The following is a 288,358-nucleotide window of genomic DNA, read 5'->3' on the forward strand; positions in this document are numbered from 1 at the left end:
GTGGGTGAGTGGATAAAGCCATGTCTTTGTAAAGCCATTCTTTGTTCATTGTCATCGGGCTGTATGGTTTAGTGGAAGGGACCCCACCCATTCCACCACCAATTATCTAACTAAATTTATTAATATGGCCTCTGGGCCTCAGTGCCTTCATCTTTGAGAAGAGCAATAACACCGACCTCACAGGTCAGGGGTGAAGGTCAAGTGTGATAATTTAATTGAAAGCATTCTGTAAATTGTAAGGCCAGGTGAGGTGGCTCACTCCCGTAATCCCAACACTTTGCGGGGCCGAGGTGAGCGGATCACTTGAAGTCAGGAGTTTGAGACCAGCCTGGCCAACATGGTGAAACCCAATCTCTACTAATAATACAAAAATTAGCCAGGCATGGTGGCGGTCACCTGTAATCCCAGCTACTCGGGAGGCTGAGGCAGGAGAATCGCTTGAACGTGGGAGGCAGAGGTTGCAGTGAGCCGAGATCGCAGCACTGCGCTCCAGCCTGGGTGACAGAGTGAGACTCTGTCTCAAAAAAATAAAATAAAATAATAAAATAAAATAAAATAAATAAGAACATGATCTATAAATCGTAAACTATAAAGTGCAAAATAAATACACAGTCATATTAAGGCCAATGATTATTGTGAATTCTTTTCATGACATCTGAGCCATTCATCCATTTACTCATTCTTAAACGTCTATTAGGCTTTTGGCATTAGGGACACAAGAGTGTAGTTTCTGCCCTCAAGGAGCTCGCACTCTGATGAGAGAGACAGGAAAGCTAACAGGCAATTATAACACAGCTGGCATGTGCTAACAGGAATCAGATAAGAATGAGTTCTTGCATTTTAGATGTGTGGAAACCTAAGTTCTCCCTTTTGCCAACCATAGTTCCTGGCTTTGTACTCAGTAGGTGCTCTACCCAATGGCTCTGGTCACCTCAGGCCGGGCTAAAGGTTCAGGGCATTTGGACATCTAGGAGCTGTGAGGAGGCAGCCCCCGGCCAGCTCTACAGATAGCACCTGCAGTGGTGAGTCAGTAGCTGCCACGTAGGCCTGGCCTGGCTCTGTGCACAGTGCCATGGGCTCTGCCTGTCACAGCAGCATTGCTTAGGGAGGATTCATTTTGTCAGCCAGAGACACAGTTGGTGAGGGGTCTGCACGGGAAAGCAGTGAACACATCCTCTTACACCGAGGTCCTGTTTACACTTCAATCTCCACTCTCCCTTGCTGCTCTGAGCTGAGCTCTCTTGCCCTGGGCCCTGACCAGCACTTGTCAGGAGGGGAGGGAGTGTGTTTGAACATCCACAGATGTGTTTACATTTTGGAGACATTTACCAGCAGAAACAAGCCTCTGTACTCTGCCCAAGTTCCACGCGTTGACAGTAGCAACCACACAAATGTTGCTTTCAAAGGGCTTATTATTCCTGGTGATTATAATACTAACAGTGGCAGCCCTCTTGTTTGAGGCACATCCTACATGTTAGGGCCAAAGATAAGGCCACAACCCCATGAACCAAGTGTTACTATCATCCTGACTCAACAGATAAACAAACAGACTTGGAATGATTAATTACATTACTTCCCTGAAGACACACAGTAGGAGGTAGAGCTGAGGTTTTTTTAGTTTGTTTTCTTGAGACAGAGTCTTGTTCTGTCACCAGGCTAGAGTGCAGTGGCACGATCATAGCTCACTGAAGCCTCCAACTCTGGGCTCAAGCAATCCTCCCTCATTTTTAAAATTTATGTCTATTTTTTTGTAGAGATGAGGTCTTGCTCTGTTGCCCAGGCTGGTCTCTAACTCCTGGCCTCAAGTGATTCTCCCGCCTCAGCCTCCCAAAGTATTGGGATTATAGGCGAGAGCTACTCTGCCTGGCCAAAACTGGGCTTTGATGCCATAGCTGGTGGGTTTAATCCACCTTCTATGTCAACGCCAGACCTTGTCCTTTATAAGCTAATTAGTCACAGTGATGCACCTGTTGCGTGCTGCACCCTCTGTCTAGAATGCTCTCCCTCCAATATCTGCATAGCTCCCTCTGGTGCCCTACCTGAAACAGCACCTCTCGTCTAGCCTCCTTTGTCCCTTTTCATGCTTTACTTTTATTCACAGAACTTACCCTTAGCTGACATCACATTATGTATCTATTATTTGTTTATTTTCAGTCTCTCCGTTAGACTATAAAGTCCTTGGGGGTGAGGGCTTTGTTTTGTTCACTGCTGAATCTCCAGCACCTACAAAATAGGGTCTGGGGCCCAGAAGGTGCTGCAAAAAGATTGGATGACTAAAAGGATACATTTCATGCTAATGTGAATCATGCAAAGTTGAGATGGTGCCACATAAAATATGAATAAAGCCTCACTTGGTTTGCAAAATCTGATAATTCAATGTTTCCAGGTTATAAGAATTCATCAAAATCACACCATTTCAAAGCTGGTGGGAAGGTGATTATAAGTAGTGCATATGCTGTTATCCAAGGTGGCCCCGTTTTAGCTGAAATCCCTGGGCTTATCTCACCCTGAGCCAGGCTGTGCTTGAACCTCAGAAGCCCTTAGAGCGATCTGGATGATGAGTGTGCTATTATTTTATCACTCACTAACATTATAATTTAAAGTATTTTCAGAACCTATAAAAATGTCATCCAAGTATTCACTATGTGCAAGTGGTATAAACTTTGCTTGGAATCATTAACTTTGGAGCAGAAATTAGATGTGACCAAATATGCTATAAAAGAAGAACTTGAAACCTCACCCTGTTAATTTTGGAAAGAGGACTCTGCAAACTCTAAGGCAAAATATGCAATAATGGTTAAAGATGTATGTGTTTTAAGAAATCATTGCCTTGATACTTTGTGCTTATTTCTATGTTTTAATTTACTTCGTATATAATATGAATTCTGAGAGTCAAACATCACCTCTAGAACATGACCACCTTGTACTACAGGGTTCGAGGCCCTCCCTTGTTTGCAGTTTCTGACTCTCCCCATAGCAGGTTTGCTGCTGGAGGGTAAACCCAGCCCAGACAGTCATAAGGAAGGTTCTCTGGCCAGTCAGCCCAGAGATCCAGAGGGCTGCTCCCCAATCATCCATTGCCAGCCCCTCGCCTTGTGTTTATTCTCACCTTGGCTACTGGGGCTCCCATCAGCTACCCAGGCTAAGCTCAGCAGACCTCTTGGGCAAAGACCTGCCCTTATGCAAATAAATGTCTATCCTACACAACAGAACCATACATCAGGCTGGAAGTGCTGAATAGACCACGTCTTCTTCCTTTGTTCTGAAACTGCCTGCCATGGGCTTGTGCTAACCTTTAGCTACCTCTTTTAACATAGAACAAACTGCCGCCCGATATGGAACAGCAGCTGACACAAATGCTAACTTCCCCTACCATCTGGGGCCTCAGCAGAGGTCTGCATTGAAGAAACCAAAGTTAGGTTTGAAACCTCGAGACGGGTCTGTTCTGTGTTCATCAGAAGGCCACGGGTCCTGATGCCTGTTCTCGCTCCTTCTGTAAGTCCTGCGGTGGTCCTGGAAGATTTCATCTACCACTTGGGTGGCCCATCTCACAGGCTGCCCCAGAGCTCTTTACCCCCTTTCTTCTCAGCTGCAGACATCACAAGCAGACCCAGGCCCCTGGCTCATCACCCCGAGCTCTGGTAATTCTGGAACTTTAACTCTGTCATTCCAGCAACAGCCACTATACTTGCTCTTTGACAGCTCCGAGATGGCCAGTCCTTTAGTCAGTCTGGACTCCTCCCTGTATTTCCTACCGTCCTGTGCAGCCTAAACCATTGCTGTGCCATCATTTAAACCATACTTGCTCCAGCACCCTCGATCCTGCTGTATCCTCCCTGCAAACCTGCCCTGCTAAACCGGGACTCAGAATAGAGTCAGCTCTCTGCCTTATGTTCACACACACATGCACACCCAGGTTGCTTAAACTATCAGAGAATGTCTCCCTAGCATGGGTTTGGTGCCACCACCAATCCATGGCCTCCAGCTACAAGTGGCCCTCGCACTGCCTGGAAGTTCTCCTCCCCATCAACAGTCACTTCTAATTCTCTCAGAAGTTATTTCATGGCCGGGCACGGTGGCTCACGCCTGTAATCCTAGCACTTTGGGAGGCCGAGGCGGACAGATCACCTGAGGTCAGGAGTTCAAGACCAGCCTGGCCAACTTGGTGAAACCCCATCTCTACTAAAAAAATACAAAATGTATCCGGGCACAGTGGTGCGTGCCTGTAATCCCAGCTACTCGGGAGGCTGAGGCTGGAGAATCGCTTGGACCCGGGAGGCGGAGGTTGCAGTGAGCCAAGATCTTGCCACTGCACTCCAGCCTGGGTGACAGAGCGAGACTCTGTCCAAAAAAAAAAGTGATTTCGCACAGTCTTAAATCTTCTTCTGAGCCCTTTCCTACCAGTTCTCCCCGCCAACTCTGCACCCCCAGCTCCTGTTCTGAACTTGTCTGCATTTCCACCCATCCTTGCAACTCCTCTTCTAACAGTGGACAGGGTCCCTCCTCCTGCCCAGCTCCACGCTTCCACCCACACGGAGGATCCCACCCCTCGCCTCCCTTCTTCACAGTGGTAACAGACTGAATAACAGCCCCCAGGACTGCAGGTCCGAATCGCGGGAAACTTTAAATGTTACCTTAGTTGGAGAAAAGTTCTTTGCAGGTGTGTGATCAAGTTAAGGACCTTGCAATAAGGAGATCATCCTGGGTTATCCAGTGGGCCCTAAATGTCATCACAAGCATCCTTATAAGAAGGAGGTTACCAGATGTAGTGGTGCGTACCTGTAGTCCTCAGGTACCTCCACTCAGGAGGCTGCGGCAGGAGAATCGCTTGAGTCCAGGAGTTCGAGACCAGCCTGGGCAACGCAGCAAAATCCTGTCTCTAAAAAAAGAAAAAGTGAGGTACAGGGAGCGTTAACAGGAAGAGGAGAAGGTGATGTGGCCACAGAGGCAGCCCTTCAGAGGGAGTGCAGCCAATCAACACCTCGATTGCAGACTTCTGGCCTCCAGAACTGCAAGCAAAGACGTTTCTGCTGTTTTGTGGTCATTTGTTACAACAGCCACAAGAAACTAATGCAGCACATTCATTTCACCAAGAATCCACCCTCCTCTACACTTCAGTCTCCCCTACGATATCTTTTCTCTGCCACCTTTTAAATGTGGTCAAATCTCCCATTGTTAATAACAATGAAAGCAGTAACAGCTTTAATAGATCACTGCTTTTACTTCCCCTGCCTCTGGCTCCCCCGGCAAGCTCTCCAATCCCTGCCTCAGTGCCAAGCTCATCAACAGCTATGCCCACCTTCACTGCCTTCATGCCCATCTGCCCATGACTCCTGGTCCTCTGCAAGACCACCCATCCTCACCTGCCACCGGTGACCACGGTACTGCTGAAATAAGGGACACTTTCCATCCTTTTCATACTGTTTGTCTTGGCAACAAAAGAATCAAGTTTTAATCAACTCTAATCTAACAGCCCAGGAGCTCCTGAAGACAAGAATTACTTCCCATTCACGGTTGCATTCCCAGGGCTTTGCCTACTGCTGGGCATGGGGTACTTTCTGAGTGCTCACTGTCCTCAGGGTCATGGTTCTAGTAGTGGGAAATGCAGAGAAGGAATGTGGTGTTGTCTGAGCACAGTCTGCATCAGGGCACTGGAGCACAGAGGCCTTGCAACCCAAATGTGTGGGACGGAGGGCAGGAGAGGCTTCAGGTACCTTCAAAGACCTGGCAGTCAGAGACAGTGCGGAGTACTGAAGAAAGCCAGGTAGGGTACTATGAAGCATGGTCAGGAGCTGAGAGGTGGGCAGAAGGACTGTCGGGAATAGTGGGAGCTGAGGAAGGAGGGAGGCTCTGTCCATACTGAGCACTTACAGTATCCCAGCTGGGGCCCAACCCTGAATTCAAAGACAATGACATGCAGACTCTGCCAACCAGCAGAGCACAGACTAGGCCATGATGCAGGTGCAGACAGGAGGTGAGGGAGAGGTCAAAGGCACCTAAGGGGACCTTAAAGTGCAGGAATATTTGGCAGGTGTTCCAGGACTTCCAAGAAAGCAAAGTCTCCAAGCAAACGAGAGTCTCCTCTTGATAGTTTGTCTGAGAGTAACAGAGTGAAAAAGACGAAAACAGTCATGAAAAAGATGTTGGGTGGAGTTGTGGAGCAATCACCTGCCTTGAGCCAGAAATACCAGGGCTAACTGTGTAGCATGGAGCCTTGGCAGAATTCTTTAGGCTCAGATTTCCTTAGCCATAAAAAGGATCTGCTTGATTAGGAGTAAGCCTCATGTGCAAAGAGCCTGATTCTGAAAAGAAACACATTGAGGGGAGCTGTTACAAGAGTCGTGGAGACACTAGAGTTCTGCTTCTGCGTAGCTCAAAAGGGATGATGAACACTCCACGAACTCATCAACTTCAAACTTAAAAAGTATCCAATGTCAATGCCTCCTTGGCATTATTTCCAACAAAGACGTGCTCAACTTGCTTAGTCACATAGGTAAGAACTCAGAAGAAATCCCAAGCAGACAGTAGACGTTTGGACTGTGGGCATTTTCCCTTTTATCCCTAGAGTTCCTCTCAAAATTAAAGAAAGAATTTCAGTCTTATATATGCCTCATGGAGTTGTGTCACTCTGATTAGCACCAATATGCATCACAGCCATTTTTAATGTGATAATTTAGCTGTGGGCAGTGTCTTGCACTTAATAATGCTTAATAAGGGTTTTTGGGGAAAGGAGGGTATGCTCCACACACTACATTTTGGAAGTAGATGCCTACTAGAGCTGGTGCTCCTGCATTTCTGAAAAAGCAGGAACTGCTGCTGCTGATGCAGGGTTATGCCACAGACAGCCATCCTGGAGGTGAGCACTGGCACCTCCCTGGGGTCCTTCCACACCTGCCTTGTGTCCCAGGTGAAGCCCATGGCCCGTGGAGGAAAACCTAGTTCTATGTCCCTGGGAAAACAACATAAGGAATGAGAAGAAATGTTCTGCTTAATTGGCCTATGAACTCTCACAACCTGTTTTTCTGTTCTTTTCTTTTTTATAAGCGTCTGTCAAAACTGTCTCCGGCTGTCACCACCAGCAGCCGTCAGGCCTGGACATGCCTTCCAACACTCCCACTACCCTGTTTATAAACGTTCCTGCAAACTGGTCTCTGGTCACCCTAAAAGCTAAAACAGGTTGTTGTTTTATGTCAGCCTGAAGGAATTTAGAGACTTTATCTACAAATTCAAGACAGAATAAAGCCTAGGGCTAACTGTTAACCTGTCACATAAAAAGAGACATCCAGGTTTATTCTCTTCCCTAATAATTCTACCCTTCAAATATCAGTCAGTGACAGTAAGGGGAAGGATGGAGAGAGAGGGAATAAAGACACAGTGGACACAGTGAAAGGGAATCCAGGTCCTTGGGTGGAGATGTGGTTTTGAAGTTGGGTCTGTAAGCTTAGGAGGAGTATCTGTTTACTCTCTTCTTTCTCAAAGTTAGTTTACTGAACCTACAAGAATTGGGACCTGAGTACAGATGACCTACTTGAAGTAGTGCATTTGAGGGGTTTAGGCTCCATACTAGATTTAAGATATGTGATGATTAAAAGCAGCCAATAACAGTAAGACAGTATTGGCTGATCTCACACTGAGCAAACATATTACCTAAGGGGCAACAATGATTCAATTGACCGGGTTTCTCATTAAAAAACCACGAGAGCAAAAAGGGGATGTGTATATCTTCAAAGCGCTGAAAGAAAAAACAGTGTCAACCTACGATTCTATATTTACTGAAAATATCCATCAGTAAGACATTAAAATAAAGACATTCTCAGATAAAGAAAAAACAAGAGAATTCATTGCCAGCAGACATGTTCTAGAACAATTGCTAAAGGGAGTTCAGCAGACAGAAGGGAAGTGATTCCACAAGGAAGCCTGAAACATCAGGAATGAAGGGAGCAACAGAAATGGTACTATCGAGGTCAATATCAGAGACTTTGCTTTTCCTGTTGAGTTATTTAACCCATATTTGACAGTTAAAAGACAAAATTATAACATTGTCTGATGGAATTTTCAATGCATATAGATGTAAGACAAGAGTAATAAGAGGCGTGGGGTGGTAAAGATTCCAATATGGTGGTAAGATTTCCATACTCCACTTAAGTGGTAAAATACTGATTTTAAGTAAACTGTGAGAAGTTAAGCCTCTACATTGTAATCCCTAGAGCAATAAGTAAAAACTGCACAAGGAGATAAATAATAATTAAAAGGACTAAAAATAATTAAATAACCTAGCAAAAGGCAGGAATGAGGAAACAGAAGAATGAAACAAGAACGAGAAAAGAAATAGAATACAAATAATAAAATGGTAGGACTAAATCTAAAATACCACTAATTACATTAAATATAAATATTCTATATTATGATATTAGTAAAAATAAAAAGATGAAAAGAGATATGTTCTACAAACACAAACCAAAGAAAGCTAAGTGTCAATATCAGAGTAGACTTCACAGCAAAGAAAATAGTCAGAAATAAAGAAAAACTATGTAATGATAAAAGGGTCAGTTAATCAAGAAACCAAAACAATCCTATATGTGTATGCACCTAAAAATAGAGCTTCAAAATACAAGAAGCATGCCAGGTGGGAGGACCGCTTGAGCCCAGGAGTTACAGACCAGCCTAGGCAATACAGCAAGACCCCTTCTCTGCAAAAAATTAAAAAATTAGCCAGGTATGGTGGTACACGCCTATAGCCCTCGCTACTTGGGAGGCTGAGGGAGGAGGATCCCTTGAGTCCAGCAGCTCAGGCTGCAGTGAGCTATGATTGTACCACACTGTACTCCAGCCTGGGCAACAGAGCAAGACCTCATCTCTTTAAAAAAATAAAATAAAATAAAATAATAATAAAAGCAAAAACTGGCAAAACTAAATGGAAAAATAAACCAATCTGCAAATCTAGTTAGATTTTCCACAGTCATCTCTTGTTCATAAATAGAATTAGTAGAAAACCAGCTGGGATGTAGATGAACTAAACAATCCATACATCAACTGTATCCAATTGACATTTATAAAATAGTATACAAAACGACAGCAAATTATAACTACTTTTAAAGTGCAAATGTAACATTCACCAAGATAGATTATGTACTAGATCATAAAACAAACCTTAACAAAAGTAAAAGAATTAAAATCATACCAAGTATGGAATATAATGGAATTAAACTATAAATAACAGAAAGATAACAGAACAATCTCCAAATTCGTGAAAATGAAGCAACACATTTCTAAATAATGGTTCGAAAAAGAAGTTTCAGGGGGAATTAGAAAGTATTTTGAATTGAAACAACATGAAAATACAGCATATAAAAATGGGTGGGGAGGCCAGGCGTGGTGGCTCATGCCTGTAATCCCAGTACTTTGGGAGGCCGAGGCAGGCTGATCACCTGATGTCAGGAGTTCGAGACCACCTTGGCCAACATGGTGAAACCCTGTCTCTACTAAAAATACAAAAATTAGCTGGGCATGGTGGCATGCACCTGTAATCCCAGCTACTTGGGAGGCTGAGACAGGAGGATTGCTTGAACCCAGGAGGCGGAGGTTGCAGTGAGGTGAGATCACACCACTGCACCCCAGCCTAGGTGACAGAGCAAGACTCCATCTCAAAAAAAAAAAAAAAAGTGTGGGATGCAGCTAAAGCAGTGTTGAGCATTGAAATGCTTAGACTAGAAGAGAAGAAAGTTCTCAACAAAATAATCTAAGCTGAACCCTTAAGAAACTAGAAAAAGAGAGGAAAATAAACCCAAAGCAAGAAGAAGGGAGGAAACAGAAAAACAATATGATTATAAATGTAGAAGAAAATCAACAATATTCAACATCCATTCATGATAACAACTCTCAACAAACTAGGAACAGAAAGAAACTAGCTCAGCCTTATACAGAGTATCTACAAAAATCCTACAACTAACATCATCTAAAGGAAAAACTGAATGCTTGCCTCCTAAGGTGGCAAATAGGCAAGGATGTCACCTTCCCCGCTCCTATTTAATATCACACTAGAAATCCTAGTCAGTGCAATAACGCAAGAACAAAAAACAGAAAGGAAGAAACAAAACAGTCATCCTTCAAAGACAACATGGAAATCCCAAGGAATTTTTAAAATAAAATAAAAAATTTAAAGCCTCCTAGAACCAATAAGTAAATTCAGAAATATCAGAGGCTACATGGTCAACACACAGAAATCAAGCATATTTCCCTATACCAATAATGGACAATGAAAAACCAAAATTATAAAAAACACCATTTGTCATAGCTTCCCCCAAAATGAAATAATTAATATTACCATATTTAGTAAATAAAAGTGTAAGATACCCCATTAAATTCAAAATTCAGATAAAGAATGACTAATTTTTTAGTGTAAGCATGTCCCAAGTATTGCATGGGACATACTTATTCTAAAAAAAATTACTCATTTTTTTTTCTTTTTAATTGAGATTGAGTCTCACCATTTTGTCCAGGCTGGGCTCAAAGAAGATCTAAGGAGATGAAAGAAAAACAGTCATGCTTATGAACTAGAAGACACAGCATAGTAGAGTTGTCATTCTCCCAAAATTGATGTATAAATTTTATACAATTCCAGTAGCTACATTCCAGCAGACTTTTAAAAATAGATATAGACAAGCTGATTTTAAAATATATCTGGGAAAGCAAGGGAACTAAAATAGCTAAAGCAATGTTGAAAAAGAAGAATGAAGTTGGAGGAATCACACTGCCTGATTCAAACACTTATAAACCTACAGTAAACACACAATCCAGTAATGGTGAAGGGACAGACACATAGATCAATGGAACAGAAGAGAGCATTCAGAAACAGACCCACATAAATGGCCAACTGACTTTTTTAAAAGGTGCAAAAGCAATTCAGTGGAGAAGGCAATCTTTTCAGCAAACAGAACAGTAGACCATCCATATGCAAAATAAATGAACCTTGACCTACACTTCATACTTTACACAAAAATTAACTCAAAAATGATGAGGATCATTCCATGGGAACCATTCCATGGTGACTATTATGGCCTACCAATTATAACTTTATATATTCTGGTTCTTGAATTATATACATCCTAAAAGTCAACCATCAAGAAAATGGCCGAGTAACGTGAATGAAAAGATATTTACTCTGTGTGTTCAAGTTTGTAGTTTGTTCATTCATTTGTTAAAACACTTTCTGAATGCCTATTATGGGTTAGGTAGAAGAATAAGACACAATCTGTACCCCCAAATTTTCCTACAGATGTCTTGCCATGAGGCATTGCCCATCTGAACACTCAGAGAGCACAGAGGGTTTTCAAGACCAGAGGGATCACCAAGACCTTAGAGTCAGACAACCTAGAGAAATAACACAGCTCTGTCTTGTCCAGGTCAGAATATTAAATCCAGTAACAACAACAACAAATACAGAAATATTCATTTGGTGATATTTATTCAATAAATATGTATTGGGCCAAGCTGTGTCCTAGGTGCTATGGATACAGTTATGAGCAAAACAAAGTACATATCTTAAGGGTTTACATTTTGGGGCAGGGGCAGGTGGGGCAATCCAGAGAGAGATAAACATTGGCCCATAATTAATAAAGAAAACAAACGGGGAAGATAGGGAGGGACTGGGGCAGGAGACTGGAAGGAAACTAAGCAGTGTGGTAAGGTAAGGCACCTCTTATCTTACCAGTGTGTGATGGTAAAGTCCTGAGGCTCAAGGCCTGGGGTGGCCAAATGGAAAAAATGCCAAATGCAAAAAAATGATGAAAAACAAAACAAAAACCAGGCACAAATAGAAGAAATGCCAGTTCAGCCAGCTTGGAGTCAGTATAGCACGGGGGACTAAGCCCATTTCCTGCAGTGTAATGGGTAAGAAAAATTGAGCACTTGCCTTTCTGACCAGAGAGAAGAGACTCCATTTTAGCAGTGTGATGCAATGCAGAGACAAAAATGGTTGAAAGATTTTTTAAAATAACCACAGCAGTGGAGGTAAAAGCCTTAACTTTAGGGTCAGAGGAAGTCCGAGGTGCCCAGGGCACATCCCTGCTGTGATGACCCTAGGATGTGAGTAGGACTCATGGTGCTGGGTGCGGAGGACCAGAAAGGGGATCTTATTTCATTCTTATTTATTTTTTATTTTTATCTTCATTTTTTTTTAAGAGACAGGTGTTTTGCTCTGTCACCCAGGCTAGAATGCAATGGCACGATCGTAGCTCACTGGAGCCCCAAACTCTTGGGCTCAAGTAAATTATTCTGCTTCAGCCTCCCAAGTAGCTGGGACCACAGATGTGCACCATCACAGATGGCTAATGTTTTAAAATTTTTTTGTAAAGACGAGGTCTCGCTATGTTGCCCAGGCTTGTCTTGAACTTGTGGCCTCAAATGATGCTCCCACCTCCGCCTTCCAAAGTGCTGAGATTACAGGTGTAAGCCACTGTGTCTAGCCTTCAGGGAGGGAATCTTTAGCTTTCTGCATCTGGATGGCAGTCCCCATCGATGGCATCCCCATCAGCAGGGGCTGAATGGACGGTGGATGAGAATCACTCATGCTCATATGTATTATGCTTGGTTCTCTGTGTCTTCAAGTTTGTAGTTTGTTCATTCATTTGTTCAAACGCTTGCTGAGCACCTATTATGGCTTAGGTAGATGAATAAGATGCAATCTGTGCCCTCAAGGATGTTATTAGGCTTATGACAATGTGACACAAATTCTGTTATCACAGACATGGGGTTACAGGAACAAGGAGAAGTGAAGAGTGCTCCGAGACACCAGCACTGTGGAAGGGTGCATTATTCAGGGTTATCCAGAGAAATAACCCATAGATTATATATAAATACATATATAAAGAGATTTATTATAAGGAATTGGCTCACACAGTCGTGAAGACTGAAGTCCCAAGATCTGCCATCAGGAAGCGGGAGACCCAGTTCCAGTCTGAGTCCAAAGGCCTGAAAAGCAAAAGAGCTGATGGTGTAAGTTCTAGTCCAAGTTCGACAGCGGGAGACTGCGGTTCCAGCTCCAGAAGAGTCCGGCAGAGAGGGTGAATTCTCCCTTCCCTCGCCTTGTGTTCTATTCAGGCCGGCAGCAGATAGGCCGGCAGCAGATTGGCCGAGGCCCACACACCCACTGGGGAGGGCCATCTGCCTTGCTCCACCCACCCATTCAAATGCTCCTGGTCCAAAAGCACCCTCATAGACAAACCTAGGATATGTGGGCACTCCGCGCCCCAGTCAAGCTGACACCTAAAATTCCGCCTCACGAGTGGGCAGGAAGAGGATCATCTGTAAAGCAAACTGGGAAGGAGCGGCTGGGGGAAGAGAGGGAGAATCAGGAGGAGGTGTCGTGAGGAAAGGGAGAGAGAGGGAGCGCTGCAGCCAGGAAGGAATGGCCGCTCTCGAATCCTCCGAGAAGGCGAGCGGGACAGGGACAGAGGCGGACGCTGGGTTGTTATGAGCTGATGGGTGACCGGGCCGTGCTGATGGGGGCAGAATGCAGATGGCAGCGGGCTGTGAAGTGGACGCACCCAAGTTCTTGCTAGAAATTGAGTGGCACAGGAAGGAAGCACAGAGAAGAGGGAGGAAGCCCCCCAGGAAGAGAGCTTTTGTCTGTTTCTTTTTCACGGGAGACGTGAGACAGTAAGTGCTGATGGGAGGACCCAATGGGGAATAAGAAAAGCTGGAGCAGAGAGAGGAGAAGGGCCCCTCAGTATGCCCAAGCCTGGGACAGGCAGGGCCACCTCTGCCTTCCTCACGATTTAGAAAGGGGAAAGGACAGAGAGAAACACAGGGGAAGCTGTGGGATTTGATAGTGGGAGCCCAAGGACATTCTTGTCTGGCCAATTGTCATTGTCCCTGTGTCCCACATGAACCAGGGCAGCTCCCACACTGGCGCCACTTCCCAGCAGTGCGATGTCAGGCAAGCAAGCAATTCAGCCTCTCTCTGCCTCTGTTTCTCCAGCTCAAATATGGAGCTAATGATACCAACCTCAGCAGGTCCTTGTGAGGATTGGTTGAAATGCTGAATTTAAGAATGTTTGCTACTGCATCTAGTAATTATTATCGTTAGCACTATTATTAGTTTAATTATCCTTCCTTGTTAAGAATCAATTATAAACCATTCTTTCAGTCTTCCTGTTTTTTTTCTTTTGTAGAACCAAAAAAGGCATGGAAAATCTTTCCTGGTTGTCATCGCCTCAGCCTGGAGGGTCAGCTAGTGCCTGTCCATCTCTGCAGGGCAGCTGCCTCTCACTAGGAGGAGAATGCTGGGTTTTGCACCTGGGAAGTCTCAGAAAGTGGGACATTCGTTGGCTAAGTAGAAAGCTGAGCAGATCCCAGCTCTCTCTCTGTTAAGTGCCCAAGCACACATAGAACTACACACGTGGTATCTCAGCAGTAAGGCCTGACAGCAAGGCAAGGGGGGACAGGCGGGAGGTGAGTCATGATCCTGCGTGTGCTTTGGTGCTCATTCTGACCCGCGCACAGAGATGGAAGCTGTGATACAGGAGGCTGTGTCAGCGCCATCCCAGCTCTGCAAGTACATCCAAATTCCAGGTTCCCGCCTCACCTCTCTGGTCTACCTAAGAGTTCACAGCGCAGTTGCAGTGCTCTGGGTTCCTGCCTGCTTCATGGTACCAGCCCATGCCCTTCTGTGATCCACACGCGTCCGGGACCTCATGCCCAGCCCCCAAGACATCCAGTGCAGAGGCAAAGCCAATGAATCACCCTGCTGTCATACCTGCCTTCCCATTTTCAAAGATCCTTTTCTAAAAATACTATCAATGAATGCACTGTGGCATGGAAACAGAAGACAGCCGACTTAAAAACTGAATCTCCGGGCTTGGAACTTCCCCTAAATCATATTCTGGCAAAACATCTACAAAGCCCAAACACATTCTTGACCTTTGAAGAAAATGTCAGTGTGGAGCAAAGGCCTGTGTTCTGACCCCACCCAGCTACAAGAATTTCCTCCCTCCTGCCCGCACATCTTCAAAGAGTCCCTGAGATTCCAGGCTGGTTGCTACTTCCCCAGGGGAGCATTGCATGCATCTTTTCCATGTCCTGGAGGTCCAGAGGGGCTCTATAAAGTGGCCCCAACCCAGCAGCATCTGGGGCTGTGCTCCTGTTCTGTGCTCTAGGGGAAATGGAAGCAGGAGTCAGATTTGTCTTGGAGGATTCCTGTTCATCAGCAGGAGTTCTGAGTTACATGCCGAAAAGCAGACTACATTTTTTGCATTGCAGATTGCTTCTGAAAAACACCATTCTAGAAAGGGGGATCATACATCCCAGTTTGCCTAAGACAGTTCTGGTTTACAGCTATTATTCCTGTATACGTATTAATAGCACCTCTTTTACTCTCAAAAGCATCCCACTTTGGCAATAAAATTCCACTTCCCAGTCCTAGTCTTCCCATGACTGGATGGTGGCTGTTAAAGCCTTGGCCTCTAGAAGCGCCCCGGCAACTGGCACTTAGCTTATCCCTGAATTGTCTGCCGGAGTGAAGCTTAATTAAGATCTTGTTAATTTGGGGAGAAAGAATCAAGGACATTTGGCAGCACACCCCTCACTTTATGTCACCCCTAAGTGAGATCCCCAGCCAGCTTCAGGGGGGCATTTTCCTGTCACCAGCCTTCTTGGTTCTCAGGAGCAGAGTTATCCTGTAGCAAGAAATGTTCACATCAGAGGTTTCCAACTTGCAAAGAGCAGAGTCCGAGGAAGTGGGGAGACCCCCCTTGCTCACCCTCCCCTACTAACTGGCCAAAGCCTTCCTGGCCACCACAGGACCTCAGAGTGCATCTCTGGCCTTTCAAAGACAGTGTTATCTACTGTCCATAAACAGCAACCAAGAAACTCAAAAAGAAGAACCAGAACAGCCCAATGCCTGCACAGAGCAGTGCTCAATTAATACTTGTTGACTGATTGACTAATACATACATGAATGAAAGAACAACAAAATTGACAAATATCTGGCCCTCTGTGTGAGCTGAGAGGAAGCACATCATTCTAACACAGCACCTGAGAGCATTCTCACACCCAGAGCTCAAGGAAAATCAACACGCAAGGAAAAAATTCAGGGAGGGAGGCACCAGCCACCAACTCCCCTGGGGTGGAGGGTGAGCATGTGGAGAGGCCACAGCTGTGCACAGCTGGGTCTCTGTTGCTCAGCTTCTGGGAACCGGCAGGTGCACGTGGCTGTCCTCAAGGTTTTGCTCCACCTCCTGTGCCTCATTCCAGTTCCCTTGAGGGAGAGAACTGAGGACACTTCTGTATCCCTGAGCCTGGAGGAATTATAATAAGATGCCATCTCCGAAGAGAAGGGAGAGGGGCCAAGACCCTCACTGGGGAGCAACCTTGCTCCTCTCTCCAACCTTCTATGGCTCACACTTACCAACTTTGCTCTTCTGTGGTCTCTTTTTCCCAAGATCCTGTTACAAATACAACATAGGCTTAAAAGCAAAAGGCATTAGCAGAGATCATTTGGGTCACTTCTTAATGATACGAAGATACCATTTGGTGAGTTTTCTACACGGGGCTGTTGCTCAGTGTTGGCAGTGCACAGTGCTCTTAGGGACATTTTTGAATGTAAGCCAAAAGTGTTTTTGAATATGCTCAATTCACCAAAAGATATAATTTTATGTATTAATAACATAGCTTCAAATATATAAAGCAAAAAAATGACAAAACTAAAATGATAAATAGACAAACCCATGAAGATTTGGACAACCCAATTTATCCCTTTGGAAAAGAGTGGCATTATGTTTAAAATTATGGATATGGAAATCCAGAACTTCCAATTCTAGGTGCAGACTATAGAGAAACTTGAGCACGTGTGCACAGTGACTCACCCTCAGAAATATTCATCACAGCCTTGTCCACTGCTAACAACCCATTCCACAGCCAATTTTCCATTTACAGGGAAGTGAATAAGTAGTTGTGGCAGATTCATACAAGAAAATGCTATACCGCAATGAAAACTCAGTGAACTTAAGCCACACATATAGATGCATCTCAAAAAGCAATGCTGAAGGAAAGAAGCAAGATAAAAGCATCCAGGCCGGGCACGGTGGCTCACGCTTGTAATCCCAACACTTTGGGAGGCCAAGGTGGGTGGATTATTTGAGGTCAGGAGTTCGAGATCAGCCTGGCCAACATGGTGAAACCCCACCTCTACTAAAAATACAAAAATTAGCCAGGCATGGTGGCGGGCGTCTATAATCCCAGCTTCTCGGGAGTCTGAGGCAGGAGAATTGCTTGAACCCAGGAGGTGGACGTTATAATGAGCCAAGATCGCGCCACTGCACTCCAGCCTGGGAGATAGAGTGAGACTCCATCTCAAAAAAAAAAAAAAAAAAAAAAAAGAATCCATAGAGTATGATTCCGTTTCTATAGAGCTGAAAAACAGCCAAAGCTAAAGTGCATTGTTTAAGAATACATACATAAGCGATCAGACTATAAAGGAAAGAAAAGAGATGACCATCCTAAAAGCTAGGAGGATGATGACTCTGCAAGGAGGAAGGGTTTGGCCAGGGAGACACACCCAGGGGCTTCCAGGGTGCAAGTTCTAGTCTAGTTCCTGACCTAAGGAGTATTACCCAGGTGTCCACATCATAATTCTTCATTCAACTGGACACACACTTTTACGCAAGTTTATGTATGTGAGGCGTATTTACCAATAAAAACAAAGTTATCAAAAATGTGGGAAAGGCTGGGGCTGATGGGGTCGAGTGCCCCTGGCTGGGACTGTCCTACCCAGAGAAGCTCTGCCTCTCTTCTCTCCCTCCACCTGCTGAGAGGCAAGGGAGCCTCCGGTCTCCCCATCTATGGGGGTCTCCCCTACCCCCGGGTGTTCTGGGTGGCAGCTGGTCCAGACCTGCCATGTCTCAGGTCCTGGGGTGAAGGCTCCCAGCCCCTGGCTCTTCCTGGTGGGCAGCTCCTTCCCAGATAGGCTTTTCCTCCCACGGAAAGATGTATGTGTGGGCTTGGGGGAACAGCCACGTGACTTGGTCCTGGGCCCCCAAGCTGCCCAGTAAAGAGGCATTCTCAACACGGTCCACATTAGCTTATCAGGATCCAAAGCAGACATTTGCCTTGACCTCCATGTCTTGAGGACATCAAGGGGAGAGAGGGCTGTATCAGGGCAAGATTCAGACACTCAGGCTCTTCAAACCTGTGGCATCGTCTGTTCCCAAAGCCCAGTCCCAAAGGTGGAGGCAAACAGGGCAAAATATTAGAGCCAGGCCTTTGGGGTAAAATCCCCCGACCATGCTCCTTCCATTCCTCAGCCAGAACTATTTGGTCCCTAAAAGTGAGCTGGAGCTGAGGCATTTCCCGTCCACCCGGGGGTCCCAGCCATGTTCCTAGGCTTCCAGGAAACACTTTTTCTCCAGATAGATTGCTGACACCTGTACATAAAATAGACTCCCATAAACAGGCATTTTCCAAAAGCTTTTAAACCGCAGAGCGTTTACTTAAAGCCTGAGAAAATAAGCCTTAGGCTCATTTTCCTCCAACAAGGAGCTCAGCTGCTGCATTCCCCAACAGTGACTGCCAGAATTGGGCAGGAGAGCCCCAGGGCGCAGGCCCGTGCTCTCTGACGCTCTGCAGGCCCGGCCACAGGCTCCCCAGAGCTCCCTGGCCCGAGTCAGGTCTGCCCCGGAGACTAACAAAAAGCAGGCTTCGGCCAGGCGCGGTGGCTAATGCCTGTAACCCTAGCACTTTGGGAGCTACTCAGGAGGCTGAGGCAGAAAAATTGCTTGAACCCGGGAGGCGGAGCTTGCAGTGAGCCAAGATCGCACCACCGCACTCCAGCCTGGGCGACAGAGCGAGACGCCGTCTCCAAAAAAAAAAAAAAAAAAAAAAGCAGGCTTCGCATCTCCTTACTCTGCTCTCCTCACTAGAGGGAAAAGAAAGCCACAGGGCAGAAGACAGGAAGGAGACAGCGCCCAACACTTCTCAAGTCGGGAAAATGTCTTTTAACAGTGAAATCAAGCTCTGCTTTCTCTTGTGGAAGTAAATGGAGCTAACTCCACCTTCAACTTCCGTGTAGGAGAGGTGGCCAGGCCTGTGTCCAGCGGGGTGCAGCTAGCTGGGCCCAACAGTGGGGAGGCGGGTCCCTCTCCCCAGTCACCACTAGGGCCTCCCTCCTCCCTGATAACATCCTCCCTGCGCCCCATTTCGTCCCTCCTGCCTTTCCATTCCAGCTACTGCAAAGGGCGAGGACTGTGGGTCTCACCTCCTTTCCTTCCCGCCTCCTCCAGCCCTGCAGCCCCCTTCTGTCTGCATGGTCCTTGGAAGCTTCTGTCTCCAGGGCACCTTTTGGGGTTGGATGCTCCCACCCACACTCCGCACCTGGACAGTCTCCCACTGTCCTTTCCAGGAGGTCCTGGACCCTACACTGGTCCTTCTCTGTTCCCTTTGTGACTTTTTGCTTCCACTCTTGCCCCGCTCCAGTCAGTTCTCCATACTGCATCCTGGGTGACCTTTGAAAATAAAACAGACCTGACCTGGCCAGTCTCCTCCGCAGAACACCCCAGGGTTCTCCATGGCTTTCAGGATGACAGCCAAAGTCCTCGCCAGGATCCCCAAGGCCTGAGCCATCTGCCCTGCAGTCTCCTTGCTCTCAACCCTGCTCTTGACCTCCCATCGGCCCCTCCAGGCAGGCTAACCCCTGGCTCTTCCTGAAATGCATCAGCCCAGGCCCAACTCGGGGCTTCCCCTCAGAGGTCCTTCTGCCCCATATCTCGGCCTAGCTCCCCAGCCCTCACTTGATTTCCATCTCTGCTCCAATGCTTCCTCGTTAGAGAGATGGTCACCACATCAGCCTCTTCACCCGTCACCGTCTCTCCACCTACCTGCACAGGGCATCCACGTGCATGATGCAGTGTATCACATATGACGGAGTACACATTTGTCTGCTGCGGGCTCCTTCCCTAGAATGGAAATCCTAAGAGGGCAGGGGCCTTGTTGATTTCATTCATTTCTGCATTCCCAGAACGTAGAATACCAACACATAGCAGACACCCAATAAAATAGGCATCGGATGAATGAATCAATCATAAAAAAATTATATAAATAGTTTAAACATTTTATTTTAACTTAAAACACACATATGGAAATTCACTTGCCAGTATTTTGAGTGGGGCCAAAGCCTTTCTTTGAGTGTGGTGCCTCCACTAGGGAGCTTGCCTCCTTTTTTGCATAAATTCCACCTAGAAAGCATTCGCCACAATTTCAAATGTTAATGTCTTTTTTTTTTTTTTTTTTTGAGATGGAGTCTCACTCTGTCGACCAGGCTGGAGCGCAGTGGCATGATCTTGGCTCACTGCAACTTCCACCTCCTGGGTTCAAGCGATTCTCCTGCCTCAGCCTCCCGAGTAGATGGGATCACAGGTATGCGCCACCACACCCGGCTAATTTTTGTATTTTTAGTAGAGATGGGGTTTCACCATATTGGCCAGGCTGGTTTCGAACTCCTGATCTTGTGATCCGTCTGCCTTAGTCTCCCAAAGTGCTGGGATTACAGACGTGAGCCACTGTGCCCAGCCCAAATGTTAATTTCTTTAAAGAAGCATCATAAGATCTTAAAGACTCATGAAAAGCAATTTCAGCACAGAGGCCTTCCTTATTTTTATTATATTCCCCTAATCTTCCGTACACTTAATTGAAAGCAAATGTTTAAGTCAATTTGCCCTTAGTGAGTCTTTCTAAATCATTCAACTTAGTTTTCAAGAAACAACTTTCTTTTTGTGCTCATTATATTGGTTTATATAATTTGCTTACATAATCTGTAATTAAATGACTGAATCACAATAACATGTATTACAGGCATAAGCTGATGTAGGGACAAACACCACTCAACTCAAAAGCGTGCAGCTGAGCAGGAAAACTGCCTGTGGTCACTGGGCCATGGGGATCTGCTGGCACATTTGCTCCATGAGTCAGCTTAGAAGAGGTTGGATGACAGAGCTGGTTCTGTAGTATGCAAATCCTGGATACAGGCACACGCTCATTCTGATGCGGACTGGTATGCCACCCACAGAAAAGAATAGGAAAAGCAAAATTAGAGCGCGAAATGCGACAAGGATCCAAACAAGAAATTTCCCTCAGCCTTTCCCAGCCAAGGAAAATTCCTGCATGAGAAGGAACTGAAGTAAATATAAGGAAGGAAGGAACTGAAGTAAATATAAGGAAGGAAGGAACTGAAGTAAATATAAGGAAGGAACTGAAGTAAATATAAGGAGGGAAGGAACTGAAGTAAATATAAGGAAGGGACTGAAGTAAATATAAGGAAGGAAGGAACTGAAGTAAATATAAGGAAGGAAGGAACTGAAGTAAATATAAGAGCCACAGTGAATGTCGGGTTTCTAGACATAGAATTGGCCTGTATCATTAGTAAGCTGAATTTGGTTTTCATTTTTTTTTTTTTTCTGTCCCCCAGGCTGGAGTGCAGTGGCATGATCTCGGCTCACTGCAACCTCCGCCTCCTGGGTTCAAGCAATTTTCCTGCCTCAGCCTCCCAAGTAGCTGAGATTACAGGCATGCACCACCACACCCGGGTAATTTTTGTATTTTTAGTAGAGATGGGGTTTCGCCATGTTGCCGAGGCTGGGCTGGAACTGCTGATCTCAGGTGATCCGCCCACCTCGGCCTCCCAAAGTGCTGGGATTACAGGTGTGAGCCACCACGCCTGGCCTGGTTTTCATTCTTGAGTAAGAATGACTGTAATGTCATTCTCAATTTCTTTGTGGTCCTTTCAATCCTGCACAAATTAATACCTCCAGGTATTTTTACAAATAGGCTTCTGAACCCAGAGTGAGTCCTCACTTTTAATTCTTGTTTTCCTGACTTAGTAACTTTATCCAGCCCAGGTGTCACCATCATGGGTTCTTCTGTTCATTTGTCCATCAGACCCCCATGGAAAACACTGGCCCACCTGTGGATCTCAACAACGCTCCCTCCTGTCTCTCAAGGACACCCTCTTCTAAGGTCTTCACTGCTGGGGTCCTGACCTTCACACACACATTTGCCACAGGGCATTGTCATTGTCATCATCATCATCATCCTCCCTCCGTCCCTCCCAGATGCACGGGCTCCAGAAGCCCGGCAACTCCTCCCTGCTGCACCCTGGTCAGACAGGCAAGGGCGGGATCAGGTCGCAGGTGCTAAAGGCAAAGCCAAATGTTCATGATCCTGCAGACATTTTAGTTACAGCCTTCAAGGCCACAATGCCCCCTGGAACGAAACAGGTGACGGTCAAGGCCAAGTCCCTTCCTCTTGGGCATGCACATGAAAACTTGTGACACCTGCCTTTCATCCAAGCCCAGCTAAGGCTCACAGCACCCCGCTTTCTGGCACACTAGCAAGTTGTTTTGTAAGATGCAGATTTGGGCGGGGCCTATTGTTTGGACTCACAGTATGGGATCCATTTCTAAATGGCCTGATGATAGCAGAACCACAAAACCAAGAGTGAAGGGATCACTGGAAAGCGTCAATCACTCTAAGGGGGAAAAGGTTTTCCAGGCCTGAGAGTTGTGGCTGACTTGAATGAAGCTCCTGACATAACGTGACCGTGGTGGGCAGAAAGGGGGACGGACAGGGAGACCCGGAGCACATGGAAAGGGTTGCCCTAGCAGCAAACCCCGGATCTGCCCATGTGGACTCCGTTCATGGGTGAGAAAGGACCCCCATGGGAGCAAAGGAGCACCCAGCCTGCCTGAAGGGTACACCCCCTTTATGGGCCGTCAAACCAGATGCCAGATAACATGCAAACCATACAACCACTTCCTCTGCTCTGTCATTGTGATCATCTTCCTTTGGAGTCTGCTTTAAGAGAGAATATGCTGTTCAGGCCAATGCAAATACTTAGTCTGTGGGACAGCTATATTTTTCATGATAAATTACCAAGATGACATTCACTCTCAGCATGAATTACCTCGAGGGCTCTGATGAGATGCTTTCTGGACTAGGCAGTGCAAAAGCCAGACCCCAGACCTTTGTAACCCCCACCCCCAGGGTAAATACCTCTGCGAGACTTCATGAAGGCTGGCCAGCTAGTCCCAGCTGAGGATCCGCGGCAGTGCTGCTCAGCCCTGGCTGTGCACAACATCCGTGCGTAAGAGGATGTGGACACCCAGCCTCACCCCAGCCCAGTTAAAATCAGAGTCTTTAAGAAGTGAGCCGGAACAACAGCTTTTCTTAAAAGCTTCCCAGAAGATTCTAGTGAGCAGCAAAAGTCGAGAACCATGGGCTTAGTGTACCTAACAGATGGAGCCCTCAGATGCTGGAACCTATGTGAACAGTCTTCGGTTTTGTATTAGGCTAATAAGCACTTGTAACATTATTAGTTACCATATACTGAGGGCCTAATATGTGCTAAGCACTGTTATATACTTCCACATTCAGTATGTGAAGACATAAAAACAACTCTGTACAGTGGCTATTGTTACCCCATTTCAAAATGTTTTATTTTAAGAAAACAGGCTCAGAAAGATTAAGTAACTTGAAACAAAATTTGCACAGCTGATTAAGCAGAGAAACTAGTATCTAAATCCAGCCTCCGATTCCAAAAGTCTAAACTTTTCCACTATGTGTGTTGTCTTTTAGCCTTTAATAATTGCAGAAACTATGAGTGAGATGTTGGGATCAGTACTACATCTTCCTAAACTTTCATCCGTAGGAAATCCGGATTGGGAAGCCTGCTCCTCCAGAGGCTATCAGCGTGTGGACACCTGCCTGTGCTTAAGAGGTCCAATCATTTATTATCGTAATCTAATTTTGTAGAACATCAAACTAGAGAATAATTTCGGGCTAAATTGCATTTGTGTTTTAATCAAGAGGCCGACGTTATTGATTATGTAATAAGCCATTCTCTCTGTTTGTTTTCATCCTTAAGAAAACAATAACTTCTTCATTAAACTCACTCTGACCCTATTTTGGAGACTTATTGCTGTGCCTGAATCCGACAAGACTCATGCATAGAAAAGCAGAATTAGATGCATAAAATACCAAGAGAGAGAGAGAACCTCTAATTGCAAAAGTAACTCCTGAGGTACAAAGAATCTACGGCATCACCCCGAAAGCACTTGCGGGGAGAAGCCTCCCTTCTCTCCTCACACCCCCAAGTGGATGACCCTGTGACTGAGTCATTAGAGGGCTGGCCAAGTGAGCTCCTGATTCCATCACTGCTGGAGACTGAAGAGCTTGGCTGAATTATCCAGACACGCTTCGTGTGGAACCCTGTGAAAGTCCTACATTGCTTATGAAGTTACCATCCTGTTATAAACTGAAGAAGGAGCCCTCAGCAGTCAATGACGAACAGTGTTGAGGGAAGGTGTCATCTGTCATATCAGTGCAGTGAGAGTCCTCATAAAAACACAGCTGGACATTTTCCTTAGCTTTACAAATCATCTTTCCATTTTGGTGCTCTTGGGGTTCTCCTCCACTGAACCTTGAAATGCTATTCCCTAGGAGCAATTGAGAAATCCAATGTTTAGCACTGTTTTTCAAGTGTCATAGGAGGTTCATAAAGATGTGCTGAGTTAAAGAGATGGGGGAAGGAAGTGCTATAACCTCAGCACCTCGGTAGGGATTTTTTTATACCTTCAGTGCATTCATCTTACATAAATCTCACAATTCCCAAACAAGGAAATTGAGTTCCAGAGAGTACACAGCTAATAAGTGATGTGGCCAATTTTCAATTCAGCTCTAACCTCAGCCTCATATGATTTCTCTGTACCACTTAAGAGTATCCCAAGAGAGGACCTCGTCTCTCCATAATGACAGGCCCAACCTTCGACCACTCCTCTCCCCGTGTAAGGTCTTGGGTTTGGCCCCTCCAGAGTCAATTTGACATTCAGCAAATATCCGTTCTGTTTTAGGGCACTGTGCCACATATCTCTGGGGCTGCCAGAGATATGCCCCAGTGTGGCCTGCCCTCAAGGAGGCTGAGCTTCATAGAGCAGCCCGGCTAGCCAAGCGCCAAGCCCAGCAGATCATGGGCGAGGGAAGAAAGCAACAGCTGCATCTCTGGCATGACAGAGAGGCCTCGAAGTATGCATAGAACCCGAATACATGGAAACGAGGGCAGGGAAATGGCACGCTCTAAGGCTCGGCAAGCAGAAGAGCTTGGGCAGTCTGTGCAGGCTCTACACTCCGAGCCTGGGTTCTCCTGGGTCCAGATCCTAGCTTCACCACTTTGTTAACAAGTAAGTTAACCCCTCCACACCTCTATGGACTCATCTATGAAATAAGAACCGATTCTGTCTAACTGCAAGGTGCAGGCCCTTTCCTCTATACCACTTACGAAAGCCTGGAGTTAAGGTGTACCCGCAAGAGTGCGCACTGTTGTTGTGAGGGTAAGACGAGATCATTCACATTCAGTGACAAGCCTGATTCCTGGCACTCAGAAAGCTCTCCATCAATATGCTATTATTTTGACTATTTGGGGGTACATCAAGCAGTCCAATTTGACCGGAGGATAGAACATGTGTAGAAGTAACTGCCCATCTCCAGCATGTAGCATGTCACTTGGTACATGTTGGGTGCTCGCTGTAACACAGTCCCTTAACCTCTGGAGGAAGGGTTAAGTGAGACGATGCACTCGAAAGCATCTGGTATGATGCCTGGCACGTGGCGGGTGGTCAGTAAATGCTCTGTGAATCTGAGTTCCTCTAGGGTCAACCCCAAGCCTTCTAGTCTTTTGGAAGCAAGATGGTACAAGTTTAGTGTTTCCCAATCTGGAATCTAACAAACATGTATGTTCCCTGGGATGCTACTAGTGTTCCATAGCAATAACAACAAAAATCAGTGCCTAAATATACTCCCTTCCGAAACATAATACCAGTAATCCAAGAAAACACTCAACATGCCTACATAGTCATCCTTATTACTTTTCAATAAGGTGAGTTAAGACATGAAAGATCATAGTGGATAAAACAGTATGGTCCCAAGAACAGAATCAGACAGACCGATAAAACTGAAGAGAGGGCTGGGTGCGGTGGCTCACGCCTGTAATCCCAGCACTTTGGGAGGCCGAGGCGGGCAGATCACCTGAGGTTGGGAGTTCAAGACCAGCCTGACCAACATGGAGAAACCCCTTCTCTACTAAAAAAAAATACAAAATTAGCCGGGCGTGGTGGCACGTGCCTGTAATCAGCTACTCAGGAGGCTGAGGCAGGAGAATCACTTGAACCCGGGAGGCAAAGGTTGCGGTGAGCTGAGATCACACCATTGCACTCCAGCCTGAGCAACAAGAGCAAAACTCCATCTAAAAAAAAAATAAACAAAACAAACAAACTGAAGAGAGGGCCCCGTCGTTACAAATCATATGGGATTTCAGTACATGACAGAGATAGCATTTCACACCAGTGGGGGAGAGGTTTTATTTGATGAATGACATTGGAACAACTGGCTAGCTGTTTGATTTCCTCTTTCACTTCTTTCATCAAATTTTCTGTGATGTGCACACAAAACAGACGTAATAATTTTTAAGTCACTTAAAAAACAAACCCAATGACTATTCAATTTTGCATTCAACAAAAAACTCGCGATGTTGAAGTCATAGAAGTAAAGCGACTGGTGTTTGGGATTTCCACTGAAGCAGCCCCCGCCTCATTCTCCACCTCCAACTCATTCCCACTTCAGGACTTCTCCACCTCCAACTCATTCCCACTTCAGGACTTCTCCACCTCCAACTCATTCCCACTTCAGGGCTTGTGCATTTGCACCCCTGTGCCCAGGACAATCCCCGCCTAGCTCCTGCACACTCACGCTTTCTCATTCTTCAAGTCCCACCCAAGGATTGCCTCTTCAGAGAGGCCTTCCCTGGTCACCCAATCTATAGCAGGCCTCCCCAGCATGGCCATCCTAGCACGTGGCCTTGTTCATTCCCTTCATACCTACCACGCCACCTAGTAAATTTGTCATTTGCCCCAGTAGGTCAGTTCCACGAGGGCAGGTGTCTCATTCCCTTCCTTATTGTCTGCAATTATGCTGAGCACAAATTAGGTGCCCAATAAATATTTATTCAATGAATCAATGAATGAATGGCCTTCTTATTTTAAATATCTGCCCTGAATATGACACTCTTTTTCAAGGAAGCTGACATTTTTTTTCTTTTAACCACAATAGAAGGCTCACAGATAATTCTGTTTTATTTTCAAATATCTACCCACCTGTGCTTGGTTTCTCTCTACTTTTTTTTTTTTTTTTTTTTTTTTTTTTTTTTGAGACAAAGTCTAGCTCTGTCGCCCAGGCTGGAGTGCAGTGGTGCGATCTTGGCTCACTGCAACCTCCGCCTCCCGGGTTCAAGCAATTCTCCTGCTTCAGCCTCCCAAGTAGCTGGGATTACAGGCACCCGCCACTATGCCTGGCTAATTTTTGTATTTTTCATAGAGATGGGGTTTCACTGTGTTGTCCAGGCTGGTCTCAAACTCCTGACCTCGCGATCTGCCCACCTCAGCCTCCCAAAGTGCTGAGATTACAAGCGTGAGCCACCACACCCGGCCGTTTATATCTTAAGTTAAAAAAATTTTGCTGGAGCACTACATTCATGTCTCTTTGGAAATGCACTGATTTGTAACTTCAGCAACTAATATGTTGGCTGATTCTATTTAATACTTCGACACCAAAAGATGACAGAGATTGCTTCCAAACCGCACTTTCTTTACTGACTCTCATGCATCCCTAACCTGCCAGTCCCACATTCAGGAGTTCATGGTGAAAGCCACAGGCAAGGGAGCCTCCCAACCAGTGTTCTGTCTAGAAAAGTTGCAGTGCTCATGTGTGCATGCGTGCACGTGTGTGTGTGTATTGCTTACTATATGCAAGGTAAGCACCCTCTCCCTGCTTCTATTTTCTGTGCCCATTGCAGCATCAGACCCAGAGACACTTACCTGCAGGTAGAATAATGGCATATGACCGTGAAACATCCTTACACAATGTGACCAAGGCCAGCATCTAAACCTGCTCCCAACACCTTTGACTGGTGGCACCTCCACAGCCTGGAATCCCTTCCCTGGTCTTTACTTCTTTCCTCAGTGCATTCTGTCCTGGCCCTTTTTATAACAGATATGCCCGAAAAGCTTTTACTAAATAAATATCCTCACGTGCTCTTTAGATGACAGGTCTCCTCCACGAGGTCCACTAGAGAAGAAATATGGCACTGAGTGTGGCGGCAGCAATCTTTCTTCCAGGCCACCTGTTCTTGCAGTGACCCTGACATCCCTTCCACCATGTCATGGCATACTTGTCCTTGGGTCTGGGCAGACCTTTGGGGCTGCCTTGACCAACCTACTGTGACAGATGTACTGCCATGTGACTTTGGAGGGGAGATCATAAAAGCGCCTTGCGCTTCTGCCTTGCTCATGCAGGATTCCAGCCACCATACTGTGAGGAAGCCCAAGTTATCCCATGTGGACAGATCACATGGAGAGGTATGTGTGAGACCACAGGCATAGGTAGTCTAGCCAACAGCTCAGACGAGATCCCAGCTGACAACCCACATCAACCTTCAGATGACCTGGACCCTGGCTATCGGGCTGTTCCCAGCCTTCGAGTCTTCTTACTTGGGGCCATGGATATTAAGGAGCAGAGACAAGCTGTTCCTGCTGTGTCCTGAACCAGAAAATTTATGAACATAGTAAAATGGTTATCATACACCATTAAATTTTAGTTTTTTAGGCAGCAATATTATGTGGAAAAATGATTTCAGTTCACAATCCCAGTTCCTAATTTCAAGATGCAGTCTAGATGTCCTATGAAACATCATGCTTTTATTTTTTTCTTTTAAATATTTATTTTTATTTTTCCATAAGTTATTGGGGTACAGGTGGTATTTGGTTATATAAGTTCTTCAGTGGTGATTTGTGAGATTTTGGTGTACCCATCACCCAAGCAGTATACACTGCATCATATTTGTAGTCTTTTATCCCTTGGCCTCTCCCACTCTTCCCCACAAGTCCCCAAAGTCCATTGTATCATTCTTATGCCTTTGTGTCCTCATAGCTTAGCTCCCACATATCGGTGAGAACATAGGACATTTGGTTTTCCATTCCTGAGTTACTTCACTTAGAATAATAGTCTCCAATCTCATCCAGGTCACTGCAAATGCTGTTAATTCATTCCTTTTTATGGCTGAGTACTATTCCATCATATATATGGATATATATGGATGAGATTGGAGACTATTATTCTAAGTGAAGTAACTCAGGAATGGAAAACCAAATGTCCTATATTCTCACCGATATATGGGAGCTAAGCTATGAGGACACAAAGGCATAAGAACGATACAATGGACTTTGGGGACTTGTGGGGAAGAGTGAGAGGGGGGCAAGGGATAAAAGACTACAAATATGGTGCTGTGTATACTGCTTGGGTGATGGGTACACATATATATATATATGATGGAGATATATATATGTGTGTGTGTGTGTATGATGGATATATATGTGTGTATATATGATGGATTATATATATGTATATATATGATGGATTATATATATGGAGATATATATATACACACACATATATATGGATATATATATACACACACACACATATATATGGATATATATACACACACACATATATATATGGATATATATATACACACACATATATATGGATATATATATACACACACATATATATGGATATATGGAATAAACCATAGCCACGGGCTATTATACATTTTCCCCTCCAAAATTAAGGTAGCAAGTTAATCCCCAATGTGGCAGTATCGAGAGGTGGGGCCTTTTAAGAGGTGATCAGATCATAAGAGCTCTGCCCTCATGAAAGGGTTAATCCATTCATGGGTTAATGGGTTATCACAGGAGTGGGACTGGTGGCTTAATAAGAAGAGGAAGAGCGACCTGAGCTAGCATGTGAGCACCCACAGCCCCCCACCAACTAAGTGCCCCTCACTAGGTGGTGCCCTTTGCTGCCTCAGGACCTGAGTCCCTGCCAGCAAGAAGGCTCTCACCAGAGGTACCCCCTTGACCTTGGACTTCCCAGCCTCCAGCCCCGCAAGAAACAAATTTCATTTCTTACAAATTACCCCTTTCAGATATTCTATTCTAAGGAATAGAAAATGGACTCATATGTCCACCAAATAAATAACCAATGTATGGAAAATTATACATCCATTAAGATGGATTCTAATGACATGGGGATGTAGTCATGCATTTACTTAATGTATTTTCCCCGAGCAACCCTCCATGTATGAGGAAAAAAAGCACAGTGGCTTTGGGAGTCAGAGGGCTTCCTGGGGCTGATTAGGAGGGAGCGGCTCACTGCTACATGGCTGGAACACACAGGACAGATGGAGGGAATGCAAATAAGAAGGCTTGCATTTCCTCCACACAAAAGTGATTTTTAAAAGGCAGCAAATTTAGAAAATCCAAAAAAGAAAAAAAAAATGATTAGGAGGAAACCTCATCACCTCCCCAACCAGCAAGAATCCCCAGAGATAATGTGTGTGGAAGAAGGAGGTGCTGGCAGTGGGGCCAGACTTCCCACCCGAGTGGGATGGGTTTGAGCCCTTTCTATGCATATGTCACAGGCCTGGTGCTTTCATCAGGACGGAGGGCTGGGGACACCCGGACACACACAATCGAGGGAAATTTACCAGCATGTCAGCACTGGCTGTCTGAGTTAATTACAGTTGCATTTTTTTCTTTATATCTTGTGTGTTCTAAATTATCTCTAATGAGATGCTTCTACCACACCAGGGAGAAAAAAGCAATGACAGGGACTGTAAAATAAAATTTAAATACCAGACCCTACAAACATGGAACGTGCAAAGGGCTGCAACTCCCTGCCTTCCCTCCCTTCACTTGCTCCCTGCTCCCCTTCCCAGGCAGCTCCTGGAAGGAGTGGTCAGCCCAGCTCTCCATTTCCTCTTGCCCACGCAGTCACATCTCTGCAATCTAGCTTGCGCTTCGCACCCCCACCCCCAGATCAACTGTGACCTCATTGTCAAATCCAAGGGACCTGTTTTTATCGTTATCCTGCGTGGCTGTCCAGCATCTGACCCTGTGGGCCACTCTCTTCCGGGTCTCTCCCTGCTGCCTTTTCTGTCTGCCTTGTGGGTTTCCTACTTGCACCTCCTCCGTGTTCCCCAGGACACCATCAGGGCCCCCTGTACACCTTAATCTACACACACTTCCTCTTCTAAATTAATGGTTTCAAATAGCAATGCCACACTAATGACTCCCAAGCCCATGGTTAGCGCTGCCCTCCCTGAACTCTTGCTCCACGTGTCCAACCACCTGCTGGGCATCTCCAGCAGGAGATAAGCTGAAGCTTGAGACATAAGCTGAAACCTGAAGGATGGCTGGGTTTTGAAACTAAGAAGTTGGGGTGGGGTGGGAGTGCTCCAGGCAGGAGAAATGACACGTGCACATGTTCAGTGGGGAGAGGGCTCACGCACATTGCCTTCCAGGGACTCAATCCAGCAGGAGCTCACCAAGTTCAAGATCAAACATTACCATTCCCCAACAGGAATTCACCCTCCCCTGTTCTCTAGGTGTAGGTGCTATTAACTAGTCACCCAAGCCAGAAATGAGAAGTCCAGTTACCCACTCGTTCATGTATTCATTTGCTATTCCTTAGGCACATGCAGACAAGATGCACACATTGCTCACAGCCCTGCCCTCACGATGCAGAATCCACTGAGGTAGGGAGGCTGTCTGCTGGTGGTGGTGTGAGGTCATGAGCTGGCAGCCGGGTCAACAGGCAGTCACATCTCAGTGTGGAGGTGCTGGGACGGAGGAAGTGCTGGGGCTGTGGAAACACTCAGGAGGGAATCAGGAAAGACTTTCTGAGGTGGTGACATAAGCTGAAACCTGAAGGATGGCTGGGTTTTCAAAGTAAGAAGTTGGGGTGGGGTGGGAGCTTTCCAGGCAGGAGAAATGACACATGCACATGGTTTAGCAGGGAGAGGGCTCATGCACAATGCATTCCAGGGACTGAGTCAGTATGGCAGACGCCCAGATTGTAGACAGGGTGAGGGTGTGTGTGCCTGAGAGAGACGAGACAGAGAGACCGAGAGACTGAGTGACAGAGGTGTTTAGGAGCTGAGCTCTCAGGGACCTGGTTAAAGAAAATGGATTTTGCTCAGAGGAACATGGAGTCACTGCAGTGTCTTAAGCCAGAGAGTTCTTTCAGCATCTATTCAATAAATGTGTACACTTTAAAAAGAGCCCTCAAATTTCACTGTGAGAATGTGTTTGTACAGGCCAAGCCTGCAGGCAGAAAGGCTGAGCAGGAGGCCCAGGTGACTAGCCTCACCAGGGCAATGGACGAGAGGTAAGACAGGTTCAGGAGAGTTTGCAGAGCCAGTCCTACTAACAGAACTTGCTCAATGTCTGAATGTCTGTGCAGGAGGAAGATGAAGGACTGAAGGAAGCTTTCCAGCCAATGACAGGTGCAATTGGGTGGATGATGGCACCGTGCAGGGTGAGGGAAGCTGCAGGAAGGTCAGTGTTGGGGCACGAAGTAGGTAGAGCAAGTTGAGTCTGGGGTGTCTGTGTCATAACTGGGTAAAACTGCACAGGGGACACAGCTGGAGACACAGGCCTGGGACCTGGGAGATCTGGGCTAGAGATAACGGTTTGGTAGGCATTGTCATCTGATGATAACTGAAGCCATGGGAGCGGACATGGTTGTTTCAGAAGAGTCTAAACAAAGCAAACTGCCTAGAACAGAGCCCTGCAGAACATCAACTTTTGTGGTTAAGAGCAGACTCCCTCCTGCTTACTTCCATGGCAAACTCTCCACCACGCCCTAGCCTGCCCTCAGTACCTGGAGTCCCGAGCCCCCACCTCCAACCCCAGTGCCTTCACCTTGTCCAGGTTCCTGTCCCTTCTCAATGGGATTCCTACTACCTTCTCAGGGGTCTTTCTCTTCCAGTCAGGCTCTCCTCTCCAATCTACCTCCTCTGCTGCCACTGAAATGACCTTACCAAAATGTCATCGTGAGAAATCAGTCATTAACATCCCTCAAAAGTTCCCTATGTCCATTTTAGGAAAATCCAGACTCCTTACCTGGATAAAAAGGGCCCTTGGGGATTAGAATCCTCCTTTTCTCGCCAAATATTGCCAAGTGTACTGTAGCCACATGAAACCTGTACTTCCCAGACGTGTGATGCTTGTGTGTGCCACCATGCCTTCTCATGGACTGTTTTCTTGAAACCCAGAATGCCACCCGCCTCCACCCTCTCTTTGATCTAAATAACCCTGACTTCTTGGAAGCTCAGTTCACGTGCTATTTCCCCTGAGGCCTTTTCTGCTCAGCAATATGATTTAGATGCCTTTTCCCGGCGTTCCTGCATCATCTTATTTATGCTCCCATTATGGCTCTCAACACTTTGTATCCCTGCAACTCATTACTGATTTGTGTTTCCTTCACCAAACTGCATATACAAAATCTCACTCAACTTGCTGTTCTTGGTAATTGAATGCAGTAGGCACTCAATAAATATGTGCTGAATAAACAGATAATTACTAACATTTACAGAGCACTTTCAACTAAATGCTCACTCATGGAATCCTCCTAACACTGAGCTAAGCAGGCATCCATAACGCTCTCTGATTCATAGATAAGGACACTGAGGCGCGGGTGCCCAGGATAACACCCGGAGTGGGGCTGGGGCATGAAGGTGGTCAGCCTCTAGAACCTGCACTCCTAACCACAGCAGGCTTCCTCTGGTAACTCCTTTCTCTGAACCCAAAGGACATTTTACATAGATTTTGTCTAGCCTTTAACAACAAAAACTCCTCTTCTACATTGGAAAGCTCCATGAGAATGGAAATTGCCTTAGGCATCTTTACATTCCTTGCAACAACTGATAACGATACTCTTCACATAATGCATGTTCAATAAATATCTGGGTAATTAGAGTTGGGTTTTAGCATATTTCTAGATGACACTATTTGGGGAATTATTGCCACGAACTGTGTGAGGTTAAGTTTCTCAGTTGAGTTTCACATCTTTCAAGATGGTATTACTTTAGCCATTTTACAAATGGGAAATGTGGGCTTAGGAGGGCTATGCAACTTGTTCAAGGTCATGAGGCTGTGAAGAGCTGGCTCACTGCCTACTTAAAGTGTGTATGCTTAGCTCAACATACAAAGGAGAAGGCATGGCCCGGCACAGTGGCTCACACCTGTAATCCCAGCGCTTTGGGAGGCTGAGGCCGAAGGATCACTTGAGGCCAGGAGTTTGAGACCCATCTGGGCAACATAGCGAGACCGCATCTCTACAAAAAATTTAAAAATTAGCCAGGCATCGTGGCATGTCTGTAGTTCCAGCTACTCAGGAGGCTGAGAGGCAGGACGATCACTTGAGCTTAGGAATTTGAGGTTGCAGTGAACCATGATCACACCACTGCACTGCAGCCTGGGCGACAGAGCAAGTCCCTGTCTCTAAGGGAAAAAAAAAAAAATTAAAAAATTAAATCAAATATAACAAAAGGAATGGCAGTAAACATGATCACCCAGGTGCAGTAGCTCAATGCCTGTAGTCCCAGCACTTTGGGAGGCCAAGGCAGGCGAATCGCTTGAGCCCGGGAGTTCAAGACCAGCCTGGGCAACAAAGTGAGACCCCATCTCTACAAAAAATAAAATAATTAGCCAGGTATGGTGGCAGTTGCCTGTAGTCCTAGCTACTCAGGAGGCTAAGGTGGGAGAATTGCTTAAGCCCCGAAGGTCAAGGCTGCAGTAAGCCATGATTGCACCACTGCAGTCCAGCCTGGGCGACAGAGTGAGACTCTGCCTCAAAAACAGAACAGTAATAATAATAATAATAAACACCTTATGGTCAACAAGTGATCACCAGTCCAGATCTAGATTGGTGCTGGGAAGGATGCCAATAGACCTGTGTCAGAGAAAGTGACACTGCCACAGATAACTCTGACGACAGAATTTCCTTAGAGAGCCTGGTAGCAAACCTAAACCCAAGGGGCTATCGCACCAGATGAGGCTGAAAGGCTGCACTCGAGTCATCTTACCTCCTGTTTGCCTGAAACATCTGCATCTATCACAGAGAGCAACATCCAGGTCAATTCCATTTGCTATTAGGCTGGCTTTAACCTATCTAGCAGTCAGTTCACTTCACAAAACTCTCCAAACATGTGCAAATTGCCCAGCAAATGAATTTTTTTTCTTGTCCTAAACCCTTTCAAGGGTTTTTAAGATGTGTCTTTCCATAAGTGAAAAGGAAATGTTTTCTGCTAGATCAAATGATACAGATGCAACTAGTTTCTGGCAGAAATTTTCAATAGCCACTCACCAGCACTCTTCAACATGAGGCTGTTAGTTTGGTTTTACCAGTGTGTCCTCAATTATCAAATGCCTCAGAATCACTATAGACTTTATAACACAGTTTGTGAGCACACCAAAAACAGAGTCTAATTAAGAATCCTAATAGCCATTTCAACTCCACCTAATCTCAAATCCTAATAACTAAGTTTTGCACATGTGGGATGTGGGATAGGCTAATAGGTATACCCTGGGCATGTGAATTCCAATTATTCTCATTCCATTACAGCTCCCAGAACTGCTGAGCAAGGTCAATTTATTAAAAGCGAATGCTGGTAAACTGTGGTACATCCATACCATGAAACACTCATGCCCCCAAAGCTGGTTCTCTTCCTAGATTCTCAGCGAAAGCCTCCTCCATTGACCTAGCTGTGCAAGCTAGGGAAGCGCAGGCATCCTCCCCTAGGAGTCCCTCCCATGGCTAAGGCTTGTCACCTTCTAAACTCTGCTCCACACCCAGCAGTATCTTCTACAAGGACTCGTCTCCCAACCCCTGCACACTGTGGCACAGGATCCTAAACCTCATCTCGATTTGTAACTTCACATGCGGAAAGGTAAATTAATGGAATTTCAAATCAGTTCTAATCAATAGTTTAATAGGTAGTAAAATACAGAGTACAAATAATGTGTAGAAATCCAGATACTGCGATGCCCCTACTTTGTGTTCATGATAGGAATTTGTTTTTTGCAGAAAATTTAAAAATACATGTGTTCAACAAACCAATTTAATCAAAATGCAACAACTGATGATTTTGGGGATGATAAACATATGTAGTATTGGGAAAATAAGTCAGATGCTTATTTGCAGCTGTTTTCTGAGGTTTCCATTACATCTAATGGAATAATAATCTATTATATCTAATGGAATAATAATCTATTCCATTGACATGAAATTTTATGTCTACTTTCCTCCTCATTCTATCATTTTTCCTTCTTAAATGTAAAACTTCAATAGGTTATAAATAACTAGCATCCAGTAAAAGTCCACCCACAAAAACATTCATTTTTGTAGCCTAAGAATATTGTTTGGAAAATGGTTTCTAACTGAAGGAAAAAGCTACCAGAAAAAAAAAAAAGTTCCAGCAACTAGTTTAAAAACAACACAATCATTGCATTTCTCATCTCAAAATGTGCAGACAGTATATTACTGTCTTGTTTCTGGGCCTGACAGTGGATACAGACTTTGTAATGACATGGCCAATACAGTGGTATTAAAATTCTATTTTATTCTCTATAATCTTGCTTACCTATGACCCAGTGTGCACTTCAAAGATTGATGATTAAAGATAGCACAGTCATGCAAGGTGAATAGACCATCTCTCAGTTACTTTTTAATGTAAGTCTTCTATCAAGCTAGTCACGATTCAGAGGTTCCTCAATCTGAAGAACCTGAATCTTCAAAGGAAGGTGTTTTGAGAGATGGTGGGAAGTGTTTTATTAATGCAGCATAGACTTACCCAACACCAGTACTGTCACTTTGATACCACCCCGCCTGCTCAAACTGAAGGTGATATAAACTTGACTGCCACTCTAAAATCTTCAGACTGGTGTTTTGTTCAACCCACCTCTGTTCTAGTCAGGAACTGGTGATGGGATAGTTGCCATCCTAATGACCAGTGGCAATGTAAATTCTCCCTATAGTGTGTTACAGCACTCTAGGTCCAGCTATTTTAAAGGACAAAGGACAGCATCATGCAGAACTAAATATGAGCCCTGGAATAGAAAATATGGGCCCAGGTCGGGCACGGTGGCTCACGCCAGCGTTTTGGGAGGCCCAGGCAGGTGGATCACATGGTCAGGAGTTCGAGACCAGCCTGGCCAACATGGTGAAACCCTGTCTCTACTAAAAATGCAAAAATGAGCCAGGCGCCTGTAATCCCAGCTACTCGGGAGGCTGAGACAGAACTGCTTGAATCCGGGAGGCAGAGGTTGCAGTGAGCCAAGATCATGCCACTGTAGCCCAATCTAGGTGACACAGAGCAAGACTCCATCTCGAAAAAAAAAAAAAAAATATATATATATATATATATAGGCTCAGGCACTAGCTTGGCCATTTACCAGTGACCTTGGGTAAGTTCCCCAGTCTTAGCTGCCTCACCTGGGAAGAAGCTTAAGGTTATCCTGCTCAACCTTCTAGCCCAGGGGTGTCCAATATTTTGGCGTCCCTGAGCCACACTGGAAGGACTGTCTTGGGCCACACATAAAATACACTAACAATAGCTGATGAGCTAAAAATTTTTTTAAAAGGTTCATGTATAAATCTCATAATGTTTTCAGAAAGTTGATGAATTTGTGTTGGGCCACATGTGGCCTACAGTCCATGGGCCGCGGGTTGCACAAGCTTGTTCCAGCCAGTGTTAAGAACCCCACCTACGAACAGTCTAATGACGTATGTTTGACACTTTATTTCTTAGTATGTCAGCTCCTCTCCCTGCTGAACAACCAGAAAGCTCTTACTTGTACTCAGTATGTGGCTCTCTGTCCTTTTCAATGCAGTCCCAATTCAACCCTAGAAGCAAAACATCCCCTAGACAGCAGCTCTTCAAACGCTGTATGAGAAGACAGGTGCTACACCCCGTGTAAGTTTTCCCTGAGCAATCCTGAAATGATTTGGTTTTCTGACAACTCTCCCCATGTCAGATCAACTCTGGCTTGGCAGAGACCTTACAGAAACACGTTAGAGAACTCCAGACGAATTGCATCCCAGGGAATTCTAATCACCAAAACCCAGCTGATCAGAATCACCGGGGAACTTCTGAAAACTAGTTTTCTCATCTGCAGTGGATCAAAATCTTCAGGGATCAATCTCAGGAATCAAAACATTCTACTAATCATCCAGATTTGATCAAATCAATATAGCGGCACTACTTAAGACAGTTTGGCTAATGGAAAGCAAGCAGGAGGTATGAGCTTTCCTCAGTTATGTTTTATACCACAGTTTAATTATATGGCAAATTGTTGAGAACAGGTTTTTGTTTTTCTTTTTTGAAATATGGTCTCACTCTGTCACCCAAGCTGGGTTGCAGTGGTGTGATAATAGCTCACTACAGTCTCAACCTCCTGGGCTCAAGCCTCCAAGTAGCTGAGACTACTGGTGCACACCACCACACCTGGCTAATTTTTTGTATTTTTGTAGAGACAAGGTCTCCCTGTGTTGCCCAGGCTGGTCTCGAACTCCTGGGCTTAAGCAATCCTCTTGCCTTGGCCTCCCAAAGTGCTGGGAATACAGGCATGGGCCACCACGCCTGGCCAGAACAGATGATTTTTAAAGGATCCAGTTATTTAGATGCATTATAACAGATGTATATGATACAAAATAGAGTAAAATCTTTTTCTCAGGAGTTGGGGCTCTACAGTGGCTGCCTCAGTGAGAATTCCTCAAGAGTAATTTAGGGCCTTTCCTTAGGGAAAGGAAAGGGGAAAATTTAGTTTGATGCAGTCTTAGAAATTCTATTACCCAACAGTATCATAAGTTAATATTCTTAAATTCCTATTATACTTAGTATTTCCAGTCCCTTTGACTGCTGTTGATTTCCAGATTCCCATTTTGGGCTGGACAATCTGACTGCATCCCTGCGATTTCACCAATACTTTCCTACTCTGCATTCCTCCCCCTACCCTGTAGAGTTGTATAAATATGTCCATTTATACAGCTGATTTTTCTAGGTTTCCTTTGATTCATTCTCATATGACAAATTCCTCAAGAGCAAAAACTAGGCCTTCAACTTTCCTAATAATGACTTACAGTAAGGATGGAAGTACTGGTTATTGCTAAAAAATCTTTTGATAGTCTCAAACTCTTTCAAAAAGTTGAAGAGGGTGGAACATTTCCTAACTCATTCTATGACAGCAGCATCACCCACACCAAAGCCTGACAAAGACACCACAAGAAATAAAAATTACAGACCAAGGTCTCTGATCAATATTGATGGAAAAATTGTCAACAAAATACTAGCAAGCTGAATTCAGCAGCGTACTAAAAGTATTATGCACAATAACCGAGTGGATTTATCCCTGGAATACAAGGATAGTTTCACATATGAAAAACACTATAATATATCACACTGATACAATAAAAAAAATGTCATCTACCAGGCGCAGTGGCTCACGCCTGTAATCCCAGCACTTTGGGAGGCCGAGGTGGGTGGATCACGAGGTCAGGATATCGAAACCATCCTGGCTAACATGGTGAAACCCCGTCTCTATTGAAAATACAAAAAATTAGCCAGGCGTGGTGGCGGGTGCCTGTAGTCCCAGCTACTTGGGAGGCTGAGGCAGGAGAATGGCGTGAACCCGGGAGGTGGAGCTTGCAGTGAGCCGAGATCACGCCACTGCACTCCAGCCTGGGCGACAGAGCAAGACTCTGTCTCAAAAAAAAAAAAGGGGGGATCATCTCAATTGATACGGAAAATTTGACAAAATTCAATACGCTTGATTTAAAAAAAAAGCCACACCCAAATTGAAATAGAAACATGATAAAGGCCATATATTAAATACCCACAGATAGTATCGTACTATGATAAAATACTAAAAGCTTCTCCTCTAAAACAAGAACAAGACAAGAATGCCTACTTCCACCACTTTTATTCAATGTAGTATTGAAAGTTCTAGCTAGAGCAATTAGGCAAAACAAGTAAATAAAGGTCATCCAAATTTGAAAACAGGCCAGGCGCGATGGCTCACGTCTGTAATCCCAGCACCTTGGGAGGCTGAGGCGGGTGGATCACCTGAGGTCAGGAGTTCGAGACCAGCCTGGGCAACATGGTCAAACCCCGTCTCTACTAAAAATACAAAAATCAGACAGGCATGGGGGCAGGCATCTGTAGTCCCAGCTACTAGGGAGGCTGAGGCAGGAGAATCGCTTGAACCTGGGAGGTGGAGGTTGCAGTGAGCTGAGATCATGCCACTGCACTCCAGCCTGGGCAACAGAGTGAGACTCCGTCTCAAAAAAAAAAAAAATTAAAAAAAATTTTTGAAAACAAAGAATTATCTGTTAGCAAATGGCATGATCTTATATGTAGAAAACCTTAAAGATTCCACACCAAAAAAAAAAAAAAACTAATAAAGCTAATAATTCAGCAAAGTTGCAGGACACAAAACCAACAAGCATCAGTTGCATTTCTATATACAATGAACAATCCTAAAAGGATTAAGAAAATAATCCCATTTATAATAGATCAATAATAAAATACTTAAAAAGACCTGTATGATAAAAACAACAAAACGTTGTTCAAAGAACTTAAAAACCTAAATAAATGGAAGGACATCAGTGTTCATAGATTAGACTTAAAATTGTTAAGTCAATTTAATCTTTGAAAATCCCACTGACAATTTTTGCATAAACAGAAAAACCTAAGATTCACATGAAACTTTGAGGGGCCTTAAGTAGCCAAAACGACCTTGAAAAAGAACAAAGTTGGAAGACTCATACTTCCTTACTTCAAAACTTACTACAAAGCTACATTAATCAAAACAGTGTGGTACTGGCTAAGCTCAGATATACAGACAAATGGGACAAAAGAGAGTCCTAAAATAAACCCTAGCATACATGGCCAACTGATTTTGGCACCTCATTCAGTGGGAAAAGGACAGTCTTTTCAGTAAGTGGTGCTGGGAACACTGGGTATCTACATGCAAAAGAATGAACTTGACCCTTACATCACATACTAAAATTAACTCAAAATGGATCAAAGACCTAAATGTAAGAGCTAAAATAATACTCTTAGAAGAAAACACAAGGCAAAAGTTTCATGACATTGGATTTGGTGATGCTTTCTTAGATATACCAAAAGCAAAGACAACAAAAGAAAAATTAGGCCAGGTGAGGAGGCTCACACCTGTAATCCCAGCACTTTGGGAGGCTGAAGTGGGAGGACTGCTTGAGCCCAGGAGGTGAGAGCAGCCTGGGTAACATAGTGACAGCCCCACCTCTACAAAATATTTAAAAATTAGCTAGGTGTGGTGGCCTATAATCCCAGGTACTTGAGAGGCTGAGGCAGAAGGAGCACCTGAGTCCAGAAATTTGAGATTGTAGTGAGCCACTGTGATTGTGCTACTGCAGCCTGGGTGGGAGTGGGACCCTGGGAGGAAGGGAGGGAGGAAGGGAGGAAGGGAGGAAAGGGGGGAGGGAGGAAAGAAGGGAGGGAGAGGAAGGAAGGAAGGAAGGAAGGGAGAGAGGGAAGGGAGGGGATGGGAGGGGATGGAGGAAGGGAGTAAAGGAGAAAGGAAGGGAGGGTGAAAGAGACAGGGAGGGAGGGAGGGAGGAAGGAGGGAGGAGAGGGAGGCAGAAAGAGAGGTAGGGAGGGAGGAAGGAGGGAGGGGAGGGAAGGAAGGGAGGAAGGGAGGGAGAGGAGGAAGGGAGGGAGAGGAGGAAGGGAGGGAGAGGAGGAAGTGAAGAAAGGGAAGGAAGGGAAGGAAGGGAAGGAGAAAGAAAAAAGACAGACTGGACTGCACCAAAATTTAAAATTTAAAGCTGTGTATCAAAGGATACTACCTATAAGACAGTGAAAAAACAAACCACAGAAAGGGAGAAAATATTTGTGAACTGTACATATAAGGGGATATCCAGAATTTATAAAGAACTCCTACTACTCAACAGAAAAAAACCAAACAACTGGACAAAGAACTTGAACAGCCATTTCCTCAAAGATACACAAATGGCCAATAAGCACATGAAAATATACTTAACATGACAAGGCATTAGGGAAATGCAAATCAAATCACAAAGAGATACCACTTACATACTTATTAGCATAGCTATTATAAAAAAAACTCAGAAAATAATAAGCATTGGCAAGAATGTAAAAAAACTGGAAGACTGGTACATTGCTAGTGGGAACGCATAACGGTACAGCCGCTGTGGAGAACAATATAGCTGTTCCTCAAAAAGTTCAACATAGAATTCCACGATTCAGCAATTCCTAGATCTATACCCAGAAAACCTGAAATCTGGGGCTCAAACAGATACTTGCACACCAATGTTCACAGCAGCGTTAGTCACAACTGCCAAAAGGTGGAAAAAACCCAAATGTCCGTTAATGGATGAATGTATAAACAAAATGTTGTATATACATAAATGAAGTCTTATTCAGCCTTACAAAGAAAGGAAATTATGGCACATGCCACAACATGGATGCACCTTGAAAATAAGTGAAATGACACAAGAGGACAAATAGTGATTATTCCACCTCTATGAGGCACCTAGAGCAAGTTCATCAAGATAAAAAGCAGAATGCAGGTTCACAGAGGCCGCGGGGAAGGAAAGTATGGGGAGTGACTATTTAATGGGTACAGAGTTCTTGTTTGGGACAATGAAAAGAATTCTGGAAACGGACGGCAGTGGTATCTGCACATTGAGAATGTACTCAGTGTCACTTAACTGGACACTTAAAAATGGCTAAAATAGTAATTTTTAGTTTTTTGGTTTTTTTTTTAACCACAACAACAAAAATCTTTTGGTAAGGATAGCCACGGTTAGGAGCCTGGACACTGGAGATATACCTACTTGAAACCTGGACCTGCTACTTTCCAGCTGACTGGCTCTAAGAAAGTTACTTAACCTCTAAAGAACCTTAGATTCTTCTTTTATAAAATGAGGATGTCACTGTCTCACAGATGTGGTTAAGATTAACATTAAAAGAAGTAAAATATCGAGTACAGGGGCGATCACATAGCAGGCTATCACCCAAAAGCAATGGGTTGTTAATTCAGTAGCTCTGCAGACAGAAAACAGATGCAGTTATTATAGAAAACACATGAATGAAGAGAGATGGGAAAAGCCTTGACATGTTAACAGGCATGGGTACCGCTAACAGGGAATCATGAAAAAAGGTGTGTGGCAAGGGACTCTCAGCTTTTCAATAGTTCACGAAAAACTTTTAGGTATAGAGGATTTCATTTACTACAAGTTCAATATGAAGTGTGTGATACAGATGCTTAGAAAAGAGAACGTGATCGTAGGTCCCAACTGACAGTATAGTTCACCTGTCACTGTGCTTGTTCTAGGAACACTCTTTCAGAGACATGAATGAAAAAGAGTGCTTCCAGAATAGGGCTCCCAGGAAGGATGACGTCTCTGAAAGCCATCTAATACAAAGATCAGCCTCGAGATCAGAAGCACACTGGGAGAATGAAGGATGGGCTGAACATAATGGCAACATAAATAACAACTCAAGTTACTCAATAATGGAACAGGCTTCCAGCACTCAAGTGCAGGTTGACTGACCACTTGTGAAAACAGATTTTACAGGAGCAATTACTACACAGGAAAGGAGGAGGAGCAGGAGAAACAGTGACCTTTAAGGTATTTTACCTATTTTACCCTCTAAGATTCTATGACTCTCAATTTTCAAATTTAAACTTGGAACTTTTCAGACATGCTATCGCAGAAAGGTGACACAAGCTACTATGTGCTAAATAAATGCAGGCACATGTAGAATGTTGTTTTACACACATGCAATTCTGTTCTAGGGAAAATCTCTTTGGATACAGAAGTAGGAGCTTGGGCAAAAGCAGTAACACAATTTCCAAAGTGTCTACTTCTAATCTGTAAATACATTTTAGGCAAAAAGGAAAAAACACACTTGAAACCCACAGGCACAAATAAACCAACTTTAATAGATATTATTTTGTATTTATATAGTGCCTTCTTCAAGAACCTTAAATGCTTTACAGACATTATCTCTAATTAATCCCCACAACAACCCTGTGAGGTAGGTATTACTCCCATTTTACAAGACAGGGAGACTGAAGCACAGAGAGGTTAAGTGACTTGCCCAAGGTCACACAGTTAAATTCACTGAAGAGCCAGGACATGAGCGCTTTAGCCTCCCAGCTCCCAGCCAAATACCTCATGATAGAATCTTTAATAAAAAGTGTTTTTAAAGAAAGTATCAAGAGTAGTTATGTTATGAAAATGAGGTCTTTCTACTGCCATCAAGGAAAGAAAAAACCCTATACTGATGGTTAGAGGCCCCAAGACCCACATAATACAACATTTCCCTCTTTCCCTGTTCCCAAGCCTCCTGGTTCCTGTCTTAAATAATCTTTTAAAGGTAAAATTTCCAAGACAGAAGCCATGTGACTTAAGAAGTGGGACTTAATTTAGAATATTTACTTTTAGTTACAATAATTTATAGAAATTTTTATTCCAATATACAAAATATGGGACAGCCATCCCAACAATCATGTACATAGTTACACGGCAATCAGCCACCACTTACAACTTACACCAGCCCCGCATTTTAATCACAGTCAACCAACATACAACCTCACAATGCTTTCTTCATGGGTCACTTTTCTTACTTACTGTACCTGTATTTTTCCCCCAACCCTGACCCTATACGTTTTAAAAGTATATTTAGTTTCTGATAAACTTCAAAACGTTTTACTTAGATCCAGCTGCATTAAGAAGAAAAAGTAAATGTAAAACTGTCACCCCACAATCCCTCCCCTGACAAATCATACTATGAAGTATGGTGTAGATGTGAACAAGTATGTGATTACCAGGAACTCAACACATATACTAGAACTTGCTTTAATATGAAATTTAACTTGGCTTTTACGGCATTTTTTTTTTTAATGCAAAAATGTAAAAACAAACACAACATAGTATTTCAATGCTGTACCTTTATGCAAATGACTTCATCTATCGTTCTTAAACATGCTGTGATATAGCTAATGTTAAAACTGACACAGCTTCACTTTCCTCTTTTTCTCTGTACCGAAAGCTGCAGAAATACAGCTTTAATTCCAAGACAATTTGGTTTAAGCCTTCAAAATAAAAAGAGTGCATCCACTTCCACTGCCCTGACTTTCCCCACACTGTTGATTGTGATTCTCTGTGGCATGTTGGTAGATCAGGCTGGCTTATATATAATTTGTACAAAACACCTCTAGCCAGGGTAAGGCTTTAGGAACTATCTTAAAAAGAAACTTGTCAAAATACGTTTGATATTTTGTACAAATACTAAATATTATAATTTTCTCCCAGAACATCTGTTTAAGCAGCCCAATTAAGTGACTCTGTTAAAGGTCTGCTTATGGAAAAAATAGGTGAAGTCATTTCCTGAGCCAAAAGATACAGATAATAAATGTTAATAATAGCAGCAGACTAAAAAATTCCTTTTTGTTGTTTTCCATAGTCAACAGTTTTAGCAAAAGAACTTTAGAAAATGACAATTTTTTTAAAAATTTACTGCCTGAAAAGAGTTTAATAAAGAACATCCAAGGCCTGATTGCTATTATTCTGAATATAATTTTCAATAATTTTCTGCAAGTTACATTTGGCTACTGTCAGACAACTTACTGATGCATGGAAAAACGTCCAAAAAAACTGCAATCGTTTACATACATTTTATGTTACATATATTACTTCTTAAATCCCCCAACAGAATGAAGTCTTAGCAAACACAAATTTTAATTTCTGAACACCCTTCCAGTAAGATTTGTAAAGGTGGGGGGAAGGGAAGGAAGGACTTGTCTTTTGTATTCCCGGTCTACTTGATTAAAATTTAATCTTTGAAGGGTTTGTTTAGCTCACTATCCAGGCTGCTAGGGTTATGATGAACATTATGACTTCTTTCCAGGGTAAAAAATGGCATCTGAAAATAACATAAATGCTATGACATGATTTTCCCAAGCATGATCTCAACTTGAAACATTAGAATACTTAAGAATTCTAAAGATTGGTATACCACCACTGCACCAGAATTTTTAATTATTCCAACAACTACAGGAATTTTTTAAATAGTTTTTTAATTTTATGAAATTAAAGCTGAAGAAAATAACTGATTTAGAAACCATAATAAAAGGACAAATATTTAGCCAGAGATATCAGTTCCTCCTGAAAAAGGATATTTACCTCCTCTCACTGCAGTTTTTCTCAAGGTATCTTAACTGATTTCAGATAGAATTTAAAATTCACCTTAAAAATAGAAACAAACAAAAGGACTACTTAAACTGACATTAACTAATAAAAATATGTTCAAATTTACTGACAGAATCATGGGCACTTCATATAATACTTAGACTCTACCAGTTTTAAGTAAAATAAATAAGGAAAAAATTATAATTACAAAGCCAGTCTTTCCCCTTGGGGAAACAAAAAGCCACTTTTGACCAATTGCTCCCTACATATACATATACTGTATATTATTATAAGCTTCTTCAGAGAAGCAAAACATCTTTGTCTTCCCGACACTGGATTATCTAGCATGTTAGTTTTTACATCAGGAAGGCAACTGCAAGTGTTGGGCCCAAAAGTATTTCTGGTTTACTCTTGAAAAGACCACTGAATATGCTTCTATACATACTGAACCAGGCAAATTTATGCAGTGTGTTCAACATCATCTCCTTATCAATACGGCACAGATTCCGATTCTTTCTACTGCACCCCCAAGGAATTCAAAGCATTATTGGTGCAATTAATAAAGAGAAAATGCGTGCCAATGACTGGAAGGCTGTTTTAAAAGAGGAGCTGGTATCTCTGATTTCACCTCCTTGTTGTATGGAACTGTACAGACAGCATGATACCTGAGCAAATAAATCAACTACCATGATCGGAAGGGCTTGTCAATCCATCGTCTTTGCTTTATCGTGTGCAAAGTGTGCTACTGCCCCCTGAGCTTCCTGCATTTCTCTTTTCTTGAAAAATCAGTGCTTGATCCTTTCCAAAATAACCAGAGAAGAAATGAGGCAGAAAGTATCTCTTCATCACGGTTCCCCCTCAGTCCCGAGACTGATAGAAAAGGATGTAACCAGACTCAGAGTTCTTTGAGATATCTGATGTCAACCCGTAGAATTCTTCAATAGCTTGTGCATCTATTTTCTGTGAGGTAAAATGTAAACATTAGTACATAAATGAGCTCTGTACAGCCAGAATGGCTTAAATTTAAAAGACTGACAATACCAAGTATTTGGTGAAAATGTGGGGAAAATGGAACTCTCACACACAGCTGGCAGGGCACACCGAAAAAATGTTTATAAATACCTATCTTCTAAAGCTGAACATACAACTACCCTTTGATCCAGCAATTCTACTTCTAGGTACAGGATGAATTATATGAAACCACTAATAACTATTTTGGACCTACAAAATGGTAACTTCTAGGCTGGGCACACTGACTCACGCCTGTAATCCCAGTACTGTGGGAGGCCAAGGCGGGCAGATCACCTGGGGTCAGAAGTTCGAGACCAGCCTGACCAACGTGGAGAAACCCCATCTCTATTAAAAATACAAAATTAGCTAGGCGTGTTGGCGCATGCCTGTAATCCCAGCTACTCGGGAGGCTGAGGCAGGAGAATCGCTTGAACCCAGGAGGTGGAGGTGGTGGTGAGCCGAGATCGCACCCTTGCACTCCAGCCTAGGTAACAAGACTGTCTCCCAAAACAACAAAAAGGCAACTTCTAGTGGTCCAACCTAACATATATCCAAGAAAAATGAGTGTATACGTCCAGCAAAAGGCTTATAAAAGATGACCAATGCATTTTAATTCACAATAGTCATTAACTGACAAAAAGCCAAATTTCTAACTTGGTATATTCATACAGTAGAAAATGACAAAGCAGTGAAAAAGAACTACTATTACCGCAGGCAACAAGAATGCATCTCACAAATATATTAATGAGTGAATAAAGTCTGACATAAAAGAAATCATGCTATGTGAGTCCATTTATATTCAAGCCTAGGCAAAATTAATCATAATGATAGAAGTCCAAATAGCAGGCTCCAGGAGGGTAGAGGTGAGGAAAGCTGTAAGTTCTGACCATAAGGAGGAACAAGGGGGCCTGCTGCGGTGTTGAAAATGAATTGTATCTTGACCTGCATGGTAGTTACAAATGTGAGTGTGTATGGCTATGTGTGTGTGACATGGGGGGACACATGTATAAAAATTCATCAAATTCAGATTTGTATACTTTACTGTATGTATGTTACATGGCTTAATTTTTTTTTTAAAGCCAGGTCTGTTGTTGAAAGCTTTCCCTTGTTTTATTCTTTTTTTTTTTTTTTGAGACGGAGTTCACTCTTATTGCCCAGGCTGGAGTGCAATGGCACGATCTCGGCTCACCGCAACCTCCGCCTCCCGGGTTCAAGCGCTTCTCCTGCCTCAGCCTCCCGAGTAGCTGGGATTACAGGCATGCGCCACCATGCCCGGCTAATTTTGTATTTTTAGTAGAGACAGGGTTTCTCCATATTGGTCAGGCTGGTCTCAAACTCCCGACCTCAGGTGATCCGCCCGCCTCGGCCTCCCCAAGTGCTGGGATTACAGGCGTGAGCCACCGCACCTGGCCTCCCTTGTTTTATTCTAGGTGTGTAAAGGTTAGGTGACCACTCAACTGCTGGGCTTGGACATTGCAGAGTAAGAAGTAGGAATTAGACTACAATCTATAGACCCAGACATTTGTCTCATATCATCACCAGTCATATATAAATGAAAAACTATGAGAAAAAGTGAAAAGCAACATATGCATACAACTTTCAAAAATAAGAAATTAAGAAACTACTTACTTCTACAATGTCGTCATCAAACAACAACCAAAAATCATGACTCTTAACTATTGCAATATAATGGCCTCGATTGGGACCACTAAAACAAACGAAGAAGAAGTTAATTCAATATATTTATTAATATTACTCTTTCATGCTCTAAATTTTGTTTTATAAAGAAACAGAAACAGATAAATAGCAGTAAAAAAGAACTGCTTCTTTTTTATACCCCTTACCTATTCTTGCCAAAAGAGATAAAGCTACACTGAGTTGAACTGGTAATCAACTTTAAAATCAAATAATTAGTACTCTAAGAGATATATCAGTATTCTTTTCACATACAGCTATATTATTGAAATTTTTTACTGTCTTTGTAATAATTTTCAATTTTGCTTCTATAATAAAAGACATATTTTTCTATCATTTTATAAGGGAGGGGATCACAGCAGAACATGCTGAGTTGGACTATAAACAATGCATATAGAATTATTTCTAAGTCTCACTCCCTTGGTAATGGTTTTTTTCTTGAGGAAAGATCCAACATGATGCTTGAAACAGGCAAGGATATCAAATCCTTGGTTCCAAAATCAAGCCTGAACTTCATAAAATGTCTTTAAAAGCAAATGACCTTTGCTCAACGGTAAGTCATTATTAAGTACCTAATTCTTAATACCATTATAACTATGACTATGATTGCCCCTGCATCTCATTTCAAACAAATCCGGAATATATAAATGTAGATATACATAAAAATAAAAGAGGCATAATTCCTTTTCTTTATAAAAGGATATGACAAAGGTTTTAACCTCTTCCAGTTTAAGTATGGTTCATTATAAAGGCTTATATAATTATATTTATTAAATTATAATTCTATAATTAATACAGAAGTTAAAATCCTTTTCAACACAAATTATTCTTTATGGTGAACACTATTTTAAAAGTAGTGACCAGATATTAGAATAAGCCACCTACTATAATATCTTATGTTTCTCAGATCATTTGATCCTGTAGGTGAGATAAATATCTTTGACAGAATGACACCAACAAAAATACTTTTTTTTTTTAACTATGGAGGATGACACATCAAAACTTTTTCTTAAAAAAGCATTTAATGCTTTAAGTCTATTTCTGTATTTATTTAGGCTCATCTAAAGGGTCTTGTGTGTTATGGGGAGAGGGTCAGAAATGAAAACAAAATTATAAAAGGTGAAATAAAGAAAAATCAAAGAAAGGTTGCAGAACACAGGGTGGAAGGAAAGGAGGTGGGTGGGGTAAGGACTAGTAAATTGAAAAAAGTTAGGCGGCTTTTTCCTTTGGCAAAGAACTAGTTTGAGGAACAGTAGACAAAAGTTAATTTCATAAACTAAAAATGAAATGAGAGATGAAGGGCTGAACTTCCACCTAAGGAAGTTGTTTCTTAGGCATCTGATTTCTGGACATTAAACACACTCAGTTGAGTAGATACAAATGTGTAAGGTATGCAAATAACTATTGATTGCTGTGGAGATTAAAGAGATACCAACAACTGCTTGCCCAAATACCCCTTCAGTACAATAGATAACTACTCCAAAAACATAATCCAAGGAAGAATATGATATAAAAGTAGAGCCACAGGAGAGACCTCATCCAGCAAGACAGGAGGTAGAAGGGAGAGAGGGATGGGAAATCACGAAATGGTGCCCAGTTTTGACATGGGCTTGAAGGGTAATACTTAAGTCAACAAACATTTGCTAGAAGTCTCTTCTAGGCTGGGCACCGGGGATAGAGAAGGAGCAAGCTGAACTGGAACTGACATGCTGATAATGAGGCTGCGCACACCCTCCACGCTTTCATATGAAGCAAATCTACAAATAAGTCTGATAAATAAAATACACAATGGAAAAAGATTCTAAAATATGATTAGTCTTTTATTAGTGAGCAAATTATTTTCTGTTTTAAAAAGCACCTGTTCTCATAAGGGAAGCAGACATACATCCTAAGAGAGTACATAAAGCACTAAGACAGGGCTAGCAATGCACGTCTAGTATTTATGTGAAGACAATGGAGCAGCACCACATGGAGACTGAGGCTGGGCAGAAGAGCATCAAGGAAGACTTCCAGAGCGGAGGGGCAGGAAGGCATGAGGCAATGAGAGTGAGACAGGAGAAAGAGTAAGACCCTGGGGTGGGGGTGGGATACCAAAGACCTGCTGTGCAGAACTTCACCAGGAGAGAGTTCCCAGTGAAGGCAGACCATGAGGGCTGTGAGGAAAGTCAATAAACATCTCTCTGCAATTTTCTGCAACAATTCTGACAGTAGGGATTCAGACAGCTGGCAAGAGGATTTTACAGTGCTTGTGAGAACATGCTTTAAATAACTGACTGTGGAGTTCAAGTTGGGAGAAGCAAGTGAGGCCAAAGAAAAGGTTAAAAAGGGAAAGGGTCAAGAGACTCAAGGATTTAAGGGTGGGGAAAGGGTTGGGTTAATTTTAAAAGGGGAGAGTGGGGAGGGGACCCCTCCCCAATGAGTCAGGCATCTCAGCTCAGTATATTGTGAGTAGAGCAATTCTAAAAATCTAGCATGATTTAAGTAGAGTAGGACTGTCACTAAATTTGAAGAGGCTAATCGGTGTGAGAAAGTAAATATTATAAAGCTAAGATGTGAGAAGGTAATATTATATTTTTGTTAATAGAACAGTAGCAGTAGCTAAGCGATTTACAACTCCCTTTGAATCCTAACAAAGCAATGTGGTAATTAGTATTATTTACATTTTCTAGAAGAGAAAACTGAAGGCTTTTCAGGAAGCTATGCATAACGTTACACTGCCCACAACTGGCAGAAATGGTACTGAGATCCAAGTTTCTCTCACTCTGAAAACCCGGTCTGAATCACTACACCAAGGTTCTTTAAGTAATCTTGACACTGCTTCACTCCTTTAAGATGTGATCACTCTTAATTTAGAAATAGAAGAAAGATTCTTGCTGAGGATAAAAGACGGGACCCAAGGCTGACCCAGGCAATGGACGAAGAAGACAATTATTAAAGAGCATTTGCTCCCTCCAGATTGTCCTTAAAAATTCTCATCAGAGGCCGGGCGCAGTGGCTCACGCCTGTAATCCCAGCACTCTGGGAGGCCGAGGCGGGCAGATCACGAGGTCAGGAGATTAAGACCATCCTGGCTAACATGGTGAAACCCCGTCTCTACTAAAAATACAAAAAATTAGCCGGGCATGGTGGTGGGTGCCTGTAGTCTCAGCTACTCGGGAGGCAGAGGCAGGAGAATGGCGTGAACCCGGGAGGCAGAGCTTGCACTGAGCCGAGATGGCGCCACTGCACTCCAGCCTGGGCCACAGAGCAAGACTCCATCTCAAAAAGAAAAAAAAAAAAATTCTAATCAGAGAGCTGGGAGGAGGGCTGAAGATGAGAAAGCTGTAACTTTTTTTATTTGGATAAAACATGCTGTTAGTACAAGTTTCCCAAAACCAAGGGGAAAATGATGAGTGCCTGCTTTAAAATTATTAAAGGAAATTCTAAGCAGTCAATGAAGACAGTTATGTTCCAAATACAAGTTTTGATTATGTGATGCTCTTGCAGTTTGAGAATTTTCTGAGGTATTTAATAAGGTCAATTATAGGTATGTATGTTCATACAGAGAAGATGTGTATACCATGTTGGAAAAGAAGATGAGAAGAAGACAGAAAGCAAAATTGGCTAATAAGAAATGATAAATACACACACAGGTAAAATCAAAAAATGAATTTTTGAAGATTATTTCCAATGCCATTTTAAAATGCTTTTTACAACCATTGATATGCTGAACATATGCAATTAAACTCAGAAGTGATTTATTTTAACCAACAACCCTCTATACACACACCCCAAAAAAGGAAAAGAAAAACTAACAGATCTCAAAGTTCTAGGAAATCAGATATAGTACTTGTAGAGTAATAAATAATAAAAATAAAAACAATATATTTTAACATATAAAATTTTTAAGAAATGATAAAACATAAAGCTAAGACTCCATTTTGAAATAAAATTATCTTGAGAGAATACAGAATTTCTAAAAGTTCTATATATGAATAATTCATGAACATCTTGAATGTACACTGCTCTTCTAACCTAGAAATTCCACTACTATGTCCCCGGAGTTGCAATTACCTTCCACAGTGAACCACAACAGCAACAAGGTCGTACATTCTGTCTGGATTGGTGGCATCACCTGAAGTGTTAAACAGACGAAGTTCTAAAGGAAAAACTACCCGGTAAGAGAGTTTTGTATATCGATGAAGTTGATCCATATATTTAAATCTCTTCAGGTGTAGAGCTAGAATCATGGGCAGTTTTTTAACTTTCATCCTATTAAAAATAAAAATGAAAACAAAATTTCATAAAAGATATCCACCATGTCCTTGAATTATCAAACTTTACGATATCCAATGAACAGATAGACAATGGTCAGTTTTAATAGCCCAGCAATGCCCAGTTTTGCACATTTCTATCAATTATTTTTATACTGATAAAACAATATTCTGAACATCTTAATATGACCCCACCCTACCCATCATTGTCACACCACATAATTTGACACAGCACTCAATATGGCTCCAAAACGGATGGAATGGCATTAGTCCTTGGTTAAGGAATCTGTATTTTTCAAACACACGTCTCTTATAATAAGGCTAAATGCACGGGGTGCTCAAGAGTGGTAGAGGGAAGGCCGGGCGCGGTGGCTCACGCCTGTAATCCCAGCACTTTGGGAGGCCGAGGCAGGTGGATCACCTGAGGTCATGAGTTCAAGACCAGCCTGGCTAACATGGTGAAACCCTGTCTCTACTAAAAATACAAAAAATAGCCAGGCATAGTGGCTGGGGCAGGAGAATCGCTTGAACCCAGGAGGCGGAGGTTGCAGTGAGCTGAGATCACGCCACTGCACTCCAGCCTGGGTGACAGAGCGAGGCTCCGTCTCAAGAAAAAAAAAAAAAAAAAAAGAGTGGTAGAGGGAAAACAAGTTTCTTGAAACTGACAATTCCTTTGGACTTGGGTAGACTGAAATCTATTTTTTCTATCAATCTATATGATGCAGGTACAGACTGACAATAGGAGACTAAAACAATAAAAGCACTAAAGACCAATCAAGGTGCTTGTCAGAGACAAGAAATAACTCCATATTAAGAAAAATGACAATGTATATCCTAGAAAGGGAGTAAAATAACCTGGAAACTTAGGAGTTAAGTTTTTAATTGTGAAACACAGGCTGCTCTTCATGTTCTAAACAACCTTTATTATGCCTTTAAATGCCATTTCTCCCTGAGAGTGCCTTTGTACTCCTACTTCACCTAAAAATCTATTCTTCTTTTAATGGCTCAGCTCAAATGTCACACCCTCTGGCACAAATACACCTGCTCTCTTCAATCCTCCATCAGCACCTTACAGGTTCACTTTATATATGTCAAGCTTATTACATGGTAACAATTTTAGGTGATTATGGTTCTTTTCTTCTAGGCCCTGAACTCTTGGTAGCTAGAAAGCATTCCCTTCATTTTTATTTCCCCACTATCTAGCAACATGCCTGACATATGATAGATGCCAAATGCTGCAGAACTGAATTTTAAATGGGTCTGGTGAAGCAAAATACTCCTCACAATTTAAAGAAGTGATATATGGTAAGCCACTGCCTCTAATAAGTGAAAAAAAAAATCATTTTATAACATTATACTAAATCTGCATTCTACACATCTTAAATATGGTGGATAGCTTATTATTCCTAAATTACTTACTAGTGAATGAACTTGTCCTTTTGGAAACATTAGCCAAAGTAAAGGTAAATACCTAGTCACTCCTAGAAAGCAATCCACCAATATAAATTAGGAGCCTTTATGGCCTTTGTCTCAGTAATCCTATTTCTGGAAATACAATTAAATATATAATCTCAAAAACATCCCTTATGAGAATAATCTCCTATTAGAGTTCTTTTACATTGTAAAAAATCCCAACTATTCAGCAACAGGAAATGTGGAAATAAATTAGAATTCAAACATAACAGAGTGTTGTACAACTTAAATAAAACAATGCTGATGAAAGTTTCTAGGTGACATAAGAAAATACTTAAGAAGTCAGGATATAAAATTATACATAAAATATAATTCAACTATGAAACATCAGACCTTTGATTAAACCCACATAGAGTTACTGAAAAGAAATCTTTACAAAACAACAAGGTATCCTTTGAGAATTTCCAATGGATGGTAGATGCAAAAGAAGAATTTTCTCGGCATAAAATGAATGTCAGTGCACTATTAATAAATGGCAGTCAGGTAAGATTAGGAGGAGGAAAGAGAATGAACATGGCCCGATGGTTAGGGAAAATGTGCTTTTAGAAATTACACAAGGGGAGGAGTCCAAATGCAGAAAAGAGAAAATATCTCAATAATAGCAGATACAATATGTTTAATAAGATAACACATGAAGAATATGAATCCTATTTGCCAAAGATCCTCCCAGAGGAGAAGTGCTGGCCACCACAAAGAAACCAACTACCCATGGAATTGTCAAGCAAAAATATGTGTGGAGCCATATTTTAAAGATGATGAGAGACTAGCTTACAAAATTTCCCTCATATTGAAATGGCTCCAGAAAAAAAGCAGAAAACTGCTTGAACATACGTGTAAGGAGTATGAAACTCATTATGTAGATTTTGCAGCAGAAGGAAGAAAAAAGAAGTTGATTTCCTGCTCAAAACACTAAGGTCACCAAAACACCAAAGAATTTATAGGATTCTGGCTTTCCTTCCCTTCAAACTTGTGGGGAGGGAGGTTACATTACGGAGGTCTTGATCACTGTCATTGTTTTAAAAAAAAAAAGTGGTCTTAGAACATAATGTTTTCTACAAAAGACAAACATTTTGAAGGAAAAACAGGAGGACAGAGAACTTTTTTTTCCTTTTAAGTTTGAATAAACACTGATTTTTAAAAATCTTCTGTAAACAGATATAAATTAATTTTCTATTTAAATTTATTTTTTTAATGACATTTACTGACCACATAACCAACTACTTAAAATTTGGATGAATTTCTATTATTCACTTGGCCCTCCATATTGGGAGTTCCACATCCACAGATTCAACCAGCCATGAATTGAAAATATTCAAAAAATAAATAAGTAAAAAAAATTTAAAAAAAGACAAAAATAATACCATTTAAAAAAATACAGTGTAACAACTACTTATATACCATTTACATTGTATTAGGTACCAAAGTACATAGGAGGATGTGCATAGGTCATATGCAAATGCTATGCCATTTTATATCAGGGACTTGAGCAACCATGCATTTTGCTCTATGTGAGGGTCCTGGAACCAACTGATACGGAGGCATTAACTGTATGCATTTTCTTGCTTTTACATCTTTAAAATGACAAACTGCATCCATGTTGTATTCTAACATAACAGGGGGTTGCCTTTCTTGATAATGTCTAGTTATAATTTAAAACTACTCAAAAAAGAAAGAAGGATGGGAAAAGACATACCATGTAAACACTAATCCTAAGTAAACTGGCTATACTAATGTCAGACAAAGCATACAAGATAAGGAGCCTTACCAGAAATAAATAATACTTCATAATAATGAAGGTCAATTAACTAAGAGAACATAACAATCTTAAAAGCATGTGCTCCAAAATTTGAAAGAATTATAGAAATAGACAAGTGCATAATCAGAATTGGAATCTTTAACAGACTTCTCTCACTAACAAAAAAAATCAGTAAGGATAGGAAAATATGAACACCCTAACTATGGACTTAATTGACATTTATGGAATACTCAACCTCAAACTGCACTATACACATTCTTCTCAAGTTCAACCGAAACATTCACTAATGTACTGGACAATAAAGAAGTCTCGATACATTTCAAAGATGAAATCAGAGTATGTCCTCTGATAAAAAAAAAACTAGAAAATCCCCCCAGATATGGAAACTAAGCAACACATTTCCAAATAAGCCATAGGACAAACAGAACATCACAAGGGAAATTAGAATATATTTTTAGATGGATGATTATTATGAGACTACAACATCCTCTCATTTTAGGTCCTGTTCCCTACAGCAGACCCTGAGACAGAAAGTCCCAGGCCTGTGATTTAATGTCGTGCTCCCTGTGTGTGGGGCGGGGGGGAGTGGGGGGAGAGGGAAGGAAACCAGGTAAGGATTCAATCTCAAGCAAAATCCCAGAAAGAGTGGCTTCAGCTCAGTGTCAGAGAAACCCCAGAGTCTAAATTTCACCTCAGATTTCTCTTGACCACAAGGTAGCTGGGGTTTCATATGCTCTTTAGCACCTATCAGTGACTGGTCAAAGACTTGGAATTTGAACCAAACTCCAGAAACTCCCTTCTCCAGTAGCCCAAGGGGGAGTCCTTCCCAGAGCCATCAGGTGCTAAGTATTCCAAAGGACTAGGGGAGGAGCTGGAGGAAGGGCTGACATTGCCTGCAACCACCCTCAACCGGAATACCAACTACCCTGCCGTAGGCAAGCAACACCACTACGGGATGGAATGCAGACCCTGGAATCCAGTGGAATCTGAGCTGTTTTTCTCAATAGTCAGAAACGCTTTTTAAAGTAAATTTCCTATTTTTATAAATTGTGTGAGCCAGAGTTCTTTAGATGGAATCTGATCCAGAGGACACTATTTGCAAGCTCTGCCACAGATGAATGCAATACCCCAGCCACAGGCACTTAAGAACTTACCAACATCCTGTCAGCAGAGAAGTCCTGACCACACAGAAAAGCTTAATAATTGTACAGACATTCAGTTCCAAGGACTGAATTCCATGCCCTTTTAAAATGTACCATCAACAAGGATTAATTGTGACACATTACAATGAGGGGGTCAGGGCAAATAGAATGCTTTATGTGAGAAAGACACTAAGGTGACTCAGTGAGATATAAGCAATGAGAGGACATTTAGGCAGCAGAACCTGAACTCCAGCATGTGTTAAAATGGGGGATGGGTCACGGGCACAAATGAGGCTCATGACATACCCCAACATGTATATAAAACATAGTACTGAGTGACGGACATCTGGAGATCCAGGTAGGCATGCAGGCAGGGAGCGAGGAGGCACCAACTTCTCAACAGATGGAAGGACCCACCCAACTCAGATTCCAGAAGACTTGCATGGGGGTGTGTGTGCCAACAGGTGGTTGCAGATGCTGACTACAGCAAAGCAAATCCCTATTGCTGATATGATTTTGACATGATACTACACAAGTTACCATTACTGGAACTGGCTACAGGGGAATAAGATATGGATCTAGTTAGGAAAAAGAAGCAAAAGGTAGGGCCTTCATCTCACAAACAGGAAGCCATTCAATCATTAAATCTAGGGCAGATACTCAGAGATGGACCGTGGCCATGACAATGTGATGCTGAGTCACCTGGCCATGCATGGATCTTCTTCAATACCTGGTAAGAACAGGACTGGTCCCAGAAGTGGGGTCAGGCACACACGGAATAAAGGGAGAGTAAAGAGACTTGAGAGAGGAAAGATGAGAAGGCAAGGAGCTTAGCTCCCAGCGCACTGTCACTAATCATTAGATCCCACAGAGTAGTGACAGAAATACAGGCATACCTTGGAGACGCAGCAAGTTCAGTTCCAGGCCACCGCAATAAAGTGAGGACCGCAATAAAGTGAAGACCACAATAAAGCAAGTCATACACATTTTTGGTTTCCCAGTGCATATAAAGGTTATGCTTATACTATACTGTAGTGTATTATGTAACAGCATTATGTCTGAAAAAAGTCCATATCTTAATTTAAAAATAGTTTATTGCTTAAAAAATGATCATCTGAGCCTTCAGTGAATCATAATCTTTCTGCTGGTGGAGGGTCTTGCCTCAAGGATGATGACTGCTGACTGATCAGGATGGTGGTTGCTCAAGGTCGGGGTGGCTGAGGCAATTTTTTTTTTTTTTTTTTTTTTTTTTTTTTGAGACGGAGTCTTGCTCTGTCGCCCAGGCTGGAGTGCAGTGGCACGATCTTGGCTCACTGCAAGATCCAGGCTGAGGCAATTTCTCAAAATAAGACAAGAATGTCTGCCACATCAACTGGCTTTTCCCTTCACAGATTTCTCTGTAGCATGTGATGCTGTTTGACAGCATTTTATCCACAGAACTTCTTTCAAAATTGAGTCAATCCTCTCAAACCCTGACGCTGCTATCAACGAAGGTTATGTAATATTCTAAATCCTTTGTTGCCATTTCAACAATGTTCACAGCATGTTAACCAGGAGTAGATTCCATCTCAACAAACCACATTCTTTGATCATCCATAAGAAGCAACTTCCCATTCATTCAAGTTTGATCATGAGATTGCAGCAATTCAGTCAGATCGTCAGGATCCTCTTCTAATTCTTGTTCTCTTGCTGTTTCCACCACATCTACAGTGACTTCCTCCACTGAAGTTCGAATCCCTCAAAGTCATCAATGAGGGTTGGAATGAACTTCTTCCAAACTGTTTTTAATGTTAATATTTAACCTCCTCCCATGAATCACAAATATTCTAATGGCACCCAGAATGGTGAATCCTTTCCAGAGAGGTTTCAATTTACTTTGCTCAGATCCATCAGAGGAATCTCAATCTATGGCAGTTGTAGACTTAAAAAATATTAAATAATAACAATTGAAAGTCAAAATAACTCATTGATTCATGGGCTGCAGAATGGATCTTATGTTAGCAGGCATGAAAACAACATTAATCTCTTTGTGCGTCTCCATCAGAGCTCTTGGGTGATCACATGTATTGTCAATAAGCAGTAATATTTTGAAAGAAATCTTTGTTTCTGAGTGATAGGTCTCAACAGTGAGCTTAAAATATTCAGTAAATTATGCTATAAACAGGTGTGCTGTCATCCAGGCTTTGTTTCTTTTCTACAGCACAGGCAGGGTAGACTCAGCGTAGAACTCAAGGATTTTAGGGACGGTAAATGAATACTGGCTTCAACTTAAAAGTCACCAGCTGCATTAACCGCTAACCAGAGAATCAGCCTGTCCTTTGAAGCTGGGCGCTCACTTCTCTCTAGCTATGACAGTCCTAAACACCCTCTTTTTCCAATAGAAGACTGTTTCCTCTATATTGAAAATCTGTTGTTTAGTGTAGCCACCATCAGCAACTATTTTAGCTAGACAATCTAGATACCTTACTGCTGCTTCACCTTGTACTTTTATCTCATGGAGACAGCTTCTTTCCTTAAAACCTCATGAACCCACCCCTGCTAGCTTCAAAATTTTCTTCTGCAGCTTCCTTACCTCTCTCAGCCTTCACAGAATTGAAGACAGGCCCTGGTTTTAGATTAGGCTTTGGCTTAAGGGAATGTTGTGGCTAGTTTGATCTTCTAACCAGGCCACTCAAACTTCTCCATATTGGCAATAAGGCTGTTTTGCTTTCTTATCATTTGTGGGTTCACTAGAGTAGCTCTTTTAATTCTCTTCAAATACTTTTTCTTTGCACTCCTAACTTGGCTGTTTGGTGCAAGAGGCCTAGCTTTCAGCCTATCTTGGCTTTCAACGTGCCCTATTCATTAAGCTTAATCATTTCTAGCTTTTCACTTAAAGTGAGAGACATGTAAATATTTCTTTTCACTTGAACCCTTAGAAGCCATTGTAAGGTTATTAATTGGCCTAATTTCAATATTGTTGTGTCTTGGGGAATAAAGAGGCCTGAGAGAGAGGTAGGAGGGGGAAAACGTCAGGTGGGTGGAGCAGTCAGAACGCACAACATTTAAGTTCATCATCTTTTTCTTTTTGAGACAGAGTTTCACTCTTGTTGCCCAGGCTGGAGTGCAATGGCGTGATCTCGGCTCACCGCAACCTCCGCCTCCCAGGTTCAAGTGATGCTCCTGCCTCAGCCTCCCGAGTTGCTGGGATTATAAGCATGCGCCACCACGCCCAGCTAATTTTGTATTTTTAGTAGAGATGGGGTTTCACCATGTTGGTCAGGCTGGTCTCAAACTCCTGACCTCAGGTGATCTGCCCACCTTGGCCTCCCAAAGTGCTGGGATTACAGGTGTGAGTCACTGCACCTGGCTAAGTTCATCATCTTAAATGGGTGCAGTTCATGGTGCTCCCAAGACAGTTACCATAGCAACATCAACGATAACTGATCATGTATCACCGTAACAATATAATAATGAAAAAGTTTGAAATACCAAAGATGCAAGAATTACCAAAAATGTGACAGAGACAGGAGATGTGTGCACATGCTGTTGGAAAAATGGCACTGATAGACTTGCTCAACACAGGGTTGCCACAAACCTTCAATCTGTAAAAACCACAGGGTCTGCAAGGTGCTGTGAAGTGAAATGCAATGTTCTGTTCTCTAAGACCTCAGCCTCAGCCTCCCCCTTGCCTCCATGCCAGCAGCCAGGGACAGGAAAACAACAACTGAAACAGCCATCAATCCTTTCTCATTACAGTTCCCCAGGGCGATCACTCTCCTCTCACCTATATGCTTTAACCTCCCATGGGATAAACGTATATGACCATTAGAGTGACATTTCCCACACTGCTATCTTTCCTGAACTGCACTATTTACAGAGTTCAATAGGCATGCTATATAAATGGAGTCTATGTGCAAGTAAATTCTGGAAAAAGCTGGATAAAGTTTCCTTTATTTTGTGAGTCTTCAGGAGCATGAATATTTAGATAAAATATTATACAGCAAATTCATTTGATCATAAAATACTAATTTTGTGGCACATCATTAACATTCCCAAAAATTATTCTTCAGTGTTCTTGGGATGAACCTTTTTGGGAGAATTTTTTTTTTTTTTTTTTTTTGAGATGAAGTCTCACTCTTGTCACCCAGGCTGGAGTGCAATGGCGCAATCTCGGCTCACTGCAACCTCTGCCTCCCAGGTTCAAGTGATTCTCCTGCCTCAGCCTCCCAAGTAGCTGGGATTACAGGCGCCTGCCACCATGCCTGGCTAAATTTTGTATTTTTAGTAGAGACAGGGTTTCACCATGTTGGCCAGGCTGGTCTCAAACTAGGTTATACATTTTGTTATCTTTTTAACTACAAAAAAAATATGCACTTGAAGTCTGTCACTCATAAATCCATGTTTGCATACACACACACACACACACACACACACAAATTCTTGTCTGGGTGTGGTGGCTCATACCTGTAATCCCAGCACTTTGGGAGACCAAGGCAGGCAGATCACAAGGTCAAAAGATTGAGACCATCCTGGCCAACATGGTGTAACCCCGTCTCTACTAAAAATACAAAAATTAGCTGGGCATGGTGGCGCACACCTGTAGTCCCAGCTACTCAGGAGGCTGAGGCAGGAGAATCGCTTGAACCCGGGAGCTGGAGGTTGCAGTGAGCCAAGATCATGCCACTGCACTCCAGCCTGGAGACACAGTGAGATGAAAAAAAAAAAAAAAAAGAGTTCTATAGTTTTAGGTCTTAAATCCATTTTGAGCTAATTTTTTGTAGATGACATAAGGTAAGGGTTCAACTTTATTCTTTTTCGTGTGGATATTCAGTTTTCCCAATACCATTTGCTAAAGACATTATCCTTTTCCCACTATGTATTCATTCTTAGCACCCTTGATGAAGATCAGTTGCCTGTATATGTATGGTTTTATTTCTGGGTCATTTTGTTCCACTGGTCTATATATGTCTTTAGGCCAGTACCATACTATTTTAATTACTTTAGCTTTGTAATATACTTTGAAATCAGAAGTTTAATGCCTCCAGCTTTGTTCTTTTCTCTCAAGATTATTCAACTATTTAGGGTCTTCTGTGATTCCATGTGGATTTTTGGATGTTTTTTTCTATTTCTGCAGAAAATGCCATAGGAATTTTGATAGGGACTGCACTGAATCTCTAGGTTGCTTTGGGTAGTATGGACATTTTAACAATATTAAGTCTTCCATCCATGAATACAGGATGTGTTTCTATTTATTTGTGTCTTAATTTCTTTCAGTAACATCTTATAATTTTCAATATACAAGTCTTCTGCCATGTAAGTTTATTCCTAAGTATTTTATTGTTTCTAATACTATTATAAATGGAATGTTTTCTTTTTTCTTTCTTTCTTTTTTTTTGAGATGGAGTCTCGCTCTGTTGCCCAGGCTGGAGTGCAGTGGCGCCATCTCAGCTCACTGCAACCTCTGCCTCCCTGCCTCCCAGGTTCAAGCAATTCTCTTGCCTTAGCCTCCAGAGTAGCTGGGATTACAGATGTGTGCCACCACGCCTGGCTAATTTTTGTATTTTCAGTAGAGACGGGGTTTTAGCATATTGGCCGGGCTGGTCTTGAACTCCTGACCTCAGGTGATCTACCCACCTTGGCCTCCCAAAGTGCTGGGATTACAGGCGTGAGCCACCACATCTGGCCATCAAATTGATTTTTGGTTTTTTACTAAGAACTATGGTCTGTATACTCAACACAAGCTTATCCTATTATTCCAAGACTGAGAACTATAAACTTTCAGAAGTGAATTCATCCAAGTAAAGGTCAAAAATATTAAATGAATTGCTCAATATCACATCATAAATTAACAGGTTGATACTAGATCCTAATGAGAAATATGTAACTTCTGTAAAGTTGTCTTTCCAGAAACTTATGCATAATTTATCCTACAAAGTGTCCAAAAACATGTGGGGAATATGTGTATATACACACAAAACTGTTCATCAAATCACTGTTTATAACAGTGTAAAAAATCTAAATTGTTGGATTTAGACAACTGGTAGATACATGGTACTATGGTATGTTCATACAAAAAAAATATACTATGCAGCAGGCGTGGTATCTAGCTCCTGTAATTCCAGCTACACCAGAGGCTGAGGCAGGAGGACTGCTTGAGGCCAGGAGATCAAGATGAGCCTAGGCGACATAGCAAGAGCCCGTCAATAAAAAATAAAATTCAATAAATTATTCAGGCACGGTGGCACACATCTGTAGTCCCAGCTACACAGAAGGCTGAGGTAGGAGGATCATTTAAGCCCAGGAGTCTGAGGCTACAGTGAGCTAAGATCGCATCACTGGACTCCAGCCTGGGTGACAGAGAGAGATCTTTTGTCTCTTTAAAAAAAAAAAAAATATATATATATATATATATATATGCGCACATATACATATATTTTATATATATGCACATATACATATACATACACATATATATATAATTACACACACACACACACACACACAATGCAGCACCTCCTAAGAAGGATATAAAAATATTTCTTCATTAACATGGTTGCAATTTTTTAAGTGAAAAAGTTTCGAACTTGTACATAAAGTTTGATAGCATTTTAGGGACTATGTGTGTATATACATACACACTTTAAAAATCTAAGATATACAGAAAAATGTTAACATTTTATAGCTTTTATAGTGATTCTCGATTTACATTTATCCGTATTTTCTAATTTAATTACAAAGAATATACATTCTTCATGTATTTTCTAATACATTAAAATTTCATGTCTTTAAAACAAAGAGCTCGATTTTACAGACAATTCTCAATTACTCACATGTGATTACTTGTATAACCATCATTCTAGGGAAAGGGTGGCTTTTGCTCACAGATGGGCCTTCCTCCATATAGTCAGTAAAGTCTGAAAGTTGTATTTCTCTTAGCTACATTTAGTCCCTGACTCTTACTTATCCAACGGTCTTAGGTACTTTCTAAGGCATTTTCAGGATGAATGTAATGCTTTAGCCCCTATCCCTCTGACTAAACTTCTTTGAGGTGCTCCCCGTCACATGCACTAATGGACAGAAACAGTGAGTAATCTGTTTTGATTCCGTGGTCCATTACCGAAAACACTTTCCTTCCTAGGAAATGTCTGTGTCCAAAACAAAAATATAATCACTTAAAAATCTGAGCTCTTCCCCTCCCTTAATGAACAACTCAATTCAACTATTTGATGGGGCCAAATAACACAGACATCTGTACAGGCAGGAGAGGGGGAAGTCAAAGCAGAGGGGAAGGGGCTGTGTGTGTGTGTGTGTGTGTGTGTGTGCGCGTGTGTGAGAGACAGTGTGTGTGTGTTTATGCATGTGTGTGCATACAGGGAGCGGGGGCAGGAAGGCAGAGAGAATAAGCTGGGTTAACAAAAGGTGCACCGACCAAATAAGTAAATATAGTGGGGAAGGATGTGTGTTTGTGTGTGTGTGTGTGTGTGCACGCTCATGTGCATGCAGGGAGCAGGGGCAGGAAGGCAGAGAGAATAAGCTGGGTTACCTAAAGGTGCAATGACCAAATAAGTAAATCTAGTAAGGATAATAGCAGCCAACTGTACTGTCAGAGAAAGGAATTACAAATACTGTGGTGGTGGCTACAAGATTATCACTGTGTATTCATGGTTTTCAGTACAGATAAAGAGATCAATAGACGTAGAAGAGAAATAAATGCAGATGTGAAAAGTGTGTGCGTATTTATAAATACTCATCTATCCTCTAGCTCTGCTCACTAAGTGGGCTCAGGAACAATGACATCCCAATAGCAACGAGCACAACTGTACAAGGTCCTAGTTTATTGTTTTCCCCTAAGAGAAACCAGGGCTCCTTGGAGAAATGGCTTGTTCCAGAGTAGGGGCAAAGAAAGAGCAAAATGAGCCTGAACAGCTTGAGTCAGAAAGGAAAGAAATACTGGAGAATGATTGGGCACATCAAGAAGAGAGGAGCCAGCTTGCAGGAACTCCCCCTGGCCAGACTGGAGATAATGTGAGCATGGAAGTAAGAATGCTAATGGATAACAATCCACTGAATAAAACAGGAACCTTTGGGTCCACTGTAAGATTTTAAAAATGAATAAAATGAAAGTTCAATGAAGAATGAAATATTCACAATCTCAAAATACTTCCACATAAAATACTTCTAAATTACAATGAGAAAAAGTAAAGATTAAGTGAAGAACTCTGTAAAACATCTGGGGAACATTCACTCAAATGTTCAATAACAGCCAAGAACAGTAATGGGAGGTTCAGAAAAGGATTCACATGGCCTCAAACTATCCTTAGAAAGGCCTGCTTGCGGCCGGGCGCAGTGGCTCACGCCTGTAACCCCAACACTTTGGGAGGCCAAGGCAGGCGGATCACGATGTCCGGAGATCAAGACCATCCTAACACAGTGAAACCCCGTCTCTACTAAAAATACAAAAAATTAGCCGGGCGTGGTGGCGGGCGCCTGTAGTCCCAGCTACTCGGGAGGCTGAGGCAGGAGAATGGCGTGAATCCGGGAGGGCGGAGCTTGCAGTGAGCCGAGATCGCACCACTGCACTCCAGCCTGGGCGACAGAGCGACACTCCGTCTCAAAAAAAAAAAAAACAAAAAAAAAATGGCGTGCTTGCATGGATGGTCCTTTTTAGCATCTGGAAACTTGGATTTTGGACATGTTCCTACCATTTGCCAAATAATAAGTGTCTCGCTGTGCCTAAATTGTTTGAACAAACAAGAAGTTTATGCTGAACTCTTGCTTTCTTTCTGGGAGTCTGGAATTTGGGGGCATGGTAGGCAGAGGGTACCTACATGACTAGCCCCAAATAAAAACTCAGGGCACTCAGTCTGTAATGAGCTTCCTGTGTTGTCACAATTCAATGTGGGAAGAATTAATAGTCTTTTGTGACTCCACTGGGGCACTGACTTCTGGGTGCTTGCCTGGCTTTCTCTTTGCTGACTGTGTTTTGTATCCCGTCCCTGTAATAAATCTTAGCTGTGAGCACGCTTGGATGTTGAGCACTGTGAGTCCTTCTAGGAAATCACCTGTCCTAGAAGTGATCTTGGGGATACTCCAACACATGGCACAAATCAAGTCACATATGCTACTTAACAGGACATGATGAGAAAAACACTGTAAGATTCCTGTCCAAGATACATAACCTGAATCTAATCACAGGAAAACGAGACAAACTCCAATGAGGGACATTCTACAAAATAACTAACTTATGATTATCAAAAGTCAAGTATCATTAATGTCAAGAAAGGACTGAGAATCTTTTCCAAATTGAAAAAGACTAAAGAGACCGAATGCTAAATGTAATGTGGGATTCTGGACAGAATCCTTCTTCTATAAAGGACATTACCGGTACATCCTGTGATACCAAAATAAGGTTTGCAGTAACAGTAGCATGTCAATGTTACTTTCTGGATTTGGATGGATGTGCACACATAGGAAAACGTCCCTGTTGCTGGGAAATACCTATTAAAGTGCCAGGGCCATGAGGTACATATCAGTAACTTATTTTCAAATGGTTTAGGGTAAAAAAGCTTTCTTGGTCTATTCATGCAACTTTTCTGAGTTTGAGACTGTTTCAAAATAAGAAGTAACGATGATGATGATGATGTTTATTATTCCATTTATTGATACCAAACCAGTCTTACAATAACATGCTAAGAGAATGTACAACATCCTATGTAGGAAAAGCAGAAACTGGGGGTGTGGGGGATGGGCAATGGGGAGTGCTATCTCCCTCAACCCTCTTCACCAAGAAAAAAGTTTACATCATCAGGAAAGCCTCAAAGCCAAATATTTTAACTGTACTGGTTTATGATGATTAAATAATTGCTAGACATAGGAAATCACTTCAGGGTACACAGTTTTTGTAAAAGAAACATTGAGTAGAATATCATTTACCTAGTAATACTTAATGAACATTAACTGTTAGTGATAGAATTAAGAATTTTTACTCAATGTAAATTTTCCTAGATTGTTTTTCTAAGCCCACCTCCAACATCAATTACAAAAAAAAAAATCACTTAAAAATCCATAAAGCACTAAATTACCGTTTGTGTGCTTCCTGTTTGCTGCGACACTCTTCACAGTAATACTTGTATTCACTGCACAGAGTTTCTGTGTTGCTGAAACCCCTGTGTGAAATTCAAAACAAATTTATTTTGTAGATACCAGGAAATCATGTATCTTAAAAAATATTCCAGACTAAAAATAATTATTAAATTTCAAACTAAATAATTCTACATATACCTTAAGCAGTGAGTAATTGATGTATTTTGTTCCACGTCAACAGAAAGGTCTAAAAAATCTTCATCTTTGCTGCTTATCTGTAAAAACAGTGAATTGTCTTTGATTTTTTCAAATACTAGTAAACCACAGTTCCCAATTAACAGAATGAAATGCATTCTATTATTATCAGTAAATAAACAATTCTTTTCCCTCAAGTTCAAAAGAAAACTACTTAATTTGGATTATCCAAAAGGACACTGAATAAATAACCCCTACCAGATGTATAAATAAAACACCAAAGTACACTTTTGACTGACTCTCACTGGCAAAGGCTAGTATGATGTGAGAGTTCATGACTTTCCAAAGTCTTTGTGTTATTTTAAAGCATGAAATAAACTGTACCATATACACTGATTCTTAAAAAAACATAGGCCAAGACTGAATAAAAATGCTTCACACAGGACAGGATATCTGTATTGTCATTAAAAAAAAATTTAGCCCAAAATGTTAAATTACATTCTTCATTTGTGACTGACTTTATTTCTCCTAAAAATTTAATATAAAGTTTTGTTTGATTTATGGGTAAATAATCTTATAAAGTTATCACTTGCTCATGTGAACTGGAATAGGACAGAACTTTAGACATAAATCTTCCTAGCTATTTCCTTCAGCAAGTCCATCCTGAAGGTACGTGTGCAACAGGAGATATGTCTGACTCAGCAACCTGTGCCTCTCCACTCAGTTAAGCAAATGCTTTCCCATTTTAATACTACATCAAGATTATTATTAGCACATAGAGTTGTTCATAGAACAACTCAGTAAGTTGTCATACAACATGTGACTATACAAAGTATGTATTTATGCAAATATAAGTAAACCAAGGTACTGTGCATAGCGTATTTTATAGACAGTTGAAGGGAGTTCCAATGGTGATTTTGACTTTCCCTGACTTCAACATTAAGCTAACCATAGGACCGAAACCCCTTCTCTAAGATGCCATTCCACTGTACGATGGAAGATACAGCAACACTACAAGATAACTGACCTGAGTCTCAAAAAGTCTGGTGAAAAAGAAGAGGGAACACAGACAACTCAGAGAGAAAAAAAGAGGACATGATATGTTTAAGGAAAACACATCAATTTTGTAGAAAAGTGGGTAGGGTGACAAGAGATAGTATGGCAGAGGTAGGCTAGCCAGATCAGGCCGGAATTTACATGTAAGCTACAGAGAAGTAAAAGTTACACAGTCTGGTGTTTCTCAAAATCAATTTTGTATTCCTCAAAATGAAGTCCTCAGGGGTCTTCATTTGAAATGTTCCTTTTATGATCATGTAAAAACCTAGACACAAGGATGCTCTAGATCACCTGGGTGCATGAGTTACTACGTTTATATTTGCGATTGAGTTGGTGCCAAGTGGTCACCAAGTAGGACAGTATTCCACTTTTCAAAGTGGTTGTAAAGACATCTGGCTGCTATTGGACTAATATGTCCTAATGTCATGTCATGCACAATATGGGGAGATCCCAGTCTAAAAGGGTGGAGATCTGGAGTTGAGACTCATCAGCACATGTGATAATAAAATGGAACATGATCATGATCCTCCCAATTCAGAGTGAGAAGCAACCGACAATGAAACCCTGGGGAACACCCACATTTAAAGAATGGAAAAAGAGAAGCCAAGGAATGAGACTGAAAAGGAACCCTCATAGAGAACACCAGAAAAGGGTGTTATAGACACCAGCTTCCTACCACCTGAGACATTACCAACTGCATTTCTAAAATACAAGCATGAGCTCCTCCAGGAAGCTGGTCCTTTACCTGTCCAAATCCTTCCCACTCCCACCTGGATTAGGTCTACTATTCTCTGGCTGGCATGGCATCCTGTGCATACACATACGATAACACACTGTACTGGAACTGCCTGAACACTGCTTTGCCAGTCTTCATTACCATAGGAGTATCTTGTGATCAGAGGCTTATGTCTTACTCATCTTCTACCATCTTCTACCTGGCATAGTTGGTGCTTAGCACCCCCCAAAATGAATACTTAAATATAAATCTAACAAAACACGCATGGTATTGATATGAGGAAGAACTAGCAAAAAAAGTGGTAAATAAGGGGAGACAGTGCATGTACTTGGATAAGAAGACTCAACTTTGTCAAGATATCATTTTTTTCCCAACTTCATCTATAGGTTCAGCAAAATCCTTATCAAAATCCCAGCAAGTTATTTTGTGGATATTGACGAACTTGATTCTAAAGTTTACATGGAGAGGCAAAAGACCCAGAATAGCCAACAAAATATTGAAGAAGAACAAAGTCAGAGGACTGAGACTACCTGACTTTAAGACTTACTCTAAAGGTACGGTAATCGAGACAGTGTGGTAGTGGGGAAAGAACAGATATACGGACCAACAGGACAGAAGACAGTGACCAGAAATACACTCACACAAATAAGAGTCAACTCATCTTTGACAAAGGAGCAAAGGCAATTCAACAGAGAAAGAATTGTCTTTTCAACAAATGATGCTGGAGCAGATGGACATCCACATGCAAAAAAATTAACCCAGAATAAACTTTCTAATACCTTATACAGAAATTAACTCAAAAAGGATCATAGACTTAAATATAAAATGAAAAACTATATAATTCCTAGATAACATAGGAGAAATTCTAAGGGACCTTTAGTTTATTGATGACTTTTTAGATACAACACCAAAAGTATAATGCATGAAAGAAAAAGTTGGACTTTATTAAAATTAAAAACTGATAATTAAAACATTAAAAACTTCTGCTCTGCCAGCCAGGCCCGGTGGCTCACGCCTGTAATTCCAGCACTTTGGGAGGCCAAGGTGGGTGGATCACTTGAGGTCGGGAGTTCAAGACCAGCCTGACCAACATGGAGAAACCCCGTCTCTATTAAAATTACAAAATTAGCCGGGCGTGGTGGCGCATGCCTGTAATCCCAGCTACTAGGGAGGCTGACGCAAGAGAACCACTTGAACCCGGGAGGCAGAGGTTGCGGTGAGCCACTGCGCTCCAGCCTGGGCAACAAGAGCGAAACTCCATCTCAAAAAAAAAAAACTTCCACTCTGCCAAAAACAGTGTTAAAAGAATGAAAAACAAGTCACGGACTGGGAGAAAATATTTGCCAAAGACCCACCTGATTATGAACTAGTATCCAAAATTATACCCGAAAAAAAAAAACCCACTTAAAATTCGACAATACTCAAAGAAAAACAGCCTGATTTAAAAATGGACAAAAGATCTGGACACATCACTAAAGAGATATAGATGATAAATAAGCAGACAAAAAGATGATCAACATCATATGTCATTAGGGCCTTGCAAATTAACATGAGATAACACTACACACTTATTAGAATGGCCAAAATCCAACTGACAACACCAAATGTCAGCAAGGATGTGGAGAAACAAGAACTCTCATTCACTGCTGGTAAGAAGGAAAAATGGTACAGCCACTGTGGAAGACAGAATGTTGGTTTCTTATCAAACTAAGTATACTCTTACCATACAATCCAGTGATCCTGCTCCTTGATATTTACACAAAGGAAGTAAAAACTCACATCCACACAAAAACCTGCACACAAATGTTTATAGCAGCTTTATTCATAATTGGCAAAACTTGGAAGCAACCAAGACGTCCTTCAGTAAGTGAATGAACTTTAAAAACTGCAGCACATCCATACAGTGGAAATGTTGCTCAGCCAAAAATAAAGGAAATAAGTTATCAAGCCTTAAAAAGACATGGAAGAACCTTAAATGCATACTGCTAAGTGGAAGAAGCTAATCCAAACAGGCTGCATACTATATGATTTCAACTACACCATACTCTGGAAAAGGCAAAACTATGGAGACTTTACAGGACTCTTAGCTTTCTTGCTTGTGGACCCTCTTTTCCAATGTTATTAAAAACTAGCAGCACAACTGTCACAGTAAAGATGAGATCCGGCAAAATCATAAATGCATGCTAAATCTTGGGTGAGATTTTGATGAGGAGGGAGGTATTTGTGTCTCCCCACAGACTGCCTACTAATTGCAAGGGGATTTAAAAAAAAAAAAAAAAAAGTCATCATAAAGTGGAGAAACTGGCCCAGCACGGTGGATCATGTCTGTAATCCCAACACTCTGGGAGGCTGAGGCAGGCAGGAGTTCAAGACCAGCCTGGGTAACACAGCAAGACTCTGTCTCAAAAAAGTTTAAAAACTAGCTGGGGGTGATGGCATGCACTGTAGTCCTAGTTACTCAGAAGGCTGAGGCAGGAGGATCACTTGAGCCCAGGAGTCTTGGGGCTATAATGATCTATAACAGTGTCACTGCACTAAAGCCTGGGTGACAGAGCAAGAACCTGTCTCCACATAAATAAATCAAATGGAGAAACACCACCACCTTGACTGGGTGATCAAAAATTAATTTCACCAATGAGAGGCAGATGGATATCGTGTGCCTACAGACCTGATGCCCCGAGAAAAACACAACATGAATGATATATTATTATTAGCCATGAATGCATAACCTGCATCTAGTTAGGAAGAAACATCAGAGAAACTAAATATGAGAACATCTGATTTTAAAAAGGTGAGGGAGGCATATTCTCAAAAAAAAAAAAAAAAAAAAAAGACCATGTAAATGTTTCAGGTTAAAGAAGGCTAAAGAAACAACTAAATGCAATGTCCCCCTCTAAATTGGATTCTGTACTGAATAGGGAAAATGCTATAAAGAACATGACTGGCCGGGCATAATGGCTCACACCTGTAATCCCAGAACTTTGAGAGGCCAAGGTGGAAAGACTGCTTGAGCCCAGGAGTTCAAGACCAGCCTGAGCAACACAGTAGGACCCCTGTCTCTACAAAAAATAAAAATTTAAAAATTAGCTGGGTGTGGTGGCACGTGCTCGTGGTCCTTGCTACTTATGAGGCTTAGATGGAAGGATTGCTTGAGCCCAGGAAGTCGAGGCTACAGTGAGCTGAGATTGGGCCACTGCACTCCAGCCTGGGTGTAACAATTTTCAAGCTTCATCTTTACAAAGTGTCCAGCAAGTGGGATTTTTTTCCCCTCCTGAAGGGTACACTGTATGCTTTAGTTTTTATCCCAACAATGGATACTAAAGGTAATCGTAGAAAAAGGAAAAATGAATTAATATGCCTCCCTGATCTGTATGATCCTATGAGATTATGTCATAAGACATAATTTCCACAACATGGTTCTATGGCCTCCTAAACTGAAAGAAAATCAAACAGTTCAAGCTACAGTAATTATCTTTCTATCACCTCAGGTATTCATTGTCAATAAGCAACATTACATTAAGAATACAGACAGATTCCTTTTAACTGAAAAATACATCTTTAACTCCTATACCTAAGAATTACAACTTTCAAGTTCATCTTCCATTCTCAAAGAACAACCTTTAACATAGTAATTCAATTTTTCTCTATACAAAATTGTATGATATACTTACAGTTTCACAAGTAAGACATCTGGTTTCATTAGTTAATGTTCCCTGAAAAATCTCATGAACCCACGTTGGGTCTGGTGTGCTGTTATTATTTTCATTATCAATATTACCATTAGGTAAGCGACCATTTTGTTTTTCCTGCTTTCTCTCTTCTTGTAAAATATCAGCAATTGTATTTAGTAGGTAATTTAAGAATTCATGGGCATCTTGTTGCATGTAGTTGTCAAAAAGCTCTGAAAATAAAAACATTATATTAGAGAATTATTTCAGAATTCATAACTTCATAAAAAACCAATTTATAAAAGAATATCTAGTATTGGATCAGAACTAAAATATAAATGCACAATGTTTTTGTAATGTATAACAAATAACTTTCGCATCTAAAACTTTTATCTGTATTTGGGGAAAATGTAAAATTAATTAAAATCTTGTTTAAAAATACTACTAATTGATCCTGAGAAAAGGGCAAAACCTATCCTTATATATTAGCATAACAGATACTGAGAATTTAAGAAGAAATTCCTTATTAGCTTACCTGACTTATTATTCCACAAATATTTCAACTTGGCAAGCTTTAAAGCAGAAGTTGGACAACCATTTGCCAATGCCAAGCCAACTGCTTTAGACCCACAAAGTTTATCAAAAATAAATTACTGAACCATACATCCCAGGGATTCTGATTTAGTTGATAAGGGGTAAGGCCAGAACGTGGGGCTTTTCAAAGCTCCTCCAACTAACTCTGATGTAGAGTCAGGTTTAAGAATCATGTTATCAAGAATTATCTATATAATCCAGATAATCTCAAGTCCCTTCCAAATGTGAGACTTTATAATTCCACAAAACGTTCCCTGCAGTTACACAAATGAGTAAATATAACTGAAATATTGGTGGTGCTAACATCAAGCGTGCTTTGCCCTGTGCTTGGCAATATACAACTCTACCATAGAACAGTAAGGACTTTAGAGGCAGTATCTCATTTGATCCCCAAAAACCATGTAATATTGTTATTAACTTTATTTGTAAACATGAAAATGGGACGAGACAGAGTACAGTCACACTGCCAAGAAATGGCAGAGCCAGGATTCAAACTGGGCAGCCTGACTCCACCATGCCACACACAAAGTAATGCCCAGTATAAGCCCACACACAAGAACATACATGAATTGGTCAATAAAATGCATTGAGAAAAATTACCTATTTAGGACATTTTATTTTTAGATCCTCAATGTACATTTAATAAGTTCCAGAAAGATTTTACATTTTAAAAATGAATGCATACAAATTTAGAAAAAAATTTAGGGAAAGTCTAAGATAAAATGAATTAACAATTACATTTTAGAAGAGATACAGATATGACTACATAAAATTAAGTTCTATGTATTAGAAATCTTTAAAAAAGTTTAAAAAAAAGTGAAACCTGAAAATTATTAACATTTTCAACATATAAAAGCAAATCTCATATAAAAGAAAACCAAACTGGGCAATCTTATAAATGGTAATCAATTTATAAGAAAAAAACAATCAAAAGGCTAAGAAACATGAGAAAATGTTCAATCCAATAGTAAGTTTAAAAAAAAAAAAAAAGCAGGCCAAGCGCAGTGGCTCATGCCTATAATCCAGCACTCTGGGAGGCCAAGGCAGGTGGATCACCTGAGGTAAAGAGTTTGAGACCAGCCTGGCCAACATGGTGAAAGTCCGTCTCTACTAAATACAAAAAATTCACTAGGCATGGTGGCACACGCCTGTAATCCCAGCTACTTGGGAAGCTGAGGCAGAAGAATCGCTTGAACCCGGGAGGTAGAGGTTGCAGTGAGCCGAGATTGCGCCATTGCACTCCAGCCTGGGCAGCAAGAAAAAAACTCCATCTCAAAAACAACAACAACAAAACAGAATACCATCTTTCTTTGCAAAGTTATTGTAAAAACAGAAAGGGAATGAGTGAAGCTTTTTATGGGGGTAGGGGGGCACAGCTGCTAGAGCAAGGCTGTCTGGGTTGGTGCTATGGTTCTACTTCTAACTGCACGTGTGGCATAGGCAACTTATTCAAGCTCCCTGTTCCATAATTCCTCATCTGAAAAATGGGGCTCACAGCAGTACCTGTACCTCACAAGGCTGGAAGGAAGATTAAAAGTGCTTAGAATACAACAATAGGTTTTGTATTCTGTTCAACAACCACAGTAACAATATTGGCAATATCACTACATGTTGAATATCCTTTATCTAAAATGCTTGGGACCAGCAGTGGTTGGGACTTCAGACTGCTTCAGATTTGAGAATATTTTCATACACATAATGAGATATTTTGGGGATGTGACTCAAATCTAAACATGAAATTCATTTGTTTCATATACACCTTATAGCCTGGAGGTAACTTTATATAGTACTTTTTTTTTTTTTTTTTGAGATGGAGTTTTGCTCTTGTTGCCCCGGATGGAGTGCAACTTCATATAGTATTTTTAAAAACTTTGTGCAGGGAACTAAATTTGTGTACACTGAACCATCAGAAAGTAAAGTTGTTACTACCTCAGCCACCCATGTGGCATCATGCAGCTCAAAAAGTTTCAGATTTCTGGATTACGGATGCTCAACCTATATAATTGTTGTTGCTACTGAACAGAATACAAAACACATCAAAGACTGACTATGTAAAAATTATGAACTTCTGTATGGCAAAGTCAACATAAATGAAGACAAGTGACAAACAAGGATAATTATTTGCATATTAATATCCAGACTATGTAAAGGTTTAATATACAGAATATTTAAAAAAACCCTTTATAAAACAAGAAAAAAATTTTTTAAACTGGCAAAGGAAAATAGCCAATTCAGAGTAGAAATACAAATGCCTAAATAATACATGACAAGGGACTGGGAAATAACAATTAAAACAATGACAAAATATCATTTTGCCCATCACTTTGGCAAAATAAAAATTGACTTAGTTTCCATCCAGTGTTAGCTTGAGTATGGAGAAATGGACATTCTCAACTGTTGCTGCTGGGAGTATAAACTGGCATGGCACGTTGTAAAGGCAATTTTGGTAACAGATTTAAAATAATGCAACCTAGTTCTCCCAGGTATCAATGCCAGGTAAGTATCTGTGCATGTACCAAAACAAGCATAAATACGGCTGCTTATTTATAACAGCAGAAGTCTGAAAATATCCTAAATGTTTATCAACAGGAGAATGATTTATTTAAATTATGCTATAATTTTGTTAGGGAATGCTGGGCAACGGTTAAAATGGAAACAGTTCCATTGAATTAACATGGCAAAACTTCCAAAACAGAAAGTGAAACAAGGATGCTGAACACATGTGGATCCCACTCATGAAAAACAAACAACCGGCTGGGAGCAGTGGCTCATGTCTGTAATCCCAGCACTTTGTGAGTCTGAGGGGGGCAGATCACCTGAGGTCAGGAGTTCAAGACCAGCCTGACCAACATGGTGAAACCCCATCTCCACTAAAAATACAAAAATTAGCCAGGCATGGTGGCGGGCGCCCATAATCCCAGCTACTCAGGAAGCTGAGGCACAAAAATCACTTGAGCCCAGGAGGCGGAGGTTGCAGTGAGCCAAGATCGCACCACTGCACTATAGCCTGGGTGACAGAGTGAGACTCTGTCTCGCAAAAAAAAAAAAAAGAAAAAGAAAAAGAAACCACCACTGTAAGTTCCCATAAAATGTAACTGTGGCTTCCTATTTGGACATATATATTTAAATGTATAGAAAAGGGTTTTTGGTAGCATCAAGGTATTTCAAAGGAAGACGAGATTGAGGAGCTGGGGAGGAAGCAGAGAGCACTCAGGGAAACTTCTAGGTTTGTTTGGTACTGAAATGTTATTGTAAGAATGTATGCATGTATTATTTGCATGCTTAAAAATAACATAGAGCTTTCCATACAAAAAGTCCACTTCCTCGCTCCCTGTCACTGCCTGTTACACATTCCTTTATTTTTTTAAGAGATGGGGGTCTCGCTATGTTGTCCAGGCTGATCTTGAACTCCTAGGCTCAAGCAATCTGCCTGTCTATTGCATATTCTTCATATACAATTACTTCCCAAACCCTTTCAATTTTTAAAGTTCATTTCCTGCATGTCTAGTCTGTTCCATTTCCATTTAAATCTACCTAGTTCAAGTCAGCTCCCTTCACTTAACCCACTAAGTCTCCTTTCCTTCCGTTTCACACTGCAAATAGACAAGTTTAATTTATAGACCCTGAATCTTTCTCCCTAGGAATTTTCCCTGATATCTCTTGCATTACATGGTAAAATTCACAATAATTTTTTTCACGTTCATTATTTAGTTATTTTCATACATCCAAATCCATTCCACAAATTTGGGTCTCAAATCAAATACAATAATATTAAGAATGCAACTGAAGCCACAGTTCACTTCTCTGCTGTAAGTTTAGCCTGAGGGACCCATTAGCCTTTAGCAAAATCCCCATGTTATGTTTAAAAACAATAAAAGTCATGAGTTCTAAGAGCTCCGTACTAGCCTACATGGACTTAACAACTAATCTTGAATTTGGTACACTGTGTGTGGGTTTTTGTCCACAAGAGATAGTAGATCTAAAGCACTGGGACACCATTCCCCTCTCCCTGCTCAGAGCAGAAGTCTATGCAACCTCTCTCAACACTGAGACAGCCTGCAACTCAAAAATCTTCTCAGCAGTCCACTCCATCCCTCCGAGGCCGGGCCAAGTCATGCATAGAACCTTGCGTGGTTCCACCAATTGGAAAAGTCTAGACCACAGCTGAGCTAACTGAAGCAAATTATCTAACCTTGCCCTTCAATGCAATAATCCTCCGTCCCTGAAAATAATAACCATTTCCCCTCTCAACCTCAATCTCCTATCCTCTACTACTCTCATTTGCTTATTGCACCTTATTTCCTTTCTCATCCTTGGGATTTTCTTTGTTCCCAACCCTTTCTAAGTTGCTCATTCTAGGTCCTCCATTCTGTTCTAAACAAACTCCCTCGCCTTATCAACCTTTGGCATTTTCTAGTTTCCTACTGCTACTTGCTCTCAATCACAAAAGTGCCCAAGATACAGCCATACTATGACCCTCAACCCTCCTCTCTCTGAGGTCATCTCCCTCCTCCTCATCCACTGATGGCCTGATTCACAGTTTCTCTCTCCACTTTGCCTCCTGCACCAACCTTGACATGTCAGTGTCTAGGCAGCTTCCTGACGTGCATGCACCTCAATCCCTTACAATTCAAGAACCTTTATCTCTCACTCACCCACCCATTTCCGGGTCACAAATCTGGAACCACCCACCTCAAACAGGTCCACTAAGACAAGGAGTGGAAGATAATTATGCTAAAGTTGAGTTGAGGGGCTGAAGAAAAGTTGGAAACCAACTGGAAAAGTCCTAGAGGAATCTAAAAAGAAGAATAATCAGGGAGAACTAGTAAAAAGATTTTATAAACACTGCTGAGGACCTAGTTAAGGTTAGAGATGAATAATTCCCTACAGTGGCTAACTACATATTGGCTTGATGCCACAATCTGAAGTAGCCTAATTTCTCCCTGTTGAAAAGAATTTTAGCATATACATGTTTTTCAAAATAATTACTTTTTAAGCAAAAATGTGCAAATGTTTTTGCTTTTTAAAAATGTACATCTTTTTCTGGATGCTCTTTTAACACAGAGCAATGATTTCATATTCACAAAAATACCTCCAATGACTTGAATGCTCTGGAAATGAGACGCAAAGTAAACCAAAAAAATAATCTTTAAACTTTTGTTGAAATATTTCTAAGATTATTTGTAGTCCATTTTCCTTAGAGTATACTGAATATGCCAGAATTTTGCTGTATGTGAAAGCAGCCATTATAGTTTTAAAAGCGTCAACCAGGACTGTATAAACATCAAAATAACACTGATGAATGACCTCAGGACAATCCCTGTGAACTGTATTATATTTAATTTTTAAAACCCTGGTTTTCTTATGGTTTGCTTTCTTCTTTGCTAAGTAGCATAATGGGAAAGGTGGACTTCAAACTTGCTTTGGAAGTTAAACAATTTCATTCATTCATTCACTCATTCAATAAATATTTAGTAAGCACCTACTATGTGCCAGGAACTGGATTATGTGCTGGGAATACAATGGTGAGCAAAAACAAATGGGTTCCCTCCGTCATGGAACTGACAGTCTAGTGGGAGAGACAGACAATTTCATTATTAAATAAATGTATGATTATAAACTACTATAGTCCTGATATAGCTGCAACAATAATGCAAAAAAAATGAAAAACACTGCTTAAAAATAGGTTATGTTCTCCTCATAATTCAGAATTAGCTATAAGCTCTCATTACACAAAATACCATTTATGCTCTTTTGGAGAAAAAGAATTGTTTGAAATAAACATAAGAAATTATTTACTCAAATATATTTAACAGGTATTATTTGTGAACAACTAAAATTTCCTCACTTGAGGGAGACCAAGACTTAAATTTATCTGTTTTTGTATCTCTCCACGGCACATGAAACGCTGCTTGTCCATGCAGGTTCCTTAAGAACAAGGACCCTTTCTATCTCATCCCTAGGACTGACAACCGTGCCTGCCACATAACGAGATGTATTTCCCATTTTTTAATGAATGAATGAATGAATGGATGGATGGACAATAGGGATTGAAACAACTAAGATGATGACAGAAAAGTAGATCTGCCCCCAAACAATAACTGAAATGACTGACACTGCTAAGGTTCAGTGAGTCAGAGCACACAACTACAGATGCCAGCTGATGTGGCCCTCAGGCCCACCTAAAATGATCCCAAACAGTCCAGTTGAGGGTCAACTGTAGCTAACACAATCAGATCACCATCCTATGTTGTATTTCTTCCAAAATAATAGTAGATCACTCACAGGCAGTACCTGTAAAGAGAGGACTCCATTTCCTACCTGGGTACTGCAACAGCCTCCAGGCTGGTCTCCTGCCTCTACTCTCATGCTGCCCAGGCCCACCCAGCAGCCAAAGGGTCTTCTCAAACAAATCAGAACGTATCACCCACCTGCTCAGAACCCTCTCGTGGTTTCCCATGGCTTTCCAAATAAAACCCAAGCTTTAGGCCCCTGTTCTTCTGACTTTATCTTCATCTTATTCCACTCTTGCCATGCTAATTTTCTTGCCATCCTTCAAGCACTCAGGCAACCTGCACTTTCTTCCTACTGATGGTAACATTTTTGCCTCAGATCTTCAAATGATGTCTTCAAATTTCTGATCTAACATTACCTAATCAGGGACATTTCCCAATGACTGACATATGAACTAGCAACTCCCTCATCCTCTGTCCCCTTTCCCAGTCTTCTTTTTTCGTGATAGTGACACATTACATCACACAATTGATGGCTGTCTGCTTCCCCACGAGGGTGTCAGGTACCTGAAGGCGTATTTCTGTATCATCAGTTCCTAAACAGTGTCTGGCACACAACAGGAAATATATCTATCATGATTAGTCTACTCAAACACTCAGCTAGCATCCATCCCATCAGCAGGTAACATGCATGGAGCCAGTGTTGCTGTACTCTATGCAGGAGCACTGTGCAACAGTCCTCTTATGCTATGATTAGGTAACATGAGTTAAAACTGTAAAAACAAAAATTCATTAATAAATAGAAATTAAAATCAGTTCCTTTCAGGAACATCAAAAAGATTAGTAACATAAAGCAATGGTGGTTAAAACAATATGGGGCTAATATCTATTGAGAATAAAATTTTTAACATAGTATGGCAGGAAATTAATTTAGTAAGAACCATCTACCAGTGAAAGTCAGTGGAAATACTGAAATGAGTAACATACTTTCCAAAGATTTAAAACAAACAAAATCTCAGAAGGAAAGATATGCAATGAATAATATATTAAATCCTCTTTGATTTGTATATTCTTCTCTACACAATTCTCAAGGGAAAATTCAAAAGCCAAAAATATATTTCAAAACATATTTGCAAATGTCAGCAACATCAAATAATAAAAATGCTTTTCTATTAAAAAAATGGCTTTTCTATTAAGCATTATTTCTGAAGTTTAGAAAAATGAAGCAAAACTTATGAGAAGATGGGCTTAGAATATTTATTCTAGAATCAGTCTCTTTCAAAGAAGTATTTAAGAACTCTATTGTGTTACCAATTCAATCTGCCTAAATACAAAAAGAATTAGTAACTATTGAACTATCAAAAAAAAAAAATAATAATAATAATAATAATAAGGCCAGACACAGTGGCTCATGCCTGTAATCCAACACTTTGGGAGACTGAGGTGGGTCATATGAGGCCAGGAGTTCAAGACTAGTCTGAGCAACATAATGAGACCCCATCTCTACCAAAAAAAAAAAAAAAGAGAGAGAGACAGAGAGAGAAAGAGATGAAAAAAGAAAAAAAGCCCATTTGGAAAAAATAACGAACACTGTAAAAATACCCCAGGTTTGACAAATAAACATATAAAGCCATAAGTATGTAACTGTATTTTACCTCTGTTCAGCATGAGGGTCAACCTAACTAAGATAACATCATTGTATAAAGAGCCCATGTGATAGGTTAGTAAGGCCAAGAGAAATGTACTATTAAATGAAAAGGGAAATAATGTATGCTCTGTATGAGCTGCATACTTCTGAACTTTTTTTTTTTAGAGACAGGGTCTTGCTCTGTTACCCAAGCTGGAGAGTGGCACAATCAGGGCTCACTGCAGCTTCAACCTCCTGGGCTCAAGCAATCCTGCCACCTTAGCCTTCCAAGTAGCTGGGACTACAGATGTGCACCACCACATCCGATTAATTTTTAAAATTTTTTGTGAGACAAGGTCTTGCTTTGCTGCTGAGGCTAGTCTCAAACTCTTGGGCTCAAGCAGTCCACCTACCTTGGCCTCCCAAAGTGCTGGGATTATAGGTGTGAGCCACCGTGTCCAGTCACTGAACATTTTAAAAATACTAATAAAGTCACTGAGAAAGGGTGCCATGTTCAATTACCAAATACATAAATTTTCCACAAGGACAAAACTTTTAAAGTTTTGTACAGACACACACAAAAAGACTGAGAAGACTTAACTGCTCAATCCACATTTGAGCATTAAGGTTATATTTGATTTTCTAAAAAAAACAAGATAAACAGATCTATAATCTAATAAAGGACATACGTTTAGCTTTCATTAGGGGAAACAAGATGTATTTTTATGAGCAATTAATCAATTATTCTACATGTGTATGTGGGGAAAATGAACAAATCTTCAACAAATATATCAAATTCAAGAATAATAGCCTATAGCCTGTTTCTGGGTCATCTTATATTTCAGGGAACTAGATATGATCCAGGCTTACCTCAATTCACTGTGTACAGTGTCAACTGACTAATTTAAAGGCGGGATTACGCATTAGGGTATTTAATAATCCATCTTAAAGACTTCCCAAATCCTGCTTGTGAGCGTCTACTTAATAGGTAACAAATCAACTAAAAATGCCATTCAATTTTGTTTCTACAATGATTAAAATGCCTGCATTAAACAAAAGCCAGAATTCTACATGTTATCTAAATTCCATTTGAATTTTTGAGGCAGTGTCCCACGTTAGATAGAACACTGGGCTTACATATCAGGGAGAAGTAAGTTTGTATACCAGCTCCACCACTTACTAACTCTGTGGGACCTTGGACGAATTAACCTCTCTGAGCCTCAGTTATTTCATAGGGTGATAATGTCCAACTTATTGGCATGTGAAAATTAAATGAACAATATTTCAAAAGAGAAAAGGAAGGCGGGGCTTACTCAGTAAGTATTTTAAAAAGGGGTTGGGGGATTAAAACTTATCTACCCTAAGCCAAAAGGTCTTTTCTAGCTCCTTCCCCGGAGTGTGGCTCCTGGCAAGCCTTTTTTAGGTTTTGATTTTTCACGGCTCTCTATCTAAGGCTACTGCAAGGATCCAATGAGTTAACACACATGAAAGCATTATGAAAACAAATGCATAAGCATGCAAAAAAAAAAAGAAACAAAAACCCTTCATTCTTGACAGAAAAGCCAAGCAAGCAAAAAGAGAAACTGTGATTTCTCATTTGCTGCCACACAGAATTTTATCACTGTATAACGCAATGCAAACATTAACCATATCTTGCATTAATTACTGTAAGACTATCTCCTTCACTAAACGAGTGCCTCTTTGAAGAAAGGCGTGTCATCCTTGTTTCTTCAACAGCTAACATGTTATCAGGCATACAGATGATGCTCAGTAAGTGCTGGAATTATGGCACACTATATTTAACCTTCCTAGTATGTCATTAATACAGTGGGAAGTAGAATTACCGTTTTCTTTCCGTAATCTTGTGATGAACTTCTTAGGGGGTATTACTCCAACCTTTTTCTTCTGAGTGGCTATGCTATGGAAGAGATCTGCTAAGCATGTAAGAAGGCTCTCCTTTTTCCTAGGTTGACTCTTATACGCAAGAACTTTTTCCCGAAATGGACGACAAAAATAAAGTGCTTGAAGAACTGAATTGCAGTAGCAGGTATTCCCAAACTGCAACAGAAAAAAAAAAGTTTTGTTAAATTTAGGGCAACACATTTTCAAGAGAGAAATTCCCGGTATATGGTTGAGAACAGAAAGAGATGACAATCGCTTACTACTGTTACTATAACACTGACTGCATTATATTATACATTTTAAAATACAACTCTCAAAAATTCTTTGGAAATCACAAAAGTAAAGTTTTCTATCAGGTTCTTAGGTACATCCAAATTAAAACACACAAAAACAAAAAATAAAAAAAACAAGATCCCCTGAAACGTTACATGAAAAAGTCACCAGTATGACAGTCTAGCAACCACTGAAATGCCAAGTCACAGTATTCATGATGTATTGGAAAGACATCAAATCCTTAACTATGAATTTCTCTCTTACCAGCCATGTCACTGGGGTATGTCACTACATCTTACTGAACTCTACTCCTCTCCACTCTAGTAATTGGGGCGAGACGGGGGAGGGGGCGGGCGGGGAAATAACCCTACTTTATAAAGTAAATGACACACGGTTTCATAAATATGTATTGCCTTCCTTTTCCCTTCCATTAATAAACACTGGCTCTAAAAGCTATAAAACAGCTAAAAGTCAGTCATGAAGATTTGGGGAGCACTATGAAACTATAAAAAAGGAATGAGGATAATTCTCATATTTCTACTATGGGGTGAGATCAAGTATATACAGTATTAGGTTAAAAAGGCTAGGCAGAGAAAAATGTTTAAGATTGGGTGATATCAAATGTATGTCCATAGACCATTTGTTTATATATTTTTTTAAAAAATGAGGAAGGATAAACAAAAAGCTAACAAAAATGTTTATAGGAGAAGAGGAAAAATGGAGAGATGGATGAAAATGAGACTTCTCTGAAAGAATGTTGTTATAAAACATTTACTTTGTACCCCCTATCTTTTCTAAAATAAAAAAGAAATTTCTAAAATTAAAAACAAAAATAAAACCTAAATGTATATGGATTCAATGGTAGAAATAAAGAGAAATGAATTACTTCAGGTGACTTAAAGAATGTTTACCATACATGCCTAATGAGATATAGTCTAATCATTTTAAAAAACAAAAACAACAACAACAACAACAAATCTACTGGCCAGACGCAGTGGCTCACACCTGTAATCCCAGCACTTTGGGAGGCCGAGGTGGGCGGATCACTTGAGGTTAGAAGTTTGAGACCAACTTGGTTAACATGGTGAAACCCCAACTCTACTAAAAATACAAAAATTAGCCAGGCATGATGACACATGCCTGTGATTCCAACTACTCAGGAGGCTGAGGTATGAGAATCGCTTGAACCTGGGAGGCGGAGGTTGCAGTGAGCCAAGATCGCACCACTGCACTCCGGCTTGGAAAACAAAGTGAGACTCTGTCTCAAAAACAAACTAACAAAAAAACAAATGTATTGATATTGTTATTTTGAAACTATTGTAGCTATATCATAGGACAAAGCAAACAAGGAATTATGTTAATACCCTAAGGAACCAAAATTTTTAATGTAAAGAAAAAAAGATGCTATAATAAAAATCAGAAAAATAAAAGCCTTGTAAACTTCAGTTAGAAATATCAACATAAACTTATGTCTTTTTATAACTCTGAAAGTGTATGTCTGTGTGCATGCATGCATGTTTGTGTGTACGTGTTTTCAAACTCTGTCCACTGAAAAGGTGTGGCAGCAACAAGTTTCTCCTATACCCAGATTGTGTTCTCTAAACACCCTTTTCCCATCCAAAGGAACTCGGACACCTTGAAGATATGGCTGATACAAGATCTGCGATAAGAAATGTACAATGTGCCTTCTCAAAAGAAGACATTTATGCAGCCAAAAGACATATGAAAAAATGCTCACCATCACTGGCCATCAGAGAAATGCAAATCAAAACCACAATGAGATACCATCTCACACCAGTTAGAATGGCAATCATTAAAAAGTCAGGAAACAACAGGTGCTGGAGAGGATGTGGAGAAATAGGAACACTTTTACACTGTTGGTGGGACTGTAAACTAGTTCAACCATTGTGGAAGTCAGTGTGGTGATTCCTCAGGGATCTAGAACCAGAAATGCCATTTGACCCAGCCATCCCATTACTGGGTATATACCTAAAGGACTACAAATCATGCTGCTATAAAGACACATGCACACGTATGTTTATTGCGGCACTATGCACAATAGCAAAGACTTGGAACCAACCCAAATGTCCAACAATGATAGACTGGATTAAGAAAATGTGGCACATATACACCATGGAATACTATGCAGCCATAAAAAATGATGAGTTCATATCCTTTGTAGGGACATGGATGAAACTGGAAATCATCATTCTCAGTAAACTATCCCAAGGACAAAAAACCAAACATCGCATGTTCTCACTCATAGATGGGAATTGAACAATGAGAACACATGGACACAGGAAGGGGAACATCACACTCTGAGGACTGTTGTGGGGTGGGTGGAGGGGGGAGGGATAGCATTAGGAGATATACCTAATGCTAAATGACGAGTTAATGGGTGCAGCACACCAGCATGGCACATGTATACATATGTAACTAACCTGCACATTGTGCACATGTACCCTAAAACTTAAAGCATAAAAAAAAAAAAGGAAATGTACAATGTGCAAGATTAGCCTGGGATATCTTAAATATAAGTGTCAACTTTAATACAAAAGGATTACTGCAATGGATCAAAACACACCAACTATACAAAAATTCATAAATTTAAAATGACATTTTAGGCCGGGCACAATGGCTCATGCCTGTAATCCCAGCACTTTGGGAGGCCAAGGCAGGTGGATCAGTTGCGGTCAGGAGTTTGAGACTAGCCTGGCCAACATGGTGAAACCCCGTCTCTAACTGAAATTACAAAAATTAGCCGGGTGTGGTGGCGCGCACCTATAATCCCAGCTACTCAGGAAGCTGAGGTGGTAGAATCACTTGAACCTGGAGGCAGAGGTTGCAGTGAGCCAAGATGGTACCACTGTACTCGGGCTTGGGCGACAGAATGAGACTTTCTCCACAAAAAAAGATATATATGTGTGTGTGTGTGTGTGTGTATACACATAATGACATTTTTTTAAAAAGCAGCCCTCTTTAGTCTCCATTGACAATTACAAACTAACATATAAAAGGAAAAACATTAAAGATTCATCTTGCCTTTCTTATAAGAACCATATTTCAGGGGCACTAAACAGTTGATGAAGGAAGTTTCTGTTTATAAAATAAGTCCAGTGAATAAAATCAGAAGAAATGGTTGTAAATAATGGATTAAGCAATAATTATCAATGGATGCTCAAAGCATTAGGTTAAAAGTTGATGGGGATGTTTAAAACAGAGTGAACAGACCTAAACACCCCAGCGATTTCAGCATTGCTCAAGTGAACAACTGAATATTGTGTGTCTTTTAATATATCTTACCTCCTATGAAGTATTCTTGCCTTAAGCAAAACCACTAAACTTTAATCATGTCTCTACGTGTAACTACTAATTTACAAGACAGTCAACAGTCAGGCAATGAAAGAGACAATACCACAAAGAAGGAAAAGGCCAAGTTTGAAATGGGAATAGTCTCTAGGACACATGACCTAGTTTCTCCACAAATTGATGACTTGAAAAAAGGTTGAAAAGGACTCAAGAGACACAACAATCAAATTGCAAATGTAAATGCTGGAGTTTACTTAGATCCTGATTTACAAACCAACTATAAAAAGTCATCTTTGGCTGGGCGCAGTGGCTCAAGCCTGTAATCCCAGCACTTTGGGAAGCCGAAGTGGGTGGATTAAGGTCAGGAGTTTGAGACCAGCCTGGCCAACATGGTGAAACCACGTCTCTACTAAAAATACAAAAACTAGCCCGGCGTTTTACTCCTGTAATCCCAGCTACTCGGGAGGCTGAGACAGGAGAATCGCTGGAACACGGGAGGCTGAGGTTGCAGTGAGCCGAGATGGTGCCGCCATTGCACTCCAGCCTGGGCGACAGAGTGAGACTCTGTCTCCAAAAAAAAAAAAAAAAGTCATCTTTGAGACAAAAGAAGATACTTGAATCAATCCAATACCACTGCATTGGATGATATTAAGAAATTGTTGACTTTGTTAGGTGTGATCATTAGGTGATCATATTTTTTAAAACGTCCCTGCCACTTTGAGACATGTAATTAAACGTGTCCCATTTATGGCCAAAATGCCATGATGACTAGGATTTCCTTTTCCAGGTAAAAAAAAAAAAAAAAAAAAAAAAAAAAGAAGGATAAGTGGAAGAGAAGGAAAATATTGGTAATTGTTCAAGCTAGGTTGATGGGTTCATAGTGATTCATTATATTTACCTCTCCTACTCTAGCTTTTCAAAGGAGGCGTTTAATCTTTGAGGTAAATTGTATAATCATGTCATTATGTGTCACAATCATTGCAAATAAAGGACCTAACCAGATAAGTTCATAGGGAAGACAGACACTAGGCAGAGCCAATAATTTGAGGGGATAAAACTTAAAAGCTCTGCTATGTTCAATCTCCTAATTGTCTGAATATGTTTCTTTTTTTCCACAGAGATTAAACAAATAAGATCCCTCTGCCCCACTGAAACAGGAGTTACCAACTTTTTGAAGAGGCTTGTGAGATCCAACCCCTCTCCAGCTGAGGACCTGAGACCTAGTGAGGACAATGACTTCTCATATCTACACTGCTAGTAGGAGACAAGCACTGGTTTCAGAAAAAGAGGCGCTTAAGCTTAAGAGGTATGTGATTAAAGCGTACAGATATCAATGATCATAAATGTAACTACAGATACACTTCAATGAACCCTACCCAGGGGTTAAGTACAACTGAATGTTACTAAGATTAATTTACCCAGTATCCAGTATAAATCTGTCTTTAAAATTGTATTTGTACTACAATCTAATCAAGCTAACGACCAACAAATCTGGTTATATCAACTGAAGAGAAGATACAATCTCCATATTTTGGAATAGGCAACAGGGGAATTGAACAACTTCCACCGAGCAGGGAGATGAAAGCAAAAGAGATCATCTCCAAGTATACCAGAAATATTATGATAATGAGGATTGACCTATCTATAAAAAATATGAGAAGCAAATAGGATAGGCTAAAAAACTAGAGGGAGTCTCTATTTTGTAGACTACTGGAAGTCAGGCTCACACTTCTGTCCAACATGACTTGCTCATCTTCTGAATATAAAGCAACAGTAATATTATAATCAATTCTCTGAGGCCTGCTATTAGTCTTCTTTTATTTACTTTCATCAATCCCATTAAAGAAAAATTAAAAGGTTGAAAATACTACTCTTTCTCCAGAATAAGCTGACTTTCAATCTTTTTAATAATTTTGAAACTTTTCCTTCAATTTTCTTGATTTTTAATATTAACTTTCATTCAAGGTCCTAAGACCTAAAAATTATCTTTCAAGAGTAGAGCCTTCGTGCAAAAGGTTTTCTGGGATGATTTTCTCTATGTTCTTGTTTGTGAATGCTCAATTTCTTAAAAAACAAAAAAAATTGCTTTTAGTGCTGAAATCTATGCTGTGTTATCTCAGCTGGTTTTGAAGATCAAAGGTAGGTTTAAATTAGGGAGAAGAAATTTTAAAAGTTGCCACCCTACTCGAGGTCTGATCATTGATTTTTTGATTGCTTAGTGAATACAATCTCATTCTTGCTTTCAAAGAGCTTTCTCTAATGCCTTCTTCTCCAAACCTTAACAAACATCCCACCGCAAATATTTTTTATATACCTACTACTAAGACCATTTTGAGCGCACATCCCTTACACATTTATAAATTATACATACTATGTATATTAAAAATGTAAAGGAATGCAATTAAGAAAATGCACATTTTAGATGTTTGTCTTATTTATTACACACTATTATTTTCATGAAAAATTATTAGTCTTAAGTGAGAGCGATGAGATTATTTTTGTAAAGGCTTTAGATTTTAAAACAGCAATTTGATAGTCTGTGATGTTCAGTTATTTGTATATGTGGTTTTAATGGCTATCAAAACTGAAAAAGATACCTTCCTAAAGACACATAGGTGCAAGGGAATGAGAGTCTCACTATGTACCTTTACTTTTTAAATCATGGTATCCAACTAGTAGTCTTATCTACTATCAAATTAGTTTGAATACATTTAGGAAATGCCTGCCTTGAGAGCCCCACAGCACAGTAATGAAGCACATAGGATCTGAAACCAAACTGTCTAGGTTCAAGTCTGGTTCCACTATCTGACCTTGGGAAATTACTAAACTGTTGTTTACCAGTTTCTTCATCTGCAAAAAGGGGGTAATACAGCACCTACCTCTTAGAATTTCTTAAATAATTAAATGAATCATCACATACAACACTCAGAACAGTTACTGGCCCTTCATCATTTCATAGCTACTTTTTTTTTTTTTTTTTCCTGAGACAGTGTCTTACTGTCACCCAGGCTGGGGTGCAGTGGTATGATCATGGCTCACTGCAGCCTCAACCTCCTGGACTCAAGATCCTCCCACCTCAGTCTGTGGAGTAACTGGGACCTCAGGCACTCAGGCATGCAAAATGCTCCCAGCATTTTTTTTTTTTTTAAGAGACAGGGTCTCACTCTGTTGCCCAGGCTGGTCTCAGATTTCTGGGCTCAAAGCAATCCTCTCGTCTTGGCCTCCCAAAGTGCTAGGATTAAAAGCATGAGCCACTGTGGCCAGCCAATAATAACTTTTAAAACAACCTTTTAAGTTAACTAAAATTCAATCATATAATTCTCTAAAACTACATTTAAATTATAATAGATCTGCCACAGCAGAAACAAATGAGAGAGATGATGCCATCAACCCTTTGACATCATGGAACTTGAAATAACATACAACCATATCATATACAGATAGAGTATAGGCACCAGTCTCATCCATATGTTAGGAATAATGCTTAGTCTACCATTTTTAGATAAAAATAAACATCAGAAATGCTAATATTTTCTTCCTATTCCCAATGGATCATCTTACACACTTCTTTTGGAGACTACTAGTTTTAACACCATAATGTCAATAGCATTACTTTGTTTAAATACTGAGGCTAGGCACAATGGCTCATGCCTGTAATCCCAGCACTTTGGGAGGCTGAGGCAGGAGGATCGCTTGAGACCAGGGATTCAACACCAGCATGGGCGATATAGTAAGACCCCATCTCTACAAAAACCTTAAAAAATTAGCTGAGCATGGTGGTGTGCACCTGTAGTCCCAGCTACTCAGGAGGTAAAGGCAGGAGGACGGCTTGAGCCAGGAAGGTGAAGCTGCAGTGAGCCAGGGAGGCGAAACTGCAGTGAGCCATGATCACTCACTGCACTCCAGCCTGGGTGACAGAGCAAGACCCTTTCTCAAAACAAAAACAAAAACAAACAAACAAACAAGCAAAAAACCCAAATAAAAAATAAAAATGTTGAAAAGGAACCGTTTTTGAAGAAGCACAACTTCTTCCCTGCCCCCCATGCTGGGCCTGGGTGATGGTGCCTGTTCTGTGAACATGCTAAGATGTTCTAAGGGAATGCCCTCTTGCACCAACCAGTTCTTGTTTAGGTGACCACATTTTAGAACATTGTATTTCCACATCCCCCTACCCACCACGCTTCTTACTCCAGCAGAGTAGACCAGACATTGAGTACCTCACCCAGAAGTCATCTTTTCATACTCCAATGGACGTCAGGTTCCTCACCCTATGTTCTTACTCCACTGCCCCATGCTTCCTTGTGGGAACTGCTTTCTCTTCTCTATGCAAATTACTGTCGTGTTATCAATCAAAGCCCTTTTACAGCCCCTAAAACAGGGTTGGACGCTTGGTACAGTCTAGGCAGAGGACCTGGGCCAGAGCTCTTTTCCCAGGTTTGATATGGATATTTTCTGGACTCTCCAACAACGTAAACCTCAAGTAACCTATGGCCATCAGATGAGGAGAAACTGAATGAGAATGAAATCAATACAAAAGAAAAGAGAACCAAGAGACATTTGCCTAATGAACTTTATAACCCAAAAATGGAAAGTTTCATTTTTATTTATTTCTATAATGGACCCTGCTCCAACTAATGACTAGTAGCAATTCAGGTTAAATAGCTTTTTATATGACAGATTAGAAATGCAATCATAATTTTATAATAAAGATTCTGAAGGGAAAGCACATTTCTTTTTTTATTATTTTTAAAACAAACAACCTAAAACCTTAGAAGACAGGAAAAGCATATTTCACAGTACCCTCACAAATGGACTTACTGAGGCCAGGCTACTTGTGTGTTGAGGCCTACCTGTATTAGAAAATTAATAAAGAACCATACAATAAAACAATGAAAAAAAAAGCTATTCAAAAAAATGCACAGACTATATTACAAGTAAGAAAGATACACTAAATTGTGGTTTAAATCACTCTCTATCAGCTCTACTAAAATAAGTACTAACCAGCTACAATATAAAAGGAAAAAAGGCAATTTATCAGGTTAAAACAACTTGTTATCTAAGAATTTTGCTGACTATGTAAACAGCTGGCCTGTAAGTGGGATACTTTACAGCAAAAGAAAGCTTCCAAAGGCTCCTTTCCCCATCCAAAGGTCCTCAAGCTACACTAGTATTTCTCCTCTCTACTTCCAATATCAGGAATAGCATTGTATCTACAGGAGATAAGCTGAGAGGAAATCCTCATTCTATGTATTATACAAATTATAGTGACAGGTAATTAAGAGTAAGCTGCCATAAGAGCCATTATCTGTGACAATATTCTTCTGAGACAAAAATATCTGCAACTGAAAGTAACAGAAAACAGGTTGTCATTAAAGCACTAAGAGCAACTACTCTGTTTAATTTTCTGCTAGGTTAATCTGTGGGTATTTTCCTCCTCTCCATTTAAAAAAAAAAAAAACAAACTTGAGCAATATAGCAAGATCCCATCTCTACAAATAAATTTTTTAAAAATTAGGCAGGCATGGTGGTGTGTGCCTGTGGTCCCAGCTACTCGGGAGGCTAAGGCAGGATTGCCTGAGCCCAGGAGGTGAAGGCTGCAGTGAGCTGTGATCGCACCACCACACTCCAGCCTGCTGCATGGAATTAACCACTCTACTAGCTCTGCTGCATCTACTCTGACCACAGTTTTATTTCTGAGCATAATTCACAATGTTCACCAACCTTTAATAGTTGGAGCTGTGGCCCCTGTAGATATGTTAATTTTATATATAATAACAAGACACAGAGACCAGAAGCTTATATTTCTACTCATCAAATGAATCTCTCCAGGGGATAAAGACAAAGCGTCCTCTGATGGTCTCTTAGTAAGTTTATTCTCTCCTGCTTGTCTTAATTTTATTGTTGAGAATTCTAACTGAAATGCTGTTTTTTAAATTAGAATATAAGGCTAAATTCCAGAAAAAAATAAGTGAGAGGAGTAATGAGTAGCCTGTTCTGGAGAGAGAGAAAGGTAAGGGAGTGCTGATTCTTTGTTATAGGTTTTATGCATAGTGCACAGAGACATTCCCAAAGCACAGGGAATCACACACATCACTTCAACCGCTTTCCTCAAATCCATGAGAAACCCATCTAATAAGTCCTATGTAGGGACTAATATTTAGAATCCACCAATCTGTTCAATATAACTTACTGTGTTACCTATTTTATCAATATATGCGTTTTAAAACACCTGCCATGGATTCACCTAATAGTACAGTACAACAGTATAAAATAAACTACCACAACAATTATATAGCACAAGTTTGTGATACTCCCCAGTGACTCAGAACAGATAACATTCGGGTAAAACTTCTCAAATTTTCCCAAAGTTTTAAAAACGTGTAATTACTAGAATTACCTCCATAAGAACTGGGATGTGCTTTTTCCCCACATTTCACACTTTTATATCTCTAGCACCGGTACAATGAGAGAAGTAAATTGTCAAATACCCCACAGATACATGGAGGCATTTGCACAGCTAAATGTATACTTGTACATTTGTACCATTTAATCAAGTAAATCATTCTCAAAGAATCAAGAGATCACTTAGACTAGGCTATATATTAATACTAAATTTTGGCTATGAGAAATTTCTGACAAAATAGGGATGATCAGATTGACAAGTTAGAAACTATGTATCTCCAAGATTTTAAGATGTCAGGCAACTGGCTGGGTGTGGTGGCTCACGCCTCTAATCCCAGCACTTTAGGAGGCCGAGGTGGGCGGATCATGAGGTCAGGAGATCGAGACCATCCTGGCTAACACGGTGAAACCCTGTCTCTACTAAAAATACAAAAAATTAGTCAGGCATGGTGTCAGGCGCCTGTAGTCCCAGCTACTCGGGAGGCTGAGGCAGGAGAATGGCGTGAACCCGGGAGGCAGACGTTGCAGTGAGCCGAGATCGCGCCACTGCACTCCAGCCTGGGCGACAGAGCAAGACGCTGTCTCAAAAAAAAAAAAAAAAAAGATGTCAGGCAACTTTGTTTCCCTTCCCTTAAAGATCATTTCAAAATTCCCAATCAAGTCTCTTAGCATTTAATTCTATTAATAGAAAAGAACAATTTTCCTTTAATAACTTATGGAATGCATTCATCGTTTTTAAAACTGCTTCCGAACATGATTCTAAAAGCATATCAATGGATACTTACATTGACTAATCCAAAATAGTGCTCATTGACCGGAAACTGTTCTGGACCAATCTCTTTCTCTAATGCCGAAGCATTGGCGCCCTATAAAATGAAAAACAAAAATCTTAGTATTTATAGTAGTCATGCACCACATAATGACACTTCAGTCAATGACAGGCCGCAACATGATGGTCCTATCACATTACGATGGAGCTGCCCTACACAGGTGCGTCTTTATCCTTTACACCGTATTTTTAGCTGTACCTTTCTTACGTTTAGATATGTTCAGATGCACACTTATTCCTGTGTTACGATTGCCTAGAAAATACAGGAACATGCTGTATAGGTTTGTGGCCTTCGAGCAACAGGCTCTACCATCTAGCCTAGGTGTGCAGTAGGCTCTACCACCTAGGTTTATGTAAGAACGCTCTGATGTTCGCATGCACAATGACGAAATGGCCTAACGATACATTTCTCACACCATATCCCCATCGTTACACATGATCGTATTTTCATAATATTGTCACAATTACACAGGTGTTACAGAGACACCCTGTAAAAAAAACTCTGTGATCCCTATTGCTACCTAACACAAAGAAAAGAAAAAGGAGAAAAGAATGAATGATATTGAAGAGTAAAGGCTTTTGATAATGACTAAAAATTGGTTTATCGGAACTTTCTTCTCACAGAACCAAAGCCTGGATCAAGGAATTACATTCATAACATGTTCTTTTTTTCTAAGTAATGAATGAAATTTCCTGCTGTATCATGTACTCTAATAGGAGTGTAATCTGATAGCACACATCTCTGAGAGCTGAAGTTCTGTGAAACTAAATATAAATATGCACATGCTCAGTGGCCTAGGAATCCTGAAATTCTTACACAGAACTGAAGTTGACAAGAATGTTTACTGCAGTATCATTTATGATTGCAGCTGACAGCAGTCTAGCTGCAGCTGACAGCAGTCTAGATGGTCCATTGTTAGGGAAATAGATACATAAAATGTGACAGCATACTACATAGTAGAGCCAGAATAAATAAACTAGGTTTACACACAGAAACATGAGTATCTCAAAAACACAATGTTAAATGAAAAAAAGAAAAATTAGATTAACATAAAACACCAACGTGTGTGTGTGTGTGTTTAATAGCACATGGAAAGCAGACTGAAGAATGTATATTAAATATACTATATACCTGAGTGAGTGCTGGAAGAGGGATGGACCATGGAATTGGGAATGGGGCAAAGGAGAAAAAACAAAATTCAAGAAACAAGGACCTCGCACAGACAATCATAGCGTGTCACAGTTTCAAGAATGTGATCAACTCAATTCTGTGCACCTGTGGTCCCCGACGACCATGTGAAAGGGAGGGGGAGAAATGTGGCCCTGAGCACCATGGTGGGTGATGACACACAAGCAGATACAACTAAATAGATTCTAAAATGTAGTTTGAAAGGGAAATAAAAGCAATTCTGTTAATATAACTCTGAATATGTTTACCTTGAAAATTCCCAGGAAAACATACTAGATAAATATAACTGCCGGGACATTGCTCAAAAAATACCAAAATGTCACAGTGAAGAGCTGCAGAGACAACATGCCTCTTCAGCTACACTGGGCATATGGTCAACAACGCACCAGTACTCAGAATCCCACACCTGCTGCTTCCTTTCCGCATGAGACTCCTAAATCTGGGAAGCCCAGAACCTTTGTTAGACATGCGTCTTCAATTTCCTGACAGCTCTAGGCTGAAAAGGGGACTGATAAAGGCACATGGTGAGTTGGCAGTCAAGTTCCACCAAAACAAGACGTTTCTTCTATTATCTTCCAGCCAACCAGCACTTCTATATACATGATACTGTCTTTATTTTTTTGACTTGGGAATCAATTTTAAGTTTTATATAAAACCTTAATACCATCACTAGTTAATAGATATCATTTATTTCTAAATTTGGATAGCAATATGTCATAACAATACCAAATTCAATTATTACAGCAACTTCACAATCCACTAAAAATTGATGGGAATATTGCAAGCCCTACTACCCCTCACCCTGCCAGCTCAAGTACTTTGTCACAAAAGTCCCTGACATATGTTGAAAATAACCAACAAACCCAGGTTTTTACCACCTGTTGTAAAAATTCAAACTGATACTGGCTTATTCAAATGAGTATAATCCTTTCCCCCGACCAAAACAGAAGAAAAGGTGCCATCAACCAAAATACAACCTCAAATACTTACCCATCTAGAACAATAAAATACCAGTGCAAACACCTTAGGAAGGCATTTCTGGCCTTTAAGACACACTAAGAACAAGGTAACAGGTGAAGGTTATCTCTCTACTGTTAGCCGAATCACATGCCACTCGCCTTGTATTCTAACCACCCCACATGTCCACCTGTCATCACATGTACCACGTACTTTCATGCCTGCTTAGTAAGCTCTTCTCCCACTCCCTTGTCCTCACAGTAGTTTCAACTATGGGTCAGGTATTGTCTCTCTCTGCCTCAGTTTCCCAACTGTTAAAGAAAAATGTTAGCAACTACTTTATAGGGTGACTATAACAGAATTTTAACTTTTCTAAGGCAGCTGGTGGCGCCTGGCACACAAGCAGGTGTCCAATAAATGTTGGTCCTCTTCTTACCCTTCCCTTCAAACAAAAAGAAAATAAACTAGTCACAGTAATACATCTTTTCTGCTCCGTGCAAAAGCTAAGAAATGACAAGAGAAAAATCAGAAGACAAAACAAGACAGCTATAATACAAAAAAATAGATACTCTCCTTAGTTTGGCAGACAAGAGCCAATTCCATGAAGCGGCCCCCAGAGGTATCATCACTGTACTCCCCCACACGGCCTAACAACAAAGCAGAACCATAATCCAATTCAGAAGTCTGAGGACAGCAGGCCAAGAGGAGTAAGGTGGAAAGAGCTGTAGATCATCATCGTTTAACCTTTCTGGATTTAAGAATCTTCACTTGCAAAATAAAAGGGTCAGAATCCTCAGTGATTTTCAAAACTCCCGGTTCCAAATTTATCTGTTGGGTTTTCAAGTAAGGCTTTACATGAACTAAGATTTTCATGGCTAAAACTATTCAGAAAATCAAAAGATTATGTGATTTCTAAAATCCCTTCTCACTCAACATTCTATCGTTTCCGATCACTTTCATGAATGCTTCTGAAGACATTACTGTTTTAACACAAAACTCCAGGGAAGTCTAAGACAACCAATATATGCCAAGCCCACAATTCAACAGCTTGAAGAATGATGGCTAGGACAGACTGACGGTAGCAGATCGAAATGAGAAGTACAAAGAAAGAAGAGCACTCACCTTATTACAGTTCTAAAGTAAGGCATAGCACCATAAACTATGCCTTCCTGTGGTAATGACACTGCGCAGCAGATTCTGCAGATGCAGGAGAAGCACACTTATTGCATGCATTCAAGGTTTTCCTCAACAGAAATGATCAGGGTACACTCCTCTCTCTAGCCTAACGCTAACTAAAAAGGCAAAAGATTATACTAAGCAACTGGTTTCTGCTAAGTTGTTTTTAAATTTAACAGTGTTTTCAACACCAAAGTTAGATATAACTGGTGAAAAACCAACTGGAAAGTCAAAATTTTACTGTACGATTGTTACCATCTTTAAGACATTCCTGAAGGATTTTGTTGAAGGCTGACAAATTCTATTACATCACATAATGGTCACATAATCACCCAAAAATTTAAAGTGAGCCTAGAAAAAGTAAACATTCAATAATAATAGCTCCATTCCCACATTTGAGAAGTACGACCCTATCAAAACTAACAATAGCTTTTATGAAATCAGTGATTCTTTACTGGGATAAAGAGAAGGCGTGATGGTGAGTTAAGTTCTGCTCCAGGCCAGGCACAGTAGCTCACGCCTGTAATCCCAACACTTTGAGACGATGAGGCAGGTGGATCTCCTAAGATCAGGAGTTCGAGACCAGCCTGGCCAACATGGTGAAACTCCATCTCTATTAAAAATACAAAAAATTAGTCAGGGGTGGTCGTGGGCGCCTGTAATTCCAGCTATTCAGGAGGCTGAGGCTGCAGTGAGTCAAGATTGCACCACTGCACTCCAGCCTAGGCAACAAGAGCAAAACTCCATCTTAAAAAGAAAAAAAAAAAGAAAAGTTCTGCTCTGGAGCCTTCATAGGTATCAGAATTAATTTATTTTTGTCTGAGCACATGACATACACAAATGGAAGAAGACATTTTTTTCTGACTTCTGTCCCCATTTTTGTAACTTAGGCAAAAGATTAGACTTAGTACCCTTACCATAGAATTCATCATGAAGAAGTAATGAGATACTCAGGCCCTTCTGATGAAAACAACCAAAAGATGGGTGAAATTTTAAAAATAATAATTAACTGAGCTAGTGATAAAATAATCTGCAGAAATCAAAAAACAAAAGTGATGCGGGAACTACGAGAGATAAGCAAACACCAAAGACTTCCCACTGCTGGTATTTCCTGACCCTAGTGACCTTTAAATTCTCTTCTAACAGCTGAATGGAATGGTATGCAGGAAACAGATGCTAAAACTTAGGGTCCACTCAAGACAGGGAGGACAACAGGAGAGATGAGCATGAAGCCGAGATCTCTAAAGGGTTTCTCTTCAATGCATAAGGGAACCAGTAATAATCCCATACCACAAGAAACAGCAAGATAACTTGCTTGACTTGTCCTTGGCACTTAGGAGTAGAGACAGGAAGAAAGGAGAAACATCTTCCCAAAATTCATAACCATAACTAGGCCCTCGTAAAAGTCTGTGACCCAAATTTCCACTGACTATGTGATCTTAAAAAAAAAAAAAACCTCAGTAGAGAATTCAAAGAAATCCTAAATTGAGAGTGCCCTCCTTCCACCTCTTCCACTCCACAAAAGGCAGAATTACAAATTCACTCTGGAATGAGACAAATTCAATCCACCCACGAAGAATTCCTACAAATACAAGCCAAGAGATTTGAGTTCATAAGTCAAAAATTACAAAAACACACAGGAAAAGAAAGCCCCATGAATAAGAGCCCCATGAAGAAATGCTGACAGCAGAATGAAACTCAAGAAGATATTAAGCCAGGCGTGGTGGCTCATGATTGTAATCCCAGCACTTTGGGAGGCCGAGGCAGGTGGATCACGAGGTCAGGAGATCGAGACCATCCTGGCTAACATGGTGAAACCCCGTCTCTACTAAAAATACAAAAAATTAGGTGGGCATGGTGGCAGGCACCTGTAGTCCCAGCTACTCAGGAGGCTGAAGCAGGAGAATGGCACGAACCTGGGAGGCAGAGCTTGCAGTGAGCCGAGATCATGCCACTGCAGTCCAGCCTGGGAGATAGAGCGAGACTCCGTCTCAAAAAAAAAAATTAAATACCAGAATTAACAGACACAGGATGTAAAACAAATGTCTCATATGTGTCAAGAAATGGCAACGAATTGATTATAAGAACAAAGATGAGACTCTAAGCAGACTTTTAAAAAGAACTAAATACAACTTCAAAATATAAAAGTTGCAAAAGCTGAAGTAAAAACTCAATGGTGTGGCCAGGCATGGTGGCTCGTGCCTGTAATCCCAGCACTTTGGGGAGGCTAAGGCAGGTGGACTCAGGAGTTCAAGACCAACCTGGGCAACATGGCGAAACCCCGTGATATGGTTTGGCTCTGTGTCTCCACACAAATCTCATCTTGAACTGTACTTCCATAGGAACCTGGTAAGAAATAATTTGAATCATCGGGGTGGTTCCCCCATACTGTTCTCGTGGTAGTGAATACGTTTCATGAGATCTGGTTTTAACCGGGGTTTCTGTTTTTGCATCTTTCTCTTGCCACCGCCCTGTAAGAAGTGCCTTTCACCTCCTCCCATGATTCTGAGCCCTCCCCAGCCATGTGGAACTGTAAGTGCAACTAAAACTCTTTTTCTTCACGGTCTTGGGTACATCTTTATTGGCAGTGTGGAAACGGACTAATACACCCCATCTTTACCGAAAATACAAAAAACTAGCCAGGCATGGTGGCACGCACCTGTAGTCCCAACTACTTGGGAGACTGAGATGCAAGGTTCACATGAGCCTGGGAAGTGGAAGCTGCAGTGAGCCGGGAGTGTGCCACTACACCCCAGCTTGGATGACAGAGTGAGACCCCATCTCAAAATAAATAAATAAATAAATAAATAAATATTTAAATAAAAAAATTTTAATGGGTGTGCTTAAGAACTAAACAAGGTTAATATCAGATAGTACTTTTTAGCCAATATTCCTGTCAATGTAAGGTTATTAATGAAAACTCAAGTTTCGTTAAAAACAGGAAACGTGGCCAGGCGCGGTGGCTCATGTCTGTAATCCCAGCACTTCGGGAGGCCGAGGCAGGCAGATCAAGAGGTCAGGAGATTGAGACCATCCTGGCTAACATGGTGAAACCCCGTCTCTACTAAAAATACAAAAAAATTAGCCAGGCCTGGTGGCAGGCGCCTAGTCCCAGCTACTTGGGAGGCTGAGGCAGGAGAATGGCGTGAACCTGGGAGGCGGAGCTTGCAGTGAGCCGAGATCGCACCACTGCACTCCAGCCTGGATGACAGAGTGAGAGTCCATCTCAAAAAAAAAAAAAATTTTTACAGAGAAGATTTCATGGAAGAATGGATTCATTACAGAACTGCTGTAGAGAGACCATGGTATACTACAAGCATCACTGAACTAGCAAAGCTACAGACTTGAGTGTGGTCTTGGCCATGACATTAAATTATAAATGACCTGTAACAAATCATTCTCTCCAGACCTCAGTTTCCTCAGATGTAAAACTTCTGTCTATAGTACCTTCCATCCCCACATTTTTAGCAACATATGAATTTATCAGCTCTTCCAATTTCATTAAAACATTAAATATACAATGTTGGATAGTCTATTAAAAGTCAAACATTAACAAAGTCCTGAATGAGTTAGGAAATAGCATCATATCCTCAACAATAGCCATCCAATACTAAGAATTTGTAGGCTGATATAGTTTGGCTGTGTCCCCACCCAAATCTCATCTTGAATTGTAGCTCTCATAATTCCCACGTGTCGTGGCAGAGACCCAGTAGGAGGTAACTGAATCACAGGCATGGGTCTTCCCATGCTCTTCTTGTGATAGTGAATAAGTCTCATGAGATCTGATGATTTTACAAAGGGCAGTTCCCCTGCACACGCTCTCTTGCCTGCCGCCATGTAAGACATGCCTTTGCTGATCTTCTGCATTCCACTATGATTTTCAGGCCTCCCCAGCCATGTGGAAATGAGAGTCCATTAAACCTCTTTTTCTTTATAAATTACCCAGTCTCAGGTATTTCTTCACAACAGTATGAAAATGGACTAATACATAGGCAATGGGGCAAGTATCTCCTTTAACTTACCTAGTATGAATTCTTGAAAAGATGAGGGCTTGTCCTTTTCACACCCAGAAATCACCATCCAAGTGAAATAATAATAGGTTGAAATTACAAAGATACCTTTGACCTATTATTTTGATAATATAAAAGTAACTGTATATTAAATGTGTGAGCAACCCAAAAATATCTGCAAATAGGAAAAAAATAATCTGGGAGATGGCTATCCTGCAATTAAATAATTTTTACATAGTCAAACATGGAAAACATACAACTAACTACCTTTCACTCCTTTCACTCTGCCATTATAAAAAAGATAAAAATCACACAAAAGTAAACTGACAACCAGGAATGTTTTCAAGAAAACAATTCAATCTGGAATTAATGTAATTCCTTAACTTAAAAATCTCCTGGCCCACAACATCTACATCTAAAACCAGATTATGGCTAAAAAATGGTGTCTATGAGGATATGTCATTTTGAAAAGTTATATTCAGTATATACCGTTTTATAAAGTAGAGAACAATACACCTTACCAAGAAATTAAAAATGATGAAAACATAAAAGAATGTGCATCTATCATTTGGAAAATGTATTTAAATAGCCAAACTATTAGTTTCCACACAACTTTAATATAAATAAAGAGAAAATTCAATACACTGTTCCAGTTTCATGTTTCAAGTCATATTTTAGAATGCAGCGTGTATCATTTTAAGTTAGATCAGGTCAGTACACAAAGGAGAACCGCCAAATCGGCAGGAAAAGCTTCCCGGAGGTGGGACAAGCACATGACCTGGTAAAATAAGAAAAGTTCTGGAGGCACAGGAAGCAGCCCATGTGACGGTGTGAAGGTATAAACACAACAAAGAAGTGAATGTGAGCTGTAAAAAGATGAATCCAAAGTATAAAGGTGAAACAAGTTTATCTCATAAATGAGAAAGGGCGAAGAGTCAAAGAGAAGGCTTAACCCTCATACCTGTTCTAGAAAACACCACGTGCCCGGAAACTGAATCAAAGGCAATGAAAATATTTATGACAAAACACATTATACAATGAGTTTGAGGAATCATAAAAAGAGTATCAAAGCAGTAGGCCTCGGGTTATGTGAAATTCAGTATCTGGCTACCTGTGTTCTCTCTAGCCCTATGCTAGTAACTGGAGAACATGACTTTTAAAGTGTGACACCCATTAGTGAGTGGTGAGGTCTTTGCAGTGGACCACTACCATCTTCTTTTTCAGTAAAACAGATCAGACACACATCTTTATTAGGAGTAAACAAAGTCTTCTGAAACTTTTGTTTCAATATGTAAGTATGTATGTATGTATTGGGTTTCATATTATTTATCACTCTAAGCTGAAATTTTTTAAATTTTATATACAAAAGCATAAGAAAAATTTCAAAATCATAATTCAACTGGGGAGTAGAGAGTGAATAAAAATTAGCTTTTCATGATTACATATAAATAAAAATCCATTTAAAAATAAATTTAAAGATGTAGAGATAAGAGAATAAGTGTCAAAACTATGTCACAACACAGGATGTACTATAGCAAGTCTGGACAGGAACAACACTGAGTGCTGGAGAACTTGGAAAAGCTTCACAAACAGATGGAACTGAGAGTTGCTTCCAAGATGGCCGAATAGGAACAGCTCCGGTCTACAGCTCCCTGCGAGATCGATGCAGAAGGCGGGTGATTTCTGCATTTCCAACTGAGGTACCTGGTTCATCTCATTGGGACTGGCTGGACAGTGGGTACAGTCCACGGAGGGTGAGCGGAAGCAGGGCGGGGCGTCCTCTCACCCGGGAAGCGCAAGGGGTCAGGGGATTTCCCTTTCCTAGCCAAGTGAAGCTGTGAGTGACTGTACCTGGAGGAAGGGTACACTACTGCCCAAATACTGTGCTTTTCTGACGGTCTTTGCAACCGGCAGACCAGGAGACTCCCTCCCGTGCCTGGCTTATGGGTCCCATGCCCAGGGAGCCTTGCTCGCTGCTAGCACAGCAGTCTGAGATTGACCTGGGACGCTGGAGCTTGGCAGGGGGAGGGGCGTCCGCCATTGCTGAGGCTTGAGTAGGTGGTTCTGTGCTTACAGCATAAAGCAGCAGGGAAGCTTGAACTGGGCGGAGCCCACCACAGCTCAGCAAGGCCTACTGCCTCTCTAGATTCCACCTCTGGGGGCAGGGCATATCTGAACAAAAGGCAGCAGACAGCTTCTGCAGACGTTAACATCCCTGCCTGACAGGTCTAAGAGACCAGTGGTTCTCCCAGCATGGTGTTTCGAGCTCTGATAACAGACAGACTGCCTCTTCAAGTGGGTCCCTGACTGGGAGTGCAGCCTGACTGGGAGACACCTCCCAGTAGGGGCTGACAGACACCTCATACAGGCTGGTGCCCCTCTGGGACAAAGCTTCCAGAGGAAGGATCAGGCAGCAATATTTGCTGTTCTGCAGCCTCTGCTGGTGATACCCAGGTAAACAGGGTCTGGAGTGGACCTCCAGCAAACTCCAACAGACCTGCAGCTGAGGGGCCTGTGAGAAGGAAAACAAACAAACAGGAATAGCACAAACAGATGGAACTAAACAAGCCAGGCTTTGACTCTTTCTTTAGGGGTATTTTCATTATAGCTTTTCATGTTGGTACAATGAAAACCCTGAACTACAAAGAGTAGGCATTTAAACGTTCCAACTGCAGGCTGGGCAGGGGACTGGGTGACAGCCTTCAAACCAGGAGGCTGCATTCGTGTCCCCATTCTAATATAAACTAAACTACTGAGCCACTGCAATAAAACACTGCCTCAGTTTTCTCATCAGCAAGACGGGAGACCAGATTTGTAGCACCTACTGCAAACCCAAAATGCTACAATTCTAAAATAGCAGCACTACTGTAGAGTTACCAAAGTTTAAATTTAGAACAAATATTTGTTCTAAACATTTGAGCTCCAAATTACTAATCTGCAAAAAAGGGCAAACAAGACTTGCAACATGGCCTGTTTCTGTGAAAAATGTATAGAAGATGTTCAGAACAATGCCTGGCACAACAGGCACAAAGCAAACTTCCTTTGCCCATCTTCCTCCATCCCAACTACAATGCCATCTATTACTCCTTCCTTCAGATGAGTCTTTCAAAAACCACAGTCCTGACACAATTTCTGTGGCTGGGAGGGAAAGTATCCGGGGGTTCTGCCCTGATCTGCAGTCATCCTAAGAATCTTGGTCTATACTTCCTCCTCTAGTGGCCTCCTCTATGTTAAAACAAAAAACAAGCTTTTGATCTGTAAATGTTCACAATGAGACAATGAGCTACTGAAAGAAATCTCATAGTTTTTAACTATCCCATCAAAGTTAAAATGTGCACCATAAAAAGTAGAAGGGTCTAGACCTAAAACTGGCATTGCACCATTGTGGTACACATGGCAGAAGCTTGCAAAAGGCTTGAAATCAGAAATCGGCACAAAGCAAAGTGACCCTCAGTAAGATATATGGTACCAATGACATAAAAGGGAACAGAGAGGTTCAGCTGCCAACACTAATGGAGAAGTCAGAACATGTTGCTAAGTCTGAGAGAAATGAAATATTGTACAACCAGTTATCAAGCTCTAATAATCACATGATCAAAGGGCCTTTGCCTCTATTCCTATCACAGGTCTTCTGAAAACCATTTGTTCCATTGCAGGAAGAAAGAGAAACAATATAATTTTGCCGTCCAGTAGTGTTTATGTTTGTGTGTACATCCCATTCTCCCACCTACCCTCCATATCACTCCTAAAAATCTTCAACCTGATAGGGAAGATTTCTGGCAAGTTTTCAAAAACTGAATTTCTTCCCAGAAGAAATTAAAAGTAGTTTACTTTCTCCTTCAACTGCCACCACAGAAGCACATACGTAACATATTAAACATCTAAATTTCTCATCTCTTCAGAAAAAATCCAATTCTATGATTAATCACTGCGCAAATAACTGCAAATTTAAATTTACTCAGAGGACTCCACTTATGTAATAAAAAACAAGTTACATATCTGAATCAATATTATAATTCACTGCTAAATAACTAAGCCAAAACCAACAGGCATGTAATTTTAACTTTCAAAAGTTCAAATGTCCACTAGAAACTCAATGTTCCTATTAGACATGTCAAAAAGCACAGTATTCCGATTATTTTATTCAGTATTTTCAATTAAAAGTTTCACCACATAATTCATGGCTAAATGTGTTATAGAGAATATTTAGAGAGAACAAAAGAAGATTCGGATTTACCTTAAGTCTTTTAACTCAGTCAAGATATGGAAATATAAGATCACTGGATGCCAAAAAAATAAACGAACGAAAAACAAGCTTTTGATCTGTAAATGTTCACAATGAGACAATGAGCTACTGAAAGAAATCTCATATACTTCATCTCTGTTAGAAGTAACAGTAGTAATAATACTGGCTTTTCCAAGAACCACTCTGTCAAGCCTTCACATTTGGCTTAACAATAACATCAAAAGGAAAATTCTCAAATATGACCAAACTCAGCATAAGAACATACTTGAGTGCACGATGAAACTTTACAGATCCTACTTTCCTAACAATACAAAAAACTTTCAAAAAATTAATAAAATACTCTCATGGATAGCTAACATTTAAAACATAACTATATCTGAACTCCGTAACTGGCACCTTACCTAAGGCAAAAAGGGTGGGCAAGATGTGTTTTTTCAGCATCTTCATATTGTCTTCAATGCAGGGATTCACCCACTTTGGTGAACAAATTACAAGAATGTTTCATCAAGCTCTTTCTACCATATTCTTGATAATTTCTGTATCTATTCCACCAAATAATGTTTCAGCTCTATAAAAAGCAAGGATCCCTGGATTGCCACCCTGCGTACCCTTCAGACACCTGACTTGGATAACAGATTTCTGTGATTATGCTCAGTGAGAAAACCTGTGTTGATGCTTTTCCACTTATAAAAACATGAACGCTTCTATTTTTCCCAGCACCTATGTTACAGTATAATAAAGTATCTGTAAAGTACCTACCACTCCTGAGAAGAAAATCACTATATAAATACAAGGTATTATTAAGTTCAAGTGAAACCAAAATCAACAAATTACATTATGGACTGACTTAGTTTAATAGTAACGGAGTTCATACTCCAGATTCCATATGCGGACTCCGACTCACCCTAATAAAAAGCAAATTATCATCAAACTTACATAGTTTTATCAAATACTCGGAATATTCCATACACTTCAAATAAAAAAAAGTACTCATATTGTGAACTGTCTAGAAAGAGTTCTTCATTCTTACCACAATAAGAAAGTGACCTGTAGCTCTTTCTGTGTCACTGAGACAACAGGAATATTATATTAAACCACAGTTAAGTGGAAAGAACAAAGCAGCATCTCTGCCAGTCCTGTTTCCTAGATCTCGATTCCCCTGACCTATAAAATGTGGTTCTCTCTTACCATTTTCCAGCTATAAAACTGTGGAAGAACTGAAAACAACTCTTAAGTTCTGCAAAAATAAAAACCATTCTTAGTAACCACACCATCAACAGCTCATAAAATGACAGTGTCACTCTAAAGCTATGCATAGGCCAGGTGCAGTGGTTCATGCCCATAATACCAGCACTTTGGGAAGTCAGAGCAGGAGGACTGCTTAAGGCCCGGAGTTCTAGAGAAGGCTGGGCAACATAGCAAGACTCTGTCTCTACAGAGGATGTTGTGGAGCACGCCTGTAGTCCCAGCTGCTCGGGAGGCTGAGGCAGGAGGATCATTAAGCCCAGGAGTTCGAGGCTGCAGTGAACTATGACCTGGGCGACAGAGTGAGACCCTATCTCTTAATAATAATAATAGCAAATAAAAATAAATGTATGCATAATTTTTGTGAAGGATGTTAGAGAAATGCTGCAAAGAACTTTATTCCATTAATGTAGTTTCGGTCTTTTCAACAACAAGAAAGCACCACTCTTTGATAAATGGTGGGGAAGTAGAAAAGAACTGGCTGCAACTGGCATGAAGCATGGTCACATCCAAAACATACGAGTGGAGTGACCAACATGAAAAATGGCAGAGTAGAAAGCTCCCAGGGTTAGTCCTTCCACCAAAACCATTAAGCTGAAAAATACATCAGAATCAACTATTCTGAACCTTAGAACCTAATCAGACATTAAACACCCAGGGCAGTAGTTGATGAAGGGAGAAGAGAGCACAGCATGCAAACCAGCTACTATTCCCTACTCCTCAGCATCCCCAGAGGCGGGCACAGGACCACCTCCTAGAGCAGCTGCCTAGTAACAGGGCTGGTAGCGGGAACCTTGCCCTCAACAATTTAGGATTGTGCATTTTGTTCAGTTCTGGCAGTAGCCTGGGGAAACAGCACAGATTCTTGCTTTTGTTTCTATCCCCTTAGGCTGCAACCTTTCTTGTTTTTTTCCCTTTATTGAGGGGGATGGGGATCCAGACATTATACTAAATCTCTATCAAGTCATAGCTGTCCAGAGATAGTAAGACAGAAACTTCAGTGACCACACACAACAAGGAATACAGACTTTGCAAAACTGGTTTAGAAAAGTCATTATACAAATGGATGACTGCAAGCCTCAAAAAAGCAATCACTGAGGAGGTGGAGAATCTGATTTTCAGAGTCACCACATTACAACATTCAAACTGTTCAGTTCTCACAAAAAAAAAAAAAAATCACAAAACATGCCAAAAAAAAAAAAAAAGGAAAATATGGTGTATTTGCAGGAAAAAAGAATTTGACAGAAACCATCCCTGAGGAATTCCAGACACTGGAATGACTAGTCAAAGGTATTAGTAAATCAATCGTATCAACGGTATCACACTGGGGTCCCAAAACAAGAGCTGAGCACGCTTACTTCCCCACGACTAACGTGGTTTTTTCAGTGAGTCACTTGTTGAAATCTCAAATTTCCTGGATGAGAACCATTTCTGCAGGGATCAAATGAGGTCAAATCACAAGTCCAAAAAGATTACACAAGTATCACAAGTCCAAAAGATTAGCTAATTCTTGAAGGCAACAACATTTAAATTCCACCACTTTGCTTCAGCAAGCCATGACGCTTAAAAACAAGGGTGTCAGAAAAATTCTGGATGAAAAGATCAGTTCATGAAAGTAAGGAAGGAATAGTGTTGTGCAGCTATAGAAATAACAAGAGCTGAATGACACTCAAAGTTTATGTGTGGCATTTTCAAAATGCAGTAAAATTCATTTTTTAAAATAAGCACAGATTTACATATGTTAAACACAATTTGAATACAAATTCAGAATGCAGGAAGCAGTCAATATGGGAACTTGAGTGTGGGTACATTACAAAGAAGAAAGGTAAGAACTGGTAAGAGACACTTTAGCCATAGCAGGCCAGAAGGCTGCACAGGTGTGAAACCCTCCTGGTGAGAGGGTGAGCAGTGAGCTCCACCACCACTTCTCAAACCACGTGACTCTGGGTGAGTCACTTTCTCAGTCTTAGTTTCCTCACCATATCATACAGGAAAATACCTACTCTGCCTACCTCGGGGTTACGGAAATCAAATAGTGAATGTGAAAGTGCTGTAAAACGTAAAGCATTATGTAAAGGTATGACTAGAAACATGAGTCATTTGGATTTTTCTAAGTAATCATTTTACCAAAGTGAGCAACGTGATGGAAACTTGCCCCAGTAGAGTGAAGTACCTTGTTCAAGTACACTTGGTTTTGAAAGCTACTATGTAAATGGAAAAGAGACCACTCTTTAACCTATGTAAAAGTCTGAGGTTAGCTTCCTATGGACAGTTAAAATATCCCTTTCATATGCTTTGTATAAAACCTTTTATTTTATAAGTACTCTAAGTTCACAATCTAAAAATAATTCAAACTGTAAAGAGGGTGTAAAACTCAAAGTATTATTCACCACTCCCTCTCTTAAGGTTCATTTCCCTGGAGACAATACCCATTAACAGTTTTAGTTCTTAATAATGATTATCATAACTTTAAATAATATATTGCATGCCTCAGTCAACAGCTCTTAATTCTGTGCTTTTGCAAGAAGAGAAACTGACACACACACACTGCCTCCCAACTCTCCTTCCACAGGCCACCTCCTAATTTTTATTACGTGTCACTGGGTAGAGTATTGTTCTAGTGCTTCTACTGGTTCTACATCTAAATCTTTAGCTAGATTTACCAATTCTCATATAGCACGTAAGAAATCCGGGCTATGAAACAAAAGGAAATAAGCACATTCACCTTTTCTGCTATGCCTCATTTCCTCCACCTCCCAGCCACTTACTCATATATTCAGGGATTATAACATTTACATTTGCTTCTATAATTATATCTTCCATGCTTTATCTTTGGTGTATTCAAAAAGCAATTAACTAGAAAGAGTAGATACTTGAAGGGTAGCTAATGTGTGCAAAGGAGATTGGCTTGTGAAGTAGAGAGGGGCCGGTAGAAATGTTAGTAACTTCAAACAAGAAAATTTTAGTTACACATGTTAAAAAATGTATAGGTTACTAGCAAAACATAAACAAAATATCATTCCAATAAAAAGCAGTACAGGAAGGCAAAAAAAAAAGAAAAGAAAAAGAAAAAGCAAAGGAACAGAAATATAGCCCTCACTCATTAAATTACTGCCCCTCGAAGGAGACTCTTCCATGTTCCAATCTCTTGATTGTCCTCAAGTGTCTGGAAATCCCTGGTTGGCTGTACGGCTTTGTGAATGAAAGATGGTTAGTGTAAGTATCTCAAGAGGGTTTCCTCTGCATTTGCGTAGGTCTGGCTGTCCTAAAAGATCGTTGGTTTCAAGTTCTATGTGTGTGAGGAGCTGGCGGGCACGTTAACAAGAAGAGCAGTACTCAGAATAGGAATGTCCTTGTCCTGTGTCTGCTGTAAAAACCAAAGTGCTATGAGCTCTTCTCTGCTCTCTCCACTCTCACGCACTCCTCAGACAAAAGATCACCCACTTTCTGGCAAGACCATGACTCTAGCCTTATCCTAAAGGTGAAAGCCTGGCATACCAGCCACTCTGAAGGGGACAGAAAGGAGGCTCCATTGAGCCAGCTATTCTGAATGAACTTCTTTAATTACCATGGTGATGGCAACACAGCCATGCTCCTACTATGAACTGTTGATTCCAAACTCAAGCTTCCACCAGGGCTCTCTCAAGAAGCCCAGGGTCAGCTGTTAACTAACACTTATTATTCTCTCTCCTGCTGTAACTTTTTCTACTAGCTGTTGTCTCTCTAATCCTATTTACTATCTTGCAATCCTCTAGAAATCCTCAAAAATATCTGATCCATTAATAACACAGTCTATCCTCTAGCTCTATTCCAGTTCAATAAACTTAACGCAAACACCACACTCACCACACTCACATGACATCTTTCTGTTATTTCTATAAAACTTTTAGAATGGGTGTGCACATGTTTAGACTGATCTCAGGATCCTTTATAACATAGTTTAACAAGAATAGTATTACTTCAAAGTAGTCTACTCTTCCCAGAATATAAATTATCATCTAAATTACGTAAAAAGCTTTGCTAGTAAACATCTACAATACCATCCTGGCTAACATGGTGAAACCCCGTCTCCACTAAAAAATACAAAAATTAGCCAGGTGTGGTGGCGGGCACCTGCAGTCCCAGCTACCGGTGGGGCTGAGGTAGGAGAATGGCATGAACCCGGGAGGGCGGAGCTTGCAGTGAGCCAATATCGCGCCACTGCACTCCAGCCTGGGCGACAGACCAAGACTCTGTCTCAAAAAAAAAAAAAAAAAATTCTACAATAATGGGAGAAATACCTGGAGCTAAATCAATCTGATCAGAAACTCTCAGCCCATACCAAAGCAGGTTTCATTCAGACCACTATTTCACTAATAATCACCAACAGTTTTCTTAAATACTACATATAGAAATGTAAAAAAAAATTATATTCAGAAAAATGTCCTAATTTTATTCTAATTTATAAAGCAATATTTGGGGCTGGGAGTGGTGGCTCGTGCCTGTAATCCCAATGCTTTGGGAGGTCAAGGCAATAGGATCACGTGAGCCCAGGAACTTGAGACCAGCCTGGGCAACACAGTGAAATCCCATCTCTAAATAAATAAAATAAAAACATCAGCTCGGCATGCCCATTAGGTGGTACATGCCTGTAGTCCTAGCTACTTGAGAGCCTGAGGCAGGAGGATGGCTTCAGCCCAGGAGTTCAAGGCTGCAGTGAGCTATGATCAGGCCACTGCACTCCAGCCTGGGTCACAGAGCCAGACCCTGTGAAAAATAAATGTTTAATTAGTCACACATTATGACTGAAATGTGTGACTGCCCTATAAATGAAAAAGACTAAAGAAGCTCTCTCTATAGGGTTACTAACAACTTATAGGACAGAATTTGGAGAAAGGTAGCATAAAAGAAAGCGTTTTGATCAAAAGCAGTTCAATTTCTAAAATTTCTCTATCACATTTGGCTTGCCATATAAGCTCATTCTCTATTATATTCTGAAAAGAGACACAGAAAAAAAGGGGAGAATAAGTCAGCAACTGAGAGGGTGGAAAAATAAAATTTCAATGAGTTTCAAGGTGAGAAAACATACTTTGCCATGCCCACATAAAAGGTAAGCTGTCTCCCAAATCTGTCAGAAAAGAGAAGAGTTACTTTCTAATCAGGTCCCCTAAAGTCTTCCATATTACAAAATATACTCTCTCAATTACTTCATTTTGAACAACAAAGGGTTGTCCAAGGAACTCTCATGAGCCTAAAAAAACCTCAAATAAACAATTATGAGTGCCATTAAAGAAGAACTTGAACACTTTATTAATTATGCCTAGAGATTTGATGTCATGATTGTACAAGATAGATGTCATAATAGATAAGCCATCTTCAATCCGCTTTATAAAAAGACTCAGTTATCAATGATCTATTAAGTGGGGATATTAGCTAACAAAAAAAAATTGTCAATATTATAGAAATGGAAATGCTATCCCAAGCCATACTCACTGACACCATCAAAAATGAATTTTAAAGTGCCGTAAACAGACGTACACTTAAATGAAAGTAGACATGTTCTAACTAAATGTTTCACAGATGCTGAAGATATCTATGAACAGTTCAAATAAAAATATATCCTAAAACGAGGCCAGGTGCTGTGGCTCATGACTGCGATCCCAGCACTTTGGGAGGACGAGGTGGGCAAATCCCTTGAGCCCAGAAGTTTGAGACCAGCCTGGGCAACATGGTGAAAGCCCATTTCTACTAAGAAAAATACAAAAATTAGCTGGCATGGTGGAGTGCGTCTGTAGTCCCAGCTACTCAGGAAGCTGAGGTGGAAAAATCAATACCTGAAGGCAGAGGTTGCAGTGAGCCGAGACCACAAAACCTGGGCAATAAAGCAAGCCTGTCTCAGATAAATAATCATAAAATGAAAACATTTAAAATTTATTTTGTTTGATCTCAAATCTCTATCGTAACAACATTTATAAATTTTTTAAGTAAACTTTTAATTATATCTAAATCCCTAAACACTTATATACTCAAACGTTTAAGTATTGGGTCTATGGAGGCCGGGCATGCTGGCTCACGCCTATAATCCCAGCACTTTCGGAGGCCGAGGCAGATGGATTACTTGAGGCCAGGAGTTCGAGACCAGCCTGGCCAACATGGTGAAACTCCATCTCTGCAAAAAATCCAAAAAACTTAGCCGGGCATGGCAGCACACGCCTGTAATCCCAGCTACTAGGGAGGCTGAGACATGAAAATTGTTTGAACCAGGGTGGCAAAGGTTGCAGTATGCCGAGATTGCGCCACTGCACTCCAGCCTGGGTGACAGAGTGAGACTCTGTCTCAAAAAAATAAATTAAATAAATATTAGTCTAAAGAATATATAAATTACAAATCTGCTGCTATTATACATATGGGTATATAACCACATGTAAACATTTACTGCCAGAAGCTAGCTAGGGAGGGGAGAAGGCAGCAAAGAAGGAAAACATGCTTTTCTTTACTTTCCAAGTTGAAGTTTAAAATATCCCATCCCAAAACATATGAACTTTGTTTTAACAGGGCTCATTTTACATAAAATTCAGGCAGCACCATGGGTTCTGCTGTAGGATTCTCAAATGATTCCTGCCCTGAGATCAAAATATTATTTTAAACAGACCCCAATTTTCTGTCACACTGCTGAGAGTGGGAGAGTTAGGTGATTACAATAAAGTAAACCGCTTTCCATGTTCTGTTTAACCCACTGCCTTCCTTTCAAAACAAACTGTGACCGTTAGAGAAGCACCAAAACTTCAAGGCTCCTAAGTCCAAGTCTACAACAAGAAGAAAACAGACCTTAATAAAGACCCTTGGCGGGGTGCGGTGCTCACGCCTGTAATTACCCAGCACTTTGGGAGGCAGGTGGATCACCTGAGGTCAGGAATTCGAGACCAGCCTGGCCAACATGGCGAAACCCCATCTCTACTAAAAATACAAAAATCAGCCGGGCATGGTGGCGCATGCCTGTAATCCCAGCTACTCAGGAGGCTGAAGCAGGAGAATCGCTTGAACTGGGGAGGCGGAGGTTGCAGGGAACCAAGATCACGCCACTGCACTCCAGTCTGGGCAACAAGAATGAAACTCCGCCTCAAATAAACAAATACATACATACATACCCTTTAGGTAATTCAAAAAAGTGAAATTCTTCTTCAATGGAGAGAATAGATAGGTAATTATCCTAGGTTAGTTTGTAGAGTCAATTCACGTTAAATTAGAGAAGACAGACTTTTCTGACTTCTAAGTGTATACCTATGTTTAGCTTTCCAAATATGTACTGACTACCCACAAGGCACCACTAGGCTAAAACTTGATATATGCATTATATGGTCCATATGCTCAGGGAGCATTCAGTATAAAAAAAGGAGAACCTAGATCAAACATATTAAAAAGGTAAAAATACAATATTTAAGTAATAAAATGATATTTGGGATTTGCCCCTAAAGAATCTGGGAAGGTTTAAGTTAGAGGGAGTAAAAAAGACACAACATTGGTCAAGAGATGTTTTTTGCGTTAACTAAAGCATGATAGGTGCTTGGGGGTACATAATACTATTTTGTCTACTTCAATATACATTTAAGTTTTCCCATAATAAAAAAACACTAGATATGGTTAAAGCAAAATACATGATTAACTGCCAAATAAGTGACAAAGATATTGAACAAAGATAGTGAACAAACTGCATTTGTTCAGAAAGAGACACCCCTTCACATTAGGTGATGTGTGCCAGTAGTCTTCCATATTACAAAATATATTCCCTCAATTCCTTCATTTTGAACAAAGGGTTGTCCAAGGAAGCCTCATGAGCCTAAAACAACCTCAAGTAAACAATAATTCTAGGTGTCATTAAAGAAGAACCTGAACACTTTAATTATGTTTAGAGATAGGTCATGATTATACATGATAGATGTCATAATAAATCAGCCATCTTCAATCCGCTTTATAAAAAGACTCAGTTATCAATGATCTATTAAGTGGGGATATTAGCAAACAAAAAAAATCAATTGTCAATATTATAGAAATGGATATGCTATCCCAAGCCACAGTACTCACTGTGCTCACCATCAAAAATGAATTTTAAAGTGCTGTAAATAGATAGATGTATACTTAAATGAAAGTAGACATGTTCTAACAAACTATACTAGATTTCACAAAAATAATCATAAGTAAGATACCACACTGATTAAACCTCAGTCAGAGACTTCTCACTAATAAGCTATTGTGAATGCAGTGCTGTGGTGGGCAGAAATTAAAGTGTTCCCCCGATCTCAGCCTGCTAGTATCCATGCCTTTGTATAATTGCCTCCCCTGGAATATGGGCAGGACCTGTGAATTGCTTCTAACCAGTAGAAAATGACGGAAGAGATGGGATGTCACTTCTGTGACTATGTGACATAATATAAGACTCCATACTGCTAGCAGACTTGCTCCCTGACTCCCTCATTAGCTTGGAAGGAGCAAGCTGCCGTGCTGAGAGGACTTATGGAGAGGGCCACATGGCAAGGAACCGCAGGTGGCCTCTCAGCACTGAGGGCAGCTGCCAACTAGCAACCGGAAAAAGCCTAGAGCCTTCACTTAGTCTTAACAGCTGCAAAAAAACATTCAGCCAGCACCCTAAGTGAGCTTGAAAGCAGATCCATTACCAATTGCAACTGCAGATGTGACCTGAGCCCTGGCCAGCACACTGAGTACAGCCTTGCAGAGGGCACGGCTTACCTACAACAGAAACTGTTATATAACATGAGTTCACTTCAGCTGCTCAATTTGTGATAATTTGTTACACAGCACAGAAGAATACTGCTACCATCCATTTAACTATAAACTTTTGCTCCTATATGGCAAACATACTCCGAAAGGCTCAGGGAGCTGAGAGGCCGAAGAAAGAGGCTAACAAATCCAGTTTCTCAGAAAGAAAAATTTAAGAGACTTATGAACAAGTCTATTAAAGGCCTGAAAATTCCAGGAAAGGCTCAGATGGTAAATTTATGAACAGAAGCAATGTCTTGGGCAGCTGAGAGATGGTGTATCCCCTGTATCGCCCTCCAGAAAACACCTTTTATAGAGCAAGCTTTTAGGGCAAACACATGTGCAGCTTGACATGCCTCAGACTTTCTTAGGAAACCTGTGACCACTGGAGAGGTTAGATAAGCACCTCCATGAGGCATTATCAATGCTACAGGCATTGTTTTTGACTTTGCTGCGGGAAAGCCTTGGTATGCAGGAGTCAAACACTGGTCATTATGACTGGTTTCACTTCAAGATGGTGTCACTCTTGCCATGTGACAGGCTGTTTACCTACAATTTTTTTCATATTTTCAGTTTGAAAGTGCCACATTTGCTATGTTTCGGGTAGTGTTTGCCTTTTCAGTTATTCTACTATTACGCCCTTTGAGTTTAAAGAAATGTTAATTCTAGAATTCCAGGATACAACAGAGAAACCCATATTCACCCTGTAACAGAGTGACCATATGTCCCACTTTGCCAGAAAGTTTGCACCAGTTGTCATGGCATAATTAATAGCATGCCTTTCCATTCCCAAGGTGTCACAGTTTCAACGGTAAGGTGTATGATCATTCGGCCTTACAATCGCATCCTATGTATTAACCAGTATCTTTCCAAGGAAGATTCTTATTCTTTTTAGTTTGTTACTCTTGCATCCATTTCTAATATCAGTAACATTTTGCTGGACTTTTCCCAGATTTATGATTTATTTGGGAAACCAGTTCCACATACAGATCAAGATACCATACCTAACATGCAGACACACTTAACAGAGCTTTCTATGTATCGATTCATACCTTACCCTTCATCTGAGTAATTAATTTCTATAATGCTGATATACCCTATATTCCTACAACTGTAATTTTCCTACAGCTTACGCTACAAACTAGCATCAAATTGTTTTTTAAAATAGTCACTCTTGGCTGGGTGTGGTGGCTTACGCCTGTAATCCCAGCACTTTGGAAGGCGGAGGCGGGAGGATCACCTGAGGTCAGGAGTTTGAGACCAGCCTGGGCAACATGGTGAAACCCCATCTCTACTAAAAATACAAAAATCAGCTGGGCATGGGGCTGTGCGCCTGTGGTCCCGGCTACTCAGGAGGCTAAGGCAGGAGAATCGCTTGAACCTGGGAGGCGGAGGCTGCAATGAGCCGAGATCACGCCACTGCACTCCAGCCTGGGAGAAAGAGCAAGACTCCATCCCCCAAAAATAAAAATATAGTCACCCTTGTACAAACTGATAATGAAAATAGAGCTCTCCTATAGCAATTTCATACATGCAAGTCCCACCCTAAATTCTTTCATGTACAAATAAATGCAGGTGAAGTCACATACAAGTGCTAACATGTACTTGCCTAGACTGATTCACATATTTATTTTAAAAACATTTTCTTATATGGCTTATGTGTGCCAGGAACTATGCTAAGGACAGGTGATACAAAGTTATGACTTATCCTTACAGAAAAGGAAACAGAGGTTCTGCCTTTGTTGTTCACAGACAATAAACAAGTGATATGTTGTTCACAGACAATAAACAAGTGATAGTAAAAAAGATGTTCTAACATACTTGTTTCTCAAAAAGGTTCTACTAATTACCCTCTAACAGAGTAAAATAAAAATTAAAACTGTACTCCCTACCTGCAAAATACATTTCTATTGTACTTACATTAAAAATTACACTATGCAATATAAAAAGCTATTGACAAAGCTCATTTCAAGTTTCTCATCTAATGCAATTCTAATCCCCAAAATAGTTTTTTTTCCCTACGTGTTTTGAGTAGGGCAGAATAAACAAAAAGACATAAAACTCATGCAATGTCCCCTGAAAGCAAAGATGTTGTGTAGTGACTGGAGGGAGCGGAACAGTGGTTTCAGAAGTACTGATGACGTTCTATTTCTTAATATTGGAGCTAGTTGCATAGTACACGTGTAGTTTGTCTGAAAACTCATTGAAGTTTACATTTATGTGAAATTTTCATTTTCAATTCAGCACAGTTATGAAAACACACAGTCAAAACTTTTAGAATATGAAATCTTAAATCTACATCAATAAGGAATATTAAGCAAAGAAGTATTTTTTCATGCTTCTATGCCTACAGACACTATAGGGCACAATAACAATAGTGTAATAGTCTAGGTACCATTTATTAAGTGCCTAGGTTAGGCCAAGGACTCTATTAGGAACTTTATATACATCATGTACCCTCAAAATAACCTTAGAAGATACTATCCTAATTTTATAAGTAACAAAACTGAAGTCTTCTCTGTAAGTCAGCACTTCAAATCCTAAACAGAGCAGAAATTTGATTAATGCTATTCTTTCTTCATATATAAAGCAATTTTAGATATAATAAATTCAAAGATTTTAACTTAAAATTCCAGTTTTTCAAATTGCAAAATATTCATTTGCTCTAACAAGAGATTAGAGTTGACAATTATGTCCAAGTCAGCTGACAATGATTCTCCAGCCAAAATGACACACTAAAACCACAGTATTACTGAACTTCAGAAACATCACACAAGAATCTCTCTAAAGCCTTTTGTAGCTATTCCAATTAAAAAGATAGAAGATTCAAAGAAAAAAAAAACACTGAGGTTAATGTGATTTGAAATTTTCAGTGTGAAGTCACTTTTTTTTTTTTTTTTTTTTTGAGATGGAGTCTTGCTCTGTCACCAGGCTGGAGTGCAGTGGCACAACCTCAGCTCATTGCAACAACCTCCTCCAGGGTTCAAGCAATTCTTCTGCCCCAGCCTCCCAAGTAGCTGGGACTACAGGTGCGCACCATCATGCCTGGCTAATTTTTGTATTTTTAGTGGAGACAGGTTTCACCATATTGGCCAGGTTGGTCTCAAACTCCTGACCTCAGGTGATCCGCCCACCTCAGCCTCCCAAAGTGTTGGGATTACAGGCGTGAGCCACCACGTCTGGCCATGAAGTCACTTTTTAAAACATTTCCTTGCTATGTCCACTAAGAGGAATGTATGATTAAAAACCATGACACCTCTGTAGTAATGAGCACACACAGAATCAGCATCTTGGTTTCTAAATACCATTCTCCACTAAAAGAAATCAAGACACTTTAGAATGTAAGGCTGGAGAAAGGAAGATACAAGATGATTCTATCTTATACCAAGAAGTTAGAAAGTGCTCAAAGAATGATAAAAAACATGACAAACAAACACAGGAGCCAGCTTGAAGCTACTGGTCCCATCAGGAACAATCTGGGTATCAAAATCAATAATAATAATGAGTCACATGAACAAAACAAAAGTCCATGCTACTCTAAAAAATACATGAATAGACAGAAAGGAAGTATTTTTCTTGCAGTAGAATGCCAACTAAAACACAGAGAAGGAATGACAGTCCTACTACTAGTAGAGGTTGAGCATCCCTAATTTGAAAATCTGAACTCCAAAATGTTCCAAAATCTGACTTTTTGAGTGCTAACATAACACCACAAATGGAAAATTCCACACCTGATCTCAACTGATGAGTTGAAGTCAAAACACAATGAAAGAGGCTGGACGTGGTAGCTCACGCCTGTAATCATGCACTTTGGGAGGCCAAAAAAAAAATACAAAAATTAGTTGGGCGTGGTACATGATGGCGTGTGCCTGTAGTCCCAGCCACTTGCGAGGCTGAAGCAGGAGAATTGCTTGAACTCAGGAGGCAGAGGGTGCACTGAGCTGATATCGTGCCACTACACTCCAGCCTGGGTGACAGAGCGAGACTCTGTCTCAAAAACACACACACAGACACACACACACGCAATGACAGTGAAGACAGTGAAAAGCCTGGCAGGCCAGTAAAAATGGTCTGCTAAAAAATGTATAACCTGAATCTAATCATGAAGGAACAGCAGCCAAACCCAAACTGAGGAACAGTATACCAAACAATTGACTTGTACTTCTCAAAAATGTCCAAGTCGATAAAGACGAAAAAAGGCGGAAGAATAATGATGAAAAGACACTAAAAATGTATGACAAATATAATGCATGATAATCTTTGATACTGGGCATTACTGAGATAACTGATTAAGTTTTAAAAATATGCTGTGCATTAGATGACAGCATTGATTTTTTAAATTATACCATGTTTATGAAAGAGAATGTCCCTGTTACTGGGAAATGTGCACTTAAGTTTTTACGAATGTACACACAAATATACATTTGTCAAGCAAATTTAGCAAAATATAGGCAATCACTGGATTTGGGTAAAAGGTATTTGGGAACTTCTTGCATTATTCTTGCAATTTTTCTGTAAATTCAAGATTTATCAAAAAAATTACAGCAGTCAGTTTGGAGGGGCTTCCACTGGCAAAATCGAGACTAATTTGAACATCACCAAAAAGAATGATTGTAATTTATTATCAAAAAACTGTAACACTGAATAAATAAAAATCTATCGTGACACAAAAAAGAAGTGGAAGAGGCCGGGTGCGGTGGCTCTTGCCTGTAATCCAAGCACTTTGGGAGGCCGAGGCAGGCTGATCACGAGGTCAGGAGATCGAGACCATCCTGGCTGACATGGTGAAACCCCATCTCTACTAAAAACACAAAAATTAACTGGGCGTGGTGCCACACACCTGTAATCCCAGCTACTTGGGAGGCTGAGGCAGGAGAATCGCTTGAACTGGGGAGGCGGAGGTTGCAGTGAGCCAAGATCACGCCACTGCACTCTAGCCTGGCAACAGAGTGAGACTCTGTCTCAAAAAAAAAAAAAAAAGAGTGGAAGAACAATAAAGTAGTAGTCAGCTTGGAAGGTTTCCAGTGGCAAAATCGAGAATAATTTTAACATCATCAAAAAGAATGATTGTAATTGATTACTATCAAACAACTAAAACACTGAATAAATAAAAATCTATCATGACACAAAAAAGAAGTAGGAGAACAATAAAGGGGAAAAACTCATTCGCAGCCTGGGTAGGGAGTATCACATTGATTCCTTATTCTGAAAACTGGCAACTAAAGACTTCATTTGTCTTTTCTGAAGAAACAACAGTTCAACACCAGTTAATGAGAAAAAGTTCTTCTTTACAGAGGAATGCCTACTAATAAACATGAAAAAAACAACAGAATTAGAAAAATACCATTTTGCAAGGCCCAATAAAATAAGTGCCCTAATCATCAATGGGTGTGCTGGAGAAAAAGCTATTGGTCAACTGCCAAATCCCTCAGATTACATGGTAATTGCAAAGTGAAATATTTCCCTTATGATGAAGACATTGGTGGTCTCCACTTGAATCAAATCATCAAATTCAGCATCACAGAGTGATACAACTGCCATCATGTTCCACATGATAATCTGCAATATGAAGAACACAGTATCACTTACAAATTATTCTTCCCCAAAAATGTTTACTCGCAGTCTAATCAAGCCTTTAGACCTAATTCCCACTTTATAGAAAATATAACGGATAGAAGAGCAAATTAAAAGACACCATAAGGAAATGTTCAGACAAATCCAGATAGTGTCATTCTGTGAGACAATCAGTCTTATCTGTTCAAAAAGTCAGAGGCAGTCCAGGTGCGGTAGCTCATGCCTATAATCCCAGCACTTTGGGAGGCCAAGTTGGGCGGATCACTTGAGGTCAGGAGTTCGAGACCAGCCTGGGCAACATGGGGAAACCCTGTCTCTACTAAGACTATGAAACTTAGCCAGGTGTGGTGGCACATGCCTATAGTCCCAGCCTCTCGGGAGGCTGAGGTGGGAGGATCACTTCAGCCCGGGAGCTGAAGTTGGAGCCGAGACTGCACCACTGCACTCCAGCCTGGGTGACAGAGTAAGACTCTGACTCCCAAAAAAAAAAAAGTGTCAGCTAAGTGTGTGGCTCACACCTGTAACCCCAGTGCTTTGGGAGACCAAGGTGGAAGCATCACTTCAGCCCAGTTTGAGACCACCTGGGCAACACAGTGAGACCCCTACCTCTACAGAAAAATAAAGTATTAGCCAGGCATGGTGGTGCATACCTGTAATATTAGCTACTCAAGAGGCTGAGGCAGGATGATCGCTTGAGCCCAGGAGGTCAAGACTGCAGTGAGCTATTAATATTATCATACCACTGCACTCTAACCTAGGCAACAGGGCAAGACTCTCTTTAAAAAAAAAAAAAAAAAAAAAAAAGGTGGTAGGTCAACTTGAGACTGCTATATATTAAAAGAGACTAAAGATTAAGTATGAGAAATGTAAATACATTTAGCAAAGTAGATAAATTAAAATTTAAAAAGTAATAAAAGAGACTAAAGAGACATAACAATCAAAAGCATGAACCTAGATGGAATGACTGTGGTTCAAAAAAACAAAACAGAAAGACCACAGAAAACTTTTTTTGGAAGTTTTGTTTTTTGTTGTTTTTTTTTTCCCCCCCAGAAATCGGGAGGAGCTGGACACAGTGGTTCCTGCCTGTAATCCCAGCACTTTGGGAGGTCGAAACAGGCAGATCCCTTAAGCCCAGGAGTTCGAGACCAGCCCGGGTAATAGGGCCAAATCCTGTCTCTACCAAAAAAAGAAAAAAAAAAAAATCAGCCAGGCATGGCGGCATATGCCTGTAATCCCAGCTACTCAGGAGGCAGAGGTGGGAGAATCACCTAAGCCCAGGATGTCGAGGCTGCAGTGAGCCAGGATCGCACCACTGCATTCCAGCCTGGGCTGGACCCTGCAGCAGAGTGAGACCCTGCAGCAGAGGGGACTTGAACACAAGTCTTGGGCTCTGTATCAAATGTAGCCATCCCACTCTTCACTGAACCTCCTCCTTTCCTTCCAAATCGCAGGTCTCCTCAACTATAGAAGTGTAAGGTATTTCCCAGTGAGTTTCCTTCTTGAAGAATGACAGGTGGCCAAAAACATGAAATTCTGGACCACGTTTTTCTCCATATGGCAATGGTAGCTCCTAAGAATCAACTTTTCTCCATAATGTTGAACTATAGTAACAATAGTGCTAAAACACACCTTACCCATTTGGCCAAGAAATTAAACATTGTTTCTATGGAACATGAATAACAAGCTCCCAACAATTGACTTTTAAAAATCATCTTTAGAAATCAATCAGTTAGGCTTCCTGCATAACCATTTTCTTCCAATGCCTGTTATTCCAGGTTAGTAGCTTTTCAGTTATAAAGATATTTAATAATAACCTAAACTCAAACTAGCTCCCACATTAACTTCAATCTAAATTACTATGCTGAAGGAGTTCATTTAGAATCTGCTCATCACTGTGAAATATCATGATCTCAGACTTAGTTCCCCTGCAATACTCATTTGTCACTTTTATAAAGTTGTTTATCTAGTTGTTTAATAAAGTTGTTTATCTAGTTGTCCTAAAGTCCCTTCTTTATCAACAAAAATCTGTAACTCTATACCACAAAATTTTGTTATCAATAGAGAAAATGAGAAACAATGAAAAGAAATGTGTCTTGGTCCCCAAGAGATTACAAAATGGAAGAAAAGCAAAAAAATCTTGAGAGTACTAGCCCTTATAATTAATGAAATTGTCTACAGAATAATGTTAAGAAAATATTTAATGATCCAGATTTTGTTTTAAAAATCATGTTTGCCATAAACAAACTGAGGGCACACTCACAACAATACCAGTTACAGGTAATTATTAATGGGTTATAGGTGACTTTCAGTTTCTTTACACCTTTTTACACATCACATTACACACTGACTATACTTCTTTTATAATCAATAAAACAGTAAAATTTCTTTAAAAGTACCTATGTAACTAGGCCATGGCTTACCCCTGTAATCCCAGCACTTTGGGAGGACAAGGTAGGTGGATCACTTAAGGTAAGGAGTTCGAGACCAGCCCAGCCAACATGGTGAAACCCTGTGTCTACTAAAATTACAAAAATTAGCCAGGTGTGGTGGTGGGCACCTATAGTCCCAGCTACTCGGGAGGCTGAGGCAGGAGAATTACTTGAACCCATGAGGCAGAGGTTGCAGTGAGCCAAGATCATGCCACTGCACTACAGTCTGGGCAATAAAGCCAGACTCTGTCTCAAAAAAAAGCACCTATGTAATAATGCACAGGGTTAAAGGCTAGGGGTGTAAGGTAGGGAGAGGAGTGAGCAGTTATGGAGAGGATAGAATCAAGCAATTAGTAAACTACACCCACTTCTAGGAAATGTCAGCCATTATAAGATTAATGCAAAATAAACTTGTAAGTTCCACCACTGCAGAGCTCCGATGTTGGCTTATAAGTAGGTTCAGAGTCAGTTAAAAAGATACCTAAAATGAACCAATTGCTACTCCCCTTGAAAAAGTATGATTCCCTAATTTCCTACCTTGTTTCAGAAGGCACTTAAGATGGCAATATTCCTTTAATTCATCCGTTATGCATTGAACTATGCACCCCCTCCTCTAAATAAAGATAAATTGAACTCCTAATCTTCAGTACTTCATAATGTAACCTTATTTAGAGATAGTCTTTACAAAGCTAATCAAGTTAAAATGAGGTCATGAAGGTGAGTCCTAATCCAGTATGACTGGCATCCTGCTATTATAAAAAGGGGAAATTTGGACACAGACACAGGGAAGATGTGAAGAGACACAGGGAAAAGAGGGCCATCTACAAGCCAAGGAATGCCTGAGGCTGCCGGAAGCAAGTAGAGAAGCCTGGGGCAGATCCTTCTCCAGCACCTTCAGAGAGGGCATGGTCCTGGTGAGATGCTGATTTTGGACTTCTGGAATCCAGAATTGTAAGATGACCAATTTCTGCTGTTTAAGCCATTCAATTTACGGTATCTGTTAGGAAAGACCCTAGGAAACGAATACACCATGGTATAAACTCCACGCAGCCTACACCCTCAGAGCCACTGCCTTTTTAAAGAGCTAGCACTGCACAATTTTACATGTAGAATGATACCTAATCTAAGCAAAACACAACTCAGGAAAGGAATGCATATCGCCATTTTATTTTAGTTTGTTTCCAATTTAGTTACGAATGTCTTCTATGAGAATGCTTGTAATATTTAACTATAGTAATATATTATCAGCTGAGACATAACAATTCTGGATAATCTAAAAATTCTAGCTAACAAAGTTGATACATTATAACTGAGGTGTCCAATTTTTTAAAAAATACTTAACTGAAAAATATAGGCATTTAGCATAAACTAGAATTTAAGAATATATGTCATGTAAAAAAGAAAAACAAAGTGTATGTCATAAACACAAAAACATCAACAAATAAGACACTTGATAATAAAAATGCTGAAAGTCAAAGACAGAAAGACACAGCAAGAAAAGAGGATGCATCACTTTTAAGGGAAACTCCAGTTGAGACGAAAGGCTGACTTCTAAGCAGAAACCCTGGTAGCTATGAGTCAGTGGGGTAATATATTCAAAGTGCTCAAAGAAAGGAAAAAAAAAATTTTTAAAACCGTCAACCAAGAATGCTAAATCTGCCAATGCTTCCATCTAAATGTGAAATAAAGACTTTCCCATGAGGGCATGGTGGTTCACAACTGTAATCCCAGCACTTTGGGAGGCTGAGGACGGAGGGTCACTGGAGCCCAGTAGTTCAAGACCAACTTAGGCAACACAGGGGGACACCATCTCTACAAAAAATTTAAAAATTAGCCAGGCGTGGTGGTGTGCACCTGTAGTCCCAAGCTGCTCAGGAGACTGAGGTGGGAGAACCACTTGGGCCCAAGAGGTTGAGGCTGCAGTGAGCTGTGACCGCACTACTGCACTCCAGACTGGGCAACAGAGTGAGACCTATCTCAAAAAAAAAAAAAAGACTTTTCTAAAACGAAAACCTAACAGAAGTTGTTCCTATGCTAACAGACATACCTTACAAGAAATACTAAAGAAAGTTGTTCAGGCTAGAAGCAAGTGTTCTCAAACAGCAAGTAAAGTCCACATGAAAAAACATACAAGAGTACCTGTAACAGCAATTGTTAATTATAAAGGACACTATAAATGTGTATTTTTTCTTTCTTCTATTAATTGATTTAAAAAGCAACTGTATAAAACTATATATATATTATAGGCCAGGCATGGTGACTCACGCCTGTAATGCCAGCACTTTGGGAGGCCGAGGCGGGCAGATCACGAGGTCAGGAGTTCGAGACCAGCCTGACCAACACAGCGAAACCCCGTCTCTACTAAAGGTACAAAAACTAGCCAGGTGTGGTGGCAGGCGCCTGTAATCCCAGCTACTCAGGAGGCTGAGGCAGGAGAATTGCTTGAACCCGGGAGGCGGAGGTTGCAGTGAGCCCAGATCACACCACTGCACTCCAGCCAGGGTGACAGAGACTCAAAAAAAAAAAAAATCATATATATATATATAATATAAATAATAATTAATAACAGCACAAAAGAGGTAGGTTGAAACGGGCTAACATAAAATAGCATATCAATTGAATTAAAAAACCAGAATCACAGAATCATCTTAATATACACACACACACACAAATCAGGTGACAAAAATCCAACACCTTGTCATGATAAAAACATAGAAAAGAATTCCTCTCTGGATACAATAAAATTTGTATTTACGGGCCAGATACAATGGCTCATGTCTGTAATCCCAATGCTTTGGGACACTGAGGGGCGGATCATTTGAGCTCAGGAGTTCAAGACCAGCCTGGGCAACATGGTGAGAACCCATCTCCACCAAAAATACAAAACATTAGCCAAGCGTGGTGGCACACGCCTGTAGTCCCACCTACTCAGGGGACTGAAATGGAAGAATCACTTTCACCCAGAAGGCAGGGGTGTGGTAAGACAAGATCACAGCACTGCACTTCAGCCTGGGCAACAGAGCAATACCCTGTCTTAACAAAAGAAAAGATTGATTTACGGAATTAATAAAATAAAAGAGGAAAAGAGCTCCTCAATCTGACAAAACGCATCTATAAAAAACTCACAGCTAATATCTTACTTAATAGCGAAAACACTGGATGCTTTTCCTCTAAGATTAGGAAAAAGACAAGAAAATTCCCTCTTGTTAACTTCTACTCAATACTGTACCATAGGTTCTAGCCAGCAGTTAGAAAAACAGGCATCCAAATTTGAAAGGAAGAAGTAAACCTATCTTTATTTGTATGTAACATGATTTTATATATAGAAAACCCTAAAGAATCCACTGAAAAATTACTACTAGAATAAACGAGTTCAGCAAGGTTGCGGGTTCTAAAATTAATACATAGCCATCAATTGTATTGATCTCATAAAACTATGGAGTAGAATAGTGGTTACTAGAGTAGAGGCTGCAGATGTGGGGGGTGGGAGGAGTAGCCAAGGGGTGGTTAATGAATACAAAATTACAGCTCGATAGGAGGAATAAGTTCTAGTGTTCTACAGCAACAGTCCCCAACCTTTTCGGCATCAGGAACCAGTTTTGTGGAAGACAATTTTTCCATGGACTAGTGGGGGATGGTTTCAGGATGAAACTGTTCTCAGATCACCAGGCATTAGATTCTCATAAGGAATGTGAACCTAGATCCCTCGCATGCGCGGTTCATAACAGGGTTCACACTCCTGAGAATCTAACGCCTTCTACTGATCTGACAAGAGGTGAAGCTCAGGCAGTAATGCTGCTCGCTGGACACTCACCTTCTGCTGTACAGCCCGGTTCCTAACAGGCCACAGATCAGGGGTTGGAGATCCCTGTTCTACAGCACTGCAGGGTGACTATAATTAACAACAATTTATTGTATACTTTCAAATAGAGGAGCAGATTTTGAATATTCCCAACACAAAGAAATGATAAATGTTTGAAGTGATGGATATGCTAATTCCCCAATTTGATCATTACACATTGTATACCTGTATCAAAATATCACACTGTACCCCACAAATACGTACAATTATGTCAATTAAAAATAATAAAGCAAAAAATTGTATTTACATATGCTTGTCCTGAACAATCTGAAAATGAAAATAAGACAACTCCATTCACAGTGGCATTCAAAATGATTTAAATAAGTAGGAATCAATTTAACAAAAAAAGAGAATGACATATAAAAGAAAAAAACATTTCAGAGTTTCAAAACTCTGAAAACTACAAAATATTACTGAAAGAAATTAAAGGAAATCTAAACACAGAGAAAAACATACCATGTTCACAGACTGGAAGACTTTAACACTTAAAATGGCAATACTCCACAAACTGATCTACAGGCTCCATGAGATCTCCATCAGAATCCCAGCTAATTTTATGGAAACTGACAAGCTGATTCTAAATTCATACGGAGGTCGGACCCAGTGGCTCACCTGTGTAATGATCACTTGAGTCCAGGAGAACGAGACTGCAATGAGCTATAACTGCAGTCATGACAGTGGTACTGGCAGACAGGCAAACATACAAATCAATGAATTAAAATTGAGGATCCAGAAACTCATACATCTCTGATCAACTGATTTTCAACAAGAGTGCCAACTCCAAAAGACAGAGAAAGAATAGTCTTTTTAACAACTGGCGCTGGGACAAATGGATAGTCACGTGCAAAAGAATGAAGTTACCTTTACCTCAAACCATGTACAAAAAACTAACTCCAAACAGATCAAAGAAGTACATAAAAGAGCAACACCCAGAAAACTCTTAAACACTGGATTTGGCAAAGGATTGACACGGGATTTGGCAAAGGATTATAAAATATGACACCAAAAGCATGAACGACAAAAGAAAAAAATCAGGCCAGACGCTGTGGCTCACACCTGTAATCCCAGCACTTTGGGAGGCCGAGGTGGGCAGATCACTTGAGGCCAAGAGTTCAAGACCAGCCTGGACAACATGGCAAAACCCCATCTCTACTAAAAATACAAAAAAATTAGCTGGGCATGGTAGCACGCAACTGTAATCCCAGCTACTCGGGAGTCTGAGGCACAAGAATCATTTGAACACGGGAGGTGGAGGTTGCCGTGAGCCAAGATCCAGCGACAAAGCAAGATTCTGTCTCCCAAAAAAAAGGAAAAGAGAAAAAAAATTAGATAAATTAGACTTCATCAAAATCAAAATTAAATTTTGTGCTTCAAATGGCACCATCAAGAAAATGAATAGACAACCCATAGAATGGGAGGAAATATTAGCAAATAAGGTAACTAACAAGAAACTTGTATCCAGAATATACAAAGAACTCTTACACCAGGGCCAGGCAGGGTGGCTAATGCCTGTAATCCCAGTGCTTTGGGAGGACTAGGCAAGAGGATCCCGAGGGCCAGGAGTTCAAGACCAGCCTGGGCAAAACACAGCAAGAACCCATCTCTACAAAAAGTAAAAAATTAGCCAGGCATAGAGGCATGCACCTGTACTCCTAGCTACTCCAGAGGCTGAGGTGGGAGAATGACTTGAGACCAGGAGTTGCAAGGGATGATCATGTCACTACACTCCAGCCTGAGTAACACAGCAAGATCCTGTCTTGAAAAAACAAAAACAAAACAACAACAAAAAACTCACAACAATTAAAAGACAACTCAAAGAACAGCCAAAGAATGCGAATAGTTATTTTTCCACAGAAGATACACGAATGGCCAATAAGTACCTAAAGAGGTGCTCAACATCATTACTCATTAGAGAAATGCAAATCAAAACCACAATGAAATGAGATACCACCTCACACCCAAAATGGAATGGCTACAGTCAGAAAGTCAGATAACAAGTACCAATGGGGATGCAGAGAAATGGGAACAGCCATACACTGTTGGCAGGAACATAAAATGGTACGTCTCTGGAAAACAGTCTGGTAGATCCTCAAAAGATTAAACCACAATTCCACTCCAAAGTACAGACACATGAGAAAACAAAACATATGTCCATAAAAAGCTTGCACCCCCAATGTTTACAATAGTATTATTCATAATACCCATAAGGTAGAAATGGCCCAAATGTCCATCAACAAACAAATAAACAAAATGTAGTATATCCACACAATGGAACAGTATTTGTCCATTAAAAGCAATGCAGTACTGATACATGTTACAACATAAATGAACCTTGAAAACATGCAAAGTAAAAGCAGCCAGTCCCAAAGACCATATACTCTATGATTCCACATACCAAAGTCCAAAGCAGATAATTATATAAACACATAAAGTAAATCAGTGGTTGCCTAGGGCTGGAAGGGGGAGGGAAAGGAAAGGAGGAGGAGAAAAATAATAGCTAAAGGGTGTAAAGTATCGTTCAAGATGATTAAAACTGACTGTGGTGATAAATGCAAAACTCTAAAAGCCACTAAATTGTACACTTTAAATGAGTGAATTGCATGGTATGTGAATTATATCTCAATAAAGCTGTTTTAAGAAAAAAGAATATGTGCCGGGCGTGGTGGCTCCCGCTTGTAATCCCAGCACTTTGGGAGGCCGAGGCGGGTGGATCACGAGGTCAGGAGATAGAGACCATCCTGGTTAACACGGTGAAACCCCGTCTCCACTAAAAATACAAAAAATTAGCCGGGCGTGGTGGCGGGCGCCTGTAGTCCCAGCTACTCAGGAGGCTGAGGCAGGACAATGGCGTGAACCCGGGAGGCGGAGCTTGCAGTGAGTGGATATCGCACCACTGCACTCCAGCCTGGGTGACAGAGCGAGACTCCGTCTCAAAAAAAAAAAAAAGAAAGAAAGAAAGAAAAGAAAATAGAATATGTATGTCAACTTGGAGTCTTTTTTGATTAATTGTTTACATTCAACATTTAAAGCTTAGTGTCCTGGCCGGGCATGGTGGCTCACACCTGTAATCCCAGTACTCTGAGAGGCTGAGGCAGGCTGATCACCTAAGGTCAGGAGTTCAAGACTAGCCTGGCCAACATGGCGAAACCCTGTCGCTACTAAAAAATACAAAAATTAGCCAGGCGTGGTGGCAGGCACCTGTAATCCCAGCTACTTGGGAGGCTGAGGCAGAGGTTGCAGTGAGCCAAGATCGTGCCACTGCACTCCAGCCTGGGCAACAGAGTGAGACTCTGTCTCAAAAAAAAATAAGTAAATAAATAAAGCTTAGTGTCCAAAACTCAAATTCACTTTTAAAGTCTTCAATTTTGTTTTTTAGATAAAACATATATACATATGCATACAAAAACATATAAAGTAATGAAATAGAAATATTTTCTAGTTTCAAATAGGTTCTATGAAATCTAGTAACAATAAACTCCAAAAATGGGAATGACAAAAGTGGAAACATCACTTCCATAACAATAAAAAGCTGTGCTATCATCCATTAATCGGTACATTCGAGTTACAGATCCTTTTAGTACTTGAGAATGAAATGTTCAACCTTTCCCCTTCCACAAGTCACCCTCATGGAGCTCACACACCCACTTTTCTGATACTGTTCTGCTGGATGTGAATTTAAGTCTCATTTCCCCAAAAAGACGTATCTTCCTTAAAAGTAAGAACCACTCATACCTAACAGTTCACCAAGCATAGCCCATACACCAATATTTACTGGGTATTCTTTCCTGTCTTCCTTATCATGTCTCTTTTCTTAGCCTCTCTTGCTCTGTTGGTTTTCTTCAGACTTACAAGCAAAATGAGAAAAACGAAGTCTCTAGAAGTCCAGGCTCTACGTTTCATCCTATTTCTCGTAAGTTTACTGAGGTATCAAATCTAATTATGGCAGTCGTTTAATAACTGCAAAACAAAAATATTTAGAGATCTGGCAATCCTCAAATTAGAGCTTCTTCTGATACTATCTTTAACCACTAAAAATCTATTTCACATCCCACAGAAATATCCACATCTTTCCACTTTGCCTAAGAAAATGTGAGAGTTGCCCTTTTCTGCCCTTTCTTCCTTAGGAAGCACACAGCCTGAGGCCTTCTCTCTAAACCTCCAAGATTATCTTTTAATGAAGCCGAACCATCATTTAAATTACTATGCTGTAAATATAAAAGGTTCTGATGTAATCTTAACATCCTAAAATATATTTTACATATGCTCTGTTGAGCAAGGGCATATAGCATAGGTTTTATTCATTTCATCCATTTTTGTAACCTCTCATGCTACCAAGCCTATATTTACTTACTTATCAAAAGTTGTAAAAGTATTGGTAGCTAATTTTCCTGAATGTTCCACTGCATCTTTACTTTTCTCCTGCTGAGACTGGTAGTGTGCTAACAGTACCTGAAGTAAAAATTCTCCTTCCGTTACTTCCAAAACTAGAACAGATAACCACGTCTTAATGTTCACTTAGTACAAAAGGTGTATGTTTACAAATCCACTCAACTTCTTTCCACTATTTCACCATAACCCAAAATTCATTAAAGGCATATCAGGAATTGATTTTCACCTCTAATACATTTTTTAAAGTTAAAAAAAAACGTGGACGCATTGTGGTAGTAGAAAAATAACTGCCTCCCTCAAAATGTCCACATCCTAATCCCCAGAACCTGTGAATTCAAGTTGCAGAAGGAATTAAGGTTGCTAAAATCAAACGACCTTGAGAGAGTATCCCAGATTACCCAGGTGAGCCCTATGTGTAATCACAAGGGTCTGGTAAGTGAAAGGGGGAAGCAGGACAGTCCCCGTCCGAGGGAGGTAATGAAAGAAAGACTGGCCAGTCATGGCTGGCTTTGAAGATGCTGCAGGGGCCAGGAGCCAAAAGGCAAGGGCAGCATCCAGGTGGCAAAGGCAAAGAAACAGTCCCTCCTGCAGCTCCAGGAAAGAACACAGCCCAGCCAGACCCACGTAAACCTCTGACCTCCACAACTTTTTTTTTTTTTCTGATGTCCACAACTTTTTCTTTTTTTTGAGACGGAGCCTTGCTCTGTCACCCAGACTGGAGTGCAGTGGCGTGATCTCGGCTCATTGCAACCTCTGCCTCCAAGGTTCAAGCAATTCTCCTGCCTCAGCCTCCCGAGTAGCTGGGACTACAGGCGCGTGCCACCATGCCCGGCTAATTTTTTGTATTTTTAGTAGAGACAGGGTTTCACCATGTTGGCCAAGATGGTCTTGATCTCCTGACCTCGTGATCCGCCCACCTTGGCCTCCCAAGGTGCTGGGATTACAGGTGTGAGCCACTGCACCCGGTGACCTCCATAACTTTAGAATAATAAATTTGTGTGATTTTAAGCCACTAAACTTGTGGTAATATGTTACAGCCCCATTGGAAACTAATGCACACACAAATTGGTCCATTTTAAATATTACAAATAGAAATACAAATAAATGCACTCTAATATCCCTAAAATCTGAAAATTAAAGTAACTGTACCTGGTTAGTTCATCTAATTTTCAGAATCCTGTGCCTAAGAATTTGAAGTTGCTTTTTTTAAAGCACAGGAGTAGTAAATATATAACTCTGAGGCGTAACATATTAAAAAATGGAAAATAAAAGAAAAACTACTTTGTCAAGTTTTAGTGTATAATCAGTTAAATCTTATTAATTATAGATCAGATGCAAAAATCTGTTAGAACTTCATGTGCTCATTCACTTGTAATATCACAAAATTAAGTCTAGATGCGGAAAAGGTTCAACTTAATTTGTAAACTTTAGCCTGCCTAAATGTATGACTTTCGGAATACAACTATGAAAATATTCTGAAAATGTAAAAAGTTTATTTCTATGTAGCTTCAAATATAACATAGATGTACATTCTCTTTCAATGTTTTTAAAAATATTTCTTAAAAAAAACCTATAGAAGCAGTTAAAACTGTATTCTGAAGCCCTAATGAAACACTGGATCTAGGCAATGATTATCAACAGTTGCTAAAAACCATGAGGTAAAAAGCTGCCAGCAGCTCCGTTAACAGAAGAGTCATTCTGACAATGCCAGCCTCATCATTATAAAGAGACACGACATTCCACTGCAAACCAGAAGTACACATCACCTAAGTTTTTCCACCACCACTTGTACCTCAACTCCTGCAAGGAAAAAAAAAAAAAAAATCAAGGAATCTGGTTCAGGCCTCTTAATCTACCAGATTACAGAAAACACAAAGGATGGAAGAACATGTTAAACATCACAAAGGGGATGCAATCAGCAAAGTACAGAAAATGAAAAAAGCTATGTGACAATCTGATTTCCTCAAAAGATAAACTATAATAAAAAAGAAACAGGGATCCACATTTAAGAGATATAGTGACGAAACGCAACGATGATGATTGTGGATCCAACTATAATCATTTGAGACAATCAGGTAATTTCAACAACGATTGGATATTTATGAGTATTAAGAAAGAAAGAGGCTGGGGGGGCAGTGGCTCACGCCTGTAATCCCAGCACTTTGGGAAGCCAAGACAGGCGGATCACCTGAGGTCAGAAGTTTGAGACCAGCCTGGCCAACATGGTGAAACCCCATCTCTACTAAAAAAAATACAAAAATTAGCTGGGCATGGTGGCAGGCACCTGTAATCCCAGGTACTCAGGAGGCTAAGGCAGGAAGAATTGCTTGAACCTGGGAGGTGGAGGTTGCAGTGAGCCGAAATCACACCACTGCACTCCAGCCTGGGCGACAGAGCAAGATTCCGTCTCAAAAAAACAAAAGAGAGAGAGCAAAAAAATGATTTTGTGGTTGTCTTTAGGGGGAAGAAGCATCTACACCTACATTAGTAACAGCATGATCCGGTGGCAAAAGCACTAGACTAAATATGGAGAGGTCTCAGGCAGAATCCTAAAATCAAATCACTGCAGTCTGAAATAATCTATTTGTTAATTTCCTTACCTGTAAAACAGACTACTCCTCCCTATGGTTCCATCTCATAGATTTCACAGTTTTTGTTTGGAAAAAATGAACTAATAATAACAAAGTAATCTGAAATGTAAATACTGACATTGGTGAAGTTTCTTCACAGCAGGTATGTTACAAAAATATATTCTGCGTAATAGTTATTTTCACTAATGTGGTAATCATGTTTTGTTGGTTTTTTATTTTCAATAAATTTTCTAGAAAACCACTTCTGATCCCTTTTTGCTTGATAAGTTTTACATACATTAAGCTAAAAAACAGAATGCTGTAGTTGAAATGGACCTAAGATCACAAAGAGGTGTATATAATCCCGTCATTATATAGAGGTGTACATAATTCCCCGTCATTACTTTGGGAAAAAGTGGATGTTCTAGGTATGATCTCTCCCACTTTCCTTTACCTGCTGTATCAGAAGTACTTTTCATTAGCTCATTTTTAGCAAAAATGAGTTCTGTAAGCTACAAATGTGATTTTTAACAACATATACATGCCTTTTTTTAAAAAAATACAAGTTTATAGAAGATTTTTCCCTAAACCAATATGAACCCAATCAATTTAACAAGTTTGAGGACAAAATTACTGAAACATTAAATCATGTGAGTAATTTTAATCACTTAACCTTACTTCTCTCTTGTTATTTTAATTCACTTCTCACTTCCTCACCAGGACCTTTGTCCTCTTCATTTTTCTCCAAGTTACCTTTCAAATTCCACCAAGCTTCCCTCCCCACCACTCCCAAAAGCCTTCCTTCTCCAACTGATGCAGGCCTCACTCCAAATACCAGTCTGTCTTCCCTGTACACATCAAAATACAGCTTATCAAGTTTGTATCAGTTTACATTATTATACACAAAGCTGGTCTCCCCAACTAGACTGCAAGCCCTTTGGAACTTAAACAGCTTTGAATCTCTAGGGTCTAGCACATAACCCAACTTAACGAATATTCCTTGACATTAATTGCAATGGACCTGATTGCGCCATTAGTTTTACTGGGTGAACTGTGTTCCCTAATAAAGGTACGTTTAAGTCTTAAGCCCCAATATCTCAGAATATGACCTTATTTTGAAATAGGGTCTTTACAGAAGTAATCAAGTTACAATGAAGTCATTAGGGTGGACCCTAATCCAGTGTGACTGGTGTCTGTGTAGAAAGGGAAAATTCGGACACAGGCATAGAAGGAAGACAAAGTGGAGACAGAGACACAGGGAGAATGCCATGTGAAAAGATTGGAATGATGCATCCACTGCCAGAAAACCACCAGTAGCTAGGATAGAAAATGGAAGAGAGTCTCCTCATAGCCCTCAGAAGGAACCAACCCTGTCGACATCCTGATTCTGGACTTCTAGCCTACAGAATTGTTAGGACGATAAATTTCTGTTACAGGCATGCATCACTTAATGACAGGGATACATTCTGAGAAATTGACTGTTAGGCAATTTCATCATGGTGCGTATGTCATAGAGTGTACTCACGCAAACCTAGATGGTACAGCCCACTACACACTTGGGCTATGTGGTCTAGCCTCTTGCTCCTAGGCCACAAACCTGTACAGCATATGACTGTACTGGATCCTGTAGGTAACTGTAACACAATGGTAAGTATTCATGTCTCTAAACACATCTAAACATAGAAAAGGTACAGTAACAATACAGTATTATAATCCACACACAGTTTCTGGCACTTTGTTATGGCAGCCCTAGGAAACTAATAAAATTATTGTTTAATAAAATGAAAATGTGCAAACAGTATTATATAACCAAACCTTTCAATATGATAGACATTGAAGATCATGGGAAATTAAAATGCACACAAGAGTTTTGACATGGAATGAAACATGATGACAACCAAAAATATACACTGTTAGGTGAAAAAGCAAATAAACCTGCAGTTTTAAATTTTGGGGGGAGTGGGGGTGACACACACACAATACCTCATGTTTGTATATGCACAGGTAATGTCTGGCAATAAACACACACATATCCCAACTCTTTCTAGCAATTACTTCTTGGGAAAGGGCGGCCCCTCTTCCTTGTAAGAAATGAATTTTTTAAACTCACACAATTTTGCAGTTTTAAAAATAGTAAGTGGTTTGGTTTTTCTTAAACTTCTAAAATTGCAAAATTAAAAGAAACTACCATTTCTAAGGTAATCAGATATCACATTTTTCTTTAAGAGTATATACAGTTAAACCTGAATAATTTAATTCTTTTAAAATCCTCACTCTGGTAGTTCAAAAAACAATGTATCAATTACTAAATTACAAGGGCGTATCTACCACCCCATTTCTAAAAGTTACCATGACACTATATTTCAAAGTCCATATTAAACACAGGCTGTTCCCAAAAATGTCAGGAAGAAAATAAGATTTTTCAAACACCATTCCATTTGCATTAGCCATATAATTCTGGTGTTTTACAAGTGTTCTATCATTAAATTTCATTTCTCAACTAGGCCACACCTATTCAATCCAGCCTTCTCTATCAATATCCAGTAACATTTGCAGAGGGCCTTGTTAACTTGGATGTCAACCAAAAATGTACCCAAATATCCTAACTCTCTTTAACAGTCTGTTCTAGATTTATCATCTATACATTTATCTAAACTCAAACTTTCCTACACCTTTATTTTTTATCATTGTGAGATCTGAATCTGTGAAATGCCTAGCAATAGCATCACCAAGTAGCCACTCAATAAATGTCAGACTCCTATATAAGTTCCTTGGGAAAGCTAAAATTACAGAAGTCACATTCAACTTTACAAGTCAGGGAAGATGACCTAAGTCATCATTAACATAAAATGGCACGAACATCACGGTAGGCTATTAGCACTGAAATGGTATAATAACTACAACCCAGTTTCAGAGATGAAAAGGAAAGATAGTAGACTATTAAAGCAACTAACATCTGGGATGAAAATATGTAACAGAAGAGAAGCTTTAAGGACACAAGGAAGTAAAAACCTGAAAGAGTGGAATTGCGAACACTTGGCAGGAGGAGTAACCTGAGCAAAGGCAACTGTGCAGTCTTTAAAGAACGAAAATACCACCTTAAATACATACCATGTGTCAATTATACCTCAGTAAAGCTGGAAAAACTCAATAAAGAAAGAAACTAAACAGAGAACAAAAAAAGGTGACAGATTTCACTTGTATCTTTTTAGTTAAAAAGGGCAACATAATGTCTCCAACTAAGACAATGATACAAATATCCAAGCATTTTTATCTGGCTAAGGCTTGATGTGTATAGTGAGAAAACAACCAGAAGTAAAAGTTGCTTCCTTTTAGTTTTTCATTTGCCAAGTTAAGTGAAGGCCTCTGCTTTAACCAGTCACATGACAATGGCAGGTCCTTGTTCAGTAGGGTCCCCCGTGGAGGAGATATAAGCCTCCTCAAATTGAAAAAAAAAATGCAATAAAAACAAATGAAACTAACCAGTAAACTTTAAAAAAGTGAACTGTCTTTTAAAAACAAAATGCAACACCAGACAATGAAAAGATTCTAATTTGCCTAGCAGAACCAAAAGCACAATATTTTCGGTTTTGTTTTTGGTCCGTTATATCTAGTTTTTGAGCCTTTGATGTTTCAAATTTGTTCCAAATTTTGTCCACCTTTACAGAAAAACCCTGAGCACATCAGTCTGAAGAAATTATCAGCTTTAAACCTCTAGGTCCATCAAACAACAAACAGTGAAACCACTTGATTCCTGTTCCTCAACTGTTCTTAAAAGAACCAAAGCATCACGTTTCTTTTTTTTTTTCCCCCCTTCAACCTTAAGTTACAGGGTACATGTGCAGGATGTGCAGGTTTGTGACACAGGTAAACGTGTGTCATGGTGGTTTGCTGCACAGCTCAACCCATCTCCCCGGTTTAAGCCCAGCATCCATCAGCTCTTCTTCCTGATGCTCTCCCTCCCGCCATCCTCCCCACAGGCCCCAGTGTGTGGCGTTCCCCTCCACAAAGCATCATCTTTCAAGGCCGTTAAGTCTGAAACCTTCTAAACATTATATCCCATTTTGTGGAAAAGAGAATCCCCCTGCTCTATTAAGATATACCTCCTAACGCAAACTTCAAAGTCCCAGCTACTACCCCCAAGGTACCACCTTAATCATCCTGCATATGAGTCTCTTCATTAAGCAAATTAAACAAACAGGGAACCTTTGCAACATCAGCAAAGAAAAACTGTGAAACAATATGCCAGAGAAACAGCAGAAATAATTTCTTCAAAGTTATAACGGCTAGATTTTTGGACTAAGATAATCACATACAAAGCAGAATAAATGTTCATCTACAGAATCTCAAATTATAAATGCATTTTCCATTCCAAAGAACAAAAGCCTTGTATTTTATTGTCTCCTTACCCCTACAACTTAAGTACTTTATGACTTATTTTACTTGTGCCCAGATGGGCTCTAATTTTGAAAGTCTCTTTTCAGGGATCCCTGAAAAACCCAGGTAGACCAATACTGTAGAAATAAGGGCAATTTACTCACTATAATTTTATACCTTTAAAAAAAAATAGGGAATACTAATAGGGAATTACAGTGTTTACTGCCATCAGAAGTTAACTACAGGCCAGGTGCAGTGGTTCACGCGTGTAATTGCAGCATTGTGGGAGGCCAGCTACATCACTTGAGTTTGAGACCAGCCTGGGCAACATGGTGAAACCCTGTCTCTACAAAAAAAATTAATTAAAAAGAAAAAATAGCTGGGCATGGTAGTGTGTGCCTGTAGTCCCAGATACTTGGGAGGCTCAGGCAGGAGGATAGCTTGAGCCCGGGGGGCAGAGGTTTCAATGAGGCGAGACTGCACCACTGCACTCCAGCCTGGGCAACAGAGCAAGGCTCTGTCTCAAAAAAAAAAAAAAAAAAGCCACTCATTAACTGTACATTCTTAACATAGTAAAGATTTTAAGGGTAATCTAAAACTTTGCTTCATGGATCATTAAAACACTCATTTTCAAACTTTGAAATGACTACGCTTTGTCAAAGGTAACTTGTGAGCTCCGTTACAACTCCTACAGTCCACAGTATCTTAATGTGCTTTCCATCCTTTCCTTAAGAGGGCATGGAGTCTTACCAACAATGACCATGTAAGGGTGATGTTGATAAGTATTTATAGTACAAAGGACGTTCACATGTGTCATCTCATCTGATCTAATGGGGAAATTATTATTCCATTTCATAACTGAAACCAGTTAAACGGCCTACCCAAGTGAAAATAATTAGTGAGGACTCAAAGTCACACACACAGAGATACGCAGCCGAAAAGTCAGGAATAAAAATTCCCCAATCTCTTGTTTGAAAAGGAATAATTTTGTCTCAACCATCAAACCTGCAACACATTGCCCTGTAGATGTCATAACAAGTTTGCATGTCTAGAAATTTGGACCCCATCCCTAGCTGCTGCAGGGTTGACTTTAAGCTTCCTTTTCCATTTTGTGAAAATGGGGCTAATACTACCTAACCTTTCCTAATTCTGAATGGATCTTCAAGATGACAGATAGAGAAAGACTAACAACAACAACAAAATAAAATTAATGCTTTTGAAATACCTCAAAAAAAATCTATTGTTAATTTTCTTAGTTGTGACAATACTATCGTGTTACTGTTAAAGAGACTGCCCTTTCATTTTAGGTAGGTTTCTTATTGAGCAATATTTTGTTTTTTATCCATTCTGATAGTTCCTTTAATACAATGAAGGTAAGTTTGAACCATTTGGATTATTATGATTAATGAACTAGAAGAGCTTATTTCTTCCACCTGTGTTTTCTATCATTCTTTTTCGTTTTGTTTTTCCTATTTTCCTTCCCTCAGAGTTTGAATGGTAACGTTTAAATGTCTGCTGCTATGGAAGCAAGAAAATTCACTCCCTGTGTGGGTGTGTATTTATCCTTAATTTTTTAACATGTATATACAATCCAAAATTTTCCAATAGTGGTTGTTTAGTTGGCTCTTAAACAAGGAGGCCCTTAACAAGTTTTAACAACCCATGGAATTGTCCTTGTACCCCACCCATCTTGTTTTGTTGTCATTTTATCTTCTTAAAAAAAATACAAGCAAATTTTGAAAAATCAATGTAATTCAATTTACCAGCATATTTTTACCAACTCCATTGTTTCTTATATCCTCATGACTGTCCTCTGGACTTACATTTCCTCAGGCTAAACACACACTTTAATAATCATTTTAATATGAATCAATACTCGGTAAACTCCTGGTACTTCTTTAAATATGCCCCCTTCCTACTCTCCAGCCTTACTGTTCACAAGACCGGCTTTCACGCCAAACCACCTACAGAGCCTAAGAGTAACACATTATCTATTTACATCTGGTATCCCATCCCTCCATGTCCACATAATAAAGGCCATTCATTTTGCAAAGTTCAACTCTCTTCTAAGAAGCTTTTTCCTGAAGCCCTCTTCTCTCTCCCAAAACCACCTTCTCTTTCACATATAATTACCATTACTTATACCAATAAGAAAAACATCTCATTGCATGCATTTGTTTTATACGTCCATCCTCTTCTACAATACTGTAAGTAGAGCTGGTTTTCAATCTTGTTCTCATCAGGACACGCAGAGAAAATAGTATATGTAGAGCCCACAAGAATACAGACATAGCCAGGTGCAGTGGCTCACACCTGTCATCCCAGCACCTTGGGAGGCCAAGACAGGAGGATGGTTTAAATGTAGGAGACAGCCTGAGCAATAGAGCAAGACCTGTCTTTAAAAAAAAGAAAAGAAGCTACAGGTAAGACAGGTATGTCTGCTCTCACCAGAAAGGGACTGGCTAAGGGTCTCCTATCAACCCAGATACCTCCAGGCTTCCCAGGGGTCAAGAGGACTACTTCCTCAGCACAACTATAACCCACTCAAGACACACTGAATGGGAAATTCCATAAGACCAGTTTATCACAGTCGTCTTCATGTTCTCAGAACCTACATGCAGCACGATATAACGTAGGTCTCCATGAATCCTTCCTCAAAATACTTTAGAAAAAGCACTCTTTACCCCCACGAAAAGGAAAAAAAAAAAATCACTAGCATCAGGTAGAGGCTTAGTAGGTCACTAAAATAAAAAGCACTAAAATAAAATCAAAGGCAACAGTACTCTAACTCTACTGAAAGATATTATCATTTAAACCACCCTTTACAAGTAGAGAATGTGTGGATGCTTCCTCTACCCATGAAGCATTTCAGTTAAGAACATCTGTCCATTATCACCGAAATAAACATCTACTTCTTGTTTTCAGTTGGAAATAAATTTTTATTGGTACGTAGCTTTGGACATGTGGCTCACTACAGATAAATAAAGCAAGCTTACACATCTCTTCTTTAGACATAACATACTGTTTAGAAGAAGCTAATGGTCCTTCTGAAACAGAAGCAGCAGCAAAGCATAAGCCAAGGAACAGAGAGGGCTACAGCACCTCACACAGTGGCGCTCTACATTAAATTTCTTATAGTTTACACTATCACAAAAGTCTTCAAGTTTTGCTGTGAGAAAGCAAAGACTTACTAGTTTTTCTTCCTAAATAAATGTATATAAACTGCCACTCTAACCTCCTGAAGCAAATTCTGCACATAAGATAGCAAATGGTCAAATGTTATATGTAAGTTTTTCAACAATACTGGGACTCCAATTGAGAGTTTTCGGTTCAGCAAGCATAACTCTTCATAATACAACTCTTCACTTACTACTTTCTCCCAACACCTTTAAAGTATGGTGTAGATATGTAAATATCCCTCTTCTAGACTAGGAGATCGGGACTGTAGGTTTTAGACAAGATATCTAAGAGCAAGGTGGGTAAGTTCAATGTAAGCCAACAAGAGATGTTATTCCCTTGTTATGCTTCCTAAAGGATAGAGCATAAGGAAATTAAATATAATAATATGGCCTCAGTAAACAGAAAAATCTGAAAGGAAATAAGTCCTGAAGCTAACTTGAATGCACACACCTTGTTCTAGTAATGACAAAAAGCTGGTGTGCTTTTTTTTTTTAGTATAAAATAAGGTAAGATAGATTTTTCTTCTAAAAGTATTAGATTGGTGCAAAAGTAATTGTGGTTTTTGCCATTCTCAACTTATCTAAACTTGTAAAATATGTTTGAGAATGTCACAAATTAGGCCAGTTATTTTTGTTCCCAGATAAAAGAAATAAATTATTCTATGAACTATTCAAAATAGAGAAAGAAGACAATCTACATTCTCAGCTTTCATATTATGAATTAATCCACTCAATTTCAAAATAAATTAGTGCTTTCCCAGGGGTATATACTACTAATAAACTAACATTTCTTATAATGAAAAGGAACTGACAATTGTATTTCACAAAACAAATTTCCATTTTGGTTAGTATATGTTGAGCTAACAGATTAATTAGTAGTGCCAATGAATACTTTTTACCACAGGGAGGGGAGCAAATCATGTTAAAGGGTAGTAACAGCCAACATGATACAGTGATTACCATGGGCCAGGTACTAGTCAACAACCCTATGAACTAGATGTTATTTTACTCTCACTTTACAGGTACAGAGAAGTAACTTGTCCAAGGTCATACTCATAACTAAAGAAATAAACATGGAACCTCAAAAAAATTCAAATCCCTTAATGGTACTGGCAAAGAAAAAAGTGTCAAAAATTAGCAAATAGCTTTGTGAATTATTAGGCTGTTGGTGACGAAAATGGTGGTATCAGTAACCTCCAGTTTTAAAGAAAGAAAAATGTATTTAGACTGTAAAAACTAGGAAACTAAGTGAAATACATGCTTAACTATGTCTGATTCTATGCTTTTTATGTTATCTAAAACATAATTAGAACTCCCAAGATGTTCTAGAAATGGGCTACAGAGCAAAAAAAAAAAAAAAAATAGTTTTTTAAAAAAGAACTCCTAAAATGATGAAAATGATACCAATAATCATTTATAAACTACTAAAGGATCAGAATTTTAGACCTAGAAGGAGACAAGCATATAAGGAATATCTATTAAAGAGTGTCTAGTCCAATCCCTTTATTTCACAGATGAGAAAAATTAACTCGAAGTTTTAAGAAACTTTCCCATATATACACATCTAAATGTCAAAATCTGGACTAGAATTTACCTTCTGGTCCAACTGCTCTTTTCATTATACCATGCTGTCAAATACATAACAAAATACCATATTAAGTTTCTGGAATAGGGTTGCTAAAAGAGAAACCAAAACAAAATTAGATTATTTAAATCTAAAAAGGTTTCTGGAAAGGAATTATACAAAGTATACAAATGCTTAAAAGATACTTCCTGAGACAATAAAAGTTTCAGAAGAGCTAGAATAAATATGAGTTTAAAGGCAGGAAGAAAGGAATTTGGTAAATGACAAAAAGGAGGCAGACTCAATTTGGGGAGACTTGGTCAAAAGTCTAGAATCAAATAAGGCAACAAGAAATGTGACATCATCTTGCTGCAACTGGCCAACATGGATCATGGTAGGGCAGATAATTAACCTACTTTGAGACCTATTAGCCACTTATTAGCAAAAGGTGGAAAGAGAAAGTCACCAGAAGGTAAGCAAAGCCATACGATATAAAATAAGACCATAATATTTATACACATGCCACATAATTGAATATGGTATTTAAAACTAGAGTTTTCAAGCATATTAAAAATTTCAGATTGTAACAAGTCTTATCTTTGTGATAACTAAGTGCCTAAGATTAGAATAAACCACCTCTTATAAAATTCCATTTCTGCTAACTGTATCACTTTACCCTCTAATAATCATTAAACATATAACCTGTCAACGCCCTAGTACCCTACCGCTATGCTTTATTGGGCTCATCTCACCACCTCATCATTTTATAACATTAAACTCATGTTCATCCTAAAATTGGGCAAATTTTAGGATGGGCATGAATGATGATAATGATAACATGATAATCATTCATGGGAAAACAGTGTAAAATTATATCTAGGGAATACAACTCAAGTTTTTTAAAAAGTTAAAGAAAATATGCTCTGGCCAGCCTGACCAACATGGAGAAACCCCATCTCTACTAAAGATACAAAAATTAGCTGGGCGTGGTGGCACATGCCTGTAATCCCAGCTACTCGGGAGGCTGAGGCAGGAGAATCACTTGAACCTGGGAGGTGGAGGTTGCAGTGAGCCGAGATTGCACCATTGCACTCCAGCCTGGGCAACAAGAGTGAAACTCCGTCTCAAAAAAAAATAAATAAATAAATAACATATCCTCTGGGAGGTAAAAATTGACCTTCCTTTTGCTTTCTTGGAGTTTTTATATTTTCCAGATTTTCTATGAGAATGTATCATTTTTAATGTCCAAAATGTATTTTAGACAAATTCAAAAGATGAGTGGGCTTAAATAAAACTTCTATTAATACTTCTTCTAAATGTTCTCTCTCCACCAAGCTCAAACATTCCTTTGACCAAACATTTATGTAATAGAAGATTCCTTATTTTTGAGGTTTTCTTATTTTTTTAAAGGCTTAAGAAGTTTAAGTTTTGTTCCCTTCTTAAATTAACACAGCAAAATTAGATAAGTAAAACAATGGCAACTCACATTTGAATGCTCCTATCATAGAAGCACTATTTTACTAATAAAATACTAATTTACAAATAAATATTTTATTAATAAAAGAACTACATCCACCCTATTTCTTGAGAAGGAAAAAGAAATTTCATTATTTAATATAATATTCTTGTTATATGAAGAGGAGACTTTCACACACACACATTCCCAACAACGCATGGGCTCTGAGGCTTGCCCCAGCTTTCCTTTTTTTCAGTAGTAAGGATAAATTGCACTGACCACACATACCCTTACCTGGATCCCAGTGAGACTGAGCAGTAAGAAAAGGCATTTTCCATGTATGTCCTTTCTAATTTATGTTTTTAAAAATCGTGTTATTAAAACAGAGCAAACAAAAAAGAAAAGACAGCCAGTTTCACCTGTGCCTTTCTTCAGCAAGTAAAGTTTACCATGCTCAGGGTGCTGTGCTACGCACAGGCTTTCTCAGAAGAAAAGCCCGTCGGACTCTCCTAGCACCTACCTTTACCAGCTTTGGCCTCATTACCACCATGTTCTAATGGATCTAATCTCATGCCCTTGTAACCGAGGGTGGGCAAGCAGCCAGGCCAGTGCCACCTCATGATCTAACTCTACCCACCTCCTGCACCAACAACTTCTCCGTTGTCCGGTCCCCCTCCCAACAATGCCTTCCTAACCATGACTCCTACAACCCAAATAGGAAGAGACAATAATGATCAGAGGCAGAGCTAACATTTATGGAGCTAACAGTAAGTAGTGCCAGCTCCAAAGCAGGGGCTGTCCTGACCACTACTGCATGCCCATGACGGACCACCCGGATTAGCCACCTCAACTGCAAAACAGAGCCCCTCTACATGTATTCTGTCACTTTTCCCGTTATTTCACACTTATTAAGTATAATATTAAATATCAGGTAGGCAGGTACTCCGTGCCAGGCCCTGAAGTCTGAAACTACTTCAAAGGCAAAATAAACACTATGTGATACTGAAAATGTATTATTTCACAGACAAATTAAAAACAGGTATTTCAAGAGGTACCCTTGAAAATGTACTCATTGCAATCTAAACATAATCACTCATTTGGTTCAGGCTATAATACTAACTTATGAAAAACAAGTTTTACTAATTTTCACATGTAAGCAGAACACTAGTGATCTAAAATAAGACACAGCTGAAGAGAATTGTTTTTAACAGTTACTTAACCCAATTAAGGTATTGCAGATTTGCCCAGGTACGTTATTTTGACAAATGAAAAAATTATGTACACTTCAGTACTTATAGAATAAAATTTCAACTCATCCTAAATGTTTTCACAGCTGCTGATTCTGGGAAGTGTTCTGTTTAAGTCCAGACCATCTTCTCTCCACCATTCCACACACACACAGCCACATCATCCCTGCTTCACCCGGCATACCAGGAGGAGACAGGAAGGACTTTGGAAAACTTTTATACTGAATGCAGAACTTGGTACTCCAGATCAAACTGCAGAAGTAAATGATAATCCCTCCCCTTCAAGGCCCTCACAATTGAGTAAGAGTTCAAAGAAATTTACTACACAGTAAGTATGATAAGTGCTACTGAGATTACAAAAATGCCATGAAACTGTATGAAGGGGATGGAGGGTCAGGTTGGACAGGGGTAGGATTATTCAAGTAAGGCTCCCTGCTTAAGAGACAGGTACACACACTCGCCAGACAAGAAGGATACGGGGTGTGGCAGGGAGAAGCGTTCCAAGCCTAGCAAAACAGCACCTACAAAGCCAAAGAGGTATCTTTGCTTTTCAATTTTGTGATTCTCAGAGGACAGATGGCAATTTTCTTTAAAGAATAAGACTGCAAATTACTTTGAGATATTCAGCACTATTTGGGGGTACATTCGAATGTATTCAAATATGAATACAGACACACCCAATTTTAATAGTACCTTTAGAACAATCTCATTTGGCCAGGCATTTTCTGTATTTGCCAACAATACACACGCCCCACATGTAATTAATGCATCTGGATGGAAGCCCTAGAAAGAGCTTCTGATTTCACATCCTTGGGATCAGAATCCCACTTACTAAGTGTGTGACCCTGGCAAATCCCTGTGTCTCACTGTCCTAATCTGATTACAGCATACATTTATTGTTTACCTGAATACTGTTTGTGTCCATGAGCAAGAATGTAAACACCAAGAAAACAAGGGCTGCCCTGACCAATACTGCATCCCCAGTACTCAGCGTCGCCTCTAGCACTTAGTGGCTGCCAAGTGTATACTTGATATACAGTACTTGAGTGAATGAATAGTCCGCAAAGAGTATCACACCACTCCTGAAATCTAGTCCTTGACAATGAACTATGACCCATACAATGTGTGTAGCTGAGCCATGTGGCAAAATTGTCACTGTAAAAGACCTAATTATCGCATTCCTTTTGAAATTGACTAAGATAATAATTGGCGTATCTAAAAATAATTAGCCCAAACAATTCTCCAAAATCATTTTAATATAGTCCATTTAATACCAATGCTTTCCTAAAATGTAAACTGTGAGAAAGAACAATCATCCAGTTGGGAAATGGAGTCTTCAGTGATTCATCCTTCAATATGATTTCTTTAATACTGTCGATTTTATGTCCACCTGATTTCAGTCATTTTTTGTACTGTTCCTCAGCGTGTAGTAGAGAATCTGCTTTTTAAGGCATCTTTCAGATCTGATTCACCACTCCTTAAAGAAAAATATATACAATGTACCACCCTTAGATGGAAAATTTCTTAGGGATCTCCTATATGAAATCAGTTGCATAAATAGGGCCAGTGAGGCATGAAACACAAGATTTCAGAAGTCTCTAATAACAACCATTAGGCCCACGTTGCAAAGAACAACTTTTTTCGGTGATGACTCATAAATTATGATCCCTACATATAAGCTCATGAGAAGCTAATGAAACGAATTTGTCTCATCATGTGGAAAACTGTGGTCCTTCTGGCCACGCACAAAACACCAAGTTTTAAACGCGCCCACGTTTTGCTTAATTCGGGACTTCCAGCGGGCATTAGCACTTTTCCCTTACAGTCTATTTAAACGCCCTAGGAAAACAAATACCATCGCCTTGGCAGGCGGTCCCCGCACAGACAGACCTAGCTCCAGCCACATACAGATGTATCTGGTGGGCTGAAGTAAACAAATGACAGGAAAGCTAATGCTGCTTTTCAAGATTAACGTGCATTCCCAGAGACAAGACTGCCACCTGGACACACGGCTGGAAACGGGAGAGCTCGTGCCTCTCAGAGGAGAAAATGGAGAGAATTTCAACAGTACTTATTTAAAGTTTCCACCTTCACACACGCCCCTTTCCCCCAGCGCGGGGTCGGGGACTCGGCCCAGCCAGCGGCGCGAGGAAATCTGCACTTGACTTCCGTCCTCTCCCAGGCGGGAATGAGCGCTGCCCGCCCCGGCCGAGACCCTTCCTTCCTGCCCGCCGACCCCCACCCCTCCCGGGGACCCCTCCCGCTCGGCGCGCGACCAGAAAGAAATGGAGCCCGCGCGGCTCCGCGCCCCCTCCCCGACGACCCCAGCCCGGGGCCGCGCTCTGGCTCGCGCGCTCCCACCCCTCACCCCGGCACAGGCCGGGCGCGCCTCGGCCCTCGTCCCCGCGTCCCGAGCGGACCCCAGCAGTTCAGCCGGGGACTCCCGGAGGCCGGTGCCCGCCCGACGCCGCGTCTGGCACGGTCGCCCACTCACCGCTACCCTCGCGCCGCCCTGGCCCACCAGGCGGCGCCCCCTCCCCAGCCGCCTGGGCCGCTCACCCCCGCGCTCCCCGCCTGCGCGCCGTCCAACCGCCCCCGCCCGGGCCGCCCAGCCCGCCCGCCCGCCCCGGCGCTAGGCCCCGCGAGCGGCCACTGGGAGAGGCGGGTCCAGCGCCGCCCGCCCGCCCGAGAGGTCCTGGCAGCCCCGGCCGCCCGCTCGCCGCCACCTACCATGGTACAGATGGAGGCGAATTTGGAGACTGTCATTAGGATTTCCATCCGGCCAGCGCCATCTTCCACCCAATCACAGCGGCGGCGGCGGGCGGGGGAGGAGGGGAGCCGGGCTGCCCGCTCGCACCGCAGCCGGCGGGCGGACCCCGAGCCGCCGCGGACCCAACCACCGAGCCCGCTGGGCCGCCGCTGCCGTCGTCGCCGCCGGCGCTCAGGCACTCCCGGCCTCGGGCCCCAGCCCCCGCCTGCCGGCCGCCGGCCCGCCCCCGGCTCCGCCCCGGCGCAGGGCGCAGCCGCTGCCTCCGGGCCCGCGCCTGCACGCGAAGCCGCCCTCCGCCCACCCCGCCCAGCGCACAGGGGAGCGGGCTCCGCCGAGGCCCTAATGCCCGGCCTGCCAGGCAGCGGCGCGGCCAGGCGGCGCAGCCCCGCCCACCCCTCGGCAACCCCTCCGCGGCCCTTGTGCGCGAGCCGGGGAACTCCGGTCCGGCCCCACCCCGCGCGCGGCAGAGGGCAGGACCGAAGGCGGGGCCGCCTCCTGCCCGCGTCCCTGCGGTCCTAGAGCCGGGGACCCAGAGACCCCCGCGTAGGAAGGGGCGCGGCGGGGAGGCGCGGGGGTGGCGGCGGCGATCTGGGAGAACCCTGGAGGGGACCAGCTGCGACACCCACCGCGGGCGAGGGGACGGCGAGCCCCCGCTGCCCAAACAGAAAACGGAGGCGATGATCTGGGTAACTACGGGCAGAGTGGGAGGAAACCTGCTCTGCATAGTTAAGATAACCCGGGTATGCGTCCCAAGCACTTGGTTTGTTTCTTTTTACGTATATTGGATGAATCACTGGAGTCAAACACAACTTAGAAAAAGACAAAATAATTAAACAAAAATGAAGAGGCAAAGAACAAATTACACATGTTTAACTCTTTGAATTAAGAAGAAAGATAAGTAATGGGGGAAGGAGAGGAGCGAATCCTGTTGGCCTGTTGGCGATAAATTTATAATAGGCTTCTAAATATCTGCACATTGAGCTGCAAAATAGGGAGGATCTCAAGCCAGAGTGATGATGATATTACCAGAGACAGGAAGCCCGCAAGCAAGAAAAATGCCCTGTGAGAAATCCTTAGGCAGTGCTGGCTACTGGCATGGGTAGTTCCTCTTTTCTCCTTTTATAAAATTCATATTTGCACCCTGTTCTTCATGCGTGGCAGCTCAGCTTTATTTTTTCCTATTTGAGAAAGTAGTTCAAGTGAGTAGAATAACTTCATAAATTATTATGTTAGAAAGCTTGTGATATTTTCTGATTGAACTCGTGATGGGGTACTTTTCTGGGTTCCCCTAATTCAGTGGGGTTGAGGATCTGAATTCAGGCAGAGCTGTAAAATCAGAAATGTCTCAACTCAAGGGTTCAAAGCACTCAAAAACAAAAAGCATTCAAACAAAATTTAAGTGAAAAATAGACTTCTGGTACATGAATACTGTTTCCATAGTGATTCCATTATAAGCTTGCTTGGGAGGGGAATGCAGATTGAATATAGCCAAGCCCCATGGTAGCCGGACTGGATCTCCAAGCGCCTGCCTCCATGGAAGCCAAGAGCCCGCCTCCATGGAAGCCAAGAGCCCTGATACCCCAGCCAGGGGCTTTCCTCTCTAGACTTGTAAGCATCACCCACCTGAATTCTTTCTTGCTCTTTTCTACCCCGTGTTTGGACAAGGGTTTCTACATCTTAGACCTCTAGGGCCTACCTGGGCCTTGTCTGAGTGTCACCATGCCCATCTGTGTGCCCGTCCTGATAAATAGCTGTGGTCATCCTGTCCTTCCCACTTGCTGTTCTATTCCAGCAAACAGGTCTGATGTGCCAGAATTTTAGACCTGCCTCCATCCCGCTAACCACCCATATGCCTCCTTGTCCATTAATCCGAACATGTCACAGGAACAAAAGCCACTGGCTTTACATATAAGTTTATATAAGAACAAGGCCTTTCTAAAATGAATTTCTAGGCTGAATATGGTGGCTCACACCTGTAATTCCAGCACTTTGGGAGGCCGAGGCAGGTGGATCACTTGAGGTCAGGAGTTGGAGATCAGCCTGGCCAACGTGGTGAAATCCCGTCTCTACTAAAATACAAAAATTAGCCAGGCGTAGCAGTGCACGCCTGTAATCCCAGCTACTCAGGAGGCTGAGGTATAAGAATAGATTGGATCCTGGAGGTGGAGATTGCAGTGAACTGGGATTGTGCCACTGCACCCCAGCCTGGGTGACAGAGTGAGACTCTCTCAAAAATAAATAAATAAATAAATTTCTAGGCTGGGCACAGTGGATCAGGCCTGTAATCCCAGCACTTTGGGAGGCTGAGGCAGGAGGATGGCTTCCAACTTCCTTGAGACCAGGGAGTTCAAGACCAGCCTGGGCAACATAGTGAGACCTTGTCTCTACTAAAAATAAAAATAAATAAGTGGTGCATGGTGGCGCATACCTATAGTCCCAGCTACTTGTGAGGCGAAGTAAGAGGATCACTTAAGCCCGAGATATCCAGGTTGCAGTGAGCCATGATTGAACCACTGCACTGTAGCCTGAGCAACAGACGGAAACCGTGTCTCAAAAATACAGCACAGTGGCTCTCGCCTGTTGTAATCCCAGCACTTTGGGAGGCCAAGGCGGGCGGATCACTTGAGGTCAGGAGTTTGAGACCAGCCTGGCCAACATGGAGAAAGCCCATCTCTACTATAACTACAAAAATTAGTTGGGCATGGTGGCGAGCACCTGTAATCCAAGCTACTAGGGAGGCTGAGGCAGGAGAGTCGCATGAACCTGGGAAAAACCAGTGAGCCGAGATCATGCTACTGCACTCCAGCTTGGGCGACAGAGCAAGATTCTGTCTCAAAAATTAAATTAAATTAAATTTTAAAAAGTAAAATGGATTTCTGATAGAATTATCTGGAGTCATGTCTAGTTGATGTTGGAGCCATCTAAATTCACAGGTAAAGTCATGAAACCTAATCACAGAGCCTCACAATGACTTGTCTCCACAGCCTATGGTCGATTGGAGAGACACAAACATAAAAGAGACATTCTTGAATCTATGTGCTAGGTGTTGTACTGAGTGTTCTTTACCATATGTAATGCAGTTGGAGAATAAGTTTGGCTGAAACTCCACACTTTTGCACCCTGAGCTTGGAAAGGGTAATCTGGCTTTAGAACACAGCTTTACACAGCTGTGTAATCAGCTTTACAAAGAGCTTCCCTGTGCCTAGCAAAAGATGAGTTTGTGTACAACTGACTCCTTTTCGGCCTTCTTGAATATGCAAACTACAAAATATGCCCAGATGCCTCAGGGACCAGGCAAGTAAATGAACTATGTCCAACCTTAATCCATTTAGTCAGCACAGCATTTTATAATGTTTTCATTTGCATACTGTTACACAATCCTACACTCTCCAGTTCCTTACAGTCTGCCTCAAATTTTCCTTTACTCATTCTGTTCAACAGTTTAACACAAGTCACTTTATTATATAGTTCTGCTACCTCTTTTCTCCCTGAAGGCATGTGGGTTTATACCAGCTCACATAAATGAGTGAAGCTTTGCATGTGATGGGTTGGGAAAGAAAGTGGTGGGGAGTGGTCCAAGAAGGGGTGTAAACATTTTATCTAATCCTCACAACAACCTAATGAAGCAGGTGTTACGATTATCCCCACGTTTAGATAAGGAAACCAAGGCACAGAGATAACTTTTCCAGGGTTGCACAACTAACTAGTAAGCAATGGAACCAAGGTTTGAACCTAGCTCCAGGAGCCATAACTGTGTCCACTCTACTACACTAGCTTTGTAAAAGTATTTTATTTTGATTCTGACAGGATGAGGTTGAGAGGCACGACTCCTTTCGGACTTGCATGAAGGTTTAAGCTACAAAAAAAAAAAAATACTCAAATCGATATTTCTTTGTTTCACTTTCCTCCTCTGGAAAATAAGGGTAATAATTATGTTACAACGATAAAACATGTTTCAAATAGTGCCTGGCGCTCAACACAAAATGGAAAGTTTAGAATGGACATTCAAAGTCAACATTTTAAAAGTTGGGGGGCCGTGCGCAGTGGCTCATGCCTGTAATCCCAGCACTTTGGGAGGCCGAGGCAGGCAGATCACGAGGTCAGGAGATCAAGACCATCCTGGCTAACCCGGTGAAACCCCTTCTCTACTAAAAAATACAAAAAATTAGCCGGGCATGGTGGCGGGCGCCTGTAGTCCCAGCTACTCGGGAGGCTGAGGCAGGAGAATGGCGTGAACCTGGATGGCGGAGCTTGCAGTGAGCCAAGGTCGCGCCACTGCACTCCAGCCTGGGCAACAGAGCGAGACTCCGTCTCAAAAAAAAAAAAATTAAAAAAAAAAAAGTTGGGGTGGGCAAATACAGCCCTCGGTCTGCCAGCTTGCTCCTCCAGATTTAATGAGCCTCTGCTATGTGCCAGCCACCTGCTTAGTACTTCAGATACATATTCCAATGTAACCCTTACGATGACCTTACAGATCCATCATTTCATACTTATTTTACACACAGGGGAATATGACATTCATCATTGCACTAACCAGCACATACAGGGCCAGGATCCACACAAAGGCTCTGACTCTAAAACCTGTGGTCTCTCCGCTTCTTTACCCAACCTCTTAATAGTTGAAGGAATCAGTCGTCTTGGTGGCATTCATTAATATCACCCAGTCATCAAGCAGTAAATGTCAATCAAAACAGTAAATTTTTTATTGGCTTGAATCAACAAATCAGCGACTTTTCAGGCCTTTCTTTTCTTTTCTTTTTCTTTTTTTCTTTTCTTTCTTTTTTTTTTTTTGAGACGGATTAATTTTGGGATTACAGGCATGAGCCACCACACCTGGCTAATTTTGTATTTTTAGTAGAGACAGGGTTTCACCATGTTGGCCAGGCTGGTCTCGAACTGCTGACCTCCAAGCAACACGATACATTTCAAGGCTCCTCAAGCACTAACAGATATTCTGCCTGCTTCTCTGAATCTCTTCTTTGGGTTGGAGTTTCCCATTTTCTTTTCAGCATTTGCTCAGCTCTAATGAGAAAGTTTATCAGGGGAAAAAAAATAGCACAAGAAAAGGAAACATCCTCTGGACTCCAAGAAGCCTCCGGCATCTAGGTCTAACTTCCCCATTCCCAACTCTGATTTTCTTGATTTGTGCCCTTAGAGTTTTTCCTATGGATACATCTTCCTTCATCTTGCCTTCTCTCTACTACCTACTTCTCAAATTTTTCAGAGTAGTTTTTCTATATGTTTTACCAGGGTTTAACCATTTGTTGGAGTTTGTATGGGAAACCTTTGGCTCTACCTTGTCATTTTGCTGTCACTTTCACATTCAGATTTGCATTTTAGCACCCACGGGGCCTCCTTGCCACTTGACCTTCATCAGCCTACCTAGGGTAGCTAGGGAGAGGTAATGTGCCACGTTGGGGTTTCCTGAAATGTTCAAGCTGAATCCTCAGCTGATGAAATACACACAGTTTCTACTTCTTCTTTAAAAAAAAAAAAAAAAAAAAACTCTATTAAAATAGCTAAGCACAGCAATGTTAAACCAAATAAAAAATTCCAAAATATATTTAGCATGAAGAAACTCCTGTCATATACACAAGAAACTGTTAACGGTGATTTCCTGGAATGAGGAAGTAGGAACTAGGGGAGAAGGTGGAGGAGGGAATTTTTACTGTATACTTTTTTAGTTACACATGCGAATGTACAACTATTTCAAAATTTCAGTAAATGGAGTATTTTTAAGACTTAAAAGACATATTTATGTGACATTATTTTTAAATTACTAGGGCACAGTTAACATTTTTTTTTCTTTTTAAAAGTAATGTATTGGCCAGGCCCACTGGTTCACACCTGTAATCCCAGCACTTTGGGAGGTCGAGGCTGGCAGATCACGAGGTCAGGAGTTCAAGACCAGCATGACCGATATGGTGAAACCCCATCTCTACTAAAAAATACAAAAATTAGCCGGGCATGGTGGCACGCGCCTGTAATCCCAGCTACTCAGAAGGCTGAGGCAGGAGAATCACTTGAACCCGGAAGGCAGAGGTTGCAGTGAGCCAAGATCACACCATTGCACTCCAGCCTGAGCAACAGAGCAAGGCTGTCTCAAAATAAAAATGTATTTTGAGCCTAGTTTAACTCTGATTCCTCTCTGCCTAAGTAGACCATACACTTGAACCCCCATGCTCCCTCCTTAGGGCTCTCTCGAGGTACTTATCTTCCACTTTCATTGGCTCTGACTGTCTTAGTAAAGAAAGAAAACAATTTCTTTATACATGAAGTAAAGGACAAGCATCTATTTGCCTGCTTCAAGAGAGCTGGCCTTGGGTTGTTTTTCCAGCACTATCAAAAGGAAGAGGTTATGGGGGAAGTGAGAGGTGGAAGAAGGGAAGTGAACCTCAAAATTTCTCACTGTTTTCATGTTCCTGCCTCTCCATCCTCAAGACCCAAAGAGAAAAGAGATGCAGTGGGCCCCAGTCCATCACGTGATCAGTGCCCTCACCTGCCCGCTAGGCGGTTCTGTCGCTGCCTTTTTCCCAGCATGGGAAGAGCACTTGCTCCTCTAAGCTCCTCTCCATCTTAACCTTTTCTGGTTTGCTTGCTTATTTTTTAGAATAATTTACTTTGGCCTTTCCCAATTCCCTCTGGTCAAGTCTGCTAGGTATGTTGTGCACTTTTATTTCCTTTTTGTGTTTTTTAACAACAATTACACACAGGTGCAAATATATCTGCTTTCTGCCACAAACCTTGAGGATACACAAATGACAGATTTACGAGAATTTTTTTTAATAGGTCTTCCAGGTAACAAGTAAATGCACATGTGTCTCTCCAAAGCTCCAACCAGGGCTGCTTCTCCAGCCAACCTGCCGCAGACTGGCACGCAATTCCCCCAGAGCCACTTCTTCCTCTCTTCTGTTGCTGGTAAACAGCAAGGAGTTTTGCATCTTAAGGATTCTATTGTTAATTGTTCCTGGGAAACAGGAAATAGACAATAAAATAATGAATATGGGAAAGTCAAAGTTTATAAAGCTCTATAGTAGGAATAGTTGACCCTGAAATACTACAGGGTTTCAAGTTAAGACTTAGGGTGTCCGAAGGCTTGATTGACTCCCCCTGTACACACACACAAACACACATGCAAGATGTTCAGTTTGTGATTCTTTTTTCTTTTCTTTCTTTCTTTCTTTTTTTTTTTTTTTTTTTTTTGAGACTTAGTCTCACTCTGTCACCCAGGCTGGAGTGCACTGGTGCGATCTTTGCTAACTGCAAACTTCACCTCCCGGGTTCAAGCAATTCTCCTGCCTTAGCCTCCCAAGTAGCTGGGATTACAGGAGTGTACCACCACAGCCAGCTAATTTTTGTGTTTTTAGTAGAGATGGGGTTTCACCATGTTGGCCAGGCTGGTCTCGAACTCCAGACCTCAGGTGATCTGCCCGCCTCGGCCTCCCAAAGTGCTGGGATTACAGGCGTGAGCCACCATGCCCAGCCAGTTTGTGATTCTGAACAAGCTCTTAACTTTCTCAACTCCAGTTTCCTTATTATACAATGGTGAAGACCCCTATCTCATCATGTTGTTGAAAGGATTAAATATGATATTGTACATAAGTTCTCAGCACCAGACCAAGCCCACAAGGAGATAAAAGGAATGCACGGTTGTTCACCTGGAATCTTTACCTGTTCTTAACAGGACACTTCAGTCAAAATAGCTTGTGATTCCTTGACTCAAGAGGTAATGAATTTCCAAAAGCCAAAAGGTGGAAACAACCCGCATGTCCATTGACAGAAGAATAGATAAACAAAATGTAATATAAACGTACAATGGATTATTATTCAGCCTTAACAATAAATGGTATTTCAACACATGCTACAACACGAATAAACCTTGAGGATGTTATGCTAAGTGAAATAAACCAGTCACAAAATGACAAATATTATATGATTCCATACAGTGTTCCATGTGTATGAGGTACCTAGAGTAGTCAAATTCATAGAGCCAGAAAGGACAATGGCAGTTGCCAGGGACTTGGGAAGAAGGGCAGGGAGAGTTATGGTTTAATGGGCAGTTTCAGTTTTCCAAGATGAAAAGAATTCTGGAGATGGATGGATGGTTGCACAACAGTGTAACTGTCCTTAATGCGGCCAGGCATGATGGCTCACGCCTGTAATCCCAGCACTTTGGGAGGACAAGGCAGGCGGATCACCTGAGGTCGGGAGTTCAAGACCAGCCTGACCAACATGAAGAAACCCCATCTCTACTAAAAACACAAAATTAGCTGGGTGTGGTGGCACATGCCTGTAATCCCAGCTACTCAGGAGGCTGAGGCAGGAGACTCACTTGAACCCAAGAGGTGGAGGTTGCAGTGATCCGAGATCATGCCACTGCGCTCCAGCCTGGGCAACAAGAGCGAAACTTCGTCTCAAAAAAAAAAAAAAAAATTCCTTAATGCTACTTAACTGTGCACTTAAAATGGTTACATAATAATAAAGCCTATTATATGAGTCTTCAGAGGAAGATAAGAGGCAGTTTGGTACAGGGGTTAGGAAGTTAAACTTGGGAAAGACCCTGACCCTTTCAGTTTGTCAGTTACTTCTTAAATCAGAGGTCAGTGTCTTGTAACAGTGTTGCATAAACACCAAAGCACAGTCAAAATTCAGGCTGACTACCCCTTATCCGAAATGCTTGGGACCAGGAGTGTCCTGGGTTTACGATTTTTTTCAGATTTGGGAATATTTGCATTATACTCACCGGTTGAGCATCCTAAACCTGAAAATCCCAAACCTGACATGCTCTGTGATCAGTTCCTTTGAATGTCATGTCAATACTCAAAAAGTTTTGGATTTTGGATCACTTTAATTTTCAGATTTTCTGATTAGGGACACTCAACCTGCAGTAAGCATCTTTAATAGATTTTTTGCAGAGTGTTTCCTAAATCACGTTGCTAAGTGTTGTTATTCTTTTAAAATCTAAGCCCATCACACAAGAGCATGAAGTTAATATGTCCAAGCATGCTCCCTGGAAGCACTGATTGTCATAGTGAATGGTTAAATAAATGTCGATGCATCCACACAACTGAACATTATTCAAGCCTTCAAAAGATTAAGACAGGGCCAGGCTCGGTGGCTCACACCTATAATCCTAACACTTTGGGAGGCCTAGGCAGGAGGATCACTTGAGCCCAGGAGTTCCAGACCAGCTGGGTAACATAGTGAGAAACCCATCTCTAAGAAAAATAAAAATTACCCAGTCATGGTGGCACACGCCTGTAGTCCCAGCTACTTGGGAAGCTGAGGAAGGAGGTTCACTTGAGCCCAGAAGGTCAAGTGAACAGTGATCACACCACTGCACTCTAGGTGGGGTGACTGGCAAGTCTCTATCTCAAAAAAAAAAAAAAAATTAAGACAAGGGTGTATGTGTCCTTGCCCAAAAACATATCCACAATCTATTATTAAGTTAAAAAGAAAGAGCAAATTTCAAGATAAGATGTAAGAGAACAGGTATAATTTTATACCTAATATTTAGAAGATTATAAATTTAACTTGTGATTAATTCTGGGAAGTAGAGTTATAGAGGCTTTCCCTTTCTTCTTTATGTACTTCATTTTTGTTTAACATTTCATATTGAAAATGTATTACTTTCATAATAAAAATAAAATAAAAAGAGTGTTTCAAGGTTATAAGCCCGGTAGCTTCTTGCTCTCTTTTCACATTGATAGAGTTGCCATTGATCTGATGGGAACTGGATGACATGGAAGCATTGTGAGGTTCTGTCTTTGCTCTTTAAGCCATCCACTGTGTTACAGGCATAACCAGGCCTTTGGAAATCATGTTGGCACCTCCCTGAGGTCCATTCATAACATTGCCATGAGCCCCCTCGCAAAATGATGAAGTATGGTCTAAATGAAGTGTCTCTTTGGAGGAATCTAGTCTTGGTTCTCCCACTTACCATCACTAGTGCCCTACTTAAAAATTTTCCAAGATATAGTGTGTAAAGAGTGTTGTAAGACTGTTACATAAATTAGTGAAAACTCCCACATAAATTTCTTTGCTGGTGTATGTACCCAAAGCCTTAGAGAAAGGACAGCTGAGATAGGACAGCACAGAGTGGGTCCAGAGACAAGTCCTCAGTCATCAGACCTGAAGCTCAGTTTTTCTATCAAGGAACACATTTGGTGCAAGGGAGACAGACTTACTCAAACAAAAACAAACAAAACAACAACAACAAAAACCTCACAAGGACCTATTAGGATGTCTATATATATATATATATATATATATATATGAAACTAACAAGCATTAGGAAAGATGTAGATAAATGCAGAGAAATTGCAACCATTTTCTCTACAATGTGGGGAAATTGCTGGTAGGAATATACAATGGTGCAGCCAATGGTAAAAAAAAAACAGTATGGCAGTTCTTAAGAAAGCATAAAATTACCATATGATTCTGCAATTCCACGTCTGGGTATATATCCAAAAGCAGTGAATGCAGGCAATCCAACAGATATTTGCACACTCATGTTCATAGTAGCATTATTCACAATAGTCAAAAGGTGGAAGCACCCAAGTGTCCAATGATGCATGAATGAATAAACCTAAAATGTGGTACACACATATATATGGAATATTACTCAGCCATAAAAAGGAATAAAGGCTGGGTGCAGTGGCCTATGCCTGTAGTCCTAGCTACTCAGGAGGCTGCTTGAGGTCAGGAAGTTGAGGCCAGCCTGGGCAACATAACAAGACCTATCTTTGAAAAAAAACAAAAGACGAAAAAAAAAAGAAGTAAAATTGTGATACATGCTATGACGTGGATGAACATGGAGAACATTTTGTTAAGTGAAATAAACCAGACACAAAAGGACTAATGTATGATTTCACTTATATTAATATGAGATAGCTGGAATCGTCAAATTCATAAAAATAAAAAGTAATATAGAGATTATCAGAGAGGGAATAAGGGGGGGATAAGGGGAAGTTACTGTTTAATGGGTACAGCGTTTCTGTTGGGGATGATGAAAAAGTTGGGGTATAAATAATGGTGATAGATGCACCGCCTTGTGGATGTATTTAAAGCCGCTGAATTATATGTTGACAGATGGCTAAAATGATAAATATGTGATTTTATCACAATCAAAAACTAAGAATCTAAAAAAAAAAAAACCCCTCACAAGGGACTTGAGGACAAAACAGAATGCCAATTTGTTAATTTACACTGATTTCCTTCCTCCTCCAGGTCCCCAGAGCACCATCACTTCTAAGACTGTGACCTGCTTACAGATCCACTCCTCTGCCCCCACAGTCCACATGTCCACCCTGGGGGCCATGGCTTATTGATTCTTCCATGTATCAGCCCAGGAATCCCCTGCTGCCTTCTGAATAAAGGGTGCAAATACACGAAGCCTGCTCGCGAATCAACATAAAACCTGGCTTCCGATACCGCTTCCCTGCCCATCTGCTTCCACACTTTTCACTCACGGACCTTCCTGCTCCCCCGGGCACCTTGTCTCCTTTTCCATCTGTGCTGACCCTTTGGCTTAGTGACTCAGCTTTTGGATTGGCCACTTGGCTGGGCCCTTGGTCCCTGCAAAACTGAGTTTCCTGTATCTGTGCTCTGTCAACTCTGAGTCAGCCAAACAGCTGAGGTCATTCTCTACTTGTCACCACCGATGGGGACGGAGAGCCAACACCACCAGTCAGTCACCCAAGCTGGAAATTTAAGCATCATCATTTCTTCTTTTCCTTCCCAGCCCTCCCATCGCTGCTTGCAGGCCAGTGAGTTCCACCCCAGGAATGTTCCACCCCAGTGTATATATTTCCTTCTGAAGTCCCATCCCCATACTGCTTGAGATCGGGGCTCATAATTCCCCCAATAAACCACTGTCCAGCCTCCTGCCTCACCTCTAGCCTCTAGTCTGTGCCTCCAGTTCTTTACACCCTGCCACAGTGACTGCAAGTCTGGTCCCAGTGCTGCCCTGCGGAGAAACCTCCACAGGTTCCCACTGCCAGGGGACCAAGTTGAAGCTCTTTGCGAGAACTGCGCCCTCTCGCTATGGCCAGCCCACCACTCCAGCTCAGCCCTTCTCCCACAGGCCACACTTGTTCAACACGCTGAACCTTTGCCTTTCCCAAGGGCTTCCACCATCCTTTAAATCTGCCCACATTGCTCCTTCTGCCAAGAGTGACCATGTGGTCTGGTTTGCCCAGAACAATCTGTTTACGCCTATTTTCTGGTGTAATTATTAATTAACCACCCTCCCCCTCCACCCGCCCAAGTGTCCTGGTTTGAACAAGTTACATGGTCAGATTACATTTGCCTTAATTCTTCACCTGGCAAATCTCTGCTCATCCTCCAAGATCCGCTTCAATGTCAGAAGCTCTGGGAAGCTTGGCCCAAGTGCTGACCTCTCCTTCAGGACTACCTCAGCCTGTTATGTATGACTTCATGATGGTGTTTACCAGCATGCACTGTTATGCAATCGTTTACATGTCTAGTCATCCCTACTAGACTTTTGGAGTCTTACATATGCTCAATTAATGTTTGCTGAGGAGGAATGAAAAATGAATCAATTAAATAGTTACTAAGTAAGGGCCAGGTGCAGTGGCTCACGCCTATAATCCCAGAATTTTGGGAGGCCGAGGCAGGCAGGTCACTTGAGCTCAGGAGTTCGAGACCAGCCTGGCCAACATGGCAAAACTTCACCTCTACTAAAAATACAAACATTAGCTGGGTGTGGTGGCTTGTGCCTGTAGTCCCAGCTACTAGGGAGGCTGAGTCAGGAGAATCACTTGAGCCCAGGAAGCAGAGGTTGCAGTGAGCCAAGCTCGTGCCACTGCACTCCAGCCTGCGTGACAGAGCAAAACTGTCTCCAAAAAAAAAAAAAAATTACTAAGTAAAAACTATGGCTAGGCATGGTAGCTCACACCTGCAATCCCAGCACTTTGGGAGGCCGAGGTGGGCAGATCGCCTGAGATCAGGAATTCAAGACCAGCCTGACCAGTATGGTGAAACCCTATCTCTACTAAAAATACAAAAATTAGCCAGGTGTGGTGGCTTGTGCCTGTAGTCCCAGTTATTTGGGAGGCTGAGACAAGAGAATCGCTTGAACCCAGGAGATGGAGGTTGCAGTGAGCCGAGATTGTGCCACTACACTCCAGCCTGAGCAACAGAACAAGACTCCATCTCAAAAAAAAAAAAAAAAAGGACTATGTGCCAGGCACTGTTCTAGGTTCTTGGCAAAACGATAGACATCCACTCCCTCTTGGAGTTTCCATTTAAGTAGGGGAAAGAGAGAGAAGTTAATTTCTGAACGATTCACTGTTGAGAGTACAGGTCGAGGATTTCCTTTGATTAAGCAGTCTTGCTCCTGGAGCTGGGGCTAGGACTCAGCTCCCCATAAGCCACAAGGCTATGTGAGGGAAGAGGGCCCCATCCTGGCCAAACAAGCATTCTGAGAGTAGGGAAGAAGCATGGGGCCAGGCAAGGTGGCTCGTGCCTGTAATCCCACAGCTTTGGGAGGCAAAGCTGGAGGATCCCTGGAGTCCAGGAGTTCGAGACCGGCCTGGGCAATGTAGCAAGACTCCATCCCTAGAAGGAATTTTAAAAATTAGCCAGGTGTGGTGGCGTGCCTGGAGTCCCAGCTACTCCAGAGGCTGAGGCAATAGGATCACTTGTTTACAGTTGTATATGCTCAACACTAGTGAACCTTGTCATGAAAACCCCTCCACCATTGCTGCTACCTAACTTTTGCTTTAAGCAACACAGATTTTTAGCTATCATGAAATCAAATCAGTAGAAAGTATACCCAGAGAGATTGCTATCCTTTAAATATTAAAAATTAAAACAAAAATCAGGCCAGGCATTGTGACTCACGCCTGTAATCCCAGCAGTTTGGGACACCAAGGCGGGCAGATCACCTGAGGTCAGGAGTTTGAAACTAGACTGGCCAACATGGCAAAACCCCATCTCTACTAAAAATACCAAAAAAAAAAAAAAAAAAATTAGCTGGGGCTGGGCGCAGTGGTTCATGCCTGGCCTGTAATCCCAGCACTTTGGGAGGTCAAGGTGGATGGATATAGTGAAACCCCATCTCTACTAAAAATACAAAAATTAGCTGGGCGTGGTGGTGCACGCCTGTAATCCCAGCTCCTTGGGAGGCTGAGGCAGAGAATCGCTTGAACCTGGGAGGCAGAGGTTGCAGTGAGCTGAGATCACGTCACTGGACTCCAGCCTGGGCAACAGAGCGAGACTCCATCTCGAAAAAAAATTAGCTGGGCGTGGTGGTGCACGCCTGTAATCCCTGCTACTCGGGGGGCTGAGGCAGGAGAATTGCTTGAACCTGGGAGGCAGAGGTTGCAGTGAGCCAAGATTGTGCCACTGCACTCCAGCCTGGGCAACAGAATGAGACTATGCCTCAAAAGAATTAAAAAAATAAAAAATAAAAACAGAAATCTAGAGAAAGGAGAATGGCAGTAGGGTCTATTCTTTGGAGATAGTTTTGACAGAAACAAGACATCCAGGAACACTAATCTCATTGCTAGATTGCTTTAGGATTAAACCCTGCCCTGGAAAGCCCTAAATACCTTCCTCCTGGGTATATTATTAAGTCATCTGAGAAAGTCTCAATCCTATAACCAAAAGCACATCAAAGAAAATTTCTTCTTCTCACCGTTTTTACCTTGAGAGATGATAGAGTAGCAAGTTTATGGATGAGAATATCAACTGGGCATTTTAATGGAAACTGGGCCAGAAAAAGATGGACTAATTCTTTTGTGCTCTTTCCTTTTAATGCTTGAGTCAAAGTAACCCATCTGGTTTTCTTCAATACTGGGTTCTGCGTTAGTGCTCCAGGGAGGCAGAACCCGTTCCATGGAAGTGATTCATTACCTGTGTTAACTTGAAGGGTGTCACTCTTCATCTGCCTTCTCTTGTTCCATGGCACCACTGTAATTTAAATAATCTGCCTGCTTCCAGTACTGCAGCAGAGTTCTTCCTTCTGCTTCTTTCCTTTTTTCTTTCTCTTCTTTTCCTTTTTTTAACCTTTTATTATGGAAATTATCGAACATAAAAAAAATTCGAATTGTAAAATGAACCTAATCTATACATCATCCAGCTTTTCTACATAAAATTTATATATAGTAAAATGCATGCAAATAAATAAATAAATAGGCTGGGTGCAGTGACTCACACCTGTAATCCCAGCACTTTGGAAGGCCAAAGCAGGTAGATCACTTGAGGTCAGGAGTTTGAGACCAGCCTGGCCAATATGGTGAAACCCTGTCTTTACTAAAAACATAAAAATTAGCCAGTGTGGTGGTGTGCACCTGTAGTCCCTGCTACTTGGGAGGCTGAGACAGGAGAATCGCTTGAACCAGGGAGGCGGAGGTTGCAGTGAGCCGAAATTGCACCACTGCACTCCAGCCTGGGCGACAGAGCGAGATTATGTCTCAAAAGAATTAAATAATAAAATAAATAAAAAGGTCGGGCATGGTGGCTCACGCCTGTAATCCCAGCACTTTGGGAGGCCAAGGTGGGCAGATCACTTGAGGCCAGGAGTTCGAGACCAGCCTGGCCAACATAGAAACCCCATCTCTACTAAAAGTACAAAAATTAGCCAGGTGTGCTAGCAAGCGCCTGTAGTCCTAGCTACTCAGGAAGCTGAGGCAGAAGAATTGCTTGAACCCTGGAGGCAGAAGCTGCAGTGAGCCAAGATTGCGCCACTGTACTCCAGCCTGAGTAACAAAGCAAGACTTTGCCTCAAAAAAAAAAAAAAAGCAAAAAGCATGGATTTTTTGATAAATCTATATACCTGTTTAACTGTCACCCCCAATCAACACACAGAACATTTCCATCACCCCAGAAAGTTCCTTTGCCATCCCCCAGGTTTATCAGTTTTCAATACCTAGTCATGCTTGTTTCATCTAGACCAATACCCCACAATCCCCAGAATGATTTAGAAGCAAATTTACACATCAGATCATTTTCTCTGTAAATATTTTATTATGTTTCTCTGAAAGATAACCAAAATATTTTTATCACACTGAAATGAACAATATTTTTTCCACATTATTAAATATCCAGTCCCTGTGCACATTTCCCCAATTCTCTTTTAATAGATTTGTAATTGATTTATTCACCTTTGATCTATCTATTGATTTTGAAATCACTCCAGATTAACATTTCCATCCACCAACATGATCATGATTATCTTTTTTCTTTCTTTCATTTTTTTAGATGGTGTCTTTTTTTTTTTTTTTTTTTTTTTTTTTTGAGATGGAGTCTCACTTTGTCACCCAGGCTGGAGTGCAGTGGTGTGATTTCAGCTCACTACAGTCTCTGCCTCCCGGGTTCAAGCAATTCGCGTGCCTCAGCCTCCTCAGTAGGTGGGGTTATAGGTGTGTGCCACCATGCCTAGCTAATTTTTTTTGTATTTTTAGTAGAGATGGGGTTTCACCACATTGGCCAGGATGGTCTCAAACTCCTGAGCTCAGGTGATCCACCCGCCTCAGCCTCCCAAAGTGCTAGGATTACAGGCGTGAGCCACCGCGCCCAGCCACCACCATCATGATTATCTATTAATTGAGTACTTTTTAGTGTAGCCCAACTATAACTCAATATAGCTGTCCAGTTTAAATTTCCAATATTGCTATTCATATGGCTTATCCTTCCACAAGAGTTAACTAGCTTTTGTATGAATAAACCTTGTTTCTCTGCCCCTGAGAATTTGATTATGCTGTCTCTTATCTCTACCCCGCCCTCAAACATTCATTAAATAAATATTTGTGCAACACCTACTAGGTGTCAGGGCCAACGCTACTTTCTGGGCAATCAGTAGTGAACAAGATACACATAGTTCTTGCCCCGGGAAGGTTATGATACCCTCCCCTCTCTACCTGGTGGAATCCATTTACTTTAAGGTAAAGTTCAAATGTCACCTCCTCTGCCAAGTCAGCCTGATCTCTTCAGGCAGAAATCAGGCTTCTATAGTATTCTCTCATTCTTTTAAGATTCCTGCTTCACTTCATTTGCACTACTCCTAGAAAACATACCACATGGCCTGGCACGGTGGCTCATACCTATAATCCCAGCACTTTTGGAGGCCAAGGCGTGTGGATTGCTTGAGCCCAGGAGTTAAAAACCAGCCCTGGCAGCATAGTGAGACCCTTCTCTACAAACAAACAGAAAAAAAAAAAAAAAGAAAGAAAGAAAACATACCACAGAAAGAATTTGAACATAAGATCTGTAAAGAGACTTACTTCAACTTTGTGGTACCCTCAACAGCTAATGGAAACAGTGAATGAATGAATGAATGAATATATAACAGCAGTTATTAAAGAAAAAAACTACCCATCAGCTGCCAAACTTGACACAACAGTTTGAAAAAACATGTATTTGAAAATTCTCCAGTTGGTATAGGTGATTGCAATGCCCTGAGGAGATCTGGGGAGAAAAGCCCATTTATAAAGCAATTGGGAATTGGGCTGTAGATTAAAAAGGACATACCTTGAGGTAGTTTTCTTCTTTTAGTTATCTTGTTCCATTATGGCATATTTCTGAACTTGGCACAGGGAATTAAAAAAACAATTTTTTGTAGTCAGAAATTCTTAAAAGTATTTCTGTGCTCTTATAAAAATTTGAAAATATAAAAAGAACAAAGAATCAGCCATAATTCACCACTCAGACAAAATCACTGTGACTATTTTGGCATATTTCCTTCCTGTCTTTTTTCTCTGCATATAGAAAACTGTAGAGCTGGATTTTTCAGTGGCACTGAGCATGAGTGGACCTACACAAGAATGTTTTGTTTTCCATATTAAGGTCATGTGGTCTTTGCCTGCTCTCTGGCCTACCTTTCCCCACTAATGACCTCTCTCTTTTCTTTTTTTCCTATTTTGTTCTAGCCTTCCCTCACTAAACCTAGAGTTCTGGTCTTGTTACCATAATGTGAGTCTTCACTCAGATCTCTGGTTCCAATGTCATGTCCCTGACTGGGATACTGACCCTGTCACCTTAAATCCCTTCACCTCACGTACTTGGCTCTGAAACCAAGTTCATAGACCAGGCCAGACCTGATCTGTAATCTTTATTATATTTTTTCTTTGTTCCCCATAGCATTAAAAAGCTTTTGTAAATAGAATTAATATTATTATTATTATTATTATTATTATTATTATTATTTTGAGATGGAACCTTGCTCTGTCGCCCAGGCTGGAGTGCAATGGCGTGATCTCAGCTCACTGCAAGCTTCATCTCCTGGGTTGACGCCATTCTCCTGCCTCAGCCTCCGGAGTAGCTGGGACTACATGTGCCCACCACCACGCCCAGCTAATTTTTTTGTATTTTTAGTAGAGATGGGGTTTCACCGCGTTAGCTAGGACGGTCTTGATCTCCTGACCTCGTGATCCGCCCGCCTCGGCCTCCCAAAGTGCTGGGATTACAGGCATGAGCCACTGCGCCCGGCCTTTTTTTTTTTTTTTTTAAACGGAGTCTCCCTCTGTCGCCAAGCCTGGAGTGCAGTGGTATGATCAAGATCACTGAAACCTCTGCCTCCCAGGTTCAAGTGATTCTCCTACCTGAGCTTCCCGAGTAGTTAGGATTAAAGGCATGCGCCACCAAGCCCAGCTAATTTTTGTATTTTTAGTAGAGATGGAGTTTCACCATGTTGGCCAGGCTGGTCTCAAACTCCTGACCTCAGATGATCTACCTGCCTCAGCCTCCCAAAGTGCTGGGATGATAGGTGTGAGCCACCGCACCCAGCCTGTAAATAGAAATTGAATGGCTGCGTATTATTCTTTTATGTTTGACCATAATTATCTTATCCATTCTAATATTGACCTTATGTTACTTTTGTCATTATTATAAATAGCATTGTGATGAATATGTTTGCAATTAAATCTTTAACTGTATATCAGATTATTTTCTTAAGTCAGATAACTACAAATAAAAGCATTGACATAAAATATGGCATTAAAATATTTAATACATATTGTTAAATTGACTTCTGGAGAGAGCATACAAACTTACACTCCCGCTGGAGAGTAGAGTGTGTCCGTTTTGTTGCATTGTTGCCAATATTGTGTATTACTGTAAAAAAAGGGAACAAAAGGGAATTTAGGAATAGAAAGGAGCTTTCTTAATGTGATCAACAGTATCTATGAAAAATGTACAACTAGCAACATACTTCATGGTGACAGACCAATGCTCTTCCCCAAGATCAAGAGCAAAGAAGGATGTCCACTAATATCACCTCTATCAGACGGTGTATTATTTTTAAATATTTGCTCATATGAGCTATTTAAAACCACTCTGCATTTCAAATTGTATTTCTTTGCTTGGTTGCAACAGGAACCTTTCTTATGTTTATTAGCAATTGCCTTTCCTTTTTTGTGAATTATGTATCTGTCATCTTTGCCCAGGCTTCTGTTTTGCTTTTTTTTTTTTTTTTCCCGAAATGGAGTCTTGCTCTGTCGCCAGGCTGGAGTGCAGTGGTGCTATCTCGTCTCACTGCAAACTCCACCTCCTGGGTTCAAGCGATTCTCCTGCCTCAGCCTCCCGAGTAGCTGGGACTACAGGCACCTGCCACCACACCCAGCTAATTTTTGTATTTTTCATAGAGATGGGGTTTCACCATGTTGGCCAGGATGGTCTTGATCTCTTGACCTCATGATCTGCCTGCCTCAGCCTCCCAAAGTGCTGGAATTGCAGGCATAGCCACTGCACCTGGCCCAGGCTTCTGTTTTTGTCCTAGGGCTTTTTAAGTTATTTCTGTTGAGTTCTCTATATTTTCATCTTAAATATTCCCATGAATTTGTAGTGTTTTTTCTTTTTTGTATGCCATATTTTTGTCATAGAGTTTTTTGTGTGTATGTGATCAAAATCAGTTTGTTTCTTTTTAAGTTGTTTTTATGCTTAACTATGTCTTCTTATAGTACTTCAAAGTACTGCAGAAACTATACTGCTTCCATATTCAAGAACTAGTTGAGTAGTTCATAGCCTATTATTTGGATAACCAATTTTCCTAGGAAAAGCAGTTCTTATATCCTGCAACTGGTGTTGTTTGTATTATTATAATGCATCAACAAGAAAAAAAAGTGTCAGAGAATCTAATTTAGAATACTGGTTCAAAATCGTAACATGTAGGATTCATTCTAGGTTCTGAGTCATGTTTTCATCTGCAAGACTCAGAAGAAAGGTGAGGTTGATATTCAAGAATTATACAGAGGCAACCTACAGAATGGCCTTTGTCCGATTTATGACAGAATTTTACAGGAAAGGGTAGCCTAATTTGCATCAGATGTTCACCATGCTTTCATAATTGTTTGATATGGAAATGGAAACTTGTCTTCTCCCGTTCAAGAACAGCTAAAAAGTAGGGAGGACAAATAAGAACTGCTGTTTTCATGTGTCATTAATCAACTGTTTATTAAATATATGTTGTTTTTTGTATTTTTAGTAGAGACGGGGTTTCTCCATGTTAGCCAGGCTGGTCTCCAACTCCTGAGCTCAGGCAATCTGCCCACCTTGGCCTCCCAAAGTGCTAGGATTACAGTCATGAGCCACTGTGCCCAGTCCTGTTTATTAATTATATTGAGTATTGAATTTTCTAAAGGCTTTAGTCTAGAAAGGAATATATATATATATATATAATTTTTTTTTTTTTGAGACAGGGTCTCTCTCTGTCACCCACGCTAGAATGCAGTGGCGCAGCCTCAACTCACTGCAGCTTCAACTTCTGGGGCTGGAACAGTCCTCCTATCTCAGCCTCTCAAGTAGCTGGGACCACTAGCATGTGCCACCATGCTCAGCTAATTTTTGTTTATTTTTGTAGAGAGGGAGCCTGATATGGTTTGGCTGTGTCCCCATCCAACTCTCATCTTGAATTCCCTCATGTTGTGGGAGGGACCCTGTGGGAGGTAATTGAATCATGGGAGCAGGTCTTTCCCATGCTGTTCTTGTGACAGTGAATAAGTCCCATGAGATCTGATGGTTTTATAAAGGGGAGTTTCCCTGCACAAGCCATCTCTTTGCCTGCCACATAAGATGTGACTTCCTCCTCCTTGCCTTCAGCCATGATTGTGAGGCTTCCCCAGCCACATGGAACTGTGAGTTCTCCATTAAACCACTTTCCTTGGTAAATTTCCAGTCTCCAGTATGTCTTTATCAGCAGCATGAAAACAGACTAATACAGGGTCTCACTACGCTGCCCAAGCTGGTCTCAAACTCCTGGGCTCAAGAGATGTGCCCGCCTCGGCCTCCCAAAGTGCTTGGATTACAGGTGTGAGCCACTTCACCTGGCCTGTGATACATTTTTAAAAAATTTTAGTCTGTTAGTTTATAAAAGTAACAGTTAAAAAAATCTTTTAATTATTTGACTTTACTTGTAGCTTAGCTCATCTCTAATTATTTCCAGGTACTAGCCTGGAGCTGAGAGATGACCTTATTTTTATACCTCATATTCTTTTGTCTCATAATGAGTTTGAATATGAGTCAATAAGACAAGATGTACCTCAGTGTCACCACTTTCCAGAAGTAGTATCATTTATATACAATGAGTAAGATTTTTATGATACCAAAAAATTCTCAACATAAAACAACAGGAAAGTCCATATGAAACAATTTAGGAAAAATATTTAGACAAAAGTACAAAAAAGAGTCTTGGATTACTGAATTTCAAAAGGAAGTCATCTGGCCTGGCATGGTGGCTCATGCCTGTAACACCAGCACTTCGGGAGGCCAAGGTGGGTGGATCACTTGAGGTCAGGAGTTTGAGACCAGCCTGACCAACATGATGAAACCCCATCTCTACTAAAAATACAAAAATTAGCCAGGTGTGGTGGCATGTGCCTGTAATCCAGGTACTTGCGAGGCTGAGGCAGGAGAGTTGTTTGAACCTGGGAGGCGGAGGTTGAGCCCGGGAGCTGAAGGCAGGAGGGAACCCAGGAGGCGGTGAGCCGAGATCACACCACTGCACTCCAGCCTGGGCAAAAGAGTGAGACTGTCAAAAAAAAAAAAAAAAATAGAAGTCCCCTATCAATCACCATTTCAAAATCAATGAAGAGAAAAGGGAACTGCAGAAGCCAGCAGCACTGAAAGGTGCCCGGGACAAGGCAAGGCTGCAGCACGATTCAAGCCCTTCGCCACTTCACCGACGTCACTCTCCCTACACTCAGGACTGGGCAGCCTTTCTAGAATCTGCTTTCTGTACAATGCAGTACCTGCACATAGCAGGGACTCAAGAGAGGTTCTATTATTAACACCTTTTCGGTAGGTTCTTGGGGAATAGAGTCAGTTTTCAAAGAGTTCCACGGTGTGGCACTCAAGACAGGGGGCTCTGGAGCCAGGCCACCCAGATGCAAATCCTGGGTCTGCTATTTACCATCTCTGTGACCTCGAACATGTTACTTAACCTCTGAGTGTTGGTATACGCTCATTTAAAATGGAAATAATAATAGTTTCATAGGTTTATGTCAAGATTGAATGAGACAAGACATAAAAAGTACCTGGTATAGAATAAGCATCTGGTATACCTGAGCTAGTCTCACACACAGAGGAAAGTAAATTACCACCAGCTAGACATTTTCAATCTATAATAGCCTGTGCAAGTAAAACAAAGCAAAAAATAGAAACACTCTCTAAGGGCCATTGAATCAGTTAGGATTAGGTTTAGCTACATGAAATAAACAAATAACCATCCCACCCCATGCCCACACACTCAGACACACACACACAAAACCCCCAGCAGTTTAGAAATACAGAAATTAGCTTCTCTCACACATAAAATAAGCCGGAAAGTAGGCAGCCCAGGATTGCACAATCACCTGGATTCAGGCTCCTTTCTCCCTCCTGCTCTGTCGGCTTCCTGGTCCTGGGAGGCTGCTTGGCTCCTACCATCTCATCTCCTTTTCCAAGCAGTGAGGAGGAGGAAGGTGCAAAAATGAACCTACACCTTACCATTTAAAAACACTTCACAGACTGGCCTTTGTGGCTCACCCCTATAATTCCAGCACTTTAGGAGGCTGAGGCAGGAGAACTGATTGAGCCCGGGAGTTACTGAGACCAGGATGGGCAATGTAGGGAGACTCTGTGTCTACGAAAATTTTAAAAATTTGTTGGGCATGATGGCTGACAACTGTGGTCCCAGCTACTCAGGAGGCTGAGGCGGGAGGATCACTTGATCCCAGGAGGTTGAGGCTGCAGTGAGCTTTGATGGCACCACTGCACTCCAGCTTGAGCAGTAAAAGCAAGATTCTGTCTCCAAAATAAAGAAATAAATAAAAATATTTATCAGCTATTACATCCAACATTTCCATTAACATCCCATTGGCCAAAATTTGGTCTCATAGTCTTGTCTAGCAATCAGGAGGCTAGGAAATAGTCTTTATTCTGGGTGGGCGTGTGCCTAGCTAATAACTGGGGGTTCTAGCACAAACAAAGGAGAGAATGGATATTAGAGAGGAAAGGAGCATTCCATTCCCCAGCCGGGTGGATAACAAACTGGCTCTGAGCAAGAAACATAATGAAAATATTCAAACACAGGGAAGGCTGCCCCAAGATTGACTTATTTGTTTATTTATTTGTTAGGGCATAATTGTCAATGGTTTACTTATTGTGTCTTATAGAATCATAAGCTAGATTATGTCCTCAGCCCTCCTGGAAATGCTTGGCAGAGTGTGCGTCCCATTCAACCTCCACAGCGTAAAGGAAAGGGAAGGCACTTGGGGAGATTTCAAAGAAAAGCCACCAGGATGACTAATAGCTCAAAACAATAAGACCTAGGACGCACTGTTAAGGAATGAGTCAGCCAGGGAAAGAGATGGCTAGAGGGTGACTAAATAATGATCCCTTGCTATACAAAGGTCTCTGCACAGAGGAGGAGGGAGTGGGAGCAGGAGAAGAAGGAGGAAGATGACCAGGAGTATGGTCATCTCCACTAGGGGTTGAATGGAAGGAAACGGGAGCAGGAGTGACTTAAAGATACCTGAAAGGACAAATGTGCTGAAGGGGATGCTTGTCAAAATACAGGAGATGGTATAAACATATAGCACATGGGGATTATATATTGGCATCTCTGACCACCGTGGTATTTGAATGTGCTCTTCCCTGAAGCAAAGCTTGAGAGTTTGGGGGGGGGGGCATTCACAGGTGGAGGGAGGGTGAACGACCAGAACTCCTATGATTTCCTTCTCTGTGCCTCAGTTTCCCTCATGGAATAACCATGTGTTGGAGTTCAGAAAAGAGATCCTATATTGATTTGAAAGATACACTCTGGTTTTGCAGATGTACAGAAAATAATAACTAAACAATATCAGTATGTGGCAGAAGAGATCCTACCAGTAGAAAGGAATGCCCTTTCTGCATTTTAAGATCTCATTTTTTAAATTATAAAAGGAATATAATGGCTTTCCAGTCAAGATGGCCCCATAAGATGCATGCCATCTGCTGCACACATTCAACAATGTCAAACTAATACACAAAGAGAAAACCAAAAAAGATATAGCATGGCTCAGAAACAAGACAATTATTTACATGGACCAGAAACAAGAGAGAGCTGAATGAGGCAGAAACTAGGACCAGGGGCCGTGGGTCTCAAACAGGCAGTGGTAGTTGAGAATCTGGCTTCTCTAGAGACCAAAGCCAGGAGCCTGTAGAAGCCAGGGGCTGCAGTAGAGCTCTCCTTCCTCCTCTCCCCCAGCGCCTGCTCCTCTCCCACTCCCCAGGGGTAACCACTCTCCCTTTTCAGCCCTCCTGAGAGCCACTCTGTAAGATGAGGACATGTGGCATCTACAGGGCTTCCCACCTCGCTTCTCCTTCCCTGATTTCTATTCAATTCTGCCACTGTCCTTACCTCTTCATTCTGTTAACTATGATTCTTTTGTGTTTTGTATATAGGTGCACTGCAGCAACGAGTAATATGACTAAACCCATAGAAAAGGGAACATATTCTATGTTATTAAATCTGCCATGATTTAATGGAATATTTTTCCAAATTCAATACATAGCTCAAAATCATGTCATATTTTAGTTAGCTTCAGTTTTTTCGTTTGTTTTTTGGTTTTTGGGTTTTTTTTTTAAAGACAGAGTCTCACTCTATCACCCAAGCTGGAGTGCACTGGTGTGATCATGGCTTACTGCAGCCTCATCCTCCCGTGCTCAGGTGATCCTCTCACCTCAGCTTCCCGAGTAGCTGGGACTACAGGCATGCACCGCCATGCCCAGCTAGTTTTTGTATTTTCAGTAGAGACGGGGTTTCACCATGTTGCTCAGGCTGGTGTCAAATTCCTGAGCTCAAGCTATCTGCCCACCTCTGTAATCCCAGAACTTTTGGAGGCCGAGGTGAGCAGATGCCTTGAGACCAGGAGTTTGAGACCAGCCTGGGCAACACAGTGAGACCCCATCGCTACAAAAATTAAAATTAAAAAATTAGCTGAGCATGGTGGCACATGCCTGTAGTCCTAGCTACTCAGGAGGGTGAGGTAAGAGGATCACTTGAGCCCAGGACATCAAGGCTACCTTGAGCTATGATGGCACCAGAGCACTCCAGCCTGGGTGACAGAGCAAGACCCTGCCTCAAAAAAAAAAAAAAAAAAAAAAGATATTATTATTGCAGGCCCTTGACTTCCTGCTATAATATGAACTGATGACTTTCTTTCTTTCTTTTTTTTCTTTTTTTGAGATGGAGTCTTGTGCTGTTGCCCAGGCTGGAGTGCAGTGGTGTCTCAACCTCCGCCTCCAGGGTTCAAGTGATCCTCCTGCCTCAGCCTTGCGAGTAGCTAGGAATACAGATGCCTGCCACCACCACATGCAGCTAATTTTTTTGTACTTTTAGTAGAGACAGGGTTTTGCCATGTTGGCCAGGCTGGTCTTGAACTCCTGACCTCAGGTGATCCACCCACCTCAGCCTCCCAAAGTGCTGGGATGATAGGTGTGAGCCACCGCGTCTGGCCTTGAACTGATGAATTTCTAAGCCTGTTACACAAATTACAACTGAGCTTCCTTCTCAATGATTTCCTAGGTGACTGCCCTTGTTCTTGGGCTTCATGTCTCCCTCTTGGATTCCTGTTCCGATTGGAAGGAGCACATCCTCAGTTAATTTTTTCAGAAAAGGTATATGTAGAGATAAACTTTGTGAGTGCTTTTTATTTTATTCTCACAGCTGCCTGTTTGACTGGATGTCAGTTTCTAGGTTGAAATCAGTTTTCCTTATGAATTTGGGGTCACTGTTTCGTTGTCTTTTAGCCATGTTGCTTTACATATATCTGATGCCAATTTGTTCTTCATTTCCACCTAAGAAACTTTTATTTCTTCTCTGCAAAACTTTAGGGTTTTCTTTTTTAAACTTGACATTCTGAAATCTCACCATAATATGTCTAAGTGTGATCCTCTTTTTTTCATTCATTGTCTTTGGTACTATTGTCTTTTTCAATATGAACACTTGAATTTTTCTTCAGTTCAGGGAAATTATCTTTCATTTCTCTAAATGCTTTCTCTTCATTCACCATTCTCTCCTCCTGGAACTTCTATTAGATTGATAGTGAGTTCTCTCTGTTTTTTTACTTTCCCTCATTATGGCTCTGTATTTTGGGATATCTCTTTGTCCATATCTTTTAGATCACTACACAATCTTCTACTTCATTCAGTCCTTCTATTTTAAGTTTTCGTTTTGGCAATCATGATTCTAATTTTTGAGAATTTTTTTCATATTTTTTGAGTGTTCTTTTTTCGTGGCCATCTGTTTCTGTTCTTTTTTTCAGTAGATAAATTGCATGTCTTCTGGGGCTTAGCTTAGGAAGGTCTTTTTTTTTTAGTTCTATTTCTTGCATTATATGTCTCCCATTCTCTGAAGTAATGTATTCTATTGGCTCAAATTGGTCTTTCACAACATCAGCTTTTTAAAAAATGTCTTAAAGGCTGGGCATGATGGCTCACACCTGGTAATCCCAGCACTATGGAAGGCCAGGACGGGTAGATAGCTTTGAGCCCAGGAGTTCAAGACTAGACTGGGCAACATGGTAAAACCCTGTCTCTATAAAAAATACAAAAGAATTAGCTGGGTGTGGTGTTACGTGCCTGTAGTCCCAGCAACTTGGGAGGATGGGGTGGGAGAATCTCTCGGGCATGCTGCATTCCAGCCAGGGTGACAGAGAGAGACCCTGTCTCAAAAAAAAAAAAAAAAAAAAAAAGAATCTTTTTAAAGGTATCGACTTGACTGGATTAAAGAATATCTAGAGGACAGGTGCAGTGGCTCACACCTGTAATCCCAGCACTTTGGGAGGCCAAGGTGGGCGGATCACTGAGGTCGGGGGTTTGAGACCAGCCTGGCCAACATGGCAAAACACCATCTCTACTAAAAATACAAAAAAATTAGCTGGCGTGGTGGTGCACACCTGTAATCCCACCTACTTGGGAGGCTGAGGCAGGAGAATCACTTGAACACAGGAGGCAGAGGTTGTAGTGAGCCAAGATCGCGCCACTGTATCCCAGCCTGGGTGACAGAGGGAGACTCAGTCTCGAAAAGAAAAAAATAATAATAAAGGAATTGTGAAGGTGTTTCCAGAAGAGATTAGCATGTGAGTCTGAGTGGACTCAGTGGGCAAGACCAGCCTCAATAATGCAGGTGGGCACCATCCAATCAGCTGAGGTCCCAGATAGAACACAAACAGAAAAGCTGTATCGGTCTCTTTCTTTGGGAGCTGGGATATACTCTTCTTTTCCTGCCTTGAGCATCAGAACCCCAGGCCCTCTGGCCTTTGGACTCCAGGATGTACACCGATGGCCATCCAGGTTCTCAGGTTTACAGCCTCAGACTGGGAGTTACACTATCTGCTTCCCTGATTCTGAGGCTTTTGGACTTGGACTGAGCCATGCTACTGGAATCCCAGGGTGTCCAGCTTGCACATGGCCTGTTTTGGGACCTCTCAGCCTCCATAAATCAAGTGGGCCGATTCTTCTAGTAAATCTCCTCTCATGTATCTATTTAATACATATATATTATATGTACATATAGATATATTAGATACATATATATCTATTGGTTCTGTCTCTCTGGAGAACCCTAATACAGGAGCCAAGTGAGGTTGACATATTTATCACCCTGCCTCCTCTCGGCAGGGTTGCTGTGGGTTGGCTGCTCCAAAGGCAACACTTTCCAGCACCTCATTTACAGCTAATGACCTAGAAAATTCTTTCACTACCCCCCTTCTATATGAGGAAAAATAACTAAAAGCAGTTTGCCTTCGTGTGTCAAGGACAGCAATATATCTTAACTGTCCTGCCTCAGGGCTAAGTCAACCCCTGCTGTCATAATATAATATAGAGGAACCCTGTTTGTCTTGCTGTTCTACAGAAAGTCACATGGGTTCATTACATGGATGATATTACGCTAATTGGATCTAGTGAGCAGAAAGGAGCTTAGATCCACTGGTAAAACACATGCTTGCCAACAAGCTGGGAAATAATTCCCTGGGAAGTCCAGGGTCCTGATATACTGATGAAGTTCCTGAGAGTCCAGTGGTTTCTTGGAATATCTCCTTCTAAAGGGGAAGATCGGCCAGGCACAGTGGCTCATGCCTGTAATCCCAGCACTTTGGGAGGCCGAGGCAGGAGGATTGCTTGAGCCCAGGAGTTCTGAGACCAGCCTGGGCGACATAGTGAGACTCTATCTCTATGAAAAAAAAAAAAAAAATCCAGGCACAGTGGCATGCACCTGTAGTCCCAGCTACTCCTCAGGAGTCTGAGGTGAGAGGATTGCTTGAGCCTGGGGGTCAAGGCTGCAGTGAGCTGTGATTGTGCCACTGCACTCCAACCTGGGTGACAGAGAGAGATCCCTGACTCAAAAAGAAAACAAACAAACAAACATTAAAAGAAAAAGGGAGAGATCATGCTTACCCCTTGCCCCACCTGTCATGTAGGAGGCACAATGCTTAGTGAGTTTCTTTGGATTTTAAAGACAACATGAATCATACTTTGGTGTGTTCCTCTAATCTCATTACTGGATTATTCACCTGATAAGACTGACAGTTTTGAGTGGGCACAGAGTAGAAAGAGGTTCTGACAAGTCCAGGCTGCATCACAAGCAGACCCAATGGAGTGGAAGAATCTGTGGCAGACAGAGCTGCTATATGGGGACCCTAGCAAGACCCAGTGCAACCCGAATAAAGCTGTGACCTCTTCTACTGACAACTGTTTTTCACCTGAAAAGCAGTTCCTGGACTTACAGGGCCCAAATACAGACTGGGCATCTGACTCTGGGTCACAAATGACTGTGTGATGTGAACTGCACCTGATGACCTGGGCCCACTCAGCAGTGTTCATTGTAAAATGTAAATGTACTCTAGTATCTTTTCCTCACCCAGGACAAAGCTCATGACTGAGATCCTATAACAGAAGACAGATTAACAAGAGAAAAGCATACACATTTGTTTAACATATATTTTACATGACATGGGAATCTTCAGAAATGAAGATCAAAAAAAAGCAAACAAAAGAAAAAACGGGAAAATGTGTATTTTCAGGAACACATAAGTATAATTGGAGGACAAAAGGTCTAATCTAATGTCAATAAACTGGGGGGAACTTAGCAAGGCCTGTTTGTTCAGATTCTTCAAGGCATCTCTGTGTCTTCATTCTTTTCCTCCAGGCACAGGGCAGGACCCCTCTGGAATAAGGATCTTATAACTTATTTTCAGAAGAAACTCGGCCCGGGTTTTATGGCTCCTTTGGGGGACAAAGAGCAAGGAGGAATTCTTTCTAGTTTCTATGACCTCCTTCTACTGTTTCCTCAAATGCCAAGGTACCATATTTTCAGGTGGCATTTCCTGTACCACATCAGTGTGTATGAGATCAGGCTCTGGCAGATCTGGAAATGACACAGAAACTTCAGGAACACATGGTGGTCCAGGCTCCCGTGGTACCTTTCCCACTGTCTTATTGTTCCTCTCTCAACACATACCCATGGCCTTATGGGGAGTTCCCTGCCCCCACTAAATAGAGGAGGGAAAGGTGTGGGTCAGCTTTATTAATGGATCTTCATGGTAAGATGGAACCAGCCAGAAATGATGAGGTGTTGAACTATACCCCACCCAGGAATGGCCTGAAAGAGAGGGGTGAAAGACAATCTTTCCAGCGGGCTTCAGGCATTAGGTCTGGTTTATTTGCATGGAAGGGAAGATAGTCTGAGCAATGACCCTCTAATCCATGGGTAGTCATTGACAGATTCATCAGATTAGTCAGCAACTTGGGAAAGAGTAAATTGCATATTTGGTGACATGGAGGGCTGGGGGAGAGGTGTGTGGACTATGCACAGAATGTGAGGATGTTTTTATACCATGTAAATGTCCCCCACAGCATCCACTGTGAAGGAGCCTCTCATTAATCCTTTTGGTCATTGGGCTGCCCTAACAAAGTGCCACAGCCTGGATGGCATAAACAACAGACATGTATTTTCTTACAGATCCAGAGGCTGGAAGTCCAAGATCAGGTGCCATCAGTGCTGGTTTCTTCTGAAGTCTCTCTTCCAGATTTGTAGACAGTTGCCCTCTCTTGTCCCCATGTAGCCTTTCCTCTGTGTGTGTGGAGAGGGAGAGCTCTCTGATGTTTCTTCCACTTCTTATAAGGACAGCGATCCTATGAGATTAGGCCTCAACCCTTATGATCTCAATTATCTCCTGTGTCCAAATACAGTCACATGGGGGAATTAGGGCTTCACTATATGAATTTGGGGGCCACAATTCTGTTTCTAACAATAATCATGTGGTCAAGATGATCCAATCTGTGGATATCTATCAGTCTCTTTCCCTCACTTCCCATGTACTTGCTTAATTGGCCCATGAACAAAGCACACATATGGCAGGGATGGACGCTATGCATGGGCTCAGTAGCACACTCTCACCAAGACTGATCTGGCCTCTGCCAGAACTCAATGTCCAATCAGCCACAGCAGATCAACACTAAGACCCTAAAATGACACCGCTCCTTAAAGAGACCCAGCAAAGACATCTGATTGCAGGTAGATAACTTTGGATCCCTTTCATCAGGTAGGAGGCAGAATTAGCCTCACAGAGACAAATATTTGCTCCAAGTATGGATTTGCCTTTCCTGTCCCCAGTATGTCTGCCAGCACCAAAGTTCATGGACTTAAAGAATGTCTTGTCTATCCCAAATGGTGTCAAAACTCAAACATCTCCCTGCAGGGATACACTTTTCAGAGGTGGCAATGTGACAGTGGGCTCATAACCATGGAATTCACAGGTTTTATCATGATTTATTCCCTAGAAAAATATGGATTAATTGGGCAAGGCGCGGTGGCTCACGCCTGTAATCCCAGCACTTTGGGAGGCCGAGGTGGGCAGATCACAAGGTCAGGAGTTTGAGACCAGCCTGGCCAATATGGTGAAACCCCATCTCTACTAAAAATACAAAAATTAGCTAGGCATGGTGGCATGCACTGTAGTCCCAGCTACCTGAGAGGCTGAGGCAGAAGAATCACTTGAACCTGGGAGACGGAGGTTGCAGTGAAACAAGATCGAGTCACTGCACTCCAGCCTGGGTGACAGAGTGAGACGCCATCTAAAAAAATAAATATATAAATGGATTAATTGGATGGCGGAATGGCCTGCTGAAGACACAGACACAGTGACAGCTGAGGGGCAATGCCTGGCAGGGTGGGGTGCTTTCCTGTAAGATGCAGTAACTGCCTCAAACCAGCAGCAGCCCAGGATGCCACCTCCCCCGTAATCAGATTGCATCAGCCTGGGAACCGAGGGGTGGAGGCAGGAGCGGTTCTTCGCACTATTACACTAATTCACCATGGAAAGAATTCTTGCTTTTTGTTTGACCTTGGGCTCAGTGGCTGACCTAGAAGAAATACTTCCATCAAGGAACACAAAGTAACATCCCATTGGAAGTTGAAACTGAGTGTGACCCTAAGCCATCTGAGCCTCCTCATGCTGCTAAACCAAAAGGCAGAGAAAGCAGTCACTGTATTGGCTGTCTCCATTGACTAGAAGGAAATTCCTTTGCAGCTACCCGACAGGAGAGACTCATCCAAGAGATTCACTGAGGCATCTCTTATTCTAGCAGTCGGTGGAAAGTGGTGCAACCCAGAGAGGCAGGTTCACCGAGGACTCAGATCACAGATGAAGGTATGGATCACCCTGCCAAGTAACAAACCCCACTCAGCCAGAAGGAGGTAATGGGTGGTGGAAGAAGGAAGCTATGATTATCAGCGTGGCCTTCATGACTTGTTCCAGAAATGTGCTCAGTCAGAGTTACATTTCATTGTAATTATTTTAATTGCCCCCTCACTCCAGTCTCCTTGAATCTCCCCCTCATTCATACCTTCAATGATGGGCACTGGCAATGGCTACCATTTTAGACTCGAGGTTAGACTATGACTGAATTGAAGTCATCATGCAATGGTACAGGAGTTAATAGGAATTTTGTGGGTGCCCTCTGCTGGGAACATAAGTATTTCACCTGGCAAAAGGATAAGGGTGAATGCTTGAGGGGATCCCATACTGGATAACTTCCATTTGCCCCATCTAGCTGTCTTCAGACCAGGGAGGCAGACCTGTATGGACCGCAGCAATGGGCTCTCTTGCCCTCTGCATTCTGGTTAGATTCAGCCAATAGAAAACATGGGCAGGAGATCAAAGGATGGAGAAAAACGAAGTTGAGGTCACTATTTCCAATTCCTCCCTTGCTGGGTCACTACGGATTGACTGTGCCCTCTACTAAAAGCTTTTCCCTGGGTTTTGGTGACCATTCTCTCCATTTGCCCCTCCACCATTCTGTTATTAACTTGGGTATACCACACCATTCCCTGTTACTTTCACAGAACCCTGCCTACACTTTTGTAATAGTACCTTTGGGGTTTTCTGTTTTTCTTTTTTTTGAGACAGGGTCTCACTCTGTCACCCAGGCTGGAGTGCAGTGGCATGATCACAGCTCACTGCAGCCTGGAACTCCTGGGCTCAAGTGATCCTCCTGCCTCAGCCTCCAAAAGTGCCAGGATTACAGGCATAAGCCACTGCACATGGCCTATAATATCGTTAAACTGCCCTTGATTACCCAGTTTGAAGGCATCATCTGCTTCCTGCCAGGAACGTGCCAGATACAACCAGGGCCTGTGCATGGCCCTGGGGTTAAAAAAATAAAGAAGACCTGGTTCTCAACCTCAAGGAATTTGTGCATCTTATAGTTGAAACAATTATGTAGAGAAATACATAATTCAAACGACACGTAACAAAATGCATAACAGGGGTATATGTGAGGCATGCTGTTCTACGAAGGAGAAAGTGATCAGCTGTGCTTCCAGATGGGGGTGGGCACGGGGGAACAGGATCACTGTCCCCCGCTCCAAGATGAAAGATTTCAACTGGGTCTTAACAGATAAGTGGAAAGTTAGGAATGCCTCCTCTTCACATCCTCACAAATTAGTTGGTTCTTTGATTCACCCAGGTGGCAGAAATGCCTCCAGCAATGTCTTCAGTGTGACAGGACTAAAGGAGAGGGAGTTCAGAGAAGAGACATGTTCCACACCACTCTAAGAGAGAGGCAGATGTCAAGAACAGAGGCTGTGAGGAGGTGAGGCAAAGAGCAGCTTCCCTGCCATTTTCTACACTATCCTGCCCCACAATGATGATCTCAACTCCCATTGTGTATCCTAGTTGCACTCAGACCTGGGCAACCTCAACATGCAGACCCCTTCCTGAATAATTCTTAACCCCTACTAAGGAGGAATGACACAATGGGCTAACATTTAAGAAGTTTATTATATCCTTACCAGACGAACAATCTATGGGGAATAGAGGGGACAAAGGAACATGTTAAATAACACCATAAAGTTATAATCAGCAAAATCTAAACTGTGGGAAGCCCTACAGTATCAACTGGTTTATCCCAAAAATAAATTGCAAGGGAAGCAAATGGTTTTGAAGAAACCCAAAAATTAAAAGAGGTCTAAAAGAGCCATGTGCAGTGGCTCATGCCTGTAATCTCTGCCCTTTGGGAGGCAGAGGCAGGTGGATCACTTGAGCTCAGGAGTTCGAGACCAGCCTGTGCAACAACATGGTGAAACCTCATCTCTACAACAAATACAAAAATTAGCCAGGTACGGTGGCATGCGCCTATAACCCTAGCTACTCGGGAGGCTGAGGCAGAAGAATCACTTAAACCTGGGAGGTGGAGGTTGCAGTGAACTGAGATCGCACCATTGCACTCAAGCCTGGGCAACAAGAGTGAAACTCCATCTCAGAAAAAAAAAAATAATAATAATACTAATGGCTAAGCCCTTCCTCCAGAGATTCTGATTCAATTAAACTGGGCTTTGGGTATCACTTTTTAAAGTTTTCCAGATAATGCTAATGATTTCTTAGAGGAATATTTTTAGGACCAAGTGACACAGTCAATTATTTCCAATTAATTAATGATGCATTTGAATCAACCATTCAATCATGTATTCATTTATTCAGTTTTCAACTCTATTGACTGAATGTTCTATTTCAGAAAAATTATGTCTATGAACTTTCCACTTTTTAAATAGTTTTTACCATCTCCTAAAAATGTTTACCTTTTTTTTCTGCTGGATTTTCATTGGTTAACTACATAATGAAATTAAACTCTGAACAGCATCTTTCCCACAAATTTCACACTAAGCTGCTTTTTCTAGAACTAGACAATAGCAAAGAAGAATAAAATTAAATAGTCTAGACAAGGAAGAAAAAAATCTATTTTCAGTTTATATTTTCTTAGCAGTAGCTTGTCAGTCAGATGATATGTTAAAATTACCCAGAATAAAAAAGGAATGAGGCCAGGTGCGGTGGCTCTCGCCTTTGGGAGGCCAAGGTGGGAGGATCACTTGAGGTCAGGAGTTCAAGACTAGCCTGGCCAACATGGTGAAACCCCGTCTCTACTAAAGATACAAAAATTAGCCAGGCGTGGTGGCAGACACCTGTAATCCCAGCTACTCAGGAGGCTGAGGCAGGAAAATCACTTGAACCCGGAAGGTGGAGGTTGCAGTGAGCCAAGATCGTGCCACTGCACTCTAGCCTGGGTGACAGAGCAAGATTTCTCTTAAAAAAAAAAATCAGTAGTTTTTTGAAACCCTTTTTTATTTCTCCTTAAGCACTCTGCCAAATAATTATCCATATAATTAAAATTCTAGGTGACTTCAGCAGTGGGCCAGAGACGTAGACCTTTGTATCCAATGCTTTCAGAAAAGAAGGTAGAATACAAAGTTTCAATCTTGCTATGAATGCCTTTATGAATTTCTTTTATGCACATGTGCAAAAGTTGTTGTAGGATATATATTAGTGAAATTTCTGGGTTACAGAGTATGTGAATGTTTAATTATCCTAGACTCCCAGCCAAATCTAATGGGATCTGGACTAGAGGCTGCACTTTTATGGAGTGATATAAGATCCATCTCTCCCACTCTCTCCTTTGGACAGATATCAGTGAAAATCGCAGAGTAGAGAGCTCCAAAACATTATGTCTCCACAAAAGCAATGAAAAGCTTGCAAAAATTATCACAATGAACTTTTTCAGAACTTTAGAATCCAATAAAAAAGTTACAACAACCAGGGGAAAGCTTAATGATAAAAAAAAAAAAAAAGCTGAGTGTCAGTAACAGAGCTTTGTGAATTTTAACTTACCTGGTTACTGTCCGCAACTTCCCAACTCAGCTGCAGACTTGAAAACTGAAGCCCATTTTCCTGCTGCAGGTTGCTGGTAACAGAGGGAACAATACAGACCTTATTCTCAAAGAATTAAAGAATTGTGGTTCTGTGTTTTGACCCACATGGTAGCTTCCTGAAGGATCTGCTCAAGGGCTTACCTGTATTTTACCTGTCTTGGAGCTTCCCCAGAGTTGAGGCTACTTCCAGGGTGGTGTTTGTCAAACAAATTTAAAGGCAAATGTATTAGCTATTGCCACCTGTAGCAAAGGATAACAGCTGCACAAGCAATAGAAAAAACAAAAAGCCTGGGAAAAAAGAGGCTGGAGAAGGACATACTTCAACAAAGAAGGGCTTTGAAAAGCTCTCATGTTACTATGGATTGAATGTTTGTCCCTTTCAAAACTCATGTTGAAACTGAGTCCCCAGTATGGCAATATTGACAGGTCAGGCCTTTAAGAGGTGATTGGGTCCTGAGGGCAGAGGCCTCATGGGTTAATCTATTCATGGATTAATGGGTTGATGGATTAAAGAGTTACTAGCACAGGAGTGGGACTGGTGGCTTTATAAGAAGAGGAAGAGACACCTGAGCTAGCACGCTCATTTCCTTCGCCATGTGATGCCGTGCACCACCTTGGAACTCTGAAGAAAATCTTACCAGCATGAAGGCTGTCATCGGAATGAAGGCTCTCACCAGATGTGGTGCCTTGAAGTCGGACTTCTCAACCTCCATCACTGTAAGAAATAAATTTCTTTTCCTTATAAATTACCCAGTTTCAGGTATTCTGTTACTAGCAACAGAAAATGAATTAAAACACATGTATCCCAGGGAACTGGGCCGGGTGCAGTGGCTCACGCCTATAATCCCAACACTTTGGAAGGTCAAGGAGGGCTGGTCAGGAGTTTGAGACCAGCCTGGCCAACATGGCAAAACCCTGTGTCTACAAAAAATACAAAAATTAGCCTGGCATGGTGGCATATGCCTATAATCCCAGCTACTTGGGAGGCTGAGAGAATTGCTTGAACCTGGGAGGTGGAGGTTGCAGTGAGCCAAGATTGTGCCACTGTACTCCAGCCTAGGCAACAGAATGAGACTTCATCTCAAAATAAATAAATAAATATATAAACAAAATTTAAAAAAATACAAAATACAAAAATTAGGTGGGTATGGTGGCACACGCCTGTAATCCCAGCTACTCAGAAGGCTGAGGCATGAGAATCACTTGAACCTGGGAGGCAGAGGTTGCAGTGAGCTGAGATCACACCACTGCACTCCAGCCTGGGTGACAGAGTGACACTTTGTCTCAAAAACAAAAAAAAAAAGAGAGAGAGAGTTTTAAAAGAGGAGGAGAAAGAGAAAGGGGCAGAGACAATATTTGAAGAATTAATGGCCAAAACTTCTCAAATGTAATGAAAGACATGACTCTTCACACCCAAGAAGCTCAACAAATTTCAAGTATAGAGAATCAGACAGAGACGCATTATAACCAAGCTGTCAAAAGCCAAAGAGAGCATCTTGAAAGCAGCAAGAGAGAGGCAACTCATTATTTACAAGAAATTCTAAATAAAATTAACAATTGATTCCTCATTAGAAACTATGAAAGCCACAGTTAGTGGATGACACATTTAAAGTACTGAAAGAGAAAAAATGTCAACCAAAAAAAAAAAATTCTTTCTTTTGAGACAGGGGAGTATAGACTGGAGTGCAGTGGCATGATTTCAACTCACTGCAACCTCCGCTTCCAAGGCTCAAGTGACTCTCCAGCCTCAGCCTCGTGAGTAGCAGGGACTACAGGCACAAGCCACCAATGCCGGGCTAATTTTTGTATTTTTTGTAGAGTTGGGATTTTGTCATGCTGCCCAGGTTGGTCTTGAACTCCTGAGCTCAAAACAATCCTCCCCCCTCAGCCTCCCAAAGTGCTGGGATTACAAGCATGAGCCAGCAAGCCTGGCCAAAAAATTTTATCTGGCAAAACTATATTCAGTAATGAAGTAGAAATTAAGACACTCCCAGATTAACAAAAACTGCAGAAATTAGTACTAGTAGACCAGCCCTACAGGAAATGCTAAAAGGAATCCTTCAGGCTGACATGAAAGGCAATATACAGTAACTTGCGGCCATGTGAAGAAAGAACTTCAGTAAAGGTATTACAACTACATAGGTAAAGGTATTATAACTACAAAAAACAGTATTACTATATTTTTGCTTCATAACTCCTTGTTTTTTATATGATTTAAAAGACAAGTGCATAAACAATAGTTATAAATATATGTTAATCAGCACACAATGCATGAAGATGTAGTTTGCAGCAATAGCAACATAAAGGAGGGATGGAGCTATGTAAGAGCAAAGTTCTGTATGCTATTTAAACTAACCTGGTATAAATTCAAACTTGATTGTTATAAATTATAATGTTAACTGTAATCCTCAGGGTAATCACTAAGAAAATAACTAAAAAATATAAAGTAGAGCCAGGCAGCAGTGCCTGTAGTCCCAGTTACTTGGGAGGCTGAGGCGGGAGGATCCTTTGAGGCCAGGATTTGAGCAGTTAGCTTTGATCACACCTGTGAATAGCCACTTCACTCTGGCTGGGCAAGAAAGTGAACCCCCACCTCTAAAACATAGAGATAAAGCTACATGACCTTGGATCTGGCAACAGTTTTTTAGTTTGACATAAAAACTGCAAGCAACAAAAGCAAAAATAAATAAAATTGTCTGGGAATGGTGGCTCATGCCTGTAATCCCAGCAATTTAGGAGGCCAACTTAGGGCGATCACTTGAGGTCAGGTGTTCTAGACCAGCCTGGCCAACACGGTGAAACCCCGTCTCTACTAAAAATACAAAAATTAGCCAGGAGTGGTGGTGCACGCTTGTATCCCAGCTACTCAGGAGGCTGAGGCAGGAGAATTGCTTGAACTCGGGAGGCGGAGGTTGCAGTGAGCCAAGCTTGTGCCACTGCACTCCAGCCTGGGTGATAGAGCAAAACTTCATCTCAAAATAAAAAAAAAAAAAAAAGAAAGGAAGGAAGAAAAAGTAGATAAATTGAGCTTCATCAAAATAAAAACTTTTGTGCATCTAAAGACCCTATCAAGAAAGTGAAAAGACAACCTATGGAATAGGAGAAATTATTGGCAAATCATGTATCTGATAAGTCTAGTATCTATAATACATGAAGAACCCTTATAATTCAACAAGAAAAAAGACAAGCAAGCCAAATAAAAAATAGGCAAGGGATATGAATAGTTCTTCAAATAAGATATTCTAATGGCCAATAAACACATAAAAATATGCTCATCATTCATCACAAGGGAGATGCAAATCAAAATCACAAGATATCACTTTATACCTATTAGGATGGTTATAATTTTCTGCTGTTGTTTTTTGTGTTTTTGTTTTTGACGATGGTTTTAATTTTTTTTTTTTTTTTTGAGACAGAATCTTGCTCTATTGCCCAGGCTGGAGTGCAGTGGCGTGATCTCGGTTCACTGCAACCTCTGCCTCCCGGGTTCTAGAGATTCTCCTGCCTCAGTCTCCCGAGTAGTTGGGACTACAGGCATGTGCCACCATGCCCAGCTAATTTTTTGAATTTTTAGTAGAGACAGGGTGTTAGCCAAGATGGTTTCGGTCTCCTGACCTCATGATCCACCTGCCTCTGCCTCCCAAAGTGCTGGGATTATAGGCATGAACTACCATGCCCAGTCAAAAACATTTTTTTTTTTGAGACAGGGTCTTGCTCTGTTGCCCAGGCTGGAGTGCAGTGCCATGATCACAGCTCACTGCAGCCTTGACCTCCTGGGCTCAGGAGGGTGATCCTGCCATCTCAGACACCCAGGTATCTGGAACTACAGGTATGCACTACGATGCCTAGATATTTTGGATTTTTGGTACAGATGGGGTTTCTCCATATTGCCCAGGCTGGTCTTGAACTCCTAGGTTCAAGTGATCCACCTGCCTCAGCCTCCCAAAGCTCTGGGATTACAGGCATGAGCCATGAGCCATTGTGCCCAGACTAAAACATTTTTTAAACCAGAAAATAAATGTTGGCAAGGATGGAGAAAACTGCAACTCTTGTACATTGCTGATGAGAATGTAAAATGGTGCAGCTGCTGTGGAAAACAGTTTGGTGGTTCCTCAAAAAGTTAAACAAAGAATTACACACAAGAGTTAGCAATTCCGCTCCTAGGTGTTTACCCAAAAGAATTGAAAATAGGAACTCAAACTCAAAAATACTGCTAAGAATATTGTCATATTCTGTCATAATACTAAGAATATTGTCATATTCTTAGCAGTATTATTCACAATAGCCAAAATGTAGAAATAACCCAAATGCCCATTAACTGATAAGTGGATAAACAAAAGTAGTATGTCCATATAATGCAATATTATTCAGCCATAACAAGAGTTAAAATTCAGCTGGGTGAAGTGTCTCATGTCTGTAATCCTGGAAGGCTGAGGCAGGTAGATCACTTGAGCCCAGGAGTTCGAGACCAGGCTGGGCAACATGGCGAAACCCTGTCTCTACAAAAATATACGAAAATTAGCCAGGCCTGGTGGTGCATGTCTGTAGTCCCAGCTACTCGGGAAGCTGATGTGGAAGGATTGCTTGAACCTGGGAGGCAGAGGCTGCAGTGAGTCAGAAGCCGCAGTGAGTCAGAAGCTGCAGTGAGCTGAGATTGCACTGAGAGGTGACAACGTGCTGGCAGCCCTTGCTCACTCTTGGCACCTCCTTGGCCTCGGCGTCCGCTCTGGCCACGCTCGAGGAGCCCATCAGCCCACCGCTGCACTGTGAGGGCCCCCCTTGGAGTCTGGCCAAAGCCAGAGCTGGCTCCCTCTGCTCCTGGGGAGATTTCAGGGAGAGGCGTGGGTGGGAGCCAGGGCTGCAGGCGCAGGTTCCGGGTGGGCATGGGCTCGGCGGGCCCTGCACTCCTAGCGGCCGGTGCCTACTGGGCTTGATCTGGGACGAGCTCCCTCTGGGCTGCTGGAATGCCCGGGCTAGGTGCCGCAAAGTCCCATGGGAAGTGCCACTGAGAGGTGAACCCGGCTGGGCTTCTGGGTTGGGTGGGGACCTGGAGAACTTTTCTGTCTAGCTAAAGGTTTGTAAAAACACACCAATCAGCACTGTGTCTAGCTAAAGGTTTGTAAATGCACCACTCAGCACTCTGCGTCTAGCTAATTGGGTAGGGGACTTGGAGAACTTTTGTGTCTAGCTAAAGGTTTGTAAATGCAGCAATCAGCCTTCTGTCAAAACGGACCAATCAGCTCTCTGTAAAACAGACCAATCAGCTCTCTGTAAAATGGACCAATCAGCTCTCTGTAAAATGAATCAATCAGTAGGATGTGAGTGGGACCAGATAAGGGAATAAAAAGCAGGCTACCCAAGCCAGCAGCGGCAAGCCGCTTGGGTCCCCTTCCGTGTTGTGGAAGCTTTGTTCTTTCACTCTTCACAATAAATCTTGCTGCTGCTCACTCTTTGGCTCTGCACCACCTTTATGAGCTGTAACACTCACCACGAAGGTCTGCAGCTTCACTCCTGAGGCCAGCAAGACCACAAACTCACCGGAAGGAACAAACAACTCCAGACGCACCGCCTTTAAGAGCTGTAACACTCACCGCAAAGGTCTGCAGCTTAATTCCTGAAGTCAGCGAGACCACGAACCCACCAGAAGGAAGAAACTCTGGACACATCTGAACATATGAAGGAACAAACTCCGGACACACCATCTTTAAGAACTGTAACACTCACTGCGAGGGTCCACGGCTTCATTCTTGAAGTCAGCAAGACCAAGAACCCAGTAATTCCGGACACATTTTGGTGACCATGAAGGGACTATCGCCTATCACCAAGCAGTAAGACTATCACCAAGCAGTGAGACCACTGCCTATCGCCAAGCGGTGAGTACTATTGAACCCCTTTCACTTGCTATTCTGTCCTATTATTCCTTAGAATTCGGGGGCTAAATAACGGGCACCTGTTGGCTAGTTAATAGCGACTAGCGCGACCGCCGGACTAAAGACACGGGTGTCAGGCTTTCTGGGAAAGGGCTCTCTAACAACCCCTGACTCTTCGGAGTTGGGAGCATTGGTTTGCCTGGAACCAGCTTCCACTTTTCCTGTACTTCTGGGCTGAGCTGAGGGTTGACAGAGAGGAAAGCCATTCAGCTCTGGGGTCCCAACAGCAAGCTGGTTGACCCTGTAGCCATGAGTGGAACTCTCAAAGTCATGTCGCCCAAGCGAGACTCGCCCATCTATTCTATCTACCCTGACCCTTGCCTCCTGGGTCCTAATGCCTGCCAGACAAACTTCCTCTCGCCTCTCTTCTCTGAAGCTAGTCCCGCTTCTAAAAGTCACTCCCTGTCTCTGGTGCTTTTCTAGTTTCTCTTATAAGAATGATTTCTAGTATAAACTCCAGGACTCTGTTACCTTCTTTCGGCACCTGGGGTCACCAATCAGAAAGACATAATTTTTGCCCAAAGCCCCATCATGGGGGGACTACCTGGAATTTTAGGATCCCTCCTCAGACTAGCAGGCCTAACAAAAGCTATTCCTGAAGCTAGGATATGGGAAGCCTCAGAAATTGTATCCTTCCTATTCATATAAATGAGGACAAAAGGTGTCACTCTTCCAACTCTGGAGATCCCTCCCCTCCCTCAGGGTATGGGCCTCCACTTCATTTTTGGGGCATGACATCTCTATAGGACATGGGTAAGGTCCCAATACTAACATGAGAATGCTTAGGACTCTAACAAGTTTTGAAGAATGCATCGGTAAGGGCCATTAAATCCGATTTTTCTCGGTCCTCCTTGTGGTCTAGGAGGACAGGCAAGGGTGCAGGTTTTTGAGAATGCATCAGTAAGGGCCACTAAATCCGACCTTTCTCAGTCCTCCTTGTGGTCTGGGAGGAAAACTAGTGTTTCTGCTGCTGCGTTGGTGAGCACAACTATTCTGATCAGCAGGGTCCAGGGACTGTTGTGGGTTCTTGGGCAGGGGTTGTTTTTGCTGCTGCATTGGTGAGCGCAACTATTCCAGTCAGCAGGGTCCAAAGACCATTGCGGGTTCTTGGGCAGGGGGAGAAACAGAACAGAACAGAACAAAACAAAACAAAACAAAACCATGGGCAGTTTTGTCTTTCAGATGAGAAACACTCAGGTATCAACAGGCTCACCCTTGAAATGCATCCTAAATCATTGGGACCAATTTGACCCACAAACCCTGAAAAAGAGGCGGCTAATTTTTTCTGCACTATGGCCTGGCCCCAATATTCTCTCTCTGATGGGGAAAAATGGCCACCTGAGGGAAGTACAAATTACAATACTATCCTGCAGCTTGACCTTTTCTCTAAAAGGGAAGGCAAATGGAGTGAAATGCCTATGTCCAAGCTTTCTTTTCACTGAAGGAGAATACACAACTATGCAAAGCCTGCAATTTACATTCCACAGGAGGACCTCTCAGCTTACCCCCATATCCTAGCCTCCCTATAGCTCCCCTTCCTATTAATGATAATCCTCCTCTAATCTCCCCTACCAAGAAGGAAATAAGCAAAGAAATCTCCAAAGGACCACAAAAACCCCTAGGCTATTGGTTATGTCCCCTTCAAGTTGTAGGGGGAGGGGAATTTGGCCCAACCTAGGTACATGTCCCCTTCTCCCTCTCTGATTTAAAGCAGATCAAGGCAGACCTTGGGAAGTTTTCAGAAGATCCTGATAGGTACATAGATGTCCTACAGGGTCTAGGGCAAACCTTCAACCTTGCTTGGAGAGATGTCATGCTACTATTAGATCAAACCCTGGCCTTTAATGAAAAGAATGCGGCTTTAGCTGCAGCCCGAGAGTTTGGAGATACCTGGTGTCTTAGTCAAGTAAATGATAGAATGATAGCCAAAGAGAGGGATAAATTCCCTACCGGTCAGCAAGCCGTCCCCCGTATGGATTCCCACTGGGGCCTTGACTCAGATCATGGGGACTGGAGTCATAAACATCTGTTGACCTGTGTTCTAGAAGGACTAAGGAGAATTAGGAAAAAGGCCCATGAATTGTTCAATGATGTCCACCATAACTCAGGGAAAGGAAGAAAATCCTTCTGCCTTCCTCGAGCAGCTACGGGAGGCCTTAAGGAAATATACTCCCTGTCACTTGAATCACTCGAGGGTCAATTGATTCTAAAAGATAAGTTTATTACCCAATCAGCCACAGATATGAGGAGAAAGCTCCAAAAGCAAGCCCTGGGCCCTGAGCAAAATTTGGAGGCATTATTAAACCTGGCAACCTCAGTGTTCTATAATAGGGACCAAGAGGAACAGGCCCAAAAGGAAAAGCAAGATCAAGGAAAGGCCACAGCCTTAGTCATGGCCCTCAGACAGACAAACCTTGGTAGTTCAGAGAGGACAGAAAATGGAGCAGGCCAATCACCCTGTAGGGCCTGTTACCAGTGTGGTTTGCAAGGACACTTTAAAAAAGATTGTCCAATGAGAAACAAGCTGCCCCCTCGTCCATGTCCACTATGCCCAGGCAATCGCTGGAAGGTGCACTGCCCCAGAGGACAAAGATTCTCTGGGTCAGAAGCCCCCAACCAAATGATCCAACAACAGGACTGAGGGTGCCTGGGGCAAGCGCCAGCTCATGTCATCACCCTAATTGAGCCCTGGGTATGTTTAACCATTGAGGGTCAGGAAATTGACTTCCTCCCGGATATTGGTGCGACCTTCTCAGTGTTAATCTCCTGTCCTGGACGACTGTCCTCAAGGTCCATTACCATCCAAGGAATCCTGGGACAGCCTGTAACCAGGTATTTCTCCCACCTCCTCAGTTGTAATTGGGAGACTTTGCTCTTTTCACATGCCTTTCTTGTTATGCCTGAAAGTCCCACACCCTTATTAGGGAGGGATATATTAGCCAAGGCTGGAGCTATTATCTACATGAATATGGGGAAGAAGTTACCCATTTGTTGTCCCCTACTTGAGGAGGGAATCAACCCTGAAGTCTGGGCATTGGAAGGACAATTTGGAAAGGCAAAAAATGCCCACCCAGTCCAAATCAGGCTAAAAGACCCACCACTTTCCTTATCAAAGGCAATATCCCTTAAGGCCTGAAGTTCATAAAGGATTACAGGATATTGTTAAACATTTAAAAGCTCAAGGCTTAGTAAGGAAATGCAGCAGTCCCTGCAACACCCCAATTCTAGGAGTACAAAAGCCGAACGGTCAGTGGAGACTAATGCAAGATCTTAGACTCATCAATGAGGCAGTAATTCCTCTATATCCAGTTGTACCCAACCCCTATACATTGCTCTCTCAAATACCAGAGGAAGCAGAATGGTTCACTGTTTTGGACCTCAAGGATGCCTTCTTCTGTATTCCCCTGCACTCTGACTCCCAGTTTCTCTTTGCCTTTGAGGATCCCACAGACCACATGTCCAACTTACGTGGAGGGTCTTTCCCCAACGGTTTAGGGATAGCCCTCACCTGTTTGGTCAGGCCCTGGCCCAAGATCTAGGTCACTTCTCAAGTCCAGGCACTCTGGTCCTTCAGTATGTGGATGACTTACTTTTGGCTACCAGTTCGGAAGCCTTGTGCCAGCAGGCTACTGTAGATCTCTTGAACTTTTTAGCTGATCAAGGGTACAAGGTGTCTAGGTCAAAGGCCAAGCTTTGCCTACATCAGATCAAATATCTAGGACTAATCTTTGCCAAAGGGACCAGGGCCCTCAGCAAGGAACGAATACAGCCTATACTGGCTTATCCTCACCCTAAGACATTAAAACAGTTGCGGGGGTTCCTTGGAATCACTGGCTTTTGCCAACTATGGATCCCCAGATACAGCGAGATAGCCAGGCCCCTCTATACTCTAATCAAGGAGACCCAGAGAGCAAATACTCATCTAGTAGAATGGGAACCAGAGGCAGAAACAGCCTTCAAAACCTTAAAGCAGGCCCTAATACAAGCTCCAGGTTTAAGCTTTCCCACAGGAAAAAACTTCTCTTTAAACATCACAGAGAGAGCAGGGATAGCTCTTGGAGTCCTTACTCAGACTCGTGGGACAACCTCACAACCAGTGGCATACCTAAGTAAGGAAACTGATGTAGTAGCAAAAGGCTGGCCTCACTGTTTACAGACAGTTGCGGCAGTGGCTGTCTTAGTGTCGAGGCTATCAAAATAATACAAGGAAAGGATCTCACTGTCTGGACTACTCATGATGTAAATGGCACACTAGGTGCCAAAGGAAGTTTATGGCTATCAGACATCACTTACTTAGATATCAGGCGCTACTCCTTGAGGGACTGGTGCTTCAAATATGTACATGCATGGCCCTCAACCCTGCCACTTTTCTCCCAGAGGATGGGGAACCAATCGAGCATGACTGCCAACAAATTATAGTCGAGACTTATGCCACCCGAGATGATCTCTGAGACATCCCCTTAGCTAATCCTGACCTTAACCTATATACCGATGGAAGTTCATTTGTGGAGAATGGGATATGAAGGGAAGGTTATGCCATAGTTAGTGATGTGTACTTGAAAGTAAGCCTCTTCCCCCAGGGACCAGCACCGAGTTAGCAGAACTAGTGGCACTTACCCGAGCCTTAGAACTGGGAAAGGGAAAAAGAAAAAATGTGTATACAGATAGCAAGTATGCTTATCTAATCCTACATGCCCATGCTGCAATATGGAAAGAAAGGGAGTTCCTAACCTCTGGGGGAACCCCTGTTAAATACCACACGGAAATTATGGAGTCATTGCACACAGTGCAAAAACCCAAGGAGGTGGCGGTCTTACATTGCTGAAGCCATCAAAAAGGGGAAGGAGAGGGGAGAACAGTAGCATAAGCAGCTAGCAGAGACAGGGAAAGACCAGCAGAAAGGAAAGAGAGAAAGAGATAGGAAGTTAGAGAAAAAGAAAGAGAGGAAGAAACAGACAAAAAGAAGGAGACAGAGAGGAAGAGACAGAGAGACAGAAACAGAGAGACAAAAGTCAAAGAAAGAAGGAGAAAGAGAGGAAGAGACAGACAAAGAGGGAGTCAGAAAGAGAGAGACAAAGGAGTCAAAGAGAAAGAGAGATGGAAGTAGTAAAGAAAAAACAGTGTACCCTATTCCTTTAAAAGCCAGGATAAATTTAAAACCTATAATTGATAATTGAAGGTCTTCTCCATGACCCTATAACACTCCAATACCACCTTGTTGTCAGCGCAAACAAGGGCACAGCCGAAAAGCACTGAGGCCACTGACAACCCGTAGCCTTCCTATCAAATATCCTTAACCCAGCAGGTTTCCTAACAGGGGATCTAAATTTGAAGGTCTGACCAGACATAGTAGGAACTCCCTTCAGGACAGGATGATAGATGGTTCCTCCTGAGCGATTAAGGAAAAAGACACAATGGGTATTCAGTAAGTGATAAGGAAATTCTTATAGAAGCAGAGTTAGGAAAATTGCCTAATAATTGGTCTGCTCAAATGTGCGAGTTGTTTGCACTCAGCCAAATCTTAAAGTACTTACAGAATCAGGAGGGAGACATCTATACCAATTCTAAGTTAATATGGACTGAACAAGGTTTTATTAATAGCAAAGAAAAATTAAAATCCCAAACTTACAAGGTTTTCAACTAAAGTAAAGTTTGCTAAAAGTTAACAGTGTAACATGCATTATCTTACTGCCACACACTCTCAAAGGATTTCTCAGACAGTTTGCAGGAAGTGATGAAATCTATCCTTACTCTACAATCCCAAATAGACTCTTTAGCAGCAGTGACTCTCCAAAACCACTGAGGCCTAGACCTCCTCACTGCTGAGAAAGGAGAACTCTGCAGCTTCTTAGGGGAAGAGTGTTGTTTTTACACTAGCCAGTCAGGGATAGTACGAGATGCCATCCAGTGTTTACAGGAAAAGGCTTCTGAAATCAGACAATGCCTTTCAAACTCTTATACCAACCTCTGGAGTTGAGCAACATGGCTTCTCCCCTTTCTAGGTCCCGTGGCAGCCATCTTGCTGTTACTCACCTTTGGACTCTTTATTTTTAACCTACTTGTCAAATTTGTTTCCTCTAGAATCGAGGCCATCAAGCTACAGATGGTCTTACAAATGGAACCCCAAATGAGCTCAATTAACAACTTCTACCAAGGACCCCTGGACTGACCTGCTGGGCCCTTCCACTAGCCTAAAGAGTTCCCTTCTGGAGGAGACTACAACTGCAGGGCCGCTTCTTCGCCCCTATCCAGCAGGAAGTAGCTACAGTGGTCATCAGCCAAATTCCCAACAGCAGTTGGGGTGTCCTGTTTAGAGGGGGGATTGAGAGGTGACAACGTGCTAGCAGCCCTTGCTCGCTCTCGGTGCCTCCTCGGCCTCAGCATCTGCTCTGGCCACACTTGAGGAACCCTTCACCCTGCTGCTGCGCTGTGGGGGCCCCTCTCTGGGGCTGGCTGAGGCTGGAGCCAGCTCTCTCTGCTTGTGGGGAGGTGTGGAGGGAGAGGTGTGGGCAAGAGCCGGGGCTGCATGCAGCACTCGCAGGTGGCATGGGTTCCAGGTGGGCGCAGGCTCGGAGGGCCTCACACTCTGCACGGCCGGCCGGCACTTGCTGGGCTTGATTGGGGTATGAGCTCCCTCTGGGCTGCCGGAGTGCCCGGGCTAGGTGCTGCAAAGTCCCGTGGCAAGTGCCATTGAGAGGTGAAGCCGGCTGGGCTTCTGGGTCGGTTGGGGACCTGGAGAACTTTTCTGTCAAGCTAAAGGTTTGTAATCACACTGATCAGTACTCTTTGTCTAGCTAAAGGTTTGTAAATGCACCAATCAGCATTCTGTGTCTAGCTAAAGGTTTGTAAATGCACCACTCAGTGCACTGTGTCTAGCTAATCGGGTAGGGGACTTGGAGAACTTTTGTGTCTAGCTAAAGGATTGTAAATGCACCAATCAGTGCTCTGTGTCTAGCTAAAGGTTTGTAAATGCACCAATCAGCACTCTGTCATAACGGACCAATCAGCTCTCTGTAAAACGGGCCAATCACCTCTCTGTAAAATGAACCAATCAGTAGGATGTGGGTGGGGCCAGATAAGGGAATAAAAGCAGGCCACCCGAGCCAGCAGTGGCAACCCGCTTGGGTGCCCTTCCATGCTATGGAAGCTTTGTTCTGTCGCTCTTTGCAATAAATCTTGCTGCTGCTCACTCTTTGGGTCCATGCCACCTTTATGAGCTGTAACACTCACTGTGAAGGTCTGCAGCTTCACTCCTGAAGCCAGTGAGACCATAAACCCCCCAGGGGGGACGAACAACTCTGGACGGGAGGAACGAACAACTCTGGACCGCCACCTTTATGAACTGTAACACTCACCGCGAAGGTCTGCAGCTTCACTCCTGAAGTCAGCAAGACCACGAACCCACCAGAAGGAAAAAACTCCAGACACATCTGAACATCTGAAGGAACAAACTCCAGACACACCATCTTTAAGAACAGTAACACTCATGGCAAGGGTCCGCGGCTTCATTCTTGAAGTCAGCGAGACCAAGAACCCACCAATTCTGGACACAGCACCACTGCTCTCCAGCCTGGGTGACAGAGCCAGATCCTGTCTCAAAAAAAAAAAAAAAAGAAAAGGATTAAAATTCAAAAATACCTAGATACCTAGGAATACAGCTAACCAGGGAGGTGAAAGATCTCTACAATGAGAATTACAAAACACTGCTCAACAAAATCAGAAATGACATGAACAAATGGAAAAATATTCCATGCTCATGGATAGTATAGCATGAAAATGGCTATACTATCCAAAGCAACTTACAGATTCAATGCTATTCCTATCAAACTACTAATGACATTCTTCACAGAATTAGAAAAAAAAACTATTTTAAAATTCATATGGAACCAAAAAAGAGCCCACGTAGCCAAGACAATCTTAAGCAAAAAGAACAAAGCCAGAGGCATCACACTACCCAACTTCAGACTATACTACAAGGCTACAGTAACCAAAACAGCACGGTACTAGTACAAAAACAGACACATAAACCAATGGAACAGAAGAGAGCCCAGAAATAATGCCATACACCTACAACAATTGACCTTTGACAAAGCTGACAAAACAAACAATAGTGAACAGACTTTCATTCAATAAATGGTGCTGGGATAACCGCCTAGTTATACGCAGAGGATTGAAACTGGACCCCTACCTTACACCACATAAAAAAATCAACTCAAGAGGAATTAAAGTCTTAAATGTAAAACCTAAAACTATAAAAACCCTGGAAGATAATTTAGGAAGTACCATTCTGGACATAGGACTTGGCAAAGATTTCACAACAAAAATGCCAAAAGCAATTGCAACAAAAACAAAAATTGACAAATGGGACCTATTAATAATTAAACTAGGCCAGGTGCGGTGGCTCATGCCTGTAATCCCAGCAATTTGGGAGGCCAAGGCAGGTGGATCACCTGATGTCAGGAATTCTAGATCAGCCTGGCCAACGTGGTGAAACCCCATCTCTACTAAAAATTAAAAAAAAAAAAACAAATTAGCTGGGCATGGTGGGCGCTTGTAATCCCAGCTACTTGGGAGGCTGAGGCAGAAGAATAGCTTGAACTCGGGAGGCGGAGGTTTTGATGAGCCGAGATCACGCCATTGCACTCCAGCCTGGGCAACAAGAGCGAAACTCTGTCTCAAAAATAAACTAACTAACTAAATAACTAACTAACGAACGAACTAACTAACTAAAGAGCTTCTGCACAACAAAAGAAACTATCAAAAGAGTAGACAGACAACCTATAGAATGGAAAAAAAACATTTGCAAACTATGCATCCAACAAAGGTCTAATACACAGAATCTATAAGGGACTTAAACAAATGTACAAGCAAAAAAAAACCAACCCCACTAAAAAGTCAGCAAAGGACATGAACAGACACTTTTTAAAGGAAGACATACATGTGGCCAACAAGTATATAAAGAAATGTTCCATGTCACTAATCATTAGAGAAATGCAAATCAAAACCACAATGAGAGACCATCTCACACCAGTCAGAATGGCTATCATTAAAAAGCAAAAAAAGCCAGACGCAGTGCTCATGCCTGTAATCCCAGCACTGTGGGAGGTCAAGGTGGGTGGATTGCTTGAGGTCAGGAGTTCAAGAACAGCCTGACCAACATGGTGAAACCCTGTCTCTGCTAAAAATACAAAAATTAGCCAGGCAAAGTGACACACACCTGTAATATCAGCTACTCAGCAGGCTGAGGCATGAGAATCGCTTGAACCCAGGAGGCAGAGGTTGCAGTGAGCTGCGATCACACTATTGCACTCCAGCCTGGGCAACAGAGGCAGACTCTGTCTCAAAAAAAAAGAAAAAGAAAAAGAAAAGAAAAGAAAAAGAAAGTCTAAAAATAACAGATGCTGGCAAGGTTGCAGAGAAAAGGGAACACTTATACACTGCTGGTGGGAGTGTAAACTAGTTCAGACATTGTGGAAAGCAGTGTAGATTGCTTGAAAAATATAAAACAGAATTACCATTTGATGCAGCAATCCCATTATTGGGTATATACACAAAGGAATATGCATTGCTCTCCCATAAAGATACATGCACGTGCATTTCACTGCAGCACTATTCACAATAGCAAAGACATGGAATCAACCTACATGCCCATCAATGATAGACTGGATTTTTAAAATGTAGTACATATACACCATAGAATACTATGCAGCAATAAAAAAGAATGAGATCATGTCCTTTGCAGCAACATGGATACAGCTGGAGGTCATTATCCTAAGCTAAGTAACACAGGAACAGAAAGCCAATACTGCAAGTTCTCATTTCTAAGTGGGAGCTAAACAACGAGCACACAGATACTAGAAGGGGAACAACAGACATTGGGGCCTTTTTGAGGGTGGAGGGTAAAAGGAGGGAAAGGATCAGAAGATATACCTATCGGGTAGCTATGTTTATTACCTGGGTGATTAAATTATCTGTACACCAAGCCCCTGTGAAACACAGTGTACCTATATAGCAAACCTGCACATATACCCCTGAACCTAAAGTTAAAACAAAGAACTGAAATTCTGAGAGACACAGGTAGCCCTGAAAACATTATGCTAAGTCAAATAAGCCTGAAACAAAAGGACAAAAATTCTGTTGTTCCACTTACATAAAGTACCTAGAGTAGTTAAATGCATAGAGACGAGAAATAGAATGGTGGTTGCCAGGGGCTGGCAGGAGGGGAGTAATGGGGAAGTTAATTGCTTAAAAGTTATAATTTCAGTTTGGGAAAATGAAAAAGTTCTGGAGATGCATGGTGGTGATGGTTGCATAACAATATGAATGTACTTAATGCCATTGAGCTGTACACTAAAAAATGGTTAATATGGTAAATTTTATGTTATATAAATTTTGCCATAATTAAAAAAAATCTTTTAAATTTTTCCCAAAAAAATTAGGAGAATTCTTTTGGAAAAAACCTCAAAAACATTTCAAGAAATGGCAATGTTATTAGAATAAGTGTATAACTTTAGAAAACAACAACTTGTAAGAATAAAATGCTTATTTAGATATTTGACTTTTTGTAAGCTTATTAAAAATGAATGTGTCTGGAAATAAGGTAAATTTACAAAGGTAAATATGCTCTTTAACTAAAAACAACCCCAAAACCCTGAAGTACTGATACACGCTATAACATGGATGAAGTTTTAAAATTTATGCTGCATGAAAGACAGACACAACAGGCTATATAAATTTCATTTATATGAAACATCTGGAATAAGCAAATCCCCTATTAGTGGTTTCCAGGGTCTGGGTCATGGGAACAATACAGAATGACTGCTTATTGGGTAAAAGATTTCCTTTTGTGGTGATGCAAATGTTCTGGAACTAGATAGTGATGGTTGCACAACATTGCAAATGGACTAAAACCCACTGAATTGTACACTTAAAATGGTTTTGTTGTGGTTGTTTTAGAGACAGGGTCTTGCTCTGTTGCCCAGACTGGAGTGCACTGCTGGGTCTGGCCCAGCGATGGATGAAAGGAGTACTCAGGTGTAGGTATCCAGTGAAAGAGCGGGCTAGGGGACCGGGCCGCTCACAGACCCCGAGGAGGGTGTCCTAAAGAGTTGTAGCAGCCGCAGCCCTGACAAGCCTGCACTGCAGGCATTTATTCAGTACAGATTTAATAACAAAGGCCTTGAGTCAACACACTTTGTGGGTAATTAATATGGTCACCACCCCATCCCACCCCCACCCCGCCCCAAAAAGCAATCCTGCGGATTAAAGGCCAGGTCCCGAAGCAAACTAATTTACCTAGATTAATTTCTTTACATCCCCTTGTTATCTAACCTTTGCTGTCAGGCTCTGGATAAGATAATTTGCCTGCCTTCAGCCAAATCCTCTTTCGAAGCTTTTGCAAAACCTCCTGGCCTTCCAAGAAGGTTTGCATCTTTTCCTATAATTTCTCCCACCACCCTGACGAATCTCCCACAGTGCACCGTAACTTTTAACTCTGGGCTCTGAAGTAGCTGAGACTACATGCAAGGGCCGCCATACCTGGCTAGATTTCTATACTAAATTTTAAGTTATGTTAATTTTACCTCAATTAAAAATGAAAAAACAAGGCAGGGAATTCACCAACTTATGTAGGACTCCAAGATTAGTACTTTTGTAAGATATACATTTATTCAATCATCACACAAAATTCTAGTTGGTACCTACTTTGTGTAGAAAGTGCCTAAGGAAGTATAGTGTGCTCTATGTTGAACAGGAAAATACATTTCCTTTAATTTGCAGTCCTGTATTTCACTCTAAACATAAATATACACACACACAATAAGAATAGGCCCACACTTAAAATTTTGTTAAACATACCAAAAATAAGGATAAAAAATGATTAACAAATTAGAAAATATTTTTATTACTAAAACTGAAAAGTCAACTTTTATTGTTTATACAGAAAATTCTGACCAGCCCGGGCAACAGGGTGAAACCCCATCTCTACTAAAAATACAAAAATTAGCCAGGCATGGTGGCGGTCACCTGTAATGCCACCTACTCAGGAGGCTGAGGCAGGAGAATCGCTTGATCCCGGGAGGTGGAGGTTGCAGTGAGCCGAGATCGCACCACTGCCCTTCAGCCTGGGTGACAGAGTGAGGCTCCCTCTCAAGAAAAAAAAATTCTTTTTAAAAATCTGCCAGTGCATTATAGAAATTTGTACATCTTTTTCCTACACCATATATCATTGGTCTGTATAAATAACTTGTTCACAATTTTGTATCTTCTGATAAAACGAGTACTTTCCAAGGGTATGTAGTCATAATTCAGGTAATGATTCAAAATGTGTTGAATCTTATGCCCCTGTGCTGTTCTCTCACTCACTCCTATGGTTTTATGCCTCCTACCCTGGATAATTTGTCCTGATCTTTCAGATTAAAGATCATGTTGTTGATGTTCTGGTAGCCTCAGCTGGTCCTTCATACCACATATGAAATTCTTTTAAAATAATCTTCTTAGTTTAGTGTCTGTCTCCCTAGAGATTATATAATTTCCCCAAAGGCATGGACTTGTTCCCATCTTAAGAGCAGGTCCCAGTATCATAGAGGCACACAATGAATCACTTAATAAGAAATGGATGAATGAATATGTTACACACAGAACTTTTTTTATATAAGAAAAGGACCTTACAACTATGTGGATAGAACTATCCACATATGTTGTACCAAAGTCAGTTTTCTGATTTTGATATTGTGCTATAGGTAGGTAAAAAGTAACCACAGGGAGGAAACTGGTTGAAGGGCACAAAATACCTCTTTGTTCTATTTTTGCAGCTTCCTGTGAATCTATAATTATCTCAAAATAAAAAGTCAACAGAAATTTTTAAAAATTTTAAAAAGAAGATTGCTAAGTTTGACAGAGGAAAGCCCCAAACCTTGAAAGGTTGGAGCATTTTTCCAGATGCACCCTAGGAGGGTGGATGCACCCAGGAAGGAAGAGCACCTGGAGGAAGGTTGCATGCAGGACCCCGCTCCCACCAGAAATTTACACTGGCTCTAACTTCCTTCTAGAATTAATAGCTACTTCAGCTGTTGAGAACAGAAACAATGCTACCTATTGCATATAATTGTAGATGATAAAGGAACCTTGGTGAGCCAAATCCACAAGTTCCCCTAAAAAGGCTGGAGCATAGTGGAGAAATGCAGATTTGCCCACAGCCAGCCACTTGGCTGATGACAGTCTCCAGACCTGTAAGCCAAAGTCCTTTCCCCAACACCTTGTGACCCCTTGTAACAAAATCCTGAAATTCTGCCAACAGAGGTTAAAGACAAATTCTTTGGTCATTAACATAAAATGCCACCCATTCAAAATTCTAGAATAGGACTTTTTTTTGAAATGTGGATGAGAGGTACTGCTAAAAAATTTGTAATACCTCTTCCATGCTTTTCACAAAAATGAATTAAAACATTTGAGGGAAAATAAAAAACGGCAATGCTGAAATCCACTACCCTACTATCATAACACTCTGCTTCCAAGGTCCCAGTGGGCATATTGTTACCTCACTGTTATGTCCTGCTGTCATTCAGAGCACAGCCCTCCCAGGACAAGAGCCAGTGTTTATCTGTTTTAAATAGATTTATTGAGACATAATTTACATGCCATAAAATTAACCCATTTCAGTGGTTTTTGCTATGTTCACAAAGTTGTGTATCCATCACAACAATCTAATTTTAGACCATTTCCATCATCCCCACAATAAACTTTGTGCCCAGTAGCCGTCAGTCCTTACTCCCACCTCACCTCACATTTAGGCAACCATACTTCCTGTCCTTATATGGTTACCTATTCTAGATATGTCATATAAATAGAATTATACAGTACATTTTGTTTTGTGTATGGCTTCTTTCACTAAGCATAATGTTTTTGAGGTTCATTCATGTAGTACGTCTCAGTATTTCTTTTTACTGTCAAATAGTATTCTATTGTATAGATATATCACATTTTGTTTATCCATTCACCAACTGATGGACATGTGAGTTGTTTCCACTTTTTTACTTTTGTGAATATTGCTGCTCTGCACATTCACATAAAAATCTTTGTGTGAAAATGTTTTCATTTATATTTGATGGATACCTATGAGTAGAACAGCTGGGTCACATGGTAACTCTATGTTTAACCTTCTGAGAAACTCTCAAACTATTTTCCAAACTGGCTGCACCATTTTACATTCTTACCAGCAACATGAGGGTTCTAGTTTCTCCACATCCTTGCTGACACTTGTTATTATGTCTTTTTTATTACAGCCACTACAGTGAGTATAAAGTGGTATCTCATTGTGGTTTTGATTTGTATATCCTTGGCAACTAAGAACATTAGGCATCTTTTCATGTGCTTATTGGCGATTTACATATCTTCTTTTTAGAAATATCTATTCAAGTCCTCTGCCCATTAAAACAATTAAGTTGTTAAGAGTTCTTTATATATTCTGGATATAAGTCTCTTAGTGGATATATGATTTATAAATATTTCTCTCATTCTGTGGGTTATCTTTCACTTTCTTGTGGTTTTTGAAATTCAAAAGTCCAATTTATTATTTTTTTTACCAATGTGCTTTTGGTATCATTTATAAGAAATCATTGCCTAACTTAAGACCACAGATTTACACGCCATGTCTTATTCTAATGTTTACAGTTATATCTCTTAAATTTAGGTGTGTGATGCATTTTGAGTTGATTTTTGTGTATGGTATGAGGCTGAAGGCCAATTTCACGTTTTTTTTTTTTTTTTTGCATATGGATGTCTAACTGTCCCAGCGCCATTTTTGAAAAGACTCTCTCCGATTGATTTTTGACATCTTTGTCAAAAATCAATCGACTGTAATGAAAGGGTTTATTTCTGGGTTCTCAATTTTATTTCACTGGTCTATAGTTTATCCTTATGCCAATACTACACTGTATTGATTACCATAGGTTTGCATTACATTTTGAAGTGAGGGTGTGTCTAAGTTCTCAAACTATAGTCAATTTTTCAAGATTATTTTGGGCTATTCTGGGATCTTTTCATTTCCTAAGAATTTTAGTTTATCAATTTATGCCCAGCCAGATGTGGTGGCTCTGTAGTCCCAGCACTTTGGGAGGCTGAGGCAGGTGGATCGCTTGAGCTTGGGAGTTTGACACCACCCTGTCCAACATGGCAAAACTCCATCTCTACAAAAAATACAAAAATGAGCCAGGTGTGGTGGCGCATGCCTATAGCCCCAGCTACTTGTGGGGACTGAGGCAGGAGGATCACTTAAGCCTTGGAGGCAGAGACTGCAGTGAGCCAAGATTGGGGCACTGCACTCCAGCCTGGGTAACAAAGCCAGGTGCTGTCTCAAAAAAAAAAAATGTCCCCCAAAAAAGTCAGCAGAGATTTTGATAGGATTTGCATTAAATATGCAAACCAATTTGGGGGATTTTTGCCATCTTACCAATATTAAGTCTTTCACTCTACAAATATACTATGTTCTTTCATTTATTTAGGTCTTCTTTAATTTCTTTCAGCAATGTTTCTTAATTTTAAGAGTAGAAGCATTGCGCTTTTGCTAAATTTGTTCCTAAGTATTGCATACTTTTTTGATGCTACTGTGAATGGAATGTTTTTCTTATTGTTAGGGTTTTTTTTTTTTTTTAGATGGAAACTTGCTCTGCCGCCCAGGCTGGAGTGCAGTAGTGTGATATCGGTTCACTGCAACCTCCACCTCCAGGATTCCAAGCAATTCTCCTGCCTCAGCCTTCTGAGCGGCTGGGATTACAGGCGCATGCCACCACGCCTGGCTAATTTTTTTTTGTACTTTTAGTAGAGATTGGGTTTCACCAAGTTGGCCAGGCTGGACCTGACTTCCTGACCGCATGATCTGCCTGCTTTGGCCTCCCAAAGTGCTGAGATTACAGGTGTGAGCAATTGTGACCGACCAAGTTTCAAAGTATTAAATGCTGGTATACAGAAATACATTTGACTTTCGTATATTGATTTTGTATCCTGTGACTTGGACGGACTTATTAGTTCTTGCAGTTTTATAGTAAACTGTGCATAATTTTTTTTTCTTTTTCTTTTTTGCTGAGATGGAGTCTCACTCTGTTGCCCAGGCTGGAGTGCAGTGGCACAATCTCCGCTCACTGCAAGCTCTGCCTCCTGGATTCATGCCATTCTCCTGCCTCAGCCTCCTGAGTAGCTGGGACTACAGGCGCCCATCACCACGACTGGCTAATTTTTTTCTTTTTTTTTTGTATTTTTAGTAGAGACAGGGTTTCACCGTGTTAGCCAGGATTGTCTTGATCTCCTGACCTCGTGATCCACCCGCCTCAGCCTCCCAAAGTGCTGGGATTACAGGCGTGAGCCACTGCACCCAGCCGAACTGTGCATAATTTTCTACATACAAAGTTATGTCATCTGGAAATGAAGAGTTTTGTAACTGCCTCCACCCAATGGTTATTCCTGCCTGCTGCACGATAAAGACCACAGCAGTGCAGTAAAGAAAGAGTTTAACTGACACAAGGCCAGCCATACCTTGTGGGAGAAAGAGTTATTACTCAAATCAATCTCCCCCAAAATTTGGAGATTGGGGTTTTTAAGGATAATTTGGTGGGTAGGGGGTCAGAAAGTAGGAAGTGCTGATTGGGTCAAAGATGAAATCACAGGGAGTCAAAGCTGTCTTCTTGTGCTGAATCAGTTCCTGGGTGGGGACAAGACCAGGCAAACTAATTTACCGATCTGGGTGATGCACTGGAATGCAGGGTCTGCAAAATACCCCAAGCACTGATCTCAGGTTTTACAACAGTGACTCCTAAATCATAATTTCTAATCTTGTGGCCAATTTGTTAGTCCTGCAAAGGCAGTCTACTCTCCAGGCAAGAAGGGGGTTTGTTTTGGGAAGGGGCTGTTATTATCTTTGTTTCAAAGTTAAACTATAAACTAAGTTCCTTCTAAAGGTAGTTCAGCCTACATCCAGGAATGAGCAAGGACAGCTCTTGCAGGTTAGAAGCAAGATGGAGTCGGTTAAGTCAGATCTCTTTCACTGTAATAATTTTCTCAGTTACAATTTTTGCAAAGGTGGATTTCGGTTTTACTTCCTACTTTTCTAGATGCCTTTATGTTTTCTTGCCTCAACAACCTGGATAGAACCTCCAGGATAATGTCGAATAGATGCGGTAAGAGTAAGCATCTTATTTCTGATTTTAAGAGACAATCATTTAGTCTTTCACTATTAAGTAGGATGTTAGCTATAAAATTTTTCTAGATGCTCTTTATCATGTTGAAGAAATTCTTTTCTATTCCTAGTTTGTTGAGGTTTTTAAAAAATCAATAGGTATTGAATTTTTTCGAATGCTTTTTTGAAAATGAGCATGTCTAATGAGCATGTGTTTGTCTTTCATTAATAAAATGTATTATAGTAACTGATTTTCAGATATTAAACCAGCCTTGCATTCTCAAGATAAGTCTTATTTAGTCAAACTGTATAATCGTATTTATATGTTGCTGGATTTGGTTTGCTAGTATTTTCTTAAGGGTTTCTTGGCATCTTAACGTATGGGGAATATTGGTATGTAGTTTTTTTGTAATGTCTTTGTCTAGTTTTGGCATCAGGTAATACTGCCTCATAGAATCAAGTGGGAAGCTTTCTTTCCTCTATATTCTGGAAGAGTTTGTGAAAGATTTGTAAGCAATTTTTGTTAAATGTTGGGTACAATCCTCCAGTGAAATTTTCTGGGCCTAGGTTTTGCTTTTGGGGAAGATTTTAAATTGTTGATTCAATCTCTTGCTTTAGATTTACTTAGGTTTCTATTTCTTCTTTTTCAGACAGGGTCTCACTCTATTTCTCAGACTGGAGTGCAGTGGTGTGATCACTGCAGCCTTGACCTCCTGGGCTCAAGCAGTCCTCCCACCTCAGCCTTCCAAGTAGCTGGGACAACTAGCTAGCCACCACACCTGGCTAATTTTTGTACTTTTTTCTGTAGAGACAGGTTTTCACCGTGTTGCCCAGGCTGGTCTTGAACTCCTGAGCTCAAGTGATCTGCTTGCCTCAGCCTCCCAAAATGCTGAGATTACAGATGTAAGCCACTGTGTTCGCCCTCTATTTCTTCTTGTGTCAGTTTCATTTTGTCTTTCTTGGAATTTGCTCATTTCACATGACTAATTTGTTGGCATGCAGTTATTCATAGTATTCTTTTACAATATTTGTAACTTCTGTAAAATTGGTAGTGATGTTCATGCTTTCATTCCTCATTTTAATAATTTGAGTCTTCACTTTTTTCTTGGTCAGTGTCATTAATGTCTGTCAATTTCTTGATCTTTTCAAAAAACTAACTTTTGGTTTTATTGATTTCTATTTTATTTATTTCCTTTCTATTCATTATTTCCTTCTTTATGATTGCTTTGGGTTTGTTCTTCTTTTTCTACTTTCCAAAAGTACAAAGTCAAATTATTGATTTGAGATCTTCTTTTCTAATATAGGAGCTTACAGCTATTCCCTGTACATTGCTTCCACTGTATCCCAGAAATTTCTATACTTTTTTTCCCTTTTCTTTCTTGAGACAGTTCTCACTCTGTTGCCCAGGCTGGAGTGCAGTGGCATGACCATGGCTCACTGCAATCTTGCCCTTTCAGGCTCAAGTGAACTGCCCACCTCAGCCTCCCAAGTAGCTAGGACAATGGGCATGTGCTACCACGCTAGACTAATTTTTTTTTAGATGGGGTCTATATTTCTAGGTTGGCCTTGAACTCTTGGGCTCAAGTGGTCCTACTGTCTCAGCTTCCCAAAGTGCTGGGATTACAGGTATGAGCCACCACACCACGCTCTTGTATTTAATTTTCATTCATCTCAAATAATTTTCTAATTTCTATTATTTCTTCTTTTTTAATCCATTGGTAACACAGTGCATCATTTAATTCTCATATATTTGTATTTTCCAAAATAATTCTTATGTTTGTTTGTGGCCTGATAAAATACTTTGTATGGTTTTAATTCTTTTAAATTTTTTGAGACTTGTTTTATGGCCAAGTATATGGTCTATCCTGGAGAATGTACCATATGCACTTAAGAAGATGTCTAGTCTTCTATTGTTGTTAAAATGTTCTATAGGCGTTAGTTGGGCCAGTTATTTGATAATACAGTTCAAGTGTTCTACATTCTTAATTTTTTGTCTGGGTTTTATCTATTATAGAGAGTGGAGTGGCCTGCACGGTGGCTCACGCCTATAATCCTAGCACTTTGGGAGGCCGGGGCAAGTGGATCACCTGAGGTCAGGAGTTCAAGATCAGCCTAGCCAACATGGTCAAGCACCATCTCTATTCAAAATACAAAAATTATCCGAGCATGGTGGTGCCCACCTGTAATCCCAGCTACTCTGGAGGTTGAGGCAGTAGACTCTCTTGAACCTAGGAGGCAGAAGTTGCAGGGAGCCGAGATCATGCCACTGAACTCCAGCCTGGGTGACAGAGTGAGACTCTGACTCAAAAAAAAAAAAAAAAAAAAAAAAAAGAGAGAGAAAGCAGAGTATTGAAGTCTTCATTTATTATTGTTGAATTTTCTGTTTCTCCCTTCAACTACCTTCTCTTCGTTCTTAACAGCTGCTCCAGTCATCTTTTACAAAAATAAGGATTGCATCACTCCTCTTCAAAACCCTCTACTGCCTTCATATCTCACCCAGAATAAAAACCAAAGTACCTGCAATACCTAAATGTCTCACAAAATGTGCTTACCTCTCCCTGCATTCCGCACTACCCTCCCTCTCCTGTTACCCAGCCATTAACCCCCCCAGGCCCCTTGCTTAAATGTATCGAACACTTTGTCCACAGGATCTTTGTGTTTGTTCTGTTGTAATGCTCTTCTCTCGGATACCTGCATGGCTCCCTTCCTCACTTTCTTCAGATCTTTGTTCAAATGTCCTGAGAGGTCTTCTCTGCTCACTCTATGTTAAATTGTAATGTCTTTCTTCATTTTTTTCTCCATAACACTTTTCTCCATCTGTCATAATGTATATATTGTAATCATGTAAATAATTTTTTATTAACTGTCTTTTTTCACTAGAATGTAAACTTCAAGTGCATAGGGATGCCTGTTTTATTCTCATGTATCTTCAGCACAGTGCCTGTCACAGAGGTGACCAATAAATGTATGCTTCATGAACAAATGAATGCCCTGAGCACTGCTTGAGGAAACCAGTTAGCTGGGAAGTAAACTAAGTCAGATTCATTGGTTAATCTCAAATGAACCCTAAACACTAATTCCTTCTGTAAGACTCTGCAACTGTGAACGATCGTTTTCTTAGAATTCTGTCACTGATATTAAAATTATCTGTAGTAATGCTGATTTGGTTGAGCTAGCTCATTGCTCCCTTCCATTTTCATCTTTTCCCAAATATTTATTGAGCATTTGCTATATGCCAAGCACTGGATACGAAGTGGTAAACCTATAGTGACAAAGCCCATGCCCTTATGAACTCTGCAGTATAATTATCTGAAACTCACCATGCCAAAGTTAATCAGACCACTGCCCCTAGACGTTCCTTATGCAGTTTACTTTCCAGTTTCAATAATCTTCTCCCAGATAGACCAAAATTAAATAGAATTCTAGCAAACAATTTACACTGAACCTTGCCAAATTCATGCACATAAGTCAGCTTTCAAACACAGTCAGCCCTCCATATCCATGGGTTCCACATCTGTGGATTCAAACAACCTCTTATGGAAAATATTTGGAAAAAAAAAACTTAGGCCTGGCACGGTGGCTCACACCTGTAATCCCTGCACTTTGGGAGGCCGAGGTGGGTGGATCACCTGAGGTCAGCAGTTTGAGACCAGTCTGGACAACATGGTGAAACCCCATCTCTACTAAAAATACAAAAATTAGCTGGGCGCAGTGGCGCGTGCCTGTAATCCCAGCTACTTGGAAGGCTGAGGTAAGAGAATTACTTGAGCCCCGGAGGCAGAGGTTGCAGTAAGCTGAGACTGCATTGCACCATTGCACTCCAGCCTGGGCAACAGAGCAAGACTGCATCTCAAAAAAAAAAAAAAAAAAAAAAAAAAGAGAAAAATTTTTAAAAGGCAATATAATTAAAAAAACAGAAATAATACGGTACAATTATTTATATAACATTACATTGTATTAGGTATCATATTAATAAATACTGTAGAGATTATTTAAACTGTTAGGAGGATGTGTGTAGGTTATATGCAAATACTATGCCATTTTGTATCAGGGACTTGAGCATTCATGAATTTTGGTATCTGAGTAGTTCTGGAAGCAATTCCCCCAGATATAGAGAGAGGACTGTACTACAGAAGTGAAAATTTAAGCATCATAGGTATTTTAAAAATAGTTTGAAGAAAATAATTGGTAGTAAAATTGCATCTATAGATTTTGAAATCTAAGTACAAATTAATAGCATTAAACTAATGTCTGAGAAATGTTCTTCACATTGCATTTTATGCTTCCGCTACAAATCCCAGTACTAAAACTTTTAAAGGCATTTCATATCAACTATTATGCAGAAATATTTTTATGGCATTGTGGTTCATTATAGTGGTTATATTGTCAGTTTTCAAAAAAATAAGGTCTATTTCAAATATTCCTGGCATATATGAAACTTCAGCCAGAGTAATTTTTCTAATTGTTAAACGAGTTTTTGCCTTTTGTCAGCAAGTACTATAGTCAAAATATTTCAACCACAGATTCTTCTTATTCCATCAGAGGACAGCCAAGTATCTGAATGATACCTCAGAGGTACAGAAAGGACACAATAGCAGTCAGCAGAAATATTTTAATCTACTCACCAGACATAAGCCTAATTGCTCCCCTATTTCATTTGACAACCAGAAAGACTGTTTTGAGAAAAAATTTTGTGGGTTTCTTTTTATACAAGCATAACCAAGTGCTAGTTCCCTACCTAACTTTCCCATAAAATTTAACCTGGTTGATTTGTAAGCAGTTTCATTAGAAATCTAAGGACATGACAGAATATTAGTGAAGCAAAATCGGCATAATCACAGGATAAATTAAAGTAAAAATCCAATACTTCAGTTCAAGGCAATTCAGCAAAGTTGTACCATGACCTGCCCAGAAACAAAGCAAAATGAAAATAATCCCATGAGTCCGTGTTCCTGGAAAACTTAGCAGAATCAAGATCACCATGAGAACGTGCATGTTTTGGTCTGGGACTCACCCAAATAGTGTAATAATGAAAAGTTTGCTAAAAAAGGAGATTACTTCAGGAACTTCCAGTGACAACCCTGGTTTTCCTCTGGGAGAGTCAAAGCAAAACCAGCAGCAGAACACTGGAATGGGGCAGTGCTCCTAAGCTTTTTGGTCTTGGGAAATCTTTACCTGTCAAAAAATTACTGAGGATCAGTGACAACTTTGGCTTGTGTGATTTTTATCTATCAATATTTACCATATATCAGAAGTTAAAATGAAGAATTTGTATACTCATTAACTTACATAAAAATAATTTTTAAAACCCTACATGTTAACATAAATAACATTTTATAACAATACTTTCCAGAAAAAATACATTAAGAAGTGTGGCGTTGTTTTTAATGTTTAGTGTTTTCCAATGTCTTTACTTAATGTCTAGCTTAATCAAAGATAACGAGATATTCGTGTCTGCTTTTGCACCAAATCTATTGCCATATGCCGTTTGGCTGAAGTACAGGAATATGAAGAAAATGTAGCCTCACACAGATGTTATAAAAAGGAGAATAACCTTTTTACAACCTTTTTTTTAATAACCAAAGGTATTTGAATAACCTTTCCAGAAAACTGCATCTATCCTTATTTGATCCTATTCCAGTGCTCAAGTGTCAGGTTTTTTTTTTTTTTTTTTTTTGGAGATGGAGTTTTAGTCTTGTTGCCCAGGCTGGAGTGCAGCGGCATCATCTCAGCTCACTGCAACCTCCACCTCCCAGCTTCAAGCAATTCTCCTGCCTCAGCCTCCCGAGTAGCTGGGATTACAGGCATGTGCCACCACACCCAGCTAATTTTGTATTTTTAGTAGAGCCGGGGTTTCTCCATGTTGGTTAGGCTGGTCTCGAACTCCCGACCTCAGGTGATCTGCCCGCCTCGGCTTCCCAAAGTGCTGGGATTATAGGCGTGAGCCACAGCACCAGGCCTTAAGTGTCATATTTTTAAAGAAGATTAGTGTGAAATCTGAAACCCTAGCAATGAAGTTTTCCTACTGTGTTACATTAAAACCTATTGATCTATCTTACACTTCAAATGGATGTTTTCTCATTTATTATTTTGTAACATTACGTATTGGTCATTTGGAAAATAGGGTTCACTCAGTTATACAGATCATCCAAATACTGACACATTTTTTATACAAAGTAAAACAAAACATATTTGTTAATATCATCACTGATCTCATCAGAAAAGTATCTAAGTTTTGGGGAGCCCTAAAGCTCACAGTTGTGGATATAAGTTTTCCAAAATACGAATTTTCACTTAAAAGCTCAAATTTTCATTGGCAACAAACATCATCAGTTGTTTTCATTGAAGTGGCAATCTGGTTTAGTTCATTTTTCAAAAATGTCTGCCAAATATCCAAATCTGAAGCACCACAGTGTGTCAATCTATCACGTAAAAACTGTTCAATGGAATAAAGTGGTGGTTAAGTTCAGCTGTCAAGTCAAACAATAGCCAAGTACTTTTCCTCCAGCCAACCATCATACTGATCGGAAAGCACAATGTTACAGCACTGTATGCATACTTCCTGCTTTGTCACATAAAATACATTAACAAGATATGGATGCTGGGCTCTATGACTCTTGCCTGTAGTTCCAGCTACCAGAGAGGCTGAGACGGGAGGGTCACATGAGCCCAAGAGTTTGAGGTCAGCCTGGTCGGCATAGCGACACCCTGGCTCTAAAATGGAAAAAGAAAAAAAAATTTTGACTCAAGGGTAAAAAAGTAAAAGTATATCATGCCTTAGCATTATTATGAAAACAGTTTTGACTCACAGATCCCTTGCAAGTCTGCGACACTCAGGACTGCACAGACCAGACTTCTGAGTTTGGCTGGGCTAGGAGGAGAGAAATGGCCAAGGACAGCAAGATACACTTTGTATCCACCAGCTGCCAGGTACCGGACAAAATAGAAACGATGTTCTACATTCATTGTCTCATGTGGTAGTATAAATCCAAACCCCTTCTAAACAATTATTTGTGCCTCCATTTTAAAGGCAAAGAAATAGGCTTACAGAAAGCTGTAGAACAGAGCTGGAAACTAGTCTGTTGGCTCCAAAACTCTTGCTTTTTTCCCACCATGGAAAAAGATATCTTCTTTCTTACTAGCTTTGGTATAGGGACCCCTCTCTTCCAGAGGACCCCCTTACAAGCCATGTCCCCCATCCAATCTCCTGGACTGTTCCCATTCCTGTGCAGGCCCTTGCCTCTTTGAGTAAAATTATTTCTACTACTAGTTATCTAAATCAGAGGTGACAAAAATACAGAATATACAGGTGCTTTTCTTCCCAGGGAGCACATCAGGTATTCATAATCTTCAATTTTCAATGAGCCTGAAATTAACCTTAGAAGCTTCTCAACTGAGGTCCAGGTAGCCATAATCAACCAATCAATCAAGGCTAGCAACAGAAGTGAAATTTGTTTGTCTGCCTTCACCTAAAATTATTAAGAAGCAATTGTGTGGGATCAGAGGGTGAACCTCTTCCTTCCTTCTTTACAAATACAAAAAGTAACTTTGCCAGGAAAATATGTGCATAGCTCCAGGTGGCGTTACCTAGAAAAACTAATATAATTATTAGGAGTGAACATTGTTGACTTCAACTGACCAGCTGGTCTCTCTGAATTCATTACAAGTCCTAACAGTCCACTAAGTACTTCCCATCTACGTCAAATGTCTAATATTGACAGTGAAGCAGTTTCCACATTCCAAATTGTGCTTTATTCTTGAAATATAACTGGCCTCTATAAACCACTGCAATGACTTCCCCAACTGCTTCACCACTTCAACACATTTCCCATCTGAATACTTCTAGTATTTGATTCAGTTCTGCCTCATGTTGTACTGGCCTTAGAGTCTAGAGCAGCTGAAGACATTTTTGAAGTCTGGAACAAAAATCAGGATTGAGACAGAAAAGTCTGGCTGCGGACAATGAGGACGTGTACTAGGGGGTTAGGATTCAATTTGAATGTCCAATTACATGGTTACAAGCCTGTTTATGCCTTACGCTTTTCAGATAAGAATCAGATTTTGGAAGGAAGAACACAATCTTTGCCTTGCTCAATTAAAAAAACAGATTTTTAGAACTTCAGGATAAGTGGCAAAAAATAAAAATAAAATAAAAAATAGATTTTTGTCTTGTTCATTCTGCTGTTTTTCAGGATCTCAAATAAAAAGTTTGATGGGGCCGGGCACGGTGGCACATGCCTGTAATCCCAGCCCTTTGGGAGGCCGAGGCAGGTGGATCACTTGAGGTTAGGGGTTTGAGACCAGCCTGGCCAACATGGCAAAACCCTGTCTCTATTAAAAATACAAAAACTAACTGGGCATGGTGGTGGGTGCCACCAGCTACTCAGGAGGGCAAGGCAGGAGAATCGCTTGAACCCAACAGGCAGAGGTTGCAGTGAGCCGAGATGGCGCCATTGCACCCTAGCCTGGGTGACAGAGCAAGACTCTGTCTCAAAAAAAAAAAAAAAAAAAGTTTGATGGAAAAGATTATTTTACACAATTATTCTTCATGATATGTTTTTCAATTATTCACAGTATTTCTAACCCTCATTACTTTAGCTGTCATTGCAGTGACATTTTTCTTGAGACAAGAATTCTCATTATATACTTTCTACATTAGAAACTCCTCATCAGTTCTTACTTGAAATTGTTCTCCTGTCAATCTACCAGGACAAAGGACAAAAAATAAGTGAGTGGTGAGATACTCAAAAGAGGTGACCAACTGGGCCTCTCACATAAAGGACAGAACTTTTTTTCTCCTAGCTTGGAAAATTTGTCCTCCTGGAATTAATCAGCCAATGTCTTCTGAAAACCAAAATAAAACAAAATATCTACTTTGTTAAAATCCCTTCACAAGGGAAAACACAAAAATAGAAATACATAGATGTAAATTCAGCTTAATGACCAAAAGTTGTGTTTTGTGTAGTGTTTTACTCAAGCCTAGCAGAAAATTATGTTTCCCTTATTTTAATAAGCCACATCCCTGTTCATTTGTTGCTCTTATTTTCTAAGACTATTGGACAACTTTCACTACTCCAACATCCTAAAGTTGTTATCCATCTCTATGCCTTTACATAAGCTGTTCCCTCTACTTTAAATGCCCTTACTATTCGTTCTCTGATTAAAGTGCTACTCTTATCAAGTCAAACCTCTGTGAAGCTCCCTTTTTTGTTCAGGGGTTCTTCTCTCTTCCCATCCCCTTCCTCCAATCTAGGTGCAGTAACTTCCTCCACAGAACTCCCATGTCACTCATTTTCAGTGTCCTCTATTAAATCACTTAGAATATTGTAATGAACTTGCTTTTTTCTTCTACCAGACTCTTTGTGGGTTCCTTGAGGGCAAGGATCATGTTTTATTCATTTTCATGGTCTCATCACTTAGTACAGTATCTGATTTAATCTAGAAGCTCATAAATATTGAATGAATTTTGATATTTCCTATTTTCTACATGTAATTTACTTCATATTTCTTTTAAAGCTTCAATTCTTTTCTTATTCTCTTTATATTAAAGGTCTCAAACTAGAGACACATTGACCATTAGTGAATCAGGAAGCCACTTTGTTTTTCAGATCTGTACATTGGAGCTAATGACACAAACCTATTTTAAAAGGCTATAGTAAAAATAAATTCCTTATCCTCTTGAGAGAAAAATGCTAATAAAATTGGGATTTACTTTGGGAAGCCATTTTGCAATATTTTATGAAGTTAGACATACACCTACTGATATGGTTTGGCTCCACGTTCCCCACCCAAATCTCATCTTGAACTGTACTCCCATAATTCCCACATGTTGTGGGAGGGACCTGGTGGGAGATAATTTGAATCATGGAGGTGGTTTACTCCATACTGTTCTCATGGTAGTGAATAAGTCGCATGAGATCTGTTTTTATCAGGAGTTTCCGCTTTTGCATCTTTCTCATTCTCTCTCTTGCCTGCTGTGATGTAAGACGTGCCTTTACCTCCCACCATGATTGTGGGGCCTCCCCAGCCACATGGAACTATAAGTCAAAGTAAACCTCTTTCTTTTGTAAATTACCCAGTCTCAGGTATGTCTTTATCAGCAGCGTGAAAACAGACTAATACACCTACCTTACGATCAAGGAATGTAACTCCTAAGCTGGGCTCAGTAGTGCACATCCATTGTCCCAGCTACTCTGGAGGCTGAGATAGGGGGATTGTTTGTGCTCAGGAGTTTGAGGCTGTAGTGAGCTATGATCACACCACTGAACTCCAGCATGAGCAACACAGCGAGACCCACAAAAATTATGTACAACCCAAACTGCCATCAAGAGGAGAACAGAAAAATAAATTGTGATATATTCATACAGTGGAATACTACTTTTGCAATAAAAAGAATTGAACTACTAGTACATGCAGTATGATTGATTCTCAACGACATTCAGCTAAACAAAAAGAGCCACAGGAAAAAAAAAGTACAAACTGTATGGTACCATTCATAGGAAATCCAAGATTAGGCAAAACTAACTTATGGTTATAGAAATCAGAATATTGGCCAGGCAGGCTGGCTCATGCCTGTAACCCCAGCACTTTGGGAGGTCAAGGTGGGAGGATCATTAGAGGCCAGGAGTTCAAGACCTGCCTATATAACATAGCAAGCTCCCATCTCAATCAATGAGTCAAACAGAAATCAGAATATTGTTTTTAGTCAGGGAGGGGGTTGACTGGAAGGGATGTCTACCCTGTGTTTGTTGGAGCAGGGAGAGTGCAATTCTGGTCCCCTTAGTTTTGATGTGGGTAGGGAGTACCTTCCTAAGAATATGCACATGGGACAGGAGTTAAGGCCCCCAAGTAAACAGAGGTCTAGTAGGAAGAAGGAATGAGTTTGAGTAGCTAAAAAACAATGTCCCAATGTCCACTCCGTAACCCAACTCCTCATTTAGTATTGGAATGCCTTCAACATCCAATTCAGCTAAAACAATATGAGTTATACTAATTATTAGGTATCCTGCATCTAAATAATTCATCCCTAAGGGCTCCAGATTAAAATGATAGATTAAATACCCTCATCTAATTTTGTTCCCTCCTAGAATCCCATTGGGGGTGTGTGTGTGTGTGTGTGTGTATGTGTCTAAAGACCTAAACCATATGCATGGGGAAGATAAAAAATAACAGCAACATTTTGAAAGCTGAAAAACAGATGGACAAATGCCAGCTGACGTAGGTGACTTGAGAAAGCTCTATCCCAAAACAGCAATGGAAAAACCTGAAGAGCGACTTTTTGTACACTGTAGAATCTTCTAAATGCATAGGAATAGGTACCACCCATTACCTCCTAGGAGTTTCGTAAGAATTAAGTAAGATAATATTTGTAAGTGCTTACTGGCACATAGAATGAGCCCTCAGGAAATATCAGCTATCACTACCACTGTCATGCCTTTGGTTAAAACGAGTCAGATTCTCAACTGTCTATAGAAAAAGATTAAGCATTCTTTTTTTGTAATGGGCACAGAGGATATTTATTTAAGATGGTGGTTTTCAAACTTTTAAAAAAGTAGCAGACCGCTTGTTTTGTAAATGAACCTTACTATAGGAAGCAGATAAATGTGGCACTCCTCGGGGAGCAGCAAGGGTGAGGGGCCTGGGCTCTACCCTCTCACTTTCCACCTTGTCCTTTAAAGGAGACTCTGACATCCCTGAGGAACACAACTGGTTTAGAGGAAAAGGGAAAAGAGGTTAACATTTAGACATATAAATGAACGAATAAAATAAATGAGTAGGGAAAAATGGAAAGCCTTTCCTTAATGTGGAGGTAGAAGTGGAGCTGGAAAATCACCGCTTTGTAACCATCACAGTAAAAATTGCAAGAATCATGATGAATACTTAATCCAGGAGGGAAAGTTTGTTTAGAAGCAAGATATTTGCGTGATCTTCATGCAAACAGATGGCACATAAGGGAGAAAACACTGCTTATACCAAGGCAAATATTACTGACCTGCAGACTTGAAAAACATGAATGTCACCTAAGGCAAGAAAAGGCTGAAGTGCTTCAGATTAAAAGCTAAGAGAGACACAAAGACTATTAATAAATATAACATATGATTTCTGACTGGATCATGTAAAAAAAATGCCATAAAGGACATTATTGGGACAACTGACATTTGAAATGTGGATTGTAAATGTGATACCAGCCAGGAGCCTGTAATCCCAACACTTCAGGAGGCTGTGGCAGACAGATCACTTGAGCTCAGAAGTTCAAGACCAGCCTGGGCCACATGGTGAAACCCCCTTGCTATAAGAAATTAAAAAATTAGCTGGGTGTGGTGGCACCTGTGGTCCTAGTTACTTGGAAGGCTGAGGTGGGAGGATGGCTTGAGCCTAGGAGGTGGAGACTGTAGTGAGCTAGGATCATGCCACTGCACTCCAGCCTGGGCCATAAAGCAAGACTCTGTCCAAAAAAAAAAAAAAAAAAAAATTGATATAAGCATTGTATCAGTGTTGTTTCCTGAATTTGATAAATGTACTGTGGTTATATGAGAGAATGTCCTCATTGTTAGGAGACACAAATCAGTACAGTATATGGCCTAAAGAGGAAAAGATGTGTGACCCACTCTCAAACGATTTAGAAAAAAACATATACAGTGTGTTTACATAGATGGAGAAAACAGTGGTTCTCAAAGTGGAATCCCTGGAGGAGCAGCAGTGTCACCTGGGAACTTGTTAGCAATTCGAATTCTTGGGCTCAACTCAAACCTACTAAATCACCTGTCTGGGGTGGGGGCCAGGAGTCTGTGTTTTAACCTTAGCCTTCCTGGTCGTTCAGATACATGCTAACCTTTGAAAACCACTGATACAGAGAGAATGAGAAAACAAATGTGGTGAAATGTTACAATCAGTGAATGCGGAGAAAGGGCATACAGGGGTCTTCTGTAATATTCTTGAAACTTTTCTGTAAGTTTGAAATTGTTTCAAGATAAATATTAAAAACAAAATTACCCTGGTACAATAAGTGTAGACATGTGGAAAGGAGACCTGGGAGGTAGGAAAGCAAATCACAGAGTTAACACAGGAACCATGCATGAGGTGATGTAACTTACAACTAAGACTGCTGCCACTCCAGTGCTGAGTGAGGACAGGCTATCTGCAGAGTCTTCAAATAACAAATCTCCTCCTTGCAGAACATTTGGGCACCAATCATACTAATCTGAATAGGACAGTCCGGCAATCTCTGTAGAGAGGTTTCCTTCAGAAAAGCTTTCAGGGAGCATGAGGAAAGCAGTGGTCACAGAACTCCAGAATTCTATCAAGGGCTGATCTGTGAGAGTGAAATTCTCATTCACTGCTGTAATTTTCACCAGTTTTTGGAGTCCTCCAGTAATGTGTAAGTTATTCCAATTGGGGAGATCTTCAATCAGAATACTAGTGCTAAGAACTCCATATTTGATAAACTTGTGAAAACACACATCTTCACCAAAACCTTTGAGAGGTTTAGTGTCCAAGACTGATTTTACCCCTAAGGTATGTGACATGAGGTTGAAACCACCTTTACAAAGATTATGAAAGTGACAGAAGTCAGGCCAGGGGTGATGGCTCATGCTTGTAGTCCCAGCACTTTGGGAGGCCGAGGCGGGTGGATCATGAGGTCAGGATATCAAGACTATCCTGGCCAACATGGTGAAACCCTGTCTCTACTAAAAATACAAAAAGATTAGAAGGACGTGACGGTGCACGCCTGTAGTCCCAGCTACTCAGGAGGCTGAGGCAGGAGAACTGCTTGAACCCAGGAGGCAGAGGCTGCAGTGAGCCAAGATTGCACCACTGCACTCCAGCCTAGGTGACAAAGTGAGACTCCATCTCAAAAAACAAAAAAAAGAAAGTGAGAGAAGTCTAGTATAGCTGACTCCATCTTGCTTCCAGCCTCACAGGCTCGATTCAGCATTCTTTGGCACCTTGGTAAGAACCTTCACCATCTGCCTTTTGGCTTTATTTCCCATCACTCTTGTCTTGCATGGGCAACACCACACTGCTTGTACTCACCGTCACATGCTACATTGTCTTCTACGATGGAATGCTCTTTTGTCTTCATCTAACGCCCATTCATGTTTTAATTTCTTGGGCATCACTTCTCTTAGGAAGCCTCTTTCGGGAATCAAGAAGATGAGAAAGATCAAGCTACTGAAGAACAAAGGGAACAGCATGCATAACGATCCCAAGGCTAGAAAAAACTTGAAGTATTTACGGAATTGAAGAAGGCAGAGAGAGACACAAGAAAGTGAGGGAGACAGGAATCTGAAAAGATAAGCAGGATCTAGTTTATGCAGGACTTTCTAAGACAAGGTAAGGAATTTAGACTTTATTCTAAGAGCAAAAGAAGCCTGTGGAGGGCTGTAAGCAAGGGTGTGATATAATCAGGTTTATATTTTTAAAAGATCATCCTGGCCACTATATAGGAAATGGATAGAACAGGGGCAAGAGAGGAAAAAAAAAGTGACCATAAAGATGCCATTGCTGTAGTTCAGAATAAGAGGTATTCCCACAGAGATGGGAAGAGGTAGGTCAGCTGGAGATACATTAATATATTAATATTTTACAATCAGAACTGGAACAAAACTTTCCAATTGATTCCATATGGAAGGGATAAAGGGAAACTTAAAGACAAAACCAAGGTTTCTTGATTATGCTATGTACTGAATGGAAAATATTGGAGCAGAAACAGGCTTCAGGGTAAAAATCAAGTTTTTTGTTGTTGTTGTTGTTGTTTTCTTGTTTGAGACAAAGTTTCACTTTGTCGCTCCAGCTGGAGAGCAGTGGCATGAACACAGCTCACTGTAGCCTCAACCTCTGGGCCCAAGTGATTCTCCTGCTTCAGCCCCCCAAGTAGCTGGGACTATGGGCACATACCATCACACCCTGCTAATTTTTGTATTTTTGTAGAGACAGGTTTTCACCATCTTGCCCAGACTGGTCTCGAACTCCTGTGCTCAAGCACTCTGCCTGCCCCAGCCTCCCAAACTGCTGGGATTACAGGTGTGAGCCACCGCATCTGGCAGAAAATAAAAAGTTTTATGAGCTAGGTATAGGGGTTCACGCCTGCAATCCCAGCTCTTTGGGATGCCAATGTGGGAGGATTGCCTGAGCTCAGGAGTTCAAGGCCAGCCTGGGCAACAAAAGGAGACTCCATATCTACAAAAGAATTTTTACAAATTAGCCAGGTGTGGTGGTGCATGCCTGTGATGCCAGCTACATCAGTGGCTGAGGCAGGAGGATGGCTTGAGCCCAGGAGGTTGAGGCTGCAGTGAGCCATGATCATGTTCCTGCACTCCAGCCTGGGCAAGAGAGAGCAAGACCCTGTCTCCAAAAGAAAAAAAAAAAGTATTATCTAAAACTTAAAAACATCCCATAAAAACTTACAACACATCCCATAAGGTTATACCAAGGGTATAAACGTTGGTCTATAGTCCACAGTGAGGCTTCTAAATAAAACTAATTATGTAAAAGCTTGAATTTTTTTTTTAAGTTGACAGAAGGTAAGCAAATTAACTGGGGAACTATAGTGGGGATGCTAAACAGTAGAGTACCCACATACAATTAATTTTGGCTACTCTAGGCACGCTGCCTATGGGATAGCCCTGCTCCACAAGGAGCAGTTAAAAAAAAAAAAGAAAAGAAAAATAAAAGATTTGGACATGTTGAGATGCTAAAGAGTATCCAAGAATAGATATCAAGTTGAATAGCAATCTTGAGGAAAGGCTGGAATCACATAAATCAACCTGGTAGTAAGCAACACAGAGATGAAATTTAAAATTATAGGAGTAAATGGAATTAACCAGGAAGGCAGTACAGAAAGAGAAGAGCAGGGGCCTAGCTCCAAGACCCAGGGAAATGTAGTCTTTATAGGACAGGGAGAGGAGGGAAAATCAGCAAATTAGACTGTGGAGTGGTGAGGAAGGGTAGTGTTTCATGGAGGAAGAGCTGGCCAACAGAGTCCAGTGCTTTGCGGAGATCAAGAAAGGAAAGAACAGGGAATGTCTTTTGGCTTTGGCAACATATAAGCAGTTGATGCCTTGACAAGAGCAGCTTTAGTGACATGACTAGAACAGAAGTCAAATGAAACTGAAGCTGAATGAAAGATGAGGAAGAGATAATAGTGTTTATGTATTAAACCGTATGACACTGCTAAACTTTCACAATTTTTGATGTACAAAACCAAAAATTTCATGACTCCTTTTTTTTTACATTTGACAGAAGAAAAATGAACATATGGGGCAGTAGTTATAAAGGAATATGAGATCAAGCAGAGTCAGAAAGAAGAGAGTTGCCGCTTTTAGTCGGGAACACCAGAGCGTGTTTGTACATGGATAAAAATGATGGAGTTGGCTGGGAGCATGTTTGTACACTGATAAAAATGAGGCAGTTGGCTGGGTGTGGTGGCTCACACCTGTAATCCCAGCACTTTGAGAGGCTAAGACAGGTGGATCACTTGAGGTCAGGAGTCCAAGAACAGCCTGGCCAACATGGCGAAACTCTGTCTCTACCAAAAATAAAAAAATTAGCCGGGTGTGGTGGCACACGCCTATAATCCCAGCTACTTGAGAGGCTGAGGCATGAGAATTGCTTGAACCCGGGAGGTAGAGGTTGCAGTGAGCCGAGATCATGCCACTGCACTCCAGCCTGGGGACTAAGAGAGTCTCTGTCTCAAAAAAAGAGGCAGTCATCAGCTGAAAGAAAGGTGGGAGAAAGGAAGGTTTGATAATCAAAGAAATGACATGAAATAATCTTTAAATAGAATAATGTGAGACAAAGGTTTGCTTATTTCTGCTTGAACCCCTGACTGTGATGAAACGCAGCTCCTCAGGAAGAATCTTAAAACAGGATAGAGTACACGGCCCGCCGTGTCACTTGCCTGAGTTACAATGTTCCTGAAACAGTGAATGAACTTGACCTTGCCTTTTCCTACATGAAGATGTCTGACAGGGTTAGTGATTATGCTTCTACAATCTATAACCAAATTACTTTAGTAATCTATAAACTGATGTACTCTTACACCCAAACTTTAATGAGATTTCACACATACAGAACCCCCACAACCTACATAGAAGCAATGGGCTGAAGGACCACTTTGGAGCCCTGTGAAAGAACTGCCCTCAGGGTATAAACCTTGGTCTACAGTCCTCAGTGAGACTTCTGAATAAAACTAACTTTAATTATGTAAAAGCTTAATTTTTTTTTTTGACGGCAGGTAAGCAAATTAACTGGGGAACTGTAGTGGGGATGCTAAACAGTACAGTACCCATTTGTTAAGGGTTGGTCGTGAATTTATGGGAGAGGCTAAAAACACAAATGCCAACAGGAGCCAGGCAGGTAAATGACTGAAGCAGGCTGAGTGACGAAGGAACTCAAGAATGAATGCCCCATCTAAAGGGGAAGCCAGTGGAGTGGCCATCAAGACTATCAGCTCTATGCTGCCAGATCTCCTGATTTCTCAAGGGAAGCCAGAATTCTTTATTATTTTTTTTGATATGTTAATTTTTAAAACACTCTATGGGCTCAAAAAAATATTTCCAAGTGCAAAAAAATATAGTGCGTGGATGACTAGTTTCTGATTTGTCATCACACCAGATTACAAGATTTTCTTCAACGATGCTCAGCTGTGGAGGTACTGTCATGGTTGCATTTATCCAAGGTTCGATATGTGCTAAGAAAGTGATGGGGGCCAGGCGCGATGGCTCACGCCTATAATCCCAGCACTTTGGGAGGTGGAGGCGGGTGGATCACCTGAGGTCAGGAGTTGGAGACCAGCCTGGCCAACATGGTGAAACCTCGTCGCTACTAAAAACAAAAAAATCAGCCAGGTGTGGTGGCGGGCGCCTGTAATCCCAGCTACTCCTCGTGAGGCTAAGGCAAGAGAATCGCTTGAACCCGGGAGGCAGAGGTTGTGGTGAGTCGAGGTCGCGCCACTGCACTCCAGCCTGGGCAACAAGAACAAAATTCCCTCTCAAAGAAAGAAAGTAATGGGAAAGGAAAAGTGACCTGAGGAAGTGAGTGCTAATAGAGTGATTGTAATAATGAACTACAGAAAAGTTAAAGACAATCTAGAAGCCAAGGGCTAATGGTTACAGTGAAGGTCTGGAGGAGTCAACGTATTGAAGGAATCAATACCAAATCCTATTCCTCCTCAAGTTCTTCAGCAAATGATGTAAGTGCTGATGACGGTGGTCACAGAATGTACACATTTAAAAAATGGTGCTGACGCAGTTCTTAGAAATTACAACTTTCAGGTGCATCAGAAGAGTGAGTCGAAGACATGCAAATTTCAAAAGCGACTGGACGATATTACTTACATTCAGTCTGATAAGGGATTTTGTTAACTTAGCTGACTTTTTAAAAATGCATCCTAAAAATACATACAATCATGAGAAAAACATGAGACAAATTCCATGATTAGGACATCCTACAAAATACATGACCAGTACTCCTCAAAACTCTCAAGGTCACCAAAAGTAAGGAAAGTTTGAGAAACTGCCACAGCCACAAGAGGCATATAAGGAGACATCATAACTAAATGTAATGTGGTATTCTGGATGGAATCCTGGAACAGAAAAAGGGTATTAGGTAAAACCGAAGGAAATCTGAATAAAATGTGAACCTTAGTTAATAACAGTGTAAAATATTGGTTCATTAATTGCAACAAATGTACCATATTAGCATGAGATGTTAATAATAGGGGAAACTGGATGCTGGGTATATGGGATTATCTCAATTTAAATAAACTACATTAAGAAAATAATATCTATTTTTAAAGGTGTAGTGAATAAAACAATGGCCACCCATATATTTAACACCCAGTTTAATAATGGTCAATACAGTAAAGCCTCCCTTTATTGTCCCCTCCTTACCAGATATGACCGCTTTTCTCAACTTGATTTTCATTCTCTCGTATTTCTTGACTTCTTTAACTACATATGTATGCATAACTAAGCAATATACAGCATTGTTTTACAAGTTTTAGAGTTGAATGTATATGAATTGTCATACTATTTATTTTTCTACATCTTTCTCTTTTTGCCTCATCACATTTCTGAGTTCAGTCTTCTTTTATTGGCGTATAATCCTAACTAACATCCCATAAGGTATTTATTCTGTTATTGATGGACGTTTCTAATTTTTTGCTTCTACCCACAGCGCTGTTACGTACATCCTTGTTCACTTACCAAAGTTTCTACAAGACATATAGGTAGGAGCAGAGTGCTGGGGTTTAGTAATTGAAAACCTTTTTTTACTAGATTTTGCCACATTGCTTTCCCAAAGAGGTTTTAACATTTGCGCACCTACTAGCAGGTGCGTATGTTCAGACGTGTGGAGGAGAAACTATTTAAAGACATACAAACTAGATAATATACTTGCTTCATTCTCGTTTGACCTTCGTACCCACGCAATTATTTCTGCAAACAAACAAATAAGCAACTACTACTAGCACTTCCCGAACCGCCAGCCGCAGTTTTCCTTGGGGAGACGCGGATACAAGGCAGCTTCCGGCGAAGGCGGTGACGCAAAGGATGGCGTAAGCACGCTCGGGACGACGGCGTCCTCTTGATCGCCCTTGAAGGCCCCTTTCCGGGCTGTCTGACACGCTGCAAGTGTCAGTTTGTGTTGGCCGGTTGCCTTTCTTTCGCAAGAGGGGAAAATATCCTCACAGACTTTCTGTGTTCTCAGAGACGATCTTCTTCCCTAGAAAGAAGTCGCTTACGGTTGGCGTTTCCCTCAGGCAGCGCCGTGGGCAGCCCACAGGCCCTTGTAAGGCGCGCGCCGCGGCCCCGCCTCTTTCCTTTCGGCCGGAACCGCCATCTTCCAGGTAGGGCCTACGCGTGGCTCCCGGGCGCTAGGTGTTCGACAGACTTGAACCGCGACCTTGTGGCCTCAGAGGTCGTTCATTGGGACCGTGGGGAGACTCTCTAACCTGTTTGAGGTCCATTGGCATGGGCGGGTTAAACCATGTTCTGCCAGACGGGGAGCAGCGTGCGCCGGGTCGGGCCTGGGCCGTGGGCTGAGAACCGGACTGCGATGTTGCGGCCCTGCGGGGGGACATTTGCGAGAAAGACGAGACTGAGTCGCTTGGGGTGAGGCGACTCGAGTTAATCTTTAAAAGACTTCGTTTTATGTTCCCGTGGCTGCATCTCCGGTACTGTGGGTGGCCCCTCTCACATAGGCTGTGTGGGGGCCGCGTGGCCTGATGCCTTTCTAACTCCTTTCAGTGTGGCTTTTTTATTCCTAATCTTGTGATGATGTTGGGTGAGGACTTAAGGGGTAGTAGGAATGGGTTTAAAGTCAGGCGTCGGCTTTAATCTCCTGTGAAGCCTACAGGTGTGAAAAGCCGGGCTCTTGGTCGGAGAGTGGGTCCCGGAGTCGTCCTGGGTGATGAACCCTCACTGCCCTTAGTTAATGCATAAGACGATTTCCGACTGTTTTTAAAATTTTGACCCCACATGGTGATCGGACGAAGGGAAAGTGTTTTGAGGTTGCAACACCAATATTTGACCAAGAGGAGATACTGTTTTGCGAATTCTAGGGCAGCATGCTTTGAGTGAAGGGAAACATTTAGCCATAGTTCATCATTTTGTCTAGTTTGTGGACGTTAACAGAGTCGAGCAAACTGCAGGTTGCTCTTTATGGTGGATCCTAGTTGCCATGATTTTAATACTCTTACAGATTGTAAAGCATCGTTTTGAAAAGTGCCTTCAGTTGTAAGTGTATGGGGTCCATGCTTAAAATGGATTCCAAACTCAGAAAGATGGATCTAGTGGAGGATTATGGGCTCTGGAATCAGGAATGAGTTAACTGATTATGCCACTTGGTGATTCCACAAAGTGACTTGAATCTACACAGTATCATCTTTTGTGTACTAACTTAGCACAAGTTTTTGGAACTTTATACACATCTAAAGGCCTTGGGGATTGGAACAGGGTACCTGGCATTTAAAGGGTTCATCCATTGTAACAATGGTTTGACTGGTGAGTTAGGTGAAACATGTCTTCTTGTTATACAATTTTTATAAAAATGGTACTTTGGGAGCCATTCTTAAAGGATTGTTGGTAAACTTAGAAACCAAATTGTGTTAGAATATTGTCAACACGTTAAGCCTGACTGCTGTATTTTACCTTATGGTAGGAGTAATGACCAGGAATGGCATTTCTGCCCTATAATGACTAAAGAGCTATCAAAACTATTGTTTTGGCCTTTTTGGGAAACAAAGGAAAGGTTAATTTCTAAATGCCTGTAGGTGAATTCTTAGATAATGATAAATTAGCTGCCGGTTATTACTGAGCACTTTACACGGGCCAAGCATTGCTGAGTTCTTTGTAGACATTACCTCAGCTACGAAAGTGTTCACCCCTATTTCACAAATGAAGATGAGAGATGAAATGTGGGTTTCCCAGCTAGTAAGTGGCAGAGCCTATGTCAAATTTAGGTCAATGATTATAAAGCCTGGGTTCCCCTCTCTTCTACCCTATATACGTTCGTAGTAAATAATCAGAAATGTGAAGTGGCTTGAGATTTCTGATAGTTAAATAGATGGTGTTTGAGATACACCATCACGGAAAATTTGGTTGACAAGAAAGGTTTAATTCACATAAAAATGTAAGGCTGTTTTATTGTGTTCTCCACTAAATTGTCTTCTAGTTAGTAATTACATGCCCTTGGCATTCTAAATTGGGTTCTACAGATAGAGTGTGGTAGAAGTCCTGTTGTGTTTTTATATTCTCATAGAGAAAGGGTTCTAGTTTGGATTCTCATATCAAGTTCTGCTCCTTAAGAGTTTTGATGTTATAGAACTTGGGCAGTTTTGCCAAAAGACCTTACTTGCTAAAATAATGATTTTTTAACCTTTCAACAGAACTAACTGCTTGGTGATCCAGCTTTCAGTTTGCAATTCTCACTTTGCTACTGAAATGTGAACATTTGAAATTACAGGGGTTTGGGGCAAATGCCAGTTGTCAGTCGTATTTGACTGTTCTGCTTTCTGGTTTCAGTAATTCGCCAAAATGACGAACACAAAGGGAAAGAGGAGAGGCACCCGATATATGTTCTCTAGGCCTTTTAGAAAACATGGTAAGTAGGTTTACCTTCCTTGAGAGAAGCATGGCACACATTTGTGTTCTGTTGTGTTCAACGTGTTGTAGTTCATAGAATGTGTATCAATAGAATTAAATAACTAGCGTCTACCCAGCTTATTTCGTGATAAGGTAAATAAATTACCAAAATTATATGGTAATTTTGTGACTAAGTATTGATGCAAGATTAAACTTTGGAGAGAGGTTGTGATTTAGTAGGCTGATTGTGCTGTCAGGAGAAATTGTCCATTGGCAAGATAATAAGCATGTAACCATCAAAAATGATATATGTGTTAAAAGCTAGTAAAATTGCATTTCTTTTACTCTAGACATTTAGCCTTAATACTCACTGTACCAAATTTATTTTTGTAGGAGTTGTTCCTTTGGCCACATATATGCGAATCTATAAGAAAGGTGATATTGTAGACATCAAGGTAAACATAAAATTGGGAAAATAATACTACAGAAGATAGAAAAGTTGGATTTAATCTAGTGTAGGAATTCAAATACTAGTGTATATTGCATCTGTAAGAGTATAGAATGGAATTTTTTTTTTTTTTTTGAGACAGAGTTTCACTCTTGTTGCTCAGGCTGGAGTGCAATGGCACGATCTCACTTCAACCTCCGCCTCCCTCCCGGGTTCAAGCAGTTCTCCTGCCTCAGCCTCCCAAATAGCTGGGATTACAGGCGTGCACCATGATACCTGGCTAATTTTGTATTTTTAGTAGAGAAGTGGTTTCTCCATGTTGGTCAGGCTGGTCTTGAACACCTCGGGTGATCCGCTGGACTCAGCCTCCCAATGTGCTGGGATTACAGGCATGCACCATGATGCCTGGCTAATTTTGTATTTTTAGTAGAGAAGGGGTTTCTCCATGTTGGTCAGGCTGGTCTTGAATACCTCGGGTGATCCGCCATACTCAGCCTCCCAGTGTGCTGGGATTATTACAGGTGTGAACCACCGTGCCCGGCCTAGAATGGATTTTTTAAAGTGCTATTCTTAGCAGAATTTAAATTTTCCTCATTACCCGCTTGGAGTTAACAGCTAGTGGAAATTGGGTGGTAGGGTGGGAAATTATGAGTTTGCCAAGTTGGAAAGGAACGCCTTAGTGCAAAGTTTAATTATTGATGAAGATTACTATTACTATGATTAAAAACCCTCCTAGTGAAAGCTGTGTTCTTCTGTGACCTGGATTTAAATGTATCTTGGCACTCGAGCTTAATGATGACTGTTTTTTTTTGATTGCTTGAAGCAATGTGAAAAACACATTTCACCGGCTCTGAAAGCTCTTGAGTTGCCATTTGAAAGAAATCTTAGAATACCTTGCAGTTACTTAAAGTCAGAATTTTAAAGGAAGGGGAAATGCTGGTATATAACATTGGTCTCTTTAATAGGGAATGGGTACTGTTCAAAAAGGAATGCCCCACAAGTGTTACCATGGCAAAACTGGAAGAGTCTACAATGTTACCCAGCATGCTGTTGGCATTGTTGTAAACAAACAAGTTAAGTAAGTAGTGTTGTAGTTCTTTGTGGCTAACCAGTATTCCCTTATACCCCCTTTTCACTTTGCCAGTTGGACTTATGTCTTTATTGGTCATTCAAGTGGGGCAAAGGAAATATCCTTTTAAAACTCAGGCAAACTGGGTGTTTGTCTGTATCCTGTCAGAGGAAACAAATTGAAATAGATTTACTGGAAAGTCTTACACAGTTTACTAAGCGGTTTGTTTGTTTGTTTGTTTTGTTTCGAAACGGAGTCTTGCTCTGTCGCCCTGGCTGGAGTGCAGTGGCACGATCTCTGCTCTCTGCTAGCTCCACCTCCTGGGTTCACGCCATTCTCCTGCCTCAGCCTCTGGAGTAGCTACGACTACAGGGGCCCACCACCATGCCCAGCTAAATTTTTTGTATTTTTAGTAGAGACAGGGTTTCACTGTGTCAGCCAGGATGGTCTCAATCTCCTGACCTCGTGATCTGCCTGCCTCGGCCTCCCAAAGTGCTGGGATTACAGGCATGAGCCACCGCGCCTGGCCCAGCAGTTTTTATAGAATAAAAAGAGAAGTTTAGTAAACTTTAAATTTTATTAGCAGTCTGGTTTTAGATTACTAGAGTTTAAGAGGCCATCATCTCATCAAAGAGTTAAAAGTAGGGATGTTCTCTGCAAGGCCTTTTCTGATATGATTAATTGATTGTAAATTAAGCAATCAAGGCATACTTTGTTGATTTGTCATATCTGGGTAAAAGGTTTATGGTTTATTTAATAAACTGCAAAATCAGTTTTCTACATTTCTGTTATATTTTTGTTAAAGCACTTAAAAGAATTTCTGCTCTGTCCAGGGGCAAGATTCTTGCCAAGAGAATTAATGTGCGTATTGAGCACATTAAGCACTCTAAGAGCCGAGATAGCTTCCTGAAACGTGTGAAGGAAAATGATCAGAAAAAGAAAGAAGCCAAAGAGAAAGGTACCTGGGTTCAACTAAAGCGCCAGGTGAGAATTTGGTGTATATTTCATTGGTTCTGAGAGCACTTTAAGGTTGAGATTTAACACATCACATAATTATTTTATTCCCTTTTTTTTTCCTTTAATAGCCTGCTCCACCCAGAGAAGCACACTTTGTGAGAACCAATGGGAAGGAGCCTGAGCTGCTGGAACCTATTCCCTATGAATTCATGGCATAATAGGTGTTAAAAAAAAAATAAAGGACCTCTGGGCTACAAAAATGTTTCTCTTCATTGAGTAGAAGTGTGGTGTCCTCTCCCCCAAAGAAATATTTAAAGCAAATTTTGGTTGTGTCCTAATTCATTATGTAATGTCCTTGCTATTCAAATTTAATGTATTTCTTGCTGAAGGACATGAGGTAGCTTATTGTGCAACAAATTACTCAGAAAATGGCGAGGTATTATATATGAAATACTTGTACTGGTTTGAAGATAGTCCTTCTAAATCATCAAGGAAGAAATAAAATATTTTTTTTTGAGACAGTCTTGCTCTGTCAACCTGGCTGGAGTGCAATGGTGTGATCTCGGCTCACTGCAACATCTGCCTCCTGGGTTCAAGCAATTCTGCTTCAGCCTGCTGAGTAGCTGGGATTATAGGCGCTTGCCACCACGCGCGGCTAATTTTTGTATCTTTAGTAGAGACAGGGTTTCACCATGTTGATAGGTCTGGTCTCAAACTCCTGACCTCGTGATCCACCTGCCTTGGCCTCCCAAAGTGCTGGGATTACAGGCGTGAGCTACTGTGCCAGGACAAATAAAATATACAAAAATAAGTGGGATGTCATCTATTGCATAACAGTTAAGCTCAGGATCCAGAGTTTGCTTTTGAATCCTAAAAAAAAAAAAACAAAAACAAAAAAGATTGTTTAAAGCATCCATTCTTTGTGTGTTATATACTAGCTTGGAATTGTTTTGACCATGCATGGAACAGGACTCAGAAAATAATAGTGGTAATAGCATTTGTCTCAGGCCATTGTCTTGCTGTAACAATATACCACAGACCTGGGTAAGCAGTAGAAGCTTATGTGGTGGTTCTGGAGGCTCTGATGTCCCAAGGTAAAGGTGCTGGCAGATTCGGTGTCTTATGAAGGTTTGGCCTTAACTTACCTCTTGATAACTGCCACAATGGGAGTTCCTTTTTTTTATTTAATTGAGTGTTTTATTTTGAGATAATTGCAGATTTACATGGAGTTACAAATAATAGAGATCCCTTGTACACTGTATCCTGTTTGTCGATGATAACATCTTACAAAGCTGTAGTGCAGTTTCACAATCAAGATATTGATAATAGGCGGGCATGGTGGCTCATGCCTGTAATCCCAGCACTTTGCGAGGCCGAAGTGGGCGGATCACTTGAGGTCAGGAGTTTGAGACCAGCCTGGCCAACATGGTGAAACCCGTCTATATTAAAAATACAAAAATGAGCCAGCCATCGTGAGCGCCTGTAATCCCAGCTGCTCTGGAGGCTGAGGCAAGAGAATCATTTGAACCTGGGAGGCAGATGTTGCAGTGAGCCGAGATTATGCCACTGCACTCCAACCTGGGCAACAGAGTGACTCCATCTTAAAAAAAAAAAGTGATAAGCATAAAGTCAATATGTAGAACAGTTCTAACACCACAAGATACCTCATGTTGCCTTACGTAGTCAGACCACCTCTATCTCCCCTCATCCTCACTGATCCCTAGCAAGCACCAAGCTAGCCTTCATTTCTTTGTCATTTCAAGAATGGAAATGACCAGGAATCATGTAAGTTAGATGTGACCCTTTGCCTTTTTTGACTTAGCATAATTCCCTGAAGTTGCATCCAAGTTATTTCGTGTATTGTGTGTATTTCTATTGCTCAGTACAATTCACGGTATGAACGTATCACAGTTTGTTTAGTCATTGACCTGCTAAAAGACATTTGGGTTATTACCAGTTCTTAGCTGTTGTTTTTAAGGCTGTTAGGAGAATTCATGTACAGGTTTTTGTGTGAATGTAAGTTTTCGTTTCTCTGGGATAAATGTCCAAGAGTGCAGTTGCTGGGTCTTAACGGTAGTTGCATGTTTAGGTTTCTGAGAAACTGCTAAACTGTTTTCCAGAGAGTTTTCTACCATTTTACGTTTCTACCAGCAGTGCATGACTGATGGCAATTTCTTTGCAACAATGGGGATTAAGTTTCATCATGAATTTTGGAGAGGACATATTAAAACAGTACCATTCAATTGGAAACCTTTACTTAGCAAACATGGGTCCTTGAAATGTATCCTCACTAATCTTACTGACTGTAAGTCCATTTCATCCCCTAATTGATTTTATCTAACCTTTGAGATTCTACAGTCAGTCTTGTTGCTACCTTCTCGGGGTGTATTTGCTGTGTAAGGCAAAGACCTAGTAATATTTACTAAATGCTATGAAAGATCAGGCACAGTGGCTCACACCTGTAATCCTAACACTTTGGGAGGCTGAGGTGGGAGGATCACGAGTCCAGGAGGTCAAGGCAACAGTCTGCTGTGATTGTGTCACCGCAGTACAGCCTGGGTGACAGAGCAAGACCCTGTCTCAAAAAAAACCATTTTTTAGTGTAAATAGAGAAAAGTCTAGTTGGTGGTCTTGAGTTTTTTCTAATGAAGCGAGATGGGTGGTATGTACAGCTTTGGGATCCCTCACACCTGGATATGAATCTCTCAATAACTGCCCCTAAGGATTCACATTCTAGTAGTGGAGAGTTGCATGTAAACATAATTATCACATTAGTCCTGTGTATTTTCCGATCATAGTTCATGGCTCAACAATGCATCTAGTTGAAGTCCTCACAGCCTGTCCCTTTAGTCACACTTGCCTTGTTCCCTTCATTAAAGCAGCTTCCAGAGTCCACACTTACTCATTCTGTTAATACATTGCAAATTGACCAATATGACTTAAGTTTTCTTACGTGGAAGGGGATAATAAAAGTGCCCCTAAAAGGGTGATTTTTGAGGATTAGATGGGAATACTTACAAAGCACATCATGATGTTACAGTGAATATTCAGTTACGACCAACTTTTATTTCATATTCTGTTGCTAATTGAGAATTTTGCGTTGTTTCTCTACAAATGCCTGCCAGGAGTATTTTGGATGTCCAAAATTAAGTCATTGCCTTCCAGTGAATCTAGAATTTACTAATATTTAGGTTTTAAGAGTATATGTGGCCTCCTTTTGTTGGGGGAGGGGGTGTGGTATGTTTCCCTATTTACCATTTATCTGCTTGAGAGAGCATCCATAAAATTGAGCTCTATTAATGAATTGGTATTATATGCGTAACAACATTTGTTGACCACTTGATCTGTTTCATCTTCCTGGCTGCTTTGAGATGTGGGGACTACCATGTTTTATGAATAAGATAAAAGACTCAAGAAGGGAGAATAACTCACCAGTGGTTACACTGCCAGAAAGTGGCAGAGCTGGGACTTGAACCCATGATCCTCTTATGCCAAAGAGTTACTCTGTTTGATGTGCTGTTTGACTACCAAGTGGATCCCTGAAGACTCCAATAAGTTAGTGTGTGGGTGGGTGGGTGGTGGGTACCAGATAGTGTCTGGAAGACCACATTATTTTTTGTAACAGCTTTGTTGAGGTATGATTGATAACTGCACCTTCAATGTGTACAGTTTGATGAGTTTAGACAATTGGATGAGTGTGCAAACACGTGATACCGTCATGTATGTGACCCTTTGTAATCTGGTTTCTGCTTGTTTTCCCTTTCACTTCCTGTTACTGCCTTCCTACTTTATGCTTTAGATATTAGGGAAATAGGTTTTTTCAAGTTCTTTGCACATGCACTTGCCTTTGCCTGAAACATTTAGGCTTTCCTTTGGTCACTTGATGAGTTCCTGCTTGTCCTTTAGCACTCACCCTGTATTATCTCATAGATGATACCTTCCCTGATGCAAGTATTTTAAGGAGAGGAATGAAGAAAGCTCTTGGAATCGGAGAAGAGAGATACTTCTGGTTGTAATAAAATCCCCCACGTCTTTGTTCCCATGACAGATGTGTTTGCTTCTGTTACAGTGTTTTTAACTTGTAAGGTTCTGTCTTCCCCACTACACCTGAGTTTAGGGACTGTCTCTTACTAAATTTTGCACTCTTCATGCCTGGAAAATAGTAAGCATTCAATAAATGCCCTTCAAATTAATGAGAGGATAATGAGAAAAAGACTGCTCTTTAAAAAAAAAAAAGGATAGATATGTCTGTGTTCAATCTTTACAAAACTATAGTGTTTCTCTGAATTTTGAGGACTTGTAACCATTTTGCATATGAGTATGTAGGATTGTTAAACCTCCCATGTAACGTGCAAAGATCAGGAGACCTTAAACATTCTTTTGTTCATTCTCCAACAAGTCATGTTACCTTCACTTTTTGTTGCCTCATCAGTAAAGTGGTATCACCTACCTGAGTATAAGGGGTTGGATAAAATGATTCCTATAGGCCCTTTGTGCATTTAGGTCTATGATTTCATGTTTTAACACAACCAGATGATATAAGTAAATTGTGATTTGTCAACAAGGAAATGAGGATATGAGGTGTCAATTCAGAGGGGCTGATGAAGTTGGGCATGAGAGAAAACGATGACATGCCGAATTGACTTAGGGGAACTACTATCCTTAGCACAGATATTCAGAAAATGAACTCTTCCTGTTTGATGTACAGCATAGCAATTTTTAAAACAATCAGTGGCAATATTATGAATATACATAAAATTTTAGTATTTTGGATTAATCTTCAAAAATAGATTTTCTCACAAGCACAATACTGGGTTGAAGAATATGTGTTTTTCAAATTCTTGATTCACTCTGATGAATTGATTTACCAAAGGGTTATACCAGTTTGCACTCCACCTTCCAGGGAACATGCTTGTCTCACAGCATTCTCATCAGCATTGATTATTTTAATTTAATCTTTGCTACTTTGGTGAGAGAAAATACTTATTATTGAGTTTGGCTTCAGTTAGCTTCTGGAACCCTCTCCTGGTTTCCTTTTACCTGATCTGCAGTGTTTGCTGGTTCTGTCTTTCTGACCTCCAAATATTGAAGTACCTTTATACTTCAGGTGAGATTTAGCCTCATGGCTTTGAATACCATTTATATTCTGATGATTATCGTGGCCTACAAAACCCTACATTATCTGTACTATAGCTACCTTTGCGACCTAGTCTTGTACCACTTCCTGCCCCAAAGTCAGATCCAATTTCATAAGCCTTCTCGCTGTGCCTTTAATATGCCAAGTGCATTCGTGCCTGAGGGATTTTGTAAGTAAGTTGCAGTACAAAATATGAAGAAATGCTTTTGAAGGAGCGTGTTACGCTATGAAGGAATGCATTTCCTTCATCCTTCCCCATGATTTGTCCCCTTTAGTCAGCCTCTGCTCGAATTTTATCAAGATTATCTCAATATCCTATACAGACTTTATTCATTTTCTATATTATACCTTATAGTACTTATCATTACCCAATATATGTTTTATTTAGTGGTCTGAGTTTTTATCAACTTGTATCTATAGATCTTTATCAAGGGGAATTTTTTTTTCTTTCACAGTGTCTCCCTCGTCACCCAGGCTGGAGTGCAGTGACACGATCAAGGCTCACTGCAGCCTCGAATACCTGGGCTCGAGTGATCCTCTTGCCTCAGCCTCCTGAGTAGCTGGGACTATAGGAGCATGCCACCACGCCCAGCTAATTTTTGTGTTTTAGTGGAGATGGGGTTTCGCCATATTGCCCAGACTTAATCTTGAACACCTGGGCTCAAGTGATCTGCCCACCTCGGCCTTCCAAAGTGTTGGGATTTATAGGCATGAGCCAGCGCACCTGGCCAGTAAGGGGATGTTTACTGGTACCTACTCTACTGTGGAATGAAGGGAAAAGAGAGACACCATAAAGCCTTATTAAGGAGGTGACAGTATAGGAGGAACAGTAAGACCTAAATCCCTTCATAAAACAAGGTATCAAGGAGGGTAAAAGAGGAAAGAGTTGGTATTGACAGGGCTCTTGCCTCTGCCCTCTTGTTTCACTGATTATCCTGGTCTATGCAGTGGCGTGATCTTGGCTCACTGCAACCTCCGCCTCCCGGGTTCAAGCAATTCTGCCTCAGCCTCCCGAGTAGCTGGGATTACAGGCGCCCTCCATCACACCCAGCTAATTTTTTTGTATTTTTAGTAGAGATGGGGTTTTGCCATGTTGGCCAGGCTGGTCTCGAACTCCTGACCTCAGGTGATCTGCTTGCCTCGGCCTCCCAGGGTGCTGGAATTACAGGCGTGAGCCACCACGCCCAGCCCAACTTGCTGCTTTTTTGACTTCAGCCTGCAGGCTTGCAAAAACCAGCAAATAAACCAAGCAGCCCTTCCTGTTGTGCCTTCCTCCTCCCTTTCATAGCTAAATTTCCTGGTCGCCCACTGCAAATCTGGCTTCCGCCTCCACCACTGATGAAACTGTACTCTTAAAGGTTACGAAAAGCTTGCTAATTAACAAATGTAGATACTTTTTTCCAATTTAATTTTATCCACATAATAATTGACACAGCCAACAAATTCTTTCTCTTGCAGAGGGTTCTGCCATCATACTTTACTGTTTCTTCTCCCTATCTGACCCCCTTCTAGCCTCATTCTGGCCCCTCCTAGATGTTCCACATTTGTCTCTCTCTCCTTTATAAATTATTCCTGGGTTATCTAAGCCAGAGGTTCTTAAAGTATGATCTCCCAGCTGGCAGCATCAGCATCATCTGAGATCTTGTTAAAAATGCAGACCTGGCCAGGGCGCGGTGGCTCACGCCTGTAATCCAGCACTTTGGGAGGCTGAGGTGGGCGGATCACGAGGTCGGGAGATCGAGACCATCCTGGCTAACACAGTGAAACCCCGTCTCTACTAAAAAATACAAAAAATTAGCCAGGTGTGGTGGCAGGCGCCTGTAGTCCCAGCTACTCGGGAGGCTGAGGCAGGAGAATGGCGTGAACCCAGGAGGCGGAGCTTGCAGCGAGCCAAGATCGTGCCACTGCACTCCAGCCTGGGCGACAGAGTGAGACTCCGTCTCAAAAAAAAAAAAAGAAAAAAATGCAGACTTGCCCAAGACCCTCCAAATCTGAAATACTGGGGATGGGGCCCAGCACTCTTTATTTAACAAGCTCTCTGAGTGAATAAGATGCATGCTCAAGTTTGAGAACCACTGGTCTACATCTTTAGCCTTCTCTGATACTTGAGGCTCAGTTGCAGAGCTCACATTCTCTGAAGCCCCATATCTGTAGTTCCATCTTCCTCTTGGGCAGCTCCATCTGGATGTCCTGCAGATTAGGTTTTATAAGTGGGGAGATAATTAAATTGGAACCTCCGAACTTTGAGTAATGTGTGTGTGTGCTGATAAGATTACATGTCTGCCTTGAAATGCAGGTCCTGAGCAACCACCACAGATTGTGAATTTATAAATTAACCTCTTACTGTCCAATTTCCCTTCTTACACTTGTCAGTGAAAATGAAGAAAAATATCCTAACTATAAATTTTTTCACCCTATTTTTAAGTAATAGCCATGATTGTAAGTGAGGCTGTGTGGTTCCTTGAACTTTGAACTGAAGTCTGTTCTGATCTAGCCAGGTATTTTCTAAGGCCTTCTATTTTTGTTCAGTTGAAACCAGTCTCAAAGGGTTAGATAAAATATATCACACTGTTTTTTGAAGTTTTCTTCTGAATGTTGTGGCAGAAACACACACTCAGGTTCTTGTCTCTTCCATATTCCCACTCCTGTAGTAGCATTTTCTCTGTACTAGGATGGAAAATTTGCTAAAATATAAAGAATTGCTAAAATATGAACAAGGTAGGTTTATCTTACTCTTTTTTTGTGCACAAGACAAAGGATTTAAAACTGGGTTGGATTTATTTGGAATGAGTGTTTATAGCATGTTTCTTCACCCCAGCTCCACTTAGAAAAAAATTGATAGCAAAAATCCTTCTCCACAGAATCTGTTCAACCAGTTGCTAGGTTATGAATAATAACAGTGAGGCAGCAGCTGCAGCTGCTGTTGCTGAGGTGGAAAATGTGCACAGAGGAGTGAATAAGCAGCCGAGGCCCTGCACTGTGTTTCTTTTCAAACAGCCGTGTGTGGCGAGGAGCTGCTGACAGGCCACCACACAAAGCCACTAATGGAAGAGGCACACAAATGCTGTCGTACACACTTCTCCAGCAAGACTTGGATTTATGGAAATCATTTGGGTTGGAAAATAAATGGGGTACTCTTTACTGTCTCTGTAAAATGAGATGATGGCTTAGCTCAAGTGAAGATGATTGGATTTTTTTGGTTCCACCTAAGAAGGAAGAGAGGTTCAGATTAAATTAATTGCTCATGGGAGATGAGTAAGTAAACAGTTTTAAGATCTTTGAGGTCAGAGACCATATCATTTTGTTTTGTTTTGTTTTTGTTTTTTGAGACAGGGTCACCCAGGCTGGAGTGCAGTGGCACAATCACAGTTCACTGCAGCCTTGAACTCCTGGGCTCAAGGGTTCCTCTCACCTCAGTCTCCCAAAATGCTGGGATTACAGGCATGAGTCACCACACCAGGCCCATATCCTATTATTTGTAAGCTCCTAGTACTCATACTGTTGTATGTACAGTCTGCTCTTTGTGTCTGTATCTGTGAGTTCTGCATCCATGAACTCAACCAAGCTGGGATGGAAAATATTGGGACAAAAAATTGCATCTGTTCTGAACATGTACAAACTTTTTGCTTGTCATTCCCTTAGCAATACAGTATAACTATTTACATAGCATTTACATTGTATTAGGTATTATAAGTAATCTAGAGATGATTTAAAGTAGGAAGGAAGGGCCGGGCGCAGTGGCTCACGCCCATAGTCCCAGCACTTTGGGAGGCCAAGGTGGGTGGATCATTTGAGGTCAGGAGTTCGAGAGCAGCCTGGCCAACATGGTGAGACCCAGTCTCTACTAAAAATACAAAAATTAGCCGGGTATGGTGGCACACGCCTATAATCCCAGCTACCCAGGAGGCTGAGGCGGGAGAATTGCTCGAACCCGGGAGGTGGAAGTTGCAGTGAGCCGAGATCACACCACTGCAGTCCAGTCTGAGCAACAGAGTGAGACTCCATCTCAAAAAATAAATAAAGTAGGAAGGATGTGCATAGGTTATATGAAAATACAACACTCTTTTTATATCAGGGACTTAAGCATCCCTGGATTTTGGTATTCTCAGTGTGTCCTGGAACTAAAGCCCTACAGATAACCCGAGAAACAACTGTAGAAGGAGCTCTTCTCCTCAAGAAATGATTAATGGCTTTCCATAGCCTCTGGATAAACTTTTTAGCATGCCATTCACAGTCTGGCCCCCAGCCTTTTGGGTCACTTACCACATCCTTCTCACTGTTGAGACTACTCAGAATTCCTCACACTTGCCATGTACCTCCATGATTTTGCGCATGCTGTTCCCTCAATTTGACAGGCCTTCGCCCTTCCCTGGTTTCCACCGATCACACCTGACTCACCTGCAGCCCAGCTCATGCTGAAGCTTTCCCTGATACTTGGATCAGACCTAACTCTCCCTGTGGCAGCTCTGTTGGAGTTTGCATCCTGACCTGCTCTGGCCTTCCATTACCAACACAGTGTTCTACAACCTGCTTTCTTTATTTTGTATTTTTTTTTTTGAATTTTGAATTTTTTGAGGCAGGGTCTTGTTCTGGCCCAGGCTGGAGTGCAGTGGTATGATCACAGCTCACTGCATCCTTGATTTGGGCTCAAGCAATTTTCCCACCACATCTTCTTGAGTACCTGGGACAACAGGCATGCACCACCATGCCTGGCTAATTTTTCTTTCCCCTCTGCTCCCCTCCCCTCCCCTCCCTTCCCCTTTCCTCCCTCCCTCCCTCCCTCCCTCCCTTCCTTCCTTCCTCCCCTCCCCTCCCTCCCTCCTTCTTTTCTTTTATTTCCTTCTTTTTTCTTTTTTTGTAGAGACAGGGTTGAACACTGGCTTCAAGCAATCCTCCTGCCTTGGCCTCCCAAAGTGTTGGATTACAGGTGGGAGCCACAGTGCCCGGCTCTGCACCCTGCCCTCCATACCCGTGGAATGTGCCAAGATTAAAACTCAGAGGGTTTGAGGCCTGCACCACTATATGGCTCTGTGACTGGATAAGTTACTCAATTTGTCTAAACCACAATTTAGAGGATATTCTTTACCTGTTTCACAGGATTAATTAAAAATTAAGATAATATTTGAGAATTTTCTTGGTAAACTCAACAGTAATTTATAAATGATAGTGAATTTGATAAATTTCTTCACTACAGGGATGTCTGTGAAGGCAGGTAGGAGTGTGTTATACTTTGCTGTCTTAGTAAATGTTCGCTGCTCTTTGTGTTCTGTGCAAGCACTTATCACGGAGCCTCACAGAGTCAATTTTCAGTAATTGTGCCTGCTGAGTTGAAGTAAAATAGGGAGCTGGTAGAGGGCAGAGCCATGATTCCTGTTTAGGGAGAACACCTCAAAGGCAGGGGCTCTGAGGCTCCGGTAAACTCAATAGTCAAGCACTTAGGATATACAGGAGAGGGAGTTGATGTTGGATTATGGCTGGGGTGGGGGAGTTGTTTGTGAACAAGAGGAGGACCCTTGGCAAAATTTTGCCTGATGACTAGAATTCAAGCTTTTATTTGACTGGGAAAGAGTTAATAACTTCCCAAGTGTGCTATTATTTGCATATTACCAAACTCTGGCCTTTATACTCATTCTAAACACCCACAGATTTGTATATCTGTATCCATGCCTACGCATTTCTATTATCTTTTTAAAACCACTTCAGCACGCCTGTTATATTGGTTGCACCATAGTTTTACATAACTCTGGACACAAATTTAAAAGGAAATGGCAGAACACAAGCAGCAACAATTTAGGCAAGGCTATTTATAATTCTACAGTTCAGTCACTTACTGTCTTCACTAGAAGGTCATGGATTATTTTGTATATTTATAAATGCAAAGAGCTTTTCCAAGGAGAATGAAATAACATGTTGAGCTCTTCTGAGCAAAGGTGCAATGTAAATGCAAAGTGGAACATAATTATCACTGGGCAGAGAACAGTCTTAGGAATCTTCCTTATTGGCTGACCTTAAGCTACAATGGTCTTATTCCAGACTGGGAATGTAAAACAGAGAAGGAGGTGAGGAGAGACAGAGATACTCAGCATTCCACTAAGAAAGGACTCTTTTCCCTTGAAAGTGCTGGATTTTCACTCCAGGAAGGTGAATAGGGTTTATGGCAGATCTCCTTGGCAGTCATTCTCTCTGTGAGTTCTTGATTTTGGATGGGGGTGGTGGTATGTCCAGCTAGAGGGAGGAATCATGATTGTCTAAACTAGTCATGGCCATCCCAGTCTTCTTTGCTAGATACTTGAGTAATCTGTTTCCCAGTTTCTCTGTTCTGGCCAGTGAGATGTAAGAGAGAGTCTGCTGAGTTCTTGTGAGAACTGCTTTATTTCATAATTAAAGAGAACAACTAAGAGAGTACTTCCTTCCCTTCCTGTTTGGGTAAGGACTTGATGCTGCAGGAGCCACCCTGCATCCATAAAGGAGAAGTCAAAGGAATCAGAGACAACAGCCCAGACCCCCATCACGGAGCTGCACATGACCCTGGAACTTAACAGCTTCCAGTTGTTCCCTAGACAGTCATTGTCTTTATGGTGCCTTTTCCCCCATCAGGGAGGAAGGTGCCTTGCTTCAAGTCTTTTCAATTAAACTGCAGTTTAACAGAGAAAATTGCCTTATGAACAGTCAAAAGTCAGTACAACTTAAATATGGCAGTTTATCTCAGGACATCTCCCAGCACACGTCTTCCTGAGAGCAAGCTGCTCTCAAAACCAAGGCAAGGGGAAAATGGTCAGAAACATGACTTCTGTATTTTCCAGTTCATACACTGAAGACAGCATTCATTCATTCATTTGGAAAGTCAGCCAGTGAACAAACATTTATTAAGGACCTTGCCAGTCCCAGGTGCCACTATGTGCTGGGTACTAGAGTCACAAGCTAGAGTCCCTGTCCTCCTGGAGACAGACATGAAACAAATATTCCACCAGAAAGTAATGATAGTTGAGATCAGTGCCCTGAGAGTGAGTAACTGCAAGATAGGGGTGGGGACAGTGGCAGTGATCAGAGACGGCTTCTCCAAGGGAGGAACATGTAAACTGAAGTCACCATCTAGTCTAGATTAGTTTACTTCAGGATTATTCAGAATTCTGCAGATAAGAAATGAGGAGAGCAGTAGGGATACAGAGGGAGACACCAAGAAATATAGGAGGAGAAATGATGGAACTTGGCGATTAATCAATGTGGAAGTGAGAGAGTGGGTAGAGTCAAGGATGTCTCCCAGGCTTGGGCCACTGGGTGGATGGAGACACATTCATTAGCATGGTCAATTACAAAAATGGACCCCATTCTCCATCACTCTCTGCTTCCTTGCCCTTTCACACGTGACTTTTCTGCTGTTTCCACAAAGGGGCAGAGTGTATTTCCCTACTCCTTGAATATGGGCTGGCCCCATGACTTGCTTTGGCCAACAGAATGCAGCAGAAGGGATGGGTTCCTCCTCAAGGCCTAGGTCTCAAGAGGCCTTATCCATTTCCACCCACTCTCTTGGAACTCTGCTCAGCTACCATGAAGGCAGGCCCTGGCCAACGTGCTGAATGAGAAGAGACATGTAACTCAGTCACTACCCTCCCTCATCACAGCCAACAGCTGCCAGACATGAGTAAGGCTATCCAAGGGCAGCCAGCCCCCACCTCCAGAACCTGGAAGCTCCCTGCAGATGCATCAAAGGGCTCAACAACTGTAAGTGATTGTTGTTCTAAGCCATCTAGTTTGGTGTGGCTTGTCATGCAGCAAAAACTGGTACAACCAGGGTAGAGAAAGGTATGAATTAGGGTGGGGCTGTCTAATAGGCAATTAGGCAAGTGAGGCTGGAACACAGGAGGTCAGAGGCATGAAGGTCTTCTAACTGTTCAAGGTTAAAGTCCTGAGGCTTCTGCTGTGCTATTTCTGGTGGGCTCCAGAAATCCAAGAACCAGTCTATAGCTCTGTGTCCTGTTCCTCACACTGCCCCCCACCACACCCTAGACCCCACCATGCACCTAGAAGTAAATATTTGGATACTGAAGCAAATGCATGACTCAAGCACATAGGATAGTATTAATGATGGACACTTAGTGCAGGGCCAGGGCCCCCAGCCAGTGGAGTGCTCATGAGTGTTCAGGAATGAGCCAGTGCAACCCCTGCCTGCAGAGGAGGGGCTGGGCATGGATACTGAGCTGCTAACCATCACTGCCCCTAAGGGGACTTCATCTATCCCTAGCAAGGTCACAGTGACTGCAGTTGCCTCCACTGATACTAATTCAGAGCTCTTGCCCCCCGCCTCCCTTTTCCCATATTAATGTTACCCCTTAGCATCTTTTCTTTTCTTTTTTTTTTTTTGAGACGGAGTTTCGCTCTTGTGGTCCAGGCTGGAGTGCAGTGGTGCCATCTCGGCTCACTGCAACCTCCGCCTCCCTAGTTCAAGCGATTCTGCTGCCTCAGCCTCCCGAGTAGTTGGGATTACAGGCGCCCACCACCACGCCCCGCTAATTTTTGTATTTTTAGTAGAGACAGCGTTTCGCCATGTTGGCCAGGCTGGTCTTGAACTCCTGACCGCAGATGATCTTGCCCACCTGGGCCTCCCAAAGTGCTGGGATTACAGGTGTGAGCCACCGCGCCCAGCCCCTTATCACCTTTTAAAAATAAAAAGGGCAGCGTTTTACAGGAATCTGTCCCATTGTTGCAGAAACATCCAACTGATTGCACTTTTTCTTCTCTCGTCAACTCGTAACTCCTGTCTCAAGTTCACCCACAGGTCTAGTGACTCCGGCTGGCTGCTGCGGGGCGAGGAGACTCGCAGAGTGCCTGACTAGAGGCCACTCGCGCGCTCTGGACGGTGGCCGTATCTCCAGGGTCTGAGCCCCGGAGCCGCAGTCCTGCCGCAGAGCGCCTGGAGCCGCGAGCAGCGAGCAGCACGACGAAGCGCACAGCCTCGGCGATAGTCAGCTCCGCGGCCTCTGCTCCCGCCCCTCCCGGCCGCTCCGGGAAGGGGCGGAGACGAGGAGGAGCTGGGACGGCCGCCGCGCTCCAGGGCGCACCAAGCCCTTTAAAAGCCGCGGGCCTTGACAGTTCTGCGGGCAGCCGCCGCGGTCCCGGACCTCTAGTCCCGCACTCCCACCTGGCGAGCCGGCTCCGGGTGCGGCGAGGCCCAGCCCTCTCGGATTGCGCGCCGGACCCCGGGACGCGCTCCATGCGGCCGCTCAACATGTCCGGGCACTTTCTGCTCGCACCCATCCCCGAGTCCTCCTCGGACTACCTACTGCCCAAGGACATCAAACTGGCGGTGCTGGGCGCCGGCCGCGTGGGCAAGAGCGGTGAGTGCGGCGGGGACCCCCGGGCGGCTTCGCTCCCCGGCTCCGGCCGCGACCACTGGGGGCGCTGCGGAGAGAGGGAGCCTCGGCCGAAGCAGAGGGCGCGGGTGCAGGTAGAATCGGGCTGCTTTCGCGCTCGGTGGGTCCCGGTCCGTCCCGGCCTGCTTCCCTGGCGTTTCCTGGTGCATCTACTCCTGGGCTCTCGGCGGGATTGGCGCCTGTTCGGGGATGGGGTGCGGGAGAGGTGTCCCGCCAGTCGTACTCGCGGCCAAGCCCGCGGCACCACGGCTTTGCGGAGCCTCTGGAAGCGAGCAGTGCCCACGGTTCTGCACCCTTCACTCCCCCCAGTTTGTCCGAGGTGCCTGGGTTTGACCGGCTTGTTCTACTCCTTCGGTTGATTTTCCTATTTCCTTTTCAGCAATGATCGTGCGCTTCCTGACCAAGAGATTCATTGGAGACTATGAACCGAATACAGGTGAGAATACTTTCACGCTCCCTACTTTTATGCTTGCATGTTTCTTTTTACGGATGGGAGTTTGAGAATTAAAAAGCAAACTCTGCTTCATTCTCCAGGCAAGCTGTATTCACGGCTGGTCTATGTCGAGGGGGACCAGCTCTCCCTGCAGATCCAGGATACTCCCGGGGGCGTCCAGGTAAGAACCGCCAGGGGCAAACAGCTCACCCCCACCCGTGAGACCACCCCGGTGGGCACAGCACGTAGGGCGCTCATGCTGGGCGCAGGGGTCTGAGCAAGGCATCTAAACCGACCTGTGCGTTTAGAGGTAGGAAAGGGCTGTCCACAGGTGGGGCCAGTGGTTGGGTTGTTAGAAACTCCCTAAGGGGGAGGCATGGTTAGAAGCAGCCTCCTCTTGTTAAGCACCTGACTTAACTTCACTTTGCAACCCTGGTGGGCCATCACTACTTAAGCAGGTCTCACCATTTCTTCCGGAGGTAGCCATGGAACCATTAACAAAGAAAAAAACGTTTAAAACAAAACAAAACCAAAAAAGAGGTAGGATTCTGATGGGAGAGAGTCTTCTCCCCTGGCAAGCTCTGCTTTTTTTGAGACGGAGTTTCACTCTTGCCCAGGCTGGAGTGCAGTGGCTGGATCTCAGCTCACTGCAACTTCCACCTCCTAGGTTCCAGCAATTCTCCTCGATTCTCCTGCTTCAGCCTCCCGAGTAGCTGGGACTACAGGCACCCACCACAACTCCCAGCTATTTATTTATTTATTTATTTATTTATTTATAGAGATGGGGTTTCACTATGTTGGCCAGGCTGGTCTCGAACTCCTGACCTCAAGTGATCCGCCCACCTCGGCCTCCCAAAGTGGTGGGATTATAGGCATGAGCCACAGCGCCCGGCTCAAGCACTGCTGAACTGCTGCTGTTAATGGCTGTTCCCTCAAGTCAGTAATTGCAATCAGATAACCCCTTGGCAGAGGGTCTAGAATGTAACTTGTTTATTAACCAGTTACTAATTGCTACTCCGTTCTCCAGAGGAAAGGTCTTGTGGAAGAACCCTAAGAAAGGAATTTCTTTCTGTAACATTCTTAAGAAGTGCATGTTAAAAATGTTTTTATGAGTTTGGGAATAGATATTTATCTTGGCTTATTTTCAAAGTTTTGTTTATTATGAGTTAGTGTTTCCTAAAACTTGAGCCATTCTGGTTTGAGGTCATTCTTCAGTCAGCCATGGTTCACCAGAGACTGCCTGACAAGCAAGGGGTTTAAAAATAATGCAGGGATAACAGCTAATAAAGTAACTCAGGCAGGGAGTTTGCCTGGGAATCTGTTCTTTCCATATCAAAAGCCTGCTTCTGCAGAAGCTGGGTGGAAACTGAAAACTGTATTTAGAGATTTCTTTTTCAAGTGTTTCTTCAAGGGTTGCCTTGATGTTGTTTTGAGTTTATCTCCCACTGCGGGTTTCCTTGACTGGATCTCATTTTGATGTTTTCTCAGATCCAAGACAGCCTCCCCCAGGTCGTCGATTCCCTGTCCAAATGCGTGCAGTGGGCCGAGGGTTTTCTGCTGGTCTATTCCATCACAGACTATGACAGCTACTTGTCCATCCGACCCCTTTATCAGCACATCCGGAAGGTCCACCCTGACTCTAAAGCCCCTGTCATCATCGTGGGCAACAAGGGGGACCTTTTGCATGCCCGGCAGGTGCAGACACAGGACGGTATTCAGCTAGCCAATGAGCTGGGCAGCCTGTTCCTTGAAATTTCCACTAGTGAAAACTACGAAGATGTCTGTGATGTGTTTCAGCATCTCTGCAAAGAAGTGAGCAAGATGCACGGCCTCAGTGGGGAAAGAAGAAGAGCCTCCATCATCCCTCGGCCCCGCTCTCCCAACATGCAGGACCTGAAGAGACGCTTCAAGCAGGCTCTGTCTCCCAAAGTCAAAGCCCCCTCTGCACTGGGGTGAACTATCTCAGACAGATGCCTCTCCTTTTTAATACGCATTTGTGCAGCTAAAAGACTGGGCTTCTCCCTTTTTAATCACACATTCAGAGTTTATTTTTATAAAAAAATTGATTTTCAAGTACATGTGTATTTCTGAAAATTCAAACAGTGATTGCCTAGAAGCTGGATAAAATTTTGTTTTATTAAAATAACTTTTTTTTTTTACTGTAACTGCTGGCCACTTTTCCATTAAAGGCAAAATGGCAACATTGCTCATTGTTTTCTCAATGTCTTTTTATAGAAATTGTACTTGCACCAGCGCCCAGTGCTGCTCCATGCTTGCCCTCAGTCTGAACTCTGATTGGTGTCTCGCAGTGGGGAGGAGTTCATGTAGAGGGAGTCTGTTGTGGGAGAAAGGAAAGTATGTGGAGGAGGAGAGGGATTTTAATAACGGCAGGAGGTCTTTAAATGGGACACTGCCACCAGTCATGAAATTGACACTGTGTGATTTTCAAGGGAAGGGGTACGGTGTGAGCTGATGCTAAAACGTTACAAGCCATGAGTAACATTTATTGGTGCAAATGCAAGTTTATACTCTACCCATATTAAAAAACAACCCCTTTTCTAGTATTCCTTATGTCAGTAAGTGGACCCTACCACCCAAAAGTTGCCTCAAAATTCTTCCCTTCCAATAGGGCACCAGATATGTCCATCCTCACTCCTGTTTTTCTCTAAAGCCTCACTGTCCCTTAATCTAGACCTCCCTTTGACTGGCAGGCAAGAATCTAGGCAAGACTCATGTTTCTTGCCTTCTAGAATGACATCTCCTAATTGTCTCTTCACATCAGAACAATGCTACTAAAACTAACCCTAATCATTTTATTTCTATAAAAAACTCAGCTGGTTTCCCCTTAGCTACTGGTTAAGATAGACACGAGACATGGCATCAAGATTCTTTACCACCTCTCCAGGCTTATCAACCCCTCCTTCCAACACACACACCCCAGCAGTCAGTCCATTCCAACAGATTGTCTTTCTCAGCTGCTCCAGGCTCTTTCATGTCTTCCTGCCTTGGCACAAACTATCCCTTTGCCTCAAATATTTTTTCTGATTCTACACATAATGGCTTGCTAACTCATCTTTAAAAACCCAAGTCACATGCTACATTCAGCTCTGAAATGCCTTCTCTGGTCTTCCTCTATTCCTGGAGCATTTGTGTTATAACCCAACCCTGTCATGTAGCTATTTGTTACTCCATTAGAAGGAGTCCCCCTCGAGGGCAGTAGCTGCATTTTATGATCCTGTCTTCCAATCTTCTAGTTCAGTGCTTGCCCATAGAGTGGTAAGTTTTAAGTAAACATATAATGAATAAATGAATGAATGCACCATTTATGGTGCCAAGGGTCAATGATGGGAGATTACCATGAAACAAATTGTTACTTCTGCAGGACAAGGACAGGTGTTCTGAGTAATTAAAGATTATTAGCTGTGGTGGAAAGGGACTGACATATGCAGCTTCTGGCAATCACAGACCATTACCCTTCCAAAAGGACAGCTCTGTCCAGACCTGTGATGTCAGCACCACTTTTCCCTGTAGTTGAAGGGAGTCTACCTATACAAAATGGCATGAAGGGTTAAGAAAATTAGATAATGCATGTCTAAAAGAGTGTCCAAATAAAATATTAATTTGGATTCCATCTTTTAAAAAATGCCTCACATTCTCCTTGTTTGCGTGCTCTCGAAACAAAAGCTCTGTCATCTGTTCTGCTTCCTGACGTGCATCTTAACATTGTGCATCTTGGGTGTAGACCCAAGAACAACTGATTCTCCTAGTCCCTGCCATGCCTACAACATGTCCAGACTGCCACCTGTCACCAGGGGCTTCTCTGCCTTCAAGGAACTGAGATCAAACATCCCATGGGAAAAAGTTAAATCATAATCTAAAAGCTAAAGAATAAGACAAGAGATGTCCCCAGGCCACCTATGATCAAGTTTCAAATGAGTGAATGGTAAGAACAGAAAGTCATCTTGAGCTCTTCAGGGGAGCAGGCTGTGGATCAGAAGGGTCAAAAGATGAGTCCTAAGGCCATTTCAAAGGGACTCACAGCCTTGTGGGCTCAGGCAGGCTGATGGGCCAAGCAGAAAGCACCCTACCCTGTCTTCTTTCTCTCCCAGCATCATAAATAATTGGCCTCCAGGGCTTCACGGCCAGCTTTATTGTCTGGTCCCTGAAACTGGCCCGGCATAGGAGCTGGCTTGCTGGTCATGGAGAAACTTCGTTGCCTGTGACCGCTCTTTCCCAGGCCTCCTGCTGATCAGCAGTGGGGTCTCTTGGAGATCATGGCATGGTGCTTAGGGAGCATCTGGAAGGCTCCTGGGATGGTAGCCCCGGAGATGGAAGAGGTGAGCATGGAGTTTTTGGAAGGCGGTTAGATGGGGAATTTGTGTAGGGAAGAGAGCTGAGGATATGGGCTTGGCTGAGTGCTAAGGAAGCCCTAACAGGGGAAGCTGAGCTCTAAGCCAACATCCCCTTCCCTCACCAATGGGGAGGGCATAGTTGAGAGAGCCATGGGTGTCATTATTTTGCAGGCAGGGTCAGAAGTCCTGAAACACTGGACAGAACATTGGGTAGAACATTAAAAAAACTTGGGTGGATGTGGAGAGAACAGTATCTGTGCATTTTATCCTATAGTTTTGCCTTACCTCTGAGGTGTCACGGCCGGTGCAAGAATTTACCTCTATCCTCATGAGAGAGGTGGGACTGCGGCTTCCCCCACCCACTTCACCTCCCTCCTCCATCCCTGCCTCCGTGGGAAAATCTGTCTCTGAAAACCCCAGGCCTCCGCTGCTGGCACTCATTCTCCTTCTGGTCAAGGCTCAGTCACTGATTCTGCTTTAAAACTCTGCAGAATGATTTAATTAATGTTGCAATCAGTGTCGTTCTGGAGAAATGGATGCAATCCAAAATGGCTAAATTGTACATCCTGCAAACATTCCGTACTTCACATGCAACTCATGAGAAGCAAACTCGAATAATGGAAAAATAAGTCAATTATAATAGAAGAAAATAAATTTGTTTTGCTTGTGTTTAGGCGAAGGGCACAACGGAAGTTCTCAAGTTTATTAATATCTGTTTAGAGAAATGGATTAAAATAAATACTGAGGAAGGCAGTGGTAAACAATAGAGCAAATAAAAAAGACAAGATGACTGTTTAGTCATAAATTGGGGCTCGAATTGCTTTTTTGCTCCTTGTATATGTTGCGATTTCAACTTCTCATTATGCAAAGTTACCAATTCAAATTTACAATGCAAATATATTTTCTGTGATTAATAAACTGTTATTACCATTTACTCCCTCTCCAAAAGGTGGAATATTTTGAAAGACTTTGTTAAAATTAGTTTCAAGCTACTGTGGCACTTAGGAAGAAAGATGTGATATGGAAAAAAAAAAGATTATTTTCCAAACACCATTAATTGAGCTAAGGCCCTAGAAAAAAATTAATCTATGGAAGTCATGATTTGGTTGCAATGGCAAAGCAGTTTTCAGCATAACAGAGTAGAAATGTGCCTATCTTAGATGAAATGTCCAGAAGCCTCCCATGTCTGGATCTTCTTGTGTACTTCTCCTCTAGTAGAAAATCAGCTCTGTTAGGATTTGAGTGAGTCCTCATTTATCTTCAGCTCCACAGCACCTGTTCAAGTGTCCAGTACACAGCAGGATCCTCAAAAATATTGGCTAAGCTGAACTGTTAAAAATATTGGGGTCCCTAAAGTTATTTTTTTATTGTTCACGAGAACAGAGGTGTATTAGTCAGGGTTCTCTAGAGGGACAGAACTAAAGAACAGATACATGTATGTAATGGGGAGTTTATTAAGTATTAATTCTCACAATCACAAGGTCCCACAATAGGCCATCTGCAGGCTTAGGAGCAAGGAGAGCCAGTCTGAATTCCGAAACTGAAGAACTTGGAGTCTGATGTTCTAGGGCAGGAAGCATCCAGCATGGGAGAAAGGTGCAGGCTGGGAGGCTAGGCCAGTTTCTCTTTTCACATTTTTCTGCCTGCTTATATTCTAACTGCAATAGCAGCTGATTAGACGGTGCCCACCCAGATTAAGGGTGGGTCTGCCTTTCCCAGCCCACTAACTCAAATGTTAACCTCCTTTGGCAACACCCTCTCAGGCACACCCAGGATCAATATTTTATATCCTTCAATCCAATCAAGTTGACACTCAGTATTAACCATAACAAGGGGTATATATCTATATCCTGAGTTTTCTTCGTCAAACTGTCAGAGACAGCTCCTTTCCCAACCATCTCCCTGGCCTCTTTTTTTTTTTTTTTTTTTGAGACGAGGTCTCACTCTGTCACCTAGGCTGGAGTGCAGTAGTGCCATCTCGGCTCACTGCAACCTCTGCTACCCAGGCTCAGGCAATCCTTCCATATCAGTCTGCCAAGTAGCTGAGATTACAGGCACGCACCACTACACCCAGCTAATTTTTATATTTTTGATAGAGACAGGGTTTCAACAACCATGTTGCCCAGGATGGTCCCGAACTCCTGACCTCAAGGGATCCACCCGCCTCAGTCTCCCAAAGTGCTGGGATTACAGACGTGAGCCACTGTACCTGGCCTCCTTTCCCCTTCTTTAACTCAGAGAACATTCTCCAGAGAAAGGCTACTTGAACAAAATAGATGCCTTCAGTTTTCCTCATATCTTTAGAAAAACCATGACAACAGTGATTTGCATTATTTCAGATCACATCCATTGAGAATCCACTTTGTGCAAAAAGCCCTGTGCTACATGTTGTTGTGACCAAGACAGCCTCCTTTCCCAGGAACTGAGTTCAGTGGGAGTTCTGGGTCACACCTCCGAAGGTGTGACTTTTTTCCAAGAGATGTAAATTTAAACTCTGACCCTACCTGAGGGTGTTGACAAAATCAATGGAGGATGCAGATCACAGAGCTGAGGGCGGATGGAAGCAAAAACTCCGAAGAGTGTGAAAGTATCCTTACTAAGAAAGGCTGTTTCTTACTTTACAAATTGTAAAGCATCATTTCCTTAGAGGCATGTGTTCAGTTCAAGATTAATGAGTTAAAATTGTAAAATATTTACTGCCATTTCTTACTGGCATTCTTTGCTTATATTGGAAAAACACTATTAACTGCAGGGCTTACTTATATAACCCCATTTCGCCGAGCAATACTAATGTGGATTTATAACTGGGAAAACAAGGATGCTTCAGAAGCTCCTGCCAATGAATAGGCTGTTACTAACCAGCTTTGTGGAGACAGAATAGCACACGTTCCAGAATGAGGTCTGTGTTCAAATCCCAACTTTGCCATTGGTGATATAAGCTTCCTTATCTTAAAATGGAAATAATACTACCCATCAGACAGAATTGTTTGTGGAATCTGACACAAATAAGTTGGTCAGTAAGTTGTAGTTGTTTATTCATTTATTTTTAAATATTTTAGGCCTGTAGTCCTGGCTACCCGGGAGAATAAGGTGGGAGGATCACTTGTGCCCAGGAGTTCAAGGTCAGCCTGGGCAACATAGTGAGACCCCAGCTTTAAAAATAAATAAATAAAAGTAAAATACCTTGGTACATTATGAAGCTGCTTTTGCAAATGAGTGTTTCTTGGGCTTGCTTGTATACTCTAAAAGATACAGTAGTTGCTTTGAAGTACATGATTTTTCCCATTTCACTTCTGGGAAAAAGAAGGTTTGCAAGGGAATAGTTGTTTCTTCAATAATAACACCTAACAATTATTGATCTTTTATGTATGCTGGGTTAATTCTCTAAATAGTCCATTGAGATAGAACTATTATCGCTCCCATTGATATGAGAGTGCTGGGATGGGAAGAGTGTGGTCCCTTTAAATGATACAGAAGAGGGGAAGGGAAATGCTGGGTAGAGGAGGGTGTGGTCCCTGGTAGGGCTCCACCCCCACAGACCTGGGTGAGGACAGGCATTTTTGCTTTTCTGTCAAAAGTTGCATTTCCCAAGACCACCCTGGCCTGCCAAGCCCCCATCCTGTGCCTGTAAAAGCCCTGACACCCCAGCAAGCAGACACACACATAGCTGGATATAGAGAGGAGCGCATCAGTTGAGGAGCACGCAGGTGGCTGGATGTCCGGAGCAACACACCCATAGGCACCTGCTCTCCGGCAGGCCAGCAGAATAACACTGAGTTTGGCTGGGGTAGTTGGAGGAGAGCCCGGGCCAGCTTGACTGCAGGGGAAAGCCATCTCCCTTCTGGCTCCCCCATTTGCTGGGAGCTACTTCCACTCAATAAAACCTTGTACTCATTCTCCAAGCCCACCTGTGATCCGATTCTTCCAGTACACCAAGGCAGGAAACCCCGGCATACAGAAAGCCCTCTGTCCTTGCGATAAGGCAGGGGTCTAATTGAGCTAACAGAAGCCGCCTATAGACGGCAAACTAAAAAAGCACCCTGTAACACACGCCCATTGGGCCTTTAGCTGTAAACGTTCGCATCTAGACACTGCCGTGGGGTCAGAGCCCCACAGCCTGCCTGTCTGTATGCTCCCCTAGAGTTTTGAGCAGTGGGGCACTGAAGAAGTGAGCCACTCCCCCGTCACATGCCCTGTGAGGGGGACAAGGGAAGTTTCCCTGTTTCAGCATATTTCGTTTTTTCACATATGCCCCAAAAAAGTGTCTCCCATATTTCAGATTAGGAAACTGAGGCCCAGAGAAGTCAAGCAATGAATGGCCTAAAGTCATATGAGCCAAGAAACCAGGATATCTGTCTCCAGGAAGGGAAGATAATCCCCTGCAGCTCAGGCTGTTTCCTCTGCCCAGGTCTTTGTGCCTGCTGACATATTTGTGGGGAACTTGTAAAAAATGCAGCTTCAGGGTCTAGCCCCAGGGGTTCTGTTGCTATGTTTTTGAGCTGTGGTTGGTGGGGAACTTGCAATTCAGCAAACTTCCTGGTTGGCATTGATACCTGACGTCCAGCTTTGAAGCCTGTGAGCAAGACCCTGGTCTGGACTTGTTCCAGGCTTCTTGTTTATCCAAGGGGCAGTCAGACTTGGACAGCAAAAGCCTTGATGGGAAGAAGACAGGAATTGATGGGTGTCCTGCCATGAGGCTGGGTGCTGGGTGAGTTGATCCAGCCAAGCTGCGTCCAGGCTGCCTCAGTACCACTTGGCAGAGCTGAGTCCTTCTCCATGGCCAGGTGACCTTGAGTCACCCCTTTGAAAGCCATTCTAGGATGGGCATAGTGGGCGGGAGATGGGGGTAGTGGGTATTATCTACATCAATGGGCCCCAGGGACACCCTCCCACTGGCCACATTCTCTCTTCTCTTACCAGAGCCCTGAAAGGCAGCCTCTACGGCAGCCCTTGGTGGTTCATGTGCTTTCTTTTGTCTAGGAGGCAGCAGGTTAGCATCTTGTGAAGAGGAGGAGGTGACTGAATGTCATCCCCATGTCCCAGGGCTGTGGGAGTGAATGGTTACTATGCCAGAGCAGAAATTTGCAATGCACCTTTGAGAGCTCAAAGCATTCCCCCTCCCACTCCTGCCCCCTCCATTGATCTTATCCAGCACTGTCTCCAGGAATTGCATGCCGTGTGTGTGCACATGCACCTGTCTATGTGCTGGGAGAGGCAAGAGAGAGGTAGCAGGTTCAGAGTTTAAAAAGAAAGGCCATTGATTTTCCCCACACTTGGGGAAAATATGAGGATGCTGCCACAGTGTTTGAGGGGCTGTGGCTGGGGCCCTGTATGCTGGCCACATTGTAGCATCATAATAAAATTAACAACAACAATTAGCTGCCATAGTTACTAAGTATACACTATTGTTCCATGTGTCACAGTGTGTTAGCCTTCTCCAGAGAAACAAACAATAGGAGATATCTATATCTGTATCTATATCTAATCTATATCCATATCTATCTGTCTATGTCTATATCTATAGCTATGCCTATATGGACGTCAATATTGGTAACAGGTATAGGTAAAGACATAGATATAGAAAGAAATTTATCATAATAAATTGACTCATGCAATTATGGAGGCTGACAAGTTCCAAGATCTTCATTCAGCAAGCTGGAGAACCAGAGCTGATGGTATAATTCAAGTCCAAAGGCCATCTGCTGGCAGAATTCCCTCTTGCTTAGGGGAGGTTAACCTTTTTGTTCTATTCAGGCCTTCAAATGATTGGAAGAAGCCTACACACATGAGAGAGGGCCATCTGCTTTACTCAGCCTGCTGAATTGAGGTGTTAATGTCACCCAAAAACACCCTCACAGACACACCCAGAATAATGTTTGACGAAATATCTGGGCACTCCGTGGCTCAGTCAAGTTGACACATAAAATGAATAATCATATACAGTATGGGTTTTAGCTGCATTATCCTGCATTATCTCGTTGAATTCCCCCAACAATTCTATTAAGTAGTTTACTATAATCACCATTTCACAGAGGAGGAAAATGAGGCTCAAAGAGGCTAGTTCACTTTCTCATGGTTTCTCAGCTAGTAAGTGGCACAGCTGAGATTTGAATCTGAGTCTTCCTGACTCGAAAGCCACTATACTGTGTGGCTTCCAAGCCAATTGTCTTACTGTATGCATCCTCATGGGTCATCTGGAAGCTGCTGCCACTCTCCTAATCAACTATTTGGACGTTGAATATTGTATGGTATCTGTCAAGGCTGTCACTTGCAAGCAATAGAACAGACTGGCTGATTTAGTGAAAAGGGGTTATATTAAAAGGCTGTTGAGTAACTCACAGAGTCACTGACTGAGATAGCTGGAGGACCACAGTGGAGGCAGTGCAGCTCTAAGGGAGGCTGAGATCCTAAATATCTGGCATTTGTATCATCTTTGTGGTAGAGGGGCCCTGCTGGTCACCCAGGCTCATAAGGCAAAGGGGGTCTGGAGACCGAGAGTAGCCAGAAAAAACAGCAAAGGCCACCACACACATTTAGTGATGATTGGCTGATGGGAGGTGGCACCTACTTTCAAGTGTAAACGTGACAACTGCAGAGACCAGCTCCAAGGTGTGTGCTGGGGGCTTCTACTGGGGAAACTGAGATTTTTAACTGGGATGTTAACACCAAAGTCTGTTAGTGCAGAGAGTTATTATGGTGGATTGAGTTGTGTTATCCCAAAATAGATATGCACAGCCCCCAAGACCTCGGAGTACAGCTGTATTTGGAGTTAGGGTCTTTACAGAGATAGTTAAATTACAACAAGGTCATTAGGGTGGGTCCTAATCCAATGTGGCTGGTGTCCTTATAAAAAAGGAAGATTTGGACACAGAGACAGAGGGAAGCCTACATGAGGAGACTGGGGGAGAATGCCACGTGAAGATTAAGGCAGAGATGAAGGGGTGATGTGTACACAAGCCAAGGAAACCACAGAAGGCAGGAGTGAGGCCGGGATCAGATCCTTTCCTAGCTCCTCCAGAAGGCGCACAGCCCTACCAATCCTTGATCCTGGACTTTGGCCTCTGGAACCAGGAGACAATGTCTGTTGTTTAAGCCCCCCAGTTTGTGGTACTTGATTACTGCAACACTAGCAAACTGGTACAGGTAGTAAATGTCAGAGCCCACATTCACGCCTGAATCTCTCTGAATCTAAAGCCAGTGTTCTTTCAGAATCCAAATCCATGCCTCGCTGCCAGGCTCGGGCAGCCCAGAGCAGAAGAAAATAGGACTCTGTACCGGATTCCTGAATTCTAGACTAGAGTGTGGTTTAGCTGATATGAAATCCAAATGGCTCCCATAAGAGACAAGTGTCTTTCTCCCACACGTGCAGGTAAGCTGGGCACTGATGCTCCGCTCTGGGGATTCTTGGGGGCCCTGGCACCCCCTCTCTGTCTCTCTGCCTTTCCCAGGTGCCACCCTCACGATGGCTCTCAGCCACGTCCACATTCCTGGTAGCAGAAAGGGAGCTGGAAAGGGCAGGGCAAGAGCAGGCTCCTTTCCTGTTTTTTGGAGACAGAGTCTCGCTCTGTTGCCCAGGCTGGAGTGCAGTGGTGCAATCTCGGCTCATTGCAACTTCTGCCTCCCGGGTTCAAGAGATTCTCCTGCCTCAGCCTCCCGAGTAGCTGGGATTACAGGTGCTGCCACCACGCCCGGCTAATTTTTTGTATTTTTAGTAGAGACGGGGTTTTACCATGTTTGCCAGGCTGCTCTCGAACTCCTGACCTCAGGTGATCCACCCGCCTCAGCCTCCCAAAGTGCTGGGATTATAGGCGTGAGCCACCGTGCCTGAGCCAGACTCTCTTCCTTTAAGGCAAGGGCGCTGAACTTAACCATATCCCTTCATTCACTTCCACCATGTGACAGAGAAATGCACTCCTTAGCATGGCGGCTCTTGTCTGACCGAAAACTACAATTTATTTAAGGAGCTGAGAATATTGTAAGATAGAGTTTCTTGGGTTTTTGCAGGTTTGTATGGGACGAAAAAGAGAAGGGGTGATTTTCTTTCAAGTCTGGCTGGAAAAGGAAGTGGATGTTTGCTCCCCAATGGCACTGTCCTATGTCTTCTCAGTGGCTTCTCTGTTTCTGGGCCCGAGAAGCCTGGAGACTCCAGGGCGCCTGTCTCAGCATCTCCTGAGTCACCCACACAAATCACAGCAAGGTCCCCAGCCTCAGCTGGGTGTGGTCAGACTGGAGAACACATCTGATGGTCAATGTCATCCTCATTTATGAATGTGGGGAGCTTGGGATGGAGGAAATGAGAGAAGTGGTAATTCATGGGCTCTGGTTCTCTATCTGGAGATGTAAAAGGAGTTGGGTGTAGTGGCCAAAGCTGGGCTTCCTTTCTGTGCCAGTTCCATGGGCTCTGGTGCCCTCTAGCCTGGCCCTGAGATCAAAGCACCCCTGGGTGGGGTGGGAAAGGCATCTGAAAATCAAACTTGATTGGTGCTGCTGGAGCTGTTCAAACCTGTGAAAGGTAGACTAGATAGTGGATTATGCAAGTCCTTTTGGAACTTGGGTAAGTTATTTCGCCTACCTGGCCCTTAAATTCTTCATTTATAAAATGAAAGGTTGAGGTTACATTAATGCTCCACAGAATCTAGCATGTAGTAGAATCACACTTGTCTAAATGCACTGTCAGAGATCCTGACACAGGCTGGGTGCAGTGGCTCACGCCTGTAATCCCAGCACTTTGGGAGGCCAAGGCAGGCAGATAACCTGAGGTTAGGAGTTCGAGACCAGCCTGGCCAACATGGGGAAACCCATCTCTACTAAAAATACAAAAATTAGCAGAGCGTGGTGGCGCATGCCTGTAATCCCAGCTACGCGGGAGGCTGAGGGTGCAGAATCACTTGAACCCAGGAGGCAGAGGTTGCAGTGAGCCTAGATTGCACCATTGCACTCTAGCCTGGGTGATGAGAGCGAAACTCCATTTCAAAAAAAAAAAAAATAAGAGAGAGATCCTGACACAGCAATTCCAGCTGGGGCCCAAGAATAATAATACCCAAAACCTACTAAGCACTTGACATGTGCCAGACACTGTTCTGAAGAGTTTTATTTCTGGATTAACTCATTTTATCCTACAACAGACCTGTGAGGTATGTATTTACCATCCTGATGTTACAGATATGCAAATTGAGGCACATGGCAGCTGACAGACTTTCCCCAGGTCACACAATTAGGGAGCCGCAGAGCTGAGACCCAAGGCCTGTGACGTTGCCTGCCAATCTTGCATTCTTTGGTACTGCTTTTTTTTTTTTTTTTTTTTTTTTTTTGTTACAGAGTCTCGCTCTGTTGCCCAGGCTCACTGCAACCTTTGTCTCCCAGATTCAAGTGATTCTCCTGCCTCAGCCTCCTGAATAGCTGGGATTACAGGCACCTGCCACCACACCTGGCTAATTTTTGTATTTTCAGTAGAGACGGGGTTTCACCATGTTGGCCAGGCTGGTCTCGAACTCCTGACCTCAGGTGATCCACTCGCCTCGGCCTTCCAAAGTGCTGCGATTACGGACGTAAGCCACTGCGCCTGGCCTTCTTTGCTACTGCTTTAACAAGACGCTGTCATAAACCACAAGCCAGCCTTTCTGCTGGATCTGTAAATAAACATTGCCCCAAGGGAGCTTGAACTTTAGTAAAGAAGCTAAGATTGATGCTCAAATCACAGAATACAAGGCTGACCCACATAGAAGCCCAAGAAAGGAAGAGCAATGTGCCCTGGGAGCAGAGTGGGTGGTCCACAAGGGGGCTCCAGTCTTTCTGACAGGAGGGGTTAAAGTGAGCATCTGAGAGAAGGAGGCACTGAATGTGGCCCCCAAATTGAGGAACATGTCAGGGGTCGGGTAGGCGGGGAGCTTCCAGCCAGAGACAGTGGCCTGTGCCCAGAGTACCAGGTACTGATGTGACTGGGCATTCTCCAAGGTGCAGGTCCTTTGGTTTGGTGCGGACACATATAAGACAGACTCAGTGGGAGGGAAGGCAAGTCTGCGTCCAGATTGTGAAGAGCATTGATGTCCTTCCAAGACAGGAAAGAGGCAGTGGAAGCCCCAGGGGCAGCCAATACAGCAGGATGTGTTAGAGAGAAGAGGAAACTGTGGCCATCTCAAAAGTACCCTGAAGGCTGGGCACAGTGGCTCACGCCTGTAATCCCAGCACTTTGGGAGGCTGAGGTGGGTGGATCACCTGAGGTCAGGAATTTGAGACAAGCCTGGCCAACATGGCAAAAAACCTGTCTCTACTAAAAATACAAAAATTAGCCAGGCGTGGTGGCAGATGCCTGTAATCCCAGCTACTGGGGAGGCTGAGGCAGGAGTATCACTTGAACCCAGGAGGTGGAGGTTGCAGTGAGCTGAGATCCCACCACTGCACTCCAGCCTGGGCGACATTGTGAGAATCCATCTCAAAAATAAATAAATAAATAGCTGGGCATGGTGGCTCACGCCTGTAATCCCAGCACTTTGGGAGGCCAAGGCAGGCGGATCATGAGGTCAGGAGATCGAGGCCATTCTGGCTAACACGGTGAAACCCCATCTCTACTAAAAATATAAAAAATTAGCCGGACATGGTAGTGGGCTCCTGTAGTCCCAGCTACTCGGGAGGCTGAGGCAGGAGAATGGCGTGAACCCGGGAGGCGGAGCTTGCAGAGAGCAGAGATCATGCCACTGCACTCCAGCCTGGGCGACAGAGCAAGACTCCGTCTCAAAAAATAAAATAAAATAAAATAAATAAATAAATAAATAAATAAATAAAATAAAAAGTCCCCTGGACTACGGCCGTGGCAGAGAGAACAGACGGGATGAGGCAGATGCAGGAGTGACAGTTTAAAAGGAGAGTCCGCAGGAGAGAGGTGTCTATAACCTAGAGGTTGGAGCAAAGGAGACAGAGGTCTTGAAGGTGACCCAAACTTCTGAGTGCAGAACTGGATGGAAAGAAACATTCTGTTCCAGTGGAAGGTACCCCAGCAGAGGGGCTGGGTGGAAGAGGAAGTTGAATTGAAGAGATTCGCAGATGCCCTCAGCTCAGAAGATAAGTCAGGGTGAGAGATTTGGGAGGTGGGAGGGGCACGATGCCGACTGAGTCCTTTTGAAAGCCCTGGGGTGGAAGTAATCATGGAGTGTGTGATATTCCTCATGCTGAAGGGCAGGCTGGGTGATGCAAATAGCTTAGAATTTAATGTTAATGCTTTTTTATCTTGGTAATGTTGCTTGGTAACATTGGTACCAAGCAAGATTAGTAAGATTTACCAAGATTAATAAATCTTGGTAAAATTGCTTAATTTCTTAATAATCATAATATGACTTTTTGTTGTTGTTGTTGTTTTGAGACAGGATCTCACTCCGTTGTCCAGGCTGGAGTGCAGTGGCACAGTCATGGCTTACCGCAGCCTCAAACTCCTGGACTCAAGTGATCCTCCCACCTCAGCCTCCCAAGTAGCTGGGACTACAGGAACCCACCACCATGCCCAACTAATTTTAGTATTTTTTGTAGAGACAAGTTTTGCCATGTTGCTCAGGCTGGTATCAGACTCCTGGACTCAAGCCATCTGCTCACCTTGGCCTCCCAAAGTGCTGGGATTATAGGTGCGAGTCACTGTCCCCGGCAATAATATAACTTTTAAAATGGAAAATCTAGTTTGTTAAGACTCTACTTTCCTCAATCCAAGGAATAGTTACACATACACACACACACACACGCACACACACACACACAATATATGTGTATATATGTATATATATCATATATATATGTGTATATATGTATATATATCATATATATATGTGTATATACGTATATATATCATATATATGATATATATACGTATATATCATATATATGATATATACGTGTATATATCATATATATGATATATACGTGTATATATCATATATGATATATACGTGTATATATCATATATGATATATACGTGTATATATCATATATGATATATACGTGTATATATCATATATGATATATACGTGTATATATCATATATGATATATACGTGTATATATCATATATGATATATACGTGTATATATCATATATGATATATACGTGTATATATCATATATGATATATACGTGTATATATCATATATGATATATACGTGTATATATCATATATGATATATATGTGTATATATCATATATGATATGTGTGTATATATCATATATGATATGTGTGTATATATCATATATGTGTATATATGATATATATATCATATATGTGTATATATATGATATATATATCATATATGTGTATATATATGATATATATATCATATATGTGTATATATATGATATATATATTATATATGTGTATATATATGATATATATACATACATATATATGTCTAGAAACCATTGCTATGCTTACTAAATGACACTACATAGGGCTGGCAGAGCATCATCATTGTCCATAACCAGTATCTGTTGATCTTGTGCCAGATGTTTAGCACATTTTCTACTTCGTTACTGCTCAAACTCTAATCTTTGAATAATGACTCAATTTCTCTCTTGCAAGGGGCACGCAGTCCCTGCTGCAAAGGAGTTGCCTCTTCTTTAAAACTGGCGCATCATCAGTTGGTTAGGTTCCCTTTGGGCAGTCCCTTCAGGAAATTCTTGGTTTTCTTTCTGGTTTCTGTGTCAGGGCTCCTTGTCATAAGGAGGTGGGATAGAATTGGGAGGGGAAAGTCTCCATTGCCTGCTGCTTGGGACCCAGGCCATGAGTCTTGTAATTGCATCCGACCAATCTGACTCCACATTTATGTAACAAAGTTGTGAGTTGTTTTTCCAGGTTGAAGGTCATGTAACCTGAGCGTGCCCAGATAAACCAAGTGCGCAACCACAGGCAGGACCTAATTGCTCAGACCAAGGAACAGGGAATGAATTAAGAAGCAGAAACCTGGCCAGGTATGGTGGCTCATGCCTGTAATCCCAGCATTTTCGAAGGCTGAGGCAGGCGGATCACCTGAGGTCAGGAGTTCAAGACCAGCCTGGCCTGAACATAGTGAAACCCTGTCTCTACTAAAAATACAAAAATTAGCTGGGTGTGGTGGCATGTGCCTGTAATCCCAGCCCTTTCAGAGGCTGAGGCAGGCGGATCGCCTGAGGTCAGGAGTTCAAGACCAGCCTGGCTTGAACATAGTGAAACCCCGTCTCTACTAAAAATACAAAAATTAGCTGGTCTTGGTGGCACGTGCCTGTAATCCCAGCTACTTGGGAGGCTGAGGCATGAGAATCGCTTGAACTCAGGAGGCAGAGACTGCAATGAGCTGAGATTGTGCCACTGCACTCCAGCGTGGGTGACACAGTGAGACTCTGTCTCACTCTAAAAAAAAAAAAGGAAGCAGAAACCAGACAGCAGGATCCAGGATCCAGTCAGATCATGCCTCATTACCCTCTAACTATCAGACCTGCCCCAACTCCCAGACTGGGGAGACAGACTTGAGGCTGACTCCTGTCTCCCTGTTTGGCAGCCTTGCAGTAAACTACTCTTTCTACAGAAACTCGGTTCAGTGTTTGGCTTTCCAAAGTGTGTGGGCAAATGGGGCCAGTTCAGTTCAGTAACAGCCTTACCTGCTTATTTTTGGCAAATCCTAGCCTCTTTAAAAAAACACTTTAATTTTAAAATAAGTTTAGATTACAGAAGCATTCCCAAGATAGCACAGAGGCTTCTTGTGTGGTCTTCACTGAGCTTCTATTGTTATTATCTTATATAACCATGGTGCATTTAGTGAAACAATGCTATTGTGTTTGTTTTCTATGGCTGCTATAACAAATTACCACAGACATGGTGGCTTTGAATAACACAGATGTATTATCTCACACATCTGGAGGTCACAAATCCAAAATGGGTCTCACTGGGCTTAAAGCAAGACGTCGGCCAGGTGCAGTGGCTCACACCTGTAATCCCAGCAATTTGGGAGGCTGAGGCAGGTAGATCACTTGAGCTCAGGAGTTCAAGACCAGCCTGGGCAACATGGCAAAACCCTGTCTCTACAAAAAATACAAAAATTAGCTGGGTGTGGTAGTGTGTGCCTGTGGTCCCAGCTACTTGGGAGTCTGAGGCAGGAAGATTGCTTGAGCCCAGGAGGTTGAGGCTACAGTGAGCCGTGATGGCGCTACTGCACTCCAGCCTGGGTGACAGAGTGAGACTCTGTCTCAAGAAAAAAATAAAAAATAAAAAATAAATAAAGATATCCCTATGGCTGTGTTCCCTCTGGTGCTCTAGGGGAGAATGTTTCCTTGTCATCTCCAGCTTCTAGAGGCTGCTTGTGTTCCTTGGCCTGGGGCCTCCTTCCACTTTTGTTTTCTTTTTCTTTTTTTTTTTTTAGCTGCATTTATTTTATTTACGTAGTGAGGAAGAGCTTGCTGTGTTGCACAGGCTGCCCTCAAATTCCCGGGCTCAAATGATCCTCTCTCCTCAGCTTCCCAAGTAGGTGGGACTAAAGGCACATGCCACCTCACCTGGCTTACTAAACTCTATTTTTAAGAACAGTTTCAGGTTCACAGTAAAATTGAGTAGCAAGTACAGAGAGTTCCCATATATCCTCTGCCCCCACACATACATACACTCCCCAACTAGCGACATCCAGCAAGGTTTGTGCAGGATGGTACATTTGTTACAGTTGAGGAACCTACGCTGAGACATCATTATTAACCAAAGTTGACAGTTGACCTTAGGGTTCTGTCTTTTGTTTTGACAAATGTGTAAGGACCTGAATCCACAATTACAGTATCATACAGAGTGATTTCACTGCCCTAAAAATCCTCTGTGCTCTACCTACCCCTTGAACCCTTGGAAACCACTGACCTTCTTACTGTCTCTATAGTCTTGTTACCCACAGTGGGTGAGTTTGGCAGCTTAGTACTTGGCAGATTATCAACCCAATGACCATAACCAAGGAGGAATTAGCCAGGGAATTTTATTTCTTGTAACAAGTAAGGAGAATACCAGGAATAGTTCCCAAATCATTGTCTCCCCGGGGGGCTGGGTCAGATTTTGTAATCATAGGATAATGAGGTGTGACCTGATTGGATCTTGCAATGAGGTGATGCCAGGAGGCATAATATAATTGGGTCCTGCCATGGGGTAATGCCAGAGCTTGATCTGACTGGATCCTGGATCCTGCCAGGTGCTGTCCGCTTCTTAATTTGGTCCCCTCCCCTTGGTCCAAGCACTTAGGTTCCCCTTGTGGTTACACACTTGGTTCATCTGGGCATGCTCAGGTTACATGAGGGTCGATGGCAACTGAAAAGCAACTCACAACTTTATTACTTAAAAGTTGACCCAGGTGGGGCCAGTCCCAGTGGCTCACGCCTGTAATCCCAGCAGTTTGGGAGGCCGAGGCGGGTGGATCATCTGAGGTCAGGAGTTCAAGACCAGCCTGGCCAATATAGTGAAACCCTGTCTCTACTAAAAATACAAAAAAGTTAACTGGGCATGGTGGTGTGTGCCTGTAATCCCAGCTACTTGGGAGACTGAGGCAGGAGAATCGCTTGAACCCGGGAGGCGGAGGTTGTAGTGAGCTGAGATTGTGCCATTGCACTCCAGCCTGGGCAACAAAGAGTGAAACTCCATTAAAAAAAAAAAAAAAAAAGTTGACCCAGGTGGATCTGAAGCAGTTACGATTTTGCCTTTTCTGGAGTGTCATATAGTTGGAATCATAGGGTATGTAGCCTTTTCAGATTGGCTTCTTTCATTTGGCAATATGCATTTAAGGTTCCTCTGTGTCTTTTCATGGCTTAGTAGCTCATTTCTTTTTATTGCTGAGTAATATTCCATTGTCTGGATGTACCACAGTTTATCCATTTGTCAGTTCATGTACATTTGGGTTGTTTCTACTTGTTGGCTATTATGAATAATGCAGACAAATATGTACAAGTTTTTGTCTGGACATATGTGTTCTTACCTAGCAGTGTAATTGCTGGGTTATATAATAACTCTATTTTATAATAAACTGTAATGCTGGACTGCTTTCCAAAGCTGCTGCACTATTTTATTATTTTATTTTATTATTATTATTTTTTTTTGAGATGGAGTCTAGCTCTGTTGCCCAGGCTGGAGTGCAGTGGCACAGTCTCGGCTCACTACAAGCTCCGCCTCCCGGGTTCACGCCATTCTCCTGCCTCAGCCTCCCGAGTAACTGGGACTACAGGCACCTGCCACCACGCCTGGCTAATTTTTTGTATTTTTAGTAGAGACGGGGTTTCATCGTGTTAGCCAGGATGGTCTCAATCTCCTGACCTCGTGATCCACCCACTTTGGCCTCCCAAAGTGCTGGGATTACAGGCGTGAGTCACCATGCCCGGCCGCCGCTGCACTATTTTATATTCCCACCAGCAATGTGTGAAGTCTCCAGTTTCTCCACATCCTTGTCAACACTTGTTATTATCTGTCTTTGGTTGTAGCAATCCTAGTGAGTGTGAAGTGATGTCTCATTGTGGTTTTGATAAGGGTCTAGTATCCAGAATGCTCTTTATAGCACTTTTTTTCTCTGTAGTGAAAGATCCAGTCACATACTGTATTCAATTGTCATGTCTTTTTAGTCACTTTTAATCTAGCTCTAATATTTTTAGATTCCTTTCCTCAAAGCCCAACATTTATTGGCAAAGGCATTTTTAGAAAATAATACACTTTAAGTAGCATTTTGAATTCTCAAAACAACCTACACGAACAGTATCCTTGGTCTTTCTGAGGTAGCACCTCACTCATTTTCTTGGCACAAACCACTCCTTTTGTTTTTCTTCATACTACAGAAGGGACACAGCATTTTACAAGCTTCCCTTTACAGTTCTTGAGTGCCTTGAAAGTGCCGAATCCTGCAAACAAACAAGAAGGAGGTGCCTGACCGATAGGATTAAACAAGAAGCCCCCTCTTTCTTCAAAAATCCAGCTGCCCCTGGCCGGGCACAATGGCTCACACCTGCAATTGCAGCACTTTGGAAGGCCAAGGCAGGAAGATTGCTTGAGCCCAGGGGTTGAAGACATCCTAGGCAATGTAGTGAGACTCCATCTCTACAAAAAAAAAAAAAAAAAAAGAAAGAAAAAAATTAGCCAGGAGTGGTGGTGTACACTTGTGGTCCCAGTCACTTAGGAGGCTGAGGTGGGAGGATTGCTTGAGCTGGGGAGGTTGAAGCTGCAGTGAGCAGTGATGGTGCCACTGCACTCCAGCCTGGGTGACAGAGCAAAAAAAAAAAAAAAAAATCCAGCTGCCCTGGAAATCTGTTCAGTCCTCTCAGGGTATAGTTGGGCAGCCATAGTCCCCTCTTCATTGCCCCTCACCCTAGCATACTTTAGGCAGTCAATGATATTCCCTTGTGATTCTATTTTAGGGAGTCTTTCCATAGGCACTAATTCCCATGTTAGAGGCCATAGTGGAGTACACCATACATTTCCCTTGGTTTCCACCCATTGATGCTGGCAAGGCAGTATCAGCATGAGCAATCCTCTTCATCCTGTGAGTGGCATGAAACAAAATCACTCAACCAGTGACAGATTTAAATGTTCAAAAATAGGCAGTCATGTCACTTTCCCCCACACAAATGCAGACGCCCACTTAGAATGGCCAGAACAAGAGCTACCGAGATTCCAACTAGAAGACTACTTGTGCTGTTTATAGTCAAACAGCTTGTAATCGTCACTGCTTCCTTCCTCCCTCCATCCTTTCATCGGAAGGAAGAACCATCTGCCTCCCTCCTCATTCTTCCCCGCCTCTCCTTGATCTCTGCAGGTTGACTTTAAGCCTGTCGGAAGTGAAGAACAGAAGGCGAGGTGGAGAGTCTTCTCTCTTAGGCACATCAGCTTCTTGCCTACACATCTGGATGGTTGGCCCACTCTTTCCTGACACAATGGTCTTTCTCTACATATCAGAACTTACCTACTCATTGATTGTAACTAGGTTTTGTCTTTCCTATTTCCTGGCTTTTATTCATCCTTCCACTTGGAATTTCATCTGCTCACCAAAGTCTTAGCCTGCGTGCAAAAGCAAACTCAAATGCCACTTCCTACAGGCAGCCTCCTCTGAAATCTTTGCTCCTCCCCCAGGACACCTAGCACATAGAAGTTGCTTGAGTATTACTTGTTGAATGAGTGAATGAAGGAAGGAAGAATGAAACTTTCATTGCCTCTGTTGCTTTATGTAACTCTTGTTAAAGTCACAGAGTATTAGAGTACAAGTGGTCCTGGGACATCCAGTCCACAGGAGGTGAGTTATTTTGTAAGTCAGGGTATGACAGCTGAAGGCTGTCACAGGTTGGTGGACTAAATTAATTTGAATTTTACATCTTCCTATTCTGTCTGTGCTGGGAAACTGGAGACAGAGATATGTATGCTTCGCAGGGCCCCTTGGCTCCGACTCTTCTGTTTTATGCAGACAAGGATGTGGTCTTGCTGATGCTGAGTTTGTTCAGGAAACAGAAGTCTGATGTTTGCAAATATTTCTTTAAATGGAAGCATTAAGTGTAGAGGTTGTTTGTGTAAGTTCTTCCTGAGAAGTGTTGAGAGTTCAGGTATAACATGCCCATGGCAGATGACAAGATCAAGCTGCTCAGACTCAGCTAGACTCTACCTTGCACGCTCAGGGGCACAGGAAGCTGTACCCTCCTCCTGCCTGTCACCCTCAGTCCCTGTCCCCAGTCACCACACTGCTCTGCAGTGCTCAAGAAGCTATGCCGGGTCATGCCCATGATTGTGCTAAGCTTCTGTAGCTATGGATAATTATATTGGGCTTATAGCATGATGTGGAATAGATGCCAGAAATAAAGCCCTTGCCTTCTATTATAGACTGAATTGTGTCCCCCTCCAAATTCACATTTTGGAGTCCTAACCCCCAGTACCTCAGAATGTGACTGTGTTTGGAGACTGGGTCTTTAAAGAGGTACATGAATTAAAATGAGGTCATTAAGGCAGACCCTTATCCAATACCACTAGTGTCCTTATAAGAAGAGGAGGTTTAGACACAGAGATATGCAGAGGGAAGATGGTGTGAAGACACAGGGAAAAGGGGGATATCTACAAGCCAAAGAGAGAGGCCTTGGGAGAAGAAACTCTGCCGGCATCTTCATCTTGGACTTCCAGCCCCCAGAGCTGTGAGAAAATAAATGTCTGTTGTTTAAGCCTCCCAGGCTATGGTACTTTGTAATGGCAGCCCCAGCCAATTGATACTCCTTTGATGAGGTTTGTTGTGGAGAAATACATACATGGCTCATCCCCTCTCTAATGCTGGAAGGCATCGTGCACAAACCCATGCCTCCAGATCATAATCTGCACTCCGAGGACCTGGGGCTGTTCTCTTTCCTTATGGAAGGGATGCAAATGTCCATCTCGAAGTGACTCTTTCCACTTTGAAACAAAGAGGGAGCTGGAAGAATTTTGCCATTAAACTTTTAATAATAGTCATGTGTCTTCCTTAGGTATTTTTATATTTGCTTGTACCTTTGTTCAATAGAAAATGACAAATGCATGACTCTCCAGCCCCACCCACTCAACTCCCACGTTCCCAGCTGATTCAGTGTTCTCTGATCCAGTGTCTCCGCTGGCTTGTCTCATCACTCCAACATAGGTGCTCACGTGCACACGCTTTGCCACTTCCAAGGGCATGGGAAGAGGTGAGGAATGAATTGCCAGTGTTGGGGTCTGAGCTCATCCACCCGCTGCTGGCATGGCCATCCCTAGAGGCAAAAGGAGTCTCAGGCTGGTCATCACACTTGGCATTCTGGAGTGTTCAAACATTTTTCATGAATGCTAACTCATTTAGTCATCAAAGAACCCTGCGAATTAGGCAGAGTGAAGCTATTATTTTCATTTTCAGGAGGAAACTGGGCCTCAGAAAGATGACGTGCCATGTGCAGGGTCTCATTGTAAGGATGAGGGAGCACAGAGATGAGAGCCTTCTTTTAGTCACCACTCCTACGCTCTCCCACGCCTTGGGCAAACATTAAGAACTCTGTGCCCTTGGTTGTCCCGTCACCAGCATTAAACTGGCTTATCTGGTGACATAGTAAGATTTTGACAGCAACCACTTATGCAGTGCTGATGATGATCCAGGCACCTTTCTATGTAAATGCTGTACATGGATTCACATCTAACACCCTTATGACGTTAAGTCCTGTTATTGTCACCTGCACTTTACAGATGCGGAGACTGAGGTGTGGAGAAGTTATATCGCTGGCCCAAGATTACACAGCTGTCAAGAGGCAGACTCAACCTTCACACCCAGGCAGTCTGGCTGCAGGCTCTGCTCTCTTAGCTACTATGCCATAACTGCCCCTCACTGAGAGGCCTCTGTCTGTGGTCAGGATGGTCAAGACCACATGGAGGCCAGGAAGGTTGTTACCTGCCACAGGGACAGAACCATTGTGTCCTTCCAAAATTCATAATTCAAAACCTTCCCCACTAATGTGATGGTATTGGGAGGTGGGGCCTTTAGAGGAGATTAGAATTAGATGGGGTCCTGAGGGTGGGGCCCTCATAGCGGGATTGGTGTCCTTATAGGAAGGGACACCAGAGAGCTGGCTTCCTCTCTTTGCCCTGTGAGGACACGGTGAGGAGGTATAATCCAGGAAACAGGAGGAAGACCCTCCCCAGACATCGAATCTGCCAGAGCCTTGAGCTTGGATGTCCCAGTAACCAGAATGGCAAGAAACTACTGTTATGTAAGCCGCCTGGTCTGTTGTGTTTTGTTATAGCAGCTGGGTTGACTAAGACGACTGCCATCCCCCCCCACCAAGTGAGCACTCTGTGCCCCAAATCAAGCCCTGGAATGCCCCGAAGTCTGAGCTCCCTGGAGCCCGAGCTCCTATCCCTCCAGCTAGCATCAGCGGTTCCTGGTGTCCCTCCATCTGGTTTGGCTTCACATTCCCAGCAAAGCGGTCCAAACTAGGTCAGTAACAGCAGGAGCGGGTGGCCTGTGCTTCCTGCATCCTCCTGCTCCCTGAGCAATCTGGTCCAGTGGCTGAGAACAGTATCTCCCCAGGCTGCCACAAAGCCCTGCTGAGGAGGACAGTGATTCAGGCTGAGTGTGTCTTAATGGTTCTGTCTGCTCCTTCTTTGCATGTATCAGAGCCTGCTGCTCTGAAGAGGTTTTCAAGCTCACAGAAACAATGGGGCTGGCAGTTTTCAGCACAGAACTTGTGCTCACCAGAGGGGAAAGGGCTCTTAGGGCAGTGAGAACCCAGGGTATGCCAGGAGAGCTTCCAACAGCAGAGAGAAAGACCTTGGATATTTGTAGCTTCGGCTCCTCACTGGCTGTATGACCCTGGAGAGTATAGTCATCACAGTAGCACTTATGGGCCACTCGTTACGAGTCAGGCCCTTTGCTAAGCATTTTACATATATGCTCTCATTCAATCCTCACAACGACCTGGGGAGAGCGCCTTATTTTATGGATAAGGATATTGAGGTCCAGGGACAAGGAGGCTGAGTTATTTGTTCAAGGTCATACATTTAGTAAACAGCTAGGATTTGATCAAGATTGTTCCTTGTTCTCTCTCTCCTTTCCTCCCTCCCATCCTCCCTATCTCTCTCTCCTTTCTTTCCTCTTTCTCTTTCTTCCACTCAACAAATATTTGTAGCATCTGTCTGACGCTATGCCAACGGGGAGGTACAGTAGTGAACACGACATTTTGGTCCCCACCTGATGCTAACTACGCTCTGTTGTCTCCCAAGCCATTTAAGCCTTTTCCTGCCAAGTCCCACATGGAGAAAGCGACCCCTGTGAGGCCCCCACTGGGGTTCAGAAAGCAATACCCCAAAGTCTGTCACTTTGATATGCGGAGAGGACTTAGAAGCTGCCCAAGAATCAAGGTCCCTGTAACCTTACCTTGTCCTCTTCCCCCTACCTACATCAAGTGCAGAGAAGGGCTCTCTGAAATTTCCTTATCTGGCCAATAAAGCTTCTTTCCAAAGGATATGAAATTGTTTTAAGACCTCCTGCCTAGGGATCCCATCAAGTAACCAGGAAAAATAAACTGAAAGAGAAGAGGCTGGGTGTTATCAACACACCCAGACAGATTTTTCATCTATTCCTTTGAGGCCAGCTCCAAGAGATGACTTAGGAGATTTTGTCTGCGTAATAAGACACCTTTTGTTCCTGTGCAGCCCCACCCCTCACCTTCCCTAATGCCTGCCTCCCACCTCCCAGGTCCTTAAGTCTCTTCCCTATGAAGAGAGTACTTAGGCCTCAACCATCTGGCCCTCTTTGAGTTCATATTGTGTATGACTCCTGTGGACACACATGCATGTAAATACATTTTATATGCCTGTTTCCTGTTAATCACCTTCTGTCAGTTGATTTTTCAGCAAACCTTCAGAGAACAAAGGAAAATTTTCCCTTTGCTCCCACAACCCAATGGTCTTCCCTTGGCTTTTAGGTGCATTCAGAAGTGGGAATATTGAGACTGAGAAGCATTAAGTATCTGGGCACTTGGGTACACCTGTTTGAAGCTTGGGGCAAAGTTGGGGAATCAACCTTTGGGAGTGAATGAGTTTGTCCAAAATGAAGTGTGTAGTGGGAGGACAAGAAGGGGGATGAACCAAGGGTAGAACCAGGATGGGTGGCAAGGCTGTGGGAATTAATGGATGGGTGAAGAAGAGAAAGCCTATGACAGGGCTATGAAGGAACATCAGAGAGGTGAGGGAAGAACCAGAAGAGAGCATTGTCCTAGAAGTCAGGGAAGGCGTGAGTGCCAAGTTATGGGGTGTGGTCAACAGGATTACGTGGCAGCCCGATAGTTTAGCCTTCTTCAGCAACATTTGTTTTTTTCTAATACACAGAATTCCTCCTCCTATTTCTTTTGAATTCCTTTTCCTTTTTAATAAAGTGGAAGGGAAAGCTCTGACTCCAGTCACCTGGACTCACTCCCTCAATGCCAACTCACTTTTGCCAGGTCCTTGTATATCCTTCCTGTGGTATTCTCTCCAGTTAATGTTTGTGAAAGTAAAATTGTCAACTTATTTACCGGTTCAACTGCTAGATGGAATTGTGTTCAAGTTCCATTTATACAAAAATACCCCAAATTCTGTTTTTTGTAAGTTTTGCATCATTCTTAATGTAATGTTGCAAATACAATAAGTTTTACATTATTTTCCACTTAAAGTAGGGTTGGTGGTTTGAAACAGAATGTTCCCTTCCCTCCTGAGAATTGCCACAAATTTCCTATTCCCGGCCTGAGGGACAGCCCATTTGCAGAATGAGAAGTTTGACACACGTGAAAACCAGTGAGCAATCTAGTTAATAGCTCTGCCAGCTTCCTGGTGTTCAGAAAGATCACTCACTTGGATTCGTTCCCCAGTTAAGTGTCATTTGCACCATGGCAGCTTTCAACATTTGAGCAAAGATTTATCAGGCGGGATTGCCATCCAGGAGAGCAGGGCATGGTTTTGTCATCATGGTAGATACCGGGCTCTGCCATTTCCACCTCAAGGACATCCTTCCAGGTCCTCACCACGAACTTTGGGCTCTCATTCTTCCTTCCTCACCTGGGCCCTTCACAGAACTTTCTCTGTGGAGGGCGACAGCCAATATGTCTGGTGTAGCTCAACCTTCAAGTTTTGTTTTTTGAAATGTGTATGTTTTCAAATGGTTAGAAATTTTTAAAAATGTAAAAAGGTATAAAGTGAAAATCTTCACTTCTCTTCCTGTATTCATCCACCCAATTTGTGCTCCTCCCCATGTACCCAAAGGTAACCGCTTGTATTAGTTTCCAGCTCAAACAGTGTGCTCTCCATAGACCAGCGTCTAATCCTCCCACTGGGTCCCATTGCTCCTTTCTCTGACTTCATAAGTTTGCTGGCACCTGTGTGAGAGAGTACCCCATGTTATAATGAGCTGTTTGCCTGTATGTTAGGGGTCAGCAAACTTTTCCTGTAAAGGGTCAGATAGTAAATATTTAGGCTTAGGGGACAAGAGGCAAAATTGAGGCAATTATATATGTCTTTACGACGAAAGAGAATAGATTTCCACAACATCGTTACTGATGAAATTCAAAATACAAGAATAACTGAGTATAATGTTTCAGGTCTACTAATGAAAAGAATGTTATTAGTTTATGGACATTGTATCTGGGCATGGTGGCTCACATCTGTAATCCTAGCACTTTGGGAGACCAAGGCGGGAGGATTGCTTGAGACTGGGAGTTTGAGACCAGCCTGAACAATAAAGCAAGACCCCATTTCTACAAAATAAATGAACAAATAAATAAACAAAATTTTTTAAAAATTAGCTGGGCATGATGGCATGTGCCTGTGGTCCCAGCTACTTGGGAGGCTGAGGCAGGAGGATCCCTTGAACCCAGGAGTCTGAGGCTGTAGTGAGCTATAATGGCTCCACTGTACTCTAGCCTGGGTGACAGAGCATGACCTTGTTTCCAAAAAACAAATAAAAATAAATAAAATTTATGGACATTGAAATTAGAATTCCATATAATTTTATATCACAAAATATTCTTCCTTTGATCTTTAAAAAAATATATTTTAAAATGTAAAAATCTTTATCAGCATGTGGTCTATACAAAAACAAGGAGCAGCCAGATTTGGCCTGCAAACTGTACTGACTCCTGCCCTCTAGGATGTTATCATCTTCTTGAAAGCAAGGCCTCTGGCTTATCTTAGTGTTCCCTGTGACACCTTGCAAAATCTCAATACATATTCATTCACCACAAGGGTCTTGTCCAGCAAGTAATGACAGCTTTCCCACAGGTATTAAACTGAGAACTCCACATTTGCTATCTTACTTAAGGTTCACAGCAGCCTGACGAGGCACTATCATTATCCTCTATTACTGATGAAGCAATGCAGGAATAAGGAGCGAGTTTGTCCTCCTCTGCCATGAAGCTATTATGCAGTAGAGTTATGAAGCTGTTTAGTCTGCCAGCCCAGCCACATGCAGTGGCTCACTCCTGTAATCCCAGTACTTTGGGAGGCTGAGGCGGGCGGATCACTTGAGGTCAGGAGTTGGAGACCAGCCTGGCCAACATGCTGAAACCCCCATCTCTACTAAAAATATTAAAATTAGCTGGGCATGGTGGCACGTGCCTGTAATCCCAGTTACACGGGACGCTGAGGCAGGAGAATCACTTGAACCCAGGAGGCAGAGGTTGCATTGAGCAGAAATCGCACCACTGCACTCCAGCCTGGGTGATAGAGCGAGACTCCATCTCAAACAAACAAACAAGAACAAAAAAAGTCTGCTGGCCCCTACAACCCGCAGACCAAATAGCACCCAGACCTCTTTCAGTGGGAGCAAGAGCAGAGACCCAGACCTGAGAGCACTTTCTCAGCGCTCCAGACTCACGGCCTGGAGACAGCTGGTCTCTAGAAAGAAGGAGTTGTCTGAGTACAAGCAGAAAAGGCAAGCCTCAACAGTCACCAGCAGCTTCCGGAAGCTCAGGACGAGGCATTGATCCTAGAACCAGTTTCTTACACCCCACATTTCAACAGGGGCAAGAGGAACCCAATAGATTTATTTTAATTAAAAACATTGTTTCTTTTTTAAGAGACAGGGTTTCACTCTGTCACCTAGGCTGGAGTGTACTGGCAAGATCACAGCTCACTGTAACCTGGGACTTTTGGGCTCAAGTAATCCTCTTGCCTCAGCCTCCTAAGTAGCTGGGACTACAGACATGAGTCATGGCACCTAGCTAATTAAAAAAATTTTTTTTGTAGACGGCCGGGTGCAGTGGCTCACTCCTGTAATCCCAACACTTTGGGAGGCTGACGTGGGTGGATCACCTGAGGTTAGGAGTTCGAAACCAGCCTGGCCAACATGGCAAAACCTTGTTTCTACTAAAAATATAAAAATTAGCTGGGTGTGGTGGCACTCACCTGTAATCCCAGCTACTCGGGAGGCTGAGGCAGGAGAACTGCTTGAACCCAGGAGGCAGAGGTTGCAGTGAGCCAAGATCGCGCCACTGCATTCCAGCCTGGGTGACAGAGTGGGACTCTGTCTCAAAAAAAAAAAATTTTTTTTTTTAGAGATGGGATCTCACTATGTTGCCCAGGTTGGTCTCAAACATCTGGCCTCAAGCAGTCCTCCCACTTCCACCTCCCAAAATGCTGGGATTACTAGCATGAGTCACCACGCCTGGTCAATCCAGTAGTTTTGACTGATTTAACATTGAATCAGGTTGGTGTTTTCCTTTATGTAACAACATTTTATTTCCTAATAGAGCTAGGCATGCTGTTACACATATACAAAAAAATGTAGTACTGAAGCTTTTAAGATGTTGGTATACAAGACTATTTTGTAACGTAGGAAAATGTTTCCGATCTGTGGTTAACTAGAAAAAGCAGGTTAGAAACAGTATGGAGGCCATGTACCTGTTTAAATAATCAATGTGCAGAACAGGAGAGAAAGAGGACGCACCTGAACACACCCACAGTGTGCATCCCTGGGTGGGAAGATTCTGGTGTTACTTTCTTCCTTGTGCTTATGTGCATTTCTATGGCTTTTCTTCCAAAAACTGATTACTTTTGTAAAATGTTAATTAAAAGAAAAGCTACTGCCAAGGGTTAGACAGGCTGCAATGACCACGCTATGGCGTAAACAACTGGAAACTGGATGTGCTCACTCCTGTGTGTGTGCCTGCTGGTTATGTCCAATGTATTACATTCAGTGCTTGATTTGAGTCCCTTTTTTTTTTCGGGAATGTGTGTTCATTTGACAATGTCAAATAGTTTGGTGAGAAAAATGTACCTGTTGAGGCTAAAATTTGACTTTGAATTGTGCTTTGAATTCAAATCGAAGGCATTATTATAAACTCTGTAAGTAGTATTTTTTGTGGGGGGGATACAGGATTGGGTTCCTCTTTTTACTCTGTTAGGAAACTAGTTCCAAACTGTTAAAATGTTCATAATGTTCAAACAGCATCGTGAACAAACTGAATTTGTGGAAGGAAAAGTCATACCTCTTGAATCAGCATCTTGAAGACATTCATTCAATAGATCATCTTCCCATTGGAGTTGTACCATTTGCCTTTTGCCAAAGGGCTTTCAGTGTGTGGTTTGGATTTAATAAAGGGCAGAATGAAATTGTGTGTATGCAGTTTCCCACTGGTTTGAGTCAGTGTGTCACTGCTCTGGTGCAAAACGAAAATCACAAGACACAATGTATTAACGGCTGGTGGGCAAAACAGCTTCCTCGGCCCCAGATCAATGCCTGTGCGGGAGCTCCTTAAATAGTTTAATTTCGGCAATATAGTTTGACATGAAGATCTTCTTAAGTTACTGGTTTTCTTGTCTTATGCAAACACTTCAAGACTTCTATATCTGAGTGAGTTTTGTTCTTCAAAGTACTTCCTGTGAAGTAATCCACTTTTCTCAAAGCTGATAGTACTCTTCAAAGTGTTTTTGAAACTCTTCTTTCATAATTGTTCTCTGAACCAGCTTACAAACTGTGTAATAAAATCAGTCTTTTTACTTTATAGTTATGCCAGATGTACAAATCAAAATGGCATTTCCCTATCTGGGAGAAAATAAAGTTATATTCTTAATTACATGTTATGCCAAAATAAAAAACAAATGGATAAAACATTAAACAATAAAAAAAGAAAACATGAAAATGTGAAAGGAAATTGTGAGAGAAAGTTGTTTTACTAATCTCAGAATGGTGAAGATCTTTTTATTTTTTTATTTTTATTTTTATTTTTATTTTTTTTTTTGAGACAGAGTCTCACTCCGTCTCCAGGCTGGAGTGCAGTGGCGCAATCTTGGTTCACTGCAACCTCCGCCTCCGGGGTTCAAGTGATTCTCCTGCCTCAGCCTCCCGAGTAGCTAGGACTACAGGCACCCGCCACCATGCCCAGCTAATTTTTTTTTGTATTTTTAGTAGAGATGGGCTTTCACCACGTTGGCCAGGATGGTCTCGATCTCTTGACCTCATGATCCACCTGCCTTGGCCTCCCAAAGTGCTGGGATTACAGGTGTGAGCCACTGCGCCCGGCTGTGAAGATCTTTTTAAATATGACGCAAACATATATATCAGTCAGGGTTCTCCAAGGAAACAGAACCAATAAGAGATCTATCAATCTATTTTCAATCCATAGATATATTGAGAGTGAGATAAAAAGATGGAGATTCAGGTAAGAGTTGATGATGCTGCAATCTTGAGATAGAAAGCTGAAAATTTAGACATGTTTCCATGTTGCAGTCTTTTTTTCTTCTTTTTTTTCTTGAGATGGAGTCTCGCTCTGTCACCCAAGCTGGAGTGCAGTGGCATGATCTCTGCTCACTGCTACCTCCACCTCCCAGGTTTAAGAGATTCTCCTGCCTCAGCCTCCTGAGTAGCTAGGATTACAGGCATGTACCACCACACCCAACTAGTTTTTGTATTTTTATTAGAGATGAGGTTTCACCACATTGGCCAGGCTGGTCTTGAACTACTGACCTCAAGTAATCCTCCCTCCTCGGCCTCCCAAAGTGCTGGGATTACAGGTGTGAGCCACCCCACCCAGCCTTCCATGTTGCAGTCTTGAAGAGAATTCCTTCTCCTTTCAGGAACCTCAGTTTTGCTCTTAAGGCCTTCAACTGATTGGATGAGGCCCACCCATGATACTGAAGTCATCTGCTTTACTCAAAGTCCGCTGACTTAAATGTTGTTGCTGTTGTTTTTGAGACAGAGTCTTGCTCTGTCACCCAGGTTGGAGTGCAGTGGCTGAATTTCAGCTCACTGCAACCTCCGCCTCCCAGCTCAAGTGATTATTACAGGGGCGCCCCACCACACCCAGCTAATTTTTGTATTTTTTGTAGAGATGGGGTTTTGCCGTGTTGTTTAAGCTGGTCTCGAACTCCTGACCTCAAGTGATCCTCCTGCCTTGGTCTCCCAAAGTGCTGGGATTACAGGCATGAGCCACTGTGCCAGGCTGTCTGCTGACTTAAAATGTTAATCACACCTAAAAAAATACCTCCACAGCCACCTCTAGATTAGCATTTGACCAAATGCCAAGTTGACACAAAAAATTAATCATCACAACACAGAAACAGTAAAACAGGAGGCTGACAATCTGACTACAGACAGACACAAAAAGTGGACCACAGGCCTGCACCCAGGGGGAGTGCATTCCAGCAGCCTTGCTGTCGGTGCATGGCTAACTCAACCTGTCTTTATCCTTCTAATCAGCAGTTTGAAATGAAACATGGACTTGAGAAACAGCCCCTTTTTTCCCCTAAAGGCTTTTTAAAAGATGTATTTAAAATAAGAATTATTAGATTGAGAATAAAACCTGAGCAATTCTTCAGGAGCAACATGATTGATGTGTCTGGCATGTGGAGATACTTGCTATATCTTTCTCTTGGGTTGTTTCTTGTTTGGGGAACATTTTCTGAACGAGAAACTTCCATGTGTTAGTCCAGATGTTACTCTGTATTCAATATTAATTTTTCACACCACTTAACACTGATTTTTTAAATTATAAACTGTTTTTTTCTTTCATGAATTGTCTCTATATAATTGAATTTTTTAAAGTTTTAAACTGAGAAAAAAGTTCTGCTGTGTGTGGCTTTCTTTTGTAATATAGAAGTATTTGGGAGTTTCCATTGGATTTATCGCTATGTACATTAAAAGAACGTAGGGTGGTAAATCATAGTGAATATGGGAATAATCATCACAGTGGTTTTGATTCACTAAACTTCTGCAGGGGTGGTCGATAAGGTTTAGCTTTAGGAGGCTGGTTTGCATAAGCTTTCTCCAAAAGTCTAGACACTTATACTTATTATGGACCTAAGACTATGCTTATCTTTTTTTTTTTTTTTTTGAGATGGAGTCTCGCTGTGTCACTCAGGCTGGAGTGTGCAGTGGTGTAATCTCTACTCATTGCAACCTCCACCTCCCTGGTTCAAGGGATTCTCCTGCCTCAGCCTCCTGAGTAGCTGGGATTACAGGTGCCTGCCACCATGCCCGGCTAATGTTTTGTTTTGTTTTGTATTTTTAGAAGAGACAGGGTTTCACCAGGTTGGCCAGGTTCGTCTTGAACTCCTGACCTCAAGTGATCCACCCGCCTAGGCCTCCCAGATTGCTGGGATTACAGGCGTGAGCCACCGTGCCCAGCTGAATGATGCATTCTTTAAAAGAACCTCCAATATAAAGCTTTTACAAATATTAATCTCTGAGGGAAAAAATAGCAGTTTTTTTTTTTTAAGAAGAAAACTAGGTGGAAATTTCTTATATAGCTGTCTTTCTTCCTGAGAGGAACATCACATGCCTTAGTTCTATTTGTGAAGTATAATTTCCTCTTTTGGCTATTTAGTCTCACAAAAGAAGAATTTCAATGGTGTTAGTAATAACTGGGAAAAAAATAGCAAAAAACAGGTAAGAAAAAGCACACAAAATGTACCATAAACATAGCGGAAAACAAAAATGGATTGTAATTAGTGCTGAGGACTCCTCCTTGCTAAGTCACGTCTGCCTGCAGTGAAGCCTGTGAATTTTAGAAGAGAAAAGATTTTTGCTTGTAGAGTTGAAAGTCATCTTGAAGGGCAATACAGACAGCTCACCAATACTAAGGCCATCAGCATGCCACAGAAGTGGGAGCCCTAAAGGCGCAATTGAGTGAGTGTACGTGTGTGTGTGTGTGTACACATGTGGGCTCTCCTACCTTCCTCATCTCCTGGCACCTCCCACCCATATTGGAAGAAGGCTATGAATATATCAATATATGCGATATACTGCATTGATATTGACAGATTCCCGTTCCACCCTTCCTCATCCTGTCAGTTATTGAACTGAACCCTATATAGGGTGGCCTGTGAGCAGATCGGGGGAAAGAATATTTTGTCTGTGTCATTTTGGTTTGTATGAAAGCCTCCCCCTCTCTCTGTTTCTATCTCTCTCTCTGTGTCATCACAGTGATTAAAAAGGATTTGACTGAGTCTTTCATCGGCCTCCAGTCTATAATTATGTACAAACAAGCCCTTTGAAATGCCCTCCTCTTGGTTTACTCCAGGCATCAGTATTAGCAGGGATTGGGGTGTCCTTCACAAAGCAAGAACAAACTTATTAGATAAGCGACTCTCAGAAGGTAGGGCAGATATGACTTATATTCAGAAAAGTCAGTGAGAAGGAAGTTGCCCTGGATGAAAAGATGAGGAACGGAAGTTGTAAGGGACAGAAAATAGTTGTTCTTTTTTAGCCATATGAGCCAGGTGTGGCCAAACGTGTTCAGCTGATAGAGGGACCACTGAAGTTGGGGGGCTAGGGAGCTATCGATGCTCAAAGCATTATTTGGATGGTTTGACTCTCAAGTCATGAAGCTGGTTGCCTCTACATTTTCATTAATGTCTGGAAGAAAAAATTATTTGGCGTTTTCAGCACTGGCAGCTTCTAGAAATTCTCAATCTGTATCCATGGGCTCCAACCCCAACATTCTAAAGCACTAGTTGAGCTTTAAAGCAGCCACTCCAGGAGGTTTTGATGCAGACCGTCTCCAGAACAGGCTTCGAGGAACATTGCCGCAGGCGCACGCAATCAATCAGAGTGAGAGAACCAGCAGCGTTTCCACCTCTCTGGGGGCCTCTTTGCTGGTTCCAGTCTGCTGGGGACTCACTCACATTGAGACTGGGAATGCAGGCTTCGGGCAAACATGACTTAGCAAGGAGGCGTCCTCAGCATTAAAGCACTAAGTACTTTTTGCTCCCTTATTTCGTAAACATAAAAGTGCTAAAAAAAAACAGTAAGTCTATTGATTAAAAAAAAAAATCCAGGTAGGCTACTAGGGCTGGAATAGCGGCTGTTGCCTGAGACCCAGGAACGTGTTCTTTTCCTGCCCTGCTAGCTATACTGTGTGGCCCCCACCATCGTGGTCCAGGATGGCCGCTGGAGTACCAGGAAGTTCCAGAAAGCAGGCAGGAGTAGCCCCAATGACCTATCTTTCATTAACCTTTACAGAAGTCCTACCCAACACTTGCACTTATACCTCATTAGGCACAAGGCCAAATGTACCTGCAAGAGAAGCTGGGGACTGCAGTTTTCTCTCTGGACATATTGCCGCCCTTGAAATATTGGGGTCTGTCACTAACAAAACATAGGAGAACGGGCATTGGGCAACAACTAGCTTTCTCTAACCAGAAAGGCGCTACCATTCTTGAAAGCTTAGGATTTGCCTCTGAAGAAGCCCTGCAATTTCTCAGTGAACATGCTTGGTCTTCCACAGCCCAGAGACCTTCCAGAAGGAATTCCTGACTGCTAGGGAGGTGTGTGTTGACTGCTTGGCTGGGCAGAGCGCTGAAGACGACCACTAGGACCACTGCCCACACTTTTCACCCTCAAGTGAAGGCTTGCTAGGCTGCCTGCTGCCATCTCTCTCCTACCGTGGGATAGACAAGCTGTGACTAGATCCATCATGTGAATGGTCTGAAATGAGGCACAGGGAGAGCAACTTGCCTAGGTGCCAGGTGGTGTTTGGAGCCGGGGCAACAGGATATAACCCACGTGTTTTCTGCCCAGTGGGAAGCAGAGGTCTCTTAAGAAGAAAGGACACTAATGATGCCTCCAGGACAAACATCTACAACAGAAATGGGAAACGTTCCCTTGTCCCCCTCGCAAGCCGGGTGACAGGGGAGTGGTCCCTTCTCCAGTGCCCCGCTACTCAGACCTCTAAGGAAAGCATACAGAGGGGCAGGCGGGGTGGGGGGGCTCCAACCTCACAGCGGTGTCTGGGGTGAATGTTTACCGCTCCTGAAGCCCCAGCGGGCGTGTGTTACACAGCGCTCTTTTAGTTTTGCTGTCTAGAGGCAGTTTGTGCTAACCAATTCAATTATATCCTCTACGTTGTTACAAAGAGCGCTTTCTGTAGCCCAGGTCCTACCGTTGGTGTACTGAAAAATGGGATCACACCCGGGCTTGGAGAACGAGTGCAAGTAACTCGGGGTAAGTCAGAAGGGAGTAGAGTGGAGAGATCTTCCCATGGAGTCAGGCCGCTCAAAGGCCTGGGCTTTCTCCTCTGACTGCCCCAGCCAAACTTCTCATCCTTCCGCTTCTGCCGGTCCTGTCTCCTAGTACCTGTGGGTCCATTCCCGTCAACATCCAGCCGCCTACGTGTTCCAGCCGCCTCGGTTCCTCCGGTGACGCGCCCGACTCCACTTGCTGAGCCTGCAATGTCGGCCTGTTACGGTCTTGAGGGTTTTTATAGGCCCAGGATGCGGGCGTGGCAGGCCAAGGTGGTCTTGGGAAATGCAACATTTGGGCAGGAAATGCCTGTCCTCACCTAGGTCCGTGGGGGTGGAGCCCTAGCCAGGGACCACGCCCTCCTTTATCTAGCACTTCCTTTCCCTACTTCCATGCCACACTCTTCCCTTATCAGCACTCCTGTATCAGTACCAAGCCCCAGTTCCTTAAGCCAGACTGGGACCTTTGTGTAAGGGAATGAATCCCAAGCCCTCCAAGCGCAGACAGGGAACAAACACATGGGCAGAGCTGATGGGGTTTCTTTCTGACAACACCAGCAGCAATCTGGGTGTGGCAGGTGCCCTACTAATGGCTTTAGATGACTACACAGCCCTGGAGGACAGAGAAGCAGGCAAGGCTGTGACAAGGAAAGAAGAGTGGATGGAAGTCACTGGGACACTGGGTCAGAGCCAATTCATGACGTGCCTCTTTCTTCCTTCAACTTGTTAATGGTACTATAACCTTCCATAACCACCTACTAACAGCTCCTCAGCCCTGGAGCTGGCAGGACCTCTGAGGCATCAGCCGCAGGGCCCTGAGAGCAGGCTTGGGCTGTTTGCGGGTAGCTCAAGCTGAACTTTCCTATAAATGAGGGGCCTGCTTCTTGGCCCCACTATCCTTTCCTGGCCAGATAACTAGAAGCTCATTTGACTTTATGAACCAGAGCTCAGAGAATTAACGTCGAATACATTTTTCTCTTTGAGTGGGAAGAAAATACTTTTTTCACTTTGTTTTAAAACCGTATCTGTCTGCTTATATATAACATCAGTTATCAGGGGACGGGTCAGAGTCTCTTAGAAGACTACTTCTGCGAAAGTCCAAGATTTGAAAACGAGTAAGTGGACCACTTTGTATTTATTAGGATTTATTTATTTATTTAGACAAGGTTTCACTCTGTCATGCAGGCTGGAATGCAGTGTCATGATCTTGGCTCACCACAACCTCCATCTCCGGGGCTCAAGCCATCCTCCCAACTCAGCCTCCCAAGTAGCTGGGACTGCAGGTGCGTGCCACTATGCCTGGCTAATTTTTGTATTTTTTTTGTGGAGACGGGGTTTCGCCATGTTGCCCAGGCTGGTCTCGAATTCATGAGCTCAAGCGACCCACTTGCCTTGGCCTCCCAAAGTGCAGAGATTATAGGCATGAGTCAGCTGGGATTACAGGTGTAAGTCACTGTGCCCTGCCCTATTAGGAGATATTTTGTGTTTATGTACCAAATGAGAGAAAGAAGCTTAAGGTTCTCTAGTAGAAAAGTGTCCATTATAAAAAGTCACACAATGTTACACAATGTTTCTTTTCTTCATTCACTCAAAAACTTTTTCAATGAATGTCTACCACGTGCCAGGCACCGTGTTGTTTTGCCAAGTGAGGGGAGATAAAAGTTGAGGGGTGAGGTCCTCTGGTCACCAATGACGGGCCCACGGTGATCACTGTTGAGACGGCCGTCATTGTGGGCAGCCTGGTCTGACAGGCCTCTGAGCTTCTGGCCAGACTGGGGAATGCCATCTTCCTGAAGGACTGCCTGAGCCATCTCCCACCTCTCCTCCAGTCCAGTCCAGTCCAGTCCAGCCATCTCCCCTCAGGCATGGCCTGTGGCACCCCTCCCCACTTCTACCCAGCCTGGGATCTCCTGCCCTCGCCTAGGGAGGAAGGATAACCCATTCTTACCACGTATCAACTTCTCTGAAAGGCCTTTTGTATTCCCCAAATCTCCTCTCCATTGTAAATATGCAACATGCGTGATTCTGTCACAATTTATCTATAAACAGAATCTACTAGAAGCTTTTAAGGGCCCAGGCTTCAGCAGCACTAAGCTGAGACACTCTGGGCTGCCTCTGTTTTCTGTGGGTTCCTCTTTGGAGCTCGTTGAGCCTGGGCTTTGTCCTTGAACCATGCTTGTCTTTCCTGAGGCAGTGAAGACAAATGGAAATGACAATGGGATGAAGTATCAAAGTGGCTCAAGTGGCATTCCATTTCAAATAGGTAAAGAACTCTTTGTCACCATTGGAACACTTTTAAATATCCTGCAGAGAAGAAAAAAAAACACAAAATGGAAGGAAATGTTGAAATGAATGAGAACTGAATTGCAAGATCACGTAGCAATAGTTCTAGTGGTCAAATCAGCCGTTGCACCCAAGATTTTCCTTGACAAAATCATCTCCCTCTTTTTCACTCCCAGTTGTTGTTTTTATCATTTATTGTTAATTGTTAACACAAGCTGGACAACAGGTTCTGTCTTTTCCCATTTATCACCCACAGAAAGCTGCATTTTATAGTGTCGTTTTAGAGGTTTACATGAGAATAACACTAAGTTAGGGTGACTCTCCAAGTTAATCTTGCCATAAAGATACTGTCTATCCTTGGTGATAAAACAAATAAATCTTTATAGTCTCATCTATTCACACCTTTTTAAAATTTTTTATTTTAAATAATTATTTTATTTTATTTTATTTTTTATTTTATAAAATTTTTTTATTTTTTTATTTGTTATTATTATTATTATTTTTTAGAGACAGGGTCTGCTCTGTCACCCAGGCTGAAATGCAGTGGCACAATCATAGCTCACTGTAACCTCAAACTCCTGGCCTCAAATTATCCTTCTGCCTCAGCCTCCCAAAGTGTTAGGATTACAGACATCTGGCCAAAAATTTTTTTTTAATAGACATTTTTTTCAGAGCAGTTTTAGGTTTACAGCAAAATTGAGCAGAAAATACAGAGTTCCCACGTGCTCCCTGCCCTCACGCTAGCACAGCCTCCCCCACTAGCAGCATCCTGCACAGGGTGGCGTATGTGTTGCAATTGACGAGCCTACATTTGCATGTGATTATCACTCGAAGTCCATAGTTGACATTATAATTCAGTCTTGGCATTGTACATTCTATGGGTTTTGACAAACGTGGTGACGTGTATCTTCTATTATAGAATCATACAGAATTGTTTCATTGCCTTAAAAATCTTTTGTGTTCTGCCTATTCATCCGTTCCTCTTCCCGTAACTCCTGGCAACTACTAATCTTTTTACTGTTTCCATAGTTTTCCCTTTTCCAGAACATCATATAGTTGGAATCATACAGTATGTAGCCTTTTCAGACTGGCTTCTACTAATATACATTTAAGGTTCC

General features: G+C 42.0%; 3 protein-coding genes, 1 long non-coding RNA gene and 2 other non-coding genes across 11 annotated transcripts; 4 read left to right on the forward strand and 2 right to left on the reverse strand.

Moving 5' to 3' along the window:
• Positions 1-23,453: 23,453 nt before the first annotated feature.
• On the reverse strand, positions 23,454-149,609 carry USP12 (ubiquitin specific peptidase 12). Of its 3 annotated transcripts, XM_034936484.4 has the most exons (9): positions 149,374-149,609; positions 94,376-94,456; positions 83,549-83,762; positions 73,254-73,483; positions 67,794-67,870; positions 67,595-67,678; positions 52,960-53,157; positions 48,841-48,919; positions 43,930-47,160 (listed from the first exon to the last, which is right to left on the reverse strand). In XM_034936484.4, exons 1-9 carry the CDS (start codon positions 149,419-149,421, stop codon positions 47,059-47,061), a joined length of 1,113 nt encoding a protein of 370 aa, XP_034792375.1. In that variant the 5' UTR covers positions 149,422-149,609; the 3' UTR covers positions 43,930-47,058. The 3 variants fall into 3 exon arrangements, with proteins under 3 accessions (XP_034792376.1, XP_034792375.1, XP_014202897.1); XM_034936485.3 differs by lacking the exons at positions 43,930-47,160; positions 48,841-48,919 and adding an exon at positions 23,454-24,479; XM_014347411.4 differs by lacking the exons at positions 94,376-94,456; positions 149,374-149,609 and adding an exon at positions 79,331-79,413 and having other exon boundaries at positions 83,549-83,604.
• On the reverse strand, positions 94,467-112,267 carry LOC134728830 (uncharacterized). The gene is made up of 3 exons (XR_010109665.1): positions 110,343-112,267; positions 101,764-101,866; positions 94,467-100,087 (listed from the first exon to the last, which is right to left on the reverse strand). It is a non-coding gene; the product is annotated as an uncharacterized LOC134728830 (long non-coding RNA).
• A 78,162-nt stretch (positions 149,610-227,771) lies between the features above and the next one.
• On the forward strand, positions 227,772-233,015 carry RPL21 (ribosomal protein L21). Of its 4 annotated transcripts, none has more exons than XM_003818341.6 (6): positions 227,772-228,045; positions 230,222-230,300; positions 230,675-230,736; positions 231,695-231,807; positions 232,632-232,782; positions 232,884-233,015. In XM_003818341.6, the coding sequence occupies exons 2-6, from the start codon at positions 230,234-230,236 to the stop codon at positions 232,971-232,973; spliced, it is 483 nt and encodes a 160-aa protein (XP_003818389.1). In that variant the 5' UTR covers positions 227,772-228,045; positions 230,222-230,233; the 3' UTR covers positions 232,974-233,015. The 4 variants fall into 4 exon arrangements, with proteins under 4 accessions (XP_003818389.1, XP_054953142.1, XP_063451992.1 ...); XM_055097167.2 differs by having other exon boundaries at positions 228,037-228,310; XM_063595922.1 differs by having other exon boundaries at positions 228,038-228,159.
• Positions 231,516-231,588, forward strand: LOC112436919 (small nucleolar RNA SNORD102). Its single transcript, XR_003025587.2, has one exon. It is a non-coding gene; the product is annotated as a small nucleolar RNA SNORD102 (small nucleolar RNA).
• Positions 231,852-231,977, forward strand: LOC112436928 (small nucleolar RNA SNORA27). The gene has a single exon (XR_003025596.1). It is a non-coding gene; the product is annotated as a small nucleolar RNA SNORA27 (small nucleolar RNA).
• An 8,807-nt stretch (positions 233,016-241,822) lies between the features above and the next one.
• RASL11A (RAS like family 11 member A) lies at positions 241,823-249,902 on the forward strand. The gene is made up of 4 exons (XM_003818340.5): positions 241,823-247,227; positions 247,643-247,699; positions 247,798-247,877; positions 249,185-249,902. Exons 1-4 carry the CDS (start codon positions 247,104-247,106, stop codon positions 249,650-249,652), a joined length of 729 nt encoding a protein of 242 aa, XP_003818388.2. The 5' UTR covers positions 241,823-247,103; the 3' UTR covers positions 249,653-249,902.
• Positions 249,903-288,358: the final 38,456 nt, after the last annotated feature.

This window comes from Pan paniscus, chromosome 14 (assembly GCF_029289425.2).
Source record: "Pan paniscus chromosome 14, NHGRI_mPanPan1-v2.0_pri, whole genome shotgun sequence".
In the NCBI taxonomy this organism is placed as follows: Eukaryota; Metazoa; Chordata; class Mammalia; order Primates; family Hominidae; genus Pan; species Pan paniscus.

Excerpts from the sequence above, each read along its gene's own strand:
- RASL11A (XM_003818340.5), top strand. The coding sequence starts at position 247,104 with ATGCGGCCGCTCAACATGTCCGGGCACTTTCTGCTCGCACCCATCCCC. Across the intron at positions 247,700-247,797 it reads AGACTATGAACCGAATACAG|GCAAGCTGTATTCACGGCTG; the intron begins GTGAGAATACTT and ends TTCATTCTCCAG. Across the intron at positions 247,878-249,184 it reads ATACTCCCGGGGGCGTCCAG|ATCCAAGACAGCCTCCCCCA; the intron begins GTAAGAACCGCC and ends ATGTTTTCTCAG.
- RPL21 (XM_003818341.6), top strand. The coding sequence starts at position 230,234 with ATGACGAACACAAAGGGAAAGAGGAGAGGCACCCGATATATGTTCTCT. Across the intron at positions 230,737-231,694 it reads GTGATATTGTAGACATCAAG|GGAATGGGTACTGTTCAAAA; the intron begins GTAAACATAAAA and ends TCTCTTTAATAG. Across the intron at positions 231,808-232,631 it reads GTTGTAAACAAACAAGTTAA|GGGCAAGATTCTTGCCAAGA; the intron begins GTAAGTAGTGTT and ends TGCTCTGTCCAG.
- USP12 (XM_034936484.4), bottom strand. The coding sequence starts at position 149,421 with ATGGAAATCCTAATGACAGTCTCCAAATTCGCCTCCATCTGTACCATG. Across the intron at positions 67,679-67,793 it reads TCAATTACTCACTGCTTAAG|GGGTTTCAGCAACACAGAAA; the intron begins GTATATGTAGAA and ends AATTTCACACAG. Across the intron at positions 48,920-52,959 it reads GTTGTGGTTCACTGTGGAAG|TGGTCCCAATCGAGGCCATT; the intron begins GTAATTGCAACT and ends CGTTTGTTTTAG.